The sequence below is a fragment of the Meles meles genome, chromosome 14 (assembly GCF_922984935.1).
Source record: "Meles meles chromosome 14, mMelMel3.1 paternal haplotype, whole genome shotgun sequence".
NCBI lineage: Eukaryota > Metazoa > Chordata > Mammalia > Carnivora > Mustelidae > Meles > Meles meles.
The window spans coordinates 8,316,166-8,597,075 of record NC_060079.1 but is presented as its reverse complement, the minus strand read 5'-3'; the positions used below and the strand labels follow the sequence as shown (position 1 = coordinate 8,597,075).

At 40.6% G+C, this 280,910-nt stretch overlaps 2 protein-coding genes across 8 annotated transcripts; one reads left to right on the top strand and one right to left on the bottom strand.

The window, feature by feature from the left end:
• Positions 1-108,142: 108,142 nt before the first annotated feature.
• Positions 108,143-229,000, bottom strand: CDK8 (cyclin dependent kinase 8). 3 transcript variants are annotated; one of them, XM_045978310.1, is made up of 13 exons: positions 228,873-229,000; positions 169,281-169,356; positions 157,886-157,996; positions 153,295-153,435; positions 129,002-129,059; positions 126,687-126,818; positions 119,325-119,468; positions 116,867-116,936; positions 116,083-116,155; positions 113,282-113,379; positions 112,491-112,569; positions 112,213-112,371; positions 108,143-109,458 (listed from the first exon to the last, which is right to left on the bottom strand). In XM_045978310.1, the coding sequence occupies exons 1-13, from the start codon at positions 228,998-229,000 to the stop codon at positions 109,333-109,335; spliced, it is 1,395 nt and encodes a 464-aa protein (XP_045834266.1). In that variant the 3' UTR covers positions 108,143-109,332. The 3 variants fall into 3 exon arrangements, with proteins under 3 accessions (XP_045834266.1, XP_045834267.1, XP_045834268.1); XM_045978311.1 differs by having other exon boundaries at positions 112,213-112,368; XM_045978312.1 differs by having other exon boundaries at positions 119,325-119,438.
• Positions 229,001-250,336: 21,336 nt separating this feature from the next.
• On the top strand, positions 250,337-279,821 carry RNF6 (ring finger protein 6). 5 transcript variants are annotated; one of them, XR_006814929.1, is made up of 7 exons: positions 250,337-250,626; positions 251,297-251,379; positions 253,348-253,558; positions 254,428-254,523; positions 257,077-257,195; positions 275,964-276,083; positions 279,368-279,821. XR_006814929.1 is itself a non-coding variant. In XM_045978391.1 (5 exons), the coding sequence occupies exons 3-5, from the start codon at positions 253,366-253,368 to the stop codon at positions 258,837-258,839; spliced, it is 2,052 nt and encodes a 683-aa protein (XP_045834347.1). In that variant the 5' UTR covers positions 250,337-250,626; positions 251,297-251,379; positions 253,348-253,365; the 3' UTR covers positions 258,840-259,910. The 5 variants fall into 5 exon arrangements, 4 of the variants coding, with proteins under 4 accessions (XP_045834347.1, XP_045834350.1, XP_045834348.1 ...); XM_045978391.1 differs by lacking the exons at positions 275,964-276,083; positions 279,368-279,821 and having other exon boundaries at positions 257,077-259,910; XM_045978392.1 differs by lacking the exons at positions 250,337-250,626; positions 275,964-276,083; positions 279,368-279,821 and adding an exon at positions 250,669-250,844 and having other exon boundaries at positions 257,077-259,910.
• The last annotated feature ends 1,089 nt before the right edge of the window (positions 279,822-280,910 follow it).

Sequence of the window (280,910 nt, the reverse complement as noted above, 5' to 3'; positions counted from 1 at the left end):
AGTGCCTCTGGAGTGGAGAGGCAGGGATACTTTGGGCCGAGTTTATCTTAAGGGGCCCTTCCATCACCTTTGCTGACGATGTACCCATTGCAGTCCCTTTGAGTTTCCACCCGTTGCCTAACCTTACCTGGGTTTTGAGGGCTCCTGCAACAACGTCCATCTACCTGTAGGTAGTCAGAGGTCCTGCAGGGTTAAGGGTTCAGGCAACCTTGAGAGGATTATAGCCATCGTCATCTGTTGGTTTTATGCCCTTCTCAAATCCGTTAGCATTTCTGCCTATTCTCGTATCCTTCTACAGAGTCTTCCCTTTTTAATCATCCTGTCTCCAGTCTCCCTCCACCCCACATGTGAGAAAATTCACAATGCCTATTAAACATGACAGAACATTGAAACTAAACCCCGTAGCAATGAAACACAGCCAGGTGGTACTTAATGACTCGGGCGTAAACTTAAGAATGGAAGAGGAAAGGAAAGGAAGAGAAGAAAAGAAAGAAAAGCCAAGTATGTTCTCCTAGGTCCTGAAGGAAAGGTTAAAAACATTAGATAGAAATGTTATCTATATTTCGGTTTGCATGCTTTTATTCTTTTTGATTTCCAAGTAAAATCACTAAATTGAAAAACTTAAGAAAAAAGTTCAAATCCCAATGAAGAGTCCAGAAAAAACTAATTCAGGTTGTCTTGCTCTTGACTGTACAGACGTGTGATAAAGGTTCACATCTGTTACAGCTAGTTACAGCAACTACCAGCTAGGAAAAAGGAATAGCAGTTGCTAACAATAGTAGCAACGTTTGCAATACCAGAGGTGCAGAAGAAAAGTCCCCAGCCCCTCTTCATGTTAATCTGTTAACCCACCTCACTTCCAAACGAACGATTTCAAAAGCCCTATTTTAAGGTAACATATACTTAGTTTCCATTTCATGTCAACATGAAATATACTGACAATTAATAATGTAAATAGAACTGTAGTGAATTCTTACAGTGTTCTGTGTTTGAAATATTGATACTAGAGTGATAAATTTCTTCTGAATTCAAAGCTGAATTGGTATACAAATTAAAATGACTTTCCTTCATTTTTGTCTTCCCTTACCCTGGCAATAGCTTCCATGTCTATATTTAGGTCATTGACTTAAAAACTCGAAAATAGGAAGCTGTAGGATACAAAAAGTGTGTCTTCAGAGTTACTAATCACATTTCCCTTGCTCCTTCCCTCTTCAGTGAGCCCACCTTAGGTGAACGGCTGCTACACTCAGTTTACGTCCACGTAATCTTACTGTCCTGAAGCATTCAGGATTGTTTCACATAGGTCGGTCTTATCTCTAATTAGGTGGTAAGTTCCATGACGGTAAGGTCCTTATTTTATACTCTTGCTTCTTCTCCCCATAATGTCTAATGCAGTGCTGAACATGTAAATATAACTCCATCCTAGCATTGTGTCTATAATATACAGAAATTTTTTCAAATGTAGTACTTCTGTGAACCAGTCCTTTAAATAAAAATTGCTCAGAATAGTCTTGTTAGGGAGATAGCGTCTCACACTTAACAGTGCTTAAAAAACGTTGCCATATCAGGGAGTGAATTGGTTGCCTGTAACAGAAACTGGACTAAATCTTACAAAATAGAGGGTGCTTCTCATCACACAGCAAGAAGTCTAGAGACAACCCTGGACTTCTGCAACACCTCCATGCTGTCATTGTACCTCAGATTACTTCTATCCATCGGTTCTGCTGTCCTTGTCAGGTGACTTTGTCTCCTCACAAGATGATTGTTCCCATTCTGGGCACTGTATCACGTTCTGGAAAATGGCAGGGATATGGGTAAAGGGCAAAAGATCAAAGAAGTGTATGCCAACTGGGTCTTCCTTTTTAACAGTTTTTCTGGGAAGCCCCAACCAGCGCTTACTGGCTGCACTGTGTCACCCTGACCGTTTCCCCCACACCTGCCCTGACCTCCACTCAATGCCGGTCTGAAATACAAAGTATTTAAGGCTAGGGACCTTGTCTGCAACAATGTCAGGTTTTTGTTAGTAAAGGAGAAGGAGAATACAGTTTCTGCCATAGCTGTGGCATAAATGAATATGTGATTGGACCCTCACTCTATTCATGAGATGACACTTAAAAAAAAAAAAGTCATTCAAATCTTAATAAGAAAACCAACAACCCAGTTTAAAATTGAGCCAAAGATCTGAACAAACATCTCACTGAGGTAGAGACGGCAATATACAGATGGCAAATAAGGATATCCTCAATAGCATATGTCAGAGAATTGCAAACTAAAGCAACAATGAAATAGCACAACACATCTTCTAGAATAGCTAAAATTCAAAAAACTAATAATATCAAATTCTGGTAAATTCTGGCAATGGGAATGCTCATTCACTGTTGATGGGAATGCAAAATGGTATAGCCATTTTGGAAGATAATGTGGCAGTTTTTCACAAAGCCAAGCATAGCCTTACCTTACAATCTAGCAATCGCACTCCCTCGTATTTACCCAAATGAGTTGAAAACTTATGTACACACAAAAATGTAAACACAAATGTGTATTCATAATCACCAAACACCGGAAGCAGCTAATCCTTCAGTAGGTGAATGAATAAGCAAACTGTGGTCATCCAGATGATAGGACATTATTCGGTGATAAAAAGAATGAGCTATCAGGCCATGAAAAGACATGGAGGAATCATAAATGTGTATTGCTAAGTGAAAGAAGCCAATCTGAAAAGGCTACATTCTGTAGATTCCAACTATGAGATTCTGGAAAAGGCAAAGCCATGAAGACTAAAAAGATCAGTGGTTGCCAGGGGTTGGGGGGAGGAGCAATAGATAGGCACAGCACCGAGGATTTTTAGGGCAGGGAAACTATTCTATATGATACTACAATGGTGAATACATGGCATTATATATTTGTCAAAATCCATAGCATATACAACACAGAAGTGAACTTTAAGGTAAACTGTGGGCTTTAGTTAATAAAAATGTGTTAATATTGGTTCATTAATTATAACCACAAAAATGCAAGATGTGAATAACAAGAAACTGTGGGAGGGGTCGAGGGGGAGGGGTTTAGGGTAGGCTGAGTCTATGTTCAGTTATACTCTAAATCTAAAACTATACTAAAAAATAAAGTCTGTCGATCATTTTAAAAAGGGAACCAAAGCTTTTGAAATAAAAATTTATCTAATGTATTGTAAGGTATTTTATTTTGCCACGACCTGGATATTGAAGCTATCCAAGCTTTTGAAATAAAAAGGGAACCATAGTTAACATAATAATGTTAACATACTGAAGTTAACATAATAAAAAGGAAATAAGGTTTGTTTTTGGAGAGGTAACCTTCATTTTATTTATAGGCCTTTAATGGATTTACAGACAAATTCTATTGCCCTTCAGTTATTGCTAAATCTTAAAAAGTTTAAATTTTAAAAAGTCTAACTCTTAAAAAGTTTATCACATATATATTTTTTTCAATTTAGGGGCTTCCCCCAATTTTTATATTGAAAATTCTCAAATGTAAGGACCGGTACAATGAACTCCTATCTACCTTGTTCTCAGATTCACCAAATGTCTAGGCACCGCCATATTTGTTTCCTCATTCTTCATTGAGTCTCTGTCTCTCTGTGTACATGTCTTTTTTTCACTCAACCACTGAAGGCAAATTGCAGACACCAAGACACTTTAAATACTTCAGCACACATCTCCAAGAGCAAAAATGTCTTGATTGCTCTAGTATATAAAAAAAGACAAGCAGAGCATATCAAATGGGACCACGGAGACGAGGTGTGTCTAATTACTCAAGATGCATTGTTCCCCTTTTTGTTTTCTGTAAGTAACTGTCCAGTCTGACAAAATGTCTTTATCCCCATGAACCAGTATCATGAGGAAATAGTAAAATCAAACTCAGGGGCAAGGGAGGCTGGTGGTAAGATACCACACTAAGAGAGTTCTGGTGATGCTAGGTGAGTGAGCCATCATTCATGTTTTCGTGAAACGATTTGCATAAAGCCCAAGGTGCAGCTGGTTCTGGATCCACCAGCCAGCTGAATGCCTGATGTCTAGTGTTATTGTGACAACCGAACAAGCTCTCAAACGTGTTCCTAAGATCTTCCCAATGATATTTTTAAAACTTCTTGAAATGTGTCATCTTTCTTCCTCTTTACCCTTGCCTGGTCAAGCTCTTGGATAAATCCCACAGTTAAAAAGTAGTTCTGGTGTCTTCTTTACGTTACTCAGATGACGCGGGTAGTGATGATGCATTGTCTTTTTCAAGAGGCTCTATAAATTAGGTACTTGCCCTGTGATTAGCTTAAGTTCTCCTTTACCATTCCAAAGTCTTTCGTGAAAAAACAATTGCCGTTCTTTTTACTTAATAGTGTGTCATAGTACATAAAAATTACAAACTCTTTTGCATTGGGAAGGGAGTTCAGTCCTACTTTGGGGAAGCTAAAGAACCAGAGTGGTTACTGATTAAAAGAGTATAATTAGAGTATGTAAAAAACCAAAGCCTAATAACTGTCATACTTTTGACATGTTCATTTGTACTTGTTCTCAGAATGAAGTGAAATGCTGAGTACAAATACCTCGGTTTTCAAGAATTAATTTAGCTCTATACATAAATCTTTATAAACATGCTTCAACTAGTCTAGCTTCCTTTTGAAGGAGAATATCTATTTTTATCATGACACCAGAGTGAGATAGATACACACATCTATATACCCACATCTTCCAAGAATAAAGTCTGCCTGGGAAAAATGAGGAACTTCTTCTTAACTTGGAATATTCACCCAATTATCGCATGAGGGCAGGGCAGTCTATAGGTACTAACTTTATTTTTTTTTTTTTGGTACTAACTTTTTTTTAAAGATTTATTTATTTGACAGATAGAGATTACAAGTCGGCAGAGAGGCAGGCAGAGAGAGAGAGAAGGAAGGAGGCTCCCTGCTAAGCTCTTGATCCCAGGATCCTGGGATCATGACCTGAGCTGAAGGCAGAGGCTTTAACCCGCTGAGCCATCCAGGCGCCCCTGTACTAACTTTATTTTTAAGTGAGGAAGAAAATGGGAAGGTGAGTATAACGAATGTGAATTGAGAATTCACTACTTGCCACATGGTTTTACTTGTTATATTTAATACAATATCTGTAGGATATATGGTGTTATGCCCATTTTACAGATAAAACACGGAGAAAGTTTGTTATTTATCAGGGTTGCTCAAGGGGTACTATCACAGGAAGGCTGTTTTTATAGTGGACAGGACAGCCCTGAAAGTCGCTAAATGAGTCAGCAGGACAATGTGTCCATACCACTCTGACGCCGCAGCTGGGACTTCACTCCATCTGTCCCCCCACTCCTTTCGTGTTGCCACCACTCAGGCTGAGGGTGTTGCTATCATTTTCTGTGCTGGAATAGCATTCCTAATACATTTCCCATGGCTTCATTCCCCTCTGGTCTGTCTTTGCATTATATAATGGTCTTTTTTTTTTTAATACTTTATGTTTTTATTTTTCAGAGAGAGAGCATGTGCACAAGCAGGGGGATTGGCAGGCAGAGGCAGAAGCAGGTTCTCTGCCAAACAAGGAGCATGATGTGGGACTTGATCCCAGGACCCTGGGATCATGACCTGAGCCAAAGGCAGACACTCAACCTACTAAGCCACCCGGGGGCCCCTCATGGGTGATTTTTAAAACAAAGATCTAAGTGCATGTCTCCACTGCTCAAAACCTCAGAGGCTCCTACCGTCTACGAAGTAAGTAAAAAAAAAAAAAAACCCTTAAAAATGCCAGCTCCAACTAATTTCCCCAAAGCCTCCTGCACCCCTGCCTTCCTGTGTGCCTAGACATTTTCTGTCTGAATACCTTCCCTGCCTTTCTCCACTGGGGAATCTCGTTTTTCACAGCACAATTCAAATGCCACCCTCTCCAGAGCCTCGGTGCAGGTCTTCACACCAGCGCCTGGACTCGCCTTACCTCCTTCGCCCTCCTCTCCTACCACATCTCATTGTCCACCACCAGGCAGGCAATTCCCGGAGGGCAGAGACTTACTCATCTTGAACCCCTAGCTCCTAACACACGCCAGGCACATAGTTAATATTTGTTGAATGGATTTTCATGGTATCATAGGGAAAACTAATATGCAACAATCCAAACAACACTTAAAGACAGAGGGCTCCAAGGCATCAGGCTCAGAAATTTCCACGGGCTTCTTATTATCATGAAGCTGATGACAATAGCATCAGGAAGAACAAAGGTGTCCCAGTGATGGTGGGCCGGGCAGTGGGCACAGCCCCAAACACCATGGCCTGTGTACGCTGCCTGTTTCCACACTGCCATAGCCCCACGTGACACTTGTCCATTTTTCTTGACCCTCATCCAATAGACACACAGTCCTGACCTTGCTGGGGGCAGAACACGTAGACCCGAAGTTCCCTGGCTGCAGAAAGTGTTAGAGCAAGATGAACATTGGCCATAAGTAGACGCCATTCATTGTCTGCTTACTCTGAACCCCAGAACCCTAGGAGGCACGGGGACAGGATGCAAAGAGCATGAGCCCTTGAATGAAACCACTGCAGATTCACGCTCTGTATCCACCATTTCCTTAGGAAGGGAACTTAATGTCTCTGAGCCTCCGTCCACTTCCCTCACATAACAGGAACCTAAAAGTCGCTGTGCAATTGCCAGTGTCCAGAGAACATTAATGATTCCTCTTCCTCAACCCTTTCCCTCTCCAGACTGCGCTTGTTGATGGATGAGATCCATGTCCTTCACCACCTGAAGAATATCTGTTTCGAAACAGTATTTTACAAACAATGCAGAAAGTTTACTGACTAACCCAGAGCGTATGAAATGAACTGAAGTTCACTCTACACGTTTAAGCAAGCAGCCAGTAGGCTATAGGATACACTGATCTACTGCAATAGGACATTTTTTAAAACAAACCCCGTTGCCTGATATTGTCAGAGGAACGACCCTGTGCCGGTCCCATAGAAAGCCTCCTCTGATTTGCTCATCCCTGTCTGAGAACTCTGCGGCTTTAAGACCCACATGTACTCTACCTTCAGATTATTACAGAAATTGAAGAGCAATTGCTCCAAATTCAGTTATTAAAATGCAGAGTCTTCATTCTACTGCTTGGGTTATTACTGTTCCTAATTTGCTCCTGAAATGGACGTACAGCACTGTCTTACAATGCATGGTTTGCAGAATTACCTGCTGCAATTGCCCAGGACGGCTTTTATCTCTGTGCTGTGGTCAGGTAGAGTTACATAAGCCAACCGGGGCAGTAACTCCCAGGTTGATGCTACCTGAAGAACTTGCCTTCGTTATCAGTCGTTCCCCTTGGCCATCAGCGCCTGGGAATTTTGCTGGTTAACCACCCCAAAGCCATTTATATGGGGGTTATTTATACAGAGGCTTTTCCTATAAAATTTAAAGATCTTAACAGATTTGGGCAGTTTTGAAAAGTTTGTTTTTCCTTGGAAAAGCCCTTGAAGATGCGCTATTTGACAGATCAGTTATCTGAGATACAAAGAAGTTAAATGACTTGCTTCGGGTCTCAGACAATTTTTATTTTAACAAATCCCAGATTTCCTGATTACCTTAGTTCCCAGTCAGAGTCATTCGGGGAGGGGGGGTGTTTTATTCGTCTTTGTGATCCCCATGTCCTATCCCTTAGCACTCACTACTCTTAAGAGATAATTAGGCTTTCTTAGTTACTACATACAAAGGACTAATTATGTTCAGTAAGCACTCCTAAAAGGAGATACATGTTGCAAGATGTTTTGGAGGATGCCACGCCAAGAATAATGGTTTTTCTTGCCTTCAAAGAGAAGCCCTCCAGCACAGAAAGGGAAACTCAGTATGTTTTCAAATGCAAAAACAAACAAACAAAAATGTAAGTCAAGGGGAAAAATGTAGTAGATTCTAGGAGAGAAGTAAATTATAAATTGAATCCCACTGGAACATCATGGAGAGGGAAAATATATCCATCCAAGTGGAAGCATGAAAGAGGTACCAGCCAAGTTGAGCTTCAGGGACAGACATCACTTGGCGTGAGCAGAGATGACTGGACGAGAGCCCCCGGGGTAAGAAATGGCAGAGTTGAGAGAAACTGCAAAACTGGGAAATGCCAAGAAAGTTGCAGAGAAGCTGGAAGAAGAGATTAGGTTGTAACTCCGTAGGGTCACTAGTGTCTTGTACAGAATTCAGACAAAGATGGTGAGGCATCTCTGAAGACAATTTGTCCGTTCAACAAGGTGTGTGAGCCCGGTGGCTGCGCCCAGCGCTGTGACAAGAGTGCAGAGAGCCGGGGGCCTGGGGGAGGGGGGCGGCACTTTTGAAGATTCCTCTTACCCAGTTGCAGTGGATCACAGAAGAAAGAGGAGTACCTGACAGGCAATGAAGGTGCCAACTGAGAGGGCGGGCAAGAGCACACCAGAGGGGGGGGCGGGGGGGGGAGGGGGCATGTTTGCGGGGGGGGGGGGTGTTCTAGAGCAATCTGCGGGGTTTGATCCTGCACTGGAAGAGAAGACTAAAATGTCAGCCTCTTTCAAGGTTTCAGGCTTCGGGGGGAGTGGAGCAGGAGGATGTTTTTACGGGGTAGACCAGAGAAAGAGCAGGTTTGAAGGAAAAGTGGCGCTGGATGGTGAGTGCCAAGGAAATGTACTGTGTACTGTGTAAAAGAAGAGATAGAAATGCACAAACACGAGCTGTGGGAAGGTTTAGAGTCTGGAAACCTGAACCATCTCTCTGCACAACTAAATGCGAGGTCAGTGTGTAGCAAACCAAGTGATCTATCGTGACAGATATTAATAGAGTGAGTGAAACCTTGCTCTCCAGGGGGATCCAGGCGATTTAAGGTCATGTCATCCATTGACATTGATGCATGATGAAATGACGACATCAAATCTACATAGACTAGATGTATCCACCCGAACAAACGCCCATACCTCTGGAAGTGTCCTCACTGCTTTCTGTTTTACATTTCGTCACTCATTTCAATGTGGGCACATGTCCGGAGAACATTTTACTTGCACTTACTTACTGGGAATGTTCAAAAAAGTGAAAGTCCCAGCAACCAGGGAATTCCCAGTTTAGTGGAGAAGATCAAGAGAAGCAAACAGATTATATGCAGATACACACTATTTATCTGTAGATAAACAGATACACACTATTCTAGAGGGTTCTATGAGCATTGAGAGAAGTATCTTATGTAGAAAAGCAGGAGAGGAAAACTGAAGGAGGAGATTCAGCGGCTGGAGCAGGAGATTCAAACTCTGAAAGAATGAGTGGGAATCAGTAAAGTAAGCAAAGGGCCAGCTTGGGGGTAAAGAGATACCAAATGCAAAGCAGGAAGGATGTACGGTGTGTTCAGGTAGATATCTCTGTTAATTCTGGATAGCCCTGGGAAACTGATGCATATGGGTGTGTGTGTGTGTTGTGTATAAAAGAGCAGTGTGAAAAGACTTACAGAAATGAGACTGATGGAGTGAGTGAGGCAGGTCATGTTCATTTAGTTACTTTATGAATACACTGTATCATTACAAAGAAGATTTAAAGAGTCTGATGACAAAAACAGGATTACAGATTAATGAGAAAATCAAAGAACAAACATGTGAGTTGGACATTTGTGAGATAATACTAAAATCATGAACAACAACTGTTCTATTTGGCTCTGAGCTAGCTGCCAACCCAAAGAATGAAATACGACGCCCGATAGTTATTAAATAAAAAGAATTCAGTTGCTCAGAAGAAAGAGGAGCACTGGAACGTACAAAGTACTCCTTAAGTTTCACTGGTAAGAAATTTTACTGGTAGGAGCTTGTAGACCGACAAGTAAAGCTTTGGGGAGAACTCTCCTTGAGAGGCATGGAGCCCAAGGAGGAGGGCAGGAGGGTAGCTGCAGTGAGAAGCAGGGCCTCCAGCCTCCCCTCTTTGCAATGTGAGTTTCTGTCCTGCCATTAGGAAAATAAATCAAGGTCACGCATGGAGCCCGCAGGCCATATACAGCCAGCAGATGAGTTTATCTGGCTGGAATAGTGTTTCCGTTATGTTGTCTTTTGCTTTTGTTTTTACTCTCCTCCCATTATTATTGTAATTGACATTTGTAAGATGTTGAAAACATAGACAAACAAAAAGGAAAAAACCAAACTATAATCCTGCTCAAGAATTAGCACCTTTAACTCCTGCTTTTCATCCCCGATATTTGCATCAATGTTGCTTTTCTTCATTTGGATCTTCTAGTCAGGAAGTGCTCTCTCCAGGGACCTGTGCCATCAACCCCCCTGTCGTCTTCCATCTGGCTTAAGTCACATATTTCTGTTTCCTGTCTGGTCCTGTGATCCCTCAAATCAAATTCTGAACCATGCATGATCCCTAAAATGAAATCACAAAGTATTTAAAATATCAGAGAAGAGAAAGGAAAGAATAAAAGGGAAGGCAGCTGTTTAAGAGAAGAATAAATCTAATCAGTTAGGATTAATTCACGGTACTTTAAAACATCAATTAAACATTTTAAGAGAATTAATTAAGCCACATCAAGACTGAAAATCAAAAAAGTAGAAACAATGAAATAGAGATCAGGTAAATATAATTTAGGTTTAAAATCTAGAAAAGTAGGGCACCTGGGTGACTCAGTCATTAAGCGTCTGCCTTCCACTCAGGTCATGATCCCAGGGTCCTGGGATCAAGCCCCACATGGGGCTCCCTGCTCAGCAGGAAGCCTGCTTCTCCCTCTCCCACTCCCCCTGCTTGTGTTCCCACTCTCACTGTCTCTCTCTCTGTCAAATAAATAAATAAAATCTAAAAAAATAAAAAATAAAATCTAGAAAAGTAAAAAATTAAAATGCAATGGTAGAAAATATAAAAGATGAAGGACTCTGAGCAAGGCCATGATCGTTACCTCCCATACAAGATCTCCTCTCCCTGACAGTCACAACTCTTCTTGGGTACTATCTGAAATCAGGGGTGGTTTGCCTCTTTAACTCAAACACCTGTGGGGTGCCTAAATCAATCTCAGAAATCATCCCTCAGTTATTCACACTTGTCAGTGGAAGACACACCACTTAGTCTAAACTGCGTAGAATTTGTGCATAACCAGGTTGCCCTTGAGAAATGAAAACAAGCAGAAGAACATGCAGAGAAAACAGCTTCACTGGACACTTCACTGTGCTGGGATGCCTCTGCTCCAGAATCTGGTCTTCCTCTTGACAGACTGGAGACCTCATTCATGGGCTTATGTCACCAAGCAACTGGCAGTCCCCAGGGTAGTGTGTTCAACCCAATGGGCATGGTTATACTTGCTCGCTCTGAGCAACATAACACAGACCAACAACGGCAGATTCTTAGGGAAAAAACAATTGTGTTATGACATTACCTTAGACGTGTTAAAACTAATGAGACCTTAGCATAATTTCTCTTATTAGTAGCCACATTTTGGCATTTTTATTGAGAACTGAGGTTCACTTAACTCTTTTGGTGATACCAAAGTATACCCACTATGGGGCTACATTCTCCTGGACAGGAAATGCCCCTTTCTTTGTGTGGCATAGCCTAAGAAAGACATCATGCTAAGTGAGAAGCATTCTTGCTAGTTTTCCTAATTCTTGATATGAAATCTATTTGAAGTTTAGATCTGACTATGCATCTTCTGCGCTTAGGTAAGAGTTCCCTATGAAAAGCCAAGAAGGATGAAGACTGGGTAAGATTGTGGCTATTTATGGTTCTCATTTCAAAAATAAAACCAAGAGCTAAAATTCACCTTGTATTTTTGTATCTCTTTTTGTGATTTTTTTAAAAAAAGATTTTATTTTTAAGTAAGCTCTATAGCCAATCCTGGGGCTCAAACTCATGACCCTAAAAGCAAGGGTCATATGCTCTACCAACTGAGCCAGCCAAGCACCTTGTATCTTTTTTTAATATTATCACCCCTGTCACCATCCCATCCACTCTTGACAACTAGATTACCTGGAAAAACAGTACCCAGATACCCTTGTAAAACTTTCCTTCCTAACTCTGGCTTAGGATCTTTAGCACTTCTTTCTGTGCTTCCCAAATCATAATATTGTTATTGGAACAGAACAGTTATGTATAGGTATGCAGGAACCCAAGCTTCCATCTACTTATCTATCTATCCATCCATCCACCCATCCATCTATTCACCCATGCATCCATCTATCTATCCAACCAACCATCCATCCATCCACCCATCTATCTATACATCCATCCATCTATTCACCCATGCAACCATCTATCTATCCAACCAACCAACCATCCATCCATCCACCCATCTATCTATACATCCATCCATCTATTCACCCATGCAACAATCTATCTATCCAACCAACCATCCATCCATCCAACGATCCAGCCATCTACCTATCCAATGATCCATCCAACCACCCAGCCATCTATCCATCCAACCATCCATCCATCCATCCATCCATTTATCCACCAGTTTATCTTTCCAAACACCTATCTACTCAGCCATCCACCCAACTCTCCTTCCCCTTCTCCTTCAACAGGAGTGAGACTTCAGACCTTGGAAAGAAAAAGAACCAGAGAGCACCTGTTTCTTCTTTTGTGATGGATCTTCTGCACTTTTTCTTCTTCCTCCATTTCTTTAATGGACATTTATTTTATCTCTATTCTGGCCACCTCGCAAAAGTGCTTTCTTATTTATTCCTTTCCTATTCCTGTCCCATTTTTGTAGGGTTCACCGACCTGCTGATAGAGCCACCCCAGGAGAATCTAGCATGGACCTCCAGAAGGTTTAAAGAAGATCATAGAGAAGATACAAGTGGGAAAGGGAGATAGTTGGGGTGAAAGAGAACGAATGAGATTAACAGAGGATCTCCTCTATGCCAAGGGATTTCAATAGGTTTATAGGTTGTTTCATTCATGACAATTTCATGAAGAAAGTATTTATACCTCCCCTTTTTAAAAATGAAGAAACTGCTGGGGTGCCTGAGTGGCTCAGTGGGTTAAAGCCTCTGCCTTTGGCTCAGATCATGTGGGATTGAGCCCTGCATCAGGCTCCCTGCTCAGCAGGGAGCTTCCCTTCCTCTCTCTGCCTGCCTCTCTGCCTAAATGTGGCCTCTGTCTGTCAAACAAATAAATAAAATCTTAAAAAAAAATGAAGAAACTGCAACTAAGAAAAATACCAAAAGTGAGAGAAGAAGGAAAAAGCAAATAAACACAGGGTGAAGGAGCGTCACTCTAAATGCTGCAGGTTCTCTGGGGTGGGTCTTCTGAGAGAGGAATAGCTATTCTCTGTGCCCACCCTCTTCTGTTCCTGCCCTTCTCTGCCTGACCTTGAAGGGCTGTATCAATGCACAGTTCAGGCAATGGGAGGCATTGGCAGAGGTTAAGAGACCAGGAGGACAGAGTGGGCAGCTTATTTATCTACCCTCTACCCCCACCAACCCCTGCCATACTCTGCATACTCTGTTTCCATCCAGCTGCCTCTCTTCCACAGCTCCAGTTCAGCCAGGGGCTCCAGCAACACTTTCTTCCCCTTGTCCCTCAGGTCGGGTATGCTAATGGCATCCCACTGTTTGCCAGTCCCTGGTTTGCCCCATCCTCCTCTGTCCCTTCCGCCTTGTGCACAAGTCTGGAAATCATCCCTTCCTTAAACTCAACAATGACATCCTTGGAGTGAACCATCTCCTTCTAACAGTACCATATCTGAAATACTTCCTGATATGCTTCTGTCCAAAATAAGTATCATGAGATGATGTCTAATCCTTAGCTATAAACATATGCAGAAGTGACATCGCCTTTGTATGAGTTTGCTAGAGCTGTTACACAAAAGTGCCAACAACGTGCCATGCGCTGGGGACCTTAAATTTATTTCTCACCATTCAGGAGGCTGCAGGTCCAAGGTCACGGTGCCAGCAAGGTTGGCTTCTCCTGAGACCTCTTTCCTTGGCTTACGGATGGCCACCCTCTGGCTATGTCTTCACTGGTGTTCCTTCTGGGCACATACCCACTGGTGTCTCATTCTCTTATCAGGACAGCAGTCATATCGGATTAGGGCCCCACCCTAAAAGCCTCATATTGACTTAATTATCTCATTAAAGGCCTCATTTCCCAGCATGGATACACTTTGAGGGCCTGGGGTTTGGGACTTCAACATATGAATGGGGGAGCACAGTTCGACACATAACAGCATGATTAATAAAGCCTCCCTGGAAAACACTGGCTTTGACTTATATTTATACAGTGGTTTCTAACTTTGCCTCCGCCCCAACACACAGGATACATCGCAGTCCTGCTATGACACCTCCTGATGATAGGTACTCTTAAGAACGTGATGGAAGAGCGCATCCCAGCCCTGGGACGAGTCCACGATGACTGGAAGACGGGGCAGTGCAAATCCCCGCCCCCAGCTCTGAAATCATTGTTTTTAAAGGAATTTTTGAGAAACCTGTCTTTATGTCAATAACAATTGCTGGGATCGTAGAGATTGATTCTTGAAGGTTTAAATATAGCTACAGTTAATGACTTATGGATTTGCTGTGAAGCCTTGCTAAAAGTGGTTTCCCACTCGATTGTCAGTGGAAACCGGAAGAGGTCAAGCTCAACCAGGCTAGTTTTCTGAAAGAGAAAGAACCTTCAGCGTAGCACCAGGAAACTTACAGCACAACAGATATGTTGTCCACGTACTGTGAAGGCTGCGAGGGCTCTGCGTGCTGGGCAGTTACGCTCGCTTAGCATTGTGCCATCTCCCCTCCATGTGCCCACATGTCGTCCTCTCTTCCTTTTCCTAGCATTGGGTCTTTAGATCTGAAACAACAGAACATTAATCTGTCACTCTCCCCACCTTGTCCCCACATGCCATAGTAATAGTAACATTTCTCTTCAAATGATTCAAAATGAAGTCATTTTCTCTTTTAAAATGATCCCCGCTGTATTTTTAAAATTGTAAATGAAAGCTGAAATCTTTCTGAATCAATAAATAATACATGTCTCCTCCCAATAACTCGGCCCATTTTGGCCCGCATTATGTCCCAGGTTGAAAGGCTTGTTTTCAAACTCAGCAGACATCCATCTATCCATTCATGCCTAACTCCCTCCCACGCATGCAGAGGAAGTCCCAAGAGCCAAGGAGAAAAGCAGGAATGCTTCTGGATAAACAAAGATCCTGAGGTCAAAGCTGGGGCAGATTACATTCCCACTACCTCCTCCTCACCCCAACATCCTGCTGCTCAGAGAAGTCTTAGAGAGATAGGTCTCAACCTTTCATGGCAGGACATCAGCAGACACAATGTCCCAAAGCCCTGTGCTACACACCATCGCCTTTAATTCTCTTTACGTACTGTGTACTTTCCCACCGCCCTAGCCCAATTCAGGAATTCTTTGTCCGGTGAACACGGCAGGTTCCTTATGGGCAGACACCATTTCTACAATCACTGTCTTTCAAAAATTGGTATCAAATAAGCGTTGCGAGGCAACCCATCGATAAGCATTTATTGAGAGCCTATTCCACATCCAAAGTAACAACAGTGCTTGCTAATCAATTTTCAGTGGGCTTGGAACAGGAGGTGGTGTGGCGTGCCGTTGAACCCAGATCAAATGTGTTGTGACATTGAACTCTCATTTGTAGCCACGTCGCTTCGGCACACGCCGCTGACATACAGCTGTGTGTGAGGAGGTGCTCGACCCTCTAACCGCTTCCCACGGACAGATGCTGATGCAACGCTACAGTTCAGATCCTGGGGCTGCCCCGCAACGGGAATAGAGAAACATTTGAGAAGGAAGTATGGTCTAGATGGAAAATAACAAACGACATATGTAGTTTATTTGCCAAGACATGTAGGAGGTAAATATAAAACAAAACTCTTGCAAGTTTAGCATTTTTCTTCTCCAAATAGAACGTTGCTGACTACAGGCCAACTACACAGCCTTGCACAGTTCCTCACGTTAAAATTGGCCGGGAATGAGATGCCATCCCTCTTCAGCACTTGGATGCCATCGCAGACATTTGCAACTTTGTGGCCAGATACTGGTTTCCTCCAACAACCTGCGATCTTATTTGCAACCTACTTTGCAAATAACACAGATGGGAATGGGTGCACTCTTTGATGCAGTCAGCCTTTCCATGTCACCGAAGTTCCCCATTTCAAATGTGCAGTTACTCTTCCTTCTACGTGTCAAGCAACAAGTATGCCACTAAAGCGGGAAATCTCAGCACTTCCCGGGGGCCCAGGTGAGAGATCGCAGGTAGCATTTTGGTAGGACGAATGGATTGTCTTCAAAATGTGCGGTACGGGGGCACCTGGGTGGCTCAGTGGGTTAAGCCGCTGCCTTCGGCTCAGGTCATGATCTCAGGGTCCTGGGATCGAGTCCCACATCGGGCTCTCTGCTCAGCGGAGAGCCTGCTTCCCTTCCTCTCTCTCTGCCTGCCTCTCTGTGATTTCTCTCTGTCAAATAAATAAAATCTTTAAAAAAAAAAATGTGCGGTACGACTCAAATAGTGAATGTGTGCGACCGCACGGAAGGTACGACACGGGTTCCTGGTGTCTGGTTCTAAAAGGGGAATGAAACAAGTACACGTGCAATTGTGTTACTCCCTCCTCAACCCTCAACCTCCCTCAACCTTCCTGTTGGCCTTCCAGTAATAGCTAACGTTGATTGTGCACTAACGGTGTACCAGGCACCCTTTGAAGTACTTGTGACATGATGTGATCATTTTGGCTCCAAGATACTCCTATAAGCTTGTCCATGAAACTGTCTTATCTCATTTTCAGTATCAGAAAAGCAAGGCACAGAGAGGTTAAGCAATTTGCCTAGAGTTGCACAGCTATCAGGCGGTGAGCTGGAGTGCAAACCCAAGCAAGATTCTAGTAGTAGCAGTGTTATGCACCCCCTTAAGTCTTAAGCACCTGCCCTCGGGATTGTGGGCCCCACACTTTGGGATTCAACTGTAACCTCTAGTCCTTAAACTGAACTCTGCTTTTGGGCTGGTGCTCGACGGTGGACCTCTGTCCTGTTTCTGAGAACCAGGATCCCTGAAGTTACCTTGGGTTTTTATTTGTAAAAAAAAAAAAAAAAAAAAAAAAAATCTTACTGTTTTCCTTACTAAAAAACAATTCTCATTTACTGTAGAGTAATTAGATGATAGAGATAAACAAAAAGGAGACAACAGGAAGACTTCCATAATTCCACCCCAAAGACAACCACTCTCAACACACTGCTGAACACCCTCGTGGACTGTACCCTCGTACCCTCGTAGTATTCACATTACTGAATACCCTTGTTCTGTGCGTGGTCTAACCCCACAGCTGGGCCGAACACAAAAAATGCACACTCTCTTTCAGTCTGCTTTTTTTTCACTTAACACCAACACCAGCATTGATAAACATTTCTTTGTAGCGTGATTTTAAATTGTTCCCTCTAAGCGTTACCCTCTGATAGGGAGTTTGGATGCAAAGCATCCAGGTCGGGGAAGGGCCATTTGGGGTCTGAACCAAGCAAGAAGGCGTTGGAGCTGAATGCAGGCTGAAGTAGGAGCGAGTGGTAGCTCTGGAAAGGGATCACAAATGACAAGCCTAGCTCAGGTGAGGCGCGGGGGCATGACCCATTCAACCTGTTTCCCAGCTGGTACAGGAGCCCCCACCCCCCTGGGGTTGGGGGGGTGGGGGGACTCTGCCAGGGCTTACCCCTAAGCTGAGACTTCAGAAGGGCAGAGCAGAGCACGTGGGAGGGGCAGACGCAGAGCCGGGTCAGAGCCCAGGAGTCCAAGCCGTGGAGGTGCAGGAAAGCAGGAGGCAAGCCGAGCCCAGGGAATGAGGCTGCCAGGAATGAGGCAGGAGAGCATGCCCAGATGGGTGGCTTGGTCTTCCCGCCGGTCTTCTGGACTCCGGGCCTCCAGAGTCCGGCAACCAAGGACTGTGTCTATCCTGATGATTAGGGGGCCATCCTGGGCAGATGCTGTTGCCTTGGAGAGGGGGCAGGAGTGACAGATTTCCAGATCATTATTGTGAACAGTGGGGACAGAGCTGCACTGGGGCTGGGCTTGACATTCCATCTTATTGCCCAGCTGGGTTTGATAAGCGTTCCTTCTAGGGCTCTAGGACCACAAATCCATGGCTGGGAGCCTGCTTTGGTCTGTGATCTTCCTGTCTGCTTGAGCCTCTGAATATGACTACCCAGCCTCATGTGACCCCTCCCGTCCCTGCAGTGGGCTTCCCTCGTGTTTGCACGCATGCCCCTCAGATCCCCCATTCTGCCTGCCAGATGGGATTTCCCTCCCGCACCTGTACCCAAGCCTATACCTTTCAGGGCCCCTGGAGGAGACCAGGAGATACCCAGGAGGTAACCAAGCCGTGAGGATAAGAAGAAGTCAGACAAGCCACAGCGTTAAGGCTGCCATGGGCTGTCACGACACAAAGTGTCTCCAAAGACAGGCCAGGGAACCCGATCAATGTCAGAGGTAAATGGAGAGAAAATGAAGGGTTCCAAAGCATCAGACTTTGGAAGATTTATCTGGAAGCAGTGTGGAGGAAAGGCATACATGGAGAGAGGCTGAAGCTGTGGATCAGGGACGCTTGGGTGGCTCAGTCAGTTAAGTGGCTGCCTTCAGCTCAGGTCATGATCTCGAGTCCTGGGATCGAGTCCCACATTGGGCTCCTTGCTCAGTGGAGATTCTGCTTGTCCCTCTCCCCCTGCCCCTCCCCCTGCCCTTCCCCCTGCTTGTGCCCTCTCCGTCTCTCTCAAATAAATAAAAAATATATATTTTTTAATTAAAAAAATAAAGCAGTAGTTCATTCTGGCTTCTTTAAAATCACCCGGGAAATTGCTGTTTTGTTATTTAATGCCTAAGGCCTGGCTTCAGAGACTCTGATTTCACTCAGACAGGAAGATATTTTTAAAATACCATGAGAGTTTTAAGTGGGAATTGGAAGTCCTAAAGAAAGGAAATTCCCTCAAAACAGCTGAGTGATATACCTAATCTTTTAAATGCAGTCATCAAGGAGTGCCTAGCTGGCTCCCTAGGTAGAGCATGGGACTGCTGATCTTGGGGTCATGAGCTCAAGCCCCAGGTTGGGTGAGAGCCCGCTTAACAAAAAATAAAAAAGAAAAGCAGTCAGTGAAAAGCTATTTCCAGGATTAAATCCATTTCTCCATACCCTCCTTAGCTCTTTGGTTCCTGCCCTCTCACTTCTGTGCAGTTCCAGAACTCGGGTCCACTACTCTGGTATCCATCCCTCTCCCCTACCACTTCTGACTCTGCTTAACAGCTGGCTAGTCCCGCTTACCTAAGTCCCAGTCTCTCACATCAATGCTCAAAAATTAACCTTGGTTAGGGCTCCAAATTCTTTTTTTTTTTTTTAAGATTTTATTTATTTATTTGTCAGAGAGAGAGCAGAAGCAGGGGGAGTGGCAGAGGGGAAGGAGAAGCAGGCTCCTCGCTGAGAAAGGGGACCTACATGGGACTCAATCCTAGGACTCTGGGATCATGACCGGAGACCAAGGCAGATGCCTAATGGACTGAGCCACCCAGGCATCCCGCTTGGTTCCAAATTCTGCATCCGCCTTCCAGACCGGCCTCAGTATTTCCCCATTGTCCCACTTCAAGCCCCCCCCCCGCACCAGCCTCCTTTCTGTGCCCAGCCACTAAGAGGGGAGGGATGCGCGAAGCATTGCAAAAAGGAAGCACATAGGTCTGGGCAAGGGAGTGGGTGTGACAGGACACGACTGTTGACATTACAGCAGAAGAAAAGAACAGAGAGATTCCATTCAACCCGCCCTGAATTCTTGCAGCTTTAGTACCGTTTTCTGAGAATGCAGTGGGTAAAGTCTGTAGGAAGAAAAAGCTTTCCTGGGTTGCATATCTTTAGATGTGGGAGGACTTGCGTTTCCGGTAACAGTGTGGGCGCGGAGGTGAACTTGGAGAGGAGAATGAACTGGCAGGTGTGGCAAAGCAGAGCTAGAGCCCGTCGTCGGGAAAAGATAATAGAGATTAGTAACCCGTCGCCGGGGAGTTACAGCTGCGCGGGAGCTGCGGCCGCAGAGATGCTGGAGCGAAGAAGAACGGCTCTGTGGGAAGGCACGTTCTGGGATCTGAAGGAAACCACAGTGGGAGGGAATGAGCTTTCCCCAGCACGATATAAGGACTTTCTCGTCCAGCACGACATGAAATGATTACAGTCGAAGATGAGCGTATGCTGAATTTTAATATTTCCCCCGTGCGTTTCCTGGTAAAGATGGACTCAGTTTGGAGCTGGCACCTAAGACAAGAACGTTCTGGGCTAACGGGAACAGAGTCCCGCTTCTATTGGTAGAGAATTCCCATGGGTTCTGAGGTGTGCTGGGAGGCCCATAAGCCCACAGAGCGCCCACCCAGGGACTCTACCATTTGATATTCATTCCCTTATGTTCCTTCCCTTTGGTCCTCTTTTTAAAATTCAGACGCTTTCATTTAGAGGTGATACATCAAGCACATTGGCACCAAGGTGTTAATGATTTCTCACATCTTCTTTCCCACGCAGAATGTTGAATAGGGTGCGATCCGAAGGTTGGATTATGAAACAGAGAGGGAGAGAGAAAGAAGGGGACTTACGGGTCTTCCCACATTCCTGGCAGCATTATTCACAATAGCCAAAAGGAGGAAACCACCCAGATATCTACTGAGAGGTGAATGGATAAACAAAAGGAAGTCTATACGCACAAGGAGATATTTTTCAGTCCACAGGCTACTATGGTGATGAATGTTAGAAGACATTATGCTACGTAAAATAAGCCAGTGATAAAAAGACAAATATCGGGGCGCCTGGGTGGCTCAGACATTCAGCGGCTGCCTTTGGCTCAGGTCACGATCCCAGGGTCCCGAGACTGAGCCCCGCATTAGGATCCCTGCTCAGCAGGAAGCCTGCTTCTCTCTCTTCCACTCCCCTGCTTGTGTTCCTTCTCTCACTCTCTCTCTCTATCAAATAAATAAATAAAATCTTAAAAAAAAAAGAGTACTGAACTACACACTTGAAAGGGGTTAAGAAGATAAATTTTATATTAGGTGTATTTTATTACAGTTTCTTTTTTAAAGTTAAGGGTAGTGAAAGCCAAAGATAAAATTTGCCCATTTTGAAATTTTGCACTGAGCAGGCCCTGAATGATATTTTGTTGTTTTGTTTTTGGTTTGGTGGTTGTTGTTGCTGTTTTTGTGGGGGGTTTTGTTTTGTTTTGTTTTTCTTTTTTTTTTTTTTTTTTTTTTAAGAAACAGAAGGGAGAGATGTGTTGTAGGCATTGCTGTTCTATTCTGGAGCTCCCATCTCCGAATCCTCACCTGGTAGGTGTCGGAGTCTGTTGCCGTCACCATCCTAGGCAGGAGCGGCAGGCCTGCACCCTCACCATTTACCAAAGGCCTCCGCGGTGCCAGGAGCTCCAGTCTGTTGCTCTCCTGAGTCCTCCCAGGAGCCCCGGTGAGGTAGACACTATCATCCCTGTTTTACCGACGGAGAAACTGAGGTCTGGAAACTCCTCTAGGATCAAGGAGCTGGTAAGTGGTGAAGTCCCGTTCTGGAAAGTTCTTTTTCTCCCCGCCCGAGATCAATATTCATATTCCCCACAATTTCTTCAGTCACCTTAACAGATTACAGGACCTTTGTAGGTAGAAAATGAGTGTCTCCGTGTATCTTCTTGAGAGCAAGTCGGGGAATCAGAATAAGGAGATGAGTCCAACTAAAGGACAGCCCACCGTGTGCCCAGCTCCCGGCCAGCTTCCCGTATGCCCGACCTTCGCTCTGTGCATTTAATCAAAACCCAGCACAAGAAAATACCCTTAGTTGTTAAGATACGATACAAGGAGCTCAGAGAAGTTTGTGAGTTCTTGTGACGCTGCCAATACGCTGGGCAGCAAGGATTTCTGGGCCTGTTGGCTTCTCTCTTCCAATCACTCGAGGGGTAATGGGTGGAGATGGGCTTTTTTTTTTACGATTTTATTCATTTATTTGACAGAGAGAGATGCAGCAAGAGAGGGAACACAAGCAGGGGGAGTGGGAGAAGGAGAAGCAAGCTTCCTGCTGATCAGGGAGCCTGATGTGGGGCTCGATATGGGGCTCGATCCCAGGACCTTGGGATCATGACCTGAGCCGAAGGCAGACACTTAAACAAACGAGTCACCCAGGCGTCCGTGGAGATGGGCTTCTTGAGATCCCACTTCCCTTCTCTGTTCCACCGCCTGACTACCCCGGCTGTCAGTCCACACCTCACCCCTGTCCTAATTCAACCTTGTACCACTTCTCTGCACGTAGCCCACACTCTGACCTACAAGGTTCTCTCAGGGTGGCTGCTTCCAGCTCCTCCCTCTTGGCTGTGTCAAACCCTAACTAAGTTACTGGTCGTTCCCTCCACGCATCGCTCGTTGATCCCTTCCCCAGAAGAGGAAGCACCTCTATTTATTGACGGTAACCAGGCACTGGGCTAAAAGCTTACCATATGTCATCTTTCTTAACTTGTAGAACAACGCTTCAAAGTAGGTATCATTGATCCCGTTTTATAGAAGAGGAAATGGAGCCTCAGAAATATGCAGAAATCTGCCCAGGGTCACAGAGCTAGTAAGTGGCAGTCAGAATTTGGATCAGGCCCGCCTGACTCCCAAGCCAGGGTTCTCAAACATGAACTGTCCACATGGCCAAATTGAACTTCTCAGACACGACCCACACTTCCTTACCGCACATGAAATCCTCGATCCCATCCCCTCTCCCCGTCGTGTATGGGCACGTTCCGTGGCTTCAGCCTGCCCACCTTCTCGGCATCCTGGTCATACTTACAGCTGTGATCACAACTGTACTGAGCACCTGGTGTCGGCTAGGCTTGTGTGGTGTGCACGTGACAGCAAGGTGAACAATTCGTCTTTGACTGCTTGGATACATAACTGTCACTCCCTCAAGGGCAGGGACTGGGTTATTCTTTTGTTGACCTCCCTCACCCTTCACAGTCCCTCAGTTGTCCAATAGATAGACCTGATTCTCAGTCTGAAGGCTAATGGTTAGGAAAGTGTTCACCCATCCAGGGACCCACTCCCCAGCTTTGTGGGTTCACCTAAGTTGTGTGTGTGGGGAGCTTCTTCTTCTCCCCAAATCGTTTGTGATGCCCACACACAACTGAGCAATCCAGAATAGACTCAGGGCAACAGGCCATGGACCTATTTCCCCCCAAGCTGTGTGGCCATCATAATCCCCAACTTATCTTCTCTTTGAATCAACCCTTTAAAAATTCTATCAGCCCCCAAAGCCACAGCTTCCAAATAACTTCTACAAAATACCTTGCTCACATTTGTCATAAGCCAAGTTGCCTGGGCATCAGTGACTGGGAGAGAAAGCAAGGGTAACCCCTTCTTTAGAGGCCCACAGAGTATTTTCCTGCAGAAAGGGAAGACCGTGAGGATTTCGTCGTCCTTGTGTCCTGCAAGGCGATCTTGAGATGCTGGCTGCAAAGGCAGGAGATGTCCGATATCTAGGGATCTGTTGGTCATGGGCAACTCACTCATCTTCAACTTATCTCCCCTAGATGGGGCGGGACTCCTGCCTCACCTGCCTGACACCTCAGAGGACCGCCAAGTCATCTGTCGTCAGTTATGTGCCATGTTGATAGAGAACAAAATGTTCCAGAGGCGGGGACTCTGCCCGAGGAAACCTGCATTAACTCTAGGAGGCCATGAAAGTGCCATTTACCAGATTGCTATTTCACAGTAATCAGAGCACCTGCCTCGTTAAATTAAATAATGATAATCACATGGCTCCATTAAAACATGTGATAAGAAATTAACTAGCACGTGGAGGCCTTGACTATTTATTTGGTACCTTAGGAATCCTGTCTACTCCATGAAACATGTCAAATCAGGGAATTTTACTGATAAATTGTTAATAGGCCCCTCCGTGAAAGGCTGCCTAACCTTTTACCTCTTTACCTTGAATCATCAACATGGAAGATGAGGCAGCTTTGAGAAAGATGATTAGACATTGCCGGCAGAGGCTTGCCCTATGTGGCTACAACCTCGGTAATATGGTTTTTTCCTTCCTTCTTTCCTCCCTTCTTTCCTCCCTCCCTCCCTTCCTCCCTCCCTTCCTTCTTTCTTTTTTTCTTTCCAGAAACACATTGGAGGGGTACATCAATCAATGTGGGCCCAAACCTTTCACTACATTTTCCTTCCCCTTGAGAAATGTTGTATTTGTAAGGCTGGGCTAACAGAGGTAAATATCTCCAACATCTCATCGGAAACTCTTTTTTTTTTTCCTTCCCCTGTTTGTATTCCCTATATTCTTGGTGTTTCATGTTTTTTTTAATCTAAAAAAAAGGCAGTATTAAAACCTGTATTCTCATTGACTTCTGGTCTATAATTTTTCTTCTGGATAGATATTCCTTAATATGGCAGGACCAAATTACGATATTTCTTTAAAAAAGGAAGAGGAAACCAGGTTTAGGGGTGATGGCAAATGGGATTTTAGCCTTTATCTATTTGAGAATATTTTCCAAGGAAGCATATATTTGTGCATTACTAATTTACTTAAAAATTAAATTTAAATAAGTATAGACAATAATGTGGCAAAAGCATGTCAGAACTGATTTGGAGGTTGCTATTGATTCCCCCAGACACAGCCGAATGGATGCCTTCCCTGTGTCCTTGTTGCATACTGAGGAATTCTCTCAGCCTGTACATGCTCTGTTGCCCTTGCTCGGCCAGGTCTGTTCACAGCCACCCCAGGTGATGGCCACTCACCATGTCCTGGTGATGTGGGAAACAGAGGTAGAAGAATAATTATTAAATTTCCTTACCTACTGACAAGCCCTTAAAACAGGCCGAGTGACTCTCTTCTAGGGACGCAACTACCCCCACCTTAAGGCTTTGATAAGGGCGAAGGACAATCCTAGCCCGCCTGACCCCTACCCCCAACCAGGATCCTGTAAGTCTACTTTAACAATTCCTTTAGGAAACTTTATCTCTAAACCTCCAAGATAGTGTTGACAATCATTCCCAAGCATATGGCCCACTGATATACATCTAAATGGTCTCAGGAGAAGGTTTTATTACTGGTAATGAATAACCTTTTCCCCAGACAATAGCTAGCCCCTCAAGACCTAGAAACCTTGCTTCCAAAATCCTTAGAGACTTACGCCATCCCTAATCCCCTCCCTAACTTACAGGTATATAATGGACCATTCCTCACATCCCGGGCAGCTGCTCGTCCTGCCCACGGGTTCTGTCCCCGTGCTTTAATAAACCACCATGTTGCACCAAAGATGTCTCAAGAATTCTTTCTTGGTCATTGGCTCCGGACCTCACCCCACTGAACCTCACCTATGTTCTAGAACTTCATCACTGGTAGTTATTTCTGCCAAGCCTTGAGGGGTGATGCTGCCCCTGCCCCTGGCAGCTGCTTCCAACACCCCCAGAGCTGCAAACTCTGTAGGAGCCCAGATAGACTTCAGTTCCCCTCATACCTCCCAGCCCTAGAGTCTGTCTTTCTGTGCATGGATTGGGGGAAACGCTCCTCTCCCTAAGATTTATCTTAGTCTTTGAGGCTAGGATGAGCACCATATTGGCTCCAGGCTCTTTGACTCCTTCTTTTGGCTTAATTTAGGAATTTACCTGTTCATTATTTGCTTCAAGGACCTTTAAAAAAGTTCCCTTTGAAGACCCTCTTCCTCTTGCAAATCCCTCAGGAAGGTAATTTGCAAGAGAAAACAATGAATCCTCACTGGTCTTATATGGAAATGGCTTAGATTTACCATATATATTTACTAATACATGAGCGAAAGGAAATATGTGTGTGTGTATTTGAAGATGTAAAACCATATTTATATAGGCAGATATATGAATGAACACAGATTTCAAAAAGGGACTCAAGCAGCCACTGAAAGTAGTGCCTAGCTGTAATTTTACCTCTTGTTGTTTTTAGAATTTTACATTTACTGTGGCCCAATGTACCTTTATTAACACAGTTCTAGCTTAAATTAATCCTCAATGGGACACACTGTGTTTGGAGAGAACTCCTTATGCCTTTAAATATATCTTAAAAAAAAACAAACACAAAAACCTTGCAAAGCCATCAGAAAGTAAAAAGATTTCGAAATACCAGAGGTTTATTATTAATGCTATTTTACAGGTTACATTATACATTCGGGTTACCTTGTAAATGACGGAAAGTGATGATATAGCCATGATCAACAGAGAAAACATACCAGTGGGTACTCGTTTTATGTTTTCACGCCCTGGTATTCACCACACTTTTTTTTGAAATTACTGCTTACACAATAAATATATGTCCCTTGAGACAAATACATGTGAGATACATATCCCTATGAAGAAATGGAAAAAAGAATGAAAATATACTAAAACAAATGAACTTATTTGGTTTCTTAAATAACTCATTCAATTAATCTCACTTGGTTCTTAGGGTGGCTAAGCTTGGAAAACCAGGCTCAAGAACATCTGTTGCCCAGCAAAAGAATCTATAATTCCAAGCAAAAAATAAAAATAAAAAATGGAAACAAGATGGACCACAGCTCATTTGGCTGGAACACATGGACTATTTCAGGTGTGTGTGTAGGGGGGAAGAGGGTGTGCATGTTTACCTACATCTTTAATTTGCTGTGGCTTGGCTCCTGGCATAATCCATAAGCTCAGCAGTGAGAGAGAGCATGCTTAATTACTTAAGAGACCCAGAGAATAAGAGTAAGATCTTTATTAATGGAGGCGTTCCTGGCCTGTTGTGCTTCTTCCTTTGATAAGATGATTATGGCTTTATTGGTTCCAGTCTTGTCAGGACCGTGGACAGCTCCAACACAGCAGGGAGTGTCTTCCCTGCCTCCTTTTGCTTGTAGAATTTTAGAGAAAAATAGACCTGACTGATTAACTATTTTCACACCTTCACTCTAGACAAGGAAACGGATGCTCATAAAAGTTAAACAACATGTTCAAGTGACATGCTTAAGTCCTGAAAGCAGTCTTTCCCTGAACACAGCACAATGTAGGGAAAAGATCATTAGAGTAAGGGGGTTCAAATCCACACTCTGCTTCTAATATCTGTGCGTAATTTGGGCTTTGGCTTCCTTATTCTGTAAAATAGCCCTAAGGAGGTTTCTGATGCACAGTAGTGAGAATCGGAGATGAGCAATGAGAATTTCTGAGCCCAACCTGGCAAAGAGAAAGGGTTCCATAAATGACAGCTAATGATAATGTCAACAATCAGTCCACATACCTCACAGAGAAATAGTTCTGGGCAAAATACCACCAAACTGCTGTTGGCACAACCAAATGAACAAGACTAAATTCCAGAGAGCTCGACCTTCTACCTGACTTATCATAAGGCATATATCTATCTTTTAGAGCAAGCAATTTCAGAGAAAACCATGTTATCTTTTTTTTCCTTCAGATCATAAGGCTTAAGTATTAGCAAAACCATATGTACATAATTGAGTAGTTTGAACCCAGATTTATCACCTTAGCAAACTGGGACTTTCTACTCAATCTCAAAATGTTGTTCTATATATAGCCTTCTAGACTGTGTCCTTTCCAACAGTCTCTCCCTTCTCCCATGTCTTTCTCTCTCTTAGATAGTATTGATATCACTAATATCTATGCTCCCTTTCTCCGCACCTAACTTCTCCACTTTGTATAGGATGTTTACAGAACACCTGCCGTGCCAAATATCATGGGAGAAGGCAGGCATAGTTCCTTGATTTGTGAGGCTACCATCCAAGGGAGAAGACAGACATTAAATAAGCAATTACCATAAAATGGGAGTATTATCACTTATAAGGATCTCCCTGTTTCAGAGTAGTGAAAAGTAGCTCTTTCTTATAAAGAGCTTAAGGAATCTCATCCAAACTGATGGAAAGTGACAGAAGAAATCATTATCATTATAATGGCTTGGTTGTCTCCTCCACAATAGATGCATAACGGCAAAACCCAGCATTTCAAATCTTATAAAATAAAATATATGCATTTTCTTAGTGCTGTTGATTTTTTTCCTCCACCGGGGGAAAAAAAACAGATCCGAATGGAGTCTTTCTAATGTATCTACCACACAAAAAAGGGAAATCTTCTAGAACTACATTGAAATATACTTCACAAAGCTCAACACTGCCAATAATCACATTGGAAAGTACACAAAGGATTAATTGGTAGCTCAGTCAGGAAGGAGCGTTTGGGAGTTGTTGATTAAATGATTAATGCAGATGCTGAATGTGTATTTTGTACATGCTTTTCTACTTTTGAGCCATGTTATTTGATTTTTTACAAAAATTTCACATCGAAGCCTTATTATACAGAGCATAAATAACACTAATAAGGATTTGTGTGCCAATTTTCATTTTTAAAGAACTTTGTAAGCATTTATTAATCCGTTCAGTCCCTTGTTAAAAGAGATACGTTTTTGCATCTCTAGTTTCGGAGACTATGGACTATATAAACTTCATCTCAGGGTATTGAGGGAATCAGTGCTACAGTCTGGGTATTTAAGTACATGAAATCCTTGTGCTCAATTGTACTTGTGTGTGTCTAAATATGTTTTCCCTCACTCTCTTTAACTTTGTCTTTTCCTTCTGCTATTTTTACTCACTAATCTTAAAGATCAGTAGTTAGAAAAAAAACTTATGTTAAAAAGCAATTAGAAGAAAAAGAAGCGAAACTGAGAAGAAAAAAATATGTAGTTTATAAATAATTCCTACTAAGTTTTATGATACCTAACTGTCCTTCCCATGATTTACTACTATTTTATTAGAAATGATCATAACAGCTATCCCGTGTTGAGTGACATAAACTGGACATACTGCCAGGCACCAAGGACTTTTCAATGAAAGAGAACAAGGTCCTTGCTTTCAAGGAATTTATGGTATATTGGGGACAGCCGTGGAAATGGGTACCTGTGATATACTGTGGTAATGATATAATAGCTGTACTTCTGGGTGTAAAGACAGCATCCAGAAGTGTTTGATCTAGCCTGAAGCAGTCATGAGACAGTCCCTGGAGGAGATGAAGCCTTGGCACAGTCTTAGGAGGAGAATGAGAGCTGTCAGAATGAAGTGGGAAACCAGCCAGAAGGGCAGCCCAAGGCAGCAGCAAGTAATCTGACCCAGCATGCTGAGGAAGTGTGTGGTAGGTGGGCAGGGGTGAGAGGCAGGGAAAGAAGCAGCAAAGTGTTTATCTTTGTTACAGCACAGTGACCCAGGTAAAGAATGAGAGGAGTTAAATTTGGAACACAGATAGAAGCCAAGCCCATTGCTAATGGGAAGCCATAATTTCCCACTGCTGACACTGTATTGTCTATATTGTACACATTTTATGGAACGAAACTGTGTTTCTGAATATATTTTTCATAAAATTGGCTTCTTTCATTTGAGCCTCTAATGGCACCAGCAGCTACCGTCTCTCAGGATGCCAAATGAGATAAGGATTTTTCTGCCTAGTCATTCATTCTACAAATATTGATGTGGAGCACTGCACTGGGTGATAGGGAGTGAATGCTAACAAGATCACACCACCCTCAAGGAGCCCATGATCCAGTGGAGAGAGGAAGCAGGGACACCAGGCATTTTCAAACTCTGGAATCCAAGCTAATAGATATATGCTCAAGGTATCACAAGGGCACAGAACAGGGTTGAATTAGTCAGCTCAGGTGGCCGTAACAAAACCCCACAAGCTGTTTTCTCACAGTCTAGGCGGCTGGAGGCCCAAGATCCAGGTGTCGGCAGGGTTGGTTTCTCCTGAGCTTGTAGGTCACATTCCCCAGGTAGGATCAGGTGGTCTTCACTTTGCACCTGCATGTCTGGTGTCTCCTCCTCTTGGTATAAGGATTAGAGCCCACCCGGGGAGGGGGCTTATTTTAATGTAATCACTTCTTTAAAGGACCTATCTCCAAATAGGGTCCCATATGAATTTTGAGAGAACAGCATTCAACCCATGACAAGGGGTAGTTAATAGCTTAAGGCTGGGGTGGAGGAGGATCTGGAAAGACCTCCCAGAGGAGATATTTATTTATTTATTTATTTATGGGAGGATAGCTAGTAGGCAGGCAGAGAAGGACATGAGACATGAGGAATGAAACATGTGGAAACCAGACGGTACATTCCATGTGGAGCAGGCCTGTTTCCAGGCTAGAGGGTACCTTGGTGCCAGTCAGAAAAAGTTATTCTCTCTGGGAAAAGCATAGGTGCTCTGTAGACACCTGACTGACTGGGCAGTAAGTAAGTAAGTAAGTGGAGACTGGGCTGGACGTCAGTCCTAACTTGTCCCCTGCACCAGGAGCCCTTGGAGAGTGTACAACCTGTATGATCATGGGTGGCAGCCCTAAAGAAGAACTAGCTTGGGGTCGCATAGGCCAGGGAGGGCACAAAGTGTCCAGGGTCAGGTGGTTGCAATGGGATGATGTGAGGGACTAGCTGGAGGTCAGGTCAGAAAAGAAATCAGGACCCAGTGCTCAGGGGCCTCCAGGGAAGATGTCTGAACCAGACATCTCTTGCATCCTACCTCACGTCCACTCAGCTACTCTTTACGCCAATCACTGCTGCAGTGACCGCCTTCACTCAGATGTAGCCTAGCAGAGCCAGGTCTCAGCTTCTGCTTGTACCTTTCCTTTGCCTCGTAGGGCTTCTCCGATGCCAAACAGAGGGCCAGCATCAACCCACCTGCTCTGCAGGGTGCACAACCTCAAAGATGGCCTCCCATGGGCCATGCCGGACCGAGCAGGAGAAAAGCAGGGGAGAAAGGCTCTTCTTCCCCAAACCACACAGGGTTAAGAACCTGTGGAGACAAGCCCCGGTTATGCACAGAGGGACACCCCTTCGTGTTAGCTCTGCCTCTTTCCCTGTTTCACTCTTTCCCAGTTTCCATTCCTGTTCCATGGAATCACTTCCCAAAACAAAGCGTCTATCCACAAATCCTCATGGCAGGGGCTGCTTTCTAGGTTTATCCTGGGCGCCTGTGGTTGAGCAATTTTGGGGACATTTTTTAGAGTAAAAGGAAGAAACTAGAATAAATTACCATGAGACAATAAGCATAAAATTGAACTATACCAGGCTCATCAGAACATATGGGTAATACTTTTGTTTTCTCACTTTTGAAAATTAAGGAACTGTTTACACACAGTAAAACTCGTTCTCTTCAGTAGACAGTTCTATGAATTTTAACCCATACACACACTTATGTAACCATCACCCCACAGTCAAGATATGGATGCAGTTCCTCACTTCTCCCCACATGCCCCTGCGCCCTTTGTAATCAACCCCTCTCCAGCTCAGCCCCTGGCAATCAGTGATCTTTCTGTCCCTTGTTGTCTTTGCAAGAGCATGAATAAATGGATTCACCAAGTATGTAGCTTTTTGAACCTGATTTCTTAGCACAGTGCATATAAAATTCATACATGTTGTTGTTTCTGTCAAGAATGTTTCTTTTTATCACTAAGGAGTGTTCCATTTTACAGATGTCCCACAGTTTGTGATCCATTCTCCAGTGAAGGGATTCACTGGCTTCAGGTTCTTGCAATCATGAATGATAAACATTTGTATACAGACTTCTGTGTGAATGCAGATTGTCATTTTTCTGTAGGTAATCATGTAGGGATAGGATGCTGGGTCATATGGTAAATGTATGTTAACTCACACGAAACTCCCAAACTGTTTCCCAAAGTGGCTGTATTGGTTTGCTTTGCTATCAGCTATGTAAGAGAGTTCCAGTTGCTCCACACCATCACTGGCACTTGATAACATCGGTTTGGTCAGCCTCCTTTCAAACCTGCTGAAGAGTTTGAACTTAATTCTGAAAGCAAACAGGGGAACTGCTGAAGAGATGTAAGCAGAAAGTGGCATTATGGGACCTGTGTTTTGGGGAAATCACCTCCTCTTCAGGGGGGCTGATGAGGATGTTGTAATTCAGGAAAAAAAAATGATGAGGATCTGAATGAAAGCAGTGACAGGAGAGAGGAGAAGTTTCGAAGATGTGTCAGAAATAAAATAAATAAGACTTGATCTCCTAGGTGTGTGTGTGTGTGTGTGTGTTTGTGTGTGTGTGAGAGAGAGAGAGAGAGAGAAAGAGAGGGTAAAATATTGAAAAAGCTACATAAAAACAGGTTTTCCTCAAACCTCTTGTCTGTTGCTCCAGAATAAGTAGAAAAGAAGATTACTGGCAGCTCTGCTCATTCTTCCCCCAAGGCTGAATTAGTTGTGTTGATGCAAAATAAAGCAGGAAAATTTTATTAGTCTTGCAGACTGAATTGTGTTCCCCTGAATTCATACACTGAAGTCTTAACCCTTAGTACCTCAGAATGTGACTCTACTTGGGGATAGGGTCCCGAAGGAAGTGATTAAGGTTAAATGAGGTCATAAGGGTGGAATCCTAGTCCAATACGACCGGCGTCCTTATAACAAGAGGAGGAGACACGGGACATGCAGGCGAGCAGAGAAAATGCCTTGTGAGGACACAGGGAGAATGTGATCTACTACAAGCTCAGGAGAGACCAACCCTGCTGACCTCTTGATCTTGGACCCTCAGCCTCCTGGACCCTGAGAAAACAGATTTCTGTTGTCTGAGCCCCCTGCCTAAGGTATTTGCTTATGGCAGCCATAGCAGGTTAAGACAGTTCACACATTTCCCAGATAACTAAAATCGATACCTTTAAGTGTAAAAAGTTTAAGAAATGTGTCTAATCATTTTGGATAGCCACATTTCTAAACTGTTTCTATAAATGACAATGTAATGCGCATATCTTAACCCCTTGTGGGTACCAGCAGACCCCGTCTGTCTTCTTTCTTCCATCAGGCAGTAGGTGGTGCTGCTCTGCCCTCAGGTACTTGAGAGTACAGAGTTACCTGCCTCCTCCCGGGGGTCCCCCAGGATGCTGTGCTTGGTGAGGACTTTGACCTGTTTTTAGGGCTTGTTTCAGTTTTGCCTTGGTCTTCTCCCCCATCAGGTTGTGATTTGCCTCCACTCTTTCAGCTTCAGCCTCTGGAAGCCTCCTGCCTTCTTCTAAAGATGCTGCTTACTGCATGGCAATTGGACACCCGATAACCAATTCTGTCTAAAAATTCATGGATTTTGTCACAGATTCTGAAACATCTCTTTTAGCACCTCCGAGATGCGTGGACTTTAGTACATCCTCCCAGGTTTTGACAGCATCATAGATGCTGGAGGTGGTCATCTGAATGACAACCAGGTAAGTGAGATGTTCCGTCTTTGGCCAAAATGGTGGACAGTCCTCCCTAATAGGCACAGATGGTTTCCCGGGGGTCTGGAATGTGCGGTCCGTTTGTATCTTTCACCTGTGTGCTGTCTCCCTTGTCTGAGAGCCTGCGGTCTTCCGGCCTGTGCTGGCTGCTGGTTGGAGCTGCTGTAAGAGATCCTTCCCTTCTCACCTTCCCAGCATGACATTCTGCTGAATTTGTAACTCTTCTGGAAGACAGATGCAATGTATCTTCCTAGACCTCCATAAAGATCCAGAAAGATACACTAATTCTTTAGAATTCATTCAGAACCATCCCCAAAATCAGGGCCCATAGACTGACGATGCAATTTTTTTAAAGATTTTATTTATTTATTTGACAGAGAGAGATCACAAGTAGACAGAGAGGCAGGCAGAGAGAGAGAGAGGGAAACAGGCTCCCTGCTGAGCAGAGAGCCCGATGCGGGACTCGATCCCAGGACCCTGAGATCATGACCTGAGCCGAAGGCAGCGGCTTAAACCACTGAGCCACCCAGGCGCCCCACGATGCAATTTTTTTAATGTCAAAACAAAAATCTTGAGGACCAAAATTGAAGTTGAACAAATTGGCCCATGAGGCAGAAGCCATGGGCATCCGTTCTGACCTAGCACAGCCGGCTGAAGGAAAAATGCTCAAGCCTCCTATTCAGCACTGGGTACAGCTGCATTAAGGACCCTGAGTACTGGCTAATGTGGGCCTGTGCATGACCACACTCATGGTATGGATGCCTAAGCACAGTCACAAGGACCAGGGAGGAACAAAGTGGACAGGTCAAACTTTTGACCATCTCCACTGCTACTTCCAGAACCCACAGACCCATCTCTCCTCCATGTCTTTCCCATGGTATTTTAAATATAACATCCTCACAGCAGATACAGAAAAAAGATATTTCCACCTTGTTTTATGGATACATTCAGACCCAGGTAAGCCAATTAACCATTCAAAGCAAGGGTTTTTTATTCAGAAACACGGGCACCAAGTGAGAAGGCCAACAGTCCCTTCCATTCCACATTCCTACCACCTGTAGCAGCCTCCTTAGGTCCCAGGCGCACCTCTCTACTGGAACACTGTTTCACAGGACTGTCCTTGGGATTCACACGAAGACGCTCTGTGACCTTGAGACTACCAAAGAGCTTTCATAGGGTTTCAGAGTCCTCAGAAATAAGGCAAGCAGATTGGACCATTGAGGAGGCTGTTTCTAATCAATCTTTAGTCCATAAATATTAAGCATCTACTATGTGCAATGCAATGAGCTGAGATCCATGGGGATGTTGCTAAGAAGAGACAGACGGGAACCCTCTCTCCGAAGAACTTGCTGCTTAGACTTCAGCAGGGGACGGAGAATCATCCATTAATGTCCAGACCACAAGATAGAAAATGGGTGGATTCGAGATGGATTCGAGATGGCCAGCAATTCTTTCCCACCAGAGGTTGCATTCCCCGCCCTTGAATCCAGCTGACCCTGTGGCTTGTCTGTACCAATAAAAGGAGTGACAGTGAAGCCATGTGACTTCTGAGCTCGCTCTCAAGAGATCTGTAATTTCTGCCTTTGCTGCTTAGAATGCTCCCTCATAAAAGCAATGAAAATGGTTCAATTTCCCTGAGCCTGCCATGCTATGAGGAAGTCCAAATAGCCACATGGATGCGTGAAGGATGCTGATCAGGATATCGATCCCAGCCTCATTCACAGGAAGTGCACACTGAGGTATTTAGACATTAAGAGGCCAAATATACAGTTGGCCCTTGAACAACATGGGGGTTGGGCCACCAACCCCCCATGCAGCTGAAAAATCCACACATAACTTTTGGATCCCCCCCAAAATTAACTACTAATAGCCCACTATTGACTGAAAGCCTTACTGATAACCTAACAATTAATCAATTTACATTATATTACATTTATAATACATTACAATACATTTACAATAATTAAACAATTAATTAATCAAACATAAGCTTTGTATATTATACGTATTATATACTGTCACTTACAGTGAAGCAAGCCAGAGAAAAGTAAACATTGCTGAGAAATCATAAGGAAGAGAAAATACATTTACAACACTGTACTGTGTTTATCGGGAAAAATCTTAATAAATGGACACACATATTTCAAAGTCATGTTGCTCAGAGGTCAACTCTGTGTAACTGACTCTCAGATCCTTCAGAAAAATAGTCTTTTGCTCGTATAATACAGGATATAATGTAACAAAAAGTACAGTGCACAGGTAATAAAGCAAATGGAACAAAATATTAACAGTACGTGAATCTGGGAGGTATGGGTGTTCCGTGTACTACTCTTATCCTTGCAATATTTCTGTGTATTTGAAGTTACGGATTTTCAAATGTAAAGTTACTGAAAAATAAATTCTGATGGAAGGGTAGGGCTATTCTGCGTGGTCACCGAACTCTGCCTGTCCCCACCTACAGAAAGGCCGCTCTTCCTCTTCACGCGGAGGAGCACTGGCCTCCGTTTTACTTTGTGCACTCCTGTGGTAGAACCCTCTTACACTGCTGGTTTAAGGGAAAAGCCTTAAACTCTAACCCCTCTAACGTCATCTTTAGGACCGGAATCTTTCTTTACCAAGGGTTTACCAGATAGAGCTGCGTGCTCCGTCGAGTGTCACCATTTGCCCTGTACTCTATCTTATTTTTTTTTAAGATTTTTATTTATTTGAAGGACAGGGAGAGAGAGCGAGCGAGCAGTGGGGAGGGGCAGAGGGAGAGAAAGAGAGAGAAGCAGACTCCCTGCTAAGCCGGAAGCCGGACATGGGACTCGATTTCACGACCCAGAGTTCGTGACCTGAGCTGAAGGCAGACACTTAACCAGCTTAGCCAGCCAGGTGCCCCCCGTGCTCTATCTTAATTCATGGTTTAGCACGGGGTGGTATTGTTGACTGTTTTCATTTTACTGCACCCCTGCACGCTCCCATTTTAGACTGTGTCCACAGGAAGAGGCTGATGTGAGTGCCTGGTCCTGATCTGTGCCGTCCTCCACGACCTTCTTCATCTGAGATTTTTCAGCCTGTTTTAAGCAGCAGGGACTTGTCTAGTGCAATCAGAGGCGACCTTAATTAGAATCTAGATCTTCTAACATCTCCCTTTTGGTTAGTGCTACTTTCGGAAACAGACTGCTCGAAGCGAGGCTGCAGGCTACTGCGTGTGTCGGAAGGAGAGGGAGAGATGTCCACGTGGTCGATAGAGGCTGAGCGTGAGGGGGCCCTTTGCTTGCAAAAGGGAAGCCAGGCGAGAGAGAATCGGCTAGTAACTTCACCCTGTCCTTTGGCCCCCTCGCTCTCCCGTAGCTCTGGTCCAGGGGTAGACTAAGGAGGGGCAGAGAAATGAACGGGAAAGAGCAGAATGGGGAGAGCATGGGTGTAGAGAGGAAAACGCTCTTAGCTCTCCCTACCCCATTCGGCCCTCAGTCGGAACAACAGCTTAAGCCTACCCATCCAGGGAAGTGTGGGAAAGCACTCCCTACCGCAAAGCTGCTTTTAGCCTCTGCCATTTGAAGTAGAGATGGGAAAACAGAGGGAAATTGTGGTGTGGGGCGGGGAGTGCTCTTTTTTATTTCTTTCCTCCAATCCTGGAGGAGAGAACTCATGTAAGTAAACAAGAAAAGTACAACGAAAAACGAAAGCAAGGAAACCCTTCAGTAGATGGTACTGCTAGGTGCATGGTCTAAGCAATTCTGCAAAAACGGAGCTGATCTCGGGGGTGACACACAGCCAACCAGACATATTAACAAACTGAAACATGGACAGAGAGAGTACCGCAGTGATTACCTGCCGAAGAACTTCTGCTCTTGGAATACAAATCACCCACAATGTACCATCTGGTAAGCTGTGAAGTCAGCTTTAAGCAAGCGCCCCTACTGCCATTTACATTTTAATTATTATATCATACGGGACAGTTAAATTTTATAGAAATACAAATTTGTTTACCCAAATATCCCTTTGCCATATGGCTTAATAATTGGGCCTGTCTCATTAGCTTCATGGGGTCAGGATGAAGAATAATGAGGTTTCCTAAGAGCACGTTATTGCAGAATAATGATGGGCCAGTCACCTTAGACAGGTGAGGCCCAAACCAGCCTTGAGAGTGAGACTCAAAGATATAAAATGCCATATGAAAAATCTCTCCTCAAAAGAATTGTTCTCCACCACTGCTCTCAAGTCATGTGTGAGGGATTTGAATTGATCTTAAAATAGAAAATATAGAAGCCAGTCTTTGTGTCTGGGTCGGGAAGGGCTACCTCTTATGAGGTTTACTCGTTCCTGACCAAGGAACATTTTATTTTGTCATAATAGGAAAAAAAAAAAAAGCTTTCTTCTGAAATGGCATATTTTGTGGTGAGACCGGAGCCTCCTTCTACCCTGCCAGGAGGAAGTAGTTTGTTTGTTTTTTAATAAATAAATTCGGTATTCCCTCTTTTTATTTAGAAGTTCTCTCCTGGAGATACTCAGAATTAGTCTCTGAAGACTAAAGAGGTTTGGAGAAGTTAACAGCCTCAGGGGTTCCCAATGACTTTCTTGTTGCCTCTCTCCCTGTCTGATGCTGCCTGTGAACAGAGAAGGGGAGCAGAGGCCTGGCCACTTTCACAGGGACAATAATTGTTCCTTCCCTGTGTGAACAAAGAAAGGAAAGTTGCCAAAGGAAGAACTCAGGGGTGATTAGGGCTCAAACCAAGTTCAGAACAAGTGGTAAAGGCCTCTCTTTGATTTACCCCCAAATCAGTCTGGAATTGCCCTTCCCACTGCCATGTCTGGATCGTCCCAAATTGGTCTCAGTGTCTGGAAAAGACTGGAAGCCAGGGGCCAAGGGCCAAAGTGAATGCTGATTTGGGAGTCCATCATTGCTGGCTATGGACTAAGGACATGGAAGTCAAGAAGGGATAGCCAAGCTGGTTGTAATTCCGGCTGTGCAGACATGGAGCCCTGTGGCAGTTGTCTAGGAACTGACCGCAGCCACATATGTGCTGGGGACAGCAGATGAGGGGAACTCCTGGGATGCTCCTGGAACCCTGGCTAGGCAGAAGGGCCACCTCGCCTCTCTGCCCTTTTATTGGAGCTTCTTTGGATGATTATGACGATGGTGATGACGACAAAAGTCACCTTTATGATTCTGTCGACTGTTCAGTCCCATGGCACGCTTGTCATTATTAAGTAGTAGACTGGTTGGGGGGTTATGCCTATTTCAGAGACAAAGACATCAAAGCTCAGAGAGTTTAAATGATTTTTCCCAATCTCATGTCAATAAAGTCAGGATTCAAATGATACAGAGGATGTCACTCCAAATCCTATGTTCTTCACTACACCAAGTTTTCTTCCTAAAATCCCCCAAGAAAACCAAATGTGAGAAAAGAGGGTTGGTCTTTAAGGAATGTCTAGTCATGGACGCCTGGGTGGCTCAGTGGGTTAAGCCGCTGCCTTCGGCTCAGGTCATGATCTCAGGGTCCTGGGATTGAGTCCCGCATTGGGCTCTCTGCTCAGCAGGGAACCTGCTTCTTCCTCTCTCCCTCTCTCTGCCTACCATTCTATCTACTTGTGATCTCTCTCTGTCAAATAAATAAATAAATAATCTTTTAAAAAAAAAAGGAATGTCTAGTCATAATGTTGAATAGTGTGCTTAGCCTACCAAGAGTGGGATTCTCAAAGTCAGGTGGAACATCTCAGTCTTCTGTTTATACTTTTTTATTTGACAAGTTCAAGGTTGCCTGGAAACAACTAGCAGAAGAAATGAAAAGCCAACATCACATCTTTTCTTTTTAATCCAAAATTTTAATTCAATTTGTTACTCAGATGGGAAGTCTAATTTTAAAAGTCTATTTTTATATGGCCTTTGGAAAGGTAGGTTTCCTTCACTTTAACTAATAAAACTTACTCAAAATGGCTTTGTAAATTCACAAGTACTTTAGAAATCCCATGAAGGCAACATAGTTTTCTATTAATCAGATGTTTAATACTATGATTAATATTAATATTATGATTATGATTATGATTAATACTATGGGGGAGGGAATACAAAATGTAATCCTTATCTTCAAGCTGTTTATTATCTAGTTGGAATCGGCATTATGGTCACCAAAGGAAAAGAAAAGACAGTGGATGAATGAAGGCCAGAAAAGAAAAGGAGAGTGTGAGAAGGGGTGAGCAGGGACACACAGATCAGCACCTCAAGACTGGTAGGTGGGTGGACCCAGGACTTTGCAGGCAAGAGAAATGCATAAGCACACAGGCAAAGGTGACCTGGGGTTGAGAGCAGAGCTCTGATGGCCTGGAGCATTCCAGGGGGACAGTAGGAGCTTGAACAGGTGTGCTGGGAAGACAAAGCCAGACAAAGGGATTGGGGTTCTAACTTATCCACTAGGCAGAACCTTCGGTAATTTTTGAGCAGGGACACCACATAATCTGAAGGCTTATTCTGCAGGGAACCTGGATGAACAGACCCACCAGGAGACCATTGGGCTGGGAGTCAGAGAATGAAAGCCTGCCTCGAGAAATAGCAAAGAGGATAACAAGAGAAAAGGAGATGGCAAAAGGCACAATGACTATGATTACCCTGCATTCAAGATTCCTGCAAAGTCCTAGTCAAGGACTTTGTGGGCTTTCACCAGGTTCGGGGACACTTGAGACAGTTCTTGGACAGGTGAGGAGGTGAGGACCCAAAAACACAACCAGGGCAGAAGGAAATGATGGCGCTTTTCCATGGTCTCTGCCTTTTGAAACACTCCTCAGTACTTTCCTGCTTCTCTATCTGTAGCTTCAAGAACACCGTCCATGCATCCATTTAACCTATCATGGAATGGATGGGTACCGTGTCCCATTCAAGCAGGAGCCATCCTAGCCTGTTGGAAGCCCTCTTCTTACGTTTTCTCCTCTCCATACCCCGTCCTTTCACAGCCAGACCAGGACTGGCTTCCAAGCTTCCAGTCCCAGGACTTTTCTGCTCTACATTGGCCCTCATATGGATTCCTTGTATGGTTGTTCACATGATTTTCATTACTCTCAATCTCTTGGGAATTTCTAGAATTAATTCTCTGTGTCACCTCTTCTTAGGATAAGCCACAGTGCACCAGATACCTCCCAGTTTGGTGGTCTGTCCTACTTCTGTCCACCTAATTCCACTTTTCATGCATTGGCTCCTAGATTCTCTTTGTAGATCAGTAGATGGTCACAATGGCCATGAGCTCATAGGAATTTAAAGTCTGTGACTCAAGGCTTCAGACTTTCTTAACAGTGCTCCCTCTCACATATTCTTCCTCTGTACACACATCCTTTCTTTCTTTTCTTTTTTTCTTTTTAGATTTTTATTTATTTATTTGACAGAGAGAAATCACAAGTAGTCAGAGAAGCAGGCAGAGAGAAAGGGGGGAAGCAGGCTCCCTGCTGAGCAGAGAGCCCGATGCAGGGCTCGATCCCAGGTCCCTGAGATTATGACCTGAGCTGAAGGCAGAGGCTTAACCCCTGAGCCACCCAGGCGCCCCACTTTTCTTTCTTTCTTTTCTTTTTTAAGAGAGAGAGGGAGTGAGAGCAAGAGAGCAGGGAGAGGAGGGGCAGAGGAAGAGGGAGAGAGAGAATCTTAAGCAGTCTCCACGCCCAGTGTGGAGCCTGACGTGGGGCTTGATCTCACAACCCATGAGATCATGACCTGAGTCAAAATCAAGAGTTGGACACTTAACCAATTGAATCAACCAGACGCCCCCCAAAACACCCTTTCTGATTCAATGGAATTTCAATCCATCGCTACACGTGTTCTGTTCTCACTTACCCATAAAGCATCAGTTACACCACTTTTTAGCCTAGAATACCCCTGGAACTCTTGAGCCAAATTTTCATGGCACTGCTCAGATTTCATTTCTTCCTGAAGACTTCCTATAGGCATGCAATGTCAGCCAATCAAAAATGGCCTACAATCAGAACTTTTTTTGAACCGGAAGGAATCTTAGAGGTCATCTCTTTTAATTCCCTCTTTTTACAGATGAGGGAACTAAAGCCTTCAAATTTAGATGCTTTCCCAGCCTTTGTGTGGTGGACGTGCCCCCCCCCCCCCACTGGGGCCCCATGCTGCTTCTGTCCCCACGCAGAGCAGATGCTCACTGGGCACCCGTGGTACTCAGGGTCTGGGCGGGCACTGTGAGGGCTACGAGTCCTTCCTACCGCCCTCATTCCCTGGCATTATTGATGTCTGATTTCCAAATACTGCTGGTTGGTTGTGATAATATGATCTAAATAGGATTCTCTGCCCAATTTCAATCTGGTTGACCTTTCTGCAGTTTGCCTTTGCCAGATCCCAGGAGATGTCTGAAGGGAAATTAATAGTGAAGCTGATTTTTTTAAAGGTTAAAACCGGATCACTGTATTCCAGTTCAGCTTTGAAATTTTTCCAGATTTTCCAGATTTTTCCTTATTGATGAATATACTGCTTTGAAAACTACAAGAGCAACCAGGAGGTGGGTGCTAAAATTAACCCGTATGACAACTAATAGGAATAGTATGCTATGTTCACTCCAAAATATCTGCAAAGATGAGCATGGACTATGCCCCAAGCAGGGATTCTTTTTCCCATCTCTTCTATAATTTAAGGTTGCACGGTTAAATAGTAAACAACTCACAGCTGCGAAAAGGAAGTTGGAGACAGACTATAATTTCACGTCAAACACAATTCCAGAGAGGTCTGTAATTTGTGATAACGGTACTGTTACTCTGATTCTTTCCTTATATATCTCTTTCCCTTTAACACAAACCTTCATAAAGGATTCCACGTTTTGAACTATTAACACCTCAGTGAAAGACCCGAAGAGGAATTTAAAATTTGCCCCCAGACATAAAAATTGCTGATATCATAAGAGGACTGTGTGTTACTATTTAATGGATGCACTTTGTTAATATGCATAATGAAATATTCTGAAGAAAATAAATTGGATTAAATTATACAAAAAAAATAAAATAAAATAAAATTTGCCCCCAGGCCCCCAGTCTCCAGATTTTGGTCAAGCGCTTGGACCACAGCAGACACCACCACAAGCTTCAGGGACAGTCTTCAACTAAGCAAGGTGGAAAGGAGGCATTTCTGGCGCTCTTTCGTCATCAATAAATCCGGGCATATAATTGTTCCTAGGTTTTGTTAGCGTGCAATTCACCTGCACGTGTGCAAGTGTGGTGGCCTGAAATTCATCAGAGCACAGAAGAACTTGGCATTGGAAAAAAAAAACCAAATGAAGCAATTCTATGGCCTCGGATTTTAATAGAAAAGATGCTAGCAGTTAACGAGGTTTCAAAATGTTCTCGTCCTCCTCAAATTCCAGGGTTATGCTCCTCTAAATCCACCGGAGATGACTTGGAATAAATGACATGAATTGAGAAGCCGAGGCAGTTGGAAGCTAATGGTGTGTAACACACTTCAGCAGCACTGGACTACGGTGAGGGCTGTGGCCTCTTCCGTGTCAGCGCCGAAAGGAGCCGCAGAGACAGGGATTTGCCCCACTGCCAAGGTTGGGATGCGCGAGGAAGAGAGAACAGACTCCCTCTGAGCTAACCTAGAGACAGAGCCCTCTCCCCACTCAGCAGGTGAGCAACAGCATGGCTAAGAAGCAGCAGTGCATTTTCCTCTTCCAAACTCCCTCAGGATTCAGATATATCACGAAAGGGGGAAAGCCTAAAAATGATGAGGAAATGGAGGAGGCGCTGGCAGAGGGGAGAGTAGAGGGGACATCAGGAAGAGTTCTCTCCAGCTGGCCCTGGGGAGCAGATGAGAGAGCCAGCAGGGCTCTCAGGAAGCTGGGAGGGATGCCTGCAAGGGAGCCTTTAAAACTGAGTCTGAGGGAGTTGCATTTCAATATGAGACAATTTTCTTGCTATCTATTTTTAAAAAGAATATCAAATCACCCCCAAGACAGTCCAGAGCCAATTAAGCTGCTTTTCTTCATCTTCAAAGCCCTGGAGGAGACAGACATCGAAATTTAACTACCTGTCAACTTTTTTTTTCCTTTTTCCAAAGTAGGAATAAAACCCTTCTTTAGCCAAAATGATAAGGAATTCTCCAGATTGAGGTGGGGGTGGAGGTGGAGGGTGTCTAGGTCAATGTTTATATTTAAAAAGACAATGTCATTCAAACAAAGCAAAACAAAAACCTCTTTAATCCAATCTGGTCTTCAAAACAGGAACCAACTAATCTCTTTCTAGAAAATTCTCCATGTGGAATTCCAACTCCAGCTAGAAGTCCTAGGGCGGCCATAACAATGTTCCACAAGCTAGGAGGCTTGCAACAACAGAAATTCACCGTGTCATGGTTCTGGAGGCTAGAAGTCTAAAACCAATGTGTAAGCAGGACCTTGGTTGCTCTGAAACCTGCAGGGAAGGTTCCAGGCCTCCCTCCCAGCCTCTGGTGCCTCAGATACTTCTTGGCTTGTAGAAGGTCATCTTCTGCAAGTCTTCACATCATCTTCCCTCTCTGTGTTCCTGTGTCCACATTTCTCCTCTGCATGAGGACTGGGTCATATCAGATCAGAGCCCACCCCTTGGCCTCATTTGGACTGGATGGTGTCCATAAAGGCCTGGTTTCCAAAAAAAGGTCACCTTCTGAGGTACTGGGGGATTAGGACTTCAGCATATCTCTTTCAGGGGGACACGATCTGACCCGTAACGGGGCTTTTGGTGAGAAAGTAGATGGGGAGCACGACAGTATTTCCTGGCCTCGTTCCACTGGAAGTTGTAACCAGCCTGAGCGTGGACCTTCCAAGAAGCACCCCCAGAACTGAAACCTCCAGAGGGTCCTGAGTCTGTCTGCACTGAACCTCACACACTGGTTTTGAACTCGACCTATGGAACACTTTTCTTGTGCCTACAGCAACCATCTTCCTTTTAAAAAGAAAAGCCACGGGGTGCCTGGGCGGCTCAGTCCGTTAAGTGTCTGCCTTTGGCTCAGGTCATGATCTCAGGGTCCTGGGATGGAGCCCTGTCTTGGGCTCCCTGCTCAGTGGGGAGCCTGCTTCTCCCTCTCCCCCTGCCCCTCCCATGCTCATGCTCTCTCTCCCTCTCCCTCTCTCTTGCTTACAGCTGTAGGGAGATGGGCTTTGTGCCCAGCCAGGTCCGAAACTTACGCTGTTGTCACTGAAGACCCTGGAGGCACACAGCCTGTGTCACTTCCTCAGAGACCCAGCTAAAGCCACGTTTCGCCTTCACATTCTCTCCTCTTACCCTGTCTTTTCTCTCCCATAGTGGTTATGACCAAGTGACATTACAGTGTATGCATATAGTGCATGCAGTAGTGTGTGTGCGAGGATGCTTATTTGTATTTTCTTTATTAGCTATCTCCCCCCCCAAAAAAATATGAACTCCCTGAGAGGTTTTGTGTGCCTTATTTATCTCTGCTCAATGCCCAGAAAGATGCCAAACTCGTGGTGGGCACTCAAAAAATATTAGGTTAATGCAATAGTAAGTAAAATTAATTTTAAAAACAAAAGAACGGAAGCAATCCTGAAGAGAAAAATGATTCTACAGGAGCACCCTATATAGGATACTTTGTCTCTTAATTTGGCACCAGAATCTAGGGAAAATGTGTCTTCCTCATTCAGGATCTTTTCAACATCTTCAACTGTGTAGCAGTAAAAAACAAAACAAAACAAAAAACAGAAAAACGCTCACAGGCAACATTATACGAACAGGTCATCTAGCATTTCCTATTCGATTCATGCCCTTAAAAAAACTGGTAAGTGAACTTATAACTGTCATGGTCATCAGGAAAATCCTGCTGTCAGTAAAAATTCAGCCTTGTAGGTTGAGGGGTTAGAATCCCCGCCCACCTCGGTGGACGGTTCCGTGTTCTGGTGCTTAGCCGGAGGCACTTGCATCACAGTGCTGGTCCTTAGCTTGTACTTAGCAATTATCCCGCTGGTTAGGACACGAGCCCCCAGAGTGAGCTACCACCAAGAAAATATTTTGCTTGAAAAGAAACCTTTTACTTTCATGTGCTCTAAGAAAATACAACCGATACTCTCATGAACTGGCCGGAGGAAGCCCGAGGCTGGTGCACTGAGTCTGTGTGGCAGAGCCGCTGGCAAAGGCGGTTGGAGGTCATCAGGGCATCAGGCAGCCCTCCGCTTCCGCTCCTGTTCACGCTCCGTCTTCGGGGCGCCTCCCACCTCACTGCAGCACAGGGAGGGTTTCCTGACAGCCGACTCGGACAAGTAGGGACGGCACAGAGGCAAATCCAGCCTGGACGGAAGACGGAGGACCGTCAGCTCTGTCTCTTTGGGTTCTTTTTGTTTTTAAGATTTTATTGATTTATGGGGAGATGATTGAGAGTGCACGTGTGGGCGAGCAGGAGGGGCAGAGGGAGAGGGAGAGCATCGCAAGCAGAGTCTCCCAAGAGCGCGGAGCGTGGAGCCTGCCCCGGGCTCATTCTGGTGACCCCGAGACTTTGACCCTGAGACCATGACCCTGAGATCATGACGTGAGTCAAAACCAAGGGTTGGATGCTTAGCCCGTGGAGCCTCCCAGGCACCCCAGCTCTGTCTCTTTGGATGTTGCTCAGGACGTTTGCTCCTCCAGGTCTTCCTCTTTAAAATGCAGATAATCATGGTCTTCATCCAGCAGGGCTGGGATGAGTACTGAGTCAGTACACACAAATACCCACTAATCGTTAGCTCTTCCATCCAGCAGGGCTGGGATGAGTACTGAGTCAGTGCACACAAACACCCAGTAATCGTTAGCTCTTCCATCCAGCAGGGCTGGGATGAGTACTGAGTTAGTGCACACAAACACCCCTAATCGTTAGCTCTTCCATCCAGCAGGGCTGGGATGAGTACTGAGTTAGTGCACACAAACACCCCTAATCGTTAGCTCTTCCCACCTCACTAGGACATAGGTTTACTGGGGGCAAAGCTGTAGTCTCTTCGGGGTAATCAGCACCCAGTGCCCAGCGCAGGGCTGGCATGCGGTGAGGGCTCACAAAAATGTTCGTGGCATGAATGGATTTGGACAGAAGCGAAGGAGGAAGAGCAGCAACTCTATCGAAATAATGACAAGGGACGTTCAGTTCATGGCGAGTTGAAGCACTTACAAGGGAGGAATTCAGTGCCTGGCCAATCAGCCCTGGTGTAAGGGAGACAAGGACCATGCAGGATGGTCACTGGACTTGACGACGAGGGCATGGCTCCTAGAGACTCAGATCCAGGGCGACGCATGAAGATGACGTTTTCCTGGCTGGCTCTTGCAGAAAGATACCGACTTCCTAGTGAAGAGGGAGCAGATGTTAAGAACAAGACAAGGTTCCAGTTCCTCAGATATTTGAGGATGACCAATGGGCTGTTGCTACACCTTTTTCCCCAGCGCGATACGCCCATCTGGGGACTACAGCCGCTCCCGTCCTGGGATCCTCAGGTCCCCCGTCGCCCTGACCTCTCACCTCCGGTCACCCCCACTTCCTGGTTGCCGGAACATGCAGCTCTGGACAGCAAAGTCCACGTTCAGGTGGCCAGGGCAGAGAACAGCAGGAGTTCTGGAAACCACACTTTAATGAGCACCCCCTAACCAGCAGTAGCCGTCCTGGCAACTACCTGCTGGGTCCACACCGGACTGACTCACCGGCGACTCATGTGAGTCACGAACTGCCAAGTCCTCTGCACGGCTACTTCTCTCAAGTCATGCACCTGACTTTTAGGTCCAGAAGAATGAGATGTCTCAGGGGGTCTGTGCAATCATTTTTTTTTTAAGTTACATTCATATTATTCTATTGTGAACATACAATTATATATCTGAAAATTTAGGAAAAAAATCGTCCATGATCCTGCCACCCTTCTGCAATCACTGTTAGTGCTTTAGGAAATTTTATGGCAGGGTTTTCCCACGTCTCTAGAGAAGTACACAGATATGATTTAATTTTACATCCTCATTTTTTTGCCCAGTGGACTTAGCATTTTTCTCATCACTTGTAATGACCGAATAATATTCCTTCCTGGGAATTTACACAGATTACTCAACTATTATCACCCTATCATTAAATATTTAAAGTGTTTACTGTTTCTACATGCTAATAAGTAGTGCCATATAAACATAGTCTTGAAAGTAGATTTTTCAGAATTTAGGATTATTTGTTTTGGCAAATTCCCAGCGGCGGACTGGCTGACATGCTGGAATAAGGAAGAGATTGACTTTTTACCAGGGACCAGCAGTCTTAGCCGTTTTGCAAGAAAATCAAGTCATTCCTTTTTAAGTAGACCGTACAGCAATTGTTATTATTTAAATTTTTTTTAAAAGAAGCAAACATTTTTTTATTTCTTTTCAGCGTAACAGTATTCATTGTTTTTGCACCACACCCAGTGCTCCATGCAGTACGTGCCCTCCTTAATACCCACCACCTGTTCCCCCAACCTCCCACCCTCCACCCCTTCAAAATCCTCAGGTTGTTTTTCAGAGTCCATAGTCTCTCATGGTTCACCTCCCCTTCCAGTTTCCCTCAACTCCCTTCTCCTCTCCATCTCCCCATGTCCTCCATGTTCTTTGTTATGCTCCACAAATAAGTGAAACCATAGGATACTTGACTCTCTCTGCTTGACTTATTTCGCTCAGCATAATTTCTTCCAGTCCCGTCCATGTTGCTACAAAAGTTGGGTATTCGTCCTTTCTGATGGAGGCATAAAACTCCATCGTATATATGGACCACATCTTCCTTATCCATTCATCCGTTGAAGGGCATCTTGGTTCCTTCCACAGTTTGGCGACCGTGGCCATTGCTGCTATAAACATTGGGGTACAGATGGCCCTTCTTTTCACTACATCTGTATCTCTGGGGTAAATACCCAACAGTGCAATAGAAGCAAACATTCTTAGGGAAGCTAACGATGAGACAGAGCTCAACACACTTGAGAGCCAAGCCTTCTGGAACAGGTTGCTGGCCCCACTCCTACCTGGTGAGCCAATGGAATGAGAGACCAGAAGTGCCTTTTTTCCTTCCTAATACTCTGAGATCCAGCATCTATATTCCATGTCCAGTTGTAGAGGAAGAAATACTGATTGAGCCAATGGGCCCATCTCCCTGCTTAGCCCTCCCCCACTTTATTTGCAAAAGCCCATTTTATGGGCTGTCAGCCTAATCGCCGAAGGACAGGATTGCCACGGACACTGGAGTTTTGCCTCCAGACACAGGAAAGCCCGGGGGTCAAATAGCCCTTTCCACACCCAGCACTTCCCTCCCAGATCTGCCATGAGGCCCAGAAGCTGGCAGCTCATTGGTGCCCTGAAGCGTTCGGTAGAAAATCTGGGCTGCAAGAAAAGCCCATCACCCTGATCATCAGGGACAGTCTGTAGGCACTTGGGAGTTCCTTCGAGAACTGGCCTTGGAAATAAACCCGGAGCTGGAGCCTGGGGACAAGCTGTCATGCACTTCGACACCCTAAGAATAAAAACCCACCGGTTCCATTTTCCTGCTCAGTCTGGCTTTTCATCTTGGGGTGTCTGACACCCTTCTCCACTTATCCCCCCAAAAAAAACCCTCTTGGGCTCCTTGACAACTGTCCCCTTCACAAGTATTTACTTTGAAAAGAGGAAATGGCTAAACTTCTGGTCAGCACGGGTCACATTGTCAGGAAGAAGCAGGTGAGATGGGCTGAAAGTGGGAGAGAACTTCACTCCACCCGGTGACTTACAGACCTGCGACACTGTGGTCTGTAGTCTTGGAAACCTTCCTGCTCTGGGCTTTTCTGTCTCTGTCTTGGAGAAAAGAAAGCTGGGCTGGGAGCTGGGAGGAGGCAGGGCTGGGGCAGCAAGGTGCTTTCTTGCCTCCCACTAAGCATCTGCCTGGGCCTAGGTACTTCCGGTACCTTCATAGAGCCTTGTTGCGTCCGCACAGAATTCTGACGCTGAATCGGAACCTCCACGGTGATGTATTAGGAGGTGGGGTTTGGGATGTGATTAGAGCATGAGGACGGAGCTCTCACGAGTGGGATCAGTGCCCCAGGAAAGAGAGCCTTGCTCCTTCCACCCTGGGAGGACACTGAGAAGGTGACCAGCTATGAACCGGGGGGCAGGCTCTCACCGCATATGGAACCTGCTGGAGTCCCGATCTTGGACTTTGCAGTCTCCAGACTGTGAGAAACAAGTGTTTGCTGTTTAAGCCACCTGGCTTATTGTAGTTTGAATATAGCAGCCCAAGCAGGCCTATGGCTGATTGTCTAAACCCAAGGATGAAGGGCTGTGTTCTCGGGGAAGTAGCACCCTAAGAAAGAGAACAGCTGGGATTGGGAAATTGGCTTCCCTCTCTGCTTCAAGCCCCCTGCACAACCCCGGGGAAATCACTTCTGCATTTGGGGTGCCTCCTCTGTGAAACGCCTTTCGTGGAACCTTGGATATGTGGCATCAACGTCCCGTAGGAGCTGTGACAGCCTGCGATTCTGTGAGACCAGTTGTTAATTGCACGACGGACTTAATTCTAGAGAGCACGCACCACCCAGCAGCTCGGACCATTTTCTGCAGAAAGGAAGAAGTGTATCACCGCTGCTCGTTCCTGTCCCTGACAAGGAGTCCCATTTAATCTCGTTGTATTAACAGAGCAGTCATTTCTACACCTCTTTGTGGACTGTCATGTCGTTCTGTCAGGGGTGCTGAAAGCCTCCGGTGATGGAACTCCTCTGGGGAGGGGGGAGCCTCCCCCAGGGAGCACCTGTCAACAAAAAAACGTGGTGTTTCATTCTGCTGCTATTTACAGCTTGAGGCCCTTTCTCTCCCTAAGGCTCCATGCTTTTGAGATTTTGGTTGCACTCGACAGACATTACATTAAATCCCCACAGAGAGGAAATACAAGGGGCCCGCTGTACACATTACAGCGACATCACGCTGGGCAAGCAGATGGTCTCTCTCGTCTCCCCAGGACCTGAGGTCCGGCACCAGGCAGGGGCCCACGCTGGCTGGCACTGGCCCCCACCTGCCTTGCCTGAGTCAGGTCTGGGAATGGCATCTGCCTTCCGGTTGGAGAAAGTAAATACATTCTAGCATTTTCCCTTGTCACGTCGGGGTATGTTTTCCAGTCTTCTGGAAAAATACTTCTTCCTTGGGAACACAGGATGGATGAATGCATGCAACTCTGATTCCAAAGCCATCCCCCGTGGGGCCATCAATCCTTTCTCGTCTCTTTCCACCGAAAAAGAAAGGCTTGGATTTCAGAATTCTATGAATTCCACTGCCTGTTCGGTTGCTCACAAATTGCTGGGCTATCGAGGGAGGGCTGGGGTTTAAAGCATCTTTCATTGGCTGCCTGCCACAGTTTCACATACTATTGGAATTCAATATTAGCAATGACTTCTTGGAGACAGGAAGTGTCTGAAATTGCCCTGTCTAGAAAAATGAGGGTCGATGGATTTCTTAATAAATATGTAGAGTGAGGACTTCTGCGAATCCAAGCCGACTAATGCTGAATGGTAATTAAATTGAATGTGTTCTTGGTTCTTCAAAGCCAGGTCAGAAGCATCCTATAAACCAAATGTTTTCTCATGAGAGGTAGAATGGTAAGAGCTTGCCAAAACCGGGTCTTGCCGGGAAGTGAGATTGTGACTCTCTTCAAACTCATTCACTTTCTTCCTGGAGCTGCTTGTTTCATACTGGTTATCTTGGACACCAAACTAGAGAGACTTGACTTCAGTTTCTTTAAAACTCTTAGGGGTTGGGATGTGGCTGTGTATTTGTCCAGCAGTACTGAGTGCCTGTCATGCAGAGGTCCTGCGAATACAAGAGGAAAGACAGGCTCAGTCCCTGTCCTTGTAGATTAACTCCAGAGGTGAGAACACAGCGGGATCCTCACTAGCCTGGGGGTGCTGTAGGAGCTTCTGGAGACAACGCTCCCCGAAGGAAGTGACGTGATGTCTAAGGTAATAGCCGGGATACAGAGGAAGGCAGATATGTCAGTGCTCGAGGCAAAAGGAACGATACACTACAAAGCTGTCATCATCAAAACGGGATGGTTTTGATCCATGAAGAGAAGAGAGAGCCCAGAAATAAACCCATGATTAGATGGTCGATTAGTCTATGACAAAAGAATCAAGAATATGCAATGGGGGAAAGACAGTCTCTTCAATAAATGGTGCTGGGAAAACTGGACAGCCACAAGCGAAAGAATGAAACTGAACCACTTTCTTAGACCATATACAAAAATAAACTCAAAAGGGATTAAAGACTCACAGGTGAAACCTGAAACCATAAAATTCCTAGAGGAAAACATAGGTGATAAGCTCTTTGATATTGGTCTTTGTGGTATTTTGGCAGGGCGGGGTGGGGGGAGTCTGTCTTGTCAGGCAAGGACAATAAATGCAAAAATAAACAAATGGGGGGCGCCTGGGTGGCTCAGCGGGTTAAAGCCTCTGCCTTCAGCTCGGGTCATGGTCCCGGGGTGCTGGGATCGAGCCCCGCATCGGGCTCTTTGCTTAGCTGGGAGCCTGCTTCCTCCTCTCTCTCTGCCTGCCTCTCTGCCTACTTGTAATCTCTATCTGTCAAATAAATAAATCTTTTAAAAAAAATAAATAAATAAACAAATGGGACTACAGCAAACTAAAGAAATATCGCGCAGCGAAGGAAATCAACAAAATGAAAAGGTAGCCTACTGCCTAAGAGAAAAAAATTCACAGATGACTAATCTCTTAAGGGGTTAACATCCAAATAAACTCAATACTGAAATACAACCCACCTGATTTAAAAATAGGCAGAAGACCTCAAGAGACACTTTAAAAAAAAAAAGATATACAATCAACAGACACATGAAAAGATGCTCAACATCACTGAGCATCAGGGCAACGCCGTCACAACTACAATGAGAGCTCACCTCACACCTGTCGGGATGTCTGGTCTCAGAAAGACAAGAAATAAGTGTTGGTGAGGATGTGGAGAAAAGGGGGAGCCCTCATGTACTATTGGTGGGAATGGAAATTGGTGTAGCTGCTGTGGAAAAACGGTATGGGGATTCCTCAAAAAATTAAAAATGGAGCTACCATACAATCCAGTCGCTCCACTTTTAGCTACGTACCTGAAGAAAACAAAACCGATTTTGACATGTGCCCCCCATGCCCATGGCAGCAGAGACAAGATATGAAAGTAACAGAATTTCCATAGGTAGGTGAATGGATAAAGATGTGGTAGGGGTGTGTGTGTGTGTGTGTGTGTGTGTGTGTGTGTGTGTATGCACACACATACACAATGAGCTATTACTAGGCAGTAAAAGAGAATGAAATCTTGCCATTTGCAACCATGTGGATGAAACTAGAGGGTATTATGCTAAGTGAAGTAAGTCAGACAGAGAAAGACAAGTACCTTAGGATTTCACTTACATGTGGAATCTGAAAAACAAGACAAATGAATCGGTTAAGCATTTGACTCTTGATTTTGGCTCAGGTCATGATCTTAAGAGTTGGTAATCCTGCTCAGTGGGGAGTCTGCTTCCCCTCTGCCCCTCTCCCTGCTCACGTACTCTCTCTCTCTCAAATACATAAATAAATATTGAAAAAATAAAAATAAAAACCAAGACAAGTGAATAAACAGAACAAAGCAAAACAGACTCAGAGATACAGAGAAGAAACTGATACTTGCCAGAAGGGAAGGGTTTGGGGTGAGGGATGGAGAAAACAGGTGACGATGACTGAAAGGTACAGCTTCCCCGGGTGTAATGTTCAGCATAGGGAGAGCGGTCAGTAATACTGTAACAACTTCGTATGGTACAGATGGGACCTAGACTTAGGTCAGTAATACTGTAACAACTTCGTATGGTACAGATGGGACCTAGACTTACTGTGGGGACCACTTTGTGATACACACAAACATTGAATGGCTGTGTCGTATACCTGCAACAAATACAATATTGCGTGTCAGTTATTCTTCTGTTTTTTTAAAAAAAGGAAGAAAAACTGGAAGTCCAGATGTCTGTGTAAAAATCTGCCAATATTTAAATATTGGCAATAAATGCAAACGTGGGTGAGGCGTGTGTCAGGCCACATCAGATAGTCTTGGGGTTATTTCTGTTTGGGACATCTCCATGGGTGTTGTTTATTTTGATTTAAAAAAAAAAGTCATCACTTCATTTGGTCACTTGGATTTTTTCTTTTTGCCCTGGTTTTAACTATTTTCGATTCATTTGTTCTGTTTTGGAAGTAGGGGATTGTGGTAGGCGTCTTCTATTAACCCCAGCCTGACCCGTTCTCCACCTTTCTGTACCTTGATCTGTGTGCTGGGAACACGAACAGTGTCTCCTGATCAGAGGCTCCCATTAGGTCGCACTGGCAGGGTTTGAGGGTTGGGAAGAAAGTGAGTTGAAAACACACAGCCCCCCTAGATCTCCTTCACCCCCGCCTCTGTGGATCCTTCTACGGCAGCAGGCTCAGTCAGGCAGACTTGCCTATAGTGACCCTCTCCAGGCTCTGGAATCTGCTCCCTTCTCTTGGCCCTTGTAGGGCAGGTGAGCTCAGGAGTCTTGAGACCTTCTCCATAACCTACTGGTCTCCTTCAACCCTGTCCAAATCTTTGTGAATATCCCCTTCATAAAACTCTCATTAATTATGTAGTTTGAGGGTCCCACTTGCCTCTGGTCAGGGTCTGTGACTCCTGAAGTATCAAGTGATTTAAAGTAGCACACTCAACAGAATATAAGCAACACGTTGGTTTCAGAGCATGGATGTTGGTCGTACAGATGGGAAACCCTAGCCACAACCTAATCAGGGTGAGTTTCTAGATTCCCCAGTCTCCAATCAAGTTCCCGTCACATGACATGTCTTTGAACCCTTGGTTGAAAGCAGCTCCTAGCATTTTCTTTTCTTTTTTTTTTTTAAAGATTTTATTTATTTATTTGACAGACAGAGGTCACAAGGAGGCAGAGAGGTAGGCAGAGAGAGAGGAAGGGAAGCAACAAATACAATATTGTATTGTTGTCTCTGTCAAGCAGAGAGCCTGATGTGGGGCTCGATCCCAGCACCCTGGGATCATGACCTGAGCTGAAGGAAGAGGCTTTAACTCGCTGAGCCACCCAGGTGCCCCAGCTCCTGGCACTTTCATGCAGAACGGCGTTCACCCCACATGGACACTGTGATTTCCAACGAGGAAAGTTCGCCCTCACTGTGAAGTGAGTGAAGCATTTCACAGGAGCCTCGCCTGCCTGTTCTCACCACTGCCTATCTCCATCGCCTTCGCTGACTTCTCTTTGGCCTCTTGCTCATAGAGACCCATCTGGGTTTTTCTAGGCAGTGCAGAGTAGTGGTGAAGAGAAACTCCAACACAAATATGTCTGTGCCGGAGTCTCAGGTCCTACGGTTTTCCCCGGATGGCTGCGCATACGCTATCTCACTCCATGTCGACAGCCTCCCAATGCAGAGCTCAGAGGACGGCAGGAAGAGTGAATAAGAAAATGTAAAGAAAGCACTGAACGTGGCTCATGGCACAGAGGGGGCCAGTAAATGGAAGCGATTATTAACAGATCAAACCCTGTTGCCCAGGAAACTGCTAACTGTTAGCAGTTAGTGTGTTAATGGGAACATCTGTCCATCTACAGTACACAATGAACTTGCCTAGGGTAATGGCCCTGAAGCAAGGCACGATTCTCAATCGCCCTCCAGATCGTTGAAGCAAAATTGAGTTCTGTCCTGTCTGGTGTTCCATGTATTCTTATTGTTTCCACATTTCGACAATTCCTGCCGCATTATCTGTCTCCGGTCCCTTGGTGCTTCTCCTGTGTTGCGTTTCTCGAAAATTCTGAGATGACATCTGCAAATCCCATTAGCAGTTTGCAAAGCAGCATGTTGCTTCCTTCTCTTTTTCTTTGATTTGGGGCTGTACTTCCCACTTTATGTACCAGCTTCAGTGGGAAGCCCGTTCTCGCAGTGTACTCTTAACTTGCCAGGACAACAGATTTCACCTTAAAATCAGTATGTCCCTTGCTGGGACCATAAGACCAAATGTGCTGAGTTGGAAGAAAGGAAGACTGAAAGGCTGTGATGATTCAAACCCAATAAAGAAAACACAGAGTAAGAGGGAAAATATTGAACCCTCTCTCTGTAGCCATTGGTAACTTTGGATTTAATGTGAAATTTTATTCTCTTTTAAAAACTGAATTATGGGGACTTCTGGATGGCTCAGTCAGTTAAGTGTCTGCCTTTGGCTCAGGTCATGATCCTAGGGTCCTGGAATCGAGCCCTGCATTGGGCTCCCTGCTCCGTAGGGAGCCTGTTTCTCTCTCTCCCTCTGCTGGCAGCTCTCCCTGCTTGTGCCCTCTCTCTCTCCTTCTCTCTCTCTATCAAATAAATAAAATCTTTTAAAAAATAGAAGAAAATGGGGCGCCTGAGCGGCTCAGTGGGTTAAAGCCTCTGCCTTTGGCTCAGGTCATGATCCCAGGGTCCTGGGATCGAGCCCCGCATCGAGCCCCGCATCGGGCTCTCTGCTCCGCGGGGAGCCTGCTTCCTCCTCTCTCTCTGCCTGCCTCTCTGCCTAGTTGTGATTTCTCTCTGTCAAATAAATAAAATATTAAAAAATTAAAAATAAATAAATAAATAAAAGAAAATAAAAACTGAATTATGTACCACACACCCACCCCAAATAATCCTACCCCTTAGGCTCTTAGTCAGGGGTGGAGTGACATAAACAGAAACCTGGATTATAGGCTGCCCCTGTCCAGTTGCATGGCTCTCGGTTCTGTACCCTGTAAGTCTCACTACTAAAATCAGCAATGTTTTAGCTAGCATTTGTTGAATATTTGCCATGGGCCAGCACTTTATGAAGATTGTCACTTTAATCCCCCAAAACAAACCTGTGAAATGGAAGCCCCTGTTATGGTCATTCCCAGTGAGAGACCAAGGATAGCAGAGGTTAGTGTGGCCTGGCATGGAAGCCCAGAAGCTGCAGGGACACGTGGCAACTGAGGTCAGAAAGGTCCGCACAGACACATCAGCATCTGAAGAGGTGTAACAGGTCCCGTGTCAGCCCAAGGGAGGCAGTTCTTAGCAGTGGGCGGGCCTGGCAGGTCGCCTCTGCATGGAAGGACGGACAGAATGCAAGACCAGGGAGAAGAGCCAAGCATACAGAAATCCTGGGACAGGCATGCCCTTGATGTGTCCGAGAAGCCACAAGAGGGCCAGTTTGGCCAGGGATGAGCCATAGAACAGGTGCTCAGAGAAACTGGCAAGGGCTGGTCTTTGCATCCGGTGGGCCTCCCTAAAGATTTCCTATTTTATTCTGAATGTGATAGCCACTGGAGTTTTGAGACCGGGGGTTCCTTGGTCAGTTGGTGTCTTAAACAGGAGAGCATATTTGCTGTGGGACTTGTGTGTAGGTTGGTGGCAGGGGAAGCAGGTGGTGGTCTGGAGAACTGTCATGTGCAGGTGAGACATGACGGTGGCTTGGACCAGTGTGGCCATGTCAGAATCAGGATCTGATCTAAGAGCAGAGCTGGCAGGACTGGCTGAGGGACAGGAGAGGAGAAGGGAGGGAAGAAAAGTGCCACAGGGACTCCTAGGGTTTGGGCTGAGCAACTGGGTGAATGGGAACCCTATCCACTGGAGTGGGGAGGAGCAGAGAGGTCTGCTCCGGGCGCATAAAGTCTACGACGGCCACGAGACAACCATGTGGAGACCCCAAGTTGGCCAACCCACTTGTCCTGGCTAATTTTGTCTGTCAACCTGGCTGGGCATGGTGCTGATATTTGGTTAGATACCATTCGGGATATTGCTGTGGAGGTTTCTTTTCTTTCTTTCTTCCTTTTTTTTTAGATGAGATTAACATTTAAATTGGTAGACTTCTAAGGAAGCAGATTACTCTCCATGCTGTGGGTTGGCTTTCTCTAATCAGTTGAAGGCCTTAAGAGAAAAGACTGAGGATCTTCAAGGAAGAAGGAATTCTGGCAGCAGATTGCCTGCAGACTCAAGACTGTAACATCAGCTCTACCCTGGTCTCTAGCCTCCCAGCCTACCTTGCAGATCTTGGACTCGCCAGCCCAAAGTCATGCAAGCTAATTCCTTAAAGTCTCTCTCTCTTTCTCTCTCTCTCTCCACACACAGACACACACACACACGGACACACACACACACGTGTGTGGATGCGCCTCCTACAGGTTCTGTTTCTCCAGACAACCGTAATATGCCACTCCAAAACTCAGAGAAAAGAAGCTCAAGATAGAAATTTCAGAGTCATCAGTATATAGATCAGAGTGTCCCATAGAAATAAGGTGTGAGTCACTAAGCTAATCTAAAAGTTTCTAGTAGTCACATTAAAAACAAGGTCTAAAGAAGCAGGTGACACGAAGTTTCCTGTATTTGATTTAATCCAGTGGAGCCGTTTTATCATTTCAACATATAATCGATACAAAAGCATTAGTGAGGTATTTTACATGTTTTCCTGCACTAAGTCTTCAGGATCCAGTGTGTACGTACACTGACGGTGTGTCTCAGTTTGGGCCTGTCACATTTCACATGGTCCAGAGCCACGCATGGCCCGCGGCCACGTACTGGGCAGCAACAGGTCACAGCGATGCTGAGGTCTGTGGGGTTGGGCAGGACCACGTGAAATGAGCGTGCAGGTGGAGAAAAGGAGAGGACAGAGCCCTAGACTGAGACTAGGACTCCCAAAGTTTTCGAAATTAGGAAAAGAGGATCCCGCAAAGGAACCTGAGACCAAGTTGCAGCCCCTTACGAGAGGCGAGAGATCACGTGTGTCAGCTGTTTGGGTTTTACCAACGCAAGCTAGAGACTGCAAAGAAATACTGGAAGGTACAGTGGGTGAGCATGGCACAGACCAGCATCCATCCCCTTCCCCGGTATCTCGAGTATGACTGAATCACCATCGACAACCTCAGTCTGCCCACCCCCAGGGAAAGGAGCCAGCTGTCCAGGAGCCCGTCCTCGGCTGCCCTCGAGCTGGTTTGTTCATGCACGGTTGCATGCCTGCTACGTGCCAGGCACGCACTGGGAGGAAGAATCATGAATTAGGTAGGGTCCACCCTTCAAGGAGCTCCCGGCTGAGCAAGGAAGAAAGCCAGGATGGAGCTGCCTCTCTGGGAGCAGCTAGGTAGATTCTCACATCAGCACCACAAGGAAAATCAAATATAATCAAAATTACTCTTGGGGAGGAAAAAAAAATCCCTCGGGGAGGCGGTATGTTGGCATCTGAAATACAGCCTCCCAGTAACGACAACATAGCCGGCTTCCCCGCAGCCCTCGAACAGATGGCTGTTTCCGCGGCTGAGCACCCGAGGAAGCACTTGGCTTGGCTCGTGTTTCGAGGTCATGTTGTATGAAAAATATGCATCGTAGCTTCAAACACTGGCGTGTGAGATGCTCCCGGCAAGAGAGGATCAGGACTGGACGCAAAGGCTCGCAGATTCACGCTCTAGGGCAGAGGACGACTGTGGGGGGGTGGCTGGCAGAAATCTCTGGCTTTCTGTTTTTTATTTCACGTTTTCTTTGGGCACCTGCCGTTGAATTCAGTTGCGCTGCGTACCTACGACGGGGCTCAGCCGCAAACAGGCGATGACGAAGCCGTGTGGCACGCGTGATGCTCGTTCGGAGGAGGGGAAGGGTGTGGAGAGATGCTGCAGGGAATCCCGCTCTCGGGCTCCCCAGCTCCCCGAGCTCCTGAGAGAGGCCGGCAGGGGTTCGGGTCTTTGCCTCCGTGAACCGTGAAGCGAGAGGAGAGCCCTGCTGTTGTAGTCTCAACCCCAACTTGCTTCTCGTTGTAAAGGGAAGGAGCGGGAGAGGCCGGTCAAATGGTCCTGCAGGGGAAGGGGGAGGCAGAGCCCCAGCTCCAGCTGGCCGCCAAAGAGAAGGTTCCAGTCCTACCTCTGTACGTTCCCTACGCCCTCCTTCCACGGGTCCTCTCTGAAGACTCAGAACCAGGTTTCCTGCTCAAGTCCAGCCACAGTCCCTCATCCCAGGCCCAGGTAGAGCCTCCCCCAGGCAGGTTCATGATTCCTGAGCCCCAAAAGGTTAGGTCTGCCCGTGCCATCACCGGAAGCTCCTGGCACCCTTTCCCTCTTCTCCTCTTACCTCCTCGTAGGGCATCTCCAACAAGCCCGTCCCAGCCGTGTCACCTCCCTGGAGCTCAGCGGGCCTTCACCTGCAGGCTCCAGGCTCTGCTCATGGAGGGCGGACGCCTACCTTCCACTCCATCTTCACCAGGAGACACTGGCCGGGCCAGCCTTGCCGGACCTCCTGCCAGAGATAAGGCAAGATTGCAGAGAGCGGCCAGACCCACACTGGAGGTGAGAGCCTGTCCCCATGACACCCTTGGTCCCTCCCACCTTTGCAATGTGAAACATGGTGTCATGTGGATGTCCACACACTTCTCCAGCCCCACATGGCACGAGCGCTCACACTGAGAGAACCTGCCTGGCTAGCGTTGGGGCTCTCCACCTGGTCAGCTGGTGAACTCAGTAACAGGCAGCTTTTCCTGGGTACTACTCCCCGACCCCGAGGTTCTTAATCAGGAAGTTTGGGGTAAGACCCCTCCCCCACAATGGACACACCCCAGAGATTCAGAAACAGGTGCTCCCTGACTCTCGGACCCCAAGAAACTGCTCTACAAAGGGGACATGGGACTTGGCAAGTATGTAACAACTGACAGAGGCTTTCCAAACTTCTCCCCCTACCTGACTGCACTGAGTCCTAGAATAGGCTTTTAAGGCCAGTATCGTCCTTTTTAGGAAGGAGGAAGCGGAGATACAGGCAGATTGACTTGCCCACAGTCCTGATAGCCCCCAAGTGGCAGAATTAGGACCTGAATCCCACTGCCTTGCATACAATAACAAATTTCTGTTAACTGGGTGAATAATTGAATAACCAGACAAATGAAGCACCTTGACTTCAAAATTCATTTTTTTTCCATTTTTGCATGATAACTCTCTAATTATCTCAGAAGATGCTGATGAATTGAGATAATGAAACTGAAAAGATAGGGGTTATAATAAAACGTAATATGCGCAAAGAATTGCTTTTTGGAAAAACCGGCTTTGAAATTTCAAGACATTCACACCCACTAATGGAAAATTATCTTAGTATGTGATCCCAAAGTTTCAAAGAAAGGGAGAGTCAAACTGATAATCTCTCATTGTCTGTTTCTTTTATTTTAAAAAAGAAACTATTTAGGCTTATGAAGAGTTAAACAAGGCTTGCATTTTTAAATAGGCACTTTGAAAGTTTGCCCTCTGGTGGATAGAGGTAAAAATGCATATGATGTTAAGAAAAAGATGCCTGGGGCACGTGGGTGCCTTGGATGGTTAGGGCTGCCTTGGGCTCAAGTCATGATCCCAGGGTCCCGGGGGTTGAGTCCCACATCAATCTCCTTGTTCAGCAGGGAACCTGCTTCACCCCCAGCCTTTCCCCAGGGCTTGTGCTCTCGCTCACTCTCTCTGTCTCAAATAAATAAATAAATAAATAATCTTAAAGAAGGAAGGAAGGAAGGGATAAACATGACGCCTTACTTAGGACAGGCAGCACCTTATCTCTGAGTTCACCTAAAACAGGACAGCTGCTGCTTTGAGCTGAACTGTGTCCCTCTCAGATTCAGATGTTAAAGCCCTACCCCCAGAACCTCGGAATGTGACTGTATTTGGAGATAGGGTGTTTAAAGAGGGGCACTGTTAATATGAGGGCGGGCCCTAATCCCATCTGACCGGTGTTCTTACAACAAAAGGGAAATTTGACCCGGGAGACACCAAGACCATGATGCATGGAAGAAAGGACATGTGAGGGCACAGCAAGAAGGTAACCGTCTGCAAACCAAGGAGAGAAGCCCTAGAGGAATCCAAACCTGCCAACCCCCTGATCTGGAATTCCAGCCTCCAGAACTGTGAGCAATACATTTCTGCTTCTTAAGCCCCTCTCCCCACCCCACTCCCAGTCTATGGTATTTGCTGCACCGACTTCCTCAGACTAATCCAGCCACCATTCAGGAACAAGCTTCCCTATTGTGTGGTGTGTCCCCGAGCATCTATTCGTGATTTATTTTTTTTAGATTTTATTTATTGGAGACAGACAGAGAGACAGAGCACAAGCGGGGTGGGGAGGGGGGAGTGGGGAGGGAGAAGCAGACTCCCCACTGAGCAGGGAGCCTGATGCAGGACTTGATCCCAGGACCCTGGGATCATGACCTGAGCTGAAGGCAGACGCTTAACTGACTGAGCCACCCAGGTACCCTGAGCCTCTTTAAATTTGTGTGCTACCTACCAAGGGGCCTCTTGGGGGTTGACTGCAGTCTACTTCAGGTCCAAGTGCAGCTAGGTAACCTGCAAAGAAGTCGGGCCTCCCTATGGAGCTCAGATGGCTGGCAGCATGCACTGTCACTCCAGACAAGCATTTGCTTCCTTTGGGGCCCCTATGTCCATGTCTCTTTATTCACTGAAATTTTACATTAAGAAATTTAAAACCATCATTTGTTTCTTATTTCAAAACTTACACATGGATTTCATAGAAAATACGGATGAGCAAAAACAGGGAAATAAAACCCAACAATGATTCTCCTGTACGCAGAACTGGTCCCACTAACATTCATTTCTCACTCTTGTTAGGATTCCTTTCTTTTTTTCCTATGACTAGACATGTGTAGAGCTGGCTCATTTGCAAAGAAGAGATCATGCTTTACATATCGATTTTTACCTTTTTTTCACCAGTAGTAGATGATAAACAACTGGCCGCATCCTCAAATATTATTCGAGGGCATCATTTGGACAGCTTTTACTACTCTGTTGTAAGAACATCTTTTTTTTTTTTAAGATTTTATTTATTTATTTGACAGAGAGAGAGAGATCACAGGTAGGCAGGGAGGCAGACAGAGAGAGGAGGAAGCAGGCTCTCCGAGGAGCAGAGCCAGATGTGGGGCTCGATCCCAGGATCCTGGAATCATGACCCGAGCCAAAGGCAGAGGCTTTAACCCACTGAGCCACCCAGGCACCCCCTGTTGTAAGAACATCTTAACTTAATCCAGTCTCCGTAGACAGATATTTGCTTCCTTCTCATTTTCTTTGCTCTGCTAATCAGTGTTGGGATGAACCACCTGGTCATTTTTCATGTATCTGTGATCATTTTCTTGGAATGCTAGATTTTTTATTTTTAAGTGTAACTACCGGTGACTGGGGAAAAAAAAAATCTCCATATACTCCCAAGCAATAAATGGCAAAACCAGACAGGTTGAAGGAACAAAATTGTGTCTTGAAGTATACTCGCCTTACCATCAGCATTAGAATGGACAAATGAATGGTGAGATGTTCCCACCATGGAACACTACCCAGCGATAGGTCCCTAAGTTCAGTCTCATGAAGAACAGAATCGGTATCATGGGCAACTCATTAGAGAAATCTCTGAGGTCCTGTCCCAGACCTACGGAACCCAAAACTCTGGGACAGGGCTCAGCAATCTGTGTTTTTAGGAAGCCCCTAGGTGACAACAATGTCCACCCAAGTTCAAGAATCACTGCTTGACTGCAACAAGAGTGACCCAACCACAGTTCCCAGCAAAAATATGGGTGAATCTCACAAACATAATGATGAGCAAAAGATGTCAGACACCAAAGAGCATTTTTGGATCATGCCATTTCTGCAAAGCTCAAAAACAGGCGGAACTAATCAGGGCTATTAGGAGTCAGGATCAAGGTGGGAACTAGAGCAAGACATAAGGAGGTTTTCGTGCTAACCCTGAGGGTGAGCGCTTCCGAGGGGCCTCGCTGGCCTCACCTGAGCCTGGCCTTGGTGTGGATGACCCTTACCCCAGAAGGAGCACAAGGGGCCCCTCCAGGCTACTGTTAATGTTCTGTGTGTCAGTTGGAGTGCTGGTTGCCACGGGATGCTCAGTTGCACAAATTCATCAACATGTACACGTATGATTTATAAACTTTTCTATATGAAACTTGAATAATCGTTCAATAAGTAATTTTTCAGTAAGATTATGTGTGTATGAAACTGGAACAATATACGCTGTGATGTTCCGTGATGAAACAATGAATTGAATTTTTTGGTAGACTTTGAGTATAGTTGCTTTCAGAATATGGGCCTTCTTTTTTTAATGAGTTCAGAAATTAACAACAAAAAAATAATTCAGAGCGCCTGCGTGGCTCAGTCAGTTAAGCACCTGCCTTCGGCTCAGGTCATGATCCTGGGGTCCCGGGATGGAGCCCCGGGTTCGGCTCCCTGCTCGGCGGGGAGTCTGCTTCTCCCTCTCCCAGTGCTCCTTCCCCAACCCGTTCATTCTCTTTCTCTCTGTCAAATAAATAAAAATCCTTAAAAAAAAAAATTCAGAGTAAAGTCTGATAGATGGTGTGTGAGATCAAAATAAATAACACCATTATTTTTGTTCTAAAAAATGAGATGGGGCTTTCAGTGGGACTTAATGGGACTCTGAAGGCCACTGCAGGGGAGAAGTGAATCCCAGCTACGTCCTGGATGCGGGAAAAACTTCGGAACGAGATACGACTCCTCAGGGAGCGACTCTGCGCACACTTCCCCGTGGTCAGGGACTGCCGACATACGTACCAACATCAGCCACCTTCACCTTGCTTTATCTGGCAAAGACACAGCCCCATCGCGCGTTGCTCGCCTGCAGGAAAGGGGAGCTTTTTAGGCTTTTGTCTTTATGCCTGAGAGAGCTCTGGGTCTGGCGTACCCCACCTCTGGGTTTCAACGTGAAGGGGAAATGTCCCCATGGGCTGTGCTTGCCACAGCTGGGCTGGAGTTAACGGCCACGCACGAAGGATGCGCGACTCCAGGAATCAAAAGCATTTTTTGTTTAGATGATGAGGAAAATTTGAACAAGTCATTCTGGCGTCTCCTGCCTGGATACTGGGATGAGCCACGGGGGGTTGGAGGGACTGTTGAGGGGACTGAACCCCACGGACTCCTGAGCCTCAGACCCCGGGTCGGCAGCAGCTGCTTTCGGGATAGAGTCAGGCTCACAGAGTGGTAAATGGCTCTTACAACCACAGTCTTTCCTGTAGCGAAGTCCTGGGGCTTCCGGTGGGAGTAAATGGGGCTCCGCTCTGGCCATGGTGCGCCCTCTCTGGTCAGCCCCGCTTCTAACCCCCCAGCTCTGACGTGGGAGACGTGGCAACCAACCAGGCCTGGCAGAGGGACTGTCCCGAGGCAGTGAGGAGCCAACTGAGCATAACTCTGAGCCTGTTTTGCTCTTACTTCACTGTCTAAACCCTCCCGGAATTTTATTGAAATGAAGCATTTCCGCAAACGTGTGATCCGATGCTTAAAAGTACGCTGGAGAGTGCCTATTTTCCTTTTGCCGCTTATGTGAGGAATCACTTGAGTGATCTGTCCGTCTGTCTTGTCTGTCCCCACCCCCCGCCGCAGAGCCTCCATCCTTACCCCAGCCCTCACCTCCACTACCCTGGAATGTTGCGACCAGAACCTAACTGTCCCGTGTCCACCCTGTCCCCTTTTGGTGGCTCTGGCCCAGAAGCCAGTCCTGCATCCGCAGCAGCCTGATCACACCCCTGCTTGGCTCCGACCCTGCAATGCTCCTGTTTCTCTTTGAATGAACCTCCTATTGCCAAGGCTTTGACATCCTGGGGACTTACAGACCCTGGAGAGACTGCCCCCGGGCCCCACTGGCCTATTCACAGAGAGAGCAAACCCCTGTCCACCTAGGAGGGAACTTTCATATGCAAGCCAGCAAGTCCAGAACCCACACCCCCACCACCTTCTCCAGGGAACTCTTACCCTCCAGGGCCACCAACACCCTGTCCTAATCACCCCAGGGCCAGCTACTGACAACTGGGGGCAGCCCTGTGCTCTAGAGCCCACTGCAATTATTCAAACTACCAATCCTAAACCTCTCCTGTTCCTTCCCATAGAAACCACAAAAAGTCCACGTAGCTTCTGCTTTCCCCTCTCCCTCTGCCTCCTAAAGGCCCCTGGTTCTCCTGGTGTGGCCCCTGGGGAGTGCCACGCCCCTGCTCTTGGGAACTGTAGGTGTAATTAACACATTTTTCAATGACCTTTTGTCTCCTGATCCATGGCCTTTGTCATACCTGAATAATAATAAATCCTACATTTTTAAACATTCTCAGAGGAAAAGTTAAGGTCTTCACAGGGTCTAGACTCGGTTGCCCACTATGCTAGCCACTAGCTACATGTGACTATTGAGCCTTGAAATGAGGCTAGTCAATATCGTGATGTAAGTGTAAACGGTGCACCGGATTTCAAAGACAATACCAAAATAATATTAATTAATTAATTAATTTAATTAAATACCTCGTCAATAATTTGTCTATCGACCATGTGTTGAAATAAGAATATTTCAGATACATTGGTTTTAGTAGAATATATTAAAATTAATTTCGCCTGTTTGCTTTTACTTTTTTAGTACGACTGTGACAAAATTTTAAAATGGACGTGTTGCTCTCATGTCTCGATGGGATAGCCTGGTCCGCAGGGCCCTACACGTTCCCAGCCTGCTGGCTTTCTGGCTTCATCTTCCCTCCCCCCACGTCACCGCTCTGTCCCATCACACTGGCCTTGAAAGCTCCTGCCCCCCCGCACCCCCACATTTGCTGTTCTCTCTCCCTGGAATGAGCCCTTAGATCCCCGCATGGCTGGCTCCCTCACTGATCCCCGTCTGTACCCAACTTCGTCTCCAAGTGAAGCCTCCCTCCCTAAAATATCCACATTACTCCCCAGTTCCTCTCTCTCTTCCTTGCTTTATTTTTCACGCTTAGTATGCATCACTAGCTCAAATTTCCTTGTTTCTCTTGTTTATTATCTATGTCCTCATCAGCCCGAGAGCTAGTAACATGCAGGGATTTGGGTCTCTTGTGCTCTCTGCTGTAGCCTCTGTATCTAGAAAGAACAGCGGTTTGCACAAAGTAACAATAAATATTTGTTGAACGAATGAACACAGGGTACAGGCTTTTAGCCTCAGGATCTTCATTCCAAATGAAAGAAGTCAAGTACATATAACAGATAAAAACAAGGCTGGGGGTTGGAGCGGGGAAACGCCTGCAGGGAGTCAGGAGCTCCAGCTGGGGGTGCCTGGCCATGGCCGAGAGGCACTCAGACCCAGGCTGGGCTGCTCAGACCTGTCAGATGGGCAGCTGGGAGTGGTTGGGGGGGGGGGTGCAGGGCGGTTGGAACTGGCTAGAAAGGAGAGAATAGATAATCTATATTTTAAAAAGCTGTCTGTAAGTTCGTTCATTCCTTGGTGCTGCCACTTATTTTCACAAGTGGGATGGGACACAGTGCCTGAAGAACTGAATTGGCTTGGGAGGGCAGGTGGTCCAGAAGCTTTCTGCAGTCTCAAGCCCCATCCCAGAAATACCGATTACAATCTGTTTAGCCCCATCTCCAGCGAGTCCTGTGCGTACTACTCTTCAAAATGCAGTCAGCTACAGGAACAGATAACGGAAAGACGAAACGTGATCTATCCGTACGACGGGATAGTATTCAGTCTCAAAAAGGAAGGACATTCTGACAGGAGCTGCAGGACAGATGACCCTTAACGACACGAGGCTCTGTGAAATAATGCAGTCCCGTGAAGGCCACACGTGTCTGCTGCCAGCCAGGCTCAGTCCTGTTGATGAGTGCCGATTGCAACAACAAACTCGCCGTAATGGCTCACCCTCGCTGAGGGGGTATTTCCTTGGGCAGAGGTTTGTATAGGAGCTTTTTATAGAAAGCTCCTACCGAACAACAAAGAGTGAGGGAAAATGGCTGAGAGGAGTATTCAAGAGGCATTTAATAAAATAAGCAGCATAGATACGGGGCCAGTAAGTGTGAAAATGATCATTCTCATTAATCAAACAAAAAGGAAGAAAACAGTACAAGAATGCATTTTTCATCTAGTGGGTTGGAAAAAAAAAATTAAAGTCTAGCCAGTGCTGGCGTAAGTTTGAGGAAAACAACTCGTGTCCTCAGGTTGGAGGTATGAGGAAAATGACCCGTGTCCTCAGATTGGAGGACTATAAAAGGTATTTCTAAGGAACATAAGAAGCCTTCATAAAATACATACTTTTTATCATTCCACCTCCAGGAAAACAAGTGTTTGAGAGCACAAACATACATGCACAAATTACTCACTGCGGGATTCAGAGCAACAGAAATAATTGGAAACTCTTAAATAATTGGTAAAATACATTATAATCACATATATAATTATTATAATAGCATAAATAATTATATCACGTATAAATAATTGTAATCAAGTAAAAGATCACAACCATTTAAAGACGCTGAGGATTATACTTATATTTTTACGTATGTGGAAGGATGTTCAGCATATAAGTGTTGGAAAACAGTGTAGATTCGTTTGTGTAATGTGAGTCAAATTTGTTTTAAAAGGTCATATATATTTACATGGGAAAAGTCTAGAATCAATGTTACAGTGGTTTTCTCTGGGTGGAAAGATTTGGAATGTTGTAATTGTGTTTCTTGTTGTTTATCTATGTTGTATTATCTAATTTTTTCCTACAATGATTAAGTATTACTAGAAGGTTTTTTGTTTTTGTTTTTGTTTCCGTTTTTTAAACCTTCCATTTTGGTGCAGGAAAAGTAGTACACATAAGAAAGCCTAGTTGTCAAGATTAAAAGTGTTTACCAGGCTGAGCTCTTGTGTACTGCGGGATCATGGCTGGCAAACTAAAAAGGGAGTAATTAGACTGAATGTCAAGGGACGAGCCATTCGGGGAAGCAGAGATCCCTTTGGAAGAAGCAGAATCCCCGGTGTTTACCAAGCTACCGGTCACCTAATGCCAGCAGAGACACCGGGAATCTGCAAATGAAAAGTGGTTTACCTCCTGCCCTCACCAGGGAGCACATGATGGGTACTGGGCATGCGCCAGGCTCCGCACCTGACCACGTCCTCTCATCTAACCCCAACGATAACCATGGGGGGTGGTGATGGTGCTCATTTGACAGTGGGGTGGTTAGTGGCTGCTGGAGCTGGATTTGAATCCTCCGGGGACGAAGGGGCACTTTTCCCCAGCAGCCAGGCCAGGCCCAGATCCCTTCCAGATCCTTTCCCAGTTGGCCGGCGGGCCGCCCAGACAGGGCTGCTGGCCACTTGGCCCGGTCCCCGTGGTTTATCTTGCAGCAGCTCTGAGGGGTCTGGGTTTTGACGGGGAGCGCCCCCGCATGTTCCCACGGCAACCTGGACGCGTCCCAGCAATGCTGTGAGAGAGCCACTGTCCAGCTGGAGGGCAAGGTCACGGTCACGCTCTGAATGCCGTGGGAGGGAAGCCCGGCACAGTCCTCCCGTAGGGCACTTGGGACTTTTATGATCCGTGTTTGGCGTCGCTGCGTTTTCACAGAGCAGCAAGCCTGACCGGACCCCGCGCCCAGAGTCCCTCCCCATCTATTCTGCCGGCCCCACTCCAGCCAGAAACAATTCACCGGCCAGGAGCGAAGCCGGGGCATCGTCGCGGTGCGTTTCTTTAGTGGCAAGTTCAGAGCATCCCTGCCCAACCCCCTCGGCCCCTCCCCCTTGTGGAACGCGGCGCTGGTTATACCACCCCCGGAGCTCCCGGGGGCGCTGTTCGCGTAGACGAAAACAGGGATGTCGCCTTCGGAAGGCTTGAGCCACAGCGGCACGGATCCCCCGTGACCCACTCACAGTAAGCTAAAACTAGGACAATCTATTGGGGACCCAAACAACAGCTCCTTTATTTAGGGCACGCTTTTCCAGGAAATGCAACTTACCACACACAACCAAGTCATGGAGGGGAAACAGAAAAATCTGAAGTGGAAATGCAGATTTCTAAAGGCAGGGTTTTAAAATCACTCACTAGCAAGTGAAATCAGGCCCTCAGTCGGAGCAGCCTGTCTTCTCTGGTGCATGAACTGCTTGCTATTAAAAAGCATCAAAGCCTGGGGGGCTTATAAACACCAGAAATTTCTTTCCTATGGTTCTGAAGGCTGGAAGTCTGAGATCCGGGTGCCAGCCAGGTCAGGTGTTGGAGAGGACGGACCTTCTTCTGGCTTGCAGGTCACTTTCTTGAATCCTTATATGGTAATCGTGCTCCTGGGAGGATGGGAGAGCTCTTTGACCTCCCTTTTATGAGATCACGAATCCATTCATGACCCTTCTACCCACATGACCTAATAATCACTTCCCAAAGGCCCCTCCTCCCAACTCCATCACATTGAAAGGAGAAGAGCCTGGGAGCAGAGTGGGCCCCTTTTATTGTCCTCCGGTCCCTAGCACCTGGGGATATTGGCTGTTATGGACACGCAGGTGTCCCCTTCTTGGGAGAACTGTCTTCGGCAGAACAAGCTCCAACTCACTGAAGAGGTTAGAAGCACCCCCTGCCCCATGCCCAGGCTAGTCCACTGCCAACAACCTCCTCACATGGGGGTACACAAGGTTGACTGCCTTGGGCATCAGAATCCTTGTCTCGGTCTGTGCTCTCAGGAGGCCTGAGCTAGAACTGAGAGATGTTGATGTCCTATTAGCAGAAATGGCCCACCCCCCACTCCCCACCTTTATCAAGTCAGACACTTGGATGTTATCTTTAACCCCTTCCTCACGCCAGACAACAAATCAAAACCGCAACCTGCAGATTGGGCGCCTCATCTTGAGTCTGTCCGTTCTTCTCTGTGCTCTGCGACACCACCCGGGTTCAGACCACCATCACCTCCCCGAAGTCTTGCTGCTCCTGCTTCTTCTTCTCCACTCTGCTCTCCTCATGTCATCAGGAAGCGTATTGGACCACGTGACTTCCCTAGTCGAGCTGCACAATCAGTGGCTTCCAGTCCATTGAGAACGTAGTTGTCCCCGACAAGAACTGCCATCACTGGGCCTGTGCTGACCCTGCCACTCACATGTCTCTGCCATCCTTCCGTCCGCAAACCCCCAACAACCCCAGCACCTCGTCTCCCTCCAGACAGCTGCAACCATTCTGAGAGTGTCTTAAACATGTGCAGGGATCTCTGGTACCCTGGGCATGCTGTGTCTGGAAAGCTCTGCCTCACCTCTTTTCCTCGCCCACTCCTTCCCAAGCATTCCTCAAGATGGGATTTGGACATCCTTTCCCACCAGAAGCCACCTGTGTCTCTCAGTGTGCCCCCTTCCCTCTTATGTCCTCTATTGGGACAATTGCTTGTATTCTTAGTATCCTGAAGCACATGATGTCAGGGGTGGAAATGTTTTATTCATAGCTGTTCAATGGGCACTCAATAGTTATGTAATAAATTAACAAAATGGCAGTGCATGGCCCGATATCAAGAACTCAGAAAACACAGCCATCTGAGGCCACCTTATATGGGACAAGGATCCTGGCTACTTACTTCCATGGCTTCTAAAGCATTTCTGCAGGAGTCCAGAAGAGTCTATTCTGACACACAGAGGGAGAAACTAACAGGTTCTCTGGAACTCTAATTTTAATAGGACATGTTCCAATTCTCTGCTCCAGTCACTGTGGCCTCCAAGAACAGGCAGGTAGATGGTGGCCCCAGCACCCACATCACACACCAGCATGGCTGCCTGCACCCCACCTCGGAGGTGACTCTCAGTGAGACCTTCCCAGACCACGCTGTTGCAAATCTCAACTCCCGTCCCTCACGCCCAACACTCTGTTCTTCTCCACAGCAGTTACTACCGTCCAACATAACAATTATTTGGCTTATTTGTCTTGTTTATGGTTTGTCTGCTGGTGTATGGCCAGCTGCAGGGGGGCGGGGCTGATGGCTTTGTTCAGGCTGTGTCCCCAGTTAGTCCAGTGCCTGGCAATAGCTGGATAACCCCTTGTTGAATGAATGTATAAGAGAGAAACACATGCTGAGAATGGACACACAGGATACAGTTGTGCAAGTTTTGAGACTAGATTTGTGAAGCATGAAGCCCAGAAGCTTTGAAGCTCTTCTTGGCTGGTGGCCAGATGGTAAAAGAGAGCTTGGAAATGACAGAAATACATCCTAGTTCTCTCCTCTGTCTTCTCCATCAGTGAAAATGATCTAAACACCAGGAGGGAAGAAAGACTTCAGTTAGCTCTGAGATATTCCTGAGGGAATATCTTTCTCCAACGTTTCTCAAACCCATCAAGCCTTCTCCAATCCCTCCTTTGAGGGCTGGCAGGAAATCCAATTGCCATGGTTTTGGGGAGGGCTTTTCCCCATAATGTTATTCAAGAGGTCCTTGGCGGGTTGCTTAAAGTGACCTCATGCCCTTTGCAGCGGCTCCTTGCCCTGACCCAGGCCATGCATGGCCCCCCAAATAACATTCTCACTCTTCCTTCCAGACCTGGCCACAGAGACCCATGTCGAGTCCCAGTTAACAAAGAAGTGTGTGGTTGAAGAAAGGGGAGGAAATTGGCAGCTGGCATTGAAGCCTTTCCATGAATTCAGATAGGCAAGTCCAAGGCAGGACCTCTCAAGAAGCCAGCACGAGGCTCCTTGGAGGTAGAGATGATTAGGAATCTTGGAGCAATTATGGAAAATTGGTAAGAGGCAAAAGGGCTGTGGACATTCAAAGTGGGGGTGGGGGATACTGAACAAGGTGGATACCAGAAACAAAGACCCAATGAATGTGACCTTGAGTACTAACAAATGTCTAGGTTAGATTAACAAACTGACGGCACGTCATTCAGTTGATATTTCATGCACATAAAGGAGAAGAATGAATGATTCTGGGGTGTTAAGTTGTGTTCAGTTAACCTCATACCTCATTAAATGTCTTGATAGATTGAATTGCAGGATAAAAGAGTACCTTCATTTTGGCAAGATGATTTGGGACTCTTCTTGATACTCCTCTCTGCGGACACGTGGGGAACTGTTGGCCAGACGAGTCATCCCTATCATGTACATTGTACACTTACTGTGCTCTGCACTGAAATCACAAAGATGAATAAAATATGATCCTTGCCTTAGAGACACTCAGCATGATGAGCGAGACATCTTTGTAACGAAGTAATTATGGTACACTTTGATAAATGCTGTAATTCAGTCACTTGCAAAGTGCTGTGTGTGATGGGACAAGCAGATGACCTTGTAGTTGGTTGAAGAACGTTAATTATTCAACATCAAGGTAGAGGGAGGTCTCTTCTGTGCCACAAAGATGTATATCAATTCTGTGTTGTCTAAACTCTTTTTAAAAGCTTATATGAAGACATTAAAGTCATGTCGATCGAATTTGTCAATGACAGCAGCTCGTGGGGGCCATGGAACAGACTTCAGAAAATTCTTCAAAATATAGAAAAGGTATGTCAAGACTAAAAGATGAAATCAAAAAAGAAAAAATGTGAAAGTCGTGGGGCTCCTGGGGTGGCTCAGTCAGTTAAGCTTCTGACTCATGATTTCAGCTATGATCGCATGGATGTGAGATGGAGCCCTGTTTGGGCTCCATGCTCATCAGGGAGTCTGCTTGAGACTCTCTCTCCTTATCTCCTCCTGCCCCTCACCCTTGCATGCTCTCTCTCTTTCTCAAATAAATAAATACATACATGTTTTTTAAAAATGTAAATTCTCGACTCGTATTCCGATCTGAAAAGGTTCTAGAGGATTTGGATGTCTTCAAGGTCAATGTAAACCAGTCTTAATAGAAGCGGAGTCAAGAACGTGGTAGCTACAGCAGCAGTCTGATGTCCAGAACAAAGAAGATATTCATTCCACTTTATTCCATGCTGATTAGACCACTTCTGGGTTACGGTACTTGATTAATCAAAGGCACTCAATCAGGGTGACCAAGAATCCATGAAAACTGAGAAGTATGAGGAGACCCAAGTATCTAGGGCCTGCCCCATCCTGGCGTCACAATTGAAACTTCAAATGAATCCTTCTGCGCAGTCCCTGCCCCTCCTCAGAATGAAGGAGCCCAGGCACACGACAGCCCTTGCCCCACACATTACTGGGACCTAGAAATAGCTTTAGTTCGGAACTAAGGGGACATCACTGCACTCTGATGTCATAAGCCAGCAGCTCATTTTTTTTTTCCTCCTCCAAGGAGGAATGGCTGACTTCCCTTTGCTCTAGTCGCTTGGGTATTACGGGTTTCACCATACGATCTTCTTTAACTTCAGCTGGTCCCTGATGCTGGCTTCCTGTCCCCCACTTCCAGTCCTCCAGGTTTAAAGATCAGGCCAGTGACATTGCAGTTGGAGGGCTCTTGAATAAGGTAGTCCTACGTCCCCTTTGCTTCTGCATGCCTCTCCTTCCCATCCTGCCCCAATCTCTGCTTCTTGGATATTGCTGGCTGTTGGACCGGGATGTGCCAAGTGCCCAGTTGATCTGTAAATGTTAGTTTCACTTCTGCCTCTTGTCTGCTCCAACCAGTACCCTGAATGCACACAAGCGTGCCTTCTTGTTTACACACACATGTCTGCACATGTGCACACACAAATTCACTCCTGTTCACAGCCCGCCCGTTCCCTTGCCCCGGGCTGTGCTCCCAACCCCAGAGTTCAGAAGGCTTTGATTTATTGTGCCAAGGGGTAAAGGAGGGCAGATGGGGAAATACGCCTCTGTGGCCAATTCCAGCTCAGTAAGAGAAACAACACTGTTAAGACTCTTTGGCTTGGGGATATTGTGGAAGGGATTTCTAAGCTTATGGGGAGTTAAACCAGGCCAGTGTCCCCAGATCTGGCCACACACCAGCTGGTTTAAGTGCAGATCCCCTGGCCCACTCCAAGCCTACTAGGTTAGAGCTCAGAGTATGAGGTAGGGGTCTGTATTTCCAGCAAGTTTACCAGGCCAGTCTGATGGAGCTGGGCCTGAGACCGGCATCTGGATTAGGTTATTGTTTTCTAAAGCGAAGATAGCATTTGTGCTTTTTCGTAATGATAATTCTAAGAGATCAAGAAACTGTGCAAAATTCTAAAGAGTTTAAAAGGTTAAGTCAGCATTCCTCATTCCTGGACGCTGCCAGCAAGTTCGGGATTGGTGGGCATATTCGAGGATGCTGTCGCTACTGGAGATTCCTCCTTTTTTGTACGCAGCTAAGAGGTCAAGTGTATAAGTGCCAGACCTTTCCAAAGGCTGCGTTCCCAGAGTGTTTCAGGAAGAATTCCCTAGGGCACTGTCATGGCCTTGCCTTGGGAGCACAGCCTTGACCATGGCCTGCCTCTGCCAATGCTGGGAACAGCCCTGAACATCTGCTTGCCTCTTGAACTTGTAAGCCCCATAGGTGAATCCACAATGTCAGGGCCAGGAGCCAGCACATGACAAATGGCTGTTCTGGCTAATTGTGCAGGAGATCAGATCGCATCTCCATTGGGAAATCAACCCATCCTCCTCTGTCTCACAGCCTGACCTCCGTTTTCCTTCTCCCTAAAGAAAAAGGATTTTTTAACTTCCGTCATTCAGTACTTGAAATTAGCATCTCTCTGTACTTTGAAATACATATGCATCACATATATGAATATAAAAATATAAATATGTGTATATATAGTATATTTATAATCTACCTACCTACCTACATATCTGTCTCTCTATAAAACCTGACATTTATCTGGCCAATTCCTAACTCTTATATTAGGGACATACACTCTCTCTTTTTCAGTATATCACGTTGCCACAAATAAAATTTTTCCAGTATCCAAAAAGAGGCTAATAACATTATTCATAGTCACTGTAGAACTATTTTACTTCTTAGCGATACATTTCATCCCACCATACACTGAAATTCAAATACGTATATGCGAACAAACCAGGACACATTTTAGTAACGCTGGATTAAAAGGGACTTTTTACTGAATAAGCCCCAAACAGTTGCAGTAATAGCTACAGTAACCTCTGTGTTGAGGACAGAGAGAGGACAAGCAGAGGAGGGAGCATCCAAGGGCTTAGATGTCCCTGGAGCTCTTCGTGGGAATGAATGTGCGTTCAAAAGTCAGAAATCCCACAACAGCTGCTCAGTGCGTGGATGCCCATGAAATCCACCCACTACAAATCTGAGGCCTCGGTGGGATTTATGCATCAGTTTGGAGGTAAAAAAAAAAAGGGGGGGGATTTTCTGATATCAAAGGGACATACCAAGGGAGTCAGAAGCTCCATGGTGTTCTCAAATAAGTAAAAGCGTGTGCAGGGTCCTGTTCATCCTACCATCTGCACGATAGGGTGAGTGTGGTGTCCCTCTCGCTCTGACCCTGCCAAGGAGCTTGGCCATCCCTCCAGGGCCCCTTGGTCAGAAAGCACTGGAATGTATGGCACACAGGACGGGTCGGTATCACATTCCGTCAGAGATATCACTGATAGAGGAGGGGTCAGAAGAGCAGAAACACTGTCCTTGCGGTCTTTGAGGCCCCTTGGCCAGCTTTGACAACCACTTCCTTGGGCTGGGGAGTGCCCATCCCCACGGGGGCCATCGATCAGTCTTGCTCTTGGGAGAATCACATCTACGTTTGTCCCCAGTTTTATCAGCCTGTTCTGTGAGTCATCCTGCATGTCGGGTGGACAATGAGAGTTGGGGTCTTCATCACTTTCTGGCTGCAGACGTGGAGAGTTGGAGGCAGGCTCTGGGAGGTGGTGTGTGGATGGGGCCAGTCATACAGGTAGCGGGTGCAGTGGGATGTTCCTCCGAGAGTCCCCTTGCCCTAAAATATCTTTTTCAACAGGAGACTGGGGACCCGAGTTCCCATCCTCACAGTTACTTTCTCAATTAAAGTACTCCCTGAGGGTCCTGTTTAATGGAAGGAGTAAGGAATAATGCAGTAGTTCCGCGAATGTCTAGTCTCAGTTGATTTGTAAGATTAGTTAAGGAATCTAGTAGAAACCAAGGAACAGGTAAGATTTGGAGGGAGAGCCACGCCCATGGGTGTGGTTTGTGGGAAGCTCCGCCCCTGCAGTGTGTAGACTCATATAAAGAATGAGGGCTTTGAGCCGCCAGCAGGGGGCGAGCAAGGGGCGGAGTGGGAGGAGTAGACTAAGTCACTATAGGCTGGGGGTCTTGAGAATAAATAATTGTCATAACAGAGGTGTTGTCACGTTCTGCCTGCAATTTCTATTTGTTACAATGAGGTGGAGGAAATGCAAGTGGAATTGATCTAAAAAGCAGCACAAAATCATTCTGAAAAACAACTTTTTTTCCATCACCAGAAATCATTTGTTGATTGTTAGGCACAGGATCTGGCCAAAAAAGAACCACAGATTCAATCTCTGCCTCCTTCAAAGCTTGCCAATCAAAGAGAGACACAGAAGTAGAACACAGAGAGCAGGAAGAAACATCTAAACGTGAATGGGCAGTGAGATATTTATAGTGTGTGTAACTCTGGAATGCACAGCTGCAGTCCTCAGCACAGCTGAGAAATGAGCAGTGGGCAAACCAATCGGTCAGCTCATCCTTCGTTCAGTCCCTCAGCATTCAGAGTGCCGGCCAAGTGCCAAGCCCTGCACTGGGAGTCTTGAGGTGTGTAAAGATGAAAAAAAAAAAAAAATATATATATATATATATGGTCTGTATTCTCAGGAAAATTACCATGAGAGGAGAGTTAAGACAGACGTGATGGAGTGGTCTATTACCACTATTAGTCTATTACCATCTATTAGCACAGACGTAGAGTCAGCCAGGCTGCCATCTGAATTCAATTTCAGGGTGCCACTCTGAACCATTGTTTCCTTTTCTGTAACAGGGGGTAATTGTACCCACCTCCCAGGGTTGTGTAAACATTGAAGGAGCTAATCAAAAGTCCTAATGCCATGACTGATTTGGTGTTAGTTTTCTTCCTTTCATTCACAAATTACTCCACCACGAGGCAGGAAGTGAAGTGACACGAGAAAATTGTTCTGAGTTCAGAGAATGGAAGTGCAATTATCTATAGCTGCGGAACTCAGAAGAAAGTTCAGGGGAGGGGTAGCATTTGAACCTGGCTTTGAAGATGGGTGGATTTAGAAAGGTAGAAACAGGGGGTGAGGAACTGCAGAGAGAGAAAACAACATGGACAAGTCCAGGGGCAGGTGAATGCTGGAGTGGTCGATAATGTTGGGAGATCATCAGGGGCCAGTCATGGTCTTTGAGGACCTTGATGCCAAGCTAAGGTGAAGCCTCATAGACTCAAAGGTATTTGAGCTGGAAGACCAGATTGGTTGGAGCTATGTTTTATGAATAAAAACCTTACAGCTGGGTTTCTTTTCAATTGAAGAGGAACTTCTCAGTTCCAGAGGCCAGAAGGTATGACAAAATGTAATGATGGTCTCAACCGTGGAGGTGAAATGGAGTAGGAGGTAGCTGGAAGATTCGAGAAGCAAGATGTATGTGTGAGGAGTGCCGAGGAACAAACTCTATGGTATTTTCAGTCTCCAGAACTCAATGCAGACAGCAGGGAAGGTGTGTCAAGCTGGTGGGGGTTGTTCCGGACTATTTACATTTCTGGGAGGAAAGGAACTGTGGGAAAATGGGACCCTGAACTGGAGCACAGAGGAGAGGTCCCAGGTAGATCTGCTTGTGAGTCACCAACGTCAAGGTTGATAGAGAGGATGAAGGGAAGAGAAGAAGAGAGCTCTGGGGATCTGGACATTGTGTGGGCAGAGGAGGGAGAGGTGGGAGAGGAGGAAGGCATTCTGGAGAGATAGAAGACAGGAAGGTACAGCGAAAGAAAGGAGACCTCCTAGTTAAAAAAGATATATGTACCCCCATGTTTACTGCAGCTTTATTTACAGGAGCCAAGATATGGAAGCAGCCCAAGTGTCCATCAATAGATGAGTATATAAGGAATATGTGATATATATAGTGGAATATTACTCAGCCACAAAAAGGATGAGCTCTTGCCATGTGTGCCAACATGGGTGGACCTAGCGTGTATGACGCTAAGTGATAAGTATGACGCTAATTAAGTCAGACAGAGAAAGAGAAACACCAAAGCAAACAAATGAACAACGAAACAAATGAAAAATGAAAAGCAGAAACACACTTGTAAAGACAGAGGACACGCCGATGGCTGCGAGAAGAGGAAGTGGGGGTTGGGCAAAACAGGTGCAGGAGAGCGGGAGACACAGGCTTCCGGTTGCGGAATGAGTAAGTGAGGGGCATGAAAGGCACCGCGCAGGGAATACAGTCAGTGGTGCTGATGGCGCTGTGTGGTGACAGAGGGGAGCTCCGCTGGAGGGGAGCCCGGCATAGCACGCAGAGTTGTCCAATCTCTCCGTTGTGCGCCTGAAATGAAATGTAACATCGTGCGTCAACCATACTTCGATTTAAAAAATGGCAAGAAAAGAAGAGAGAAGAGTTCCTAGTGGAGGGGGAGGCCACTGGTGACCAGGAGGGCAGAGGCTAAGGAAGACCAGGAACAAGAGTGTGGGTTTGCAGTTCAAAGCTCCCTGATGGGGCCTCTTTCATACTCTGACTTGTTTTTGTTGATGGATTCTTTTTCTTCTTTGCTTTTGGATTTCCCAGGGATCGCTTTTGTAGGAACAACAACAACAACAACAGAATTTACTAATGATCCCGAAGAGGTATAAGCCAGATTGTAAAGCTTGCCGTGAGAGACTTCAGCGTTAGGAAATATAAGCAGGGATGGTGGATTACTCCTTGAGAAGCTCCGCAACCCGGAGGAGGAGAAAAAGAGCTCCAGAGCAGAGCCTGCAGAAGGTGGCAGAGATGCCCCCAGAAGCCTCCCACCTTTGGGAGAGCTGGTTATTGAATTTTCAGGAATTAGGCGAGCTTCTTGTTAAACTGACTTGAAATACACCCACAATGGATGTGTTGACACCACAGACCTTGGCAAATACTACCCATCTGCCCCCTGCCCTCACCCCTAGCCAGGGGTAAAACGCTTCTCCTCTGTTAAGATGGAGATAGCAAGCAGGTTTCTAGGCTGGGAGATGGAAAAGCGGGTTAGGGGAAAGGGGAGGAGGTGGGGAGAAGGGAAAGGGAGCAGATCCAGGGTCTGGGGATCCTTGCCGGGCAGGGACAGGGAGGGAGGTGGGTTTGTGAGGACAAGATGTTGGCAGCATCACTGTACGGACTCGGAGGAAAGAGTTAAGATACTCCTGACCTACCTGTCTTGATTGAGCTGATGAGCATGGCCGCCATGTCTCATCAACTGGAGGAAATTAGTGGAACGACGACAACATAAAGACCCAAAATGCATCCTTCAGGAAAAAGTCATTTTAACTGAAGTTGGAAAGCCACGCCTTTGTCACGGTGATACTTCTTTGGGTCATTGAGCTTGATGCCTTAGAAATTTCATCATTGCCAATGTGGAGCCTTGTGGCGGCGATCTCTGCGTTTTATAGGATCGCTCAGTCCCGTTACCCACGAGAGTAGTTCAGTCATTCAAAACAAGAACTGGGCAAGAAAGCACCTTATGAATTTGGCTAAACATGACCCCCCACCATATAACACACTCTGTGTTTTCTAACTTAGGAGAAAATGAACAATCCAGATAAACCTAGCCACCATCACTGGAAATCGAGGCTGAAATGTGAAACTTAGCTCTGTGGGGACTGTACCCCCCGAAACCAGATCTGAAGTTTCTCTTCTCAAATAAGATGTTTGAGATTTACTCTTTCCTGATACTCCAGTGATACAGTCCTGACCTTTCAGAACTTTTATTTAATTTAAAAGGAGTTACAACAAAAGCACTTTTTATCCTAAACATATTTAACCTTCATTAGAGGTTTTATTAAAGTTCTGTGTAGGAACACACGCACAAGAAAAGGAAGCACAAAGATGGGCAGGAGAGAGACAGAGACAGAGAGACAGAGGGAAGGACAGAAAAGCTTGGCCGGCCCTCTGGGCCCCGGAACCAGGTGTGATTTAGACATCTGTAATGACCCGCTGTCACATCTCTCAGGCCCCCGGCTCTGGCTGTCCAAAACAACGGAATTTCACAACATTTCAGGGCTGATTGTGGGAGAGAGCTACCAGCTGCTTCCTTGTTTCAGACGCCAGTCCCCCAGGCTCCCTTGCAAATGTCAGAAATGTCAATGTCAGACCTACTTCCAGACAAATACTCGGGAAAGACATTCTCAGGGCAGCTGAGGACACTTGGTGCTGTTCCCTTGTATCAATAGTGTCTTTGACGAACGCGCTTGGCCCTTGGCTGCCGAGAAACTTCCAGTGGGAGATTCTTTGCAACTCTATAAGATACCTCATCGGGTCCATAAATAAAAACCTGCTTTTCTTTTCTTTGAGAGTAAACGGTGTCGTCAGTGGACTGGAGTCGGGGTGGAAGGGTGCGGTGAGGGGGAGGGGGCCCGTTCTTGGAGTAAGACAGAGCCCAAAATCTTGGACTCAAAAGTTCAGGGAAGGGTCACCCTCTCTGATGGAGGGTTTAAATCCAGGAGACTTTCACTATCGTAGCTCAGTGTGAATTAGCATGGAAATGTGACAAGGTGTGGAAAGAAGCTAAAGTGACATGGGGAAGACAGGAATAATAGGCCTAACAGAATCTAAAAATTGTGAGGTAAGTAATGACAATTTCCCAGTATGTCCCTGGCATGTTCCCAGGGAGGAGTTCAGGAGGGTACTGTGGTGTCTGGTCTGCTTGGCATTCTTACCGTGAACTAATAATTCGGGGTCCTGGTTTCTAAAGTGGTGTGAATCTTTTCACCAGGATTTGAACAGATCTAAGTTGTAAGAGAATTTCTGAAAGTATTTTTTTAAACCAGCAATGAAACTGTTGGTTAATATACAGAGACTTCACTGTGTGCCAGGAACTGTGCAAAGAGCTTTGGATACATGCCCTCATTTGATGTCAGACACTGTCACTTACCTCTCCATCACCGCCACCGCCACCCCCACCCCCATGTCATAAATAATGACACCGAGGCTTCAAGAGTTTAAGTAACCCCCCAGGGACAGCTGCTAGTGGCCGATACGCGGCAGACCTGGAATTTGAGTCCAGGCTTTATCTGGCTTCAAAATCCATGTGTTTCATCATTTCCTGAGACCCCGAGGCTCCGAAGAGTTGGGCGTAAAGACACAGAATAGAAAGAGACCGAGGGTGTTGGGGGCTGTGAGCCAGGAGCTCTGGACCAAGAGCAAATATATACGAGAACTATTCCGGTCGTCTGAATGACCAAACGTATATTTGCTACAAATCAGTGTTGCAGCAAGCAGTCGTGTTGTGACATGTTACTGCGTTGATGGAAGCGCGAGACACTGTGGTTGGAAGTAGCAGAAGGAGCTCCCGAAGTATGCGGGAGAGCCAGAGAGGGCTTGAAAAAAATGAGTCGGAGTAGCCAGACAGAAATGGGGAACCTTCCTTCCAAGAAGAGACAAGAGCATACGCAGGGAGACAGAAAGAGCTAGACAAGTCTGAGGAACGGCTGAAAGGCAACAGACTGAGACGACTGAAATACAACGCTGGGGCAGTGGAGGGGGCCGAGCATGAGTGGGGATGAGGCAGGAGTGAAGGTCGGTAAAATGCATACCATGGTGGGGACTGTCATATACAAGATGCATAAACAATGTATGTCTCTCCAGCTCCGAGGCCCTATTACTCCACAAGTAACACGTGAGCTGGACTTCTATTTCAATTTAGTTCAACAAAATCTATTGAGGGACCTACAAGGCATAACCTTCACCCTTTACTGAGTCTACAGGTAAAATTCTATCCTTTAATTAAACCACAAGCAACTATTTCCAGCAAGTAGTAAACCTCCGAGAAGCTCTGTGACCCTCCTCCGCAGGAATCTTTTCCCGGCAGGATCCCTGGAGAATCTCCTGTTCCTCCTCCTCCAGGACATCAGCAAAACTCCCCATCGCCTTTGTGGACCCTAAAAATAGAAACTGCCTGTTATTTTGCGGGTAAAAGATGGGTTCATCTGGGGATGAACGAGAGTTGCAATCTGGGACAGACAAGCTGTAGCAAAACTGTAGGCAAGTTCGGGAAACCAAAGGAGAGCCACCCGTTTTTCAGGAGAAAGGGGGTAATTGAAAAAGTCTGTTGCAGATTAAGCGTCCACTGGAGTAAACTGGGAGCTCCAAGTGTGGTGGCTTTTCATTGGCTGAGCTGTTGCCTGAAGAGGAGGAAAGCTTCTCTTCCTTCTGCTGGAGTAGGACAGTGGTATCCACGTGCAAGCTCAAGTCCATGCAAGCTTAAGTCCATGTAAGGTCAAGTCCAGCTCCTCCTGCTGGGTCTGCAATGGGCTACAAGTGGTAGGGGTAAGGGTTCCCCTTGCAGGGAAAACTCCCATCTCCATTATAGTGAGCTTCCCCATTACTAGTTTTCACATATTCTATCTGGATGTAAGACCCCTGAAGGTCTCCACATTTAGTTGCCTGGAACTTGGAGGCCAACAACCCCAGCCCCCTGCCTCTCATCCCTGCCGTCCTGTCACCAGCCCAGTGGGCCTCCAAGTGTCCTCTTTGGTCCAGACTTTCCCTCATTTTCCTTTCCCTCACTTCCAGGGGCTACTCCCTCCCTCCTAACCCTTGCCCTGATGCCATCCTGATTAGCTGTATCGTCATCTCCAACTCTTCCTCCTCCCAGCCTTACAGGAAACCTGGCTGAAGCCCAAGAATAGCCCCCACCATTCTCTGAAGTGGAGACCCCGTTTCCCTTTATACCTCAAACGTCTTAGAGCCTTCAGCTGCAGCAGCACCCTGGGTCTCTCCTGCTTCTTCTAGACCATCACTCTGCTACTCTCAGGCATAAACCTTGAAGTCCAGGCCACGGTCACCATACCTACGGCTGACAGCTTCTGGCTTCACACTCGCCATTCACTGGGGGCGTTGATGCCTCACTCAGGATACTCCTTTCTACCCAAATCATCCTGGGGACTTTAACCCTCACGGCAAGACTCACGAGGCATCGTAGACTGGGCAGCAACGATCTTCCCTCTCCTCCTCTGACTTCTCTGTTTTCTTCACCAGTTTTACCCCCATGCCTCTACTTTTGCTCCTTCCAGCCTCATTCCTGGAGGTCATCCCTTTCTCCATTTTGTTAAGACTCTAAGGGTCCTCACCACCTTGCCTTTCTACCCCATCCGTCCTGTTACATCCATATCTTGGGTCAGTTCAACAATCTGTTTTCCTGGTTGCCACACATACAGCAGTTCAGTGCTGATGCAGAAAAAGCAGAACCATTACAGACAACGCTGTGGACATATGGCGCAACTTCCAGGGCCCCTGGCAGCTCACAGGTTCACTCCCTTTCCGATACCTTGTAATGGCATTCCAACTCTCACTTCTTTCCTCAAAGCCATTGAGAAATGAATCTTCAGCTACAAACTCCCTCTACTTCCTTCCAGGTTATCTTTATTTGGACTTGCCCTCTCTGTCCTTCCTGAATTCCCAGAGGAAAGGGTGTTCTCTTCCTATTGCAGTCCTTCTTGTCTCCTTCATGGCTAAGATCTTTCCTCATTGGTCCACTCATTCATTGCTTGGCCTTCTGCAGTCAGCCTCTGTCAGCACAACTTCATAACCACCCGCTCAGCATACGACACTGGCAATCTCCTACTCGGCAGTTCTAGTAGACTCTTTGCTGTCTTCATCACGACGGACTTAGAAGTGGCATCTGACGGTGTTGACTATCTCTTTCTCTAAAAGCTCACTTTTTCTTTTGCTTCCCTGTACTACATTCTCTCAGGCCATCTCTTCTTTAACCATTATTTCCCAGCTTCTGTCAAGGCTTCCTGTTCTCTGATCATCCCTTCCATAACTACAAGCCCTCCTTGCGACTCTGTGGGATCACCCTTGTTCACTCCTTGGCTCCAGCTGCCATCTGCGTGAGCATTACTTTGAACCACAGTAGCCTAGCTCTCTTCTGAATTTTACTCTTGGGTATTCAGTATCCTTGTAGATACTCCCCTGGGATGGACCATATAAAAGTTAACCATGTGCCAAAACAAACTCATCATTCGCTCCCACGCTTGCTCTTCCTTGCATCTGCCATCTTGAAAAATATCACCACCAGCCACCCAGTCACCCAAGCTAGGATCCAAGGAGTCCTGTTTGACTCTTCATCCTTCTCTTATGCAGCACCCTCCAACACTTCCAACTACGCTCCTTTAATACCCCTCATGAGTCTCGTCTCAACGTCATGCCACAGAACAAAACTCATGGTTTATCATATCTGAGCGATGGCTATAGTCTTTTTTTATAAAGATTTTATTTATTTATTTATTTGACAGTGAGAGAGATCACAAGTAGGCAGAGAGGCAGGCAGAGAGAGACGGGGAAGCAGGCTCCCTGCCAAGCAGAGAGTCCAATGTGGGACTCAATCCCAGGACCCCGAGATCATGACCTGAGCCAAAGGCAGTGGCTTAACCCACTGAGCCACCCAGGCGCCCTGGCTATAGTCTTTTAATTGGCTTCTTAGCCTTCAATCTAGCTGTCACCACCCTCTGATCTGTCCTCCAGAGCAATATCTATAAAACACCAAACTGAACCTGTTTATTATAGCTCCAAACTATTCAGTAGTTTCTCTTTATAGAACAAAACTTGAGTGTCTGAGTATGTGTTATGAGACCCTTCAACGTGTTCATCTCCGGACATGCTCTTCCTGGAACCTTATGTTTCAACCAACTGCTTGCATTTCCTGGAACGTGTCTCGCTATTTCCAGCTTGTGAGGTTTTGTTCTTGGACTCTTACTGCTTAGAACTGCTTTCTTCCCCTTTATTACTTTGTAAATATCTACCTGTCTTTCCAGACTTGGGTCAATACCACCTAGCCTACTCTCCCTCCTCTGGTGAGAACTGACCTCTGTCTATTCTGCGTAGAGTTTCTGTCACAGCACTTTCAATGATATGTCACACTTGTTTTTTTAATTGCAAGTACTTGCAGGTAGACGCCATGTCTGGTTCATCACAAAGTTCCCAGTGTAGCGCCTGGCAGGCCAAAGGCTCCAGTAATTTTTTGTCAGCTTGCTTGAAATATAATTTATATACAATGAAGCTTATGGTTTTTAACTAAACAGTTCAGTGAGTGGGTTTGACCAATATGTAAGCTGTGTGCCATTATTGCAATCACAATATAGAATATCTCCATCTCTCCAAAAGTTCCCTCTGGCCCCTCTGTATTCAATCCCCACTTCCCAACCCCTGACTCTTGGCAACCTCTGATCTGCTTGCTATGAGTGTAGTTTTGCCTTTTGTAGAATTTCACATAAATGAAATCAAATACTAAATAACCTTGGTGTCTGGCTTCTTTCATTTAGTATAATATTTCAGCGACACATCCATGCCAATGCCAGGTCTCTAAGTCGTTCTTTTTTCTTTCTGAGTAGTATTCCATTGTTTGGAGATGTCATAATGTCATAACTTATTTACCCATTCATAGGAGATAGAGATACATACATATATCTCAAGTATGGTCATCTCAATGGTCTAGCATCATTTGTTGAAAGATTATCTTTTCTCTGTTAAGCTGCCATGTCAATTTTGTAAAAAAATCACATTGCCATATATATGGGGAGCTATTTTGGGATTCAAGCCTCTCTTTCAGTGAATTAGTTGCCTATCTTTACACGGATACACTATCTTGATTTCTGTTGCTTTGTAACCAGAGAATGTGAGTCCTCCAAGTCTGTACTTTTTTTCAGAACTGTTTTGACTATTCAAGGCCCTTTGCCTTTCCATGCAAATTTTAGAGTCAGCTTGTTGATTTTTGTAAAAAAGACTTGCTGGCATTTCGATTGGTATTAATAATGCATGGAATCCATACATTAATGGAGAAAGAGCTGACATATTTTTGTTGAATATATGAACTTCTCCTACATGCAAGGTGCTGAAACCCACTCAATTTGTATAATGCTTTCTAGTTTACAAAGCCAATTCACATGCTTTACCTCCTGTGACTCACCTAACAACCCTGTAGTCAGAGGGCAATGCTGATCTCACTTTGCAAATGAAAAGACCGATTCTCAGGAGACTCGACTCAGGTCCACTGGCAGGTGTACGGGAGTGTCAGCTGACCTGATGTTCTCATTTCCCTTCTACAGTGTATTTGAAGCTTGCTCCTGTAGATATCCATGTGGTATATTTAAAATGCTGGCATGTAGGTCTAGGCAGAGAAGACTTGCCCATACTGCAAATTCAACCCTACACTTTCGCTCCCTTCCTCCGGTAAGAAATGCCTTGAGACCCATCACCCCTGCATTCACACCAGCTCTGGGGAGCTAGCTCCAACCTTCTCATGTATCGCAGTCATCTGGAGAGCTTTACAAATGCCACACACCCCCAAATTTTGGTTCAGTTGTCTGGGGGTAAGGCCTGAGTACCAATAATTCATAAGAGCTTCCCGGGTGATCCTAGTATAGAGTCAGGATTGAAAACTGCCTCTCTGAGGTTTCCAGGAAAGGAAGAGCAGAAGTCAGAGGGGAGATTTCTGGGAGTCAGGCAAGAAGTGAAGGCCCAGCGGTCATTGGTATAAAGGGTCCCTGTCATAGGCAGGAAGGAAGATGAGAGAGCTGGTTAGAAGGTCTTGCCAAATTCCTTAGCAGATTTAAGAAGAGATACTAAAGGGGTCCCTGGGTGGCTTAGTTGTTAAGTGTCTGCCTTTGGCTCAGGTCATGATCCCAGGGTCCTGGGATCAAGCCCTGCCTTGGGCTCTGGGGAACCACTTTGCCCTCTACTCCTGCTTATTTCCCTCTCTTGCTGTGTCTGTGTCAAAAAAATAAATCTTAAAAAAAAAAGTTACTAAAATTATGGCAACTCTCCTTTGGGGAATTGATCCCTATTCCTTTAAAAATATTTTTATCCTCACTGAATAAGAAATTAGACTCCCACAGATTCAGATAAACTCATCACAGGAAAGTGTTGGGGATTATTTTGTCTAATTTTTGTGTTTCACGGATAAGAAAACCAAAGTGGGGGCGCCTGGGTGGCTCAGAGGGTTAAGTCTCTGCCTTTGGCTCAGATCATGATCTCAGGGTCCTGGAATCAAGCCCCACATCGTGCTCTCTGTTCAGCAGGGAGCCTGCTTCTCCCTCTCTCTGCCTGACTTTCTGCCTACTTGTGATCTCTGTCAAATAAGTAAATAAAATCTTTTTTTTAAAAAAAAAGGAAAGAAAAGAAAACCAAAGTGTCCAGATGTTGACGACTGTCAGTCTGTCCACCCAGTCCACACAAAGTCAAAACTGGAATTCAGAGCCTTGGCTCCCAGAGAGGGCTCTTTCCACTTCTCTGTGTGGCCTAGGACAGAGGCTCACTTTTTTTATGGGGAAGTAGAGCTAACTGGGAGGCAAGACCCGATTCACCAGTTCATGGGCCATTCCCACCCATGGTTCCCAGGTTTGGAGCCATCAGAATTACCCGGGGAGTTTAAAACCTAGATTCCTGAGTGCAGCCTGGAATCCAAATATTTGAGTTGGGGACTAGAATTGGATTCAAACCATTCACTTCTTCTCCCTCGCTCCCCTGTGGCCTGTTTTGCTTAGTGTTTGTGAACTCCCAAGATCTGGAGAGCTCTGACGCTAGAGTCCTTGGAAATTCCTAGGTTTGGTGCTTATCTGTGAATTATACTTATTGGAAAGTCGATGCCTCCCTGCACAATGAGGAGTGAGCAACACGAGATTTATAGCCTTATGCCACCAAGATTTTTTCTCATTTCCGTGAGCTAACATACGGACTGAACATAACAATCATTTTAAGGCCACAGAAAAGCTAACCTCAAGACCAGAGCTTTGCGCAACAGCAGCAAAGCAGGACCTGCCCCAGCTGCCATGGGTCTGCTCTACAGGGCAGGCTGGGACTGAGGGCAGGGAGGCACCATTCCCATTCCCCCACCCCCACCGCAATGCGTGCACCTGAGACCTAGGTTCGAGTCCCCATGGGGCTGCCAGTGGGAGCTCACAGCTCCTCTGTCCGTACCTGCAGCGGGCGGGGTGAGTCGGCCCCTGGGAAGCTCTGTGAGCAGCTTGCGGACACAGGCCTAGGGCAGGAGACACGAGGGCGATCAGGAATAGTATTTGCAAGTGCCCAGTCCCCTGGGCTCTGCGGGTCCCCAAAAGCTCCCTCCCTGCAGGGGTGTCCTGGCTGGCTGCTCTCTGCCTCCCTGACCCTCTTCCCTGCTTTCTACTCTGCGTTTGGGGTTCTCCTGAAACTCCCTCCCTTCCTTCTTGAGTCACCCACTCAGGGCAGTGGTCCTCAACCCTTGTGCACATTTGAGGAACCTGGGGAGCATTTTCAAATGCACCCATGCCTCGGGCTCCCCGCCACATGCACATTCCCACACAACGCTGTGGTGGTGGGAACCCAGAGAAGAGGTTTACCTTCCAGCAGTGCGACTATAAACTTAAGCATCTTTGTTTTTAAATGTTCTTTTCCCTGCCCCCTCCCAGGGGCTGATTACAGTCCCCCTGCTTCCTGCAGCCGCCCCACTAGCTGTCCTTCCCTCCTGCCCCTCCTCACCTTGTCTTTCACCCTCTCCACACAAGTCTCCTGCTTGAGACTCTGCCCCCCGCTTTGTGGCCTCTGCCTCATCTTCCACTCAAGAGCCTCAGCAGAGCGGTTCCCAAAGGCGGCTCCCTCCCTAGGAAGTCTCAGCTTTTAAGGGAAACATTCATTCCTGTCCTCTTCCATGTACTCCAGTTCCTCCCCCAGGCTGGGCTGGCTGCTAGGCTCCTCCCGGCACTGCCCTGAGTGCTCCAGGCCGCCCTGGCCTACTGAACTGAACTGGGAGCCTCACGTGGCAGAGAGGCCAACCCCGACCTTCAGTGGCCCTCACAATGTCCTTGGTGCCTGCCCTTGAACATGCCTGGCTAAGAGCCTCAGGTTTGCATGCCATGGAAGCAAAGAAAGATACTGTCTCCATCCCAGGCCTGACATCCCTCTCTCACTCCCCACCGCCACCTTCAACTAAGAAGCAGGTTTGACTACCCACAAATTGCTCACAGTCCCGCACACACACAAGTGTATGGACAATTACAGTCCAGCATGCGGTGCTGTGGCCAACACGCTGCTGGAAGGCAGGGGTCGGGTAGGATTGCTGGCGTCAGCGAACAGAAGTCACTGGAAGCTTTTGAAAGCCTGACCAAGAGTCTTTGGGGGCAAAGAGGAAGGGTTGAGGGGTGAGCACACTGGGCAAATGGACTGTGTGTGTGAAAGGACAGATTGGCCAGTGAGTCCAGCACGCTCGGGGACGCTGTGGTCACTGGTTTGGCCCCGCCTAGCCTGGAAGCAGTACCTTTGTCCTGTCGGGCTCCACCGAACCAACCGGAGCTGCTGAAAAGTGTATTACATTTAAGAACGCTGTGATCTTTTATTTCCTTGGAAAACCAAGCGAATAAATGGTTTAATGAGGGCCCATGAGCACCGGGGGAACAGTGGGTGGGAGAAGGCAGATGACGTGGGAGATGTGAGGAGTGAGAGCCTGGGACAGGATGGGGACTCTGAGCCCTTCAGTCTTTGATTTGAGGCGCTGGATCTTGCCCCGCAACCCTGAGGGTTACACAAAAGGGTTCTCTCCGTGACCCAGTTCGCCTCCAGCGGAAACTATCTAGATGCCTGAGCAGCTGGAAACATCCCCGAGTGCTTGACCCAGTTCTCATCTGCCTCCTCGTTCACCTCGCATTCAGAGAGCACAGCATCATCTCGGGAGTCTCGGCCACACAGTCCTTTGTTCAGTCCTGTCAGAAATCCATAGGTGGTATTTGTCTCACTGTTCTGGAAGCCACGGTTCAGTAATGGTGTAAGGAACAGGGCAGAGACTCCCGCCCCTGCCTCTCAGGGACTCAGCAATCACACCCACCTCAGGCCTCCCCTTTCCCGTCGGAGGTTCAAGGACAGCTTTGGAGGAGGCTGTGGAATGAGAGACATTGACACAAAGGAGGAGACAGGGGATCTGGGGCCTGGCCTCGGACTTTGTGAGCTCCTAACAATAGCCCGATTCAGGACCCCAGGAGGCCACTTCCAAGGTCTCCTTCAGCCTGATTCTCACCAGCTGGTCCTGGACCTCCCTTCCCACTGTCAACCGTAAAAATAAAACTGCCAGTGATTTAATTAGCAAACATTGAGTTTATGCAGAAATAGGAGAGGAGTTACATATAGTTCAGGGCATGAAAACCATCCATAAGCAAGCCAGGAGAACAAAGGACAAGAGTGTCTTTTTGTGGATAGAAAGGTACACATTGGGATGGATTGTTCAGGAAAAAAGTTCATTGGAGGAAAGCTAGAGCTCGGGTTGTGGCGGCTTTTCATTGGCTAAGTTGTTGCCAGGCAAGAAGAAAATCCTCCTTCCTGCCCGGGTGTGTAAAGTAAGCTACCACAAGCAATAGTGAGTGAGAACCTTTTCTTCCTTGCTTCCCAACTCCATCTGGAATTAGGTTTTCTATATTCATTGTCACACCTCGTTGACAAGATTGATCATCAACTATTTTTAAATGCACAGTCCAGGGGCATTAAGGACATTTGCCTTGCTGTCCAACCATCACCACCATCCTTCTCCACAACTCCTTGTAATCTTCCCAAACTGAAACGTTGTGCTCATTAAACACCAACTCCCCCACCCCGCCTCTAGCAACCACCCTTCTACTTTCTGCTTCTATAAATCTGACATAAAACGGGAAAGAAAACTAATGTCCATAAAATGTTTATTGATGAAATTTAAAATATGATAATGATCATCGAGTACAGTTGTTTGTTTGTTTTTTCTGGAAACTGGATGCTGAGTGGCTGGATCTGGTCTCTTCCTCTTCCTCTGGAGGAGCTCAGTGTGCTGGGTCAGATGATGCTCACTCCTTAATCCCAAACACAGCAAGGGTGGCAGAATCTTCGAACTGAGCCGAGCTGAAGACTGTCCCTGACACAGGACACGCAGACAGAGGACAGAGTCCCGAAATCAGGCCAGAGCCTATGGTTGCTGATTCATCTTCTCTTTGTCTTCCCAACATCTGTGCTTCTCGAAATTTCAGGGTGATTAGAAATCACCTGGTGACCTTGCCAAAAGGCAGATTCTGTGCTTTGAACACATTCCAGGTAATGCAGTTGTGTTGGCCCCGAAACCACACTTGGAGAGGCAAGGCCACCCTTCCACCTGCCGAACCTTGATGTCTAGGCCACGCAAAACCTCTTTGAGACTGAACAAGTCCATAGCCAATTCCTTTTTTTTTTTTTTTAAATCACTCGATATATTAAAAAAGAGATGCCAAAGAAGTTACAAAAATATTGACATATTTCAAATGTTCACAGTTTAAGAGATGAATGAATTCATCATGCCTGCCCCAGTATAAAGCGATACGATTGTGCCGGTCCCAAAGTGAATTCATTCCTGGAGCACCATGGGTGGTGGGCTGGGAGTGGGATCCAGTTCTCAGGTTGTGGGATTGTCATACAACTCTTGTCAGTTTTCTCTGGGGCTGAGTCTGTGACAGCTGAGGCTGAAGTGTCTGAAATGGGGCTCCTTGAGCACAAGATAGCCCGGCGATCCCGCAGGTTCCAGTACATGACCCGAGTGAGTGGGGCTCTGACACCTGGAGACCTAGAGACCTGGCCTTTCCGGCAGAGCCTGCTGGCTCTGTCCTGGGTTGGGGGCTGCCTCTTTCCAGATGATTGTACCAAGGGATGTCTAATTCCTCCAGGAAATTCTTTCTCTCTTTCATCCCCAGAGGGGTGGGCCCACTGTGTCACCTTAACTGGACGTGGCAGGCTGCATCACCGTGGGTGGGAATCTTCATGCAGAACAGGCCAGGAAGGGGACCCAGGAACGCGGGAAGCCAACGGTGCCATCCCATCCCTCTCCAGGGGCCAACTGGGATCTGGTCCTACCTCTGTAGGACTCCCTGTAAGGAATCTCAGAAGCTGAGTCTAGGTCCTCAAAGACTTCCCAGTCTCCTGGGTGTTTCTTGAACCCCCAGTGTTTACAAATGGGATGGCTTTGAACTCCACAGGTTTTCTCATTTCAGGAAAGGAATTATAAAAGCATTTCTTTGAATAAGAAGCTAGTTTAGTATACTTATAATATTATTAGACTTGCAACCCAGACCACTTTTCCCCACCCATCCACCTAAAACATCCACACACTTACTCTCATTAATCCTTGGAACCCGCACAGGGGTCTGGCTGGCACATAGTAGGCCTCTGTGAATGAGTCAATGAAGTTTTGTTTTTTTTAAAAGATTTTATTTATTTATTTGACAGAGAGAGATCACAAGTAGACAGAGAGGCAGGCAGAGAGAGGGGGAACCAGGCTCCCCGCTGCACAGAGAGCCCGATGCGGGGCTTGATCCCAACAGCCTGAGATCACGACCTGAGCCAAAGGCAGAGGCTTAACCCACTGAGCCACCCAGGCGCCCCAAGCCAACGAAGTTTTAAGAGCAGTCCTATTAAACTCTAATATCACAGCTGTGCCTACAACGGCCCCATGGGAACCCCAGCAGACCCTCGGGTGACAGTGCTTTCCTAAGCCCAACCAGCAGTACAGACCTATCAAGACTCAACGGGCTGGGTCAGCTCTCTCAGTTGAGAGTCTGTTAGGCCCTCTGTCCTCCCTGACGCACCTGGTCCTGTCATCTTGTTCAGTGGTGGTACCTGTCCCTTTGGTGTGTCATCTAAGCCACAGCACAAGGGAAGTCATCCTCTGTGGCATGGGAGCCCTGTGCCATCCACTCCTGAGTGCTGCGGTTGCTGTGAAGGCCACGTGCACCCGGGTCACACACACCGCGGGCACTGTCCCCTCATACTTGTGCCCCACCCTGGCTGGGACAATTACAGCTACCTCAAGTGTCCCCATTTGGAAGCATTCTGAATCCCTGCTTGCCTGCCCATCCAGTTTCCCAGGCAGGCTGTGTAGACTCCTCAGTCAATAGGTTGGCACGACACCAAACCCTCCCAGCCTTTCAAACCACTTTCTCCCCAGCCATCACTCGTGGTGGCTCACCTGACTCTGTGATTGCCCCTTTGACTCCCACTTCCTCCCATCCCTGGGGCTGGTAAACAAATCAGTGCTTCCGGGTAGTCGGAGAAAGTGGGCTCTGTTTAAGGATAAGAGCATCATTTAGACATAATCAAGGATGCGGAAGAGACTTGGTCTTGGACAAAGACAGAGAGCATTTCTAAACCAGCCATTGCTCTCCGAATGTGGGAGACTCTCTTCCCACAAGGCTGGGATTGTGCAGCTCTCAAAGAAATCAATTAGCTTGGCAGGGGGCGATAAAGGGCTTTGCGATCAGAGAGCAGGCTTGCAACGCACCACCGAGGAAGAAATGTTAGCTCTTTCTCAATGAAGAGCCAGACACTCGCATCAAGTCTTAGGGGCATGAAATAAACACGGAAGTTAAATGCTGAAAAAAGAGAACTGATTAAAACAGAGGTATGTGAACACATTTTCAATAACGAGAAAGCCAATTTTGAGGTAGTTTGAGCCAACTGCTACATGATAAATATCAATTAAAATTTCATTAAAGAATAGGCTCCTACAGAAAAGATACCTGTAAATGATTAGTAAGCAGAAAAGGCGGCAGTGGGTGAAGAATCCCAGACTGAGCTTGCCCAGGCTATTAATGAGTACTTCCCATTGCAAATAGCAAAAAAACACAACAAACAGAAAACACTCAAAATGGCTTGAAGAGCAAGGATATTTATTATTTATGTAACCTGAAAGTCCAGAAAGGGCCAGGCCGTGACTTCTGCTGGTCTCTGCTCTGCCCGCCTCCGCATCAGCTTCATCCCCCACTTGCTGCTCACCTTCCCGCCTCCCTCCGTTGACTTAATGGAGCAGTGTGGGTTCACGAATTCACTGTGCAGGTACAGACGAAAGCTGTGGAGGCTGACAGGCCTAACTGGAATCCTGGCACTGCCTGAGAGCTGTGTGTCTTGGGCAAGAAGCGAACCAATTAAGTACTAGTCTCCTTATCTGGAAAATAGGAATAATAATAACGCCCGTGCCCTAAGATCGTTGTGAGGATTAAGTCACATGGTGAGATGGTGGCTGACGTGTAAATTTAGTGATTTAGTGTTTAGTAAATTTAAGAACTCACCTCTTGGGGTATCTGGGTGGCTCAGTCAGTTAAGCGTCTGCCTTCAGCTCAGGTCATGATCCCAGAGTCCTAGGATCGAGTCCTGCATCGGGCTCCCTGCTCAGCAGGAAGTCTGCTTCTCCCTCTCCCTCTGCTCCTCCCTGCCATTCACGCTCGCGCTCTCTCTCTCAAATATATAAATAAGATCTTAAAAAAACGCAACAGAACTCACCCCTTGTCTTTAAGGAGTTTTCTAAATGTTTACAAAGGGTTGGGCACCGTGCTCACTTGGAGAGACAGAAGTTAGAATACAGACAAGTTTAAGTTGGTGGTTAGGATGGTGTAGTAGGTTCCCTACCCTCCATCTCCTTACCCCTCTGATAGGAGCAAGACTAGGGAGATGGTGGGCTGGTATCTGGTAAGTGGGAAAAATGGGGAGGATGGGGACAACTGGTCTGCTGTGTCATTTGAAGGGCTTTAGTCTCCTTTATGTAAAGTACAGATTTGGTTTCATGTCTATTTTCCCTTGAGATTAAATACTATAGTATCATGGAATTGAAAGGAAGGAAGGAAGGAAAGAAGGAAGGAAGGAAGGGAGGAAAGAAATAGGGAAGGAAGGAAAAAGATTGTTCACTCAAAGGGAGCAGAATACAGTTTCTGGTAACAGGAGAAACTCAACATGCTCTCAGGTCGGGAGATCAAAGGGATCTTCAGCCCAGAGCACCTGTGAGGTGCAGAGCTCTGAAGGGGGCAGGAGTCAGGGAAAAGCACGTTCCCAGTTATTTCTTCCTGGCTGATGTTAGGGAAAGTACTTAACTGTGCTTAGAAATGTTCAATGCTTTTAGTAGATATCAAAAATTGAAAAAGCTAAGCGACTTCCCCCAGGAAAAGAAAAAGCAGTCCAGACCTATTTAAAACAACCATTAAAGTTAAGACTTTGACCCCTCTGAATTTTTAGTAGCATGCTACTAGAACTTTCTGCCCACTGCCTGCCATTCCCTGTCCTGTTCTGCTCACAGGTGGGGGTTGAAGAAAAGTCAACTAGAAACTGTAGCCTTAGACATTATTTTCTAAGATGAATTAGTTTAACCGACATTTAACTACCACGTGACCTCCCCACCAGCCGTGGTTCCACTGGGGAAGTAGAGACGGCCGGCTCCTGCTCCTCTGAGGCTCACAGAGGGTAACTGGGTAATGTCAGTGGAAAGGGGGTGTTGTGAGCTTATGTGAGTCCCATCCCAGGCCCACTGGGTGACTCAGCGCACCTGTGCGGATGGGTGCTGGAACTCTGGAAAGACGCCAGCCTCAGACTGGTGTTTACCCGGCAGCCCTAAGTTTGCCTGTTTGGATCTGTTCCTCCCGTTCTCTCCGAGCCATGAAGAACCAGACTGATTTTCCCCAACGCTGCCCCAAGAGCCCAGCTTAGGTCAGAATACAGTGCCACGCTTCTCCAAAACACGCCATTTCCTCAGGCAAGCAGCTCATGGCCCATTTTTAGTCTGAGTAAACCCCACATATCATTCAGTATAAAGTTTAGTGAAAGAGATCAGGTTGTAAAGGAAAGACGGTTGGGCATCTTTTCAAGTTGGCTTGGTAGTTCCTGGAGGGAGGGTGCCGGAAACACCTCGGCTCCAGGCGCTCTCGCCCTTAAGAATGGGAGAAGAAAAGCCTGCAAGAAATGCCATTGGTTAAATTAATGTCACAGAAAAAAAAAATACCTCTCTTTCAGGACGCTGGGCCTGGCACACACGACATCTTTGGTATAAATAAAAATGATAAAGTAATATGGGGAAGGAACTGGGTTACGGGGCTGGTCAAGCTCTGGTTCCCATCAGTGGTCTGGCTGGTAGAGAAAGCACTGCTCTGGAAAGAGAAGCAAGGGTGTTCTTTCGGGATAGGAATGTGCTGGGAGAAATTCCTTTTAAGCCAGGGTATAAAGAAGTTGCTGGAGCAAGCACTCCTGACCTCCCCATTGCATCAGCCTCCCAGGCAGGGAGCGCTCTAATTTCCCTTAGAACAGAGGAGTCATCTGCCAACAAGAGCAGCAGCTGCTTTTCTGTGTCAGAAAGAAAGAAGCAAGCAAGAAAGGGAAAAGTCGCTGCCTTAAAGAGGGCAGTGGATGTTTCCACTGTGTGAAGGGGATATTTGCCGCACATCTGGGCAGGATTCGAAACTTACCGATGGCTTCATGTAGGATTCTCATGCCGCCCAGGGATGCTTTATTGTGTTACTTCCAAGATTTTATCACTTTATTTCCAATTTGCATCCTTGGGGATGAACAAAACTGCTTTTCTGAATCATAGGAAATGCTTCAAGCTGGGTACAATTTGATATTAACGGAGGATATTCAGGAGCCGCGAAGGAACTTAACACTTTTTCATAGATTCTAAAACGGGATCCAAAGTGGCAAACGTTATTTCCCCCCTAATTTAATAAAGTGACAGAACAAGTTAAGTCATTAAAGACCTGACACCCCACCAGGATTCCACAGTTCTGAGGTAAACCGAATCACTCTTTCTAAATAATACAGCAGGGGAAAATGAAGGCTTTATTCTCACGATGCTAAGAACAAATGAAGAAAACACATTAAGTTTTATGAAGAAAGAAATTCACTCCTCGAGACTATTTATTTTTTAAACAGTCAATTTGATCAAAGAGATTCTTTAATCCTGGATTACTTCATAGATACACCCATTTGGCATTCAAATTGCCTCACAAGCATGTGTGGGTTAGGGGTTACCTACAAGCTGGGGTGACAGGATGGCGGCAGTAAAGATAAATTTACCTCTGAAATAGGCTGGGATGCCCAGAGACTCCGAGAAAATAAGTCTGAGAATATGAAGAGAAAAATGAAAATACTCATCTAGCCCAAACTCGTGTTAATGAATATCATAATACTTTAATTAGCAATGTGGGTTCTGGTAGCATTCTCAGAAAATTGATGAATACAGTCTTCCAATATTTGGTTCTCTGAATTAATTTCTACCCATCACCAAGGGAAGATACTTGTAAGTATAGTCAAGAGTGCTTATGGTATTACTATTTAGGAAGAAAATGATGAAGATTACTGTTTTGTTTTTTTTTTACGATTTTATTTATTTATTTGACAGACAGAGATCACAAGTAGGCAGAGAGGCAGGCAGAGAGAGAGGGGGAAGCAGGCTTCCTGATGAGCAGAGAGCCTGATGCGGGGCTCGATCCCAGGACCCTGAGATCATGACCTGAGCAGAAGGCAGAGGCTTAACCCGCTGAGCCACCCAGGCGCTCCTGAAGATTACTGTTTATGCGCAAACATAAAGGAGACTGTCTTTCCATATTATCACTCAAAAGAGAAGGAATCTGATAAGCAACATCTTATGAAGATTATCTGAGGAACACACAGATCTAAAATAGGGTTGTACCATCAGTAGATGAATGGATAAAGATGCTGTGGTATATATATATGATGGAATATTCCTCAGCCATAAAAAGAATGAGATCTTACCATCTGCAACAACACGGACGGAGCTAGAGGGTAATATGCAAAGTGAAATAAGTCAGACAGAGAAAGACAAATACCACAGGGTTTCACTCAAATGTGGAATCTGAAAAAAACAAAAACAAAACAAAGGAACAAACCCAAAACAGAAAGAGACCCATAAATACAGAGAACAAATTGGTGGTTGCCGGGGATGGAGGGGATGGGTAAATGGGTGAAGGGGAGCGGGAGGTACAGGCTTCTAGTTATGGAGTGAGTAAGTCACGGGGATGAGTGCACAGCATAGGGAATAGAGTCTATGGTATTGTAATAATGTTGTATGTGACGCATGGTAGCTTCACTCGTGAGTATGGCACAATGTACCCTGTTGTCAGGTCACGACTGTCCTACAACTGAAACCAACGCAACATTGTGTGTTAACAATACTTCAATTTTAGGGGCACCTGGGTGGCTCAGATGGTTAAGCGTCTACCTTTGGCTCAGGTCATGATCCCAGAGGCCTGGGATGAAGCCTCAGGCTGGGGAGTCTGATTCTCCTTCTCCCTCCGCCTCTTCTGCTTGTGTTCTCTCTCTCTCCCCATCTCTCAAATGAATAAATAAAATCTTAAAAAAAACTTTACGTAAAAAAAACAAACTATACTTCAATTTAAAAAAATAAAGTAAATAAAACAGAATTGCCAGATTTAGCAAATAAAATTTGTATTTTTATTTTAGGGGGGCATTCTGTATCAAATCTGAATTTCAGATAAATACCTTTTTTTTTTTTTTGTAATGTAAGTATGTTCCATACAATATTTGTGGCATTTTATACTAAAATTTATCTACTGTTTATCTGAAATTCAAATTTAAGTTGACACCCTGTATTTTATCTTGCAACTCAAGTCTAACATAATCTTAAAATGCTAATTTTGGATGATTACAGAGGTCATGTGATGAAATGGATTTTTAAAAACAAAGACAAAGAAATTGACCAGGTTTAACATTTCATAATTATCTTTGGTGGTACGATACACCCAATTACAATTGCTGGTCATATGGTCAAGAAGCCTTACAAAAATCACTTACAAAAGCCACAGGTAAGTGTTTTGCATGTGGTGAATGAAAACAAACCAACAAATCAACAAAAACAAGCACAAGACCAGCCATTTCCTGTAACGTGAATGAATACTTGTGGCCCAGGTAAAACTTCCAGTGAGAGCATTACACATTAAAAGGAAAAAAATGCTGAATCTCATGCGATTTCAATGACACGAAAATGATGTTTTGATCTTGAAAAGAGATTATGGCAATGACAAAGTTAGTAAAGTCAAAGATGCATATAACAGAATGAATAAAAGTCATACAAGTGAGGGAAGACAATATTCTAAAATGATATATTAGTTTATCTAATGTGTAATTTTATGTATTTGCAACTAAATTGAATTATAATAAAATTTATTTTATTTAGAGAGAGAGAAAGCTCATGAGCAGGGGGTGTGGGGGTAAAGGGAGAGCGAGAATCTTTTCTTTTTTTTTTAAAGATTTTATTTATTCATTTCACAGACAGAGATCACAAGTAGGCAGAGAGGCAGGCAGAGAGAGAGAGGAGGAAGCAGGCTTCCTGCTGAGCAGAGAGCCCGCTGCGGGGCTCGATCCCAGGACCCTGGGACCATGACCTGAGCGACCTGAGCAGAAGGCAGAAGCTTAACCCACTGAGCCACTCAGGCGCCTCCAGGACTAATATATTTAAAAACGGACTTTCATGCATCAGATAACAGGCAGCACAGTATGTACTATGATCCCTGAGAAACAAAGGAAGTTTTCCTCTTGCATGAACTTACTGCCTGAACGTGGGTTCCAGTACAAGAAAGGGAATCCAAATGAAGTCCATTGGTCTTGGTGTGTTGAGGAGATAGAAGCTGTACTATATAGAAGCTAAGAAGGCTAGAAGTTAAGGTGCTTTGAAAGTTAATGCTTTGAAATGCAGGACTACACAGAGAGAGAGGCTGCTTGGGAGATCTGTAGAGGAGTCCCTTCAAATCTTTTGCTGAGAACTGATGTGTGCATGCATGGGAGGACATTACCTGAGGTCAGAGAAAACCACTTCCTGGAGCTCACATGGCGCTGAGGATAGTCTATGCTCCTACCAATCAGAGTGGTACCTGGGGCACCTGGCAGAATTCTCAGAAGGACATTTCTTTAGTTATCACTACTTACTTAGCCCTAGCCAGTTCTGGACCTGACATATAAGACCTAAAAGCAAACATCAAAAGGATCCAATTAATTTAACTGTATGCCAAAGCAAAATTCAACATTAAACAAATATAACAAGATCTAGCAAACCAACAAAGCAAAATTCACAGTATCCAGCATCCAATAAAAAAAAGAAATTACTGGGTTAAGAAATTTAAAAAGCAACTTCATTTACAATTGCATCGAAGGGAATAAAATATCCAGGAATAAATTTCACCCAGGAAGTACAAGACCTATACACTGAAAACTACAATACTGATGAAAGAAATTGAGGATGACACAAATAAACGGAAAGATAACCCATGTCGGTTACATGGAAGAATTAATATTGTTAAAATGTCCACACTACCCCAGCAATGTACAGATTTAATGTAATCTCTATCAAAATTCCAGTGACATTTTTCACAGAAAGAGAAGATAATCCTGAAATGTGTATGGAACCACAAAAGACCCCAAAGAGCAATGCAGTCCTGAGAAAGAACGACAAAAACGGCATCATCCTTTCTGATTTCAGTCTACAGTACAAGCTCACAGTGAAACGGTGTCATACTGGAGGAAGAAGGGGACCAAGAGGATTCTGCAAGTACACAAGAGGAGCCTTTGATTAAATCAGAGAAAATTGTGGGTTGTCTATTTTGGCCTATTTGGAGCATATTTTCCACCGATGAAGAAACTCAACTGGAAAAGCAATTACTGCACATTAATCAAGCCGATTTTAGGGCCCAGTAAGCCGGCCTCTTTTTCACATCCACTAGCACTGTGGAGTATGCTTTCAACAGACATTATCAGTTAACTGGAAAGATACAAATTATTTTTGTATTTCGTAACTTTCATGAGAAAACACACCTAAGAAATGATCTTATTTGTCAACAAGACAGCCCTCACTGGCAGGCCACAAGCTTACCAATTTCACCTCTGGCTACTGCTGCCCAGGACACATTTTGTACTCTGAACAGAATGACCGCTTCACCATGTATGACAATCCTAGACTTCTTCCTTTCTCCGGGGCCTGGAAGCTGAGGTAATCTTGAGTTTACTACATATGTGAGTTAGGGCAGGGCATAATCTCTCCACACCCCCTTTTTTTTTTTTTCCCCAATTTGTAAAATGGGGAAAATGATACTTACCTCCCCAAATTTTTTGTGAGGAATATTATGTGTAAAATGCTTCATGTAGTGCCTGGCACATGGTAGGCAGTCCGTGTTACTCTAGGGTCCAGCTGAGATAATACACTTATAATTATGCAACTTTGAATAGTGATTGAGCTTGCCCCACACAGAGCCTTTTAGCATCTCTGTGACTCACTAAAAGCATCACAATTATGACTATAAATCTTACTATGTACAAGAACTTGGAAAAGAACGACTTGACCAAGGCCTTACATGAAGCAACTGGCAGAACCAAGCCCTAGGTCTTTTGGTCCTAAACCCATGTCCTTTATGATGCTTTGTACCAATACCCTCCCCTCCTCGCCCCTGAAATGTTTTGCACCATACTTCTTTCTCTTCTCAAAAGAGAAACAATTATGATTCTTAACCTTCTGTTTAGTGCTTGATCCAATAATGGCTCCCATTGCTATATTTCCTGATTCCTCAACTAAATTAAGTTCCATGAGTATCTGAGGATAGGGACTATGGTCTGTTCAGTTCTGTTTGGCCACGAGCCCTCACAGCCTTTTTTTTTTTTTTTTTTAAGATTTTATTTGTTTATTTGACAGATAGAGATCACAAGTAGGCAGAAAGGCAGACACACAGAGAGAGGGGGAAGCAGGCTCCCTGCTAAGCAGAGAGCCCAATGCGGGCCTTGATCCCAGGACCCTGAGATAATGACCCGAGCTGAAGGCAGAGGCTTAACTCACTGAGCCACCCAGGCGCCCCCATGTTCAGATGTGAATTCAGTTCTATCGTTCCCTCAAAACACATTCAGTCTATGGGAAAATCCATAGCTGTCTCTAGGTGAAGTGAATATTATGAGGATAATTAATTGTTCAGTGCCATCTTTGAAAATCAGGAGCCTCTAAGCTTCATAGAATTCAAAAAGAAAAAACTTAATGGAGGTTATTGAAGTCAGAGGTACCTTTAAATAGTTCAGCCCTGGAATTACTATGTCTAGCCATCCACTTGTGCTCATGTAATTGCTCTAAGCTGATTCATGAAAGGCTAGGAAACATCTGGTCATGAAATGACCCAGAAAGTTCAACTCACCTGCTAGAACTAGGTCATACTGAAAGTCTTTGCAAAATCAAATCTCCATATGGAGAGAACGCTAATAACAGCCAACTTTAACGAATGCCTCCATGCTAGGCTTGTGCTAAAAGCTTGATGAATTACTGGATTTTAAACAAACTGACTTTAAGGCATCATTTACATGCCATACAAATTGCCAATTTACAGTGTACAGTTCCAGGAGTTTTGAAAAAATGTATACAGATACCCATGTGACCATCACTACGATTAAGATTCTACTGAGTATCCATTATTACTGCTGGGTGATCTATTCCACTGCACGGATATACTACAATGTGTTTACCTATTCATCTGTTGCTAGACATCCATTTTGGTGCTATAATAAATAAAAGTGCTTTGAACATTGTGTGGACATGTTTTCATTTTTCTGGGGCAAATACGCGAGAGCGCAGTCACAGGGTCCCATGGGAAATACATGTTTAATTTTATAAGGAACTGTCAAATTGCTTTCCGAAGGGCCTGTTCTATGTCTATTCCTGCCAATAACGCATGACAGTTCCAGTTGTTCCCTGTCCCTGCCGGCACTAGGTACTGTTGGTCCTTTCGTCCCCCTTCTGTTTGTTTTTCACTATAGTAGAGTTTAAAACTACTAAAATGTGCCTGAACAGTTCTGTGCGTTTTGACACATACATCTGTGTAGTCATGACAAAAACCAGGACACAGAAGAGTTTCATCACCCCCCCAAATACTCACATGTTCTTTTCTAGTTAAGTCCTCTCTCCCTCCTGCCCCTGGCAACTAGTGATCTTTTTTCTGTTCTTGTAATTTTGCCTTTTCCAGAATGTCATAAAAATGAGACCACATGGTACGGAGTCGGAGTCTGACTTCCAGCATTTAGCAGAGTGAGCTGCGAATCATTCGTGTGTATTAGTAAAGCACTTCCTATTTCACTATATGGGAAATTCTCTATTGCACAGTTTCTGTTCACCATTTGGAGAATGTTTGGATAGGTTTCCGGCTTTTAGCAATTACAGTTAAAGCCCCTGTAAAGATCTGTGTACAGATTTCTGTGTGAACACGTTCTTGCTTCACTTGGGATCGCTGAATTATATGACAAGGGTATGTTTCACTTTAAAAGAAACTGTTAACCTTTTCCAAAATGACTGTCATTTTACATTCCCACTAGCAATGTGAGAGTTCTAGTTTACCGCACATCTTCACTGGCATTTGGTGCTGTTGTTTTTAGTTTTAACCATTTTGATAGGTGTGTCGTCGTATCTCACTGTGGTTTTGATTTACATTTCTGTAATTAGCATGATGTTGAGTATCTCTACATGAGCTTATCTGCCATCAGCTTATCTTCTTTGGTGAAATGTTTGTTCAAATCTTTTGCCCATAAGAAATTTTTTTTTATTGTTGAGTTTTAAGGGTTTATTTTCTAGATACAAGTTTTCAAGTGACTTGCAAATATCTTCTCCCAGTCAGTGCCTGCCTTTCCATTCTCTTAATAGTCTATTGAAAAGCAGAAGTTCTTACTTGTGATAAAGTCTAACTTTTCAACTTTTTCTTTTATGCATCATGCTTTTGATATTATATCCAAGAAATTTTTGCCTAACACAAGGTCATAAAGTTCTTCCTATATTTCATTCAATAGGTTTTATAGTTATTTGCTTTATATTTGGACTTAAGTTTATGATCTTTTATGCGTTAGTTTCTGTAATGGGTGCAAGGTATGAATCGAAACTTTGTTTAGTTGTTTTTGTATAAGGATACCAAATTGCTCAGCACCATTTGCTGAAAAGACTATTCTTTCTCTCCTAAAGTGCTTCCACAGTTCCGTGGAAAATCAATCGCCCTTATATGTATCAGTATCTTTCTGGACTCACCGTGTCCTATTGATTTATGTGCCTATTTTTCCTCCAGTGCTGCAATGTGTTGATTACCGCAGGTAAAAGAACCACTACGGTTAAAATGTGCACACTAGCCAAAGCAATCTACAGATTTAATGCAAGCCTTTTAAAACACCAACAGTATTTTTCACAGAACTAGAATAATCCTAAAATTTGTACAGAACCACAAAAGAACCCAAATAGCCAAACAAGTCTTGAAAAAGAAGAACAAAGCTGGAGGTATCACAATTCCAGATTTCAAGATTTACTACAAAACTATACTAATTAAGACACTATGGTACTAGCACAAAAATAGACACATAGTTCAATGGATCAGAATAGAGATCCCAGAAATAAACCCATGCTTATATGGTTAATGTTTGACAAAGGAGGCAAGAATATGCAATGAGAAAAGGCAGTCTCTTTAATAAATGATGCTGAAAACTGGACAGCCACCTGGAAAAGAATGAAACTGGAGCAATTTCTTATTCTATATACAAAAAATAAACTAAAAAATGGATTAAAGACCTAAATGAGAGACCTGAAACCATAAAAGTCCTAGAAGAGAACACAGACAGCAATTTCTCTGACATCAGCTGTAGCAACATTTTTCTAGGTATGTCTCCTGATGCAAGGAATACAAAAACATAAATGAACTATCAGGACTACATCAAAATAGGAAGGAAACAATCAGCAAAACTAAGAGCAACCTACAGAATGGGAAAAATATACTTGCAAATGACATATCCAAAAAAGGGCTAGTGTCCAAAATATATAAAGAATAGTTACAACTCAATACCCCCCAAACAATTAACCCAATTAAAAAATGGGCTGAAGAGACGAACAGACATATTTCCAAAGAAGACATCCAGATGGCCAAAAGGTACATGAAAAGGTATTCAACATCACTCATCATCACGGAAATGCAAAACAAAACCACAAAGGGATATTGCCTTACACCTGTCAGAATGGCTGAATCAAAAATACAAGAAACAAGTGTTGACAAGGATGTGGAGGAAAAGAAACCCTCCTGCACTGTTGGTGGGAATGCAAATTGGTGCAGCCACTGAGGAAAACAGTATGGAGATTCCTCAAAAAGTTAAAAATACAATTACCATATGATTCAGCAATTCCACTACTGGGTGTTTACCCAAAGAATATGAAAACACTAATTTGAAAAGACACATACACTTTTACTGCAGCATTATTTACAACAGCCAAACTATGGAAGCAGCCCAAGTGCCCATGGATAGATGAATGGATAAAGATGGGATACACACACACAGGAATATTACTCAGCCATAAAAAAGAATGAAATCTTGCCATTTCAATAACATAAGGGTATAATGCTAAGTGAAGGCATAGCAAGGAAAACAAAGGAGTCTAAAGTAATTGGAGTAGAATCATCGATGGGGAGGGAGAGAGTAAATGAGAACGGAGAGGAAGCTAACAAACTGGAACATTTTAGACAATGTTGAGAAACTCTGACTTTATTCTAAGTGTGATGAGAGGCCACCGAAGGATTAAGAGCATGTACAATGACCATTCTAGTTTATCTTTAAAAGGATAACAAAGTCTTCACCTCCACAGCGGAGACAGAGAATAAACAAATAAAAAAAAATGTATGTATAAAAATGTCAAGTAGTAAGCACTGTTCTGAGGGGAAAGGATCACTGCTATGTGGAAGGCAGGCTACAGAAAGGTATGGGGGGAAGCATGAGCAGGAGCCAGGCACCAGTTCGGAAGCTAGATGGTAGCTAGGGAGAGAAGATGAAAAGTTCTCTTTTAGGTATGCTGGGTCTGAGATACTATTTGACATCCAAATACAAAGTCACTTATGCACTCATTCATTCACTCAGTAAATATTTATAAGCACTATTGTGTGCCAGGCGCTCTTGCAGTTGCTGGGATTATTGCAGTACATAAAAAGCCTGCCTAGAGGTGCCAGCTAACTGGGGGGGAGATCATGTTGCAATACTGGAGTATATCCAATCAACACCTCTCACCCCCTAAACAAACACCATGTTACATGCCAGTGACATCGCAGTGAAAAAAGGCTGCCTTTGTGGAGTTTATCTTCTGGTGGGGGGGGAGAAACAATAAACAAGTGTAAATTATTGGGATCAGTGCTGGGCGGGGAAGATGAAGTCGGGTGAAGGAGATAGGGAATGGGAAAGTGGAGAACAGGCTGCTATTTCAGAATGGAAAGGATAAGCCTCCCTAAGATAAGATCTAAAGAGGCCTGAAGAAGTGAGGGAGGGAGCCCAGAACTGGCAGGGGGAGCAGGGGTCAGATGGAGACAGAATAGAGTCTAAGAGCCGTGAGACAAGATGTGCTTGACAGGTTTGAGGAACAGTAAAGGACAGCACAGAAGACAGTCATAAGAAATAGGAGGCCACCATGTGCAGGGACTTGCCTGGCTTTCACTGAGCCTGAAGCACTGGAGGGATGAGAGCAGGGGAGGGCCATGAGCTGTGTTAAAATTGTCACTTAGGCTGCTGTATGTGTGGCGGGGGCGGGCGGGGGCGCTGAGGGAGTTTAGGGTGGAAACAGGCAGGAAGCTTGTCTAAGAGTCCAGGGAAGGGGGGCACCTGGGTGGTTCAGTCATTAAGTATCTGCCTTTGGCTTGGGTCGTGATCCCGGGAACCTGGGATCGAGCCCCGAATCGGGTCCCCTGCTTGGCGGGAAGCCTGCTTTTCCCTTTTCCTCTGCTTGTGTTCCGTCTCTTGCTGTGTCTCTCTCTGTCAAATAAATAAACACAATCTTTAAAAAAAAAAAAAAAAGAGTCCAAGGAAGAGATGGATGGCTGTGGTTTGGCACAGGGTGGCGCAGTAAAGGCGGTGAGGGCAGTTCGACTGGGGATAGAAAGGGAAAGCACCCAAGATTTGCATGTAGAATGGATATAGTGTGTGTGAGAGGGGATGGTGCCAAGGTTTCTGTGTGGCTTGGATGACTGGGAGGGAGGGGGTTCCTAGTCACTGAGTCACTGGGATGGTTAAGTCTGTAAAGGAGCAGGGTGGGAGGCAGAGCAGGAGTCCTCTCTGGATGCTTCAGTCTGGAGCCCATCTTCAATAATGAGACAGATATAGCAGGTGCGTCAGGATGGGACATCTGGCAACCATCAGCCTACACAAGTCCTGAGCCTGGGTGAGACCACCTGGGAGCAAGTGGAAAGAGGAGAGGCTGAGATGGAACAGGGATCCTTCCACGGAGCTTCCATTCTATAGGGAAGAGACAGAAAATGGTCAAAAATAGGTGATGGGTGCAATGTAGAGAAAAAGGCCAAGGAATGCACTAGAGGATGGTGGTTGGTCTGGGTATGTTATTTGTCTATGTGTCACAGATGCAATTAAATATATGAATCAGGAACTATCTATGAAATAGTCTGGATATATAAATTTGATAGTCCCCAACATGTTGAACTCCTCAAGACTGGACAGAGCACACCAAGAAAGGAGGTTGATAAATTTAAAAATCTGAGAACTGAGCCCTAGGAGTTCCCACCATTTACAGTGGAACTTGCTGTAATGGGTTTTCCTTTCTAAAATTTATGCAGGAGAAGGTGGGTTGTCAACAGGGCAGCCCTCTCTCCAAGCCACTGACTGAAATGTTGCTGTTTGCTCAACCTTCAGACCAGCTTGGAGGTGTTCCTCCTGTGTATTCCTCAGACTCCTACATCAGAACTAACTGAGGAGCTTGTTAAAAATGAAGATTCCATGTCCCTCCCCGCTCCCCCAAACTGCCCTCTGGGACTAGATCCAGAGAAAACAAATTGCGGATGATCTTCATGCCCATGAAGGCTGGAAGCCACTGCATCAAAGACAGGGAGGCAAAACAGAAGACAATCCAAGTGGCGGGAAACAAGAAGACATGGTTAGGTAAGACACACTCAGTCCGTGGCCAGAGGGGAGCTCCTGAAGGTGCTGAGGACAGAGCTCTAGGACCAGAACCTCACGCTGTGTAGAGGAGCTGTGGTGGGGAGAGAGAATGTGGAAATGCAGATTTGGCTCCTGAATTGTTCTTACTGCGATAGGGCTATCAGGATTGGAATTCCTCAGTTCTTCAAATGTTTTAGAATTTTTTTATAGGAATGAGCTGACTTTTTAAGAAAAAACTATCTTAGCTTTTTAAATTTCCTCTGTTTTGTACTGAAGGAGGGAGGAAAAATAATTATTTGGGCTAAAACAAATTGTTCTCAGCATACTGAATTAGACTTTATTCTAGATATGGAAGGCTCATCATAATTCTTTCAGTTAGAAAGGTAGTCTAGCTGACATCTTCTATTACAGTGCTAAGTGCAACAGAGCAAAGAATCCATATCTAAATCATAAGTCATTACTCCATTCCACTCTGGAGGCAGAATATATAGACATTACTAAGGAAAACAACTGAAGAGATTTAGTTAGAGGCCACTTGTTAAGGCATACTTTAAAACACCTATGTGTATATAAAAATAGAGCCGACTTCATATTTTGATTTATGAAAAATAAATTTATTACATAACACCTTGTTTTTAACAATGTTCAATTTTTTTTTTAAATTCAGAATACTTGTGTCATTCATGTAAAATAGTTTGATACAGTACATTGTATGTTATAGGTTTTTTTTTCCTCAAAAATTCTAAGGCTCTCCTACTCCTTCTCCTTTGCTGAAGTAAGGGCACCCTAAACAACGTGCGAACAAGTTTTAAAAAGGAAAATTAACTGAACAAAATTTTAATAGCACTACACCAACCAGCTTTAAAATCAGGACAAAATATCTGAATGGGATGCCGCACCTTTCAGAGGAAGTTATCATTCATGCTTTTTTCATCTTAAAGCATGCTCACTAATCAGCAACACCAACAGGAAAAATAAAACACTGTCTATGACAATCATTTCAGTTTGTTTGCCGAACCAAACAGGTTTATATCAATGACAACATATTTAATTACTATCAAATAGCAGCTTTAATACCAGTCAAGTCATAGATTGAAAATAAAAACAAACTTATAAGTTGGAAATTAATCTTTGGGAGTTTTGAAACCTTTCTGGAAAAACTATGTGGCTTTTGTACTTTCAAAAAAACCCAAGCAATAGCCTTGGTCGAAAAACACTGATTAATGTAGAAAATGAATCAACCCACTGATAAGACACTAAAATGAAAGGTGTACCAAAATAATCTCACTTTGAGTCTTGGTTATTTTGTTGAGTTAACATATACTGTATGTTTCAAGTACCAGTTAAACTTGTGTGTGTGTGTGTGTGTGTGTGAGTGTGTGTGTGTGTGTGTACTATTGGTCAGATAATGTTGTTACACTGAAAGAATTCACCACATACAACGACAAATGCTCGCCCCTAGCACATTTCACAGCTTCAACTGCTACAGACTGTCACTGGAAAAAACGCATTGGTCAGTCTGAACCATGTCAAGTAGACTATGGAAGTAGCAAATCCACAACACAAACTGTGCTAGCACTTTCTTTCAAGTCTAACTCCAAAACAGATACAACTTGGAAGCCACTACCCCGGTGTGTGAAAAGTGGTGGAACTTGGCTACCGGACAGTTTGAGGATGTGGGTGTACAGTACATTCCCATGGCCCATACCAGGTTCCCGCAGAGAGCTGCACCGTCAGTCCTGCAGCGCTAGCAACAGTGCATCGACAACATTCCAGCGCAGCTCAGTACCGGTGTGTCTGATGTGAGTACTGTGGAGGCTGCTGGGAGGTAGCTGAGTATCCCATGCTGCTCTGTGGCTGTGATGTGCTTGGTCCAGGGTTGGGATAGGCAGCATGTGGATTGGAACGCTGCAAAAGAACGAGCGAGGAAGCAGAGTCAGGTGCTTCTAAGAGTTGGCTCCATCCCAAGCTGGCGAGGCTTAGGTTTGCAATGTCATTTATTTAGACGCAGTAAGGATTTAAAAGTCTTGTGCTATGTACTAGCTTTAGAATGAAAATGACAAAAACCGGGGCACCTGGGTGGCTCAGTGGGTTAAAGCCTCTGCCTTGGGCCCAGGTCATGGTCCCAGGGTCCTGGGATTGAGCCCTGCATCGGGCTCTCTGCTCAGCAGGGAGACTGCTTCCCCTCCTCTCTCTCTCTGGCTGCCTCTCTGCCTACCTGTGATCTCTGTCTGTCAAATAAATAAATAAAATCTTTAAAAAAAAAAAAAAGAAAAGAAAATGACAAAAACCCCCAATCTTGTAATGTCAGCTAAGGTCAGAAGTATTGCCAGTAAATAATACTAAGCTGAGTCTCATGACTCTGCTGTGCAGTTCATTGTTTTTCTATAGCAGTAATCCCCTTTTTAAGCTGTTTTGTAACCACCTGATAAGTAATAATTAATTTGCTTGAGATGTTTATACGTGAACTTAATGATATATACACGAAGACATTCAAAGCTAATTTACATGCTGATTTCTTCAACAGAAGCCTCCCAGCACACGTGTGACTAAAGAATAAAAACGAACAGGACAAGAAAAGGTACTTTAGAATCATTTTCTTAGGCATTAAATATTTTTATGCCCTTTAATGAATCTTACTTTCTGCAACAAGTTATATACAAAATTAAGTTGATAATTATAGAAACGTAAGAACAATGTTATTCTCAATTCTAAACTGCACAAAGGGAAAGAACAGAGAGTTGAGAGTCCTGTGATTTTGATCTGTTATATTGTTATTCCCTTCCTGCACCTCTCTCTCTTATTATTAGCTCCCAAGACAAACACAATAACTGATTAACCATAATTTACTACCTCCTTCTTTCAAAGCATATTCAATAAATCATATAATTCTAAATTCTGCCAACTCTAGCAAAGTAACATTTTGAAAAGAGCAGGCACATGAAATTACAGTCACTACAAAAAGCAACCGTCCGACGATGACGTCCAGAAACACAGAAGCAGAGCAATTTCTTGGTTTCAACGGCAAAGGTCCGAGCACTGCCCTGCTTCATTCCAGGGATTGCCATCACCTCAGCAAGCAAACACATTCTTGAGCCAAGAGGGATGCACTCTTCCCACCCAGATAGGGACAAAAAGATGCTGGAACAAACAACAACCCCCAGAGATGTCTGTCCTTGATTTCCTTGTTTAGGTTCCCAGAAAAGAGCTACTACCCAGGCAGACAAGAATTTCTATGGTTTGGTAGACTGGACCTTTCCTTAACCAAAGCAAAGAGTTAAGATCTCATTTCTGAAGGGTCATAGCAGGCTCTGGGAACCTTATTAGTTTAGTAAGATCTCCTTTTCTCTTTCAGTAGGTAGATAACTTTACTTAGTCCAGTTTCCAGTCTCCTCCCCACACTGAAACCCCGGCGAGCTGACAATATTGGAATGAGCAGGGAGGTGGTAAAGGATTTTCCAAACGGTCTTTCTGCAAAGAAACTGACAATGCCACGTGAGGGGATCCACAAGCAGGCAACGGAGAAGCCTTGGTTGTCAGATCTAAGCCTGTGTCCTGGGTCTACCCCCAGCTCGGCAGGTGAACACGTGGAAGTTACCTAACCTCTCTGAGCATCTCTGGAATGACAATGATCACCTTACCTCACAGGGGTACCACAATGATCAAAGGAAATAATGTAGGTTTCATGCTTGGTATAAAAGCTGGCATAGAAGGCACCCAACAAGCTCTTACTATGACAGTCGTCACTAGCACCACACCACCCCTTAAGAAGTGCTTACTGTGTACTATGAATGCTACTAAGAATTTTAACGATGGTAATGATAATGAGAGCAGAAAAAAAAGTGGTAACATCTGTTAAGCACTACAGCAGGCTAGCCGCTGTGCCTCAGCACATGTCCTCTCATTTAATCCTTAGTGCCACCTCGCACTGGCCATCAACCACTTCTGCAAATAAGAAAACTGAGAACATCTGAATTACTTACTCAAGGTTACCCAGAGCCAGCGGCTGGGATCTGAAAGCCTGTGTTGTTATTGTTGTTTAAGATATTATTTATTTACTTGAGAGAGAGCAAGAAAGAGAGGCCACAGGCTGGGGTGGGGGCTGGGGGTGCTGCAGAGGGAGAGGGAGAAGCAGACTCTCTGCTGAGCAGGGAGCCCAACTCGGGGCTTTATCCCAGGACCCAGGGATCGTGACCTGAGCCAAAGGCAAACACTTAACTGGCTGAACCACCCAGGAACCCCTGAAAGCCTGTGTTCTTAATCATTCTTGGTATACTGTACACAGCCTTGATTGAGTTCCTACCACGAGTCAGGGGCTAGGATGTATCCACTCCTGTTACAACTGTAAGTAAGGCTTGGCCAGGCTCATTTACAGATGAAAAACTAAAGCCAGGAAATGTTATATTATTTGTCCAAGGTCACACAGTTAAGAAATGGCGTAACTTAAGTTCGATCATTCCAGGTCTGTCTAATTCAAAAGTCAGTAAGTACCCTGTTCTGTACCACAGTCAGTACTTTTCCATGTCGGTAACACTCATGTCAACATATTTCCCCAGGTACATAAAGGTCAGCATTTTCTTAGTTACACTGCATTTTCCAAAGGTCATAAACCCATATACAAATACTGATATGTCAAGTAAGTACAAAATAAACTGGAAATACCTGATAGTCTGAGGTCATGATTAGTCCACCTGAGGTAGTGGTAGGAGGAACAACTCTCACTTTTTTCAACGGGGGTCCCTGTGTATGACTGCTGTCTTGATTCCCTGGGTGACCAGTTCCATTAGTATGGTTATTGCCCTGCTGCTGCTGCTGGTTCTTCTCAATTGGTTAAACAGAAAAATAAAGTTCAACTCAGAAGGAGAACCAAATACAAACAAGAAAATGTTACCGGAGCATTGAATAAAACAAGAAGGAGCCAAATGTACTTTAATACTTACTTTGTCTCCTTTGTCATCAGGTTCTTCTTCTGTTAAAAATTCTCGTTTTGGGTAAGGGATTTGACAACCGGCAAAAACACTGCTCAGGAGAAAAAAGAAAAACGGTTTCTGGTATGCCAGTCAATATTTCAGATGCTTCATTTTATTCTTTCAAGACAGACTTTGTTTCCATATCTGTAAAGGAAGTACCTTTCAACTGTGCAACTGTGACAAGATGAATCTTTTCTTCTAATCAGTGACATTACAGCAGGCCATGAGGGATTTCATTGTATAAAAATAATCAATAATCATCAAATATGACTCAATTTTCTTTTATTCCGGCCTCAATCTTTTAGTATTACAACCCAAATATAGACTCCAGTGGAAACGTCACTATTTGAACACAATTTTTTTTTTTTTTTTAACTCTCTACATGTAAAAGATGACACGGGAAACACAAATTTATTTGGGAATGGAATTTGCCATTGGAACCTAAAACTGTAATTGCAAGCAGCGGGCAATCTCCGTGAGTCTGAGTGAGCCACAGCACACATAATCAACCCGCCACTGTGTACCTGGTGCCCCAGTAAAGCCCAAGCTGGCCATGTTTCATTAAGGAACGTAGGAACAGGAGTGCCTCTTATCTCTAAAAGCCTGAAATGATACCTCAGTCATCAGAACTCAGTTTTTGCTTGTCATTGGGATTTCCCTGGGTCCCCAGGTAGGAGTGGCAACTTGGAGATGACAACTCAAAAACAATCATGCTCCAAAAAATTCTACCATGCTGATGAGTTAATAAATTGATCACTTACTCTGATGTAGGAAGTGGATCTTCTAAGAAATAGGGATCCTGCATAGCCTGTTCTGAGGTAATTCGCTTTATTGGGTCCATGGTAAGTAACTTCTGAAGCTGAAACCATAAATCATAAAAACATTACTGCGTTATTTCTCATAGTTTTATATCCTTGGCATATGTGGGACGTATATGCTTTTTGATGAAAACACCACAATCTGAAGGGTATTTATTCTCCCAAGTTAACAACAGGAAAAACCTATTACATTTGATGTAGTAATTCACATTTAGTTGTTCTAATAATCAGGATCTTACTTGGTTCTCCTATAAGAGGCTACTAAACTTACTTCTTACTCTAAACCAATTATCTACATTATGCAAAGTGCTTTGTACAATTTAAAACAGGACTAAAATCTTGTATTTTCTATTCCTTTTCTCTTAAGGGGAAAATTATTTAACACAAATAATACACTAGCCACATGTGGCTATTTAGATTTAAAACCAAATTAACTAAAACCAAATTAAGCTTAAAAAAATCAATTTCTCATTCATATCAGGTACATTTGCAGAGCTCAAGAACCACAGGTGGCTAATGTGCTCCCTACTGGACAACGCAGATCATCAGAGAAAGGTTCTCCTGGCCAGTGCTAATCCTGGTCTAAGTAAATACGATGCTTGATACACAACTTGTGAAGTACAGAGGGATTATGAATGGAGACTTGAAGGTACTGCTTGGGTTCAAGTCTTCACCTGACATTTATTAGCTGAATGACTTTGGACAAGTTGCTTAATCTCTCTGTAACTTCATTCGTCAAAAGGAGATTAGAAATAGCGCCTACTACCATAGGTTTGTTTTCAAAATCAAATGAGGAAATACATGGAAAGCAATTCTAGTGGTACCCAACACAAAGAAAGTACTATGTGTTAGCTGCCATTATTATTATTATTTTAATTATTTTGCCACCTACAGAAATGTCAAGCTAATGTGAAAATTCAGTATTTTTTCATTAAAACATAGTTCACTTAAGACTTTATAAACTAGAATATTTGATTTATTTTTATTTATTTTAGAACATTTGATTTGAGTAGGTGATTGAAGAGCTTATCTAAATAGTGGTCTCTCAGCTTATCCTCTTTGATCTAACGTGGTTTTCAGACTTCAGAGTACATCAGAAGTGCCCCGGGAGCACCTCTCAAAGCAGACTGTTAGGCCCCACTCCCAGAGCTCTGACTGGGATATCTGTGCAGGAGTCTGAGGAGTGGCCTTTCTACCAAGTTCCCTGGGGATTCTACTGCTAAGGACCAGGATCGCACTTGAAAACCAACAGATGCATTGAGACTTGATGGGAGATGACACAATCAGAGGACAGACATAAAATATTTAAAAATACAGAGGAAACGCTGGGATGGGAAGATTTAAATTTAATTATGATGATCCGATATTTCAGTGGAAGCACACTTCAATTTTAGAGGTGAAAGGAAAAGCATGGGTTTGCTATTTAAAATGCTCAACAGTTTTAATGGAGTTACATTAGAGCTTTCAGATGGGCTCACACAAGATAGGTCGCCACGGTATAAACAAGCAACTAAGCTTCAAGGGAAGTCTATCTCTGGGATTTCAGTGGTGATGGTTGTGAGAGCCACTGCAGACTACACTGAATAGCAGCAAGTTCGGGGTAAGTAAGAGCAAGTCTCCTGAACTGTGACTCTGGGCCTACCACTATTATCATTATTTTGTTAGAATAAATAAGTGCGTAACTTTGAAGGCTCTAATGTACCTTCCTGTTTGGGTCCTGTTATAAGTACATTATAAGAAACCATTATTTGGATAATAATATATTGTGTGGCAATAAAATAGGTTAGACCTTGCTTTTTAAGTTGCTGATAAGATGAAATATATGATACATGACATGAAATAAAAATAAACACAAGGTGTAGAAGCAGAAGCAGAAGACAGAGAAGAAACAACCAAAATAGATGAAATGTTTGCAAGTGGCCTGCTATTGTAACAAAGGAACATATCATATTTTTAAGACAAAGAAAATTCCCACTTAATGAACTCATTTAAAAATATTGAGAATAAAGGATGAAAAGAATTTTAAGCCAAATACAATACAACCTATTCCCTGAAATTTCCCCTTTATATGTTGTATAACTTTAAAAAACCCCCAGAATCATTTTTGTTATGATGTAAAAATGGAAATTTTATTGTAAACAAATTTAAGCTGGCAAATTTGATTATAATGTCATAAATTACAATAGCGCATGGATTCATTTAGATTCTAAAATAAACTATTTTTCCATTATACAGTAATGAATTCTGCATCTCTCATATTCTTCCAGAAAAAGCAAGTAATACACACCATCACCGAAGGACTTCTAATACCCAAGTTTGTAAGAGTATCTTGAGAGTTAAAAAATTTTAAAAATAATCTTTCAAAAAGTTGAAATACAAAATAATTTGTAAAAGTTACGTCTGAGTAGTGGGATGGTTTTCTTTTAGATTCTTCTCTCAAATTGTTGAAATTTTTAAAAAAAATCGATGAAAACCAATTAAGTGTAATTTTAAAAATGTTTTTGACAGACTTGGTAGAATAACTATCTTTAAAAAACCTAATGTAACCAAACATTAGTCTGTTAAACCGTGTTATGGGTTTGGAAAAACAAGTTTTCATGCCTTTACTAATACACAGCAACAAGATGTCTGTATTTACCATTAAAGTACTCTAAGAGTGTTAAATAACCATATAAACTGACCTCAAAAAACCTCTGGTTAGCTAACCAGGGAAAAAAATTTTATTATTGTTCTCTAAAGCTTACCAAGTGGAATGCTTTACTATCTGGTTTAACTTTATGTTTTTCCATATACTTGATAAGGCTGCAGTTGGTATACCTGAAAGAGAAATACTATGAAATATCTATATGAGATTTTGAGGTTAATTTTACATTGGCTGAAGTTTTTCCAAACATATGGCATAGCATTAGCTCAATTTCATATTTTAGTCAATATTCACACTAGTCACTTATGAATGAATACCACTGAGAAAACACAAGATAATTTCATAAATAATATATACTGAATAGCATTTTTTATAAGACTGTTATCTCAACAATTCTCTTAAATAACATAGGGGTCAAATATTTAATTCAGCCTTACTAGTAGGTTTAAAATAAATTTAAAATTTTTTAAAAATTTGTCGTAGGCCTTTTAACTGTCCTCTCCCAATGCTCTGATCTTGCATTATAAATAAAGGAAATATTCCTTCTTCTCTATGAAAACTTGCTTAAAATGACTCTACAATCCAGGTGAGTGGGCAAGTGATGGCTAGCAAGGTTACTTATTTCAGTCTCTGCTTCAGCTGTGATCCTTTCCACCGATGCTTGCTTCCAGAAAGTAATAAATATGGAAAGAGTTTTTTTCTCATATCCAAATCAGCTGCTAAAACTAGCTGTTTAACTTCTTTATATCACTTAAACATCTTAAAAGATAAAATATTTATTAATAAGTAAAAGTATTTATTAGAATAAGCTTATGTTTAGTATTCCATTCAGAGGATTTTGGAAAAGCAAAAATCAACAAAGGTCTATTTTCTTTCCAACTTACGTATTTCTTCTGAAATCTTTCATTAATGTTGAATGTTCAGGCATCTTTTTTATATCTTCCCAATCTTTATCTGTGAAATATATTGATAAAATTTTATGTTGTCTAGGTTCCTATTCTCAAGAATTTTAATAAAAGTTACCTCAATTTTCATCACATGTCTTATATACTTTGAACCTCCATGAAAGCACAGACCTCAAATAAATGACTAGCTCTAGTAAATATCTTATCTTGACCTATAAATACAATTCTTATCCCTTGTATAGCATTAGATCTCTATATGTTTATCTTTGTAGTGCTTACTTTCTATGTAATTTACTATAATTTACCTCAATTTTTGTAAGTAGAGAGGAGTAAGTTATTAATAAATATTTCTATTTTCTTTTCCCCCCTTTCCACCCAATGTCTTGTTTACATCAGCAACCAGTCTCTTCAATGACAATCTTCCCCCTCTGTAGCTGTAAGATGCATTTTTTTTTAACGTGGACCTCCTTATGTTCACTTTATTAAATACACCGTTTCCAGCAGTGATGGATGTAAGCAGCAACAACTGTCTGGAACAGAACAGGGTAGGATATAACTAGTATACAAATAAGTCAGCTGGTGGCTTGGCAAGCTTCAGTAACATTAACAACCCCAGCTTACTTATATGAGGAAGAAAATGTTTCAGTTGGCTTGCTGGCCTTAGAGTTGCCTCAACAACATGTGCTAGATGGCTAGTTTTCTTCATCACCATCGATGGACTTGTCCTGAAAGACCACCGGCTGCAGTACTACAGCAGGTAGCTTCACCGCACCGTTAGCTTTTCAATGACCTTTAGACATCTGCCTTCAATCTCCTTACACGGAGATGTGCAACTAGCCTCCAAAGACACCACACTGTAAAGTCAACTAAATACATATGGGATTTTCTCAATTATTTCCTTGCTCTAGCTTCTCTATTTTGTTAGTTTCTCAAGCTAGACATCTGAGATAATCTTTTACTTTTCCCTCAAATTACATATAAAAAAATTGTGTATTTATCCTTTATTCTCCATCCTTTTTATCACCTTCCACCTGGAGTACTGCTATATAAGCAAACAGCTGGCTTTCCTGTCTTCAGTTACCTCTCTCTAATTGATTTTTACCTAACACAACCATACTAATCTTTCTAAAATATAACATAAACCATGTCACTAGTTCTCAAGAACTTATCATGGATTCTCATTCTTTTGTGCATTAAATCTAAACCCTACTGCCTGCTTTTCAACTTTCTTATAATCTGAGCTTCCCCTAACTGTTGAACTATACATTAAGAATCATCTCTTGCAGAGGCCACCCCCCTCTTCCACTGCCTTGTAAACCACATTCCTTTCTCTCAGGCCTTAGAAATGGTGGACACATTCAGAAGTGGGAAGAAAAGGCCATTCTTCTCCACCTACTCAAACCATAGCTATTATTTAAACATTCTACTTCAAGTAGTACAATACAAATTCCAAGAAGGCAAGAATCATGCCACTTATATCAACATTATTTTATGCATAACACAAGGCCTGGCACATGGCAAGTACTCAAATATTTAGTGAATAAATAAAATTCTCATCACAAAAAAGCAGTATTCACAGACCCATTGACCAATTCTGCAGAAAATTAGTATCTGTGTTAACACTCCTACAATGGAATGTGAAATCAGAACTCCCAGACATTTCTGTATTAGTTGAGTTACCCTGACCTGATAAAAATTCCTAGTAAGAAATAATTTCTAATAAATACCTGACTGGCCAATATTATGTAGGTTTTTAAAGCAAAATTTCATTATTCTAGACCTCTGGGCAGAGTTTTTAGTTACTGATAAACTACCATGCCAGGGCATAACAAGGGATGGGGATATTGCTGAAAAACTAAGGGGTCTGACGCCTGTGATGAGACACCTAAACAACTTTCTCCCTGCTGCCAATCAGTGTAGGCAAAGTTATTGTTCTAACAGAACACTTAAAGGAATGTTCTTACTGACAAGGGTTATAGGGTAAAAAATTCTATTATTTAATATAATGTGATTCTGTATAGTGCCCTAAATATAAATAATGTTCAAAATTTGTATTTAAATACCAAGTAATGGCATTATTATATGTGCTGCCAGACAAAAATACATACTACTGAATTTTATTTGTAAGAACCAAAGGTACCTTTTAATACAGATATGGCAAATATTTTATCATTTCGAATATTAAACAAAACAAAACAAAAGAATAAAATGAACAAAAATATACTCCTCAAATTCAGAAAACCCACAAATATCATTATGCTAATTTGTGAACTCTATAAATTTTGCTATTTCGAAGGATCTTTGATTAATGCAAGCCATAAATATGAAGAATTGAGTAAGAGAAGCTTTCATCAGCTAAAGATATACACCTTTCCATGAAGATATCTAAGTTCAAACAACAGTGATTTAAAAACAAAAACAAAAACATAATGTGTACCTGCAGGAAATCCCATTACATTGAATATTCTGTCCAGCTGGTCATGGTGATAAGGATTACTAGTTTTGATGTCCTCTTGTCGACAGTGAAATATTGGTTCTGACGTTAGTAGTTCTGCAAATATACACCCTATAGCCCAAATATCTTTAAAACAAAAAGAAAAAAAAAAAGAAAAGAAAAAAAGGAAAGGAAAAAAGAAAAAGAAAGGAGGAAAATAAAGTGGTTCTTTCCAAAAGAAAATGCATTTTTATCTTGGTGGGGACTGTTTTTTCTTTCTTTTCTTTTCCTAATAAGTCATATTAATTCCTAAAGCAATTATCATTAAAGATATCATGGAATATTGCTTGTAAATATATACTCCCACCCGACACATCCCAATTTTTTCATTCCCTATTATACCTCCATTCCACCCAGGGGCTTCATTCCAAGTTCAAATCAAGTGAGCGAAATTTTTGGCGATTTTTAAATGGTTCAAACATTACCTTCTCTGTGAAATACATACAAAGTTGCAAATGGAGCACAGGAGCCACAAACAAACAAAATCAAACAGAAAATAAAGCAAAAACAGAAAATCCAAATAGCTTTTGAAATTGGGCATACTTGCCAAAAACAATCAGCATAATTTTTTGAGGTAAAAATATTTTTCCTTTATCTAGTCTATGTATTTGCTAATTTGTAAAGTCTAATAATTATCCTTTCATGCTAGCATGAGTTAGCAAGGTGTTATTACAGCAGGAGAAAGATAACGCCTGATCTCAAATATTCTAATGAAACTGCATTTCTACTTGAACAGTTTTTTGTTCAAAGTATTTTTTTATGCTACAGTGGAGTCAGATTTTGCAATTTAATAAGGATAAGAAAATAAGGAGCAAAATACTACCTTTACGATAGGTATAAAGGGTATAAATTCACTAGAATTACTTATAAAAGCCAGGCAAAATGGATTCCTCGAGTACAACAAATTCCTCTCATTCACTTTAAGATATAAGCTTTCATTTATATTAAACTTTTACTCAATAGAACTGTTATTAATAGAGGAAAGATCTACATGCCACTTCAGAATTATTCAGTTCCTACTTTAACAAAGCCCTAAAGCAGCAAAGTTAACTTCTCTATGCTAAATTACAATGGTGTGAACACAGCAGACACTCAATCAGTCGTTTCTGATTGATCTAACCAATACCTGTGGTAAATATAAATAACTATAGAGGGAAAAATAAAAATCACTATTTTATTAAAGCCAATTGTTCAGGTATGTTAATAACTGTCACATAAATAGAAAATGTGAAAAAGATCTTTATTTATAAAATAACTCAGAATTCCTAAAATCTAAAATTAGAATATAGATATTTAAGGTAAAATTATCACATTTATAGATTTCAGAATAACAAGTTAATCATCTATTTATTAAGATTATACACAATAACTACAAGCAAGTGATTTTTAAAAAGGACACTGTTTGCATATCCGTTTTCTCCCACATCATGAGAACCAAGTTAGCCAATACCAGCATATAGAAAAGTATGAAGACATACTAGCCAAGCTATTTTGTTTTTAGTAACAGAAAGTAAATGGAGAAATTATTTTGTGATTATTCTTTTGATGTGTGTACCCCATGTGATAACTTGACTTATGATAATCTTAATCAAAGGAAAAGATATGCAAGCTAAGAAGCATCACAAAAAGGGCCAATGGGTTAATCTGAATGTTTAAAACTCTACTCATAGCCTCCAGAAGACACCATAACAACTCATTCTGGTTAGCTATGAAAAATACTAAAGAAAACTAACATGTAAGGAAGATGAGAGGTAAGTAAATGGTGTAGCTATATCCTTAAAGTGACAAACTGCTTCTAAAATAAAAGGTCAGAAAGTAGGAAGAAATAGTTAATTCGACTTTGTTTACTCTTACCCTTATAACCTTTTTCTCTTTATCTTCTCTATTCTCTCTTACCTTTTGGCAATCTCATCACCATCCTTCCTTTCTTCAAAATCCTGATCCAGACATTAATCATGAAGTTAGCCAAACAGGTTATTATTTAAGAAAAATTTCTAAATCTGTATACGTAAGTCTCTCCTAACTATCTCATTATTTTTTTTTCCAGAATGTGCCAAGTTCATGGAAAAGTCCTTTCCTGGTCACCTACCTGCCTACTTTACTTCCTTCTAGAAGGACTTTCCAAAGAAAAAACATATAAATCTCATCTTCTCAAATTCTGTGATGCTTTGTGCAGCTATTGAGCTAACTAGGCAAAGTAGATAGCAATTAGCAGGCTATGTGGACCCAAATTGGGGGGGAGCTTGTTAAATACTGTATTAATCAATAGATGTATTAACAGCAAGATTCTACGGAGGGAGACAAACCATAAATGACTCTTAATCTCACAAAACAAACTGGGGGTTGTTGGGGGGAGGTGGGATTGGGAGAGGGGGAGCGGGCTATGGACATTGGGGAGGAGAGGCGAACCATAAGAGACTATGGACTCTGAAAAACAACCTGAGGGTTTTGAAGGGTCAGGGGTGGGAGGTTGGGGGAACAGGTGGTGGGTAATGGGGAGGGCACGTTTTGCATGGAGCACTGGGTGTTGTGCAAAAAGAATGAATACTGTTACGCTGAAAAAATAAATAAAATGAAAAAAAAAAAAGAGTAAATTCTCATTCTCCTTATCTTATTTCTCACTTAATGACATGCCATGTAATTAGTGGGCATTCAGTTATTTGAGAACAAACATCTGAGTTTAAAAGTCCATACTTTAGTAAAACTTTAAGACTGCTTCAGTGATGATTAATTAAAGACTGAAACTCCCTTTTCAGGTTTCTCCATGAAGTCAACCAAACAAAACCCCCAAATACTCAAAACTGAATTAAACTTTGTCACTGGGAGTACAATGTTTACTAACCTATTATTTATTCTCTTTGGTTTAATGATTCAGCTTGTAGTTTTGTACAAGTGAACAAAAGACTGCAGCACTAAAAAGTCTGTTTGGAATAGAGGATGGGAACATTTTTTTCCCTGTGCTCTTTGGCTGCTTCTTAGTGGCCTTCAGTTTGACATAATCCACCAAACTCCACTAGCAGATTTTACCCTTCTAAATGATGCCCTTAAAATGAACTACTGAATAAGTAATCTGTGCACTGAACTGCAAAAGTTCTTCTATTAGCTGCTCAAACTACAACCATCTGACAGGGAAGTAAAAATGCTAGGCAAGTTCTTGGTAAGTAGCTTTCACTGTGGTGTGGGGAATTCGTACTTTAATGGACCCTCAGGCTACTTACATAAGTAACAGGTAGAATGGGATTGTGTGGGAAAGACTGGAATCATGGAAGAGGTCTTCATTTTTATTCCTTTATTCTATTCTTTAAAATTTATATTAAAAATGGTTTACATATAATTTCTCTCTCAAAAAAAAGAAGTAATTGGAAAGATACCCGTATTTAACATTTTTGAGCCAATGTCTTCATAAAGGAAAAGTGTTTAAAAGATTGCTCTTGGCCAAGTCAGGTGTTCATAGGGCAGGGATCACCACCGCAGAGGGTCTGGCCTGACCTTGATTTCAATCATCTGCACCCGAGTTTGTTCCCTCTATATTCTTCCTACCTCAGAAGTGACTGTTTTATCCAGGGTCACAGAACTGTTGGGACTTGAAGAGGACCTAAGACATGATTTAGTCTAAATTCTCACTTTCAAACAATGAGGCTAAAGAACTAAATGTTTTACGTGGGGGTGAGCATGTGTGCGAACGTGAGCAAGCACACACACATCCCACCCTGAGTGACAAAGCTACGGCTATAAGTCAGATGAATTTGCATACATTTTGGTTTCTCTTAAGTTTTAAAAAGTTTAGCTAATAGTTATCCAATAAATTTTGATGATGAGAAGGAGGAAGAGAGGAAAAATAGGAAGAAAGGCCTTCTCTTTTGCAAATTATAAAGCCATTTGAACAAGGGAACCTACCTAACTGCTAGTAGTTTAGCTTTGTGACAAATAGTGCTGCATCAAAGCTGCCGACTGCAGCCTGTCCTACTGAATAATAGCAGGTTATACAAACTGCAATGTTCACAGCAAAATGTAAGTTTCTTGAGAAAAGGATAATAGCCAGAGTCTCTAGCTTCTGTGATGGTGTATTTTTTACTTAATTTAAATCAATTCAAAGTTTTCAGTGGATAATAGCTAAGATTAGGCAATTTTTTTTTTTTTAATATTTTATTTGTTTGCCAGGGAGAGAGAGAGAGAGAGAGCATAAGCAGGGGAAGTAGCAGGCAGAGGGAGAAGCAGACTCCCCACTGAACAGGGAGCCTGATGTGGGGCTCGATCCCTGGACCCTGGGATCATGACCTGAGCCAAAGGCAGAGGCTTAACTAACTGAGCCACCCAGGCGTCCCAGGCAATCACCACCTTATCTGTGTAGTCTGTTAATAAGTCTTATCAAAAATAACAATGCTTTTGAATATTTATTTCCTAGGTGGAAAAAACAGTTATGCATATTAGTTTATATTCTAAGCACTCAGAATATACTTATAAAAAAGATAACCAAATGTATGTATAGGTAATAATATGTATTAAAAAATGGGATTAGCTTCAGTAATTTTTACTTTTCCTCCTATTGATTTTTTAAAAAATAAGCATTTTATTTTGGAGTAATTTTAGACTTAAAGATGCAAAGATAGTACAGAGAAGTCTTGTATCTAACTGACTTAACTTTATCTGCCTTTACTTTTTTATAAAATGAAATATGATCTCAAAGCAGTTATGAACATTAGTGAACATAAAGATTTTCTGAAGAAAGACATGTTGGGTTAAGGATTAATATGGGAGAATGATCACAAGCATTTCTTCTTTCCCTTCTTGAGTATACACTGAAATGGCAGCAAAGTAAGAAAGGTTAATAGTAATCCATAGTAATAAAAAGAACAGGAGGAGATCACTGGGGATACGATTGACTGATTCATTCATTCATTCACTCATTCAACAAAGAGTACTGAGTTCTCACTGCATACAGTGCCTACTAGGGTCAGCAGCTAGGCAAGGTCTATCTATTTTAGCTACGATACAATGCTAACAAGGCAGTAAGATGGAAGTGAATTGGGGAAGGCTGAATGACTACTTTAGACTGTGTGATCATTGAGGTTCTCTCTGAAGAAGTAGTGTTTTGACTAAGAACTGAATTTAAAAAAAAAAAAAAGAGAGAGAGAGAGACTGGCCATATGAAGACCTGATCTAGGCAGAGATACATAAGAACACTTTACTTCAGGAAGACAGAAGGCAGATGGAACAGCTCAGAGAAGGCCCCAGGCCACAGTATTATTGCTGAGTGTGAAGCAGGATTGTCCTGTACAACTCTGGAAGATTCTGTCCTTAGAGGACTAGCTACAAAGTCTGTATTATTTTTTCTTCCCAAAATCTGTGTTTTGAATCATTGATTCTCCTTCCCCTGCTCCCCTCCACTGCCCTGAAGCTACCGGGTCCAAAACTAGGACCTAAAGTTGGAAGACTCTTCCCTTAAAGAATCTGAATGGCCTCAGGACAAAGGCTTGTGCATGTTAGCACTTGGGGAGCCCCCTCTTAACGGTAGTTCTCTGCTAGATCACTCTGAAATCTGCCACTCAACGAGCCCTATGATCTATGTCCACAAAGTTCCCAAGCACTTTTCTGTAAGCTGATTCTTAAATATGAAGAGATAATTGAGGGTTAACAAACACTTGCCACATGGAAGGGAGAAACCGAGACATATAAATAAAAAGAGAGCCTATAAAGAAAACACATAATTATTTCAGGAAAACAGCAAATTACAAACAATTAAAAAGCACTGTTATCACCATCCTCACAGATAGTTGAGATGCTTTTTTCCTCCATAAAATAATACAAAAAACTAATAGAGAATAAGAAGGGGTTCTTAGAGAAAAAAAGACAACGGCAGGAAAACATAAGAAAAGTGATATTAAGTAGTCCAGTTAGTAATCCAACATATGCCCACACTCAGTTTAGGAAAGACAGGCACAGAAAACAGAGAGGAAGAAATCAAAGACTCGTTTAAGAATTTTCCACACAGACATGGGCTGTGCGATACGAATTTCAGACTGAATGTGCCTACCAAGTGGTCAGCACATTACTGTGAAACAGAAGGATAAGAAATCCTATTTGATTTCAGAAAGAAAAACCACCCAGGTAATCCACCAAGGAATGAGTACAAGACTGGCATGAATCTTCGTTAGCAACACTGACGCTACAAGCCAATGGAAGAGCATCATCAAATACTGAAGGAAAGTTATTTTGTACTTAGAATTTTAAACCTGGCCAAACTGCATGATATAGTAAGACACAGGCATTTTTCAGAAATACAAGAACGAGAAAATTTACCTCCAAGACACCTTTCCAAAGCAAGCTGAGAAGATGCTATAGCAAAATAATAAAGCACAGAAGGAAATACGTCCAACTCAGAGGAATTAAAAAAAAAAAGAAAAGAAAAGCCAGGATGAAAATCAGTCCAGAATACAGCATAGCATAAAAGACTTCAGGATGGAATCAACCAAGAAAAACAAAAGCAGGCTTAATGCTGTTCTGGAGAACACAGCAAGTCAGGTAAACAGTAAAGACATATAACAAAGGGAAAAAGAAAAGAAAAGCACATAAGAAAAGAACACGATGAAAAAATTCAATGAAATAAAATGAGGCACAATAAAGATGTCAGTAATGGGAAAGGTGTGGAAAAAGGACTGTGGTAGCTGAGCACCGAATCTGTTACAATATATAATCTGAGTATAAACTGTGGGAATTATGGTTTCTAAATAGAAAATAAATGTAAACATCAACAAAGTAGTAATAATAATGACAACAATATTTCTAACACAGCTTATAAATTGGGAGGTTGAAGAAGTAAAAGAGCACTAATTTCCCAATTCTTAATAGTACGGAGGTAATCAACATAATCAAAAACTGAAAAGTGTATTAAGATATCCTAAACTACTTTTTCCATAATTTTTCTCCTTAACTCCAAGGGGATCTTTTAGAAGTATTTCTAAACATTTGTCAAATGAAAAAAACATTTGTCTGAAGTTCAATGGTTTAGAAATTTTACTGTGCTTATTTCTCTTTTCAAGTAAAATTTAATATATTTTTACTTAGAATGCAAAGTATGATCCCATACATTTAAGAAGTTTTAAAATATCTACCAGAGAAAGATGTTTAGAATAATACATTCCTAATGTTCATAATGGTGTTTCTAAGTAGTGGAATTTTAGGACAGCTTTTGTTCTTATTTTTATAGTTTTCTGTATTATTTGATTTAATACACAGAAATATGTATATTTTACAATAACAAAGCCACTTTTAAAATGCCATGGAATTTTAATTAGTTATACTCACCAATAGCTTTGGTATAATGTCTCGCTCCAAGAAGTAATTCTGGGGCTCGGTACCAGAATGTTACAACTACTGGATCCAAATCTGCTAAAGGCTTCAAAGGTGAATTAAATAATCGGGCAAAGCCCATATCAGCTGTAAATAAAGATAATAGTAATTTTAAGTCAATAGATTTTTACAAATTTAATTAATTTTACCACTGTTAAGATAGGGAAAATTCTTCATCTGGGTTATAGATATGTTTGCTGCAGAGGTCAAGGATGACCCTATACTCCTGGGCAGATTTCTTTCTGCCTGTCATGCTACCACTGGGGACAGGGTTGTTAAGCTTCATGTCCACTCTTTGTATTGGTTACTGAGAAACTAGCTGAGTTATAGTAAGGCTTTCCATTATTTGCATCAATAAGCCTGGTCACTGGGATAATCATGACTATACAGTATATTAATACCACTATCTCCCCCCATTTATTTAGGTGAATTTTATTAACTTAAAGAATCATAGTAATTTTTTTAAGCTGGAAAAGACCTTCTAAAAGGTCATATAGTTCAATCACCTCCTTTTTCAGGAAGAAAAAAGAAAAAATTTTCAAAAGAAATTAAATGATTTGACAAATGTCATAAACTCCTACCTCAGAACTGGAGCTGTGGCATTTGACACAGTTTAATATGTAGTGTAGTTATTCAGGCATGACTGTTTATCCTATTAAACTGTAATCATAAAGTTAAAAACTGTCTTTTTTCATCTCTTTTAGTATCTATCTAGTGTCATTACACATAGCTTTTATCAAATACACATTGAATGAATGATCACCTATTCATACCACCTATCAAAAATTTCAAGATTCATCCACCATTTGTTTGGGTTTGCTCTCCTAATATACATTTTTAATGAAGGAGGCTCTCATCTAACCTTCTTAATTACGGAGGTTAAAAAAAAACCAACACAGAAATTTGGTAAAGAATTAAAACCATGACTCAGATTACTAAATACTGGTTTATAGAAGAACTAATATTTCTTCTTAAATGTGAATGCTTTAAGCCTTTAGTATCCCCCAAACCTGCTCACATCATATGCATTACATATAATTCCAAACTAGATTATTTTGTTATATAAAATTTCTCCAAATCTTAGTTAAAAAAAAAATATGTCTGTAACTACTGTTTGGCTGGGTCTTTTTTATTTTGCACATTTTGAACTTACATTTGAAGAACGTGATGCAACCAAATTGGGCTTTTTAAAACACAAGTCAGGACTCACAAGGCATTTGGTGACCTTATAGAGTTAAGTACTGACAGGGTCTGGCTCTCAAAGGGAGTCAATGCCTAGGAGTACTCCAAGGTACATCAAATGTTTGTGATACTAAAAACCTTGTGAGGTTTGCATGACAAAAGAGTATTCTGAGGGTCTAATTAAAAGTGGAAAGTGAGATCTGGGGAATTTATAGGGGAGGACGGGGAGGAGGGGTTAGGAACATCTCGGTTTTTCTTTGTCGGTTAAATGGTACAAATTAGCTGATAATTTGAATTTATATTAAATGTTGCAATCAGAAAGTACTCTTTACTTTTTTTATATACTCCCACAATCCTGCTGCCTTTAAATTAATATAATTTAGTTACACCACTTCTTCTACCCACACACAAAACAAACTAAATAAATGTGACAAACACAACTTAGAAATGACAATGAAAAAAAAAACAGAATTTAAAAATTCAGTTTTATCCTTATAGGTACTAGACCAGAACTGGGTAAAATTTTGCTCTGATATATAAGAAAACAGAGCTATTAGAAAACATGCCAAGGTACAGAATGCTTGTTACTTTCCTTTCCCATTAGGCAGAGGCCTTCTAGAACTTAAGGTTCTGTACCTCTCCAGCCTCCATGGTTTTCCTACTTTGTAATTCCTAATGTTGAAAGGTCAACAGAGGCATATGTTCTGATCTCAACTGGCTCAAGTGAACAGAACTGATGCTGTAATTACTAGTTTGCTTTATGCCTTTGTGACTAAAGGTGAGGCTGGCTTCTAACATGGAAAGAAGCCACTCACCTCCATAGGCTATTTTTAATGAAGGCAAAGGCTTCTAAGAAACTTCCCTGGTTTATTTTATAATTAGAACACTTCAATCTCTAAAGATTGTCTGACACCTTTTAAGAGTGTGAAACATTTTTCACTTTTAATGTAAACTCTTTAGAAATGGCTTTGATCAGAAGGAACTACATGAATATAGCGTATCATTACAGCAAAAGTTAGAAGTGATGTTGCTGTCTGCAAAAGTTTTAAAAGAGTGCTACACTGTGACTTATCAAAAATAAAACATACCAATTTTTACTCTTCCTCGCTCAGGACCTTCACCCATAACTAAAATATTAGCAGGTTTCTGTGGAAACAAAATAGTGGTTTTTTTTTTTTTAGTAGACAGTAGTGGTTTCTTTTAAATAGACATTATGCCAATATAACATACCCACTTTTACAAAATCTCATTTACTCAAAAATTAAAATCAAACACAGGAAGTCACCAAAGAAACATTATGTGTATATATGCAAAGCAATGTGCAAACCTTAGGAAGGCCCAAATATGACAGTGCTTTTCTCCAGGTAGAGCTAATAAAGCTATTCTTGGCTTATTTAGCCGAGTCTGTGTTCATTACTGTGGAGCATCTGACAGGAAGTTATAATGTGGTTCCTTCCAACTCTTTTTCAATTGTAAAAAATGTCTTGGAACTTTAAGGGAAATGTATCTTCAAAGATGATTTAATTCTAAATAGCAAAGGAAGGAGCCACGGAATATCTTTTTTCTGAAATGCCAAAGTGTGCACCTATGCTTTAACAAATAAGTTTTAGAGAATCAATTTACTAAAGTATTTTCTAAATGAGCTAGTAAAGAGGAATTTTTTACGACCTGAACAGTTGTGAGATTTTTATGTTTAAATAAAAAGAGAAGCTAAAACTTAAAGTGAGATTTTATGGAAGTAAAATTCCAAACAGTGTTAAAGACTCTAAAAATACACAGGATTAACTATCATCTACAATCTGCTACAGTGGTATCTACAACATTGACATGGGAGAGTTATGCCCTTACCAGCAAGAAGGAAGAAGAGAGGAAGAAGGAATATAAGGGGGTTGGATGAACAGAGAAGAAAGGGTTGGAGAGAGCAACCCCCAAACCTTTCCTACCCTACTAGGCTGTCTACTTGGTATTTAATTCTGCCATTCTGCTAAATAACAGTGAAACTAGATTAGAATACCCTTCAAATACAGATCAAACAACCTTAAAATTAAGGATTTTAATGAAGGCTGTTTACAGCGCTAACTAGTTCACAAGCTTCCCTAACCACATCTACTAACAGCCCCCATGCTCTTACTGACAAAATATAACTTACAGGGGCGCCTGGGTGGCTCAGTGGGTTAAAGCCTCTGCCTTCGGCTCAGGTCATGATCCCAGGGTCCTGGGATCAAGCCCCACATCGGGCTCTCTGCTTGGTGGGGAGCCTGCTTCCCTTCCTCTCTCTCTGCCTGCCTCTCTGCCTACTTGTGATCTCTGTCTGTCAAATAAATAAATTAAGAAAAAAAAATATAACTTACAGTATATTATTCTCTCAGCTACTACAGATCAAAAAAATTTTTTATCCCTAGCCAAAAGAAAAAAGAATTGCTGAAATGGTAGCATACACATATCAGAGGTTACAAGTTCTAGATTTTTAAGAAACTAGGCACCAGAGAGATTAAATGACTTGCCCTGTAAGCATAAGACTGGGCAGCAGCAGAATTTACCCCATGGCTTAAGTCTAGTGCTCCCTTCCTAATACATCATCTTGGAAAGTAACTTTATGTAGCAAGTTTTTCAAATAATGTATACTACCTAATAAAAATAATAATAGTCTCATTCAAGAAAATGTTTTCGGAACCTCTATCATTCACACACACACACGTGCACACACACATACACACACACACTCTCCTGACCCCTGGAAAAAACGACCGGTGAAGTAGCTGAAGAAGTACATAACAGGAGCACCTGGGTGGCTCAGTGGGTTAAAGCCTCTGCCTTCAGCTCAGGTCATGATCTCAGGGTCCTGGGATGGAGCCCCGCATCGGGCTCTCTGCTTGTCAGGGAGCCTGCTTCCTCCTCCTCTGTCTCTGCCTGTCTCTCTGCCTACTTGTGATCTTTGTCTGTCAAATAAAATAAATAAAATCTTTAAAAAAAGAAAAGAAGAAGAAGTACATAACACTATTCCCTGTGCACTACCTGCAAGTGCTGCCTAACACAAGTAAAACTGCTTTCAGGCACTGTGCTAATCAGTCATCACTGGGTTAGACTCTGCAGAGACTCTCAGAGCTCAGCCTACTTCAAAATGAAATCAGATCTCTGAAACTAGCATAAAATATTGAAGGCAGAGGAGGGTTTCCAAGAGGAATCAGGCGGCATTTTTATCTGGCTGAGGAGTAAGGCTTGCTCTCAACTACCAATGTGGGCTCAGGAAGAAATGTCCATGTCTATGCTAGAACTCTCTTCTTATGGTCCATTGGGGAAGAACTCCCTAAACATCTCTTCAACACATTCCCTATTCTCTAAGCCCATTATGATTCTTTTTCCATCCAATCCATCTCTGTAGTGTTGCCAAGGTAACCTTTCTGAAAGACAAAGCTGATCATATCACTCCTTTGCTTAAAATCTTCCATGGTAGTATCAAGGAAAATTCTTGTAAGATTGGGTGAAAACAGAACACAAAATGATATACAGACTATGATTACAAACAGGTTAAAAAAAAAAAAGTACGATGGGTAAAGACTAGCAGAACAAGAGATAGTGACCGTGGTACGGATGAACCTTTTCAAAGGTGTCTTTGAATGCTTTTGCTATGCTTTATTATTAGGCATATGTAGAGAAATATTATTTCTACTTTAATTAGTCTCTCATCACCTATGAATAAGATCCAAAGTCCTTATGAGGGGATGCAAGGCACCTGCAAGCTCATTCCCATCAATCTATCCTGCCCCACCTGCCACTGTCCACACTGCTCCTGCCATACTGGTTTTCAATGTCCTGTGACACTTGCAAATCTATGTCACTGTTATCCCATTATTACTGCCCCAAAGACCCTTCCTCTATTATTTGGCAAAATCTGATTCTTTGCCCCCCTCCCACTTGATGACATAAATAACACATGACTACATTCTGATTACAAACAAGTCAACTATAAAGTCAGATACAATTAAAACTTAAAGAGCCTTTCACCACCCATTGGTCCTCCACCATATCCCAAACGCCATTCCCTTCTCCAGAGGTACAAAGTGATTAACTGGTTTGCTGTGATGGACTTTTCCAGCACTTAAGTGCTCAATCCTAAAATATTATCTCTGTATCTGGCAAATGCAGAGCACAACATTGACATCTCTCTCCTCCTTTTATTTTACATGAAGTGGAAAAATCTCTCTCCTTTTTTGCTTTCTTACTCATTCAGCAGCTGGGCCCTTATCTTAGAAAGTAAGGGTAAGTGGTACTCGTCTACCTGCTATGGGGTAAAGAGAGAGAAACTCCCTCTCTTGTTTGTTTTGTTCGAGACATATCAGACTGTCAAGTTCAAAACCAGGGTTTTAGCACTGGTTGGGGGAATAAACAGTTTCTCTGTCAAAGATCTGGGGACAAAGTTCTAGTTAATAGTTAAAAATTGCTCTTCTAGGCAAGTTGCTGCCTATTGTATGATCTGAAGCAGGTCTTGGGGCTAACGGCCATTATCAACACTACTTTTATAAGTGAACTTAAAATTCGGTTTGGGCATGCCATATAGTCACAAACAAGAACGGTGCTGTGTTTCAGTACACTACTTATGAATGATGGGTCCCTCCTATGTTATTTATTTACTTATTTTTAAAGATTTTATTTATTTATTTGACAGACAGAGATCACAGGTAGGCAGAGAGGCAGCCAAGAGAGAGGAGGGGAAGCAGGCTCCCTGCCGAGCAGAGAGCCCGATGCGGGGCTCGATCCCAGGACCCCGGGATTATGACCTGGGCGGAAAGCAGAGACTTTAACCCACTGAGCCACCCAGGTGACCCTCTTATGTTATTTTTATGATGGCATTCTATATGCCTCAAGATGCAATATTCTGATTTTAGTAGAGAAATCTAACACTAAATTTATTTTATGGATGCAATCTAATGGAAATTTCAAAAGAAAAAGGTAGACAGGCTCTAACAATCATGAATACTCTTTTGTCTCGTTGCTTAACCAGTATTAACTAAGGAAGGCTTTAAAGACTTAGTAATTTTTGTTCTAGTATTTAAGGGCATGCTGAAACAATATTCTCCAAAAAAGCTCATTTCTTTTCTTTCTTCTTTGTCTGGTAGTAGAATTTGGCAGTTTTTAGCTCTAGAGGCAAAACTTCCATTTTTTTTTTTAAAGATTTTATTTATTTATTTGACAGAGATCACAGATCACAAGCAGGCAGGGAGGCAGGCAGAGAAAGAGGGGGTGGCAGGCTCAGAGAGCCCGAAGCGGGGCTCGATCCCAGGACCCCGGGACCATACCTGAGGCGAAGGTAGAGGCCTTAACCCACTGAGCCACCCAGGTGCCCCCAAAACTTCCATTTTTTAATGACAATACACAAATCAATTGGTAATAACCATAACTATGGTAAACAGTCTGTGATCTTTTATATGCTATCCAAGATAATCACTTTGAAAGAACATATAAAAGTTTACATTTTAATGAGGCATACACTCCATTAACCGTATCTCTGCTTATGGAGATCGGAGGTCCAACATGAGTTAGAAGCAGTATTACATCATAGCAACATCTTCAAATATGGCTATGCTAGGCAGACATGATTATAGAACACCTTTCACTGTCTGCTGAATGATAAAATAAATCAATGACACACTTGTTTGAAGTATACTTGTTTGAAACTATGATACCCTTCTCTTACTGCTGTTTTGTTTCTCCCCACGCGGGGGGTAGGGGGGGAATGTGTTTGTAATTAAAAGAACACATCCTTGTTTTATATTACAGGCTCATGGCTTTTTTTGCTTTCTATTGTTATGCTCCCCCCAAAATTCACTGGTATTTCCTAAAGCAAGATGTTTGTATTGCAGAGAAAACCATTCATGTAGAGGCTTTCTGTCCTCTAGAATTTGTCATGCTGTGGAATAGTAGTACACTGATGCCTTTGGTATATAGCAGAAATGGCGAACTGCTTTCATCTGAGAGGTCAATCCTGATTAAAAAAAAAAAAAAAAAGTAAGGACTATAGGGAGCTCTGTCTTGAGAAAGCCAGGAACTGGGCTGACGCGGAAACCACCATTATCAATCAGAGGCGTCTGACATACGTGCAGATGTGAGTGATGGCTCATCTGTCCAGGTAACTGCCAAGACCTTTTTACTCCAGGGGTGAAAATGGGGCCTTCATATGTGCACTAAGGTGTCAAGGCAAAATGGAGACCTTGAGGCAACATGAAAATTTCATTCTTGATAGATCTATGGAAAAAAAATAGCAATCCATACGAAACCACTATTAGGGGTGCCCCCAGTTGGTTAAGTGTCTGCCTTCAGCTCAGGTCATAATCCTAGGGTCCTGGGATCGAACTCCACATTGGGCTCCCTGCTCAGTTGGGAGCCTGTTTCTCCCTCTAACTGCTCCTCTGCTCCTGCTCTATCTCAAACAAATAAATAAAATCTTAAAAAAAAAACAAACAAACAAAAAAAACCCACTGTTAGTGCTGTACTCTAAGATTTATTCAGAATTTAACTTTCACAAACATTATAAACAACATAACCCAGTGGTACATTTTCTAGATACTCCAAACTTTCAGTTTGGTTGTTAATCATTATGTACTACAATACAAGCTGAAAAAATTAATGAGCTCTATATATACATATGAGATTCAAACCTGGGTGGCCAAGTCTTAAATAGATATATATTCAGTAATTTAAAAAATTGTTTTAATGAAATCTTCTAAGGAGTTGGGTTAGAAATTTGGAAATCCAAATTTCTGGTGGCTCAGTGGGTTAAAGCCTCTGCCTTCGGCTCAGGTATGGTCCCGGGATCCTGGGATTGAGCCCCGCTTCAGGCTCTCTGAGCCTGCCTCCCCCTCTTTCTCTGCCTGCTTCTCTGCCTACTTGTGATCTCTGCCAAATAAATAAATAAAATCTTAAAAAAAAAAAAAAGAAATTTGGAAATCCAGTGAATGAGATCTGGAAGATGTCTTTATATTACAGTTTTCACTTTTTCTTCCGAGCTATGAATTATATTTTTTACCTCTAATACTGAATTTTACCCACTACTGCTGCTGAATGAACACCTTTTAAGCTAAAGGAAAAATGACCAACTTTTATTCCAGGAAAGTTGTTTTTTGCTTTTTGTATAGATCTAAAAAAATGCATAATTTCTTAACAAATTCTGCTTCATGATTAGAAAGTAAAGGTGACTTGTAACACGGAACTCCATACCCTACAATCAACAGTTCAAGTACTATACATTTACCCCTGTGTATACTGAATTAAGAGGCACTCAAGCCTAGAGACCAACAAAGCAACAAGTCAACAGTTGCTGCCTCCAGAGAGGTCAGTCAGGTTAGACTAACGGGTGGGGTAAATTCAGGCAAGAAAAAAGTTGGCAGAGGTAACGATCCCCAACCTGCCTGAAATGTGAAAGCTCAGGAGCTGGTCTGGAAGATAAACAAGAGACAGTGCCTCAAGAATTCACTTTTGTCTTTTACTAAACCTCCGCAGGGGTCTGTACCTCTCAAGGGATGGAGGAAGTGCTCACTGGAGTATCAAAACGCATGGGATGCTGACTCATCCTTCACTTACCTAAGAACTCCTCTCTTCTAGGGAGAAAAGGAGTTAGGTTCTCACAGTCAATGCAAATCGACGTATTTTATGGGACAAGCATTTAACTACATGACCGTAATCACGTTAATAATAGATGACAATTCCTTTCAATAAGCCCCTCCCACTTTCCTCCAGTCCAGACTCCTAGCTCTACTTCTTGCTTTCACCTAGTGTCTCCTAGGTAATACAAATCGCATAAAATACCACGTGGTGAATATCATCATCAAAAGTATTTCAAATAATAAACATGATCCACATTATTAGTTTAAAACTGGTATCTTTTAAAACTACAAATGTTGAGTTTTTAAAATTAAAAAAATTCTTAACCTGCCCACTTAAGGCAGTTGGGGTATAAAATACCAGTTTAAGTGCAATAAGATCAATCTGGAATATAATCTCCTATTTTCACTGACACAAAGGTCATTTTCTTACTGTCACAGACTACCAGAGGCAATATTCATTTCATTAACAATGAGACACGGGTGCACAGAACAGAAACATGGCAACAGAAATAAACTTTTAAATTTACAGGTCAACTACATCTTATTTATTCCTAAGAATGTGTGTGCACATATTAATATATATTAATATGTATATTTTCTTGTAGATGGAAATGTATTTCCCAAGTTAGATTTGCTGAATTGTATTTTTGTAAAGCTGTAAGATGTGTTATAACACAGTTCCAGCGAAGAATCTAATAAAGTATCCAATAAGGAAAAAAAAGTACCCTTAAGACTAGAAAACTGAGTAACATTAAAGAGATCAAAGGCATCTTAAGGTAGAGGTATTAAGAGGCAGAGAAAGGATATCAAAAGTCTTTTAGTTTTCAAAACAGTTCCAGTTAACCAAATTTTACAAAAAAAAAAAGCAAAAAAGCATAGTTTATATTCAAATCTGAAAATCACTGTAACTCCAAATACTATTCTAAACAATATTAATTTATATAATTGTTAGTGTAACAGTGATCAGTAGTAGGTAGTATTGCTTTGTGCTGTCTTCCCAAGTTATTATCTTCTGGACACATCTGGATGTTTGTACATTACTTTTACTAATTACGTTGTATTCCTCTATTAATGGACAGCTGGCTGTATTTCCCCCAAACCCCCACTTTTGGCACCAACCCTGATGATGCTCCCACTGACAAATTTTGTATAAGTTATACTTGCCTCCCCATTATGCCCCGAAACACCCTGACACATTCAATAGGTAATTTCCTTGGGATGAAATTTCCAAAGTAGAATTATCAGACCAAATATCAATAGCTCTATTGTCCTAAAGTTAGAAGTTTGCTTTGCTTAAGTTTCAAAGGTGGATAGGTGCTCAATGGACATAACTTGGGAAATGAAGACAAGAACAATGTGCTTGATAATAGATGACCTTTATATCTATAATCTTTAAACTAACAGATGGACACTATAAACATTTCAGGTTTCCTTTTGTTTTTTTCTTCTATATAAAACTAAAAAATGGCATCATACAACTATATTGGTTGTAACCTGTCCTCATTAGTATATCATGAAGATTTTTTTTTAATTTGGAAATTACTTTTCTGATAGAAACCTTAGGAATCCTATGGATTCATCAAAATTTTATATCAATTACCTCCTATTAAATGTTTAGGTTGTTCCAGATCCTCAATTAAAGAAAAATGATGCTATAACAAACATTTCTGAAGATGCCTGAGAAATTCCAAGAAAGTCAAATTGTTGGGTAAACGTTATAAACATTTTTAAGGTTTTTTGATACACATTAACAGATTTGGCCCTTGAAACAGGTTCAAGTATCAATTTTATAAATTCAACATCCTTTTACAAAAAATACATTAGGTATGATAAAACCAATCTGGAAAACAATGTATATATGCAATGTATATAAGATTTTCTAATTTTTATTAGCTTAAGTGATTATATAATAGTAACTTAAAACTTTGAATATCTTTCACTGATAATCATGTTCCGATTTGTTCTGTAGATTTGTTTTACTGAGGAGGCTTAGATGATTAAATTTACATAGTCACCTCAATTCTCTATATTCTTTATAGTAAAGGTATATTATTTTTATCATTTTTCTAATGTGTTACTTTCCTCTTGCTAAAAACTTTACATTTTATATTCTCTAAGGGTATTTTTACTAGTGTTTTTACATTTCAGCTTGTCTACTATATCTTTAGTAATAGTTAGGAATTTACTTAGTTGGAAATTTATCTCCAGCTAAAGCTAGAATAAATATCCCAATTTTTAAAAATACATTTTACTACTAAGATCCATGTGGGTTTCCATGTAATTTTAAGAAATAAGCAATTTTATTAGAGACAAGAAAATACTTCTCCCTAATGATACTAAAGAGTGATGCTCTTCTTTATTGTAAATAACTTATAGTTAATGACATAGTAAGTTCTGATAATAGTGCGAGTATATTCATTCAATTTTTGTTAATCTCTGTGTCTTAAATGGCATATTTTTTCAATTGACGATGTCTAATAGTTAAGATAATTCTGCTTTTATTTCTAGCTTTATTTTATTGTGTTCTGAAATGCAGAATGTGTAACTTTGTGAGGTCTTACCATGAATCTAGTCTCTAGTACACACTGAACTTTTGTAGTATAATTTTGTGAGTGAATGTTTATTTAAAAAATACATTCTTGGGGCACCTGGGTGGTTCAGTGGGTTAAGCCTCTGCCTTCCCCCCCACACCGCCTGCCCCTCTGCCTACTGTGATCTCTGTCAAATAAAGTCTTTAAAAAAAAAATAAAAATACATTCTTTTAGAAAACTCTAAATGCCAAGCAATTGTATTACATCACATTGCTTTATTCTACAATTTTTGTTTGTTCTTTATTTAAAAATTTTTGTCATAATCTGAGAGAAAATGGCAAGGTATACAATTATATATATATATATATATTTTTTTTTAAATAAGATTTTATTTATTTGACAGAAATCACAAGTAGAGAGGCAGGCAGAAAGAGAGAGAAAGAGAGGAGGAAGCAGTCTCCCTGCTGAGCAGAGAGCCTGATGTGGGGCTCCATCCCAGGACACCGGGATCATGACCCGAGCCCAAGGCAGAGGCTTTAACCCACTGAGGCACCCAGGCGTCCCTACAATTATATATTTCTACTTGTTTTGGTACAAACCACAAATTCTTTGCTGTATAGCAAAGAATTAATCATTAATCATTCTGCTATTATAAAATGTGTTTCAATCTTCTGAAATAAAAAATACTTTATCTGATACTATAATTTTGTTCTCTATTTGAAAAGATACAGACTTGAGACCAATGGTTCTCAACTATTTTCTTCCCCTCAACATCTGAGGAATATGATGTGTTTCTTTAGAAAATGAAGAAGTGGTTAAGAATAAGGCTGAAAACACTCAAGGGTGGCACCAGCTATTAAGTTGTGTGACTTTAATCTCCATTTCATCATTTATAAAATACAAATAAAAATGACAACCAAGTGTCGCTGCAGATATTAAATGTGGTGAATGCTCATAAAAGGATTACAGCAAGATACTTGGTATGTAAGATCCTAAATATATTATAATGGTAATTATGATGGCAGCTAGCACTATAATCTGTTAATGATGATTCACTGCTGTAGTCATTCTTAAGTACATGCTTCCTGGGGGTGGGTGCTCATGCTTAAGTAGACAGTGCCCCTAAGATGATTTTTCTACATTGCCCTATGAGACACCCCTAGTTGCTTTTGATCATCTTCTAGCTTTTAGTCATTTATACCTTTTAGAGATTAAAAAAAACTGCCTATTCTTAGCATCAGCTGTTTAAAAAAAGTAATAAAAATATACATTCTTGTAGAAAATTAAAATATACGACTATAGAAAGTAAAATTTACCTGAAATCTCATCTCACAGAGTTAAACCATTACAAACATCTTGATGGATAAAATTCTACATATCTCTAAATCTATATTATTTATATTTATACAAATGTCTTATAAAGGCTCTTTTGCTTTAACAGAGCTGTCCCTATCATAACTGTCTAGGTTATTTCTGTACCAGAACACTGTTAAATAAGTAGTGACAGAAGGTCCGAAGGTTAATGACTTGATTTTACATATATACTTTTCATGCTTGGAAGTTTCCTTCTTTTATTTTTAACAGGAATTTCAATCAGAAATGAATATTAAATTCTGTCAAATACTGCACATTGAATTTTGCATTTGCAACTACTGAGATAACCATAGTGTTATTCTCGTAGCACCAGTAATATTGTGAAACCTGTGAACTGGCTTCCAAATACTAAATCATGCATTCTTCAAATGAGCTTCATTTACTTAGAACACAGTATTCTTTCAGTGTCACTCTGGATCTTTTTTAACATTTTACTTAGGAAACATGCACAAATATTTACATGTGACACTGGTCCAGGCCTATGTACATTATCGTCACCAGCTTTGTGTGACTGTTATGCTTTCTTCCTACAAAGTCACTAAGGAAACTTTCTTTTGCTCTAGTATAGTTTATACAGTGTAGGATCAGCTGTTGCTTGAGAGGTGAAGCAACGGTGAAACCATCTGCTATTACTACATATTGTGCAGGAAGACCTATGACAAATGTCTTTATTTCTTCCATAGTTACTGGTCTCTTAAGTTTTTCTACCTCTTCCAGGGCCAATTATGGTAATTTTTATTTATTTTAAAATGCTTGTTTATTCTTGGGTTTTATAGAACACCAGAATAGTTCATCAACCACTAAAAAATTTTAAATTGTAGTCAAAAATCATCCATCCCCACTTCAGTGCACCAGAAGCGGAATTTCACAGATGACTTTTACCAACCTTTCAAGAATAATTTCTATATTGTACATGATGTTTAAGAGACTAAAATCATTTTCTGAAGCTGATGATCACAAAAACAAAACAAAGACAGTATACAAACAGATGATTACTGTCCAAACTCACTTGTCAATAAAGATGAAATAAAATATTAGAAGGGAATCCAATAGTGACTGAAAAAAAAAGTCAAAACCAAGTAGAGTTGCTCCCATGAATGCAAGGATGGTTCAACTTCAAACACAAAACAAAACCTTATTAAATGTAAGTTTCCACATTAACCGATTAAAGGAAATAGCTATATGACCATCTCAAAAGACGCAGAACAAGCACTAAATAAAATCCACTTTTGATGTAGAAACAAACAACTTACTTAGATATAGAAGTAAACATCTTTAACCTAATAAAAGGTATTTTTACTAAAACCCCAGAACAAACATCATATTTAATGGTGAAACTTAAGAGTTTTCATTAAAGACAGAAAAAAACTGTTACCTCAATCACTTGCCACTGCACTAGTAAACAGGTCCTTGCCATTTACCATTACCATATAACAAGGGAAAAAATGCATTTCATACATTCCAATTTATACTTTCCTTTAAAATTCTGTAATTCTGTAACTGGGTTCTATCTTATACCTTCTGTGGTACAGTCAAATTTGCAAAATTTTTTCTTTCTTAGTAATATATAAAACAATGTTGCAGGCTTTCTGCTTCCCAGTCTGCAGTACAATGAGGTAATATGGTATGTTTGGGATAGATTCTGTGTACCAGTCTCAGAGGTGGGAAGCTACAGAGGTATTTTAAGTAGTGGAATACAACGTGGTTTACTTTTTAGAGAGATCATTCTCAAGGCTATGTTGATATTAGACCGCAAGACTAAAATGTTAGATCACTTGGGGAGTTTCTGCAGTAATCCAGATGTCCTGGATTAGAACAGCAGTAATAGAAATGATAAGTAAAGCCACAAGGCAATAAGTGGAGTCCAAAAAATTCACCTGGAAGGTCAGGTTACTCTGGGGTAAATGAACAGAAATTAATGAGACAAATAAAGTCAGCCTAAAGAACTAGCAGTCCTGGAAGTCCACCTGGAAAATCCAAATCCATGTCCTGCCAGCAAAGAATTTTAAAATCTCCTTATTTGTGGCTCCTGATTTACTGGACTGATATAGAGATACTGAACTATAAGAATGCAAACTCTCTGCCAAATTTGCCCTTCCCTTCATGATTCACTCCCCCCATAGCTTCTTCTCCCTGATAATAAGCATCACAGTTTACTCTTCTTTGGGAAATGACACTAGTCAGATGAGTGGAACCAATGGCCAGTGTGTTAATTCAAATCTGAGTTACTGTAGGGTCTTACTGTAGTCTGATCTGAGATATGTTTTGAAGATAGAGTTGACAAGAATCCATTTATTCATTCAATAAAAATTTGTTGTACAACCCATATGTGTTATTCTGGGTACTAATGATATAGCAGTAAAAGAAACGGATAAAGTTCTTGCCCTTAAGGTATATTTATATTCCTAGGGCAACCTGACAATAAATTGGTAGTAAAATGTACTAAATGAACATTATTATGTGCCAATCACACTTCTGATACTTTAAATGAAACTCAATCAAAAAGATAAAGGTTTGGCCTCATTTATAAATGAGGAAAGTAACACTTAGAGAAGTTAATCCTACCAAAAGTTATGTAATTAAATGGTAGACCATGATTCGAACAAATCTTAGGCCCACTACAATAGGGGCTTAATTTTTCAAGATGCATAACCTAAGATCTCTTATTGGTCCTTACCACATGCAACCATTTCTTATTTTTTTCTTAATTATTCCTGTTGTTATTCTTCACTTCTTCCTACCTTTCAGCTACTTCTTTTTTTTTAAATTCTTGGATTCTCCTCTTCCTCCTTACCATAAAGGCCCAGACAACATCTGATTTTACCAGTTGGGGTTAATCAGACAGGAAAAAATAAAAGAGAAGATCCATCAAAAGAAGAAAGGGGCCAAAGAATGAGTGTTATACATTTTGAATTTTTGACTCTACCTTCTAAGGAATACATCTGTGAAATAACAAGTCTAGTATAATAAAATAAGAACACTAGTCACTGTTGGAAATATTGAACGATGATGGGATGGTTATCTGCTGCACACATTATCAAGAATTACCACACCATGTAAGGGATGGGATTGGACACTTCCAAGATGCCTTCCAACTTTATGGTCTATTAGTCTAAGAAATTTAGGAAATAAAAAAATGGCCTTCATTTCAAATGGTACATGGTGTTTATATAAACACATTTTTAAACTAATGATTAAAAAATTAGCAGTCTTTCTCCCACCATTTATGGTTTTATTAAACAGGCACCTTAAACGGCACTGACCTAAATTATGAGCCCATCTATAATTTGAAAAGACTATATATTCTAGAGAATTGAAACTAATCTAGGAAATTCAGACATCTATTATTTTTTAGATAGATTATTTATTTTAGAGAGAGAATGTGCACGTGTGAGTTGGGAGAAGGGATAGAGGGAGAGAATCTTCAAGCAGACTCCCTGCTAAGCCCAGAGCCTGCCACAGGGCTCAATCTCAGGACCCATGAGATCAAGATCTGAGCCTTAAAACAAGAGTCTGGATGCTTAACTGACAACTCACTCAGGCACTCCTCTGACTAGGAATCCTCACATTATATATCCACTTAAGAGTATTATATCTATGGCATGATATATGTCTGAAGGCAAATTATACATAAATTAAATAATAAAAACAGACCTTGGTGATTACAACAAAGTAATACTCTGAAGAAAAAGTAAAATCCCAGCTATATTGAGGGTAGGAAACTTTAATAAAGAAATATTTTTTCAATAGTTAATAACTATTACCAACTTAGTATCTAATTGTATCTGAGGAAATTTTCATTTTTACTAAGTCTCCAAAAAAAAAAAAAATTCCTATGTGTTGATTAGAATAGCATTTATAAGCATTTACACAAAATCTTGAGCTTTTATGTTCAACTGACTTTGAAAAATGCTAAAATGCTTATGTTTGTTTCCCCTCCTGTATGACCACTTCTCATTTGCTTTTATCTGGTAAAGACATATAGTAGTCAAACTGAAAAAGACTTATTGAAAGATATATATTGCCATGGGAGCCTGTGACTTCAACAGGTTTAGACGACAATTTTAGCTAAGACAAAACCTTATCTAATATATTCTATCTTTAAAGATTAAATTACTTTGACAAATCTTCAGAAGTCTGGAAAAAAATATAATACTTGAATACTCTAAGGCCTGACTCTGCTATTAGAAAGTGACTGGAATATTAATTTTTATATGGTCTTTCAGAGTATAATTCAGGTAATTCTGAAACTTTTTTTTAGAAAAACCATTTCTCTGTATTTGACTACAGATAATGTATTTCTCCTTTCCTGATATAAAAGTCTAAAGGCCAAAAGAGAAAAAGTGGGGATTCACCACTAACACTATGTCCAGCAGTAATAACTTATATCAGATGCAGGCAGAGACCTGGGAAATTGTTGTCTTTAATATGATTCAAAAGTCCTTTAAACAAAACCTTCCCAAATCTGTCCTGTTTTTAGAAACACACTGCTCTAGATGGTAGTATTTTGTTTATAAAAATGGAAGCAGTTATATAAATGATAGAATGATGGATCACATCAATTACATCAAAAGTAGAGAAAAGATAAATCTGACTTAAAACTCTTGATAGTCATCTACTTCTATGAAATTTTCAGGATCACTCAAAAATATTATCTACACTCTTTTAAAAAAATCCTGATGAGATTATTTAGAATAACCCTTCTTGACTGGTGAGAAATTTGACTAAAAATATTCTAGTACTGCATTGATAAATATCTGAAAAGATTCATTCAGAATCCAAGAAAAAGTAGCCTAAAAGCAATATGCAAACCAAATAACAGTATTTTTATTACCAACTTGTAACCTGCCCATACTAACCTGTATATTTGCAATTGTGCCACTTAGTAAAATTAAATGGGCTACCTTTTCATTATTTACAAGTAACAGAACATGGTCCATTGGGTATGTTCAGTATTAATATCATAATTAAGCAAAAGTTGCATTTGTCGATAAACCAAACAGACCGTTTACAATCAAATATTTTCAAGGAAAATTGCCCAATTGGTCATTTAAGTAAACACACTTTAGAATAAGTACAATATTCATAATATTAATTAAAATGAATACAAATCTCATTTAAGTTTGCCTTTATCAGCTATCACCAGTAAAACCCATGTTTTATCCTCAAGCCTAAATTTCAAGGATGCAATCTTAATGCTACACAATTAAACAAACGAGAAAACTGGAGTAAATCCTTGGAGTTCCCAATAAATGAAGCAAATCTCAAGCAATAAGCATGATTAAACCCGACATTTCCCAAAGCGTATTTCTTTCCCAAATCTCTGGGTTTTTTGTTTGTTTTTTGGTTTTGGGGTTTTGTTTTGTTGTTCTTTAGATTTTATTTATTTATTTATTTGAGAGAGGCCATGAGCACGGTGAGGCTAAGAGGGAGAAGCAGACTCCTTGCTGAGCAGGGAGCCCAATGCAGGGCTGGCTCCCAGAACGCTGGAATCATGACCTGAGCCAAAGACAGAGCTTATAGAGCTGAACAGGGTGAGCCACCCAGGCAGCCCTTTGTTTTTGCAAAATAGCAGGCAGTGGGTGGCGGTGGCGGGTAATAGGGGTGGGCAGAGGGAGGGGGAGAATCCTAAGCAGGCTGCAGACGGGCTCCATCTCAGGACCCTGAAATCATGATCTGAGCAGAAATCAAGAGTCATATCCTTAACCGACTGAGCCACCTACACACACCCACACCCTAAAGTTCTGTTTTAAAGAAATATGCTGAACATGTTCCCCACACTCATGGAGCTAAAGCACAGAGAAGGGGCAAAAAACAGAATAGAGGCTGCGAATGCAGGCTTCTTTCTTCCCAACTGTTCAATTATTTTCTTGTTTTTCCTGTTCCAGCATATGAGTAATCTCAGGATCCTTTTTGTTTTTGTTTTTTTTTAAACACCCCTAAAGAATTTACCAGCCTGGGATGCCTGGGTGGCTCAGTCGGTTAAGCCACTGCCTTCGGCTCAGGTCATGATCCCAGAGTCCTGGGATCAAGTGTCGCATCAGGCTCCTTGCTCAGCAGGGAGCCTGCTTCTCTCTCTGCCTCTGTCTGCCACGCTGCCTGCTTATGTGTGCACGCTCTCTCTTTCTCTGATAAATAAATAAACAAATAAATAAATAAAAGCTTAAAAAAAAAAAAAAGAATTTACTGGCCCTCGGGTGCCTGAGCTAATTAAGCATCTACCTTTGGCTGGGGTAGTGATCTCCTGTTCCTGCTTGTTCATGCCCTCCCTCTCTCTCTCTCTCTCAAATAAGTAAATTAAATCTTAAAAAAAAAAAAAAAAAAAAGGAATTTACTGGCCCTTCTTTTTAGGCAGAAAGAAACGTATGGACATATTTTCTTTTTTCCTTTTTTTTTTTTAAACAGCATCATCTTTAACAACATAAAAACACCCTAAGCCACACTGAATACTATGTGTGAACTTTAGTAACAGCCTAACTATACATTTTCCTCAGTTTCTAGTATAGATAAAACACTTTTTTTCTGAATATATCAATAATATATGTTAATTGCAAACTATTCAATTTAGAAGTTATTAAAGGAAGAAAGTGAAAATTGCCTAGAATTCTCCTACCCATAAATAAACCCTACTTAGAAAAATGTACTCCCTAAAGGCAGCTGTTATTCGAAATAATTTAAAGATTACTGTCAAGAAGTTTGTGTAAAACATTTAAGTACTTACAATTTGGGACCAAGTATTTTCTAAAGATTTGAGTAAGTTTTTTCTTCTTTTCCTAACCATATCAAATACCTTTCAGGAAATAATAAAGTGCAGTGGCTTTCAAACCTTTCTGAAGACAACCCACAGGAAGAAAATCATTTAATATTAAATGACAATATTCACATATAAACATATATGTGAAACAAGTAACTGCCCTTAATACATGATGTACTGATTTTTTTAAATTCTGTTCCACTAAGAGAAATAAAAAATAAAAAGGCTGGTTGTGTTGTGTGCCCTCTTAATTCACTTATGGCTTACAACCAGCAATTGAAAAATCACTGACCTTGAAGAAAAATCCCTACATTTAGTCATCCAGCTGTTTTACAGTTCTCCGAGTAACCAGAATCAAGTCATTTAACCTCTCTGCCTCTCAGTTTTTTCACTTATTAGTGACAGAATTCAAGAGACAATAAAACATGCACCTCAAAACAAACCATATCACCATGAGCAAATATTAGTATTGGTAAGCAAAACCAATAAACCAGGCAATCTTTCACTCAAGCAAAGAGAAACAGATCCAGAATACCCCCATAATTCGTCATGCTACCATCAATACATGATAAGATACCCCAATAAAGAAGGCCCTCTGAAATTGAGTTTCAGTGCTTGGCTCACTCAGAGATTTTGATCTTATTTGATGGTTGCTAGGAAACCAATCCATCCTTCACTAAGGACAGCCGAAGCCCCACCAAATGATTTCCAAGTTACTGGAGATAATTAGAATTAACTGCAGGGCAACAGCACTATCAGATTTTTTTAAGTCAGATTAAAGCTTTGAAATGGCTTAAGCCACTTTTAAATATGGATATAGAGTGGCCCACTGAACTATTTCTCACATGATACACTTCTCACAGTAGCACATTTCTACTGGCATAGCCCTACAGGAAATCTCTGTAGAGATTTATTTTCTAAGAAATTTTACTGTGGCATAAAAAACTGTTTTGGATTAGTTTCAGGCAAGAGTAATTACAGCTGATAGATGCAATACTCGAACAAAACAAATTTCATATATAGCCTTGTAATTCAGCTTGAATTTAAAAAAAAAAAGCTATGATGAAAAGTTACAGTATCTCTCACTTAATATTACACTCCACTTAGTGCAACATTATGTGCCTGGTAGTTCCAAGTTAAATACCACTATGATAAAACGATTAAGCTAATAATTAAAATGAACTTTTGATTATCAGTTTTTTTCAAACAAAAAAAAAAGTGGAACACATTAATGATCACGTGAGAACTTGTTATATACTTAACGAAAACTAATGGTTCATTGGCCAATCATAATAACTACTTTCCTATGTTCCTTAGCAAATGTGTTGAAAGCCCAAGTCTTTAATATTTAGAGTCTGATTTAAGTGTTAATCATTTCTGTGGTCTTATATGGTTGGGTAAATATTTTCAGCCAAAAGCATAAAATTCAAACAACACTGAATGTACTAGAAAACTAAAAGTGAATAAATATTAGCTAGAAATTAAAGTATTTACATTGTGACTAGTAATGAACTGGTCACTTATGGTAAAACAGTGAAATATGAGAGCTGCAAGTTCAGAACAGCTGCTATGTTCAGAAGGTAGGTAACTGCCTTATCTACAATTAAAGTATAATTCACACAGAAGGGACTTTTAAGATTTTTTTGAAAAAAGTAAGGGACTTATGATGGAGATTTTCTAATGTTAAGATTAAAGGAAAATATTGGAAAAAATATATTACATCAAAACATGAAAAAATAGGTAAAACAGGTTTCACTGTGGTGCATAAACAATGAATTCTGGAACACTGAAAAAAAATTTTAATTAAAAAAAACCCAACAGATCAGTATCATTGGCTGAATGGTCTTTGGACTGACAGATAAGAGCCTAGTTCTTTTAGGTAGAAAGAGGGAGGCCACTGAAAAGAACTAAAAATATAGTGTTAAGAGATCTTTTGCACTGCTCCACTGCAGTAAACCACAGCAGAGCTAAGAGGGTACATCAAAAGACGAAATGTAAGAGTAGTAGTAGGAGAAACATCAGGTAGCAGAAATAATCTATGGAGAATCACCTTGGAAGCCTCTTTGTTTCTGTTACAAATGAGCTAGTTTATTCATTCAACAAATATAAGCAGTATTGTATACTCTGATTGTGTATTTTGCTAGGCACTGGGAGGGATACAAATACAAATTAAGCCAGTCTTTGTCCTCAGGAACTTATAATCAAATAAAGAACTTATTACCAAAACTAGTTTAAGTGCTCTTGATAGTTCAAAGTAGCTGTTATAGGACTTTAGATGTACACATTCTCACTTCCAATCACTTCCAGTGATTAGGGGGGTGCTGTTTTGCTGAGGTAGCAGGAACAGAGTTTCAAAGGATGAACAAAATTTTAAACACCAGAGATGAAGAGAAGAAAGGATTCAGGTAGGCAGGGCAACCTTTGAGTTAGCTGGAAGTAGGTATACAGAGTGAGAAGAAGGAAAAAAAAAAAAAAGATTATAACTAGCTTTCACTTCAATTCACAAATACCGGCATGCAGAGATTTTTAAATTTTAATCACTCATGGAATTCTTCTCATCTAAAACAAATCACAGCCTGACTTTGAAATTTATTCCCAACTGCACAAGAAAGCCAATCCTAAAATTAGGTTATACCAAAAATATTCATTTCTACTGAAAGAGGTCAGATAAGAGAGTGAACTGGCCGGGTGGCTGGTGTCCTAAAATGGTCACAGTAGAGGCACTTGTAGTGACAGCTTCTCATGGCCTTGCCAAAGTGCTTTAATTCAGTCAAAGAGGACTATCATTTCAGAAGAAAGACTTCAGACACCATTGTCAAATCAAACTTTGCCTTCTACACAAAAAGTATCAAATATGATTTTGGTGCTTACTATCTTTTGATTTGTGCTCAGAAAAACCACCAAACTCAACCCAATCAGACTAATAAGACTTCAAAACTTTCCTTATTTTGAGTAATTTAAATAGTATCTTTATTTGAAGTTTTCATTAAGACTTAGTAGCAGGTAAAATATCTTAATATTCCTTAACCCAACACTCCTATTTTATATAAGCAGATAATTGGGAGTTAAAAAAACATGGTCCCATATTGTTTCAACTTTGTGCCTCTGTTTACTCATTTGTATAGGATGGTTATTTTGTGTGTCAGCTTGGCTGGGTCATGGTGCCCACATATTTGGTCAAACATTTTTCTGAATGTTTCTGTGAAGGCATTTTTCAATGAGATTAACATTTAAATTTGCAGACTTTGAGAAAAGCAGCTCACACTCCATAACATTGGTGGGCCTTATTCAATCAGTTGAAGACATTAATAGAACAGAGACTGATCTCCCCTGAACGAGAGGAAATTCTGACAGCATACTGCCATGGACTTAATGGCAACTGTTCCCTATAGTCTCCAGCCTTCTCGCCCATCTTGCACTTTGTGGACTTACCAAGCCTCCACAATTTGCTTGAGGGAACTCCTTAAAATAAACTTTTCTTTCTCTTTCTCTTTCTGGTGTGTATATATATGTGTGTGTGTGTGTACACACACTCTTACTGTTTCTCTGGAGAATCCTAATACATACGGTAATGCCAGAACGAGGACCACAGCCTGTTGGTCAGACTATTCATTTCCCAAGGAGAGAACAAAGGAAGAAAGGGATAGGAAGAGCAGTCAAAGGAAGAACAAAGCATGCACCTTTGTTTTTATTTATCTCTAGTTACAGCAAACAGATTAAGTGTAAAAGCAAACCAACTTGTACATACATATTTTAATGTTCTAAAACTAAAAAAATTTGGCTTATATCATAAATTATCTCACAAAAATAAATATTGCATGTGTTTTCTTTCAGGCCCATTCTTCTTAAAACAGCCACACACATATGCATTTATTACCAACTTCAGTCCAACCAGAGTTTCAGAATTATTAAATCTATTTCCCACCACGGATGATAACCCCAGTTACTGATCTGCTACTATGTGATTGTTAACAGTGACAAATAAATCTTTACTAAATAGGATTGTTAATTGTTAAAAGTTCAACTTCGTGTATCAAAGAACTTCGTAACTCTAGCACCTCAAACCAGTAGGTCTATTAATAATGAAGACAATTTTTTAAGCAAAAGCTTCAGTAACATTCTGGGGCATTACTAAAATGATGTTTTTGGGAAGTCTGTGCCTATTATCCATCTTAGTATGATGTTTTTCTTGGCAAGTTAGCAACTCAACCAACTAGTTCAATTCGTAACATTAGAAATCTATATAGGTCTTCTAAGGTCAATATATATTGCCACATTTCATCTAAACCTGAATGAGAAGAAGCAAGGAATGAAATGAACTATTAATTATATTTATTCTTATAGGGTAAATATTTCATCTGCAAATAATAATAAAGAGTTTAAAAAGCCATACAGCTTCTGAAGAACATCTTGAAAGTAAATACTTTTTTACACTGGAGATTCATATTTTTTAAAAAAAGTAGTATTCATATACAAATTTCTAATGTAACTACAGTTGAACATCATGATTTCAAAACTCCAAACTCTATTTTTCAGTTAGCAGAAGGTGGGTACATTAAAAAACAAAAACAAAACAAAACTCAATAACAAGTATTTCTTTAAAAAAAATCGAGAACGAATTCAAGTGGTAAGCACCTGACCCAGTAAGATACAGACGGGGGGGGGGGGAGGGGGGGGGGCAGAGGTGACCACTTTAATGACACAATGGTTCAGCGCACCCTTGTGGGCCTGCGATGCACAGAAGAGTTAGGTGTAAGGAGTCACACACAGATGATACAGGTACTCTCACTCCAAATGGAGAAATCAAAAAGGAAGTGTGACACAAATAATATATTACAGTTTAGAAAATATTTTAGATAAACTGACTACTAAACAGATGACAGTGGCATATAAAGCGGGTAGAGGAGTGCGAGTGGTTTGCTCTGTGTACAGGGATATTTTATCACTGATATTGTTCACAACTGCCAGCATATGGGGACAATACACTGAAAATAACTTTCATCCGTTTCATTATTATTTTTAAATCATCTCCAGACACTGCATCCCTCTGTTATTGCCATCTAGAGTGCACTGCTTCCCCTGGCCCCCACATCCTGGCACATCACTAACAGAGAACTTTGAAATGACATGTCCTACACCATCCCTGGGTCAAAGAGAACTCATTTAGGCTGCACCAATAGAAAGAGCTATCCCAAAAGAGAAATTTTAAAAAATTAAACTTTACAATTATTTTCACTACTGTAGTTAATATTACTGTAACTGGTTTAAGTATATTACACATTAACAATTTAAATACTGGTTTATTTATTTGTATTCATCTAATAAACATATTTTTTAAAGAAGTTTTAATATCCACATTCTTTTTTTTTTTTTAAGATTTTATTTATTTGACAGAGAGAAATCACAAATAGGCAGAGAGGCAGGCAGAGAGAGAGAAGCAGGCTCCCTGCTGAGCAGAGAGCCCCATGTGGGGCTCAATCCCAGGACCCTGAGATCATGACCTGAGCCAAAGGCAGAGGCTTAACCCACTGAGCCACCCAGGTGCCCCCAAACATATATATTTTAATGATGAAAAATAACTATGAAAGGAAAATGTTGTGTCATTTCAGTATAATTAGGGGAAAACGCCCTTTTGCTAGATTTTATTTTTAGAGATCATAAAAAAGGTCAGTAGCTCAAAAGTAGTAATAATTTTTCCCTAAGTTGACTCCACCCATAAAGGTTGAAAAAAAATTTTTTTTTTTTAAGATTTATTTGTTTGACAGAGAGAGAGAGAGAGTGTGTGCGCACATGCACAAGCAGGCGGAATAGCAGGGAGAGGGAGAGGGATAGGGAGAAGCAGTCTCCCAGCTGAACAGGGAACCCAATGTGAGGCTCAATCCCCGGACCCTGAGATTATGACCTTAGCCGAAGGCAGACACTTAATGACTGAGCCACCCAGAAGCCCCTTATTTTCAGATTCATAGAGAGTCAATGGATTTGTCCTACTTCTGTTACATATATCAACCATGAATTTTCCAGTAGTAGTAAAAATAAAGAAGTTCTTTCAACCAAATTTCTGATGTTATTGGTCCCAGTCTAAATGCTTTCTAGGTATGAGAATTACAGATAAAACAAATACCATCAAACACATGGAAAGGAGATTTACTGAAGACAGAAGAGTGAGCCAGAAATTATGACACTGGAACGTCTGATCTGAAGGTGCTGAATACACAGCAGCTTGAAAAGAGTATGTACAAGGGGCAGATCAGCTCTGCCTCAAAGTCTACAGTGTTTTTTCCAATGTTAACACATGTAACTAGAGACCAAATCACCAGTTCCAGCATCGTGTTTATAATTGTTTGGAATGAAGGCCTTGTTATAAATTTTACTATAGTTATCACCTTTACAAAGAAAAGAACAATAAAAGCACAATGTAATTATGCAATAGGGGGATTTTGAGATTTAAATTTATATCCATGAAGAATAATGAACAATGCACAATTTAATGAACATCTTTATCCTAGATGGCTTTTAAAAAGGCATAAATTATTCTGTCATGTAAAATAAAAATAAGAAAGTCAATTTCTGAAGCTTCCAAATTCTTAAAAATTCAATGTACCTTAACATGGCAAGGCTTTTGTTTTTGTTTTTGTTTTCATGGCAAGGCTTCTGAATAAGGTACTCGATTACGATTAATAAATGTGCTACTAATATAGTGAGGCTTAAAAAAAATCAGCAGATTGAGTTAATATCTCCTCTTCTAATATGTAACTTAGCATATAGTATGCTCCAAAAGTTTCATTTCCAAGTTATTCATAAATATATCAATTTCTAGAGTTTGCCTAGCACCTAATAATCAAGCAAACCAATACTTCATTTACAGACTTAAAAGTAAACAAAAGCTAAGGAAAATAAATGTGCCCTCTTTCATTTCTTCAGTAAGTGTTGGCCAGGGTATGTCCAAGACCTAGGATGTATCATATAAACAGCACAACGCTAGACTATATTATGAGACTATAGCACCCTCACTCCCTCTGTAAGGTTTGAAGGTCTATGCAGCACTAATATCTAAAGACAACTAGAAAATCATGTAACTATAAAGGCATCTTTCTAGCTTAGACCTAACTACATCAACTTACCAAATCCCTGTGCAACACCCAGTTAGCATGCAGGTAGTGAATCCCATCTAGGATCTGATATAATAGTGACTTCACCATTCCCCGAGGTAACTGAACTGGCTTCTTGTTTGCTTTAGAAGCTCTGTGAAACTTGATTATATGCTGAAAGAAAGAAAAATATCACCAGAAGCTTAAAAAAGAAAAGAGGGAAAGATAATTTGATGTATAATATATTCCTGCCAGAAAAAGAAACACTCAGGGATTCCCAAAGATATTGAAAATATAACAATAGATTCTGCTGGGTAACATAAATTTTAAATTTGTAGCTAAAGTTTCATTTCCTAAGCATATAATCATGTCTCAGAAAATAAATGACTGCAACAGAGAAGCAGAGAATAATGTGATTTTATTTTGAAAGCATAATTAAAAATTATTTTCAGAGTATACTCGATCCCTGTTTACCTGGTAGAAATTTTCAAGAACAGAATCTTTTTTATCTGCAGTGATTAAATGAAAAGAAAAAAAAAAACACCAAATTTCAAGAGATACTTCTGGGTTGGCTGACACAGCATAGATGTGGTACCTATTTATAATACACGAGTTATAAACAAAGCAAATAGGAAAATTATTTCAGTAAAATACACAGAAGCATAAAGAAATAACATGTAAATGACCAGTTCACACTGAAAATATTTAGAAACATGAAAGATTCAGATGAGAAAAAAAACAGCCTGTACTAACCATTAAAAGTTTTCTAGGAATAGTATCAGTGGACATCTGGTAAAACACAATACCACTTTATAAACAGAAAAATCACTTAAAAATTAAGGTACCTCAACAGACACAAGATCCAATGTTTCAAACCCTCTTGACAGGTTTCTTCGTTTTAATTAAAGCACACTTGAACTGTAAGAACACCTACAATTCAGCAGAAGTCAATTCTGCTATATGTAAAACATAGGTATATGCCTGGCCTCATGTGAACACGAACAGACTCTTGAGCAGTAATTCTGAGTGAATATTTAGCATATTCTTGAAATTAATAAACATAATTAAGAGTGACTTATTTTATATTAGAGGTCAACATTTTCATTTCCTATTTTCTGATGATATAGAAATGGAACATGGATAAGAAATAACGAGTAACTAATGAGTGAAGGAGTTTTCCTTTCCAAAGAAAAAATATATAGCAAAGACTACCTGGTAGGAGATAAATTGTATCAGTCGGCAAGCATATAGTATGATTAATCTATACTTTAACAACAGCATTACACTATTTCAATTTTCTTCTCAGCTATTTTTCCAAAGTATTTAAAAACAGTCAAACAAAATAGAGCTACAACTCAGTAATCTAGAATGTTCTGTCACCTATCCCAAGAAGTGGTGTGATAATAAAGTCTGTTCACCTTAATAAAGGCTAGTGGTTCTCTGGAGCTTAATAAAAATAGATTAAAATACATATTTTTAAAAATTAAAATTTGCCAGAGTAAGAATAATATGTAGGGGAGGTTAAAAAATTGATGCCATAGGCATTTCTTCAGTTAACACTTTCATTAAGGTTTAACAAAATACTTTTTTTTAACCAATATTTTATAACTACAAAAAACTACACTGGGGAAATCTCTTACCTTCATTTTTATTTCAGGGCTATATAATAAATACGCGGTATGATTATCATGAAATTTTACCAACATCTGAGTGATTTTTTTTTTTAATGACTCTTTTTATTGGGACTGTTTTGTTACACTCTGCCACCTTACCCCAGCTAATTCACTCCAATATTCCAATTAAAATAAGAAAATAAAATGGATAAAAGAGGTTTTAGTAAAGTGAATTGTTTGACTTTTATTAAAATGAACACTAAAAGTACTTACTTGACTTCAGTGACTATTAATAAGATGACAGCAAAGCCAATGATGACTATATACACACATCTGGCAACACTGCATGCAGCACAATTTGTAAAAGTATAATTATTTATACCTACATGTAAAATTAGATATCACATACTAGCCTGTTAGGAATTATATTGAATATAATACTATCTCCCATGTTCAATTATTACAAATCACATTTTATTACAAATCATGTTTATAAACCAGCCTAGAAAATTTCTCATAAATTTGCATCATATAATTTGATTTCATGTTAGGCTTGAGTATGAGTATTCAATTCAATACTGGCCACCCTAATTTAACAAATTTTTATTAACAGAATCCCACTTTGATTTGATTAGATTTATTTTAAAAGAACAGAAGCCACAACAACAAAAATATTTACAACCAGCATTGACTTTGGACAATAGTTTCATAAAACAGAAAATTTGATGTCTACTTTCAGTTCGAAAGCAATTCCTTCCAGATAACATAAAAACTATTTGAATCAAACTGCATTTACTCATGGGAAACAGGAATCTACAGAGCAAAAATATTTCTTATAAATCTGAAACGATATGAAACCCATGTAAGTTTCAATTTCTGAAATCTGTTGAAGCTAAAATTATGTAAATGAGGCTAGTTCTAGAAATTAGCAAAAGAGTTTAAAACTACTGTACTATTTTTAGAAGGCAAATTTATTTTTGAGCAATTTTACTAGAATTTGTACTAGTTTTACTTCGAAATTTTGTATTTATATTTACAAACTACAGCTGAATGAAAAATGTAAATTTTAAAGATATTTAAAATTGAGCCAGAAGATTATAATCCCTTGCATAGCAGTATCAATGGCCCGATTTACAATGGTTCAACTTATGATTTTTTAACTTTATGATGGAGTAAAAGCAATAAGCATTCAGGAGAAACCATACTTGGAATTTTGAAATCTGATCATTTCCCAGGCTGGTGACATGCAGTACAATACTCGCTTGTGACTCCGGGCAAGGGCAGCTACTATACCCAGTCAGTAAGGGTAAACAACCCATACATTTATAACCATTCCAGACTCATACCACCATTCTGTTTTTCATTTTCAGTATAGTATTCAATTACTAACATGAGATATTCAACACTTTATGATAAAATAGGCTTGGTGTTAGATGATTTTGTCCAATTGGAGGTTGATATAAGCATTCTCAGCATGTTTAAGGTAGGCTAGGCTATGCTGTGATGTTCCATAGGTCGGTCAGGTATATTAAATGTATTTCTGACTTAATGAGATTCTCAGTTTGTGATGGGTATACTAGGACTGTAACCCCATGTCAGTCAAGGAAGATCTGTATATGTTTTCTCTGGTATTTACTTCAATAAATGCACAACCAATGTATAAATATAAATATAGAACAGTATACAAAACACAGTGAAATACTTAAAGATCTTATTAAATTACTTATTAAATACCAGAAAAAATATAGGTCACAGAAATAAAGTACTTATTAACTTAATGTAATATTGCATTTTTGTTCACTTGCTTTATTTTCTAAACTATAGTCTGTGTTAACATGTTCTTTACACAAGACATAAGTTTTGTGAGTATATTTCAAAATTATTTTGGCTATCCTGCTATTTTCTTTAGATATATCATAAACTCTTATCCCCAAGATGGCATTTCAGACTTTCAAAGAACATAAAGGAGTAAATTTTATAGTTACCCAAGACTTCTGTAAATACCAATTTTAAAAATGATCTAGTGAGTAAATGCAAAATACTGAGTTAGCTGTTTGTAATTCAGCTATTTAGCTAAGTTAAATTTAAATTCTCAGTTTAATAATAATTTTTATCAATATTAACATCATTTTTGTCATTGTATTAGCTAACCTAATAAAACTAATCTAATAGACTGTAATTACTTGACTTTGAGAATCTTCAAGGATTTAAGTGGGAGCTCTCTTCCACAAAGAATTCTTCCTATATAAGAACATGCCCAATTCAAGTAAGTACATTGAACTTCTGCTGATGGAAATAAGAAATGCATTAGAACATGGAGTATTAAATATGAATAATATTCAATAAATGATTAGTAGTATGTTACATTTGTATAGTACACTTAGTTTATAAAGTTTTTCAAGTACAAAATTGCTCTTCAGAAAAATCCTGTAAAAAAGCAGGAAAAGTACCACATTTTACAAATGGGGTTGGGGGAACTACGACTTCAGAGCCATTAAGAGACTTGCTTAATGTCATATGACAAAAAACAAATAGACAAAATGTCATATGACGAAAAACAGACAGACAAAAAACCGTTAAGTCTCAGTCTAGTCTTCCAAATATAACATACTTATCTTCCTATATAAGGATACCACTTTCTCATTTTATATTCCTTTATAGAGTAAAAGGAAACATGCTGCTTTTAAATTCTATAACAAAAAAGCTATTACAGTGACTTTTAAAAATTTTATCAAAAATCTACAGCTAGGAAACAATACTGAATAACTCTTATTCTTACACTCTTCAGATTGTACTATTTTTCTGTAGCATGTTACAAAGTTTACACTGATAAGATCAAAGTGTAGTAATACAAAGCAAAATACCCTAGACTTGGTAATTCATCAATCACCTTCTATGAGGTTACTTTTATTTTTAAAATGTAAATCTCATAGTAAGATAAAATTGTTTCTAGTCACTCTTAATCCCTGACTGAAACCAATGGCTTGATGTCTACCAGCAATTCACCTTACCCAGAGGTCATGTTCAGCGTAGTCAAACAGAAGCCATACTTTCCTATCAGCATGAGACAGAAAAACCTTTTGAAGAGAGATGACATTTGGATGCTTAAGCTCTCGAAGTAACTGCAAAACAAGGAAGAGCAATTAAAAATCTTTGCCATGAAAATGTTAAGTAAATCATATATTTGTAATTCACAGAAATACAAACCCAATGGTAATCAATCCTAAAAATCTAGTAAGTACCCACACTATTTTGAAAGTGTCCTGATACGTGCTTCAGTAACAAATGTACAAAACTCTGGAGAAAAGATACTGAGAAGATATAACTGAGTAAATCTATTTTGTTGTTATTGTTTAGTTGGTTTTTATGTTTGTTTTGATTTTTAATTGTGATAAAATATACAAGATTAAAATCACCATTTTAACAATTTTAAGTGTACAATTCAATAGCTTTGAAAAAACTAACTGCAACGTTAGAAAATGTAACATTTGTCAATATCAAATATCAGATGAGAATTAAAATCTAATTCTGTGAGATATAGCATCTTTTTTTTAGGCACTAAATTATACAGTTGATTAAGATTTTATAAACTTTTAATAAAATATTAAAGAACTTATACAGACAGAGGCATCCAAGCAGAACATATTTTTATGGCTTAACCTTTCTCATTTCCTAGAAGGACATTCTATTTAAAATCTTTTATTACCTTACTTCATTCTCATTTATTAACCAAAGTGGGCCTAATAACCCATCAGTTAAAAACTATTCCTACTCTGCCAGGAAAAAAAAAAGGAACAACAGCAGTAACAATGTCAAGAAAAAATTTCTCATGAAGCCTGATACTATGTCTTTATCAGTTAAAACCGAGTTACACAGTGCCTTCCAAATGCTTTCCAAATACATGACAGCCATGTGAGAAAGTCAAGGTTTTAGAACTTATGACTTTAGCACCTTTTATAAGAACACTGCTACCAAAACAAGAATTAATATAAATGCAATGTTAACAATATATTAGGGACTCTGAAATGAATTCAGCCAAGGAAAGACTATGAATGGACTATCTATTAAATACTCATTTATATTTATCATTATTCTCTGGAAAGTGATAATTACTTTATTGAGGAGGAAGATTAAATTCAAGTTATAGATTTCTGCTTTTAGAATATAATTTCAAACTTACGAGACTTCAGAGATTATACACAAAGTTCCAGAAACCTAAAGGTCAATATCTAAGATTAACCATTTCCTAATTAATAAAGAAGGCAAAGAATCTGATAGGGAAAGTCTAGACTACGGGATTACCCAGGATCATCCAGCTGGCTCCAGAGCTAAGCCCAGTGCTAAGTTCATCTTAGTTCTGGGTCAGTGTTTTCTCCATTACCTCATGATTGGAATACACTTCTCAGGTACTATTTCAAATGCTTTCTGGAAACTGGCAGGGTAGAAATTATAACAAACTCCAAAGCTCTGGCAAAAATTCTCTCCAATTATTAGAAACCTACATATAAAGCTATTCTTAGTATCTCCTCAATTTCACCTCCAAGATAAGGCTTAGCTCATGTACTGGAAAAAAACAAAAACAAAAACAAAAACAAAAAACAAAACCAGCAGCAACCATTTTATTAAGTTCTTCGTAAGTGCCAGGTATGGTGCTAAACATAAGACATGCATTATGTCACTGAATCATGAATTACCCTATCAAATATTGATATTACTTCTAATTTTATAAATGAGGAAATAGTGGTTTGAGGGGATTAAATAATTTGCTCATGATCACAGTCCTAGGTAGTGGTTCAAATCAGGATTTTAATGCTTTTAAAATTAATTAGTTGGCTTTTAAAAGTACAAAGTCAGCACTCTAAGGTCTAATACCAACACTTTTTTTTTAAAGATTTTATTTATTTGACAGAGAGAGAGAGCACAAGCAGGCACAGAGGCAGGCAGGGAGAGAGTGAGAAGCAGGCTCTCGGCTGAGCTGGGAGACCAATGCAGGGGGCAGGGCTCGATCCCACGACCGTAGTCATGACCTCAGCTGAAGGCACAGACTGAGCCACCCAGGTGCCCCAAATACCAATACTTTCTAAGACCTAATACACTGGGGGACTATTTCTCCTTACATTCCAGAGGCACGAGTATTTTAAGTATATATTAGGTTGTGAACTGGCCAATGGCAGCTATGTGTTTTGCTCACCATTGCTACCTTCTAGCACCCTGCCTAGGCACCTGGTAGGGACTCATTAAGTTTCTGGTGAATAATGAATTTGTGAATAAATAATACATACAAATTAAAAGGCATCATACTACACACCTTTTGCTTCTGATCTGTGGACTAAGATCACTGCTTTTATCATAAAACCTTATTGCACTTCTTCAAAAAATCTACGTCTTAAAAAAGCTAATCCTCTTCTATTTTTAAACCATCCAGCTGATTGGTCAGACAACGAATCTTCCAGGGTAATGACTTAATAATATATTAACAGTAAGAACTATCATTTTTATAAGTAATTATAATCATAAGTAAGTAATTAAGTAACAGAGTTATGGACTGAATCTCCCCAAATTTTTGTTGAAGCCTTAACCCCCAGTGCCTCAGAATGTGATTGTATTTGAAGACAAGGCCTTTATAGAGGCAACTGAGTTAAAATAAGGTCAGTAGGGTGGCCCTAGTCCAATCTGAATGGTGACCTTGTAAGAGGAGGAGGTTAGGACACATAGAGAGACACCAGGGCAGCTTGTACAGATAGAGAGCCACTGAAGAGGCCATAAGAGGGTGGTTGTCTGCAAACCTAGGAAAAGCCGCAGAAGAAACCAACTCTGCAGACTCTGAGAAAGTTTCTGTTGTCAACCAGTTCATAGTATTTTGTTCTGGCAGCCTTGGCAAACTAATACAGTAAATAACTACTATTACTAAGTAAAACACTCTAATATTGGGTGTTTTAAAGGAGATTTATCAGGAGATGAGTCAGTATGGGGTTAGAGATAGAAACTGAGTTTCAGTGGGGAATCACGTCTAAGTCAATATTTCTGTTGAAGTACTTCCAAAAAATCAGGGAGCTGGGCTACATTTGGCAGGGCGACCATTCATGCCAGCCACTGTGGAGATGCACTAGGTCCTGGCATATAAAATGTGCTAAGACTTGCTGAAGTCCTCGAGTGGGAGACAAATGCAAGTGAGCACACAATCCTAATGCTATGGCTGCAGCAGTGGTCACTGATGATTTATTGAGAGTAGCTAGTATTTACCTAGAGTTTATCGGGCCCAAAGAAGTATGCTAAGTTCCTCACAATAAACCCCATGAGACACTATTATCATTTTACAAATGAGAAAACAAGAACACAAGGAGATTAAGTAACTTGCCTTGAGTCCTAAAAGCTGTTAAGTGGCAAAGCTAGGTAAAGCGTGGGTAATCTGGCCAAGACTTTAAGTGCTACAGGCAGTACTTTGAGTCTGGTACTCTGACGCTGTGGAAACAACCCAAAGTTCTCCCAGCTGATGAAAAGCACTTCAGCATTTCATCACCACATAGAGCCAGCCCGTAGCACGTAGATAACCTATTTTTTTTTTTTTTTGGTCTTTCTGAGGATTTTATATTAAAAAAAAAATTAAAGAAAAGGTTTGAATAAATTTAAGCAATCGTTTCCATCACAGAAATCACCTAAATTCTTTTAATTCTACTGGGAATAAAATCTTATAACTTCCTTTACTAAGAGCACTACTAAAAATACAAATGTCTTAATACATCATTCTTTATCAACTTAATTCATTCCAGTTGTACCATACAATATCGTTCTTAATTTCAACCGTTAAAGTACAAATAAATAAAAAATAAATAACATTTAAAACTGTATCTTGTTCAATAAATAGCACCTAGACCAGTGAGAAAATAGGGTATAAAACTTCTGATATTCTCAAAATGACACTGATTTCTAACATTAAAATGTTACAACATGGCAAAAATAATAAATTCTACATTTATGCCATGAGTATGATGACAGCTAAGTTGAAATTACTATAAGAGTATACAGAATAATATTTCAAAATTATTTCAATTATTTTGTTAAGGCTGTGGAAGCTTTCCTCAATCAAATTCTTGTGAGTTGTTAAGAATAAAACCAAAAACAAACCCTGAGATGCCTAGATTTAAAAAGATGTGAACTTTAAAAGTAGAGTCTGGAGTTTTACTTCTGCTCCCTTCGCTACCTTATTCCAGCTACAAGGCTGCCTCTTGGAATACTGATCGTCCACTGAAGCACAGTTTGAAAACCATTAAGCTAAAGGGATTCTACCTAGCAAGAAATTCTGGAAATACAAAACAAACCACAAACAATACAATGAGGATGAAGACGTGCAATGCTCTTAACTTTAGAAGTGCTTGGAGTTCTCCCCACCCCCCTTTACAAGTATTTACTGAACAAAGACTGTGTCACACCTAGCACACGCTGGTGAAGAAAAATACTGTAGTGAAAATAGAAACCAACAAAAAGCAGTGTCTTATAATTTATTATAAGTGCTATGAAAGAAAACAAACTGGGGCAGACTGTAAGAGAATAGAGGAGATGCCTGGTGGTAAAAAGGACTTCTCAGAGGAAGACTTAATGAAGGGAAGAGGACTGATAAGATGTACCAAGAGATGGGATATTTTTTTCTTTTCGATTTTTTATTATAGAATTTTTAAAATGTAAATAAAATAGAATGGTAAGGGGCGCCTGGGTGGCTCAGTGGATTAAAGCCTCTAACTTTGGCTCAGGTCATGATCCCAGGGTCCTCGGATTGAGCCCTCCATCGGGCTCTCTGCTCAGTGAGGAGCCTGCTTCCTCCTTTCTCTCTCTCTGCCTGCCTCTCTGCCTACTTGTGATCTCTGTCAAATAAATAAATAAAATCTTAAAAAAAAAAATAGAATAGTAAAACAGACCCCTGTGTATCATTATCCACTCTCAGCCTATCTCATTTTATCAACATTCATACCCCATTCTCCCACCTTACCCTGGATTATTTTGAAATAAATCCTAGATCTGACATGATTTCACCTGTAAATATTTTAGTATATGTCTCTAAAATATAGGATCTCTTTCCTCTGACCACATGGAAATAAATTAGCAATCAGCAATAAATTATCCCAAAAGACTCACACGTTTTAAAAAAAATTTTAGTAAGTTTTCTAATTATAATTCCAGCATAGTTAACATACAGTGTTATATTAGTTTCAGGTGTACAATACAGTGATTTAACAATTCTATATGTTATTCAGTGCTCATCATGGTAGTAAGTGTACTCTTTAATCCCCATCCCCTATTTCATCCATCTCCTACCCACTTGCCTCTAGTAATAGTTTGTTCTCTATAGTTAAAGAGTCTGTTTCTTGGTTTGACTCTTTCCCCTTTTGCTTGTTTTGTTTAATTCTACATCATAATATAATATGGTATTTGTCTTTCTCTGACTGACTTACTTCACTTAGCATTATATTCTCTAGCTCCATCCATATTGTTGCAAATGGCAAGATTCCATTCTTTTTTTATGGCTGAATATTTTTGTGTGCATATGTATGCATACGTGTGCGCACGCGCACACACACACACACACACACACACACACACAATTTTCTCTATTCATTCATCTATCAGGGACACTTGGGCTGCTTCCATAATTTGGATATCAAAAGTGATATTGCAATAAACAGAGGGGTGCTTGTATCCCTGTGAATTTCTGCAGTAAATATCCAGTAGTGTGATTACTGAACTGTAGAGTAGTTCTGTTTCGAAATTTTTGAGGAAAAACCATACCGTTTTCCACAGTAGCTATACCAGTTTGTATTCTCACCAACAGTGCTCCAGGGTTCCTTTTTCTCCACAACCTCACCAACAGTTGTTACTTCTTGTATTTTTGATTTTAGCTCTTCTGACAGGTATAAGGTAATAGCTCATTGTAGTTATGATTTGCATTTCCTGATGATGAGTGATGTTGGGCATCTTTTTTGTGTCTGTTGGCTATCTGGATGTCTTCTTTAGAAAAATGTCTGTTCATATTTTCTGTGCATTTTTTAATTGGGTTATTTGTTTTTTGGGTGTTGAGCTGTATCAGTTCTTTATATATTTTGGATACTAGCCCTTTATCAGATATGTGATTTGCAAATATCTTTTTCTGTTAAGTAGACTGCCTTTTAATTTTGTTAACTGTTTCTTTTGCTGTGCAAAAACTTTTTATTTTGATGTAATCCCAATAGATTACTTTGGATTTCATATCCCTTGCTTCAGGAGACAGATCTAGAAAAATGATTCTATAGCCGATGGCAAAGAAATTACTGCCTGTACTCTCTTCAAGGATTTTTATGGTTTCAGATCTCACATTTAGATCTTTAATTCATTTTGAGTTTATTTTTGTATATGGTGAAGGAAAGTGCTCCAGTTTCATTCTTTTGCATGTCCAGTTTAGCTGTCCAGTTTCCCAGCACCAATTGCTGAAGCGATTTTTTCAATTGTATATTCATTCCTCCTTTGTCAAAAATTAACCGACCATAAAATTATGGATTCATTTCTGGGTTTTCTATTCCATTCCATACATGTTGAAAAATTAACGATATATATGTTTTAAAATTTAATTAATTTATTTGAGAGAGTGTGAGAGAGAGTGTGTTGTGATAAGAGAAGCAGAGGAAGAGGGACAAGCAGAATCCAGGGTAAGCACGGAGCCCAATGCAGGGCTCAATCTCACAACCCTGAGATCATGACCTTAGCCCAAATCAAGAGTCAGACACTTACCCAACTGAGCCACCCAGGCACCCCTAAAATTAAACAATATATACACTGTTTTAAAGATTTTATTTATTTGACAGAGAGAGAGAGAGATCACAAGTAGGCAGAGAGGGGGCCCGCTGAGCAGAGAGCCTGACATGGGGCTCGATCCCATGACCCTGAGATCATGACCTGAGCAGAAGGCAAAGGCTTACCCCACTGAGACACCCAGGTGCCCCTAAACAATATATTTCTAAATAATCCATGAATAAAAGATAAAAATCACAAAGAAAACTGAAAATATTCTGTACTAAATGAGAATAAAAATACTATATAACAAAACTTATGGAATACAAGTGGAACACAGCTTGGAGGAAGATTTATAGCTTCAATTGCTTATAAAATCAATTACCTAAGGTTCCATCTTAAGAAGATAAAAGAGATGTGTAAGCCCAAAGTAGAAGGAAAAACATAATAAAGATAAGAACAGAGATCAATGATATAAACAGAAAACACAAATTACAATCTGCAATGAAATAGGAGATCACCACAGAAACTATAGATGTGAAATGATAACAGAATATTATGAACAACTTTGTGCTAATAAATTCAAAAACAAAATAGACAAATTAGAGATAGACAAATTACAGGGTCCCTGGGTCACTCAGTTGGTTAAGCGTCTGCCTTTGGCTCAGGTCATGATCCCAGGGTCCTGGAATTGAGCCGCACACTGGGTGCTCTTCTCAGTGGGGAGTCTGCTTCTCCCTCTCCCTGCCACTCCCCCTGCTTGTGTTCACGTGCCCTCTCCCTCTCTCTCTCTGTCAAGTAAGTAAAATCTTAAAAAAAAAAGAAAGAAAGAAAGAAAGAAAGAAAGAAAGAAAGAAAGAAAGAAAGAAATTGGGGCGCCTGGGTGACTCAGTGGGTTAAAGCCTCTACCTTTGGCTCAGATCATGATCTCAAGGTCCTGGGATCGTGCCCCACATTGGGCTCTCTGCTCCTCAGGGAGCCTGCCTCCTCCCCTCTCTCTCTGCCTGCCTCTCTGCCTACTTGTGATCTCTGTCTATCAAACAAATAAATAAATAAAATCTTAAAAAAAAGAAAAAGCAATAGACAAATTACAGGAAAAATATATCAAACACAAGATGAAAAATAAAATCTGAAGAGCTCTTTATCTACTAAGTAAATAATATTGGTTGGTGAATTCTATCAAACATTTAAGGAAGAAAAACTATCAATCTTATGGAAACTGTCAGAATTTGGGAGATGAAAAAAGGCTGCCTAATGTGTTTCATGAGGGCAGTACAATCTTGATACCAAAGACAAAGACATTACAGGAAACATAATTATAGACCAACATCCTTCAAACTCATACACTTAAAACTCTTTAACAACATATTACTAAATCAAACCTAGCAATATATAACCAAGCAAGAATTATTTCAAGAATGCAAAACTGGACAAACATTACAAATCAATGTAGCCTACCAAAGAATCAGAATAAAAGAGAACTACAGGGTCATTTCAGTACATGTAGAAAAATTTGATATCACTTATTAAAAAAAAAACAGAAGGAACTGCCTTAGTCTAACTGATAGCATCTATTTTTAAAAAAACCCTATGGTTAGCATTTTAACTAATGGTGAAACTCTGAAAACACTTTCACCAAGATTGGGAACAAGTCAAAGACATCCATCCTGATTACTCTTCAACATTATATGAAAGGCCTGAGCCAGTGCAAAAAGAAAAGAAATAAAAATAAAAAAGATGGAAAGAAGGAAAACTATTCTAAATTGCATACATAATTATTTATGCAGAAAATGTGCATGTATCATCAAAACCTGCCAGTGAATTTACATATATATCTAAAATGTACAATATTTTTAAAGTTCTATTTTTTCTTTTTAAAGTTCTAAGTATAGAAGCAAACAAATGGGAAATAAAATTTTAAATGAAAATCTTAAAAATAATCCCACATACAATAGTGCCAGAAAACATGAAGCTCTTAGAAATGAATTTAACAGAAGGTATATAAAACCTCTACAACTAAAAACTATAAAATGCTGTAGAGAAAATTAAAGAAAACCTTAAAAACTGAAACTATATCTTTTTAGATTCATGGTTTGGATGTGTCAATATTCCCTGAATTGATCCAAACCATAATCCCAGCAGGCATATTACTGAAATAAAAATTGACAAGCTGATTCAAAAGTTTATATGATAATGCAAAGGACCTAAAATAGTCCAATCCTGCAACAGAAGAATAAGGCTGGTGGCCATATTACTTCATATCTTGCTGTAAAAGCTAGAGTGACCTGATAATGGCTTTAAGTACAGACAAAGGAGCCCAGAAATAGTTCATACTTACAGAGTCACTTAAGTTTTTACAAAGGTGCCAAACAAAGTCAATGCGGGAAGAATCTTTTTAAAAAAGTGATGTTACAACAACTGTACATTCATAGGAGGTAAGGCGGGAAAGAAGCTGAAACCTTACATCACACCTATACAAACAAAAATGAATTAACTATACATAAACTAAAAAACAAAACCAAAACTATACAGCTTTTAGAAGAAAACAAAGGAAAATTTCTTCACAACCATAATTGTAAAGATTTATTCAGCCAGATACAGAAATCAAGTCATAAAAAGGAAAAATTAGTAAATTTCATCAAAAATAAAAATTTCTGCTCACTTTAGATTAAAGAACCACAATCAAACACATTAAAAGGAAGTTTTTGTATTTCCTTCTATGCCAAACTGAATTTACAGTTATTAACATATACATGAAGAATGCCTGTTCCTAAAATGAATGAGTTGTTTTTAAAACATTTTGCTCAAGTTTAATAAAGAGAGAAGCACAAAAACCATAAATGCACAGCGCAGTGAGTTCTCACATAGTTAACCCACATAACCAGACCCAGATCAAGAAACAGAGTATTACTAGAATCCTGAAGGTCCCCTGTCTCCCCCTTCTGTCACTCCCTGGCCTTCCCCAAAGGTAATCTCCATCATGACATCTAACATCACTAACCACAGTTTAGTGGATTTTAATTCTTCAAAACTAACTAGAATACGTAGAACTGTAGATACTGAAGAACTGATAGTTAAAGGTACAGATATCCTTCCTTTAGATCCAAGAACATTAAAAACCCACCAATTACTTGAAATATAACTTCCAACGTGGCTTACCTTTGGGTTATGAAAGAATGCCCTACACCTCATCTACTCTTCCCTCATGGAGGTAATTCTTTTTTTTTTTTTTTAAAGATTTTATTTATTTGACAGACAGAGATCACAAGTAGGCAGAGTGGCAGGCAGAGAGAGAGGGAAACAGGCTCCTTGCTGAGCAGAGAGCCTGAAGAGGGGCTCAGTCCCAGGACCCTGAGACCATGACCTGAGCCAAAGGCAGAGGCTTAACCCACTGAGCCACCCAGGGACCCCTCGTGGAGGTAATTCTTACAAGTCTTCCAAAACTTGCAACCTTCCTTGATTCTTTTGGTTAGAGATGTGGGTAATTTTCTCACTCTCCATATACTTCTATCATTGCTCTTTGTACGTTATTATTTTTTTTTAAAGATTTTATTTATTTATTTGAGAGAGAGAGAGTGAGAGAAAACACGAGAGGGGAGAAGGTCAGAGAGAGATGCAGACTCCCCATGGAGCTGGGAGCCCAATGCGGGACTCAATCCCTGGACTCCAGGATCATGACCTGAGCCATCCAGGCACTCTTTTTTTTTTTCTTCCCGTACACTATTATATAAGATTTATAAGTGTAAATATTTAAGGCCAGGGATTCTCACTTACTCTGTTTCTTTACTTTTACCTACTCTAGTTCTCATCAACATAATGCACAACAAATGGCTGTTAACAGAAACCCCAGTGGTATAGACTCTGTTAAATGGGTAAAATTATTTAAATTAATACATCCAGGTCACAACAGCCTGTTATCTGTAGACAGAAAAGGGCTAAAAGTGACAAAAACAAAGATTTCAATATATATTCTAGAATATTTTGACTATAGTCAGAAAAGACAAATTTGGATCCACATGTTACAACAGTAACAACTGAAGTAAAATCTCATGGAAGTAATACTCAGTTTAAATGTGTGAATAATTGTTTAGTAATGCATTAACATGAATGTTTTCCTTTGGAATCAAAATGAGATTCTAACACCATATGGAAAGCTATGCTTCCAAAAGAAAACAGCACATATTTTTACATATTCAAATGAACAGATAAAATGAAAATCAAATAATACAATCTCATTTTAAGTTCATGTAAGTAATGACATCAATCTCATCTTATTAAAATAGAAATATTAATTTTAATGAACTAACATATAGATTCATATACATTTACTCTTATTGCACCCAATGAAATAATACGAATAACTGGACCCTTAATATTTAGTGACATTTATTGGAAAAATACACATTTATATAAACAACTAATACTGACTTACTCCCAAACAAATGAACTTATATAGTTATTCCTGCTAGAACTACATGCCACCTTTACTTCTCTTAGGAAACAAATACATTTTTCTATAGATTGTCAATAAGAAAAATATTTACCAACTTTCAATTAAAGTGTATATGTGACAAACACAATTCAGAGACCTACACAGTTAGCACTCATAAGTCAATTGAGAATAACCATTATAAAAAGAATTTCACTTACTGCTATTTCTCTACATGCCGACATAGAGATCCCAGTTCCTTCTATTTGTTTTAAAGCATAGTCTTTATCATCTTTCCTGTAAAAACAAAGTTATTTTAATATTTGGATAAAACTAAATTTATGTGCATTTTTAATAAAATATAAATATAAATCACATAATACATTTTTGACACCTTTCACATGTAATCACAGAGTATCATACAGGAAAAAGGTTTTGGATAATCTAATTCAATCCTACTGTTTGATGAGGAAAGTCAGATTCAAATTAATAAAAAGATCTGTCCAAGGCTCCATGGTTTGGGAAGGCAAAGACTCAGAAATAGGTTCTTCCTGCTCTAATATGTATACATTTTCTTTTTATATATGTATGTGTACATGTGTGTACTGTAACACTCAACAAACACACATACACAACTTGTTTTCTAAAATCCTTTCAGATATTGGTGGGTCAAAAAATTAAGAAATGAATGTATCACGAAAGTACAAATGGTGATAATTTCAAACAAGTTATAGTCTTCATATCCCCCAATACCTTCGAAGAGAGTCACTCAACACGGTTTATTGAGCACTTAATATGTGTTCAGAACTGTGCTCAGTACTGGGGATACAGCAGAGTTCCTTGTTCTATAGAGCTTTCTCCGTCTACTCGTCTAGACAGATAAACAACTAACGCACCACAGTACAATATGATAAGTGCTATGACAGGGCAAGTGCAAACCACAGAGGTTACTCAATGGTTACTCTGGTAGAGGACCCAAGCAAAAACTTCTCAAAAGAAACACCACTGAAATGAAGCCTAAACAGCAATTCTTGAACTCTTTTGACCCAGGACCCCTTTACTCTCTTGGATATTACTGAAGACTCTCAACAGTTTTTGTTATATTTATCATTATTTACCCTATTAGATTTTTTTAAATGGGAACTTTTAAAAACAGAGAATGCAAAAGCATATACCTATTAGCCACCAGAGCAATGACATCATCATGCTATGACACCTTTGGAAAAAAACCACTGTACATTCACGAGACAGTGAGAAAAGGAAATACCGATGACCCTTGAACAACATGGGTTTGAGCTGCATGGTCCACTTATATGCAGATTTTTTTTTGATAAATACAATACAGTACTATAAGTGTATTTTATGATTTTCTTAACATTTTCTTTTTCCAAGTTTACTTTATTGTTAAGAATACACTATACATCACATGTAACATACAAAATATGTATTAATCTACTGTTTATCTGTAAGGTTATTAGTAGTGAAGTTCTTGGGGAAGTAAAAGTTATATATGAATTTTATTTATTTATTTATTTTTTAAGATTCCATTTATTTATTTGACAGACAAAGATCACAAGTATGGAGAGAGGGCAGGCAGAGAAATAGAGAGGAGGAAGCAGGCTCCCCGCTGAGCAGAGAGCCTGATGTGGGGTTCGATCCCAAGACCCTGGGATCATGACCTGAGCCGAAGGAGGCTTTAACCCACTGAGCCACCCAGGCGCCCCTATATATGAATTTTAGATAGTGGTGGGCTATCGGAGCCCAACCCCAACCCCCATGTTATTCAAGGGTCAACTGAAGTATCATAGCACTACAATGAAAACAGTGCCAACCACATGGACCCTCTGAAAGGACTGTGTGTGAGGGGTAACTAGCAGTTCCCAGATCAGACTTCAGGAACTGCTGGGGTGGGTGTGTGTGTGTGTGTGTATGTGTTACGGGGAAAACATAATGTGAAGACAAATGAAGTGAAAGAAAACCATCTGAGGGAGAACAGACACCATAAACACTGCGGGATAAGGCTGATGGCATTAATTAGGAACCACAACACAAAAGTCTTTTTACTCCAAGAATAACAGGAAGCACTCCATTTAAGATTTCTTTAATAAGAAAATACCAATTAGGGATACCTGGGTGGGGGTACCTGAGTGGCTCAGTGGGTTAAAGCCTCTGCCTTCAGCTCGGGTCATGATCCCAGGGTCCTGGGATGGAGGCCCGCATCGGGCTCTCTGCTCAATGGGGAGCCTGCTTCCTCCTCTCTCTCTGCCTGGCTCTCTGCCTACTTGTGATCTCTGTCTGTCAAGTAAATAAATAAAATCTTAAAAAAAAAAAAATCAATTACATTTTATTTGAAAAAATATCTCTGGCTGCCATTTGAATGCTTAAGGGGAGTAAATAAGAACAGGAGGCAGAGAAGCCAGTTAAAAGTAAACAGTGTTAAAATTACTCAGGTGAAAGATGATGGTGGTGGCCACAGAATGGTGGCTGCCACACGGGGTAGACTGGAGCGATGTAAGGCAGAACCAATAGCAGCACCTGGTGACTGAACTCTGGGCAGAAGGAAGAGAAGTCAAAGAAAACGATTTCTGCTCTGGCAATAGGTTAATGGCATATTACCGACTGAAATAAAAAACGGCAGGAGGAAAAGATCTGAGGGAACAAGAAGATGACAGTTCTGTCTTGTGCAGGTTGAGTCTACAGTACATATGAGACACCTAAGTGAAAATGCCAAGCTGAATAAACACGTCGAAAGCTCTAGAGAAAGCTGAAGACACCAATTTACTATAATCAGCATATCCACAGTGATTAAAGCTATGAGAGTAAAGTGACACCAAAGAGAAGCACTGTCAAAAAAAAAAAAAGGATTTTGAAAAAGGGCAGAATAGTAAACAGCATCAAGAAGCTGCAAAGAAGGCTAGTATGGTAAGGATGGGAAGTGTCCCCTGAATTTAGCAATGATGAAGTCACCAGACAGTAGATTAGGCAAAAATAGCTGGAGTGATGTAGAGGCAGAGGGTGTACTGCGGAAGGCTGAGGAATGAATGGGGCATACGCAAACTAAGTAAGTATAGGTATCTCAAGGGGAAAAAGATGTCAGTAGCTGGAGTAATACACAGGTTCAAGAATTATTATTTTTTTCAAGACGGAAAAGACCTAAATAGGGTAAGTACTGACAGGAAGAACCCAGAGAAAAGGAGTTTTCTCTGAGAAACTGAGAGAGAGAGGTAAAAATTTAGAGAGCAAAGACTGAAATGCTGGGAGGGGGCCATGTAGAGATTAGAGAGGGCTAGAAGGAGAAATACTTTTAGGGAGAGTTCTCATCTTGACGGCTTTCATATTTTCCTGATGCTGGGAATTAGGTCATAAACTAAAAGTAAGGGCAAAGATGGTAGAGTTCAAGATAGAATGAAAGAAGGTTTGAATAAATGAGTAACTCCTTATAAAATAAATTCCTTTAAGCTCATTTAATACTTTATTATCTTAAATTATTATCAAAACTTACATAGCTTTATCTTTGTTGTTACAACATACTTACACCAAATCCTTAGTTGTGGGGAAAAAAATCCCAATTCCAACATTATTTTTGAGAAAAAAGATTTGTTTTACAACATTAAGCTTTATAATGTATTTTCTAGTAAAGCACCACAGGTACTCATTATTTTAAAAATACATTAAGTATATCTATACCTAATGTTCACTAAGTCTGAATGATTTCTGAAAGATTTAAAAAAAAGAAGTTAAGGAGAGTGACACAAAAATAAAATGAAGTCGAGGGGTGCCTGGATGGCTCAGTCAGTTGAGCAACTGACTCTTGGTTTTGGCTCCAGTCCTGATTTCAGGGCCATGAAAACTAGCCCCACACAGGGCTCCACACTCCGGGGGAGTAAATAATTAGCAGGTAGTCCTCTTGAGATTCTCTCTCTTTCCTTCTCCCTCTGCCCCTCCCTCTGCTCTCTCTCTCAAAATAAATAAATCAATCTTTAAAATAAATAAATAGATAGGAAAAAAGAAAGAATGAAGTCAGGGTCAGAATAAATTACACACTTTCACATATATGGTAATGATTTCACCAGAAGATTAACCCAGGAGTGTAAGATATTGTTCTATGTCCTATTTGAGGATAGCATCTTATAGCTGAGCACTCTAAGGAGAGAGAGATGCGCAAGAAAATAAATTAAATCAAAGGCTTATCCCTTCACCTCCTTAACAATGACCCTGAATTTCTCTTATTTATAAACAGTCAAGTTGCTAGATGTAAATGTCTTCTCAACGAACTGAAAAATTTTCATCTGCAGACAGTCCTCATTCCCCATTCCAAGTAAATTATATGTCTTATATTTTATAAAAGTAAATGATGAGAAAGGTGAAATTGTAGAATAAAAAAACTGAAGATGTTTAATGATCAAAAAGGCAACTACCTCTTGAAAATCACTGAACACAATTAACATCATAATGTAATAGTGGTTTGTGGTTTACGGAGCACATTTATTTATATATCCATCTACACAGTCATAGTAAAATGGCACAATGGAGAGGGAAAGGATCTGTTCCCTAGTTTGAGTCATGATCCAGTTGAAGCAGTCAGACTATATAAATAAACAATCGTACTAAGGTGTTCTAAGTGCTATAAATAGAGGGGATAATCGACTATAGCTTGAAGGATTGAAGCAAGACGAAAGAAAGCTTCAGAAAGAGACTACTTAGGCAGAGATTCTTAAGATTTCAGAAGTCTGTTAGAAAAGGAGGGAGGGGCTGGGGAGAGAAATCAGAAGCTGGAGCCGACATCCCCAAAAGTAGGACTAGCCATGTACAAAAATACAGAAGCAGAGGGGAGCTGTGACATGCTCAGAGAACAGCAAAGAGAAGCAGCAGCAGTTTAATAGCATCAAACATGCTGACAGCTCTGAGAATGGATGATTTCAGGAACAGGCAGAGATAAAGATGGGAGAGGGTCTTCTATGTCAGCTGTCTCCCAAGAGGAGTATAGAGTTCACGCGATGTGCTTTACTTCAGGAGAATAAAAAACATGTAAGTATGTGAAGAAAATATTACATTAAAAAATAATTTAAAAAGCTGAGGAAAAGTACATTATGTGAGAAGACCAAAAAGAGGAGGATGAACCCATAATGAACACTTTGCCTTTAATAGACAGGAGAATTAAGTCAATAATATAAAACGGTTGTAAAAGAGTAGTGTAAAAAAATGAGCAGTGTTTTGGTAAAATAGCGTAGTGAATAAACATATGGAAATTTCACTTCCCTCCTAAAACCCTACTAAACCTATGGTAAAGAAATGTTTAAAAGATAGAAACTCATATAGATGAAAAATGGAGAGAAGGCAGCATAAAACTTTGGAAACTAAAAAGTAAGTGGACAAATACTGACTGAGAGGATCCAGGAAAACTAACTCAGAAGCTGACAGTGAAGAAAGCTGAGAACCAATTAGATATACAAAGCAAACTCCTCCAAAAGCAGAGAACTGAGAGTATGAGACATCTCTGGAGGAAGAATTGGTTGGATGGAAAATAAAGTTGAAGAGATATTCTAGAAAATAGAACAATAAAATGAAGAAAAATAGAAAAATCAGACAACCAGTCCATGGAATCCAGTATACAAATAATTAGGAGTTCTAGAAAGAAAGAACAGAGAACAGAAAGAAAGAAAATTTATGAAGTAATTCAAGGAAACTTCCTAAACGGAATGACAGGATTTATAAAACTCAAAGGGTCCAATGAGTTCCCATCACAAATAGTTGAAAATAGATCTATATCAAGACACAATATTTAGACATTTCAGAAAAATGGAGACGAGCAGATTTAACATGCTTGCAGGGGAGATAGGTAATGGGTCACTCAGAAAGGATCAATATTATTCAGCCATGAGAAAGAATGAAATCCTGCCATCTGTGACAACATGGATGAACCTGAGGACATTAAGCTAAGTGAGATAAATCAGAGAAAGACAGAGAAAGATAAATCAGAGAAAGATAATACCACTTATATGTGGAATCCTGGAACTCATAAAAACAGAAAGTACAATGGTGGTTACCAAGGGCTGGGCACACTGGGGAGACATTTTAAGGGTACAAACTTGCAACCAGTAGATAAAAACATCCCGGAGACTCAATGAACAACATAGTGATTATAGACAACACCGTATTATAAACTTCAAAGTTAGTTACTATGAGACTAGATCTTAAATTTTCCCACCAAAAAAAGAAATGATAATTATGTGACATGATATAAGTGTTAGTTACACTACACTGGTAATCATATTGCAAGATATAAATTTATCAGTCAACAAGTTGTACATCTTAAATTTACACAATCCTATATGTGAATTATAACTCAATAAAATTAAATTTTAAAAAAGGATTAGGAATCGGGATACCTGTGGACTTCTCAATAGCAGTTTTAGAAGCTAGAAGTTCTAGAGCAACCGCATGCCGTAAAATCATGAAGTATTGCTTACAGTGTCAGTAGGTGTGGTTTGGAGTTTAAGACTCCGTTCTGGAGAATTACACTGTCAGCAGCAATGACAGGAAAACATTATGGAGGAGTTGGCCAGATCAAGGAGCTTGAGCCAGAATGTGAAATCAGTGCACTGCTTCCTTCATGCTTTAGGGGAAAAAAAGTCATGCTTTGGGGGGAAGAGGGGAAGGAAATAAACAGCTGAACAATCACTAAAAATTGTGAATTACACAAAGTCTAATGTGTTAAACTGAAGATGTAATCATCTTTATTATGCAGTAATTTGGAAGCACATCATAAGCAACTGTCATTGTGTGCTGCAGCTTGATGGTTACTGCAGGGAAAAGGCCTGGGAGGGTGCTAGACTACACTATGGAATCTTAGTGATGATACAAGACAACAAGCTGGGCTGGCCGAATGCTACAAAGATGTGAACTCAACCACCTAACTTGCTGTAGTGTGATATACCTTAGGTATTTCTAATGACCTTAACATTTCCATTTTGGGAAAGAATACTCTTAATATATATCACTGGGACTAAGCCATTTTTTAAATCATTTTTAATAAAAATCTCCTTATTTAAAAGGATTAAGAGTCCTAATAATTAGGGGCGCCTGGGTGGCTCAGTGGATTAAGCCGCTGCCTTCGGCTCAGGTCATGATCTCAGGGTCCTGGGATCGAGTCCCACATCGGGCTCTCTGCTCCGCAAGGAGCCTGCTTCCTCCTCTCTCTCTGCCTGCCTCTCTGCCTACTTGTGATCTCTCTGTCAAATGAATAAATAAAATCTTAAAAAAAAAAAAAAAAAAAAAAAAGAGTCCTAATAATTATTATTCCTATTGCTATAGTATTTTCAAATACTGCATGGAACTACTTTTTACCTTTGGATACCACAACTAAGGCTCATGTATTATTATAATTTAAAATTCTTTTTGATTTTGTCTTTTGTGACTTAGGTCCCCAAATGAAAATAATAAACTTTTAGACTTAAAGTATCTCTGGATTTCCTATTTTGAAAACTCTGTTCTCTCCAAAGTGATTTATCTGACCAATCAAAAGAGAAGTTCAGTCTTCATAGATTAAATGCAAATAAAATGTATTCACGTAGATATATATGTTTAATATTTTATATACTTCAAGTCAAGAAGAGGCAGACTCATGTTCTTATAGAAAAACTGGTAAAATAACTGTTTCAATTTGATTTTTGTTTCTAGGTTTTAATATCCTTGTCAATCAGAAACAACCATAGCACACTTGATGGTAGAATCAAGGAGTCCTGCAGACTGATTCAAGTCCTCGCTGTTCACAATACCTTCTAATTCTGTGGGTCATCACTGACTCAATCTTTAGAAATTGTGTAATACATGGTTAATATAGGAGCCTTTCCCTCCCATAAATAATTCTAGTTAACATAAAAATTTTCCAGAGCTGTTCAATCTTATCTTCCCTTGCTAGATACTTAATCAGCTCAACACGCTCTCAGATTAGGTGATTGGCTATTTTTGCAGCATTGTTAGGGAAAGACTGCACTTGAACCCCCATGGAAATGACCTTGGCATATTTTATTGACAACTGAAACAGCAGTAAAACTTCTTGGATGCACAGCTCTCAATTACAGTGACATAACACATCCTCAAATTACTGGAAGACAGTCCTAGCCAGAGACCTCAAATTGAGGATTCCTAAGAATCTTCCAGAAGATGAGCCTGGAGAATGAGACAGCTTACATCCACGATCCACAGAACAAGATCTAAATGGCCAGAACCAAAGACTGTTGGGATAAATCTGCATGCTCTCACCATCCCCGCCCCAACCTCTTTTCTATCTTCTATGCTGGTTTAAATTTCTGAATTGTTAATAGACACCTATTATGTCTAATAAAAATACTCATAATATTGCTCTTTGTATCCCTAGTCATTCCTTGTATGAGTCCAATTCCTGGCTATAATTTGTTCATGATTTCACTAAAATAGGCAAACAAACTAATTACTGAGATTGTAGCCACCTTCTTTTGGGTGCAACTCAGCTTACTCTAACTCCTGGGCAATCATACTCAAATATGAAGCAACTTCTGAAATAGTAAACTCAAAACAGTAAACAGGACAGGCAGCCCCTGTGATGTCAAACCTAGGAAAGTTTCTGTCTACACCAAAACCACACTTGAACTTGGCTTTTTGCTTAGAAACAGATTACTACTTATCAATCTCTCTTGTCACCTTCCCACCGTGTCATTTTTCTGAACACAACTCTTACAAAAAGTAAAGTTATTATAGTCATTGCACCTTGACTTCAAGAACTATTATCTTGACATTAGTCACCTATAATCATTTTTCTTCTCCTTAATATTCATGGTCGAAGAAATAAGTAACACTAAAACCAGAAATTAATACATAGTATTTTTCTCCCAAATGGTTGGTCTTTCCTCCTATTTCACATATACACTTATTTCTATTTGACCCCAAATTTTTTTTTAAAGATTTTTTTTTTTATTGATTTATTTGACAGAGAGAGACCACAAGTAGACAGAGAGGCAGGCAGAGAGAGAGAGAGAGGGAAGCAGGCTCGCCGCGGAGCAGAGAGCCCGATGCAGGACTCGATCGCAGGACCCCGAGATCATGACCTGAGCCGAAGGCAGCGGCTTAGCCCACTGAGCCACCCAGGCGCCCCCCAAATATTTTTTTTCTTAAAAGTAGTATTACATCAGGCATGTGAATATACCCAAACATTTCTTAAATGCTCATATATTATATCCCAAGTATTACTATCAATAAGTATTCAAGATTGAGGTTATTAAGACACCCTAAAAATGTCTTCATCTCCCTTAATCTACATTCTACCCTGTCACCAATACTCTATAATTGAAAAGAATTTTATGAATGCTCATTATTGAACAAATTTAACTGGGTGGGATCTGAAGTCTTTACATTACAGCTTCTTACATGCAATCTTTATTCTATCATTAGCAACAAAGTGTTAAACCTGAATTTATAAAGAAAAATCAGGCCACAGAAGTTTTTCTACTTAAATGAATATGCACCTATTCCTTCACTCTTGCATTCTATTTTTGTTTCCAGTATCTTTAAAGACTAATATTTAACATTATTTAATGGTTCTCATTTAAACTGGTGAAAATATAAAGGAAGGGTATCCCTCATTTCCTATTATTACTAAGAGTATAAACTAGCACAAACATTTTAGAAATCAATCTAGAATAGTGATATTAAGTATGTGTATTTCCTACACCAGCAATTTCTCTTCTGATTTTATGTACCACAGGAAAGGTTTCATATAGCTGCAAAAAGTGACAGTTGTAGATGCAAACAGAGGTATACTGTGTGTGCATCACTGGGAGCAGATAAGTGACACATGGTATATGCATATACTGAGAATATATGGTAAAAAAAATGAACTGGGTCTATGTACAGTTAAGTAGAAACAGAAAATATTTAAAAAGAATGATTTTTTTACATGAAAACTTACGACCCTACACAAGCAATATTTTCAGGAATACAAGTATGTTCTAAAGATATTTAAATTGGAATAGGGGCTGAAAGGATATATACTGAAAAAAGAAGACTGGAAGCTGATTATAATGGGATAAGAGAATTGGGCAAAGATAAGAGAATGAAAAATAAAGAAAAATAGAGGGCCTTACACATTGGCAATGATAGTATGTCATGTACTAAAATACTAAGTAGTATTTTCAATTCTACAAGAACCAAGAAACCAAGAAACAACCAGTTAAATGGAACACCCCTACTCAAGTTTTTGTACTCAGGTACAAAAACAGGATTTCCTAAAAGTCCAGGGAAAAAATTACAGCGGGAGAAGAGTTAAATTTGGTATAGGTCAAAGATATATAAAATTTATGAAAGTTTCAACAGAATTACATAGCTATTTGACAGTGTTAAACAAGAAAATTTAAGATCTGACTAGACTAAACTTAGAGAAAAATCACACATTAGCACACACTGGAAGGATCAAGACTGGAGGCCAAAACGGTAATTAGAAAGCTATTGCCAAAAACCTGAAAGTCAAATAACAAGTGCCCAAACTAAGATTTTGCTATTTTCCACATATAAATAAATAGGAGTGGAATTAGGGAGTAACAAACTCATCTGGCCTAAGCACAGTCCTTCCAAATACAGGCTCAGAGCTTCACAGAAGTTAAAAACTGGCAAGAAGAAACCTGCCTCTTCTTCCGTTTCCTTCCACCCACTGCTCCAACACCGATTACAAGGTAGACTTGGACAGAGTCTCACTGTAATTAGGTAAATATGTATCATCTGACCAGAAACAGAGGGCCACACAGAGGAATGAAATATGCAGTCTATTTCAGAGTGGATGAAGGATGAAGGGGAGGGCATCAACTGCCGGCCAATCTCTCCTCACAAGGCAGGGTTATGCCAAATTAGAGAAGCTTAAGTCCTACAGCAATATTAACATTAACCTGTTACATCTGACACTTTCATACTGTTCTGTAGAAAATTACTCTATTAGTAGACTTTTAAGTCCTGTGTTTTCCTAGTTCTTGACGCAAGTTCGGTGTTTTCTGAGGGGAGGAAGCCGAGTCATGTCCCAGGAGCAGGAACTATATACTTTGCCTCCAACTTTCCAAAATACCATAAAGCCCATTTCTCCAAAAGTGAATATTCAATAAATGCAACTTCCTGGCAGGCAGAAAATGAATCAGATTCCTAGAAGAATATAGTATGTACCAAGCATTTTCCACAGCCAAGTACTACACATTAAGCATTTAAGATAAATTACAATGTAAAAGTCCATGCCACACATGCACTGAAATTATTTATACAAAATGTGTATTTTATACATATGTAGTTATGTATCGACAGCACTGGCCACATGCTTTTTCTGCAGAAATATTTATGTGCATATACATAAGCACGTTTCAAAATACATATGCAAATATGTGTACATAAATACATATACATACATATGCACTTATATATCCATATATATACATAAACAGATACACATCTAAATATATGTGTGTATAACTATATACACAGAGGAAGAAGAAAACCATTTTTAGGACAATTAATTTACTGACTACTCACAGTACTGTTTTAACTCTGGTAGTCATGAGAAGAATTTTATAGGTGGTTCATGAAAAAAAAAAACAACCAACTATCAGTTACGTAGTTTATATAGCTTATGATACAAGTGTTATGTGCAAGTTTTCTTTAATAATGACATCACAACATATTATTGCTATCTTATTTTACATAAAAGGAAAGAGAGAATCCGTAATCACAAGGCTAGAGAGTAGCAAACCAGGACCTCAAACCCAGGCAGTTTGATTCCAGAAAGCATTTTCCACCATAGGCTACACTTGCTCAGTTCAGGAACAGGGACTACCAACTCTTTTACAAATTGCTTCCAGGTAAAATACTCTCAGGCATTTTCACACAGCAATAAAGGGGTCATATGTAAATGAATACATCTCCTCTACCTACATGAGTTAATATGCACATTATTTTTGCTTATCACTAACACACAGATTCAAACTCCCTCCAACAACTTATCTGGCAATGCATGGATAACAAGCTATCAGAAACTTTTCATTTAAAGCTGCTATTAGGGGCGCCTGGGTGGTTCAGTGGGTGAAAGCCTCTGCCTTCGTCTTAGGGCATGATCCCAGTGTCCTGGGATCGAGTCCCACATTGGGCTCTCTGCTCAGCGGGGAGCCTGCTTCCTCCTCTCTCTCTGCCTGCCTCTCCGCCTACTTGTGATCTCTGTCTGTCAAATAAATAAATAAAATCTTTAAAAAAAAATAAAGCTGCTATTATCATATAAACAACAAAAAGAGGACCAAAAGACCTTAAAAGACTACTGGAGGTTTCCAGTTTTCCTTGAGGCATTCACAGATCTACGATCTTTTAATTACATAAAACCAAAAAATAGCAAAGAAGTAAAAATATTTAAATTGTGTATAAAAGCTATGATTTAACAAATTATACACTTGGAATGATTTTAAATCAAGAGACAAGGCACAAAAGACTATACAAAATGGGGAAAATATCTTATGATTATCAGAACTAGATTAATCATAAAATGTAAAGGTAGTGGGGAAAACCAATTTCCAACCAGTTCTCAAAAGGAGATGTACAAACAAATTTTGATTCTAATAAACTCTTAACATCTCCTACAGGTTAGACAAGCTTTGCTACTCCTAATAAATCGATCTTTTACACCTTTAAAGAGCTAAATACTTTTAAATGACACATCAGACAAAACAAGAGTTCATATCATTTTGTGAACTAATCTGTATTATGTAACATGTCAGCTGATACAATTTTTGTAATTAAACACCTATACAATTGTTCTTGAATAGACATCTGGAAAAAAGATCGATTGTGAGAAGACCATTATCTGCTCATAATGAAAAGTGAATATATTTTTACGACTGCAGAGCAGGTATATCACAGACTATTGAAATGACAAATTTTCTCATACTACACACCGCTGCAAGACTAGCTTGGTGACTCTATGGATAATTTCTGTCTTCATTCCTACTATTAAAAAGTCCTAGGATCAAAGTATATACATAAACTTCATAAATTTGATATCAAAGAATGAGAATACCTGCATAAAGGCCAACTCTGTAATTATAAATCTATTCTGAGTCTGAAGCAGTGATCTAGATATGAAAGAGACCTAGAAAGAGCTACAAACACATAAGCTATTTCATCCTAGTAACCCAGTTTTACAAAACATATTTTCCATAGCTTCAGAGTTAACTTGGATTCTAATGTTTGATTTCTTTAAGATGAATTAAAAGCGGAAGTATTTAAAGTGATGTTTACAGAAACTTGGAAATGTTCTTTGGCCTGCATTTCCACATTATATTTCTCAGAACAGATCTATTCTGACAGTTATATGTAGAAAGTCTAAGGTAAAATTACTTCAGAAGATTTATCTCCAGGGGCGCCTGGGTGGCTCAGTGGGTTAAAGCCTCTGCCTTTCGCTTAGGTCATGATCCCAGGGTCCTGGGATCAAGCCCCGCATCGGGCTCTCTGCTTGGCAGGGAGCCTGTGCTTCCTCCTCTCTCTCTCTCTGCCTGCCTCTCTCCCTACTTGTGATCTCTATCTGTCAAAAAAATAAATAAAATCTTTAAAAAAAAAAAAAAAAAAAAAAAAAAAAAAGATTTATCTCCAAAATAAAATGTGAGATAAGGAAAAACAAATTAAAAAATATCTGGTGAGTAAGAGGTTAAAGTGATGGACACCTAAGGCCAAATCAAAAATTTAGACCTGTGAAAGCTTTCAGAGATCTTGCCCTTCTCCTGCAAACTCTGGACTTCCAAAGAAAGCAGGGGAAGTGAAAGGATTCAAGAATCAGAGGAATCTGCTTCCATACCTGGAGATTCCAAACCACTGTCCTAATCCCACTTTCACCTCTGCCCTGGTCCGCAGACCTTCACAACTTGCCCAATTTTGTGGTTCACCATTACCCAATCAGGAAATTATTTTATTTTCCTCTTCCTTTCACCTACCTAGTCAGTTATCAAATCCCTGCTCCCCAGCCTTACTGCCACTCTTTGTCCATATCATTCCCTTTCTGAATTACAGGAGCAGATATCTAACTGGCTCTTTACCCCTTAGTCACTCTAAAGGGCATTCTTGGCTCCCTACTCAAATATTAAGTGACATATTTGTATTATTAGTCAAATACTAGTCACATATTAGAATATGCAAGAGTTTATTTTTGGACTCTCAATTGTGTTCCATCAGTCTATGTACTATACCTTTTCACTGTGAGCTTGTATTGTAGACGGAAATCAGAAAGGATGATGCCATTTTTGTCATTCTTTCTCAGGACTGCATTGCTATTTGGGGTCTTTTGTGGTTCCATACACATTTCAAGATTGTCTTCTCTATTTCTGTGAAAAATGTCACTGGAATTTTGATAGAGATTACATTAAATCTGTAGATTGCCTGTGCAGTATGGACATTTTAACAATATTATTCTTCCATTTAACCAACATGGAATATCCTTCCATTTATTTGTGTCTTCTTTAATTTCTTTCATTGAAATCTTATGAGTTTTCATTGTACAAATCTTCTCATTACATTTACCCCTAAGTATTTTATGGTTTTTGATGCTATTTTAAATGAGATTGTTTTGGGGTGCCTGGGTGGCTCAGTTGGTGAAGTGCTCGGGTCATGGTCCCTGGGTCCTGGGATGGAGTCCCACATCAGGCTCCCTACTCAGCTGGCAGCCTGCTTCTCCCTCTGCCTCTGTCCTTGACTGTTGTTCTGTCTCAAATAAATAAATATCTTTAAATATTTAAAAGGTTTACTATTTATTTAATTTAAATATTCAAATTTATTTAAAATATGTGTAAATATTTATAAATATAATTAATTATATAATCAAATATTAATTAATTGATTGAATTAATTAAAATAAATAAATAAGATTCTTTTCTTCATTTCTTTGTAGAAGAAATGTTTGTTGTTAGTGCATAGAAATGCAAATTATTTCTTGGGGCATATGGGTGGTGCAACTGGTTAAGCATCAGACTCCTGGTTTCAGCTCAGGTCATGAGATCAAGCCCCACATGGGGTTCCCCGCTCAGCATGGAGTCTACTTGAGATCCTCTTTCCCTTTGCCCCTCCTGCTTGTGCTCTCTGTCTAAAATGAATAGATAAATATTTTTAATAGTTTTTTGGTGGAGTCTTTAGACTATTATAGGTATAAGATCATATCATCCACAAACAATTCTACTTCTTCCTGAATTGGATGTCTTTTATTTTCCTTGCCTAATTGATCTGGCAAGGACTTCTGGTAGTATGTTGAATAGGAATGATAAGAGTAGACACCCTGATCTTAGAGGAAAACTATTTTGCTTTTTACTCTGAGTATGATGTTACCTGTGGTCTTGTTTTATACGGTCTTTATTATTTTGAGGCATATTCCCCCTATATCTACTTTGTCAAGAATTTTTAGTCATGAAAGGAGGCTGTATTTGGCAAATGCATTTTCTGTATCTATTGAGATGATTGTATAATTTTTATTTTTTAATCTATTTTTATCTTTCATCCCATTAACATGATGTATCACATTTATTGATTTGTGTATGTTGAAAGATCCTTGCATCCCAGGGATAAATCTCACTTGATTATAGCATAAGATCCTTTTATTGTGGTGCTGAAGTCAGTTGACTAGTATTTTGTCCAGAATATTTGCATCTCTATTCATTAAGCATACTGGCCTGTTTTCTTTTCTTGTAATGTCCTCATTTGGCTTGGTATCAGGGTAATGCTGGCCTTGCAAAATGCTGACCTCCTCCTCAATTTTTGTGAAGAGTTTGAGAAGGACTGGCGTTAATCCTTTCTTAAGTATTTAGAATTTACCAGGAAACTATCTGGTACTAGGCTTTTCCTTGTTGGGAGGTTTCTGGTTATTGATTCAATCTCCTTGCTTTGTTACTGTGAACAGATTTTCTATTTCTTACTGATTCTTGGTAGGCTGTATGTTTCTAGGAATTTATGCATTTCTTATAGGTTACCTAATTTGTTAGCATATAATCAATCATAATAATCTCTTATGATCCTTTGTATTTCTTTGACATCAATTGTAATGTCTCCTCTTTATTTCTGATGTTATTTATCTGAATCGTTTTGTCTTTTTTTTAACTCTAGCTAAAAGTTTCGAAGCTATTTTTTGTTTAGCTTTCAAAAAAACAGCACTTTCTCACATTGATATTTTCTATTTTCTTTTTGGTCTCCCTTTCATTTATTTCTGAAAATACCAAACTTTGGTATTTTCTTCTTTTTTTTTTTTTAAAGATTTTATTTATTTATTTGACAGAGAGAGATCACAAGTAGGCAGAGAGGCAGGCAGAGAGAGAGAGAGGAGGAAGCAGGCTCCCTGGTGAGCAGAGAGCCCGATGCGGGGCTCGATCCCAGGACCCTGAGATCATGACCTGAGCCGAAGGCAGTGGCTTAACCCACTGAGCCACCCAGGTACCCCTATTTTCTTCTTTCTGTTTAACTTTGGGTTTAGTTTGTACTTTTTCTAGTTCCTTGAGTTATAAAGTGAGGTTATTGCAGATCTTTCTGGTTTCTTAACGTAGACATTTATCACCATAAACTTCCTCATAGAACTGCATCTCAAAGTTTTGGGATGCTGTTTCCATTTTTGATTCAAGATTATTTCTTTATTTCCCTTTGATCTGCTGGTTATTTAGTAGTGTGTTAATTTCCACATAATTGTGTCTTCCACATTTCTTCCTGTTGCTATTTCCAGTTTCATATCACTGTGGTCTAGAAAGATACTGGGTGTGATTTTAACCTTTTAAATTTGCTAAGACTTGTTTTATGACTTAACATATGATCTATCCTGGAGAATGATCCACATGGGCTTGAGAAGAATGTATATTCAGCTGCTGTTAGATGGAATGCTATTTATACAACATTGTTATATGTAGATATATACATGCATAACACATATGTATGTTACATATATTTTATATATATATATATAACATTGGTTCAAATCCAATGTTTCCTTATTGATTTTGCCTAGGTGATATCACATTCACTGCTGGAAGTAGAACACTGAAGTTCCCTACTCTATTATATTATTGTCTATTTCTCCCATCATATGTTAGCATATGCTTAACACATTTAGGTGCTCCAATGTTGGGATCATATATATTTACAATTGTTATAACCCCTTAAAGACATAATCCCTTTATCATTATACAGTGACCTTCTTTATCTCATGTTATAGCTTTTGAGTTAAAGTCTACTTTGTCTGACATTAAGTACAGCTACTTCTGCTCTCCTTTGTCTTCCACTTGCATAGAATATCTTTTTCCCTCCATTCGCTTTGAGTCTATGTATATCCTTGAAGCTAAAGTGAGTCACTTGTAGGCAAAATACATTTGGGTTTTGTTTTCTTATCCAATCAGTCATTCAATGCTTTTTGAGTGGCAAATTTAATCCCTATTTTCAAAAATACGTTTGTGGAACAGAAGGAAGGGCAAAGAGGTAAGAAGGGTTAGAGGAAAAGAATGCAGAGAGGAGAATAGAAAGAAAGGGTAAAGAAAAAAAGAGTGAGGATATTCAACAGGGTAGGCTCCAAGAATTAAGATGAAAACCTATGTATGGTTCATAACTACTGTGATTCCACTTCTATTAGATACCTGAAACAGTTCAATTCATAGAGACAGAAAGTAGAATGGTGGTTGCCACAGGCTGGTGGGAAGGGGATGGGGAGTTGCTCTTCAATAGGTACAGAGTTTTCGTTGTGCAGGATGAAAAGAGTTCTGCGGAAGAACGGCGGTGATGGCAGCACAGGTGAATGTACTTAACACTACTGAGTGCTACACTTGAAAATGGTATACAGTAGAGTAATGAAATTTTATGTTATCTATATTTTACCACAATTTTTTAAAACTCCTATGGCTATTTTCTAGCTAAGAGATGATAGTGGCTTGGTCTAAATTAATAGCAGAGAAGCTGCAACTGATTGGATAGTAAAAGGTGGACAGATTGGAATTATATTTTGAATGTAAGGATCAAGAGGACTTAGTGACTGACTGAAAGAAAGATATCCAAGATAATTTCCAAATTACTGACATAAGTAATTCAGTGAATAATGCTGCCAACTGCAAAGGAGAAAAAAGAGAAACAATTCAAATTTGAACATGTTCAGTTTGAGAAACTTGTCACACATCAAAATGGAAGTGAGTAGACGAGTGTATAAATGGGTCTTGAGCTCAAAAGATATGTCTAGCCCACAGAGGCAAATCACACAATCTTCAGTATTTCAAAGGTATCTGACACCTGCAAGTTGATGATATTACCTAGGAAGAGAGTGTAAGGGAAAAAGAAAAGAAGGCCTGAAAACCAGGCTTTGTAGGATCTATTTATGAGGAACTCTCACTTTTACATTGGAAAAAATACAAGAAGAAATTCCCACAGCTGAATGAGAAAGAGAAGCCATACGTACAAAATAAAAATAAAATATAATAAATCAAGAGCTTCTTATTTCAAGAAGAAAATATTTCAGGAAAGGAAATGTGTTAAAATATAGAATGCCGATGATAGTAATAGGAGACATTCATTAAATGACTATAACATTCCTAGGACTGGTGTAAGCACTATAAAGGTACTAATTCATTCATTTCTCACAACGCCCTATCAGAAAGCTTCTTTAGCCCCTTTTACAGATGAACTAATTAAGGCCTAGAGAAAGCAAGTAGCTTGTACAGGGCCATAACTAGCAAACTGTGCGGAACCCGGAACCTGAATTCTTAGCCATTATGTGATACTGGCTCTGTAAGTGTCCACTGGATTTAGCAACAGACAGAATGGTGATGTCGGCCAAGTGGAGTTAAATGGAATGGTGGAGGCAGAAGCCAGACTGGAGTGCATTTAAGAGTAAATGGAAAGTGAGGAACAAGGTAATATAAACAAATAGGTCCTAAGAAGTATGGCTATAATAAGCTCAGTCAGTTAAAAGTGCCTGACTCCTGATTTTGGCTCAGGTTATGATCTCAGGGTCCTGACACTGAGCCCCACTTTGGGCTCTGTGCTGGATGTAGAGTCTACTTAAGAGACTCTCTCGGGGCACCTGAATGGCTCAGTGGGTTAAGCCTCTGCCTTCAGCTCAGGTCATGATCTCAGGGTCCTGGGATCGAGTCCCACATGGGGCTCTCTGCTCAGCAGGGAGCCTGCTTCCTCCTCTCTCTCTCTCTCTCTGCTTGCCTCTCTGCCTACTTGTGATCTCTCTCTGTTAAATAAATAAAATCTTAAAAAAACAAGAAGTTAAAAAAAAAAAGACTCTCTGTCCCTCTCCCCCGCCCCTCCCTTTAAAAAAAAAGAAAGAAAGAAATATACCTATAATAAAGGTGAAAGATAGGGTGGTAGAGGGAAGAGGATTCAGTGTCTAGAAAGTTTCGTTGTTGCTTAACTTGCTACTAAAAGCAGGGCAGCATACTCAAGTATCCAGAGATATCAGGGAGATAATTTACACAATAAGGACAACCAGCATTTACAAACATTTACAATGCACCAGATACTCTTCTTATATATTAACAAATATAATGCCAAGAACAGCTAATTAGTTAGCCCCATTTTACAGATGAGAAAACAGACACACCAAAACGTCTGGTAGTTGGCCAAAGTCAAAGAGCTGGCTGGGATTCAAACCTTCCTGAGCAAGTATCTTCTATCAGAGAAAGGGCCAAAAATGTGCATGTGATATGAGAACTTTGGTGAACTGAAGAGCACGAGTACACTAAAGAGGGTATTTATGACTCCAGTAGCTAAGCACGGTTCAACAGAGCATTCTATTAGACAGAAATGTTCTATGCTCTGTCCAAGGTAGCGGCCATCAGTGCTGTATGAGTACTGAGCATTTGAAATAAATGTGGTATGACTGAGAAACTGAACTTTAAATTTTATTTCATTGGGGCGCCTGGGTGGCTCAGTCGGTTAAAGCCTCTGCCTTTGGCTCGGGTCATGGTCTCAGGGTCCTGGGATCGAGCCCCATGTTGGGCTCTCTGCTCAGCAGGGAGCCTGCTTCCCTTCCTCTCTCTCTGCCTGCTTCTCTGCCTACTTGTGATCTCTGATAAAGATTTTAAAATCTTAAAAAAAATTTTTATTTCATTTAATTAATTTAAATTTAAACAGCCACATGTAGCCAGTGGCTATTATACTGTATAGCACAACTCCAGAAAATTGTTTATGAATGTTCTAATTTTTTTAAAGATAAGCCAGAAATAGGGGCGCCTGGGTGGCTCAGCGGATTAAGCCGCTGCCTTCGGCTCAGGTCATGATCTCAGGGTCCTGGGATCAAGCCCCGCATCGGGCTCTCTGCTCTGCAGGGAGACTGCTTCCTCCTCTCTCTCTGCCTGCCTCTCTGCCTACTTGTGATCTCTCTCTCTGTCAAATAAATAAATAAAATCTTTAAAAAAAAAAAAGATAAGCCAGAAATATTTTTTAAAGATTTATTTTATTGATATGGGGGGTGGTGGGGGGGAGGGCAGGGAAAAGGAGAGAAATCCTCAAGCAAATTCCCCACTGAGTGTGGTGTCTGATGCAAGGCTCATTCCAGGACTCTGAGATCATGACCTGGGCTGAAATCAAGAGCCAAGGCCTAATTGATTCTGTCACCCAGGCGCTCCAACAATAGACTTTAATGTGAAATCTTCTAATTTTAAAATGTTGATTCCTTTAAAACAAAATAAAAACAAAAACAAAAGTGCTTATCAAACAATCCAAATGTACATTAAGAGAATACCTATATAATTTTCACAAGTTACAATGAAACTTACAGCAATAAAATGAATAAAGTATAACTACTTGTTTTAATATGTGTATCTCAAAAACAATGTTTACCACAAAGCCACAGAAAGGGAAGTACCATTCAATACCATTTATATTAAGTTTAAACACATGCACAGCATTACTTAACGTACATACAATATAAAAAAAATACATGTGGTATAGAAGTACAAAGCCATTCATAGGAATTATTAACACTAGTGTGTTGGTTACTTCTAGGGTAAGAGATGTAAATCTGATCAGAGAGGGTGTATTAGTTTCTCATGTTGCTGTAACAAATTACCACAAAGTTGGTTTAACAACACAAATTTATTATAATATACACCTGTAGGTTGAAAGTCCAACATGGGTCTTGGTGAACTAAATTCAAGGTACCAGCACAATTATATTTTTTTGTAGAGGCCCTAAGGAAGAATCAGTTTCCCTGCCTTTTCCAGTTTACAGAGGCAACCACATTTCTTTGTTCATAGACCTCTTCTTTCATCTTCAAAACAAGAAATAGAGGTGAAGAAGTCCTCCTCATATCCCATCACTCCGACCTTGCTTCTGATGTCACATCTCTTTCTCTAACATTTGTACCTCCCTCTTCCACTTTTAGTACTACTGTGATTACCTTGGGTCAACCAAATTATCCAAAATGATCTTCCTATTTTAAGGTCACTAGATGAGAAACTTTAATTCCATCTGCAACTTAAATCTCCCTTTGCCATGTAACTTAACATATCCAAAGGCCCCAGGGGTTAGGACATGGATATCTTTGGGGGGACTATTCTTCTCCCTCCCACAGAAAGGTACAGAAGAAGCTTTAATTTTGTAATGTTTTATTCCTTAAGCAAAAGGTAAAGGCATGTTTTTTATTATATGTCTTTATATGCCTCAAATACACTTAAAATCTTTGATGTGAAATTTTCTTGCAAGGTAAATTTTTCAAACTTGCATGGAGCCTTAAAATTTTAATGAGATGACTCAGGACAGTAAGGGGTAAAGGGAGAAAAATATGTGAGAATTAAGACATTGGCCCTGTCTCCACCTAAACAGATCCTCTTTTTATTGCCTTTTACTTGTCTATAAACATTTCATTTGAAAAAAAAAAAAAGGATTCCAATTATTCAAACAAACAAAAAATGGAAAATATAACTGGCATGTGACTACAAGAGAAACTATAATAAAATAAATTTATAAGGTGTAAGAAATAAATAATAACAAGCTAACTCAGGATTTAATGATAGTCGAAGAGATATGTTTAGTCCTACAATAGAGCTGAATGATGTTTTGGATAACCCTGCAGGACTAAGGAGATAAAACTTACAGTCTGGGGGCGCCTGGGTGGCTCAGTGGTTTAAGCCTCTGCCTTCTGCTCAGGTCATGATCTCAGGGTCCTGGGATCGAGCCCCGCATCGGGCTCTCTGCTCAGTGGGGAGCCTGTTTCTCCCTCTCTCTCTGCCTGCCTCTCTGCCTACTTGTGACCTCTCTCTCTGTCAAATAAAATAAATAAAATATATAAAAAAAAAAACCAAAAAACTTACAGTCTGTGCAAGGACCACTGAAACCAGGGAAAAAGAAGGAAAGGATGCAAGGAAATGCCTAGGCATTTTTGGTTAAGACCATAAAAAGAAGTACTCTAAGAGTAATATGAATAAGAAGTACACTGACTCTCATGAGGACTACAGCTGGCTTCAAATATCAAAGCCTGAAAATTGATCAATATAGTCCTAGATTGCTAGCTCCTTCAGGCACTACTGAGGTGCACACTGTTGGAAGATAGCATCTCCTAGGTATAACTAAGTTATTTCTAAAGAAGAATTTCAAATACAATGTCTAAACCTAATTAAAAAAAGAAAGAAAGAACCAGGCACATGAGGTGACAAGACAACTAGCAGAAACCACAGAAACAGACTTGGAAGGGCTCCAGATAGGCTCTGTAGTTCTACCTGCGCATACAATGCTTAAGGTAACAAAAGACTGGGGTGCTCAGTGGGTTAAGTGTCAGACTTGGCTCAGGTCATGATCTCAGGGTCCTCAAATCCAGCCCCATGTTGGGCTCCCTGCTCAGTGGGGAGTCTGCTTCTCCCTCACCCTCTGTCCTTCCCCCCCCCACTCCTGTGGGCTCTCTCTCAAATAAATAAAACCCTAAAAATGAAAAATGAAAAACAAAAGATTGGAAATTCTGAAAGTCTCAAAAGCTCAAGAATAGGACACAACAGATTTTTAAGGCGACACAAATTATAAAACTGAAAAAATAACTTCATTTAATAACACAATGGATAGGTTTAAAAGCACAGGAAGTACAGCAGAAGGGATTAATGACCTGAAAGAGATATCATAGGAAAATATTCAAAATAAAGACTGGAATGATAAAAATGATAAAAACCATGAAGGACAGGATAAGAGACTTAAATAATACAGATGAGAAGGTCTAACATACATGTAACTGGATCCCATCAGAAGAGAAAGAGAAACAAGAGAGAGGGGGAACAAACAAATTTAAAGAGACAATGGCTGAGCATTTTCTAAAACTAATGACAGCAAATTATAGATTCAAGAAGCATTAAGAATCATAGAGGCATAAGTAAAAAGGCTATTTTAAACGTAGAACAAAAATGATCTACAAAGGAAGCCCAATAATGCAGGAAGGAATAAGAAATGGTAATGGTGGTAGTAATTCTAAATGAATATTGACTGTATATAACAATGATAATGTCTTGTACAGTATTAAACATACAGCATTAAAAGATACAACAACATGGTCATATTAAGCGAGAGATAGGAGGGTAAATGGATTTCAAACATTTTAATGTTCTTTCATTGTTTGGGGAAAGAGTAAATGCACCAATTAATATTACATAATGAGTCAAAAATGCATGTTTTAATCTCTAGTGTAACTACTAAAGGAATAACAGAAGTGTAGAACTTCTGAATTAATAAAGTGAGTCTTCCAATAAAGACATCTGTAGATAATATAACCAGGAAGGACAATGGAAAAACAATAGTTCTACCACTGATAAGAAAGTGAAGGGAAAAAATAAAGTAGGTGATCAAGGAAGGTGATATGATGGAGAATATCCTATTTTATCCTTAAACTCACATGAAGAAATTTCTCTAAATATTAAAGGGCAATCTTGCAATATCTGTGTTAACACTGATGCTGTATCTTAAACTCTACCACTATTACAGAACCCGTGTCTCTCTTAGAGCTGACAAACCACTTCAGTGATGGCATCGATAACCCTTCACTACCCTCAACTTACTGGCAGGCCTTTAACAAAGGAACATTTCCCCCCCCTCTTTTGTGATGTCACTCCAGGTAATTTAATAGGGAAAGATCTACTGTGCAAAAGGAATTACCATATTTAGTGTTCTCCTAATGATCCTTTCCTTGAAATCATGATGTCTTCCTATTCAATAATCAGGTCATAGCTCATTTGAACATCAATTTATGGTGTCCCTTTATTTAAATCAAACCCAAGTTCAACATCTTTAGGAAGTACGCCTTTCTGTGGAAAAACAAAAATTTGCTGACATTGGCAGATTTATTGAAGCTGAGCCCGTCAAAGCTCAACTGACCCATCCAAATACCTACCCACATTTGGAGATACTTTCTAAAAGCAGCAGTTCCAAGAAGGGCTAAAAACAACAGCTGAAAACCTATAGGGAAAAGGACTCATTGTACTTCACATTATATTTCCATCTTCATGACTTAAAAGAAAAATTGCAATGGAAAAGAATATAGATTTATTCAGGCTATCAGGCCATAAATACAATATTCATCTCCCCTCTCACCTCACTTTCATACAGACCAAATGAAAATAATATTTTATCTTCTCTGCCTCCTAAAGCTACATATTTCACACTTAGAGATCTGTGTCTTTCTGTAGTGTTTCTCTAGATCAAAATAGTCAATACTTGTTTGTCTCAAAAAAATCAATTATATCTGGACAGTTATGCCTTAGGGGTGCCCTGGGGCACCCCCATTTTTCAACAGGTCCTCAACTTGTATCTTATGGATCTTAAATTTCCCTGGGTTTCTACTCTAGTCTACTATGGATGATCTTTTGTTGTGTTTGAAAGATGAGGTAAGCCCTCAGGCTGATTATATTTTTTTGTTTTAGCTCAGAAAGGAAGTAAAATTTCCAAAGAAAAGTTATATTAAAGTATACTAACTAGCACATGATTTATCCTAAGGAGATAAATCCCTTACTCTTTACAGATTACAAATCGTTCAAAGCTTTCCAAGACAAATAACTAAGAGACAATTACAAGGATTCCTAGATCTCACTGACCACTGCAGGTAATGGGTTCCAACTTTTCCATAATGTTATGATTATTAAATAATTTAGCCAAGACCTCCTCAATAACCAAAGTTATTCCATGAAAACCTAAATACAAATAGATCTTTTGCCTTTTGCAATATAAAGTGAGCACCTCAGCCACTTCCTACTGAGTTAATTATTATAAGATATTCTACCAAGTCATCCATGAGAGATCTGAACAAGCCATTGGTGTTCTGACTTAACCTCATGAGAATCATCAAAGATCAAGAGATTACTGAAGTTTCTCTTGACCCAGTGGCAAAAGACTACCCATTTCATCTAAAAATAGCCACAGTAGTTAAAGGGTTCTGTCCACTTCATTTAAGGATCTTCTTCCAAACCCAAGGTCCATCATACTGTACAATCTTTGTTGCTCACTGCAAAGACAGAACATGTCTCAGCAACGAGGCTTACCTCATATAAAATCCCATTACTTTATCCCTCACATATTTCCATTCACTGTAATACTTAAGGGGTCAGCAAAATATGGCTCACAGGCCAAATTCCACCCACAGGATGGTCTATGAGCTAAGAATAATTTTTATAATGTTAAATGATTATTAAAAACAAGAAAAAAAGAATATACAACAGAGACTGTTTTACAATCCACAAAGCCCAAACATTTACTACCTGACCTTTCACAGAAAAAGTTTGCTGATCTTTGCTACTCATCTCTTCTCTAAAAAGAGGAGAAACTAGTCTATATTGGCAAACCATGCCCTGAGTAGACTTATCAGAAACTCCTCAAAAAAATTCACAATCTTCATGGTTGATGGGTTATATCTTGAGAATCAAACTAGAAAACAATATGCTGGAACAGATCTCAACTCCCCTAGAATGTGAGGCAAGAGTTACCTGGATGACAGAACTCACCATGAATTCACCAGAGTTTGCCAGTTGGTGAACTGGTTAACTGGAGTTAAAAGGGTTAACACATATAAATTCAATGTGGATCTGCTTTGGGGGTAGCACGTAATTTTGAAATGCTTTGGAAACAACGAGGGTTCTTGATTCCAGCATTAATGCTTCCTTTTTTAAAAGATAACTATTATAAAGATAGAAGCCCATTTAAAAAAAAGAGAGATAAAGATTAAAGAAAATGCCCTGGCTGACCATTATGGCAGACAGGCATCCCTTACTAAGATCTTAGCCTTCATGATAGGAAAAGTTCAAATCTTTAAAGAGGCTCAGAGAGGCTATTACACAATGCTAGCAATTGTCTCCACAGTTGGAAAAGGAAGGGTTTGGGGGAGAAATCTGGGTGATTACCCAAGTTAGCTTCTGGTACTCTCAGGACAATTTCTTTGTGGCATCAGAGGTCCTCAAAAGAAACCCAGAGAAAATTTTACATAAAATTATATATTCTGGTAAAGACAAACTGGTTAGTGAACTCACTTAGTAGGAAAACTTTACTAAACTCTGAGCATGTTGTGATTTATTTCTCACCTCTCACCAGCATAATCCTTGGTTAAAACAGTAAAAGTGGAGCATGGGCAAAGAGTCAGCCAAATCTCGAGATCTCTCTCTTTTTTTTTTTTTTTAAAGATTTTATTTATTTATTTGACAGACAGAGATCACAAGCAGTCAGAGAGAGGGGAAGGGAAGCAGGCTCCCTGCAGAGCAGATAGCCTGATGTGGAGCTCGATCCCAGGACCCTGGGATCATGACCTGAGCCGAAGGCAGAGGCTTTAACCCACTGAGCCACTCAGGCGCCTCAAGATCTCTTTGAATACCTCCAAATGATTTTCATACAAGGGTTCCATATATGTCCTGGTTATCATTTGCTTATTCTTGGGACAGACATAAACCCTTCCTTGTTGGAAATCTACATCTCAAATAGTAGCAAACCTTATTTGATGTGTGTTCCCAACCTCAGAAATTCCAGCTTCTCTCTCTGATGAGAGGTACCCATCTGAAGCTACTATTAAAGAGTTCCCAAAGCCCTTCCACTTACTCAGAAACTTTACTGTCCAATCTTCAAGAAAAGTAGAAAGAACAAAGGGAATTCTGAAAATAGTATCAGCAAACACCTAAGAGTCTCTCAAACTTCCATGGCCTAAGATACTACCAGTGGCTTTAATGACAATGAAATCAGTTCCTTCTGAGGCTCAACCTCTCTCCAATTGTGAGTTATTACAGACTAGCTCATTTATTTAGGAATGTTATCTCTGATATTAGACTCTACAAAACTCGAAGCAGACATAGCCAAATACTGTCTGCCAGGGAGTCATGCAATATACCCAGTCTTACCATTAATAAGTACAAGCAGCCTTTCCTCAACATCTTCCTAAATGATTCCTATCTAACTTAAAACCCGAAGACATGGTCTTTTGGAAAAGACAGAGAAAAACAGTCTATGACTCTGGGGGAAAGAACTATCTACTGTTTGCAACTAGTACAGCAGTGAAACTCTTTGGAATCATGTCTCTCAATTCAATCGGCATAAATCAGCCTTGAAACCCTGGAAGACTATTGCACCCAGAAACTTCAAGCTGAGGATTCTTCAGAGTCTCCTAAAACTAAATAAATCCCTCAACAGAGGGTTCAATCTTTCCAGAAGCAGAAGGTCTTTAGAAGGAGAGGGCTTCAACCAAAGACCTTTGGACCAAGATCCACAGAACAAGACTAGTGACTATCATGCTTTAATTTCTAGTATTCTGTTCTTTATTTTCTTAGCTATCTTCTTTTCCTCTTTTGCAGTTAAGGTTACCTTTAACTATGTTAACCCTTAAGGACCCTATTCTTAAAACTGGTTTTTCCATTTTTAGTCACTCCCTCTTATAAACCCAAAACCTGGTTAAAATTTACTCATGATTTGACTAAAGCATATAATCAAACTGACCATCTTAGTCCATTCCAGTTGCTATAACAAAAATACCATCACCCAGGGGCCCTGTTAAGCATCTGATTCTTGATTTCAGCTCAGGTTATGATCTCAGGGTCATGAGACTGAGCCCCACACCCAGCACCGCTCTGGGCACGGAGCCCACTTAATATTTTCGATCTCCTTCTGCCCCTTCCCCTCCCCATTGCCCCAACCCCCCACTCCTGCCAGCGCACACACTCTCTCTAAAAAAAAAACAAGAAACAAAAAAAACAAAAAAACTAGGATTGCTAAAGGGGAGGGGATGGGGAATGGGGTAACTGGGTGATGGGCATTAAGGAGGATACCTGATGCAATGGGCACTGGATATTATATAGAACTGATGAATCACTGAACTCTATTTCTGAAACTAATAATACACTATACGTTAACTAAATTAAAAAAAATTTTTTTTTAAATGCCCTGGGTGCTTTATAGGCAACACAAATTTATTTCTCACAGTACTGGAAGCTGGGAAGTCTAAGATCAAGATGCTGGCAGAGTCAGTGTCTGCTGGGGGGCCTGCTTCCTGGTTCATAAATGGCTGTCTTCTAGCAAGTTCTCTGGGGTCTCTTTTATGAGGACACTAATCCCATTCATGAGGGCTTGCCCCCATGTCCTAATTATCTTCCAAAGGACCCCCTTCCAAATGCAAACACATTTGGGATTAAGTTTCAACGTATGAATTTGGAGAGAACACAAACATTCAGTCCATAGCACTGACTACTGGGATTATACAGTGTCTTTTGGCATTCACGCAGCTTCACTTGGTACCAGTTTCTTGCTAATGAATCAATTTGCATTCTGGATAAAGGTAATTGGACTCAACTTTTAACTAACTTTTTAAACCGCAGGTTCCACAAAAGACAATCCATCATATTGTTCATAGTATAGGAGGGTCCTATCTTCACGAAAACATTACTCAGGGATCTTTCAGGGGAGCTAGCTTCTGTAACTTAACTTTCACAGGAGTAGACTTCGGAAAAAGACAAGAGAATAGAGGGTGTACATGTGGAAGCTCTCTCGTTTTCACAGACCTCACAGTGAAGACACACTACTTAAATTCAACCCCAAGTTCCTCTGCTTTAGAGCTACCTAATGATATTGACACTATAAATTTCATTACCTGGTACTGATCATTCTTGGTAAGTGACACCAAAATGTTACAGTATTCTTAGACAATTCCCACAAATCATCAGGTGTTTCCTTAAGACTACTATTAAATCTATGACATTAAGGCTATTGATTACAAGCTACCAACTAATCAGAGATTTGTGACTTGGTAAACTGATGCTTCCCTTCAGCTCTCATCCAAAACCCATTTTGGCCCATCAGCTTCCCCTCGCGGTAACAATCTGAGAATCTAATCTCTAACCACTCAAAAGGATTCTGAATTACTTCCTTCTCACATCAAGCTTCTTCACTTCTAGCTTCAGAAGAAGCCTATTAAGTAATGAAGAATTCTACACACCAAGGTTCAGAGCAAAAGAACGAGACAATGCAAGTAAGACCAAAGAATTCTTTGTCCTAAAAGCTCATAAAACAAGATACCTGGGAGCCCAGAAAAGAGCTACTTTAGATGTAGTATTAGTTTGTCTTAAGGGGAATGTGGTGTGCTTACAACGCTTCAGTCCTCTCTTGGATCTTTACAATTTGTATTATTTTTTAAAGATTTCTCTAATCGTAATCCTTTTCTAAGTATTGTGTTGCAGTGCTTAATTGTGACCTCCAGAGTATAACATGCTGCTGCACAAACACTGTCCAGTCAAATGGCCCCCAAATGACCATGCAACAGGAGGAAACTCTAATTCTTAAAAAGCTGAAGCGACCATCTTCCCCTTTCACACCCTGCCCCCAGCTTATTTCATCGCAAGATCTCATACAGTGAGATAAAGATCTGGACTGACCATACTGTCAGATGTTAATGGGGGGGAAGGGGGGAGTTGAGTGCCAAAACCACGAAAAACCACACCCTGTCTACTTTAACATGGATTTAGTATTTGACTTGATACACTTTGCGACTCCAGGAACTCTTACCCAGGAAGATAGTTACAAATAACCTTGTTCGTTTCAGGAATACCCCCAAGACACATTTATCCAAAAATAAATAAATAAATAAACCCCCTTCCCAGGACAATAAATCACTCAACTAAGTTTATCAAAGACTTGATTTAAAACTCCTGTTTATTGCCATTATCATTGCCTTATCCCAATCATGCTTCTGCAGTGAAAGATGTGCATTAAACCAGACCCCAATATCCTCATAAATATCCTTCCTCTCTCTTGAGACACTACTAAAATTCCATAAAATTCCTTACTACAGTACCAATAATCTAGATTTTGCTTTATTAGTGAGATATTTTGGTCACCTTTTGGGGAAGCCCATGAGAAAAAAATGTACAGAAATTGAAATCGAGGGGGCCCATAAAAAATGGCCTATTCCTTCCTGATTTTTTTTATAAGCAAGGATCTGCTTCCACAGGCAAATATTTTAATGTTTTAGTGCCTTATGCTTAAGTATAAATGGGTTGCTGAGAATCACCATATTTAAGGAAAGGGCTCTAATATGGAGAGACTAAAATAATTCAGAGGAAACAGAGACAATGCACAAAGGAGAATAGAGTATTAAAACAACATATTATCACAGAGATAAATTATTGTACCCATAAAACATACACAAGTTTATATAAAACAATATTCTGATGATAAAAATACATATGAAAGCAGAATAAAAAATTAACTAGAAAGGTTGAAAGATAAAGTTGAAAAATAAGAGTCCAGAAGATAACAAAGAAAATGCAAAGAGAAATTATCCAATAAATAGTAACATTTTATACAACTGAAAGGTGTTTTCTAACTAAAAGCCCCCTTTCCCACATCTCAATACTCAATACAATAAGGAAAACCCAGAAATAATCCAGCAATCAAAACAGTTAAAGAAAACAGAAGTTTAAAAAAAATCTTAAATGCTCTCAGAAATAAAAAGAAGTTATATACACGAATAAGACATTGGAGTTTTCAGCAACACTGAAGTTAGAAGACAGGATAACAATATATTCAAAATTCTGGGGTTTTCTTTTTCTTTCTTTCTTTCTTTTTTTTTTTTTTCAATTTCCAACCTAGAATTCCATATTTAAAGTATCATTCTTAGTTTCTTACCATATCCACTCTTTTCTTCCTTTTGGTATCACAGCCCCACCCCACATAGAGCTGAGCACATTCCTACCCAACTAAATATACTATATTTTCCTGCTTCCCTTGTTAACTACTAATAGGTGTGACTATATGACAAACTTTTGGCCAATGAGATATAGCCAAAAGTACAGTGGGCAGCTTCCATTTATGCCTTAAAACAAATCTGCATGCCCTCCAGTTCATGTCCTCCTTCCCCTTTCTCAGTAGATGGAGTAAGAATACAGGGTGATAAGCCATCTTTGAGCATACAGATAAAGACAAACCATAGAACAGTTCTTAATGTATACATGAATCACCCAGGAATATCATTAAAATGGAGATTCTGATTCAGTAGGTCTGGGCTAGGCCTGAGATTCTGCATCGTTAACAAGTTCCCACACGTTGCTGCTGCTGTTTCCAGGAATCATACTTACAGTTCCAAGGCTTAAGAGTAGAGAATGACATAACGACTAGAAAGAAGGCACCCGGGTCCCTGACCAATCCACTCTCCCTTCACTCAACTGTTGACCAGCTCAGTAATGAAAGAGAAATAAACATCTTTATTGTTTAAACCATCAATATACTACTAAAGAACAAAACAAAACCAAAAACTGATAATAGTGTACTTAGTTGTCTAATAATATTTCTGCCAAAAAATCAGTGATTTACAACTTGCATTACAATAAACATATGGAGGCGCGCCTGGGTGGCTCAGTTGGTTAAGCGTCTGCCTTCATCGCAGGTTATGATCCCAGGACGCTGGGATCAGCCTGGCATCAGGCTCTCTGCTCAGCGGGAAGCCTGCCTCTCCTCCCTCTCTACCTGTTGCTCTGCCTATCTGTGTGCTCTCTCTCTCGCTCTTGCTCTCTGTGTCAAATTAATAAATAAAATTTTTTTTAAAAATATGGAATCTTGTCAAGAAGTATTTGTAAAGCTTAAGATCAGACTATATCACAACTTAAATCTTCTAAAGTAGAAAGTCTATTAATTACTTTATATCCCCATGGCTAAATAGGAAATAACACAGCCTTACTGTAGAAATTTTGGAATGTTACATCATTTGTTTGTCTACTACTCAGAAAGAACTAATAGCTTGGCATGTTCACTTCCAGTCTGAATTTGTTTGTCCTTCTACATGTGTGTTCCTTTAAACACTTTCTATGATTTTTTTTATTTTCCAGAATGTCAACAAACATATATTACATGATATGAAAAACTGGGGAAAAAAGAGTGAGAGAGAGGTGAACCAGGAAACAGACTTAACTATAAAGGACAAAGGCAGGTTGCTGGAGGGGAGGTGGTCAGGGGAATGGGGATTAAGGAGGGCCACTTTCTACTGAGCTCTGTGTGTTGAATACAAGTGATGAATCACTAAATTCTACACCTGAAATTAATATTACACTATATGTTAACTGGAATTTAAATTAAAACTTGAGGGGCACCTGGGTGGCTCAGTGGGTTAAAGCCTCTGCCTTCAGCTCAGGTCATGATCTCAGGGTCCTGGGATCGAGCCCCGCATTGGGCTCTCTGCTTAGCAGGGAGCCTGCTTCCTCCTCTCTCTCTCTCTCTGCCTGCCTCTTGGCCTACTTGTGATCTCTGTCAAATTAGTAAATAAAATCTTTAAAAAAAAAAAAACATGAAAAAAATATAAAAAATAATAAAAAAAATTCCCACAAAGAAAAAAAGAATGTTATTTTCTTTTAAAGCCCAAACAAATACCAATATACTGAATGAATACAAATATACTGCAATACATATATCTTGATTTAATGAGATATCAGCTCACATGTATGCTAATCAGTGAAAAGAAGCAAAAAAAAAACAAACAAACCAGGGGGGCAGATTTAAAGTAACCTTCTAGAAATCTCACAGGGACCTGGGAGAGGAAAAAAAGTTTATATAGAGTGCATAAAGGCTTCCTCCACTACAAGTTAGATAACCTTCTCTTTGCTCCTATAACATCGAGAGGATACTACAATTACATTAATATCACTTTATTACAACTATTTATCTGCCTCCCAACCCCTACTTCTACTCTTGTTGAATTCTCAACTCTGAGCAGTTAAGTGCCTTATACAACAGGTAATTTATAAATGCTTGATAAACCCATAATAAATGAAAGAAAAACAAGGAGTATTTCCAAAAAGTGTGAACTAGCAAAATTTGCATAAATCAGATAATAGTTTTTCAAGCTGTTTTAATTAACACATTTTATTTTTTAATTTTTTATAGATTTTATTTATTTGAGAGAAAGAAAGAGCAAGAGCTGGAGGAGGGGCAGAGGGACAGGGAGAAGTAGATTCCCCACTGAGCAGAGAGCCAGATGTCAGGTATGACCCTAGGGTCCTGGGATCATGACCTGAGCTGAAGGCAGACACTTAACCAACTGAACCACCCAGGAGCTCCTTTATTAACACATTTTAACACATGGTTATGCTGAAGTTATTTCTAGAGGAAAGCTCAAGGTAAGAACTACCATCTTTCAGGGTCTGGTTTCTCTAATTTTGTTACAAATGAGAAATCATGTTTAATAAAATATTTGTACTACAACTGGTATATACTAATGTCAAACTTTATAACACATTACTTTAATGTCAATTGTTTGTGAGTTCCAATCTAAATGTAATATAGTACTCAAGAAAAGCTAATAGATTACAATAGTATTGGTAGATTAGACTGTGGTAGGATGGTCTTAGAAACAAAACCCCGGGGCGCCTGGGTGGCTCAGTGGATTAAGCCACTGCCTTCGGCTCAGGTCATGATCTCAGGGTCCTGGGATCGAGCCCCGCATCAGGCTCTCTGCTCCACGGGGAGCCTGCTTCCTCCTCTCTCTCTGCCTGCCTCTCTGCCTACTTGTGATCTCTCTCTCTGTCAAATAAATAAATAAAATCTTAAAAAAAAAAAAAAAAGAAACAAAACCCCAAGAAGAACTGGAAAAACTTTTGACAAATCATTAAAATTAGAAGCAAATTTAAAGGTTGCTGGAATCCCTTTCCACATACAAAAACCAACTGTATTCCAACATGACAGCAAAAACAGAAAATAAAATTAATAATAAATACAATTTACAATAGGATAAAAAAAAAGTCCAATGCCTAGGTATAAATCTAACAAATGATGTGTAAGAAATCACAGTGACATATCATCTCATATCAGTCACAATGACTAGTATCAAAAAAGACAAGAAATAACAAGTATTGGTAAGAATGCGCAGAAAAGGGAACCCTCATGCACTGTATCTGTATACACAGTGGAATATTACTCAGCCATCCAAATACTAAGGTCTTGTCATTTTTTCAACAACATGGATGAACCTAGAAGGTATTATGCTAATTGAAATATGTCAGAGAGAGATAACGGCAAATACCTCATGACTTCATTTTATATGTGGAATCTAAAAAACAAGATATGTGAACAAATAAACAAAGCAGACACAGAGAACAAACTGGTGGTTGCCAGAGGGGGGGGCAGGCAGAGGGATGGATGAAATAGATAAAGGGAATTAAGAAGTAAAATAAGTCACAGAGCTGAAAAGTACAGCATAAGGAATACAGTCAATAATATTGTAATAACATGGTGACAGGCAGTGACTAAACTTATCATGATGAGTACAGAGTAAGGCACAGAATTGTCAAATCAATATGTTATACACTTAAAACTAACAGTGTACATCAACTATATTTCAATAAAATTTTTAATTGAATTAAACTTAAAATAATTTTAAGATGTGTAAGAATTTCTCCATATGAAATACAGAAAAATTACAGAACTACATAAATGGAGGGTATACCATGTTCATGGATTGGAAGGATCAGTGTCATAAAAAGGTTAATTTTCCCCCAAACTGACCTACAGAGTCAAAGCAATCACAATTAAAACCCCAGTAGGGTTTGTGGTGTGTATCCATACTTGGTAGATACTGACAAGCTAATTCTAAAATAAAAAAAAGAAATAAAAAGGAGCTTGAATAGCTAAGATCATCTTAAAAAACAAATTGGAAGACATATTATCTGACTTATTACACTTATTATAAAGACTTATTAAGAAGTTACTGTAATTATTATTGTGTAAAATAAATCTCGATCCTAACATACAAAAATCAATCTCGAATGAACTATAAATCTAAATGCGAAAAAAAGCAACCTGTGGTAGGCAACAATTTCTTAAACAGGACACAAAAACTGTTGCTCACCAAAAAATTAATTAATTAATTAAACTGTGTTACAATTAATAACTTCTTTTAATCAAGAGACATTGTTATGAAGGTAAAAATGCAAATCACAGAATGAGAGAAATTTTCTGGAATACATATATATTCAACAGAGCACAGGAATTCCTACAAATCAATAAAGATACACAACCCAGTAGAAAAAGAGGCAAAAGATTAGAACAATATCTCACAAAAGAAGATATTCAAATGGCCATCAATCATATGAGAGGATATTCATATTCACTAGTTATCAGTGAAAGAAAACTAAAATTATACTAAAACTAAAATTATACTGACATCACCAGTGGCTTAATGGCTTAATTTATAGACAGCTAACACGAAGTTCCCACAGGAGTCACTTTGAGCTACTTACTATCATAGAACCGTGGGACCTGTAATGGTACCAATCCCTCCATCTCACTATTCCATATCCTTCCTTATCAATTCAGTCTTCTGGGAGGCTCTTAATAAAGAGCCTCCAATGAAGAAAAGGTGAAATGTTCAAAATTATGGAGTCATTCAAGATTACTATTAGCACTATTTTTGTTACAGATTTAAATGAATATTTGAGCCCAGTTTAAGGCTCAACCACCATTTATAAAAATCATCCCTAAGTGATCTCATTGAAAGATTTACATTTAACTATTTAACAAATTGTCATACAGTATGTATGATGGTCATTAAAAATCATGCCTTCAAAAAATTTATTATTTGAAAATTTTTAAACCTAATGAAAGATTGAAGAGACAGTATAATAAACACCTATAGATTTAAGTTAAAAATTTTGGGCAAGAATAATTCAAAGGTGATTTTTTTCAATCTTCTAATTGCATCACAACAGATAGTGAGGGGGTTTTCCCACTATTTGTGACGCTAAGATTCATCATTTTGTTAAGTTGGTGACTGCCAGATCTCTCCATATATAAAGATCTACTTTCTTCTTTGCAATTAGTAAATTATTCATGAGATGATACTTGGAAGTAAGAGGAATATTCTATATTCCAACAAACTTTCACCAAATGACTAGTATCCATAGATGATTCTTGCCTGAATCAAGTATTATACTGGAAATCTCAAAATGCTTTTTTCCAATTCTAACATTCCTTCTGCATTTATCAATTGGCATTCTTCTATAAAGAATTCCCTCTCCCTCCCTTTTTTACTGTCAATAGGGATTCATGGATTCTTCATTTGACATATTATAATCTATTATTCTTTTTGTTGTTCAAATTGCCCCAAATTTGTCTGGTAAAAATCTCTTCAAGTCTGCTCCTATTCCTTTTGAAATAAGTTGACATCTTTGAAGACAAAATGTCACTAGAAGGCAAACAAAATTTGAGGCCTAAATAATTAAATAAGACAAACAATATTAAGACAATTCAATAAAACTGTCCCACACAGCTTCCTGTTTTTCCAGAGTTACGCCATCTCTCCCCTAATGGCACCACCACCAACTCAATTATTCAAGCCAGGAATCTCAGAATAATTTCGACCCTCCTTTTCCCTCACCAATAGTTGGAGAAGGAAATAGAGTAGTTGGAGAAATGGAGCACCACTGCCTTCCAGTTCAGCTCTTCAATGTACTATGTATATACACTGTTTATACTTCCTTCTATGACCACCTCATTATTTTAAAAAAATTTAAATATTGTTTAAAAAATGCAAAGTGTAGGGTGCTTGTGTGGCACATTAGTTAAGCACCTGACTCTTTGCTTTGACTCAGGCTGTGATCTCAGCTCCACACTCAGCATGGAGTCTGCTTAAAAGACTCTTCTTCCCAGGGTGCCTGGGTGGCTCAGTGGGTTAAGCCTCTGCCTTCGGCTTGCGTCATGGGATCGAGTCCCGCATCCGGCTCTCTGTTCAGCAGGGAGCCTGCTTCCCCCTCTCTCTCTGCCTGCCTCTCTGCCTACTTGTGATTTCTGTCTGTCAAATAAATAAAGAATAAAAATTAAAAAAAAAAAAAGATTCTTCTTCCTTCTACCCTCCACCACGCACTCATGTGCGCACTCTTTCTCTCAAATAAATCTTTTTTTAAAAATGTAAGTGTGAAGCTCATCAACTTTGAAAGGCAAACCAGCCATCTCCAGGTTTCAGCATAACTTACTGTACTTCTTCCAGATCTAGCCCATTTGGTCTAATGTTCTCTGATAATGGTTCCTTGTATTTTGTTATAAAATCTCAGATCTTGTAGGACCACCCAAGTTATCCAGTCCAAACACCCATCCAATTCTTGAGTTTCCTATAAAACAACTCTATCAACTTGTCATTTAGGATATGCTGAAACCCTGTGTATAAGGAAAGAATCCTCTGCCTCCTACCTCATGTTTGGACAACTCTGTCTATTATAAAATTGCTCCTTATGTTACTGTGCCAAAGTGTGTCTTCTTTAGTTTCAGTTATCAGTCACAATTCCATATCTTGGGTCACAAAGAAGTTTTGTTAGTCTTCCACATATTTAATGTAGCACCCATATGGGAAGGTATGCTACCCCTTCATCATTAGAAGACTGAGAACAAAACCTCAAGTTTCATTTAGTAACTAATTGTAGATTTATCATTCATAAATACATCTAAACTTTTCTAGAAATTCATTATGTTTTTGACAGCAAAATATAGTATTATAAAGATTCTATTCAACTGTCCTATTTCAAGATTGGAAAAGAAGAAATAAGAGCTCATAAGCCTGAGATTTAGAAACGAGGTCATATTCAACTTACCTGAGTTTCTATACTTTACATCCATCCCTTCAATTTCTAAGTGGAAAGACATAAACCCTCTTAGTTTATATAAAATCCTTCTCCCAATCATTTTACTTGCCTTCCTCTAAACCTGTTCTAGTTTGTCTCCCTACAAAGTGACAACACTTGTAAAAAGTAAAAAGGTACGAAGATTTTATACAATACTAGGATTACATTTTTTACTTTGTTTTTAATACATGGTCTAATGATAACAGCAAATACCTGCTTCATCTGCCCAACTCCCACCATCTCTAGAAAACACATGTGTTTTCTAGAGATACTCTCCCCTACAATTTTCTGGGACCCATTCAAAAGTTTCTAACAAGAAGAACCATATTTATACATCCAGATCCTATTCAATAGGCACAGTTTACTGCGCCAAGCTTGAACACCTGCACTGAGCCAGAGCAACAATAGTGTGTCTCAATATATGAAATGGGTCATCTGGCCATTTGTAATCAAGGAGTATTTATAGCACTTAATTATTTACTCTATACTAGGAAATAGGCAAGTAAGTCTCTTATAGCATGAGTTTTTAATAACATAATCTGGTTATAACACTACCAATTAATTAGGGGTAAAAATCAGTACACAAAACCATTGTTATTACAATGCAAAATGGAATCAGCATAGAGTAAGCAGGAAAAATAATAGTTGTGTGCAAAAAATAGGCATGCATAGATGCATTGTTTGAATGTGTGGACATTCTTCTGTAACAGAATTGTTCTATTTACCCAAGTACAACTTTACTCTTTTGTTTACCACTGCCAGAAGTAAACAAAAGAATGCAAGGTCAAGGACAAAGGTGATAGGGGTATCTAAGAACCCTCTATATAAGTGAACTAAATGGTAAAGGAGTGAATACATGGCTTGTTTCTATAAAATTTAGTCAACAGATGTAGTACTCTTAGATTACAGCTATAATATAGATAGATAGATCATGGAAAGTCAACAGAAACCCTGCAGCCCTCTCTCCCCAATGAAACAGCTGGTTTTTATAAGAGATTTTTCATAATAAAACATTTCTCAGGAACACAACTGTGACATTATAGCAGAAGCACTATAGGTTACTATCTACAAACAGACATTTAGGAAAATCGTCTACTAATAAACATCTCAAATTCTTCTTGACAAACACGAATTACCATAATTGGGCAGTGGAGAAATAGAGAATCATGAATGACTGAACTAGTGAGATGAACTTAATAAATATATTAAGGTACATGAAACTTAGATGGCCTTACAAGAGCTTGAAAACTTCATTTACATGCTTTATCTTATCATATTACACAAAAGATCTCCGCAGGATGAGTTCATTTTACAGATGAGAAATCTGAAGTGCTCCAACAGATTAAATTGCTCAAGCTCATAAAGCTAGTATATTGCACATAAGGTATCAATCTCATATCTAATAATGTTATGAAAATAAAAACTAATAAGAGGTCTTACCTAACAAAGAAAAACTAGTAACATTACCATTTAAAATTAAAAGACAAAACTACCCCACCCCCAATGCTACCATTATTAAAAAGTTACAGCCAATGCAATAACATTAAATTTTCTAAAGTTGAAGTACCAGAAAAAAAATTAATAATAAAACTAAAAATGTAAAAGGAAAGAGTCATGAATGCAATAAGAATTTTTAACTAGAGAGGAAGAGAAAGTTTATGGCTCTTTTAGCATCATGGTAAGGTTAATGGGGATTCACTGAACTACCCTTATTTGGGGTATTTTTTTAAAATTCCATAACAAATAGTTAATGAAAAATTATTAGTATGTCATAAATATTGCATGAGATCAGTAACACATAAAGCTACACATAATACTAATAAATAAAATACCTAGTAATGAACAATATACCTAGTAATAAGCAATATGTAGGATCTATATGAATAAGACTACAAGGTTTTATCAAGATTCATAAAATCTGAACAAATAAAAAAAAAACCACAACCATACTGCTGAATATGGGAAGTAATTAATCAACACACTTAACACATTTAGACCCAAGTCAAAAAATACTTTTTAGAACTTGAATTGCTGATTTTATATTTTTAAAAATTTATTTATTTAGAGAGAGAGTGTGCATGTGTACAAGCATGAGGGGGAGGGGCAGGGAGAAAGAGAATACCAACAGACTCCCCACTGAGCATGGAGCCCCAGGTAGGGCTCATGGGGCTTGATCTCAGGACCCTGAGATCATAACCTGAGCTGAAACCAGGAACTGGATGTTTAACCAACTGAGCCACCCAGGAGCCTCTTGAACTGTTGATTTTAAAGTTTACTTGAGGGGCGCCTGGGTGGCTCAGTGGGTTAAAGCCTCTGCCTTCACCTCAGGTCATGATCTCAGGGTCCTGGGATCGAGTCCCGCATCGGGCTCTCTGCTCAGCGGGGGGCCTGCTTCCTCCCTTCTCTCTCTGCCTGCCTCTGCCTACTTGTGATCTGTCTGTCAAATAAATAAATAAAATCTTTTAAAAAAAAATAAAGTTTTCTTGAAATAAATGGACAAAAACAACTACAATTTTTTAAAGGAATAATGAAAGGGTATCTTACCATGTATTATAATCTATGACTTAAAAACAATAGGGGAGTAACACAAGAATAGACAGAGTAGCAGAGAAACACAAGTATAAATGGGAACTAGGGAAATGATAAAGGTAGCATTTCAAATCAATTGTGAAAGAATTACCCAGCAGTATTAAAAGGACTAGAAAACTTAGAGTTAGAGCCCTACAAAACATACTATTAACATAAATTAAAGAGCCCTACAAAACATGCTATTAACATAAATTAAAGATTAAATATAAATTTAACTGCAAAAATTTTTAAGACCTTAAAAATTTTAGATGTAGGAAAAATGTATGTAATGGAGAAAAGTCCAAAGCAATAAGACAATGATGAATTTTATTACACATTAAAATTTCATAAATGTAGAAACCAATACAAATTAGAAATATTTACAATATGAATAAAAAGAGTTGATATCCCATTAAACAAAACACTTTACAAAAAAATTTTAAAGAGGAATAATATAGGAAAACAGATAAAATATAGGCAATTACAAGACACTAAATAATGAATAAAAATGAAGCTACAAAATTTAAGTATTAATGAAACAAATGTAAATAAAACCATGATTCCATGTTTCCAATCAAATTTGCAAAGATTAAAATAAAATCATTTTTTAAATTAAACAATAAAGATGCTGATCAAGACAGTGGCAAATATTACTCCTGTTCATTATGTATGAGATTACAAACAAGTACAGTAAATAAAAAGTGAAACAGTTACCTAGAAAGAAAACTTAGTAACCTAGAGCCATTCACACACATTCCACTCTATTAGAAAAGTAAAACATGGGGTGCCTGGGTGGCTCAGTGGGTTAAGACTCTGTCTTCAGCTCAGGTCATGATCCCAGGGTCCTGGGATTGAACCCAGCATCAGTCTCTCTGCTCAGCAGGGAGACTGCTTCCCTTCCCCTCTCTCTACCTACCTCTCTGCCTACTTGTTACCTCTGTCTGTCAAATAAATAAATAAAATCTTAAAAAAAAAAAAGTAAAGTAAAATATAAGACCAAATACAGAGTTTAAACTCTGTGAGCCACAGAATAGCCTAAACAATTTTGAAAAAGAAGAATAAGGCTAGAGAGAACTCACACTCCTGATTTCAAAACCTACTACAAAGCTACAGTAATCAAAACAACTCTGTAGAGACATAAAGACAAATATATGCACCAAAAGAATAGAATAAAGAGCCCAGAAATAAACTCTTGCATATATGGTCAAAAGATTTTTGGTAAGTGTGCTAAGGCCACTTGATGTAGGAAAAGATCTTTACAACAAGTGGTTGAGAAGTGGATATCCACATGCCAAAGAATGAAGCTGGACCACTACCTAACACCACATACAAAAATTACCCAAAATAGATTCATGACCTCAATATAAGACCTAAAACTATAAAACTCTTAGAAGAAAACAGGGTGAAGGCTTCAAAACATTGGCTTTAGCAATGATTTCTTGGATATAACACCAAAGGTACAGAGGACAAAACAAAACAAAATAGAAAATAGACAAACTAGCTACTGGACTTCATAAAGATTGTTTAATTGTATATCAAAAGACAATATCCGGAGAGCAAAAATGCAGCCTGCAAAATGGCAGGAAATATTTACAATTCATATATAAGGAATTAATATTCAGAATATAAAAAGAACTTACTAAAACTCAACAACAAAAAATAAACCACCAATTCAAAAATGAGCAAAGGATTTGAATAGACATTTCTCCAAAGAACTTACACAATGGTCAATAAGAACATGAAAATATACTCAGTATCACCAATCATCAGGGAAATGCAAACCAAAACCACAAGATACCACCTGATACCCATTAGGATAGCTACAATAAAAGCAAACAAAACCCAGAAAATAATATATGTTGGTAAAGATGTGGAGAAATTGGAACCCCTATGCACTGTTGGTGGAAATGTAAAATGGTATAGCCACTGAGGAAAACGGTATGCCAATTCCTCAAAAATTTAACAATAAAATTACCATATGATCCAGTAATTTCACTTCTGGTTACACACCCAAATAAACTGAAAGGAGGTCTTGAGGAAATATTTGTGTACCCATGTTCTCAGCAGCATTATTCACAGTAGCTAAAATGTGAAAGCTACCCAAATGTCCATCAATTGATGAATGGATAAGCAAAATGTGGTCTATATATTTAATGAGATATTACTTAGCCTTAGAAAAGAAGTTCTGACATATGCTAAAAATATGGATGAATTTTGAGAATACTCTAAGTGAAATAAGCCATTTACAAAAAAATAAATATTGTATGATTCCACTTACATGAGGTACTTAAAGCAGTAATCACAGACAAAAAAGAGACTTACATGAGGTATTTAAAGTGACTTACATGAGGTACTTAAAGCAGTAATCACAGGCACAAAAAGTAGAATGGGGGTTTTCAGGGGCTGGGATGGGAGTAGAAGGGGGAGTTATTACTGACCAGATACAGAGTTTCTGTATTGCAAGACGAAAACAGTTCTGGAGATGGATGGTGGGATATGGATGAACAAAAATAAGAATGTACTTAGTATCCGTAAATTGTCTACTTAAAAATGGGTAAGCAGTAAATTTTATATTATGGGTATTTTACTGCAATTAAAAAAATGAGGGGCGCCTGGGTGGCTCAGTGGATTAAGCCGCTGCCTTCGGCTCAGGTCATGATCTCAGGGTCCTGAGATCGAGCCCCGTGTCGGGCTCTCTGCTCCGCAGGGAGCCTGCTTCCTCCTCTCTCTCTGCCTGCCTCTCTGCCTACTTGTGATCTCTCTCTCTGTCAAATAAATAAAATAAAATCTTTAAAAAAAAAAAATGAAAAATGAAATCTTGAAAACAGAGCACTTACATTTCCCAATTTCACCATCAATTCACACTTCCCAATTTCACTCACAAAACTGGAGCACTCACATTTCCCAATTTCAAAACGGACTTATAAAACTACAGTAATCAACACAAAGTAGTACTGGCTTACAGACAACATATAGATCAGTAAAACCGATCTGAGGGTGCAGGAAAAAATCCTACATTTAGGACCAACTGACTTCTTAACAAAGATACCCAGACAATTCTAAGATGCTGGGACAACTGGATATCCACAGGCAGCAAAAGAACAAAGTTGGACCCCAACTCACACAACATTCAAAATTTATCACAGACCTAAATCTAGGATTAAAATTATAAAACTCTTAGGAAAAAACACAGGAGTAAGTCAGTCTGTGTGACCTTGGGTTGGATGGCAGTTTTAGATACAACACCAAAAGCACAAGTGGCAAAAGGAAAAATAAACACACTGGATTGCATCAAAATTCGAAAGTTACATGCTATAAAGAATACCAAGAAGAAAGTAAAGACAACCCAGAGTGGGAAAAATATTTGCAAATCATGTATCTGATAAGGGGCTAGTATCCAGATTTTAAAAACAACTCCTACAACTCAATAATAAAAAGATAACCCTATCTTAAAATGAGCAAAAGATTTCCCAAAGATATTCAAATGGTCAGTAAGTATAAGACAAGATGTTCAACATCATTGTCATTAGGGAAATGCAAATCAAAACCACAATGAAAAAAAACAAACCCACAACGAGATACCATTAATACCCATAAGGATGGCTATATTAAAAAAAAAAAAAAAAAGAAAGAAAGAAAAAGAAAATATGTGTTGGCAAGGATAAAAAAAAAAAAAACTGGAACCCAAATTGCTCAGAATGTAGAATGGGGCAGCCGCTGTGGAAATTGTCTGGCAGTTACTCATAAATTAAACAGAGTTACTGTATGATCTGGCAACTCCACTCCTAGGTATATACCTAAGGCAGGAACTGAAGGTAGGAACTCAAACAGTTGCACGCCAATGTTCATAGCAGCATTATTAATGATAACCAAAAAGTGGTAACAACTCAAATATCTATCAACTGATAAATAACTAAACAAAATGTGATACATCCTAAATCATTGATGAACCTTGAAAACATTATGTAAAGTGAAAGAGGCCAGTCACAAAAGACCACATACTGTATGATTTCATTTAAATGAAATGTCCACTGTAGGCAAATCAAGCTGCAGAAAGCAGATTTGTGGTTGCTTAGGGCTAGAGGATTGAAGGGAAAGGGTAATGGCTGCTAGTGGGTACAGGGTTTCTTTTAGGAGTGCCAAAAACATTCTAAAATTAGATTGTGGTGACAAGTGCACAACCCTCTGAATATACTAAAAAACAGTGAACTGTACACTTTAAATAGGTAACTATAGTATATAATTTTATCTCGATAAAGCTACAAAGAACTTTCATGGGACGCCTGGTTGGTTCAGTAGGTTTATCAGACTCTTGATCTCAGGTCTTGGTCTCAGGGTTGTGGGTTCAAACCCCACATTGGGCTCTGCGCTGGGCCTGGACCTATTTAAAAAAATTTTTTTATGAACTATAAATTTGTAACTTCTTGGAAGGTAATGCTAATATTTTCTCCATGAAGACAACTGGGATTTAATTTCCCGACTTAGTACAATACAACTAGATCAAAAGTACTTTTAAACACTTTTAAAATAAATAACTAGTGGCAAATGTTATCTTACATTCCAAAATGTTCTGGGATAATTATAGTACAGAATTTCACTAAGGCAAAATGTAATTGTACCGCATTCTGATCTGAGAACCAGCAAGCAAACTTACACTCAATGAGTCCAGTTACACAAAGTGCAAAAGAAATAGAGCAAAGACTTTGCATGATCAAAGTCAAAATAATAAGGTTTAAAAGTGTTGAGTTTTTGATTGCGCTGAATACTTCAAGTACTTAAAGAACATCAGGCTGAATCACCTTTTAGAATTGAATGGTCCAATCCAAAAAACAAACAAAGCAGAAGAGAAACAGATAAGTATGAGAAGTATATGCTACTTTAATAGATTTCCTTATTTTTTTTCACTTATGCACCTCCAAGTCTAGCTCATGTCACAAGCCGAAAGAGGATATGCAGAGGTCAGCTAGTCTTAGCTAAAACAGGATAATAGTAACTTTCAACTTCAGGATATCAGGTTTAAATTTTCAAGTACAGCTGGACATATTTGTACTAAGAGATTTTAAGATAAAAAGATACAGGTGCCTGGGTGGCTCAGTCCGTTAAGCATCTGCTTTTGGTTCAGGTCATGGTACCAAGGTCCTGGGATCAAACCCTGCATCAGGCTCCCTGCTCAGCAGGGACTCTGCTTCTCCCCTCTCCCTCTGCTGCTCCCTGTTTGTGTGCGCGTGCGCTCTCGCTCTGTCAAATAACTAAATCAAATCTTTAAAAAAAGATAAGAAGAGAAAATGCTTGTGAATTTCTTCAGCTTTGTATCTCTCTATACAGAGTAAATACCTTCCCAAATTCTGTCCAGGAGAAATTATGTCTATGAAGAAAGAATTATTTATAATAGTACTTAAAACTTTTTTGTAAGTTTCTTCAAAATTGAAATGCATCAAAATTATCTTAATAATCACCTGCCTGCTTATCTACCACGAATGATTATCTCTGCTGAACACACAGTCAAGCAATTTCATTGACAGCAGGAGCTCATTTCCCAGTCTATGGAGGTAAGCCCAGAGGTCACTGGAGACAGGTGACCAAGCACAACGCCAAAACCAAAATCAGTACAAAACAAAAGCAAACTGGGACTTCATCAAGATAATAAATTTTTTCACAGCTAAGGAAAAAGTCGACAAAACCCAAAGACAACCTACAGAATGGGAGAAGATATTTGCAAATGTTTTATCAGAAAAAGGGCTAGTATTCAAAATCTATAAAGAACTTATCAAACTCAATACCCAAAGAACAAATAATCCGGTCAAGAAATGGGCAGAAAACATGAACAGACATTCCTCCAAAGAAGACATACAAATGGCCAAAGACACAAAAAAAATGTTCAACATCACTCTTCATCGGGGAAATACAAATCAAAACCACAATGAGATAATCACTTCACCCCAGTCAGAATGGTTAAATTAACAAGTCAGGAAACAACAAATGTTGGTGGGGATATAGAGAAAGAGGAACACTTACACTGCTGATAGGAATGCAAGCTGGTATAGGCACTCTGGAAAACAGTATGGAGGTTCCTGAAAAAGTTAAAAACAGAGCTATCCCCCAACCCAATAACTGCACTACTAGGTATTTATTTACCCAAAAGATACATAGTGATCCAAAGGGGCACCTACACCCCAATGTTTACAGCAGCAATGTCCACAACAGCCAAACTATGGAAAGAGTCCACATGTCCATTGACAGATAAATGGATAAAGAAGATTTGGTGTATGCATATATATATATGTGTGTGTGTATGTATATATATATATATGTATACACACACACACACAATGGACTATTACTCAGTCAGCAGATGATGAATAATTACCATTTATATCGATGCTGATGGAACTGGCGGGTATTGCGATAACTGAAATAAGTCAATCAGAGAAAGACAACTGTTGCATGATTTCACTCATATGTGGAATTTAAGAAACAAAACAGAGGAGCACAAAGGCAGGGAAAAATAAAACAAGATGTAATATGAAAGGGAGACAAACCATAGAGATTCTTAACCATCAGAAACAAACTGAGGGTTGCTGGAGGGGAGGGCAGTGAGGGAATGGGGTAAATAGGGTATTGGGCAAGGAGGGCATGTGATGTAATGAGCACTGGGTGTTACATGCAACTGACAAATCACTGAACTCTACCTCTGAAACTAATAATACACTATATGCTAATTAACTGAATTTAAGCAAAAATAAACTAAATGTAAAAAAAAAAAAACAAACCAAAACATAAAAAGCAAGCCAAAAAGGGGGAGACAGTAAAAGACTGGGTGAAGATCAATGCTGGGCAGAGAATGAACGGATGACCAAAGCCAAGCAATAGGAAAGAGAGGGGATCGTCAGTATGTTAAGTGGTTGGAGGTAGAACACATCTGGAGCATTAGTTATTTGTAACAGGAACAAAGTGTACCAGCAATATTAAGTGGGAATAGAGAAATCTGATTAAATAAACATAAGATGTAAACATAATGACTATAACTTTTAACATCCACATGGCTCTTAATTTTTTCTATCCCAACAAGTAATCTAAAATACAATGAGTTATGTGGAGAAAGAAAACTCAAAGCAAAAGTTCCAAAAGAATAATCTAAACAATTCCAACCTTACAATGTATTTACTCCCCATGATTCATCATATCATTACTATATCTACTCCCACTTCTTCCTTTCAGGTAAGTTTTGTTTTCGGAGTTGTGATGTGTAATTGGTGCAACCTTTTTATAGGACATAACACTGACCCACAGAAGAGCCTTAATCCAGGCCTCCTAGGACTTCTTCCTAAGAAACTGACCTGCACTTCACCAGTCCTGCAGGGAGGTACCAGGATTGTTAACAGCAACTTGTTCTTGGGCATAATGACCAGTTTCTAAGACCAATGAAAGCCAACAGGGATAAAACTCCCTGTAGATAGAATAAGGGAGCTTCTCTTGCTACAGGAAAACTTTACTCTTTGCCAGTGGTATCAGCAAATAACTCTGTGGGGAATTTGGGGGCCCTGGGAACTTCTGCTCCCACCTGAGAGAATGCTGTGTGCAAACACAGATGTAAAGGACATTTATTGCAGTGCTTTTAAGGAGCATGAAAAAGTGAAGGAATCGAAATGCCCTTCAACTGGACCAGTATATTATATTACATCCATAAAACAGGATGATGAGCTGAGGAAATGAATTGTGTTATATGCACAGATACTGATCACCAAAATGTATGAACTGAAAAAAGCAAGGCACAGAATTATATACACATTATCATACAATTTGTGTTTAAAGATAATGACATATAGACCTTTCTAACTAATTCAGACATATAACCCAGCAGCCATTAAAGAAATGAATGATAAATGTGACTTCATAAAAATAAGAGCTGCATGTGAAAAACAATGACATAAACAAAGTCAAAAGATGTTTGTTCCCACAAACCAGAAAGCATACCCAAGAAAGCCATCAGTGCACAGCTCTGGGAAGAGGACCTGAGTGGCTGGAGGAGACAGGGTGACAGCACTTCAGTTTACACTCAGCAGATTTACATTCTTTTTCATATGCATGCGTGGTATGCTTGAAATGAATAAAGCATTACAATAAATTTTTAAAAGTCTATCCATACATATAAATGCTTCTTTATGTATACACACGAGGAGCTGCTGACAATGATTATTCTAAAGAGGAAGACTGAGATTTTCCTAGTTATCCTTATGTACTGTCTGAAATTTTTATTATGAGGATATATGAATTTCATATCCTAATCTTATTTGATAATAAAAAGACAGTTGTTTAAAGTATGTAACCTTTGACCCTGAAATTCCACTTCAAGGACATGCTACAGTTGGAGCACTGCATACGTATTTTCTAGGAGGTCCTTTGATAACTGTAATGGTTAAAATTTGGAGACTACTTAAATTTTTTCTATCACTAGAGAACTGGTTCACTAGATACATTTATATTCATATATATGTAATGCCCACAATAATTAAAACTTAATTATAGCTATATTTACTGATGGGAAAAGATGTATAATATTCTTGAATGAAAAAAAAAGTAAGATCATACTAGATTTCATTAATCTCTACTTATATTCATAGCATTATCTGTGAAGGTGATAAAGAAAATAGTAACTGTCTTTAGGGCTTTTGGTTTCTGTATACATTTCTGGACTACAAATTTTCTACAATGAACCTGTATCACTCTTATAATCAAGAGAGGAAAAAAGCTTTTTTATTTAAAAAAAAAAAAAAAGAACTACCTTGAATAGCATGGAATGAATGAACAAATAAAGAAATGGCAAGCTAGTATCTACAGGTTTAGCTTCAATAATACAGCCAATGTGGAACCAAAGATGGAAGTAAAGTTTCTCATTGTTTGGCCTTGAATGATAAAGCTACCCATAAAAGTACCACAAAACACTCTGGATAAAACCTACAAAGTGAGTTATAATTTCAGCTCTAGGGTCCAAAAATCTTTCACTGAATTTTCCTTTTGTTTAGCATACATTACTTAACCCAAACATTTCATCATCTCCCTTACCCTATGTATGGCATACGGTATGCCTACCCTCCTGAAAACAGGAGTTTGGTTGTTATACTTTTACCTACAGAGTCCTGGTTTTTCTCCAAGTTGTTGTGTACAGCCAATAAGCTACATACTGCATAAACCCTGTTGCACGATGGGTTTGATCCTGAGTTTTCTCTTCCTTCTCAGGACTCAACTTACTGGCCTGAATGGACATCTTTTTTTCTACATTCTATCCTAGACCTCTTCTTATTCTACACTTTCCCTAGACAATTTTAAGATCGCTCGAAGCTTCAAGTACCTGGTAACTCCCAAGTTTACCTCTATCCAGATCTCTCTCTCTCAAGCACTAGACTCATGTATCTGCCTAATGGACATTTCTTCTTAGATGTTTAACAGGTACACAAAATTCAATACAACAAAACTCAAACTTGCTCCTCTTGTTTTGGATATCTGTGTGAATGGCAATATCCTGCTGCTCACACCAGAAACCTAAGCCTTATCCATGGTTCTTCTTATTTCTTCCTCTCTCACTTCCAAGAAATTAACAAGTCCTATCAATTGTTCCTCATTCTCTCAGTCATTTCCTAATTCCAGCCTCTCTCACCTAGAATACGGTTACATTCTCCTAACCCCAGTTCCCTGTAGTTATTCTGAATGTGTTGCCAAGCAATCTTTTAAAATTATTAATCTGAACTTGTTACTACCTGTTTAAAATCCTACAAATGGTCCCCATTGTCTTTGGAATAAAGTACGAAGTCCATGACATGATTTCCAAGACTCCACTTACTTCTCCAACTTAATTTTTTATACTTCTCACCTCACCTGTTACTACTCTCTAAGATCTGGCACTGAAATCCTTTCAATTCCCTCACTATACTATCTTTCCTTCATATTTCTATAAATGCTACTCAGTGGTGGTTCCAAAGGGTCCTGAAGAGAGCTTTGGCCTTCCCACCTACAACATGATGTAAAAGTTCCTGAGATCAATTCAAATAAAAAATTTAAGTTAAAATTTGTTTACTACACACCATACAACCCCTACCACACTCCCTTTTCAACGAAATAGAACCCCTTCCTTTATAAATAATTTTCAGAACCAGATGCTACCCCTCTAGCCTGCACAGTAACTCCCCAATACTCACTCACTCTTATGTACTGCCCATTCACTTGTGTAACTTCTAATCATCTTTCAAGTCGCAACTGAAATATCATCCTTAAACCCCCAAGAGTAGATCAGGTACCCATATGGCAACCTATATATTTTTCCCTATCTCAGCCCTATCCCACTATGCTCTAATTACCTTTTTACTTACCTGTACCTCTCAAAAGTCTGTAAGTTCCCTAAAGACTTAGACCATGGCCTATTGACTGCTGAATCACCCATATCTGGGACAGAACCTGGCATATTACAGATGTTCAGCAAATAGTCACCAAATAAATTAAAAACATTTTTAAAAATTTTACCAAAAAGAAAACAAAACAAACAACTACATACAGCTAAAGAGAAACTATAATGAAATGTCAGATATCTGAATGGTCTGATTTTACATTTAAAAGAATCTTCAATGTTAAGTCAGCATAGAAAACAAATTATAAGCTTGACTTTTTTTTTTTTAATTGCGTATGAACTGAATTTTTTGCAAACTGAGTCATGTGATACACTAGGAGAGCTCAGGTACTTAAAGAAAATGAAAAAAAAAAAAGCTCCACATAAATTTACTCTATGTGAACTTAAATTTTCACAACTGGCTTTCCTTAAAACAGAAGCCTTATAAAAATCACTTTTTCAATACTAAACTCTGCTTTCCCCAGAAATATGACTTGTTTAACATAAAACATAATATCACTGATGGACAAGTTTTAGTTTTTCTTAATCCCTTTAGTTCTCTGGACAGCCTCTAAATCCAGGTGTCTAGATACACACAGACTGAACCCTGCGTCATGATGTAAAGAATTCCTCTCCTTGGAATGATTATTTGTTACAATTCATGAGCTATAATAAAACTATAGATTTTAAAGAGCTGTCTAGGGAGAGGAGTAACTGAGTTACCTTGAGTAGTAGTAGCCTAAATAATTTTGTATTCATACAACAAAAGTAAACTTCAAATATCACTATCAAATATCAAATATCAAATAACCATGGAATTTAAACAAAAATGTCAACTCTGGTCCCAAGACTAATTATATTTTCCTTAAATTTAAAAATATAGGTTTGATCCCCCCTTAAACCGATTTATTTACAAGGTATATTTCAGAAAATACCTTTATCCTTTGTAGTGGTTCAATTTTTCAAATACCTGGGACTTCTATTTGGTTCAGCTGATTAACAAAGCTTGCCCTGGGGGCGCCTGGGTGGCTCAGTGGATTAAGCCGCTGCCTTCGGCTCGGGTCATGATCTCAGGGTCCTGGGATCGAGCCCCGCATCGGGCTCTCTGCTCTGCAGGGAGCCTGCTTCCTCCTCTCTCTCTGCCTACTTGTGATCTCTCTCTCTGTCAAATAAATAAATAAATAAAATCTTTAAAAAAAAAAAAAAAAAACAAAGCTTGCCCTGCCTCTGGCTTTCGGTTTTCGTCAATTCTGTTCCTGGTATCAAATTTTGCTTGTCTGAATATTTTCACAAGATGCTCTTTTTTAGTGTCCTATAATATGCTCAAGTTTTTAATTTCAGCAAACTTAAAAGGAAGACTTTCAACTATGAATTTCATGTACACCAAAAATAAAAAAGTATTCAATACCTGTCAACATTTGGCAAAGTGCCAGGAACTGAGGGGAACACAATTAGTGCCCTAGAGGAAATCTATAATATCTAACCCATAAACATTCACCAGAAAGACCCAAAGGACATATAAACATTAACCACATATACACTGAAGTAGTTACATAATACCTCTATGAAGGACTAAATATGTTGTGTGGAGTGATGAGTGAAGAGGGAATTATTGGAGTTGTATGTTAAGATAAAAGCAGTTAGGATTCCAAACCTAAATGTTAGAACCTACTCCAATTGGGAGGAAAAATTTTCAGCACAAGTAGAAATAACACAAATGTCCACCAAATGATGAATGAGTAAACAAAATGTGTTATACCCATACAATGCAATATTATTCAACCATAAAGGGAATGAAATACTGATACATGCACAACATAGATGAACCTTAAAGACATTATGCTAAGTAAAAAACAAAAAAAGCCACACGCTGTATTATTCCATTTATATGAAATGTCCACAACAGCCAAATCCATAGAAAAAGTATATTAGTGGTTGCCAGAAGCTGGAAAGACGAGGATGTGCAGTGATGGCTAACCGATAGGGGGTTTCTCTTTGCAGTAATAAAAATGTTCTGGTATTAGATAGGGGAAATAAGTGCACAGCCTTGGAAACTTACTAAAAAGCAGTGGATTGTATACTTTAAAAGGGTGAATGTGGGGCACCTGGTGGCTCAGTCACCAAGGGTCATCAGGTCATGATCCCAGGGTCCTGGGATAGAGCCCTGTGTCGGATTCCTGGCTCTGTGGGGACCCTGCTTCTTTCTCCCTCTGCCTGCCGCTCTCTCTCTCGCTATCTCTCTCTCTGTGTCAAGTAAATAAATAAAATCTTAAATAAATAAATAAATAAATAAAAGGGTGACTGTTATGGTATGTAACATATCTCAATCTTAAAAAGGGGTTCTCAGCCTTTTTCCTTCTGCCGTAACACATCTGAAGGACACGACATTAATTCCGTCAGTAAAGGCAGCTGACTACAAATGGATGGTTTTGTGACTTTGACAACCGTCCTTAAGAACCTTGAGAATCATGACACTAATGGGTCTTCAAGCATCAAGATCAAAATAATAGCTGAAGGTCCCTTTTTAGTGACAACATCAAGAACTTCCTTGACGTAACAAGAGATACCTAAAGACAAAAAATATCTTAGTAGTTTCTAAGTAACAAAGAGATGACCAAGGCCTACTTAAGCTGGTGTGAAGGAAAGGATTTACAAATTGTTCTGAAGGAAGAAAGGACAGTAGGATTTTCATTCTCTAGCAGCAACTAAGAACAGAAAAAGAATAAAAAAAGAATAGACAATGAGGATTGGATTCAACAACAAAAGGCACTACAAGAAAGATGACACCAGCCACAGGGAGAATATCTGTTTCTCAACACTGATTTAATACATACAGTTGCAACTTACATATGGGTCACATTTCGAATGTTTATAAATCGTAATTCTGAACACATTTGCTAAGAGAAATAATTTTTGAAAAAGCAGGTAAGTTTGCAAATGCTTACAGTAATTTATCATAATCTGTCATTATTTCTATTTTCCTAGCTGAAATCCAGGCTGCTGGAAGCCATCTTCCCACCTCCCTCCCATCTCTTCATACATCAGATTCCAACAACAGAAATTCCCCCTCTATTCTATTGTCACCACCATCTTGCAGCATAGAAAATTCTGGCTCCCTACTCCTCATGGAGGTGAGACCAAGGTAAAATCACCTGCTATCTAGAGTTGTAATCAAAATGGAGTTTTGCCATTGTACCTTTACCTATGAGACATCATTCTTAAATCAGACAGTTGAATTTCAGAGGCTGCCCATACTCTGATTCAGCAACATTCTTGTGATGGGAAACGGCCACACAGAGAATTAAGGTGTTTGTTGTTAAGTAACAGAAACGTCATCATGTCCAGTGGGTACAATGGACCATCTGTAGTGTGTGTACCTAATACAACACACACAGCAGGAGCTCAAAGGCAAAAAGGTGTGGGGAGGTAATGTGTGAGAAGAAAAATTCAAACACACAAAATTTGCGGGGGTCTGTAAGCAGACAATAAGAAAGCACCCTTCTTTATCCCAGTCATCTTAAAACACCCTTTCTGATGAGATCTTCCCCATCTTTTAAGTCAAACAAAATGCTGCCATCTTTGAGAGGCTTTCTTTGAAAACCCTAAACAGTTGGGACTTTGCATTTCTGTGTTCCAGTCACACCTTGTATTAATTATTATAGTGCTTATTACATTGCTGCAGTTTATTCACACTGGTTTCCCCAGTAGATACCTCCTCAAATAATGGAATATTTTACTCATCTTTGTATTCCTAATACTTTGGACGGTGCTCGGCACATAAAGGGGTCCAATAAATATTGGTTAATGAATGACTGAACGGATTTCTTCAAATGTTCAAAGAAAGAGCAAAACTAAAAATCAAGTAAACAAATTCCAAATTAATTAATTTGCCAGTCTTGCTACTAAGAAAATGGAACTTAAACATGAAACCTCAAAGTGGTTTCAATCAGTGGATCTGAATGCACTGAATACCCAAGGCAAATAAAGTCAACAGTAAGCGGACATAAAATGCATAGTAAATATTTTGCTAGTCCCTTTCTATCACATTTTTAAGAAGTCATAAGGAATACTCCTTCTTGGGCATGCACAATCCCCAACAATGGGTATACATTTTGTATCTGGCATTTCTGACATCTAAAGAAATTTTTAAAACAAACTGAACACAGATACAGAATTCAGTAATATCCGGAAGAAAAACTATTACATTCCTTCAGGGGACACAAAGGGTTCCACCAAGTTCTGATCATAATTAAGGAATTAAAACTGAATGAAAGCTCCCAAGGAGACTAGACCAGAAGAGTCGCTTGTGCTAGCCACTAAATGAATGGTTCACAGAAGTGGAAGCAAGTACTAGCCTGTAAATCCCAACATCTGTAGAGAAAAAGCTGATGGAACGCTACAGCAGTATAAGGCAGGTAAACTAGCTGGTAAGTCTTTGGAAGTTGACCTAACTTCTTTTAGCCAGTTGGCGAGAACCCACATTAAGATGAGACACTAAGAAACATAAAAATGTGGGTGCCTGGGTGGCTCAGTGGGTTAAAGTCTCTGCCTTCGGCTCAGGTCATGATCTGGGATCGAACTCCATATGGGGCTCTCTGCTCAGCAGGGAAGCCTGCTTCCCCCTCTCTCTCTCTGCTTGCCTCTCTGCCTACTTGTGATCTCTGTCCGTCAAATAAATAAATAAAATCTTTAAAAAAAAATCAGTCTGAAGTAAAATTTATTTTAGTGGCTGTTTACCTCATCTTGCAAAAGTATTATATTTTATATTTATAATTTTTACTTTCTGAAATCATAATACTAGAAAAGACCTTAAAATTTTCAACTCAAATCCTCTAGTTTTACAAATAAGTAAACCACGGTGTACAAAAGGCAAGTCATACTGGTAATCAGAGGCAGAATCCAAACTCAAAGTCAGTTTTCTAGTCTCCCCAACTAGAAAACTGACCTTGAGTTTGGATTCAAGAGTTTTTCCCACTAGATTAAGAACTATCTTATCGTAGCATGCCTTATTAGAGTTAGGTTCTCCCTCCACACATGTATATGTATGTGTGTGTATATTTGTACACATTCAATGTATGTGTGTATGTATAGATACACCCACAGACCTACATACACACTCGTGGCACTGGAAAAAACCAGGGCTGTTCAGAAATATATTTGAAAAGTATACCAGTTAATTGAAAAGCCTAGTCCTATGATAAGGTATTCACATTTTCTGAATGACCCATTAAAACACCAAACTCCATGTCTAAGTTTATATTTACCTTAATATATTAATTATGTAAAGCATAATGGTTAAGCGCATGGGCTCTGGAGTAAGAGACCTCTTTGTAATCCCCTAATTGCAGCTCTGACATTTAATCGGTTGTATAACGATTGACAAATTTAACCTTCCTAACAGTTTAACCTTTCTTACAGTTTCCTCACTTGTAAAACTGAAAAACAGAACTGACCTGATATGGTACTCATGAGGGTGAAATAGATGATGAATGTAAAGGACTTTGCCAAGGACTTAGCTCTTATTCAATAATTTAGTTATTATCAATATTACTGCCTACTAATCTGCGGGTTGCCTACAAAAGTGCCCCAACAAAAGTTTTCTTTATATTTCTCACTCTCTCTCACACAAACATACACACAATCCCAATTATATAGTATCTGTTCTTCTGAACATAGAGTGTAGCAAACTGACGACACTGTTCAAGAGAATTCCTTTTGCTTTTCTTTTTTAGAGATCAAACTCTTATCTCAAATTGATTTTTAAATTCTAGAAATGTCCATTCCCTACAATGAGAGTTTAGAATTTAAAAATACAAATTGTTTTCTGTCTTCTTGCACTTTTCCATTTTTTGGAACAAAATGAGTTTGGCTGCCTAAATTCTGCGAAAGGAAATGCAACTGACTCAGAAAATGAATCTCCTTGCTTCCTACTGAGTACCCTTTTGGTGTTCAGACACAAAGGACACTCTCTATCTCATTTATGGTGACAGTGAGAGCAAATTATTTCCAAGATTTATTGTGCACTTATGTTTTAACTCTATTAGAATCTGAAATTAACACAATTATAAAAAGACCTTTATCAATATATATATTCATGCCTCAAATAAAGTATTTCCTCCTTCCCCACATTCCTTATAATGCGGAGTTTATCATAAGTATAGGATACTAGCAGGACAGTTTTAATTCTTTAAGTCAAAGCAAAGACCTTTTGAACTGTTTTATTTCCTAAAAATAAGAATTTAATTTATTTAAGAAGCTAACTCATCTGGTTTAAATTCTTTTACTATGTATTCATGTTCTGTGATGTTTGCTGAACAACTGAAAGGATATAACATTTACATATGTTAATTTTAATAGTCAATATGTCTAAACAAAACCTATTTTATTGTAAATCTCTGGATTCTCTTTGAAGGTGTTATTGTCTGGGTTCCTAGAGTAAACTGCAATTTCAGTTACAGGATGCATAATTTAATTTGAAAGTAAATCAATACTAGAAACAAATTATTTCATCATCATCTTTTTACAAAAGATTAAACAGCCACAAATTTTATTTTACCAGGACTAAAATGCATTAAATTACATTTCACTGACATAAGATCAAAAGAACCTCATAAATACAAAGCTGTTTTTTACCAGAGTGAGGTTATAAGAAGCCAAACCAAAAATATTCCCTCTGGAAAACAAAAACTGTCTTAAGTAATTTTAAAACTCTCTTGACATTTGATCCTTTTTTATTTTTTTAAAGTTCATCTTATAAACAAAAACATTAAAGGTTGCTAGAAAACAAGCCTAAAGAATTATAAATAAAGTTATTTTTTCCAATACGCAATGTTACTTTTTAGCTATCAAAAATGACTAAGAAATGTTCACATACTATACATTTGGCTATTTTTAAGTTGTTTAATTCTTCTAAAATTATTCTTGGTCTAAAATGAACCTAACCATGAGATATAAAATGTGGTTAGAAGTACCACTTGCCAATAAAAAATACCATAGTTTTAAAATAAAATATAAAATCAAAGTTAATAAATGTATGTTTTATTAGCTTAAACTGGTAATTTATGAACATAGAACTGGCTTCTCTCAGAGATTAAAAATAATTTCAAGTCACCAGAATTTTATAAAACAGATGACAGACTAGTCAAATATACTACTATGCCTAATCTCATGGGATTGGGGATTTTCTGAATATGCCCCACATTACATAATATTGGGGGAAAGGGAGATGGTTTAAGGCTTTTTGAAAAATATATGAGGATCATTTTAAAAATATGCTGGAATTCTTCAATGAAAAGTATAAACAACAGAGTCAATGGTAGGTATCTCCAGATGCTGATTTCTCAAATGTCACCAGATTACCCATTCCACTAAGAAGTACTTTTAAATATCTGCAGCACACAGAGTATCAAGTTTTCAAATCCGTAGCTTTTACAGATATCTGTCCTGCTTTAACTGCTGCATATTAGCACTAAAATGCACATACCCAATTTATTAGAATCTTCCTCTAAAAGTCCCTTTTTATTTTAAAAAGATATCTCACTAAATCTAAGAAAAATGTTGAATTAAAATATACACTTCTTTTTCCAGTATCCAGAATATTAAAATATTTATAAATATGGCTCCCCAACTTACTTCAGCTTTATGAATGGTTTCATTTTTTTAGTGCTAATATAGTTCCGAACATACCCTCCTACCTAATGTGGAAAAAAAAGCAATTATTTTAAACCTTGAACAGCAGCTAATAAATTAACAGTGATATTCAAGTAAACCTACTTTGTTTACACTGAAATCTAAAGATTATATAATAAGCTCTGACATTATCTTTCCAGCAATTTTCTATACTGTCAAAGGCAACAGAGACAACATACGCTTTAACAAGAGGAAAACAAGGAGTTAATAAAATGTATTTTCCCCTCAACTAAGAATTGCCTTCTCTTTTGTCAATATTACACGACATTCATCTACTGACAAAGGAAAAAAAGAACACTTCACTTTCCTGCTTAAGAAACTAAATTGGGAGCATTACTAGTCATAGACTTAATTAAGTTATTTCTAGGGGAAAATATTTAAAGCAAAGAGACTATTTACAGTTCATTGCCAACTGCTAAATTTTGGGGGAACAGGCCTGAACAAAATAGTCCCTATTTGTCCCTTGCCTTTTTCCCCACCACCCACCCTGCACCAAACCCCCATTGTTCTATCTAAAACTCACAGGTTAATGATATCTAAATAGCAACTGCTACATTTATGTTACAGATTATCACTACGAAGAACTCTTCTGCATCACATTTACTTGCTGCTTTCTTTCCCCCAAATAAAATCCAAATTTGGTAATAAATCAATTACAAACTGGTGGGGGAAAGGATCACAGCTTCCCTTCCAGACTGATGGATGTCACTCCAGAGGCGTGAGGAAATCTCCTAGAAGGTTTCCATAATAAATCAACCCCCCCAATCATTTAAACTGACGTTGTACTACAAATTTTAAAAAATCTATAACCGAAACCCTTGAAAAGTATACAGCCCATGGAGTAGAAGCTCCTTTTCCCTATCCGCCACCAAAGTAGAACACAGAAGCAGCAGCACGCAGGATTTCGTGTGGGTTTGGATCCCTCGTACACCACTTCCTCCCCAAACCTGGCTGGCAGGGCCAGATGCTGGTGTCGAGGAAGTGGGAGACCCGCACGCCGGCGCCCCGCTCTCCCTCCGGGCTACCTGCCTCGGCCTGCGGGAGCGCCGCCCAGCGCGGACACCGGCAAAGACACAAACACTCACCCATCTTTCCTCTTGGCTTTGTAGACGTGACCATAAGTGCCTCGGCCAACTTTGCAGCCCTCGTATTCAAACAGGTCCTCGACCCGCTCCCGCTCGCTGCTCAGCTTCACTTTAAAGTCATAGTCCATTGTCACAGCCTCAGGGGCCGAGGAGCTGGGTCGGGGGGCCGGGGGACAGGGGTGGGGACCGGGGAAGCACCGGCAGCCGCAGCCCCCGGGAACCCGCCCGCTCTACACCCGGCGGCCAAAGCACCAGCCCGACTGATGCGGCAAGAGCAGGAGGAGGCCCCGCGAAAGCGCCGGGGACATCCAGGGGGACGGCGGGGCAGAGGCCGGCCGAGAGCGTGGGGGGACGGGGAGGTTCCCCCCGGCGAAGGAGAGCAGAGGGACGAGGGCTGGGGGTGGGGAGCGGCGTCTCTGCCCTTGTCCCCGCGGGCTCCCGGGGCGCCGGCTCTCCTGCTCGCTCTTGCCGCGCGTTCTGCTCCCGCTGCGGGGAGCGGCGGGGCGGCCGCGGCCGGCTCTCCTTCCCTTACACTCGCACTCACGCCTCACCCTCTCACACACACGCTCACACTCACTCACTCACTCTCTCTCCCATACACTCAAACAGAAAGGCAGCGCCGCACAACAGCCGGTACCTCCTCAGAGAGAGGAGGGAGGGAGGGAGGGGACTCGCGGAACACGGCTACGGCTGTCGCAAAAACGTCGCGAAGGCTCGGGTTGCCTCCGGGCCTCCCTGCAGCTTAGTCCGCGGCGCCAGCCCGGTCTGGCCGGGGCCCGCACCTCGAAGACCCGGTGCAAGAAGCAGGGTAGCCACTGCCCAAAGCTGCCGCCAGACGCACCACGTGGACTGTCCCGACGGCGGCCAGGGCCCTAGACTACAATGCCCAGAATGCACAGGCCACCGCCGTTGCCGCCCCTTCTAGGACTCCACCCCACACAGTGGTAATGCGGGAGCGTTGCATGCTGGGATCAGTAGTCCAAGGGGAGCTGAGTTTCAATAGCTTGGAGGAAAAATAATTTTTATTTTATTGCAATATCGCTAGAATGTGATTTGGGCCATAAACTTAAACAGAGAAATTTACGTGCGAGGGAGGCTAGTTTGCATTAGAACCACATTTTGTTCCCCTGCCGAACTCCAGATGTTAAAGGGCATCATCATTATCAAAAAGTCTGTATGTTTGTAAACACCTCGCGGAATATTATTTGGTGTATTCTTGTCGTTCACAATCTGATAAGGGCTGCACAATGATACTAACATATTGACACATATTACGAACATGAGTGAAAGCGAGGCTCTGGATTTCAGCTCAGGTCATGATCTCAGGGTCAGGAGATCAAGCCCCAGGTTGAGCTCTGCACTGGGTGTGGAGCCTGCTTAAGATTCTCTCTCTCTCCGGGACGCCTGGGTCTTGATATCAGGTCGTGATACCAGCGTCCTGGGATAGAGTCCCACATCGGGCTCCTTGCTCCACTGGCAGCCCGCTTCTCCCTCTACCTCTGTCTGCCACTCTGTCTGCCTGTGCTTGCTGTCTCTCTCTCTTTGACAAATAAAGAAATAAATCTTAAAAAAAAAAAAAGGTTCCCTCTCCCTTTCCCCATTCTTTAAAAAATTGTATAGTTTTAAGATGTACAATGTGATGTGTGTGTATATGTCTGTATACACACACACACACACACACAGACATATATGCAGACATAAATAGTGAAATGATTACCATAGTCAAACTAATTAACAGTAGTATTTCTATCAGTAATCCTGGGGCAAGAAAGGAAGCCAGCCTTAGACTAGGGCAGAGAAAGGCGTGCTTCCCTCTCTGAAGCTAGGGTGAAGTTGAGAATCTGAACTCCAGGTTGAGAGAATATGGTGGTTTGAAGTAAGCAAAGCACAGCATCAGGATGGCGAACTAAGGAAGAGATAGACATTAGGGACTTTTGAGTGAGGTTGGCCAATGTCTTAGGAGAAGTAACATCTAATATCCAATTTTAGGTTTTTCTTTTCTGTGTGGTAATGCCCTCCTGTTATCTCCAGGTTATCCGCCTGGTCTTACCTGTGTCCATGCTTGGAGGAAAAGAGAGGGCAGCAGCCCAAGATTCAATTATGAAATATAAAAAATGGCTTGCAGAGTCAAAGCCATGAGCTAGGAAAGGCTAGGCACATGTTATGTTTCCAAAAACTTGAGGAATGGAATCTGTTTTTAGAATGGGCTTCCTATAGATCACAGAATGAGGGTTCATACTTAACTGTTACATCAATGAATTGAACATATCAGGAACATGGAGTCATTTCAATTTGATTTTCAATTTCAGGTTATACTGATATCCCATGTCTCTTTACATGGTCACTGGAGGTCATGATGGTGCAGAGTCTCTGACCCTCATTGGTTCATGTTCCAAACAATGTGCAAATAATGCTTATGCTTTTCAAAATTGTGGTTTTTATTTACATTCTAAATTTAACATCTCCAGTCTTAACATGCCTCCCAAACACCAGCCCCACATTTCAGCTACCTCCTGTTCAGCCTGAGGGAATATTCTGCTGCCATTTCAAACTTAAAATTTCTGAAAATGATCATACTGTGCCCCAAGCCTCCCAAATCCAGTGAATAGCAATGCCAAGAGACAGACATTCTGTCGTTTTACTGTCAGTCCTAGGATTTCATTAGCTGCACATTGTTCTTCATGCTCCTGCCAAATATGCCTTTGTCTGGCCTGTCCTCAAAGGCGGGACGCTTCCTCATACCATCTTTGACCTTTGCAGTCCTACCCATCCTCCAAGGTACAGCTCAAATACCTAACTTAGTCATGAAGCTTTTCCTGGTTCTTACAACTGAATATAATCCCCCTCCTTTTTTTTTTTTTTTTAACCCGGAGCTTCTACTCCAGCCCTGGCACCATTATACTTTATTTGTAACTCATGTACAAAACATCACAGCTACTTTGTATTTTAGTCATTTCTTTTATGTACTTAAAAAAATATCCTTTAAAATGTTGAAAAACAAAAACAAAACTGGCAGCATCACGTTGCCCGATTTCAACCATAAGATACCTGGGAATAAACCTAACCAAAGAGGTAAAGGACCTGTACTCGAGGAACTACAGAACACTCATGAAAGAAATTGAAGAAGACACAAAAAGATGGAAGACCGTTCCATGCTCTTGGATTGGAAGAATAAACATTGTTAAAATGTCCATACTGCCTAGAGCAATCTATACTTTTAACGCCATTCCGATCAAAATTCCACCGGTATTTTTCAAAGAGCTGGAGCAAATAATCCTAAAATTTGTATGGAATCAGAAGAGACCCCGAATTGCTAAGGAAGTGTTGAAAAAAAAAAAAAAAAACAAAACTGGTGGCATCACGTTACCCAATTTCAAGCTTTACAACAAAGCTGTGATCGCCAAGACAGCATGGTACTGGCATAAAAACAGACACATTGACCAGTGGAACAGAGTGGAGAGCCGAGATATGGACCCTCAACTCTATAGTCAAATAATCTTTGACAAAACAGGAAAAAATATACAATGGAAAAAAGACAGTCTCTTCAATAAATGGTGCTGGGAAAACTGGACAGTGATATGTAGAAGAATGAAACTCGACCATTCTCTTACACTGTACACAAAGATAAACTCGAAATGGATAAAAGACCTCAACGTGAGACAGGAATCCATCAGAATCCTAGAGGAGAACATAGGCAGTAACTTCTTCGATATCAGCCACAGCAACTTCTTTCAAGATATGTCTCCAAAGGCCAAGGAAACAAAAGCGAAAATGAACTTTTGGGACTTCATCAAGATCAAAAGCTTCTGCACAGCAAAGGAAACAGTCAACAAAACAAAGAGGCAACCCACGAACGGGAGAAGATATTTGCAAATGACAGTACAGACAAAAGGTTGATATCCAGGATCTATAAAGAACTCCTCAAACTCAACACACACAAAACAGATAATCATATCAAAAAATGGGCAGAAGATATGAACAGATACTTCTCCAACGAAGACATACAAATGGCTATCTGACACATGAAAAAATGCTCATCATCACTAGCCATCAGGGAGATTCAAATTAAAACAACATTGAGATATCACCTGACACCAGTTAGAATGGCCCAAATTAGCAAGACAGGAAGCAACATGTGTTGGAGAGGATGTGGAGAAAGGGGAACCCTCTTACACTGTTGGTGGGAATGCAAGTTGGTGCAGCCACTTCGGAGAACAGTGTGGAGATTCCTCAAGAAATTAAAAATAGAGCTTCCCTCTGACCCTGCAATTGCACTGCTGGGTATTTACCCCAAAGATACAGATGTAGTGAAAAGAAGAACCATCTGTACCCCAATGTTTATAGCAGCAATGGCCACGGTCGCCAAACTGTGGAAAGAACCAAGATGCCCTTCAACGGACGAATGGATAAGGAAGATGTGGTCCATACACACGATGGAGTATTATGCCTCCATCAGAAAGGATGAATACCCAACTTTTGTAGCAACATGGACGGGACTGGAAGATATTATACTGAGTGAAATAAGTCAAGCAGAGAGAGTCAAGTATCAAATGGTTTCACTTATTTGTGGAGCATAACAAAGAACATGGAGGACATGGGGAGATGGAGAGGAGAAGGGAGTTAGGGAAACTGGAAGGGGAGATGAACCATGAGAGACTATGGACTCTGAAAAACACCCAGAGGGTTTTGAAGGGGCGGGGGGTGGGAGGTTGAGGAACCAAGTGGTGAGTAATAGGGAGGGCACGTACTGCATGGAGCACTGGGTGTGGTGCAAAAACAATGAATACTGTTACGCTGAAAATAAATAAATAAATAAATGTCCTTTAATGAACACCTTAATGACTGAGTCTCTGACTTACTCATCTCTGTATCTCTTAAAGTGCCCAGAACTTGGTTGCATGATTATATTTGATTAGCATGTGTTGAATTGGATTGATTTCTATAAAGGCTGAAATAGACTTTAAGGGGGGGCGGGGAACAGTCATTTTAAAATATTTAACAGTTTACCTCTGTTTTGCCTCTGAATGTGTATTTTTTGCAGCGTGCTCAAAAGAATTTGATGCTGTATATAGCATGATGTATTGATGTACAAACAAGCCCAAGTGGGTCTTCTCAGAGTTGATCACCTCTCATCTCTACCACTTTTGTTTTCTCGATTGATATTAGAGTGTGCTTTAAGCAGAAAGTTTCTAACCTTCCATTCTGCAGGTGGAATGTTCAGCATCTTCATCATCAAAAAGCACATATTAAACATCTACATTTGAGTAGCGTTGTACACAAGAAACAAGAAGTTAGGTCAATCAACACTCTAGCCTTTTAAATTTTTACAAAGAAAATACTAATGCAAAATTGCTCAATTAACTCCATATTCATCCAGAATATAATTTAATTTAAAACTTGAAAACGACCAAAACCGAAAAGCACTTCCAAAAATAACTTTCTTTCTCTCCTTCATCATGTGAATGTCATTTGTTCTTATAGACTCATTTTCACATGACTGGAAAGATGACCACTAACAGTTGCTGGATTTGTCATCAGACACCTATCATAAGAGAAGAACTGACTCTGTTTTTCAACTCCGGTTCTAAAAATCACAGGAAGGACTCCAGCCCAGCTAGGTTGGGGGCCCATCCCTGGACCCACGAAGTGCACCCATGGGGCAGGGTCATATAAAAATATGAGAGCTCCTTCATTCAGAGGGATGAGGAAGATGGGTGGGGAGCTCACAGGAGAAGGGAGAAGGCTCTAGGTACAGTGAAGATTCTGAAACAAAGCAATGTGATGGAAAGTGAGCCCGAAGGAGATTACTTCAGATTGCCTGGATGGTCAAGGATTCGCTGAGGTAATACTTAAGTGAGACCTGAATGATGAGGAGAAAAACTAACGTGGGAGATCAGGGTAATCCACGTGGATGGATGGTGTACAGCGAGTGCAAAGGCTTTAAGCTGGGGGCACGGGCGTGGCTCAGTGGGTTGAGCCTCTGCCTTTGGCCCAGGTCGTGTTCTCAGGGTCCTGGGATCGAGTTCTGCATCAGGCTCTCTGCTCAGCGGGAAACCTACTTTCCCCTCCTCCTCTGTCTGCCTCTCTACCTACTTGTGATCTCTCTCTCTGTGTCAAATAAATAAATAAATTTTTTTTTAAAAAAGGCTTTAAGCTGGGAAAGGAGTCTTTTTTTTTTAAGATTTTATTTATTTATTTGAGGAGAGTGAGCAAGAGAGAGAACATGAGCAGGGTGGAGGGACAAGGGGGAGAGAGAGAAGCAGACTCCCCGCTGAGCAGGGAGCCTGATGCAGGGCTTGATCCCAGGACCCCAGGATCATGACCTGAGCCAAAGGCAGGTGCTCAACCAACTGAGCCATCCAGGCACCCTGGGAAAGCAGTCTTGTGTGATAGGAGTGTCACGAGTGAGGGGGGAGGTTGTGTGAGAGAAATACAAAGAGGTAGGCAGGGACCAGATTATACAGGGCCTTTTAGACCATAATAAGGGGCTTGGATTTTATTTTTAGGGCAATAGGAAGTCATTGGAAGGTTGTACTCAAGGGAGCCACCAGATGTGATCTATGCTTTAAAAAGCACATCCCAGCTGCTATGTTAACAATGGATTGCAGGAGACAAGATTGAAAGAGAGACTGACAGACAGATGAACAAGTAGGTATGGCACTTGATGCTCAGTTGGTTGTAAGGAAAAGGAAGGAATCAAGAGGACTCCTGAAGAGGCTGCAACTTACTGAGATGGAAACGACTTTGCAAGGAATAAGTTTAGGTCGAAGCAAGAAACAAGACCAGCCCAGATTCAAAGAGGGGCAAGCATACTCCCCTTCTTGGTTATAGGAAAGGTACAATACCGTCGTTTTTCATGGATACGTATAAGTCTGTGGATTTGGTAGAAGTTGAACCAGTTCCTTTGCAAATGGCTTTGGTTTTCTCTATAAGTTACAGGGAAAGTTTATCTCTGTGAGTGAGGAGACAGGAGTGGAAGGAGAAATCGGTAAGATCTTTTCATGTCTGAAAAGACTACAGGTTTAAAACACGCTTTGGGTAGAATGAAAGAGAGAGCTGGCAGGATAGCATCGTGGGACTTTCAGTCAATGTCGCCGGTCCGTTTGCAGGTGCAGCCATGCATTGATATCAATATCCATCTGCCCTGTTATAAGACTTTCATCACCAGCACTCAGCAGCCCAGGTGGAGGCCTGGCAAAGACAGATGTTAGATTCATCCAGGGTTAGAGCCTTGCCAGCTGGGTTTAATGAAAAGAAGATGAGGCGACAGAGGTTAGAATTATTGGCGATAGAGTAGTTAAAATGACAGACCATGACATTTAAGCTGGGGAAATGAGGAAAATGAGAACAGGATCCCTTTTATAGCATAATGGTAGCTTGGAATTTTTTCACTTAACTTTTTCGTAGGATAATTTAAAAAATAATTACCCTCATTCCTGGCTTCTTTCATATCTATGTATGGTAAGAAGACCCCATCAAATACATACTAAGTAAAACAGACAGCTGAAGAAATAATATAAATAACAGGTTAAAAATGATTTCTTCTTTTCTTAGCTAACAGATTCCCATTACAGATACCAATTAGCGCATCCCAAACTGATAATGTCGCGTATTTGTCAATGATGAATTCTGCTCTTGGGTTCTCTAAGAATTAAGGAAAATTTACCTCTTTAAATTATAAACAATATTATAATCTTGTCCTTTTTTCTTCTATTGGATGTCTTTTTTCTTGGAGTAAGCATGGTACTTTCTGTTTCTCAGCGCAAAGTATATTTTGCTCCACAACAGTGTAGCAAGTGATCTATAGGAACACAGTTTAGTTTTGTGTTCAGTATTTCAAGGCTTCAAATATTATTCTTGCTCCTCATTCCAACATATTTCACCCTATAGCTAGCTGCACTGTTATTCAGGTCCACTCACCAGAAAAGCCAAGTTTTTTCTGGCTGGTTCCTGTACAAACATGGCTCTCCTGTGAACCACATAGCTCCCTTTTCACACGTAAACATGGTCAGGTCACCTCTGCAACCATCTGATACTTGATACCCCAGGCTATTTGTTTCCATGCAACTTCATGCTCAGAACTTCTGGAACTTTTTCTCCTTTAGTAGCCCTTCCCCCTACCAGCCAAGGTCAAGTTCCTTCAAATATTGTCCTTCTTGCTCCAAAACTCTACATCCTGTTTAAATTTTAAAATGTTGTTTTATTTACATCATTCTTGGGCTCAAAACTCTTCAAGGACCCTGTGTGACCTTTCACTGCTGACAGCATGAAGTTCAAACCCCTTCATCTAATGTTCCAGGCTCTGTATTTACTTTCCCCTGACTTAGGAAAAATACGTTAAGGCCGCTTGCAATAGAAAGGTTAGAGTGAGATTAAAGTAATTAGCTCTGCATAGGCAAAATTTCCACAATCTGAGCTCTTCTGTATCTCTAGTGTAGCTCCTAGCCAGTTTCTCACAAGCTGTTTCCTGGTCAATTTAAAACAGTGGTCCTCAGCCTTGGGTGTCCTTTGGAAATACCTGGGCAAATCACCCCGGCAATTCACATGTAATTGATCTGGGCTACAGCTGGGCAGTGGGACTTTTAAAGCTCCCTGGTGATTGTAATGAGCATTCAAGGCTGAGAATCACCACATTAGAACAAGTTTATTGATTCTCCCCAACACATTCATCATTCCACTCCTTTCTTCATCAACACCCCCAACTTTTTTTTCCTTTACTTGTCTACACCCTACCCACTCTTTGAGATTCAACTCAGGTTCTACTAGCGTCTTTCCTTGTCACTCAAAGCTGATATACTCATAGCCAGTACCTTGTTTACACTTACTTGGCATTTGGCACATACTTCTTATACCTTTGTGCATTTATCCTGTGTCTTCAGAAGAATTCTAATGGGTAGAGGGACGGGAATTTTCTTTTTAATCCCCAGAACATGACACAATGCCTTTTATACTATATAGCATTGTGTGTCTGATGGCAGGTAGTGACGATGATAATGAGGATGATGTTGTAGCAGATGCTGAGTCAAGCAGACGACTATATCCTTTCAGAGCACTGACCTGGGGCTACATGTGGGGCTACTCTTAGGCTATTCGAACCCACCTTACTTTTCACCTGCAAAACTAAAGTACCTGCGAATTAAGCCCCCCCCCCCCCCACCTTAACTCAATAACTATAGGTACAAGTATGGCTACTCCAGCTCTCATAGCCTCTGACTGGGACCATGCGGGGGTGACCTACATTATCTCCTGTGTCTATGAATTTAGGTCCAAGTTGGCATAGCATTCCTTACTTAAGCTCCTTTTATTTCCAGTTCCATTCCCCTATTCCCTTACTGGTTTTTCCAGGAAACACTTCCTAAATAAAGTATTTTTACATGAATCCTTGTCAAAGGTTTTGCCTTGAGATAGCCCACCATCAACAGACAATAATATAATAGAATATAGCAGCTATTATTTCTTGAATATTTTCTATGTGCAAGGCATGAAGTCATTTAATCCTCAGAATTAAGTAGGTTCTGTGGTCCTCCTCACTTTACAGTTTAGAACATGGAGGCATATAGAGATTAAGTAATTGGCCCAAGGTCGCAGATGTAAAAGAAGGAACTTAAAAAAGAAAAAAAAAAGTGGTAAATAAACTTACAGGGTAAGGACAGTAGGGGAGTCAAATCAAATTTTTAAAAAATTAATTTCAACCAATTTTCCAGTTAAGCTTTGTAGTGAGAAACTGAACTACCATGTATACTTTTTTTTTTTTAATTTATTTCACAGAGAGAAATCACAACTAGGCAGAGAGGCAGGCAGAGAGAGAGGAGGAAGCAGGCTCCCTGTGGAGCAGAGAGCCTGATGCGGGGCTCCATCCCAGGACCCTGGGATCATGACCTGAGCCGAAGGCAGAGGCTTTAACCCACTGAGCCACTCAGGTGCCCCCATGTATATTTTTCTTTTTAATGAAATGAGTTCTGGGTTCTGATAAACAATTTACACATTTTCAAACACAATCTATTTTTAGGTTAGAAACTTCATTTCTGGGGTGCTTGGGCAACTCAGTCAGTTAAGCATCTGCCTTTGGCTCAGGTCATGATCCCAGGGTCCTGGGATCAAGCCCCACATCAGGCTCCCTGCTCAGCAAGGAGTCTGCTTCTCTCTCTCCTCCTGCTCCTCCACCTTGCTCATGCTGTCTCTCTTGCTCACTCTCTCTCAAATAAGTAAATAAAATCTTTTAAAAAAACCTCATTTCTAAGTGACTGTCAGAATATCCCCTTCTTCTCCCCACTTCTCTCCCTGCAGTATTTTTATAGTAGGCACATCTGATCACAGGAAGTAAAACCCATATTTGGACAATTAATAATTTAGATCCACTACAGATTGCATGTGAATTTGGGGACTAGGCTGGGAATTATATGCATGCTTTCTCTAGAATATGTGTTCTAAATCATAAACAATACTTATTGAAATGAATTTCCAGCACTTCCAGATTTAAGTTCTTATCTCCTATTCTCCTCATTCCCAGGCCAGTTCACTGTAGTTCTTTCCAGATATAATGCCCTTCATATTTTAAAGACTTACTTATTTTAAAGAGGGAGGGAGGTGCAGAGGGACTGAGAGAATTTTGAACAGACTCCCTGCTGAGCTCAGAGCTTGCCTTAGGGCTTGATCTCACAGCCCTTAGATCATGACCTGCACCAAAAGTCAAGTCTGTTTCTCAACCGACTAAGCCACCCAGGGGTTCCCTTCATATTTTAAAAAGACAGTTCTCAACAGGGCATGTGTGGACTATTTCTTACACAGGAGTCATTCCCCCTCCCGTCCACCCTCTGCTCCATCCCACCCCATTATTCCTGTGACAATATTTACTGAGCTCCTATTGTATATGCCGTGCCCTTCTGGCTGCTTTGAAAGCAGCTGGCATGTTGTCTGGAACATGGAGGGTATTCCTAAAGGTTTATTTCCTTTCCCACTGACCTTATCTTCTTATGAACTTGTCCATCCCTGTTCTCTTGCCTCTTCCAGCAAAATAGATATGCTTTAATCTTCCACTCATTTACCAGAACTATCTTTTTCTAAGTCTGAGTAGAATTTGGTAACTTTACCTCTTCTGGAGATATTTGTGATCACAGGAATGGAAAGTTTGCTTAGGTCAACTTTATTTATAAATGTGATTTAATAGTTTGCGTCAAGAGTAGGGAAGAAATTGCACTTATTGCTCTAATTTTTTAATCATTCATTCATCTATTCAACATTATTGTATGGCTTCCACAGATACTGAGGTAGACCCTGGAAATATCAAGAGGAATAGGACCAGAAGCCTGCTCCATGCACATCATAGTCTAGTTCAGTCTCCTTAGTCCTAATTGCATACTAGACTTGTGGATTTCCCATATTATATCCCAATTTTCCCATGTAATATCCCAATTAAGGCATATTAAGATCCTCAGAGAGTGGAATACCACAGGTGTTTTGGAAAATTCTTCTCTTTTCTCTTCCTCAAACAAGTTGGAAGACAATTAATTATGTGATAAGTGAAAGACACTGGTTACTATGGGTTCCTATATAAGATCACAGAGAAGGAAAACATAACCAAGGTCAAAGGGTTAGCGAATCTTCTGAGGGAGATGTCAGAGCTCCTGAGTCCTTAAAGAGTTAGCTTGGCAGAGAGAGACAAGATTGATTTTTCCCAAATAAAAGAATCGAGCTAGGCTAGGCATTAGCCCATCATTGCTCAACTTTGCTCCCTTTCCGGTCTGTCTTCCCTCGCTAGTGAAAGGTTTTCCCGAAGAACACTCCATCAATAAATCACTGATCCTGCTCCGTTTCTGGGGAATCCAACCTAAGATAGTTGCTCTTTGGAGGAATCCCGGCAAGCAAGGATGACCTTTTGGAGCTGCGTCACCTGCTGCGGGAATGGCCAGTGGAAAATTCACAAAACTTGGTGGAGTTTGGGCAGTCCTGGTACATGAAACAGTGCAGCGGCTGAGGTTTTGCCCTGTGGGAAGCTGGTGTGTTTTGCAGGTGGAAGAAAATGGCCTGGCTGGTTGTCTGGCATTCAAGAGGTATGGAGGGAGCAGTTATTATAAGGGCGGTGAAATTGGATGGCTACGCTGGCCACCACCGATGTACCGAGGAGAGAAAATGGCAGGCTCAAGACCCTTAATAATGAATTAAAAGTGAACTGTGAGAGTCAGAGGGCATTCCTGACAGCAGATCTGTCTAGGTCTAACTTGCAGGAGCAGCAGAACTGTGGAGAAAGCTCAATACTCAGTCAAGGCAGATCTGCTCGGAGAGGGAGGGCATGGGACCCTGAGATACGCAGATGGCATTGCTGGGTAGACACAGCATGTGAACCCCCACCCTCCCCTGAACTAATGGGCCTGCCAAAGTGGTCCTCGCCTCTTGCTAGGAAGGTTCTGTCTCCTACCTTCCTTCCTTCGCTGAGCAGGAATCTCAGATGAAGGCAAAGATTTCCCAGCACCCACTTCTGGATACCAGACCAAAAACTTGGGGACTCATTTCACTGTGATTCAATTAGGGACATGTTTGTTGTGCTATAAGCAGAGAGGGGTTATAAACTAAAGAGTAATTGGACCTAAATAATTTTTCATCAGGAACAACAGGGAGAAAACATCTGGGAGGGGCCCATGATTGTGTTGAAGCAAGGCAGGTAGGCCAAAAAGCTGGAGAAAGGAGAATGTGTCAGTATGGGGGCATTTCCCCCTTGAAACAGGATTTAATTCCCGGTAAAGCCCCTCGAGAATGTTTCTGTTATGCTGCTGAATGGCTCTTGGAAGCTTGGAAGAAACCGTGGCTTACGTTAAATGCAGTAGAAATGCCAGAATTGCCATGACAGGCTGTGGAGGAAGAGAGCAAAAGGCTCAGAGAAGGGGCACCTGGGTGGCTCAGTAGGTTAAGCCTCTACCTTTGGCTCAGGTCATGATCTCAGGGAGCCTGCTTCCCCCACTCTCTCTCTGCCTGCCTGCCTGTCTGCCTACTTGTGATCTCTCTCTCTGTCTCTGTCAAAAAAATAAATAAAATATTTTTTAAAAAGGCTCAGAGAAGCGGATGTGTGTCTTGGTCAGCTTGGCAGCTATAGCAAAATGCCATAGATTGGGTGTTTTATAAACAACAGATACGTATTTCTTACAGTTCTGGAGGCTGGAAGTCTGAGATCAGGGTGCTGGCACAGTCAGGTTCTAGTAAGGATCTTCTCGTGGGTTGCAGAATGCTGACTTCTTGTATCTTACACATGGCAGAAAGATGGTGAACTAGCTCTCTAGCCTTTTCTTGTTAGGGTGCTAATCCCATTCATAAAGGCTCCACCCTTGCGATCTAATCGTCATCCAAAGGTCCCACCTGCTAATACTCCCACAAGGGGGTTTTGATTTCAACATATGAATTTTGGAGGCACACAAATAGTCCATCACACCATGATAGAACGGATCTACTGCAGAAGATCAGAAAGCCCACCAGCTGATTATTTTTCTCAAGCTTTTCCAGGGAAAACTAAGGCAATAAGAAATTCCCAAGTAAAAGGGCTACCAGCATCATTGAGAGCCCGTTCCCTGTAGGCTGAGGCTGATAATAAGAGATGGCGTTACAGAACTGGGCTTCCTGGTAGCAAGGGCATTAAAGAATTCCAAACAGCAGAGGCAGATGACAGCACTTCGCCATCAGAAGCACTTAAACGTTAGAACCTCTTAAGTCCTGTAATGGGTGGCCAAGTCAGAACGTCAGCCGAGGGGCCTGACCTTTGAGGATTCATGGAGAGGACTCCACAGAGTGCTTGTAGGAGCATAAGAGATGGGCAGTCAGGAAGAAAAGTACTAAAACTATGTAAATAGAATATGACCCCTAATTAATAATAGGCTAGCAGAAGGTTGAGATCAGGCTCCGCAGTGGAAAGTCATGATCTCATGCAGTTTCCAGACTGGAGTCATTTCTCAGATGTAGAGCCAACCCACGGAAAGGGAAGTTGCATTCTTACAAGGAAGGACCAACAGGGAGTCAGGTAATAACTGGAGTTCTGATTGCGGGTCCACCTAAAGTGGGTCCACTGATTCCATGGCCTCAGTTATTTCCCGGGTTCCCAAATGTAGGATCAGAATTAGAATGCTCAGATGTTGGCAGAAACCTCACGTTGGTTCCTTGAGCTACTATGGTAGGAAACCTAGAAGTAGTCCCTAAAACCACCCCTCTTCCACCAAGATAGTAAGTAAAAAACTGTACTGCAGGCCAGGGACGATGACAGAGGTGAGTACCATCCAGGAAGCCTTGAAAAATGAGGATATGTTGCTCCTTGTCATAGTGCTATTTAATTTGTGAATCTGACCTTGGCAAAATTTGATGGGTCATGACATAGGACAGTGGAGTACCACAAACTTAGACAAGTGTTGGCCCCACTGTTGCTGCTTTTTAAAAATATATAACTTGGGGTGCCTGGGTGGCTCAGTGGGTTAAAGCCTCTGCCTTCAGCTCAGGTTATGATCTCAGGGTCCTGGGATTGAGCCCCACATCAGGCTCCCTGCTCAGCGGGGAGCCTTCTTCTCCCTCTCTCTCTGCCTGCCTCTCTGCCTACTTGTGATTTCTGACTGTCAAATAAATAAATTAAATCTTAAAAAAAATAAAATATATAACTTTACTAGAGTCTATTAAATACAGCCTTGGTACACACATTCCACTATTAATCTGTAGATATGTTCTTTTCTGAACTCACCAGGAAGAAGGATCAGAGGCAGCTGGCATCCACGCAGCATGAACACAGTAGACCCTTGCCCCCAGGGCAATGTTAATTATCCCGCTCTCTGGCATAATAGAGTTCAAAGGGACCCGGACAACCTGGACATCCAGAAGAACATTATGTTGATCTGCTACACTGATGAAACATTGATATGTTAATTACAATTTAGAAGCAAGAAATGGCAAGTACTCTGCATTTCTTGGTAATCCATCCTTGCCACAGAAGGTGGGAGATAAAGCCTACTAAGGGTGAGGGGCCTGCCACGTCAGTCAAGGTTTTAGGGACCCAGTGGTCTGGGCATGTTAGAACATTTCTAAAGTATAAGGAAAGTTATTGGACTGTGCGTTCTTGCTGCTGGGAGGACAGCATAGTGCTCAGAGTTCTCTTTGGGTTTGGGAGGTAACATATTCATTGCACTTGGGGATATATATTATATTATATTATATTATATATATTATATAAGTGACATATATATATATATATATATATATATATATATGACTTAGTAAGGTCCAGGGCAATAAAGGGTTCTACAGTAGGTACATCCGATGGCCCAAGCAGCCGTCCCACTGGGGCCATTTGAGTCAGCAGACCCTGTGGTGCTAGAGGTGTCTGTTGCAGAGGAAAATGCCGTTTGGTGCTCCTGGCAAGCCCCAATAAGCAAATCACAGTATAAGCCCCGGGGTTCTGGAGCAAGGCCATGGCATCTGCAGCACGGAACTATTCAGCATTTGAAAAGCAGCCCCTGTCATGCTGCTGGGCTCTGGCAGAAACTAAGCATCTAACCTGGGACACCAAGTGCCCATGAGACACCAAGTGATCCTAAGTTGGGTTCTGCCAGACTTACTGGGTCAGAGGGTGGTCAGATGGTTGTAGCAGCAATGTGCTATAACGCTATTTCATACATCTGGGGTTAGGGTCAAGCAGGTCCAGAGAGCACAAGTGAGCTGCATAACAGGTGGCTGGAACCCCCCGCCAATGTCACGAAGCACAGTTGTACCAAGGCTTCTCCCTCAAGCCATAGCCGTGGCCTCAGGACGGGTGGTGGGGAGCCAGGTGGGGGCGGGTGTCTGTGACCAGCTGACACAGAAGGAAAAACCTAAGCTTGGTTCATGGATGGGTCACCTTTGCATGGCGATAAGCTGAAAATATCTGCTCCTGTGATTTAGCCCTGCTCGGAGGTGGTTCTGAAAGAGAGTGGTGAAGGGGAATCTTCCCAGTTGGTGGAGTATTTAGTCATCAACTTCATTTGGAGACAGAAGGGGCCAGCGGAAGGGTGTACTCTATAGTGACAAATGTTAGCTCAGCTTACTGGTCAGGAGTTGGAAGAAGAAGAATGGGGGAAGGTCGGAGAAGAGACAGGTGGCTGGATCTATGGGAGCGACAGGACGGGAAGACATTTTATGACACCTAATGCCCACTAGAGAGTGTCCACTGCTGAAAAGGCCACTAACCAACCAGCAGGTAGGATGACTAGGCTGGCAGGTGTCAGTCAGCCTGTGTCACTGGCCACTCAAGTTCTCCTACAGCAGGCTAATGGAGGGAACAGCCATGGTGGCGGAGATGGAGGGATGCACGGACCCAACAACTTGTATTCTCTCTCCAATTCAGCATAACTACTGCTACTACTAAATATTTGACTATCAGCAGCGGAGACCGATGTTGAGCTTTTAAGGAGGTCAGCCAGTGGCTGGGTGGCAAGTTGACACATCAGGCCCTCCTGATGCAGAGTACTATGTCATCGTGACTGGATTTGACCTGTATTCCAAGAACGGGTCTGCTTTTTCTGCCCACAGCACCACTATCCAAGGACTCTGACACAGGTTCTCCCATAATACAGCCTCCGATCGAAGTCTGATATTCTTTTTTTTTTTTTTTTAGATTTTATTCATTTATTTGACAGAGAGAGAGAGAGAGATCACAAGTAGGCAGAGAGGCAGGCAGAGAGAGAGGAGGAAGCAGGCTCCCTGCGGAGCAGAGAGCCCGATGCGGGGCTCGATCCCAGGACCCTGAGATCATGACCTGAGCCGAAGGCAGCGGCTAATCCACTGAGCCACCCAGGCGCCCCGAAGTCTGATATTCTGACATGGGATCTCACATAATGCTGACTCCAGCCTAGGGACTCACTTTACAGCAAGAGGGTTTGTGGCGGGCACTCGACCCAAGGCTCCACTGGTCATAACACAGACCACACCCACCGTGAGGGAGCTGTCCGATGGATGGAGCACACCTATGGCTGGTGAAGACACAGCTGAGGCTCCGGGTTCAAAATGAGCCCATGAGGCTGCTACCTAAACCTTTACTTCCTAAAGCAGTGGCCATAATATGTGTTGGTGTCCATAGTAGGTAGAACTTATGGGGCCAGAGATCCAGGGATAGAAGTAGGAGTGGCCTGCTTGCCATCACTCCCAGGGGTCCATTTGGAGACTTTGTGTTTCCCTTCTACAACCTTGGGCCCTGCCAGCCTGGAGTTCAGACATGGGAGGCATCCTCCTGCAAGAATCCCTCTAAACTTAAAGCCGTGGTTGCTCCCTGATCACTTGGGGCTCCTAATGCTGGAAGACTGACAAATCATCAGGAGTTGGGGACACTGCTCCATAACGGAGATGGAGAGGAATGTGCTTAGCACTCAGGAAGTCCACTGGGGGCATTTCTTGGTATTCCCAAGCCTGGTTGTAACTATAAACAGATAAGTACAGCAACTGCAGCCTGATAAGAACATGATAACCAGGGTATGAAACCCCTTAGGGAGGGGTGCCTGGGTTAATCCATCGGTCAAACCACCTATGCTAACAGAAGTGATAGCCCAAGTGGAGGGGAATCTGGAAGGGGGGGTGGAGGGGGGAGATAATGGCTAATAGTTGTGGCCGTGAGATCAACTGCAGCAGTAGGGACCATGGTTTGTCCCATTACCCTCCTCTTGTAAAATTTCCCACAAATTGTGACTAATGAGAATTCTGGAAAAATTGTGCTTGGATGGAGTCAAGTAAGTGATCTATGCATTACAAAGAGCAGACTAGAGTGAGTTCTGTGTGTGCTCTGTCCAGTTGCACTTTATAAGTTATTTCATCTACATTTCAGCTGCTCTGAATGTTGGATAACAATTCAGGATGCCACCTTCCCTAGAGAATTGTCCTTCTGCCCCTGCAAACCTCATCCAATGGCATGGGGACACAAAAAACATTGGTCTTCTTGCTGATGAATTTTGTGGGATCAGCTGAAGTTCCTTCTTATTTCTTTGTCGTCCCGGCCAATCCTGTTTCCTTCACTTGCCTTCTCTGGAGAGCACTTCACTAATAAATCACTTGAACAAGAATCCTTGTCTCAGGCTCTGTTTCTAGAGAACCTGACCCAAGACACAATCTCTGGCCTAACTGGGTAGGTGACTAAAGTATCTAAAGTATCTAAGACTAGTCTTAGATACTTTGGATTTCCTCACTCAACCTCCATTCTTTCCTTCCTCTAGTGTGCCATCTCGTACAAAGGCTGGCATATTAAAAGTGACCTTACCCAGACTTTTCTGCAACTATAGTTCTAATGCAAATTAGATTCTGCCAGTTAAAACGTATTCACCAAGATGTGGGAAATGGAGCCAAAGCAGAGGCCATATTTCTATCCACTTGGGGCTGTTTCTCTGATGCTAAGCAAGGTTATAAAGAAGGGAGGATTTTCTGCAGTAGGATTCAGCATCCAATCCCCAGCTTTGATGGTGTTAAGAGACAACTAATGGATGTGGTGGCAGATGTTTTTGGATGTTGGCTTCTAGATCATTCTACGGCAGCAGCTGATGCCGTAGCTTCTTGACTCAGGACTTCTACAGGCAACCCAAGGGGGGGTAGCTCTCCTCTTCGGTCCGTTCTGTAAGAGATGTTCCTTCCATAAGTACCTCAAGTGTTGGATTTGATGACTTCAATGAATCTTTAAATAATAACATTAAAATTAATTGTAAAAATTCATACAATGAACCTGAACTTCTCTTAGTTGTTCCCATACTGTCTACAAACTCAGTAAGATTTCAACCGATATGGATGTCTAAAGCAACTATTCATTTTGCATTTTACATTTTAATTAAGGCTGCCATTGTAAGATGCCAAATCATTTAAAGATGATAAGAACATCAAATATACAGAGGGTCATTTTAATGTCATGGTTTAAATTCTCTTAACACCTTTTTATTCTTTTTTTAAAAAAGATTTTATTTATTTATTTGTGTGAGAGAGAAAGAGATGGAGCAAGAGAGCACAAGCAGGGGGAGCAGCAGGCAGAAGGAGAAGCAGACTCCCTGCTGAGAAAGGAACCTGATTGGACTCAATCGCAGGCTTCTGGGATCATGATCTGAGCCAAAGGCAGAAACTTAACTGACTGAGCCACCTGGGCATCTTACACCTTTTTATTCTTAATTGTTAAAAGTCCTGGAGCTGGGGCACCTGGGTGGCTCAGTGGGTTAAAGCCTCTGCTTTCGGCTCAGGTCATGGTCCCAGGGTCCTGGGATCGAGCCCCACATCGGGCTCTCTGCTCAGCCGGAGACCCGCTTCTCTTCCTCTCTCTCTCTGCCTGCCTCTCTGCCTACTTGTGATCTCTGTCTGTCAAATAAATAAAATCTTTTTTTTTTTTAAGATATTTTTTATTTTACTTACTTGACAGATAGAGATCACAAGTAGGGAGAGAGGCAGGCAGAGAGAGAGAGAGAGGAGGAAGCAGGCTCCCTGCCGAGCAGAGAGCCCGATGCGGGGCTCGATCCCAGGACCCCAGGATCATGACCTGAGCGAAAGGCAGAGGCTTTAACCACCTGAGCCACCCAGGCGCCCCTCAAATAAATAAAATCTTAAAAAAAAAAAACCCTTAAAAAAAAAAAGTCCTGGAGCTAAAAGATGTATACGCACTAAAAAGGTCAAATGTCATTCCAGTTAACTCAGACTCATTAGAATAGAGATTTGGGCAGGTTATGAAACCTGGAATACAGATGTCCAGGATGATTTGTCCCTCACAATTACCATATCTCACCCTCCTTTACAGTCACTTTGTCTTGGGCTATAAAAACTGAAGCAGAATGTTGGATTCAAGTTATATACATTATTCATTCACTCACAAAAATCTGCAGCTTCCCACCAGCTAAAATCACTTGATTGGATTTTACATTTTTTGACTCTTAGGATATATACAGTTTAATCTGTATATACAGTTTAATAGGATATATAACACTTTAGTCTTTCAGTTTAATATTTAAAGGTATTTGCACTTGGACCAGTATGCTCTTTAAAAAACTCGTGTAGATATTTCAAGTGATTTCTGCTTGAGATTTAGATAGCTTACCTGTGGCTCTCTCTGATTTGTACTCACAATTTCTGAGGTCATTGTACTAACATGCATTAATCCTGTTTGCAGAAAGTTTGCATTTTTCTCTGCTCCTCCATGTGGTAAGCTGAGGACAAAGTGTCTGGAGCTGCGCTAAATTCTAGAACTATAAAAATGAATAAAACTATTTGTTCAAATTTATGGATTTTAGAGTCTTAGATGGAGGAGATACATAAATTAACAGAAAATCATTGCGAGCACTTGGCTCAGTGGCTGTCTTTTTTCCATTAAAAAGGAGGGCAAGGACCTTGTTTGTTTTATCCTCTGCTGTTATCACTAGCACTTAGTACATATGGCACCCCATATTTGTCAAGTAAATGAATATTTACTTCATGCTAGAGTTATACAGAGGATGCTCTGGGAGTCCCCAAAGGGACAGCTGCGTAGTTTTATGTGTGAATGTTGGGCTGGAGGGTGGAGTGAGGGTGTCACTTCAGAGATGTCAGAAAAAGTTCCTTGAAGATGAGGAATGAGCAGGGTCTTGGGAGATAAAGGAAACTAGGTAGAAGTGGGGTTGGGGATTGCTTAGGAGTTCCCATACGATTGTTGAAGAACTTAAAGTAGTTCAAGAAAAGATCAGTCTATAGAGCTACGCAGGAGAGATATCCCAAAGGGCCATTTTAAGCAGCTATAACGATATGAATTTTTTTTTAACTTGTCTATTTACCCCTACTTAAGTCCACGCTTAAGACTACCTCTTCTACCCAGGCGGTCGCTTAATGGTGGTGATAGACTAGGTCTTCAAAAACCAAGGCAGGAATGAATGAATGAGTTAATGAACGAACGAATGAAGAATAAGTGTGAGCACTGTGCAATGATGAAGTCTTCTGGATGGCAGGGCTGTCAGGAAAGGAGCCTACACCAGATTGGGCTGAGCCCCACTCAAGGGCTTAATTCATGTGGTTAAGTGTCACATCCCAGCAATAAAACTAGAGACATGAAAGCGGGGAGTTTCCAAGAGCATTCCTAGAGGAAAAGTGAAGAAACACAAACGAAAGCACTTTAGAATGATTGGGATTTGTAGTTTGCAGGTGCCCGTGAGCAATAAAGGCAAGAGTCTGGTTGATTAGTTAACGTGGTACCCAGGCAGCAGAGAGAGAGGGGCAGACGGCTGTTCGGCGGCACTCCATAGCCAGGCTCGGCAAACAGGCCACAACAAAGAGCAGAGTGGGTGCTACTGCTTCCCAGGGGTGGAGAGCAGGCTGTGTCCCCGGAACTGTGCAGCTGCAGGAGCGCTGAGCGGCCCGGTACTTGGCGCTCCTCGTGGAGGCCCTGGGACTACCACCCTGGCCGCGAGCACTGACGGGACGGAACGCGGAACGCTAGCACCGTAGGATCCCTCCGGACTCAATTTTCAGTCGCACCCGCGAGCGTCCAGCCGGCGGTGCGGCGTCTCCGCTCGTCCGAGGGGGCACCTGGCAGTGAGGAAAGGAGGGCCGGGGCCTTCGTCCCTCCTCCGGAGCCGCCCCGCCAGCTGGACGATTCCAGCACGGAGTGCGGCAGCACGGGCTTCCGGCTTCTCCCTTCAGTCAACGGTTAAAGGGCGCAGCGGCCTCCGGAGGCTAGCTCCTCTCGCCCGTGGGTCACAGCCTTCCAGGACCCCAGAGGCGCGCCACCCGCCACAGACTTTCTCTCGGGGAATAGGAAGACGCCCCAGCTCCGGACGAGGTGAGTTGTGGGTGAGGCTCCAGGCTCGGCCACTACTTCCGGGAGACGCTGAGGAAAGCCAGCCCTCCTTGGCCCCCATCTCTTTTCCGATTGGTTAACTGCTCTCTTAATGCGCCCCTCTAACGGGTGATTGGCTCAGATGCGCCGTCTGTCACCTGCCTCCCTGTGGGAATCCAGGTCGCTAAGGGAAGCGTTACTTGAGGCTCGGTTGGGAAGAGGTTGGTTGGGCCCTTGAGCCCGGTTTGTTTATTGTGGTGCGAACCGTACCCCGGCGCGAGCTTCGGTCGCAACGGCCAGGGAAGGAACCAGTAGCGGGACGGAGGGCGGGGGTGGCAAGAAAGTGAAGGTTCAGAAGTAAACTGGAGAGCCCTAACCCTGGTAACACCTGAATGGGAGCAGGGTAGGAAGGCAGGCCTCGGAGAGGGGGAGTTGTAATCCCAGGAGCCGTGACAGTGTAGGAGGGAAGGCCTAGTTTCTGTTGTGGGAGAAAAGGGCCTTGCGGGAGGTTTTAATGACCTAATTGTGTGGGGATCTAATTTTCTCGGGGAGTGTCTAACCCAATCCACTGAAGATTTTGCTTTGACTTTGCAGCAGAGCTTTGACTTTGCTAGCCATTCCTGCCCTTCAAAGAGACAGTTTATTGAATAATTCCATTCTCTTACTGCTTCAGATGGGCAGCTCTCAAAAAAAGCACAAACAATTGAAGGATGGATGCCATTGCCTATATTAAAAGCATGTTGAAAGGAAAATAAGGTACTCGCTTTGTTTAATTGTGGTTAATTGTATAAGAAAATTACCTTTGAGAAGAAGCTCTTAAAGTTTTGAATAATAGTAGGGTAGCTTGATTTGATAATAGCTTTCAATTTCTTTGATTGTTTAGTACAAAAAATCGTATTACTGCTGTACCTGCCAAATGTGCTCCGTGCTAATGATGGCCTCGTCCTGCTTGTTCTGAAAATGGAAGGACATCTTGAGTTTTGAATAATGTTAATTGGTGTTTGATTGGGTAGTGCTACTAGATCTTTCCTTTAAAAAACTGTAATAATCCCTGTAATAAAATCCTCGAATGTGTAACCTAATGTTAGAATGGAAGTGAAATTGGATAGTTGCTTACTCATACGTAGTTTAGACTGGTAGACTAATTTACTTTGTATTTAAAGTAGGTTGCTTAAACACTGAGTCAGAGTTGCAACAATTGCCTCGCTGGTCACCTAGCTATTTGATTCCCCAGCCGCCGTGAAGTCATGTGCTGTGTTACAGACACCCTTTATTGACATCCAGAAGTTGTCAAGGAATAGTGTAGTTCATCCACAGAACACCCAAATTAGCTCTTAACGATAGACCTGGGCCCTACCTTGGAAAACTCTGATTTGGGATTAGAGATAAAGTCTGGGCATCTGTACTTTTAAAATTTTCCTCAAGTGGAACTAGAGGGTATTATGTGCTAAGCAAAATACGTCAGTCAGAGAGAGACAATTATATGATCTCCCTCATATGTGGAATCTAAGAAACAAAACAGGATCATAGGGGAAGAGGGGAAAAGATAAAACAAGACAAAATCAGAGAGGAGGACAAACCATTAAGAGACCCTTAATGGAGAGAAACAAACTGAGGGTTGCTGAATGGGGGTGGGTGTGGGAGTGGGGTAACTGAGTGATGGACATTAAGGAGGACACGTGATATAATGAGCACTGGGTGTTATCTAACACTGATGAATTACTGAACTCTACCTCTGAAAATAATAGTACATTATATGTTAATTAATTGAATTTAAATTAAAAAAATTTCCTCAAGTAAGTTGGTGCCTTTCCAAGTGAGAACTGTTGACTCCCTAAATACATAAGAAATTCTGAAATATTTATGAAACAAGTAATTTTCTCCATTGATTTCTATACAGTTTAAAAATAAGTCTCTAAGAAATGATGTTGAAGTATAATCCAAAAATGAGGTTTGCCTAGGCAAGGCCAGGAAGTTTCACTGGTACTCCGAAACCTCAGGGACTAACTATTCCAGACCGACGGATGAGGTTTGCTATGGGGAGACACAGAGTACTCTGCTGTACAGTCACAGTCCTCAAAGCCATGCATTGAGTACTGTTTCCTGTTAGGTTTAAGAAGAGATTAACCCCAAGTCTGTTCAGTAGATAGAGTAGGCTGAATTATTTTTACCTCAACAACGTACAATGGAGGGTAATATTACAAATATGGGTTTTATTTTGGGAAGAATACCTTTGCTGAAAGCAAATGTAAACCATAGCCTCCCAATAGCTCTTTGTTTATTAAGTAAAGAACATAATTTAAAATTATGCTTAAAGTGCATAGTTCAGCTTAAAATTTATATGCTAACATGAAGTACCCAGATATTTGAAACATCAGGGAGGGCTTTTAGATCAGCTTTACCAGAGAGTGCAAGAGGTTTAAAAAAAAAAAAAGAAAAAGTGGTATAATCACTTTGGTATTCAGGAATTAGAAATGAGTGATGAAACCAAATCTAGTCTGACGTAAACAATGGCTTTGAGCAAAGAAGTAGGTCCAGCTGTAGTCTGTCTCCTAAGCTCTTTTTTAAATTTTATATGTGAGTTATTCAGTGCAAAATTTGGCATGTGAAATATGACTGGAGAATGAAATTTAAAAATGAAAATAAAGAGATATAAGTTAAAAACATGAAGCCATGTGTAGTCCATGACTAACAGCTTGAATCTAATATATATTGTTTGAACAGAAAGCCAGGAATCTCAGTATGAATACCTCTAGATCTAGATCGCATGATGGTAGTGAAGAAACCTCATCTCAGGACCATAATCATCGTGAAAATGAGAGAAGATGGCAGCAAGAGCGTCTCCACAGAGAAGAAGCCTATTATCAGTTTATTAATGAACTCAGTGATGAAGATTATAGGCTAATGAGAGACCACAATCTTTTAGGCACCCCTGGTAAGAGATGGGTGAAAGAGGAGACACCTTTTCTATCATTATAAGAGGAGTTTCAAAATAAGGAGGGTTTTTTTCCCCTGCTTCCCTCTCCCAAAATACAATGCACTATTTTTATTAAATATAACAAAATAGAAAATCACTGTCTTACTTCTCTATTTGATAATTAAGTATGAATCTTGGACGTGGAGCACTGTTACACAAATGCCAAGCTAACAAATAGCTTAATGTACATAATAGTGTCAAATATTTACATATATGGCCCCGTTTCTCTGTTAAGTAATATTTGTACAAATAAAATATTACTTAGAACCCAATTCTAACTCTTTTGAGGTATTAAAATTTACTTATTTAGCTGAATTCATATTCCAAAAGTCCAGTGTGCCTCGTGAATTTTATACAAATTCTTTTCACAAATGAACTAATTAAAACTTGAATGTTTGTACAGTATACATTTGTATATTGCATATTTGCACATCATATATTGATAACCCATATAGTGAGCTACTGAGGTAAAATTCAAATACAGTTTCAAAGTTCTCTAGAAATCCAGCCTTTTAAATTTCTTTTTATCTCAGACAAAAATCTATTAATCAGAGCTTATAGATTCCTTAGTGTATCAATTGAGAGGACCTTTTAAATTATTCAAATTAAGTCTTATATTTTTATTTTAATAAAACATAAAAGAGACACAACCACAATGATATATACTTGTGTCAATTAAATATTTTTAACTGTCTTTAGTTTAACAGAACATGAAAATAATAGAATGTCTTCTACAGATTGCTGAAGATTAGTGTTACCCTTCATGAGTTCTCATAAAACAGTAGTTAAAATATTTACTTTCAGTGAGCAATTTTTTATTCTTTTAGGAGAAATAACATCAGAAGAACTACAACAGAGGTTAGATGGAGTCAAGGAACAACTGGCATCTCAGCCTGACTTGAGAAATGGGACAAATACCAGAGGTATTGTGGACTCCTTTCCATTGGGAGCAGGTTTGATTGGAGCAAATGTGAATTTGTACTTACTGGATCTTGTATGATATGTTTGTTTTTAATGTTTTCCAGTTTTAATGTGATAATTCAGATAGCATTTACCCATTATATTCAAAGCAGCGTAGTTAGGCAGTATAGGTGAGTTGAATACAAAACCATTTTTATACATAGATTTGCCGTTAGGGAGCTCATAGTATACAATTAAGTTAATTACCAGCATAGTTCTTTTTAATCCTAGAATGTACACACTACTTTTTTTAAAGTAATGGAACTAAACTTCACTTCTAAAATTTTGTACTGAGCGATACAGAAAGACTGAGTGAGGAGACCTGCTGTATTGTTTTTACTGTTTTTGTTTTGTCATTTTACTGAAAAAACACTAAGTCATAAGAAGTTTTTAAGAAAATCCAAACTAAAGAGAAGTATACAGAATTAAAAGTAAAGCCAACTTAATATAGCTCTTACCAGTTCTATTTCCTTCCCCAGAGGTATTTATTATTGGTATAGTTTCACCTTTTTTTTTTTTTTTTGGTAGTTTCACATACTATATTAAGATTATTGTATTAGGGCAAAGACTATTAAAACTCAAAAATGTAATGATTCAGTAAGATAGAAATTTATCTTTCATGTTAACCGTTCAGGGAAGATAGGGAAACTTTACTCCATTATCCTCCTAGAAGCCAGCCAGCCAGCCCAGTAGTTCTACAACTGTGCTATCGAGTGCTGGAGCTACTGGCCACATGTGACCATTTAAATGTAAATTAAGTACAAAATAATTTTAAATAATAATTTTAAAATTCACTTCTTCACTCCTATTAGCCTTATTCAGGTGCTCAATAGTCACTGCACATGGTTAGAGACTTCTGTATTAGACAACACAGATGTAGAATATCTCCACTACTGCAGAAAGTTTCATTGGACATTGCTGCTCCAGAGTATTGTTTGTATGATCAAGCTAAGTCACAGCAGCATCTAGGTTCTACTCATCTAGGTTCCAGAAGGAGGCCAGGGCACCAGCTTGAAAGTGAGCTTATCACTTGCACTCTGATTCCATTGTGAGAGTTACATGGCCCCACCCATCTGCCAGGCTGTTCACGTGACCATTACAGTGCATTTACAATGGAGAAGGGCAGGACAGGTTTTGTTAGGTAATTAGTGAACTCTTTACATATACACATCGTCACTATATTCTAGTAGTTAAAGAAGGAAGTATCCTTTAGAATGCTTTTACCTGCCTTTTACTCCTGTTTCTTTCCAAATTAAAATGGAACTTGGATATTAACCTTTTTTCTTCTGTATATGCAGATATGAGAGTTGTACTATATTGTTGTAGCTGGTAACACCTACTCTTTTATTATGTTTTAATATCTTTAGATATGGCTAAAGTTGCTGTTTATTTTTATTGACACCAGAAGCCTATTAATAGCTTTAACATATAAAAAAAGTTTTTATAAGAGATTGTAGTAATGAAATGAAATCAATCTCATTTAACAGCCATTTTTGTGTAGAATAAATGTTAAGGTTAAAGTCTGTATAGTTCCTGTGCATTAGAATGCTTTTTGTTGAGTTTTGCCCTTTACCTGATCCACTGGTTAAAAATGGAGAAGAAGCTTCCCATAGTAGCAGAATTGTAGTCAAAAAAGCTTATGAGGGACACATTTACTTCTAAACTGATTCATTGAACAATAATGGAAGTCTGATTTGTACCAGATACTGTTGTAGAGGTTGGGGATTTAACGGTAAATAAAATAAGACAAAACCCTTTATCTTCACGGAGCTTACATTCTATGTAATGAACAGAAAATATGTTATAGGTAGTGGCCAACAGTTTCTGTGCCAGGTATTATATTAATCCTTTTATATGCAGTATCTTATTTTATTCTCATGATAACCCTGTGACATTTATACTTTTATTATCTCCAATTTACAGATAAGGATTCAGTCTTTAACATGTCTAAAGTTTTCCAGCTTCACATAAAGACATAATGTAGTTCTAATATTGCATTCAGAAAGCCATATTTCTTGAGATACAAATTTTTGGCAGTTCCTGAGAAATAGGATAAAATTCCTAAGTTTACAAAAATATGTAATTGCAAAAATACTGAGTTACCTTTACCAGAAGGATTCCACAAATTCAAGGTGAATTATATATAAGTTTTGCCACTACATTTTATTGATTTTTACCGTATGAATAAAGCATTTTAAATGTATGATTTTGGTATGGGATCTGTTTCTCACTTTCCTTAATATTTGCCTGTAACAGACACAGAGAAAGTAAGAGTGAGGATTTTTTCAGGGCTTTGCATAAACAGTATTTATATTTTTATACTATATAAGAATATATTGTACTTGAAGTATACAACTTCCTTTGAGAAAGTTTAGTTTTTTGCCATTATTAATACATTAAAATATACACAGATGCTCTTAAATATAACTTAATTTAAAACTTTATCTTGTAAGCTTTCAATAGAAGAGCATAGATTTTAGGAATTCATCTTAAAGTTGATTTGGTTTGCTTTCCAGAGTCAGAAGTCCCTAGAGAAAATTCAAATGAAGATTCTCTGCTAGAATGGTTGAACACCTTTCGACGCACAGGAAATGCAACTCGAAGTGGACAAAATGGGAACCAAACTTGGAGAGCTGTGAGTCGAACAAACCCAAACAGTGGAGAGTTTCGGTTTAGTCTGGAAATACACATAAATCATGAGAATAGAGGAATTGAAATTCATGGTGAAGATCATACAGGCATTCCATTTTCAGACATTAGCAGAGATCATTCTACAAGTAGGCAACAAAGATCAGCTAGTCCTGTGGCTAGGCGAACAAGAAGCCAAACCTTGATGAATTCTAATGGTAGTAGTTCTAACATCCCAAGGACTAGGCTTGGTTCAAGGGGTCAGAATTCAGTGGAAGGATCTTCCTCAACATTGGAAAGATTAAGAAATGGAATTGGGGGAGCAGTTGGTGTTCCGAGAACTAGTGCTCCACGCACTAATTTCAGTGGTCACACAAACCAGTCGGGTGGTAGTGAACTCAGGCAAAGGGAGGGGCAGCGGTTTGGAGCGGCACATGTTTGGGAAAATGGGGCTAGAACTAACGTTACAGTGAGGAATACAAACCAAAGATTAGAGCCAATAAGATTACGGTCTACTTTCAGTAGTCGAAGCCGTTCACCAATTCAGAGACAAAGTGGCACTGTTTATCGTAATTCACAGAGGGAAAGTAGACCTTTACAGCAAAACTCTAGAAGGTCTGTTAGGAGGAGAGGTATAACACGTGTCTTTTTAGAGCAAGATAGGGAACGTCGAGGTACAGCTTATGCTCCATTCTCTAACTCAAGACTTGTGTCAAGAATAACAGTAGAAGAAGGAGAAGAATCCAGCAGATCCTCAACTGCTGCACGACGACATCCAACAATCACACTGGACCTCCAAGTGAGAAGGATTCGTCCAGGAGAAAACCGCGATCGGGATAGTATTGCAAGCAGGACTCGATCTAGGGTAGGGCTGGCAGAAAATACAGTCACTATCGAAAGCAACAGTGGGGGCTTTCGCCGAACTATCTCCCGTTTAGAGCGGTCAGGTATTCAGACCTATGTTAGTACTATCACTGTTCCTCTTCGTAGGATTTCTGAGAATGAGCTTGTTGAACCGTCGTCGGTGGCTCTTCGGTCAATTTTAAGGCAGATCATGACTGGATTTGGAGAATTGAGTTCTTTAATGGAGGCCGAATCTGAGTCAGAGATTCAGAGACATGGTCAGCACTTACCAGAGAGGCACTCAGATCTGAGTAACGTAGGTGCAGCTAATGGCATCAGCCAGCACAGTGAAGGTGCCTCCCCGAACAGGCGGGCCCGAGAAGACAGCACTGCAGTGCATGGTGAAAACCAGACCACCCAGCCTCCTGCCCCAAGCAGTGATAATCGAGGTGGCAGGCAGTCACGAAATTCAAATAACTTAGTTGAAACTGGAACACTCCCTATCCTTCGCCTTGCTCACTTCTTTTTATTGAATGAAGGTGATGATGATGATCACATACGTGGTTTAACCAAAGAGCAGATCGACAATCTTTCCACCCGGAACTATGAGCATAACAGTATCGATAGTGAACTAGGTAAAATCTGTAGTGTGTGTATCAGTGACTATGTAACTGGAAACAAGCTCAGGCAATTACCTTGCATGCACGAATTTCACATTCATTGTATTGACCGATGGCTCTCAGAGAATTGCACTTGCCCCATCTGTCGGCAGCCTGTTTTAGGGTCCAGCATAGCAAACGATGGGTGAAGTGTTGGGTCTATTCAAATAGTACATTTTAGTAGAGCTGAGTATTTAAGCGCTCTTTTGTTGAATCATTTGTGATGAGCTAACCAGGATGAAAAAGAACAGATTATTATAGTTTGAACTATTTTTTGTGTGCTTTTTTAACTTGTTAAAAAAAAATTTATATAAAACTTAAAGTGACAAATGTTAAATTATTCATAAGTACAGAATAGTTAAGATTGCTAGAACCAAATAATCTTTAAAATGTTTTTATTTTGGTAATTTTGTCATGCTAAGCACTTTTGTATCTGCACAATTCAGTAGGTTAAAAGTCAATCTTCCTTTTCTTGATAGCACAGCAGACATTACTTGGACTTTCATGTTCCATAGGCTTAGTACCATGTGCAGACATTGGTGTCTAAATAAGCCTTTCATTCACTTTTTGTTCTAAGGACAGTATCTTTTCATGAAAGAGTGTTTGGCTGAATGTTTGCTAAATATATTTAAGTTATTTGAAATGTTAAGTTTGATATGCAGCATATCATATATGTATATATAGATATAATTTTAAGGTTAAACTATTCAGTCTAAAAACTACAGTTTGGTTCTTATTTAAGCTTTTGGGCTATTACTGCATATGGCACAATGTTTAACATTTACAGGATCATCTCTGGGAGGAAGTAGATTAAGATATTTAAAAATAGAGATAATTTACTGAAGCGTCTCTGACAATCTTACTTACTAGACAGCAAGCAATATGTAATACTGAAAAAGTATTTCTTTACTCAGAAATGGAACATGGACGTTTTAGTACATATAGATTATTTAACTTGAGTTCAGCCTTTTTGTGACTTTTTTGAACGTGCAGACAATTCTTTGGGTATTAAGTAAGGTATACAATATGCATGGTTTCTTAAATTTACTTTTAAAATCTAAAAAAAAATGTCTATGAAGAATCAAATGCATCGATAATATGTTAAGTTCACTTGGAGGCCAAAAAACTCCAAATAATACAAAAGAGAGAATGTAGAATTTATATAAACACATAAAGTATGCATTAAAGATCTATTTCTACCAATAAATATTAAAACTAAAGCTGTATGTGAACTATTCTTTTCTGTTGGTCCCCTGTGGTTTATTTACTCAAAATTTTTTTGCACCTACAAGGTACAGGCACTTTTACAGGTGTTGAGGATTTAGCTGAGGACAAAGTCCCTGTCTTCGTAGGCAAGAGGATATTTGCTCTTAGAAACTGAAAATCAGTTGATAAAATGAGTTACTGAACTATATGACTTCTGTGTTTGCTTATGAATATATGACACAGTTTTCCTGTGGTGATACTGCTTGGGCGAAATCACAAGAACAAATACTTCAGGACCAGATTCTGTGAGACTTACATGTATCTTAAGATTTAGTTTTACTTTCTGGTTAGTAACTGTGTTCAGTTCATCATGTGAGATGCATACCCAGGAATTTTTAAGAACTGCATTTAACACCTGAAGTGAACGGTTTTAGACTCATGACTTGGTCTGGAGTAAGTGGTTTCTATAGTTCAGTTATAGGACATGGGACTGGGACGTTTGAAGGTTTTAAATACCAGACTAAGGAATTTAACTTTACCTTACAGACTTTAGATATCTCTTGATGAATTTTTGTGGTGAATGCTAAGATCCTCTTTCAAGTTTCAGGAAAGTTGGTGTGGTGTAGTGTTCAGAACACAGTGGAATGGGGAAGGGAGAGCAAAAAAAATAAATAAAGGAACCATTATGATCATTTTATTATCAGTTATCATCCTCAGTTTTCTCTAATCCAGGGCGATGGCAATGAAACTGGAAAGAGAAGTAAAAATGTTGAGGGAGAAGGACATTATTTGGTTTCTTGTTCAGTATGAAGAAGTGGGAGAGTGATACATTCACAGACGGAAAATCACCCGAATAGAAGAGGGAGAGGTGTTACAAGCTATGCCAATTTAGACATTTATCTTGAATGCAGCCTTATTCATGTATCTCATTTGAGTGTTACCATTTGTTCCCAGTATGACAAGAGACTAAATCCATTTATTTATATATGGAATATTCTTCAGGAAGTTCTGCCTCCCCTGGTTTGATCAGTTAAGAAAATCAAGAGGAGAACAAAAGAGGGGGAAATGGAAAAAAAAGTAGGAATAAAGAAGGAAAATGTAGAAACACGTCGATTCTTTGACTTGTCCTTTGCAAGACATGGTAGGACCAGCATGTAAAGAGATTTCAAATAGGCATTTGAAATAGAACCAGATCCTCTATTATATGGAAAATTCCCTGAAAATGGCAGGAAAGCTTAATATATTTTGTAAATTGGTATTCTAGTTGGGAACAAAGAAGTGTATTTAATATTTTCATTCATTTCCCAGTAAACGGGCTGATGACAAATACAAAGCCTTTTTATTTATAGCTTCTATTTAGCAGTGATTGTACCCCTTATGGTTCCAATATAGAAAGGAACAAATAGTTTGAAACTCTTCATTTGAATATTACATTCCATGCCTCGTCCTTAGAGCTTGTTTTTCATAGTGCGGTTGTCTTGCAAACTCCTATTTCAAAACTGTCAGCTTCCCAGCTGCTTTCCCTCTTTTATCCTAGATTTGTATCATTTCAACTAGCATTGACCTGTACTTGACTGTCTCTTATTCATTCTGTGGTTATTTTCCTTTCAGTATTTAAAATGAATTTATAAGCTTCCTAAGATCCCCTTGAAGTATTACTGCCACTTAACATAGTAAGTGGCAGAGTTTACAATCAATCACAGGCCCATTTGCCTCCAAAGCTTGTGTTTTTCCCACTCAGTTCATTCTGGAAAAGCAGAAATGATTTGAGAAGATTTCAGTCAAATTGATTCCTTCGTAAAGATATTTTTCTAATATAGCACATCTTTGTGATTAATGTCCATATGCAAATACATTCTTTCTGTCTCACAAATGATGAGAGGGGCTGCTCCTGAAAGTTATAAAGCAGAATCTGTGTTGTAAGGATGGATCCAGAAAAGAAATGAACGAGCCATCTGAAGACCCTGTGTTAAGGATCATAGCTAATAAGCTGAGTCTGAGGCTTTTTCACGAGTATTACTCAAAGACAAGAATTTCTGATGAATTTCTAATCTTCTGCGCCTCTCCATTTGAATAATGTCTGGCCAGAGGAGCAAGGGATTGTGTCGAAATAGTGCTCCACATAAAGAGAGTAATTATTCCCCTTGCAGTGGCAGGAAGCTCATTTGGGGTCCTTTCCTCAACCCTGTGTAACATTGGAAGTCAGAGCTGGTTTATCTGTTAATACAGAAGGTGATTTCCCAGCAAGCCAGAGCCTCCCATCACTGGGAAGGCCAAATGTTTGATGTTCCAGAAGACATGACTGCAAGTGTTAGTGGTGACTGTTTCCTCAGTCTCCACAGGCAGGTCATAAGTTCTTTTTGGTTACTATGGAAGTATTAGGCCCTGAACATATCTGCCCTTGAGATACGTATTTTTCCTCTGTTGTATAACTGTCTCATTTGAAGACCAAGAAAGCTCTTGGTTGCCGAGTATATATGTGCCCTTCCTTCTTACACATTTGACCGAAAAAATGCCCCTACTTAACCGTATTCAAACTGTCTTCTGTGCAATTGCAAAAAATTGTTACATTCTCCCCAGTGGGAAATAATCCAACTTCATATACAGCTTCCGTATTGTGAAGTGACACAATTTAGCCACTCTTACATGTTCTGCTTCCCTGGATGGTGTCCATTCTTCCATTAGTTTGGATTGATCAGGTTTAATTGTGATCCCTTACCATCCAGCTTTTGGGATAAATGATAAATGTAACTTCTATCTACCTGTTAGAGTGAACTGGAATAAAGATCAAACTAAAAAGATGGGAAGAAGTGTCATTGATTACTGGTAGAGAATGTACACACATCTTGCTAACAAACTTCGTAGGATAAATGATAGGAATATCCGGTCTTGTAAGCATCTCTTTGTTGACTTCCTTATCTGAATAAAGTAAGTTGGTTCATCAGCCAATCTGGCTGGCCCCGATCCTGAATTAGGGCCACTTTCAGAAAGACATCCAGAGAGAATTTCCCTGCTGGTGCTGTGGGTGGGTATGCGTGGTGGGGGCTCAAAGGTTTGAGGAGATGCTAGTGACCAGCTTTGATCTTAGCACTTTGATGCACTTGGTTCAAGAAGTGCTGTAGTGTTGAACAGTCCTAAGTCTCTATGTAACAGGTTAGGGACTTTTTAGATAACTTCCTCAAAACTTTTTAATCAGCTCCTTAACAATTTCAGTTGGGGTCTTGTTTCATATGCCAGAAATCTTGTATTCTTGATTTGCTAGAGGGACTAGCCATGGCCCTTGCAACAATTTTTGGGAATCTTACCACTCTAATTCTTAGCAAAGTAGGTTTTGCTACTGGCGTAGTTGGGAGCTTTTCTTTAGTCTTCCCTTGAGTGTTACCCTTGTCCCTTTGCTGCATTTCAGACAGTGTGCTTTGCAATGTTCATTTTTGTATGTAGGATGAGGCAGAGTGACCATTCTACTCTGACTCAGGTCACATGGCCAGTCAACTGCAATCATGTTGCTTGGGAGAGGTTTAATTCTATTTTGAGTCCCAGCATTGAAGTTACCCAATCTTCCTGATAAGTCTCTGTGGTGGAACATCCCAAGACCACCCCCAGCTTAGTGGTTGGCCAGGACTCATGGGATACCACATACATAGTTGTGCTCACAGCTAAGATTTATTAAAAGAGAAGGAGACAAATCAGAGGAAAAAGGCACATGTGATGAAGTGTGGAGGAAACCAGGCAAGCTTCCAAGAGTCCTATCTCAGTGGAATCACACAAGACACACACACATTCCTCCAGCACCCAATGGGACATGGGAGAAGTGTTGTCTGCAAGGGAAGCTCATTACAGACTCAGTGCCCAAAGTTTTTACTGGGGGTTGGTCACATAAGCACCTCTGCCTGTCATGTACTGAAATTCTAGACTCCTAGAAAGAAAGGAAATATAAGCATAAAACATATTGTTTACACAGTTTAGGTACATTGAGGCACTTTTATCAGTAAAGGAATGGTGGAAACCCTCCCCAAATCAAGTTACTAGATACTGGCGAAGGGTCAATCTTGCATACAGGCCTAAGGCTATCTTTTCTGCACACACCCACATCTCCATCTATAGCTCAGAATGTTCTCCTGAATTCTAGGATCACATTTTTGTGTTTTAATTTTTTTTAAAGTCAGAAAAAAATATAATTCAAACTGTATTATATTTATCTTTAATAATAGTAATAGAATATAATTTTAATATTTTTTTATGGGGGAAAGGGCCCAGGAAGGCAAAAGTGCTGAGAGCCCATGAAAGTAATGATGTGGCCCTGCTCCCCTCCCCATTATGCACTTCAGCTACACTGTCTTCTGCAAAGAACTGTGAGTTCCTTGAAATTATTCTCAGCACCTGGCATGATGCCTGGTACATATAGTAGGTCACTCAGTATATATTTAATAAGTAAATGAATAAAAGTGCCATAAATAGGTAGGCCCTGACTTACAAATGGCTCTTACATTAAAAGCTTGTTTGTAAGATTTTTTTTTTTTTTAACTCAGAACACATTTACCATAGATACAGTATCATATGTTTGTGGTTTGAGGCAAGAGGGGGAAGGCTCCCAGGCCAGCCCACAAAAATCTACATTACCCAGAGTGTTTCTGAAGTACGATTTAAGTGCAGCTGAAAGCAGAAAAAACTAATATTCCTGCAAGTTAACAAAGAGAACAAGAATGAAATTGAAGAAAGTATTTTTAAAAAATTTATCTTGAATGTTGAAAGGTGGTGGTTGAGACTCTATAAAGGAAGCCTTTCTTTTACTTTTTTTTTTTTTTTTTTTTTAATGAAAGCTCTACATCCGAGTAGGGCTTGAACTCACCACCCCAAGACTGAGTCACAAGCTCTACGGACTGGGCGAGCCAGGTACCTCAAGGATGTCTTTCTCAAATTTCAAGTTGCCCTTTCCTCATTGGCGGCTCTGTTTACTTACCACAGTGGCTAAACCAAGCCCCCAGTTCTGCCTTGGGTCACCTTGCTCTGTAAATGGTGGCTTTGGTTGGGTGTGCTCTGCTTTTCTTGTCTCTCACTGCCTCCATCTCTCTCTCCTGACTCCCATCCCCAACCACTGGGAGGGGGTGAAGGGCCCTCCGGCCAAAGAGCTGGCAGAGAGGCTGGTCATTTTGACAGTGGGGAGAACCACACAGGCAAGTGGGAAAGGGGCTTGGTGGTTGCCAGTGCCTTGGCAGAACAGGTTGGCCCTTTTACAGCTTAATTCTAAATGTGTCTCACCATTAACTGTACTCAGATTTTTTTTTTCCTTGCAAAGAAGAAGGTTTTAGGTTTAATCTTAAAGAGTGTTTATTCTTTGTGATTGTTTGATAGTAGAGTTGTTTGTATCTTGGGAGCTGATGATAGCAAACACCTTATTCAATATAACATCGTCATGAAGCTTTTTAACCAGTTCAGGTGAGAACAGAGGTTTAACCTTCTCAACTCAGTATGCAGAGAGGGATAATTACCACATCCTCCTAAGGGAAGTGTACTATATACCTATGAAAAGGCATTTTCTGAAACGGCCAGTCCTCATGAGAAACAAAAAATAACCAACCCCTTAATACGGGGTGAGGATTACAACTTCAATGATTTTATAATGTTGACACCCAAAATGCAGAATGTGTGTGTGTGTGTGTGTGTGTGTGTGTGTGTGAGAGAGAGAGAGAGAGAGAGAGAGAGAGAAAAGGAGAGAGAGAGAGAAAGAGAGATCTGGAAAGCCTGAATAATTTATCCAAGGTCACACAGATTGTTAGAAGCAAGACATAATATCCTTTGTAATTTTTTTTTAAAGATTTATTTATTTATTTATTTGACAGAGAGAGATCACAAGTAGACAGAGAGGCAGGCAGAGAAAGAGAGAGAGAGGGAAGCAGGCTCCCTGCTGAGCAGAGAACCCGATGCGGGACTCGATCCCAGGACCCTGAGATCATGACCTGAGCCGAAGGCAGCAGCTTAACCCACTGAGCCACCCTGGTGCCCCTGTAATTTTTTTTAATGTCTTTATTAATTACAAAGAATTATTCAAAGCTCTAACCCCTTCTTTTCACTGTCAAAATATGTCTAACTAGGGGTCTTATAAGGCTGATGACTCACTCTAGGGAAAGGCCTCTTCTCACCTAGTCAGGACAAATGCTGAGCCATGGGTTATCTGACTCTTTAGGAAGTTTGAGCTGAGTCACGCTGTTCCAAGGATACAGTAGAGTTCCAAAGCTGGTTTGTGAGGGCTTAAACCTCAGATCTACAGCTGTCTGTTACTAATGAGTATTGGTTGCTGCTCCCTTTTGATTAATTTGATTAATCTGATTAATTTTAATAGCATCCGTTAGAGCAGTGCAGGTTTCAGATCACAGGTGGGGACAGGTGCAATGAAGATGTCATTTCAGGCATTTCTCATTGTCCTTCAGATAATACCTTGAGGTCCTAATTCTTGCTTTTATAACGAAGTGAATTTTTCTTAAAAAAATAAAGCTGAGAACATTCAATCTGTTATATTCGTGTCCCAAATATAAACTCCTAGAATTTCAGGCCTAGGAGAAGATGGGCCGTTTTCTAAGCACATTTTCTTTGGGCCCTGAAAGCCTGTACTTAAAGTTTCTCAATCACTAGTTACCACACTTGCTTTTAAAGACAAAGGTATCATTTCCCTTTTACTACACACTCAATATTGCATGAGTTTGGGTCTCTGAGCAGTGAACACCAACACAGGATTACATGCAAGGGATTTACTGGGGGAACACCTGTTAAGGAGAAAGGCAAGGGAGCAGACATAGGTGAGAACTTCCAGGCTGGGATATAGGTCTGTTACCTAAAAAAGGAAGGGTGTAGAAGAGGCTTAGGTAGGAAAAGCTTCAGACTGCAGTGGAGTTCTGAGACTCTCAGGTGGGAAGTCAAGGCTGATGGGGGGAGCTCTTGTACCTCCTCAGGCTCAGTCATTGGCTAGGGGCAGCCTGGAGGTCCGCATGGCAAGGGCCAGAGTGCCAGGGAGACCCAATAATGTGACACCTGGAGGTTGACAGTCACTTATGCTCCCCCATCAAGGTTCTCTTGAGTGGTGCAGCTTCATGACCACCACAAATATTTAACGCTCTTCACTTCTAGAAACTTCTAGATCCCAGTTTGATCCTGGTTTACTCTGACTCCTTCTTTGCTCTCCAAAACCACCCATACTGGTTTTCCATTCCTTGATTCCAATTGCCATCAAATAAGTTAACACGGCTCTGGATCGTATCTTAGCTTTCTCTTCTCCAGATTAAATAATCTTGCTCCTTTCACTGCTATCCTTTGAATTCGCATAAGGTTTGCCAAGGCCCTTTGCCAAAACCCAGAACTGCAACCCATGTTCTATGTGAGCAGGGTGATCTTTGGGAGTCGATTTACAATACTGAGATTAGGAACACAGATTCTGGAGACAGATATCAGCTCAAGTCTCAGATTTGCCACCTAAGGGCTAGGAGAACTTGTAGAAATACTCCAACTTTCTGGTCATCATTTTCCTCACTCGGGAAAATGAGTCGAATAACACTCACACCTACCCAGTGGGATTAAATGCATGAATACACTAAGAGTCCATGGCCCATAGTAAGTGCTTCATAAACATCAGCATAAAATATTAGCATTATACTCAGTTTTGAGCTTTACTAATAAAAGGACTTGGGTTGCTGACTCATACCCAGTTTGTGATCCATTTGGCTAAGCCTTGAGGTACTTTTGTTCATTATTTATTCTCAGTATCTGCCAGTGTGATAATGAGGTCTCTATTTTTCCTTCCCAAATGTACCATACTATTTTTATTCTTGCTCACTGACCCTCTGTCTCCTCCAGCTTTTCTGCAAAGTCTGTGCTTCTGGGAATCAGTTAAAGGTTTTTATTTCTGTTTTTGTTTTTGTTTTAGTGATGCTGTGAGGCAAGAGATAAGAAGCTGCCTTTTATCATTGTTAAAATAGTCCATCTCTGAGTTTTAACAGCTAATGCCTTTTCTGGATTCATAGCATTTCCTGGGTTTTCAGGAAGCTGGCATAGCCACAGAACTCTTTAATCCTTATTTCATGAATAGCAGTATGGTGAAAGGTCGTTCTCCAAATCCAAATGCGGTCCTTATTTTATCTTCTCCCATAACCAAGGGGAGGGTACAGCCCCACTCTCTAGAGCTACTGATAATAAGTATCACATCATTTCAATTTTCTATGAAATTTCATTTTCCGAAAGAGAGTTCATGCTAGTTATCTCATGTGTAAACCAACTTGAGACTAGGTTGGTTAAGAATAATTTATGCTTATTTGGGAAGAAACTGAAGTATAGAAAAGGGAGTAATTGGCCCAAGTCACCCAAAAGGCCAGTGGCGGCGCCAAAAACAGACCTTGGTTCTCCAAATTTGCATTGGAGGCTCTTCAGTTTGGGCCAGACTGCTTCAAGGCAGGATAGAGCTACCCTCTCAGAATAAGGGCAGAAGGGCTCTCCTCCTTCCACCATGCAGGGGTCTGGAACCACACCCCTCATAGGCAGCTTGTCTTTGTCCTCCCAGGAGGGAATAAGTAGTCAGTCCCTGAAGCTTCTAGACAGGTCTCATAGTTGGTTCACTGGAGTATCAGTCAACTGGCTTTTGAAACCAAACTTCTGGGCAGCAACATAAAATCTCAGACACTTATTAGGCCTCATGAATTCTGAATTACTATTTTAGGAATCTGAGCCCAAGCCTGCCTCTTAGTTACACTGCTTTTAAGTAAAATCATTAATAACTCTATACTCCTAGGGACTAGTGGCCCATATGTGTTTGAATATGTTTGATCCATGTTTGGTTGCCTCGGTGCAATTTACAAGCAATTATTTGCAGAAAGCAGTCATTTTTCCAGATAATGTCTTTTTTTTTTTAAGATTTTATTTATTTATTTGACGGACAGAGATCACAGGTAGGCAGAGAGGCAGGCAGAGAGAGAGGAGGAAGCAAGCTCCCGGCTGAGCAGAGAGCCCGATGCGGGGCTCGATCCCAGGACTCTGGGATCATGACCTGAGCTGAAGGCAGAGGCTTAACCCACTGAGCCACCCAGGTGCCCCTCTAGATAATGTAGGCTTGAATCAAAAAAGGGATTGAATCAAAGCAGGAACCTGGAATTTGAGTGCTGCCTTTTGTAATAGAACATTCTCTCTTCTCTCTTTATTCATTTTCTGACTCATCATTGCTGCTTGCTTAGCACCCCTTTCTCCATTCTTTTAGGGGAAATACTCTTTCTCCATTCTCTGTGTTCCTGGTAGGGCTGCCGATCATAAGATATCTTTCACTTTCTTCAGAAGGCTGCAAATGTGACCAACTTTTAGCTTAGCCAGCTTCTCTTTCCAGGTCATGTGGTAAATGCATGGTTGACTTTACAAGAAGTCACTAAAGTGTTTTCCAAAATGGTCATACCATTGACATTCCTACCAGAAATGTATAAGCCAGAGCCAGCTGCGTAATTTGCTAGATCTGTTGCAAATTCAAATGTGTGGTTACTGTTCAAAAGGCAGGAAATATAAGGCTCTTTTCTTCTGCAGTTTCTCTTGACTTGTCATGGTGGTTTTTATTTGTTCATGTTATTAATTATTAGCATGAAGTTTACGGCTATTTCATCTTTATACTATGCAATGTCAAAGAAATATATATGTATTTTATATACACATATATATGTGTATGTGTATATATATATATAAACATCATAACACAAAGAAAATTTTCCATATATATATATGGGAAAAAATATATATGGAAAACCTTCTTTGTGTTATGATGTTTGGACACCTCAAATGCCTTTCTGGCTGGAGAGAGACTGCTCCCTCCTAGGCTAGCCGATTTATACTCTCCCACTCTCCCAGGACACATTAACCATAGACTGTCACCTGGGCCAGGCACCTGCCACCTGACAGGGGACCCATTTGAACCTGAACTTCCACAAAAACAAAAACAAAATACAAAACTCTGTTAAGTCTGATCTTATTATTCCTGATCTGGGTACTTTCACTCATTTACACTCCAGTAAACATTTGTTTCAACCAAATGTGGCAAATGCTGAGACCCGCATAAACTCCAGTAAGTACCCACTTGAAAAGTATACCCCAGTCCCACATCCTGGCCGGGGGCGCGCACTGCTGCTGATGACGTCACCTCAGACAATGCGGACTCTACCCAAGACTCACCATTGGAGATGACTTCGGCTACTGCGTGAGAGATACTTCACCCTGGATACTAAGATGACCCCAGACTGCCTCTCCTTAGACACAAATTGGACACAAGGCATGTTTGCTTTCCTTCCTTTAATAGAAGGGATTCTGTTATGTTTCTGAGTTCACTGTCTGTTTAGCCCGGGATCCTGGTGTATTCCTTGTTCTCTTCTCAGATATGTATCCTGCACTCCCATGCCACAAGGAATTTGGTAGAAGTTACTACTCTCTGTGCCATTCTAAAAATTAATGGAGATTATCATTTTCCCCAGGAGGCCTTGCTTCATATTAGTCAACACTTTGACCCTCCTACTACCCACCTGCAGCTTCCCACCACGATCTCCCACCTTGCATCTCAGACCACTACCAAACGATTGTTTCCTCTTGATTACACACAGAACCACTAGTCTTAATATATACTCTAGGAACTTATCATTTCATACCCTTTGACAACATAACTGCCAGACCTACCACCTTGACTTGAACATATTTCTAACAAACTTTGAACTCCTCCAAGATATTATTTAAAACCTTCAAAATTTGGGATCTATTTTTCTTGGCTAATGTCGTGTTGATGGGAAATGTAGTTATGGGCCTGCCTGGGGAGACTCCTTGTACTTCTACTTCTGTTCCTCCTCTCTACGCTCATAATAAAATATTTAGGGCAACCTAAACTCCTAATCCAAAAACCTCCATTACTATCACCCCAAACTTTCCTTAATATGGTGTTAAAAATCAGAGGGCCAATTGCATTGTGTGTGTATATGTGTGTGTGTATTTCCCCCCTGTACATTATCACATTCTGACATCTTAAAAATCTTTTCCAACTAGGGAGTGCATGCCCTCCTGGGCTAGCCAATTCTTTTTTTTTCTTTTATTTCTTATTTTTTTATAAACATATAATGTATTTTTATACAGGTTTACACACTTCACAGCACTCACCATAGCACATACCCTCCCCAATGTCCATAACCCCCTCCCCTCTCCCAACCCCCCTCCCCCCAGCAACCCTCAGTTTGTTTTGTGAGATTAAGAGTCACTTATGGGTTGTCTCCCTCCCAATCCCATCTTGTTTCATTTATTCCTCTCTTATCCCCCTAACCCCCCATGTTGCATCTCCACGTCCTCATATCAGGGAGATCATACGATAGTTGTCTTTCTCCGATTGACTTATTTCACTAAGCATGATACCCTCTAGTTCCATCCACGTGGGCTAGCCAATTCTTAAAGATAGCAATGAATTCAGCCTGAGCATGCTGTTGATACACCAACTGTCCAATCCAGAGCCATACCTCCTCTCCCTGGCGCATCGCACCCCAGTAGGCTATATTCCTATGACTTTATCTTCACACGTTTTCAGATAACTAGAGACCACCCCAGTGGTCCAAAGCCTCCAGAAATTATTCAGATTAGTCTATCCTAGGTTGTTCTCTTGCCCTGTCTTAACTTCTCCAAGGAAACACCAATAAAGACCCTGGTCTAAGTGCACCCCACCTGGCCCCACCCCCTGCTGGCACTCGTAACCACCACCCCGCCCATTTTCCGCCTCTTGACCACGCTGGCATCTCAGATTTCACCTTGTGTGTCTCCTGTCTCTAGGACCTGTAAGTGTAACCGTACCTGACTGACGGTCTCATGAAAGAATCCCAAACAGCCAGTTTTAGGTACAAATCCAAGAGCTTTTAGCTGGTATGTGGAATCACTGAAATCACACAGTTTGGAGTTCATAGAGCATATATTTATTTAGCTCTTAGGAAAGCAGTAGGAACACTGAGCAAAACTAAGTCAACTCTATTTCTCTTCTCGACACATGCACTTTGTGGCAAGGCTACCTTAGGCTTAGTGATGACTGAGAAAGAGCTGAAAGGAGCAGGAACTCTACCTGCCTGATCTTTTCTGTTCCTTTTAGGTCCTAGGTCTTCATTCTCAGTGTAAGTAGTTGGCTAACACAGGGGGTAACACAAGTGAAAAAGTGTTCTTTGGGGTTTCCTGTTTCTTAGAATGCTACTGCCCCTTTCTTCATTCAAAGGAAGTTCTGGTTCAAATGGCAAGTGTGGCCTCTTGAATAGGATTGCCCATGTTAGCAAATAAAAACCTGAGATAAACGATTAAATCTAGGTCTCAGAGAAACCACAAATCATTTCTATAATACAAGTACATCCCAAATCCTGCATGGGACGCACTGTATTTTTACCTGACAACTCTGTGTCTTAGGGCGATCAGTGGCCCCTGATTTCTCAGTCAGACATGCAACATAACTCGTTTTTTAAAACTGTGTAAAATACATGGAACCATTAAGCATTTTTAAGTGTCCATTCAGTGGCATTGAGTACACTTAAACTGTTGCGCAACTGTTAACAACAGAACTCTTTTCATCTTGTAAAATGGAAACTCTATAGCATTAAACACAAACTCTTCATTTCCCCCTTGCCCCAGCCCCTTGGCAACCACCATTCTACTTTCTGTCCTTACAAATTTAGCTGCATTAAGTACTTCAGATGAGTGGGATCATGTAGTATTTTTTACAGCATTTTTAAGCCCTTTTGCAACTCACTATGTCACTTAGCATAATGTCTTCGAGGTTCATCCATGTTGTACCATGTGTCAGAATTTCCTTTTTTAAGGCTAATATTCCATTGTACACACATGCCACATTTTGTTTACCCAGTCATCCACTGATTGATACTTGCATTTCTTCTACATTTTAGGTATTGTAAACAATGCCTCCATGGATATGGGTGTACAAAGTCTCTACTTTCATTTCTTTTTTTTTTCTATTTTTAATTTTTTTTTCTTCTCACTTTTTAAAAATTTCTTTTCAGCGTAACAGTATTCATTGTTTTTGCACCACACCCAGTGTTCCATGCAGTACGTGCCCTCCCTATTACCCACCACCTGGTTCCCCAACCTCCCACCCCCGCCCCTTCAAAACCCTCAGGTTGTTTTTCAGAGTCCACAGTCTCTCATGGTTCATCTCCCCTTCCAATTTCCATCAACTCCCTCTCCTCTCCATCTCCCCATGTCCTCCATGTTCTTTGTTATGCTCCACAAATAAGTGAAACCATATGATACTTGACTCTCTCTGCTTGACTTATTTCACTCAGCATAATCTCCTCCAGTCCCATCCATGTTGCTACAAAAGTTGGGTATTCATCCTTTCTGATGGAGGCATAATACTCCATCGTGTATATGGACCACATCTTCCTTATCCATTCATCCGTTGAAGGGCATCTTGGTTCTTTCCACAGTTTGGCGACCGTGGCCATTGCTGCTATAAACATTGGGGTACAGATGGCTCTTCTTTTCACTACTTTTTCACTCTTCTTTTTTTCTTCTTTTTTTCACTCTTCTTTTCACTACTTTTGGGATACATACCCATAGATGGGATTGTTAGATCATATGATAATCCTATTTTAATTTTCTGAGGAACAACATGATTAGTTTTTATTTGCTTCGATTCTTGGGGAATGCCCATGCATTGTATGATTTGTATTTTTTGTGTATTTTGTTAAATTTATGCCTTCGTATTTCACATTGTCTGAAGTCATTGTAAATGCTATTTTTGTACAATTTTAATTTCTAGCTCTTCATTACTAGCATATAGAAATGCAATTGGTTTTTGTATTTTGAGCTTATATTCTCTTATTTTGCTAAACTCACTTATTCTAGTAGCTTTTTAAAGATTCTTATATTCTGTGTACCAATCATTTCATATGCAAATACATTTTCCCCCTTTTTGATATGTATACCATTTTTTTTTCCCTTGCCCTGTAACACTGTCTGGGACTCCCATTACTTTCAGTTATTTGAAAATATTTTATTTCTCCCCTATCTCTGAAGGTTCCCTTCTCTGGACATAACATTCTGGATTGATAAAGTTTCCCTTTCAGCACTTTGGAGATTTTGTATCTTTGACTTCTGGCCCTATATTGTTTCTCATCAGAAACAATGTATTTTTTTTTAAAGATTTATTTGACAGAGAGACATCACAAGTAGGCAGAGAGGCAGGCATAGAGAGTGAGAGGGAAGCAGGCTCCCTGCCGAGCAGAGAGCCCGATGCGGGACTCGATCCCAGGACCCTGAGATCATGACCTGAGCCGAAGGCAGCTGCTTAAACCACTGAGTCACCCAGGCGCCCAGCAATGTATGTTTTTTGATACCTTCTTTATCTTGCTGCTTTCATCTTGTACAATGTACCTAGGTAGTTTGGTTCTCAGCAGTGTGACTACAATGGTTCCTTATCTTTTGGGTTTTGGTTTATCTTTGGTTCTCAGCAGTGTGACTACAGTGTACCTAGGTAGTTTTATTTTAATTTATTTTATTTGATGTTCAGTGAACTTTTTGGATCTGTGAGTTTTAATCAAATTTTGGAAAACTTTGGTTATTCTATCTTTAAATATTTTTATGACTCTAATTCTCTTCTACTTTGGGGTCCTCTATTATATATATCTTAATCTGTGTGGTATGTCCCCCACAGGATCCTTGGTTTATCTTATCAGGATCTGACTGAAAAGAATAACTCATATAACATGTCCAAGGAAAATTAGGTTCAAATAAATAAGGTCATCTTTAGAGAAATTACAAAAGATGGTCCTGTACATGACTGTGTGTATATGTGTGGGTGTGTGTATATATAAGAGGGGAGATGATGGGGGTTTACATATCACCCCATGATGGTACAATGGTTAGGACAATTAGCTCTGCAGAAAGACACACTGGTTTCAAATTCTGGTTTTGCAACTGAATTACTGTGTGACCTGGAGCAAGTTACTAACCTCTTGAAGGCTCAGTTTCTTCATTTATGAAATGGGAAATATTAGCATAGGCATAACTCGGGGGGAGATATTGTGGGTTTGGTTCCAGACCACTGAAATAAAGCTAATATTGCAATAAATATAATATTGCAATGAGTCAAGTAAATTCTTTGGTTTTGCAGTGCATATAAAAATTATGTTTATACTATGCTGTAGATATTAAGCGTGTAATAGCATTATGTCTAAAAAAATGCATACTTAAAAAAATATTTTATTTATTTATTTGTCAGAGAGTGACACAGGCAGACAGAGTGGCAGACAGGCAGGCAGAGGCAGAGGGAGAAGCAGACTCCCTGCTGAGCAAGGAGTCTGATGTGGGACCCGATCCCAGGACGCTGGGATCAGGACCTGAGCCGAAGGCAGCCGCTTAACCAACTGAGCCACCCAGGCGTCCCACAATGTGCATACTTTAATTAAAAATACTTCATTGCTAAAAAAAAAAGCTAACCATTATCTTTCAGTGAGTTGTAATCAATGATTATAGATTACCATGCCATATATAATAATGAAGAAGTTTGAAATACCGCAAGAATTACCAAAAAGTGACACAGACACAAAGTGAGCAAATGCTGTTGGAAAAATGATACTAACATACTTACTTGATGCAGGATTGCCACAAATCTTCAGTTTATAAAAACTGCAGTATACATAAAGTATGTTATTCATGCACGTACTTTATGGAGCTATGAGAAGGAAAAATGGTATTTTGTTGTTTGAATTAGCATTTTTTTAAATTAGTGAGGCTGAGCATCTTTGAATGTAATTATAAGTCATATTTTCCCGTGAATTGCCTGCTGATATTGTTGTGCATTTACATATATTCGTTGAATTAATATTCATTGGGTTATGAGTTTTTATTACCTTGTATGAAGTTAAAATACTAAGATGTGTTATTGTAATTACTCATTTACTATTTTGTTGATTATATGTGTTATAAATTCTTATTCCTAGTTGAATATTTTAAAATGTTGTTTATTAATTTTTTTCTTAAGAAATATATAATTATTATAAAATAAAATCTGACAATATTTCTCTTTATAGCTGTTGGACTGAGGGCCTCCATTCCCAGCTGGCAATTGGCCAGAGGCCACCCTCGATCCCTTGCCACATGGGCCTCTCCAACATGGCGGCTTAGTTCATCCAAGCATGCAAGCTAAGAAGGTAACAGAGTCTGGTAATAAGACAGAAGTCACAGTATTATGTAATCTACTCAGCGAAGTGGCATCCTGTCATCTTTGTCATCTTCTGTTGGTTAGAACCAACAGAAGGTTGGTTGGGTCCAGCCCACCCTCAAGAGGAGGGGATTCCAAAAGGGAATGATTACCAAGAGACAGGGGTACTCCTCTTTTTCCTTTGCCTTCACATCCAGCCCATCAGCAAATCCTACTGGCTGAAACAACCACTTTCTCACTACCTTCACTGCAATCACTCTGGTCTGAGCCACTGCTCTCTTTCAGCTGGAGTAATGCAGTAGCCTTCTAACAGGTCTCCCCGCTCCTGACTTTGCCTTCATGGACTCTATTTCCAAAACAAAAACTAGAGAGATTCCATTATAATTAGATCATGCCACTTCCCATCTGACTTGAAAAAGCCAAGGTTCTTATAATGGCCATCAGCCTTCTATCCCTGGCTACCTCTCTGGCCTTCTTTCCTATTATTCTCCCCTGCACTCACTGCACATCAGCCACTCCTTGCTATTTCCGAAACAAGTATGCTCCCATTTTAGGGCTTTGTATTAAATGCTATCTCTGCCTGAAATGTTCCCCCTCCATAATTGCATAGCACCTTCTTACAGTATTTAAGTCTTTATGCAAATGTTATCTTTGTAGTGTTGCCTTCCCTAAACATCCTATTTGAAATTGCAAACCCCTATTCCCTATTCCCATTGCTTGCTTTGTTTTTCTCCATAACACATATTCCTACTAATATGCTTCCTGTCTTAATCTGCACTAGAATGTAGCCTCCATGAAAACCAAGATTCTCCTACTTTTTTTTTTAAAGATTTATTTATTTTAGAAAGAGAGAGCACATATGTGCACACAAGTGAGGGAGGGGCAGAGGGAAAGGGAAAGGGAAAGAATGTCAAGCAGATTCCATGCCCAGTGCAGAGCCCATGCAGGGCTCAATCCCATGACCCTGAGACCATGACCTGAGCCAAAACCAAGAGTTGGGTGCTCAACTGACTGAGCCACCCAGGCACTCTGAGAACCGAGATTCTTGTCTGGTTTACCGCTACATCTACAACAACTTGAACATGGTAATGGATTAATACACATTTGTTTAGTAAGTGAATGTATTCACATATTTAATCCATCTGAAATTAATTTTTATGAATGTTGGAGAGAAGAATTACCTTAATCATCCCCCTCCCGCACACAGGGCCAATCATTCCAACATCTTGTATTTAATAATCTATCTCACACACCACCACTTCCCCCTGAACTGAAATAGTCTAAATAGAGCATAACGTTCCATAGAACATTATCTATTTCTCTACCAGTTTTTTAATATTTTAGTTTTATGGCATCCTTTAATGAGGCTTGGCCACATGAACACTGGAGCTGGATAATGAGTCTGTATTCTCCGAATTTGTAGATTTTCACTCTAGTTCTCTGACATTTCATATGACTCAGTCCCCCTTTGGATTTCTGGATTTTTCTGTTTCATGCTGAATGAATAATGAATCAAAACATTGGTGATGATGGTGATGGTGACGATAAAGAAGAACCCACAAATCCACCAGCCATGACATCTTTCAGATTAGAGAAGTGATTGATGAACAATGACAAATCAGATAAAATTGACAGTAGTAGGCCATTTTGTACAGTCCAAATTTCCACAAGCTAGCGCATGATCTCCAGCTCCTCTCAAAGTCTTCCTCTGAGACTCCTCAGAGTGTCTCACACGTGCCTACAAACAAGCCCTCTCAGGTCCCACCCACTGTCTAAAGCTACAGTTGTCTGTAAGGATCTGATACTGTAGAGGTCACATCTTAGATCTGTCAACCCTGGAACTTCGCCTGAGAAACAATTTCCTGTTTAAGAGTAGACTTGGAGTGTTGGAATATTTTCCATGGTAATTGTAGAAATTAAGTGAGCTGAGCTTGGTTCACACAAATTGTCTCAATCATGTTACATCTTTTAACAGCTAAACCTCTGTACAAATAAGGGAAGAAACAAGTCATAGTTGGCTGCCCCAGCAAGGTTACACTTTGCCTCACAGGAAAGGGAACCATTGATCTTTGCTACTAGTCGTGCCCAAGTTCCCTGTGGTGATACAGGTAGTAAGAGTCGGTAGTGATCAGAGTTTTCCAGAACCTTGTAGAGAACCAAAAAAGAATAAGATGCCAGTATCATACCACTATCTACCCAGACACTGAGTAAGGGAGCCAACACGGTACTACCATTTTGTTCTTATTTTAGACCTGGCCACTTACAGTAGAATTTGTAGTTTCAAGTGAGCATACCCCGTTGGGGACCCAACAAAATTTAAAAATAAGAAACTCTGAGAATGAGGTTATCGTCACTGGATACAAATTTGGTCCCAACAAAAACAAAGCCAGAAACATTTCCAGCAGTCATTAAGAAGTCTTCAGAACCATGACTGACATCAATCTGTAGCCAAACAAAAGTCAGAATTTTTCTGAATCTAAAAGGCAGACATGCCAAAATAAATACACAAACTTAATCATTTGGCAACAAAGCATTCTAATAAGAAAGTGAAATCAAAGGAGAGACCTCAAATGTTGATTACAAAATGCATCACTTTCCCAACAATGGAGAAGCTGTGTCATCAGATAACTCAGTCCAGTGAACTTTTAATATTATTGTGTCAACACCAAAGCCTCTGGGAAAGCTGAATTGAAAATAAACAGATTTTTTTTTTCATTTTTCTATGTCAGGATATTTGAATGAAAACTGGTTAGGTTTATTTACATTATTTCAGTGACATTTAGAAACAGCAGCGCAGACTATGAGTGGGAATGACAGGTCCCTCTTACCAGCTCTGAGAACGCATGGGGAGAGGCTGCATTTAGAAAGAGAAAAGGGTAACGTTTAAGTTAAATGAGTAAGAAAATTGCCTCGATGGCCTCCCCCATTGGAGCATCCTCTAGCTTTTGCTTTACAGATTGTCAGAGCCTGGCGTTGTGAGTGACTCGGGTAAACTCCACCACAGCAAGCCAAGGTGGTTAGGCCTGGATTTTGTAGGCTGTAGAGAGGGATGCTGTAGGAAGTCACTCTTGTGCTGCAAACACCCTCACGTTATTTCTGAAGAGAGCATTGGTGGGCTCATGCTACCTTCCTTTTGAGCCCTACAGGGTCAGACCTCCCTATGCTGATAGGCTGCCGGTCACGTGAGAAAATATGCTCGGACTGGGGAGTCCAACTTCCCAAGTGTCTTGCTCATCCTCCACGTCTGACTTTTGGTTCTTTCTTGCTTTACAGGATCTTTACAGATAGTACGGGGAGATGCCAGAACTGTGCTATCCCATTGCCACTGAATTCCTAGCCTTCTCTGTGCCTTTGCGAAGACTTCTATTTAACAACTAGAGGAAATGCCCTGTCTTCAGCCATATGCCCAAACTAGGAGGCTTATCTGCCCTGATTCCCCCTCTCACCTGGCTGCTATGGTGTCAGTACGAGTCTATGGAATGTTTCCCCACTAGTTTTGGCTTACTGAAATCTTGGATGGTCATCGTGGAAGGCTCTACTTTTTCCAGGAAGCCGTCTTTGCTTAATCTAATAGAAACCGATCTGCCTCATTTACAGTTGTTTCTCCCTCAAGGCTAGAGTAAGATCTTCAGAGAACCATGGCTCTGAAAAGGTTTTGGTATTCTTCCACTATTCAAAATGCAAACAATTCTAAAATATAAAATATGTGTACAAAGGTCTAACTAGTTCTGCCCACCCCCTCCATAATTGCCAGACAGGAATTTTTTTTTTTGGTGGGGGGAGGGGAGGGACAGAGGGAGAGAGAGAGAGAGAGAAAGAGAGAGAAAATCTTAAGCAGACTCTATGCCCAGCACAGAGCCTGATGTGGGGCTCAGTCTCACGACCCTAGAGATCACAACCTGAGCTGAAATCAAGAGTCAGACCCTTAACCGACTGAGCCACCCAGGTGGTCCAACAGGTGATTTTTAAAACATATATAAAATTCTTTCAAAAATTATTTTGGTCCACCTGATTTGGTAGTATTCAAGGTGATGCTAAGGCTTTCTGTTTATTGGATTATTCACCTGCTTCCTTCACTAGAAGAAATGCAGTATGAGATTGGGGACTTTGGCTGATTAATCACTGTATCTCTGAAGCCTAGAATATAGCATCCACATACAACAGGTGTTCAATTTGTTCAACTAATGAATAAAAGGGAAATTTTCTGGATGTCTTCAAATATATCAAGTCCTTCATGTGGGGGATATGTAGGTGGGGATACCAGTTTAGGTTTTCTCCTGTGCTTCTTAAGACAAGGACCTATGTGGGGTGCCTGGGTGGCTCAGTGGGTTAAACCTCTGCCTTTGGCTCAGGTCATGATCCCAGTGTTCTGGGATCAAGCCATGCATCAGGCTCCCTGCTCAGTGGAGAGCCTGCTTCCCCCACTCTCTCTCTCCGCCTGCCTCTCTGCCTACTTGTGATCTCTGCCTGTCAAATAAATAAATAAAATCTTAAAAAAAAAAAAAAAGACAAGGACCTATGCATGGGAGCTACTGGGACTGAACACAAGAATTCTGTGACATTTAGAGTTGGTCAGCATTACCGTTTTATGGCCTTGTGAAGTAATAAACTCCCCATCTGTAGAAGTACTCAGATTAGAGGAGCATCTGTAAGGGAATTCCTTTTTCTAGACAGGAGTTGGAAGAGACGACTGTGATACATAGAATGATGATGCCTCCAATGACATCTACATCCTAATCTCTAGAACCTTTGAGTGTTATCTTACATGGTAGAAAGCATTTTATACATGTGATGGACCTTAACATGGGGAGATTAT

Excerpts from the sequence above, each read along its gene's own strand:
- RNF6 (XM_045978394.1), top strand. The coding sequence starts at position 253,366 with ATGAATACCTCTAGATCTAGATCGCATGATGGTAGTGAAGAAACCTCA. Across the intron at positions 253,559-254,427 it reads CAATCTTTTAGGCACCCCTG|GAGAAATAACATCAGAAGAA; the intron begins GTAAGAGATGGG and ends TTATTCTTTTAG. Across the intron at positions 254,524-257,076 it reads AAATGGGACAAATACCAGAG|AGTCAGAAGTCCCTAGAGAA; the intron begins GTATTGTGGACT and ends TTTGCTTTCCAG.
- CDK8 (XM_045978310.1), bottom strand. The coding sequence starts at position 229,000 with ATGGACTATGACTTTAAAGTGAAGCTGAGCAGCGAGCGGGAGCGGGTC. Across the intron at positions 113,380-116,082 it reads ATAGTAAAGCATTCCACTTG|CTTCAGAAGTTACTTACCAT; the intron begins GTAAGCTTTAGA and ends TTATGGTTTCAG. Across the intron at positions 112,570-113,281 it reads GATCCACTTCCTACATCAGA|TGTTTTTGCCGGTTGTCAAA; the intron begins GTAAGTGATCAA and ends TCTCCTGAGCAG.